The following is a 288,358-nucleotide window of genomic DNA, read 5'->3' as shown; positions in this document are numbered from 1 at the left end:
AGTCCCCCAGTTTCTTAAAGAAGCTCACATTTCGAGTGACGGCCGACTTCCCGTCGGAGGCCGTTACCATCGATCCCTTTACTGCCACCACGTCCAGCGGCGCCGGTTCATATGGGAGCGAGAGTTTTCCGTGGGGATGCCGATTCCTGATCAGCACTTCGTCGCCCGGTTCCAGCCGCTGCGGACGAAGACCCCGCCGTATGTTCTCTTGATGTGTCCTTGCCTGTCGCTCCGCTTCCACCCGTTTGTCATCTATTACGCCGGGTTCCTTTTCATGTACCTCCGGGAGGAGACCTCGGGGGCACCTTCGGAACAGGACTTCAGCGGGGGCCACCCCCGTCGAGGCGTGTGGGGTGGTGCGGTACACTCTCAAAAACTGGTATAGCGCCCGCTGGAGGGGCTGGCCCTGTCCCTGGGCTATCCGGAATGTTTTGTTCAATGTCCTCATCAGCCTCTCCGCGTCCCCGTTCGCACGGGGCCACAGCGGGGACACCTTCCGGTGCGCCACTCCACAGCTCTCCAGAAATTCCGAGAACCTAGCGCTCTGGAATGGGGACCCATTATCCGAGCACAGAGTCACGGGAAACCCATGGGTGGCAAAGATTTTCTCCACAGCGCCCACCACGTGCTCAAATGCCACCGACTCGACGAATTCCACCTCAGGGTATCGGGAGTATTCATCCACAATGGCCAGGAAGTGAGTGCCTACGGCCGTGGATCCGAAGTCCGCATGTACGACCTCCCACGGCCGGGTCCCTCGTGGCATTACTTCGATTTCAGGCTCCCGCTGGACTGGGGAGGCCGCCTGGCACCACACACAGGCCGCTACGAAGTCGTCCACTTTTTTCTCTAGCTCGGGAAACCACACCTTCAGCCTCAGTCTCGCCTTCGTCTTGGCGGCCCCTTGGTGTCCCTGGTGTGCCAGGTTGATGACTTCATGGACCTTGGAGCCCGGCACCACCAGGCGATCGCCCCGCAGCAGCAGGCCCGACTCCGTGAAGGACAGTTCGTCCTTTACCTTCCAGAGTTGCTCGAGGGTCACTTTAGCTTCTTGAGTGCGCCCTGCCACCAATTCCAGCACGGACTTCCAGGACCCCGACCGCATCGAGCTCCTCAAGATGCGGAAGCACTCGTCGTTGGCCGCAGCACTCTCCAGTTCGGGTAGCGGCATTGCGTTGTGGGTGGCACCCTCTACCACCATCCTGACGTGGTCATCGGCTTCCTCAGCACACGAGTCTTGTGCGGGTCCTCCACCGCCCACCGGGTGCCTGGACAGGTAGTCAGCCGCATTGTTGGCACCCGGCCGGTAGATCAGGGTGACGCTATACTCCAGAAGGGCCAACATCCACCTCTCGATTCTGGCTGGTGGTTTTGAAGATGATCCGGCCATGATCGGAAGCAGCGGCTTGTGGTCCGTTACCACTGTCACGGGTCTTCCCAGCACATAAAGCCGAAAATGCCGACAGCCCCACAAGACAGCCAGGGCCTCGCGTTCAATCTGCGAGTATCTCTGTTCGGTCTCGGAGAGGGCTTTGCTGGCATATGCCACTGGCCTTATCCCCCCATCTCTGCCCACTTGGGTGAGCACAGCACCGAGGCCAAACGGGCTGGCGTCCACCACAATCTCGGACTCCAGGGCGGGGTCAAAAAAAGCCACGATATCATCTGCTGTCAGGGCGCCTTTGATGTCCTCGAACGCCGACTGTTCCAACGGGCCCCACTGCCAGGTGGTATCCTTTTTCGTCAGGGCCCTCAGAGGCTCCGACCTCGAGGCGAGATTCCTGATGAAGCGCCCACAGTATGTTACCATTCCCAGGAAGCGCCGCACATCTGACGCCGACTCAGGGGGGCGCGCGGTCCTGATGTCCTGGACCTTCCTGGGGTCCGGAGATACACCGCCCTCCTTGAAGATGAAACCAAAGAACTCAATGGTCGGGCGGAGGAACTCGCACTTGTCCTTGTGGAGAGTGAGCCCCAGCGACTGCAGCCTCTCGAGGGTCTTGGCCAGACGTTTCAGATGTTCAAGTTCAGTCCTGGCAAAGACCAGAATGTCGTCACTAATGTTTAGGACGCCCTCCAGGTCTGCGAGAGCGCCTCGGATCAAGTTCTGAAATACCTCGGCTGCTGACGACACTCCGAAACTCAGCCGCTTGTATCGATAGAGCCCCCTGTGGGTAGTGAAGGTTGTAATATATCGGGACTCTGGGTGGAGGACAACTTGGTGGTATCCAGCTCGTAAGTCCAACTTAGAGAAGAACCGGGCCCCCTGCACTTCAGCAATGATGTCATCGATTGTCGGGGTCAGGTGTCGTTCTCTCCTGATGGCCTTGTTGGGCAGCCTCATGTCCACACAGATCCGGACGGAGTCCGGCTGTTTTGGTTTCCTCGCCACTACGATAGGGGATACCCATGGTGTGGGGCCCTCCACCTTTTCGATTATATCCAGGTTCACCAGGTTGTCTAGTTCCCTGTCCACCTGGTCCCTTAGATGAAACGGGATCCGCCTGTGTTTCAGAGCCACGGGCTGCACCGACTCATCAATGTGGAGCCTCACGGGGTCACCATTCATTCTCCCAATCCCTTTAAAGATGTCAGCATATTTGTCCAGCAGATCGTTGATGTCCTCTAAGTAGACTGAGTACGCGAAGCTCACTATGCCAAGAGCCTCCGCTGCCGCACAACTCAACAGGGTGTTGCTGCTCACCGGAGTCACGTAGAAGCGGGCCTTGATCTTCGACCCGTCATGCTCCACCTTGGCGACAAACGCACCGTCCAGTGGCAGGGGCTCCCGCCCACCAAATGCAAAAATGCGGGCTCTCGGCGTCGCCAGCCTCGGGGGTGGGTTGAGCGCGGCATAATGTCCTCTCGCCATTACGTTGACTGAGGCCCCCGTGTCGACCAGCACCGGGACCGGCGAGCAGTTCACCTCCACGACGCATCTCGGCTGTCTCCTGCTCCTCCCCATGTCCAGCCGTCCGATCCATCTTCTCCATCGGGGGCCCAGGCTGGACGGAGGACCCGTAGCGTCAAACTCCGGAATGGGCTGCAAGGCCGCTTGCGCCCTGGCTTGGGCCATGGCCAGGGGTGGTGGTTGGTTCGGGGGAAGAGCGGCACCAACCGTGGGTGTAGGCAGCCCAGACGTCGCAGGATGTGGGGTTGGCTGTGGGGGATTCTGTTGAAACAAATCTGCCAGGCCTTCGTCCTGCGAATCCTCCGAGGTCGTGGCAGTCGCACCCTCCAGGGCGCCGAAATCACTCGTAGGCCCAAGCGCACAGGCACCCTCGTTCTAGTCCTGAGGGCCGCAACTTGCACCCTCCTCACACTGCCACCACCCTCGTGATGATGAAAGGGTTAAAGAAGCTACCTTGAGGCGTCTCGTTCCAACGTGGATCTCAGGAGCGGGTATGCCATCACCCACGTGATGATGAAGGGGTTGAAGAGGGTCCTTGAACCAAATGTTCCAAAAATTGAGCTTCAAAAATGGAGTGGGCTGAGAAGGCCCAACCACCTCAGTCCATCTTCCAGCTACCACACGACGTTACAGACTGAAAATTGGCCAAAACATCAAAATTCAGGCATGGGCCTGCGGGTTAGGCTGTCCGCAGTCAGCAAATCCAAAAATTGGGCTTGGATGGCCTTCCGACTCCAAACCGGAGCTTTCGGAAGTTCCTCAGCCACGTGCGCAAGATGGCCGCCAGCCGCGTGTATGGTCCGCGGCCACAGCATGAGACGAAACATCCGCGGATGTTTCGTCGTCGGAGAAAAATTATCCGGGATCGCTCTCACCGCCGGGCCCGGGCATCCAACACTCGTCGCTACTGTTGGGGGTCTCTGGGTGCCCCCATGCGTGCCCGTGAGCCCCTCCACCCACAGACTCAGACCAGACACGTCTGTGTGCTTCGGGCTCCCCGGTCGCTCTGCCGCGGCCGGGAACGCCCCGTTTATTTAAGACGCACGCGGCGACGTGCAACGTCACGTCGCCGCGTGCGCGTCTCCCTCACGGGGCAACGCCACAGTGCTTTGCCGTGCTGAAAGTGGAGCTGCAAAGCACTGCAGCATTGTGTCAAAGGTCCCAGAGTGGTCGGAGAAGCCCAGTGCAACCGTTTCAATGAGGATCACGCACACACACACGCACGCACGTCCCCATAGCGTGCGAGCTCATGGTTTATTAAGAAGGTTCATCGGTTGCCTGTTTTTGATTTGCCAATTCTTACATATAAAAATGAGAACAACGTTTTTTAAGGTGTGCAGTTTCATACGTGCTGCCTTTATTGTGTTCATCTTGGTGGAGGCACTTCTATTAAAGCTTTCAGTTACTGTTCAGACACACCTCAGATGGTATATCCTTGCAGTTACTATGACCCCACCTGTTTCAACCATGTGCTACGCCATACCTTGTTCCCAAGATACATCAGGCAAATAGGGGCAATGGGATTTTGAAGTCGGCACTGTGAGGGGAAACAAGGTGGGGCAATGACGAGGCAAACAGGACTGAAATAAGAAGAGGGGGCCTGGAATGGGTATGTGAAGGGATGCTGGAATTATTCTACAAAGATGTCTGAGGGGCCCATGAGGAGTGGGTCTTGATTGCTCTTTGAAGGCGGGCTCTGGGTGGGTCTAAGAACAGGCGGTACCAGATAAACATGTGGAGTGGGGTTCCCAAAGGGGCCTAAGGCAAGGGCCCCCTGGAGGGGTTTGATAGGGAGGAGGTGTGGAGGCATGTAGGGAGTGCTCACTGGTGTGTTGGTCCGATGGTGCAATGAAGGGGGGGGAACACAATGAGGTTGTGAGGAAGTGTTCTGTGTGGGCCTATGAATAGGGGTGGGACCGTGAATGGGTTTCTGGAAGGGCATATTGGTCCAGTCTGCATGGGTCTAAGAAGAGAAGATTATGGAAGGGCCTATGGCCTGGAAGTCCTGATGTGGTCTATGGAGTGTGGGTCCCAGATGGGACCATGAAGAGGGATTGGCATAGACTATGGGGAAGGTGTCCAAGAGGGGCACATGGAGAGGTAGTCTGGAGGTCTCTATGGAGAGGGAGTATGGAGGAATCTAGTAAGCCAGTCTGCAGGGGCCTGTTAGGCGAGAGTCTGGATGGGCCTATGAAGAGGGGCCTGAATGCGCCTATGGATAGGGTGTCTCAGAGGCACTATGGAGTGGATGTCCTGGAGGGGTCCAGCTGAGGGGTGTGAGGGGGCCTATGGCTAGGGAGTCTGTAATTGGGTTAAGAAGAGGGGTTCTGGAATAGGGTTAGGAAGAGATAGTCTGAAATGGCCAACGAGGATGGGGTCTGGTAGGGCCTCTGAGGAGAGAGGGGGTGAATGGCCCATGGAGGGGACTCCCATAAGTGCCTACACAGTGTGGGTCCCAGACATGCCAATGCGAGATGTGACAATGTGACTACTGCTCTGCTGGAGTACATGGATGAGTAGTGGCAAAACCGACCCCTCCTAGCCCACAGTACTACTAAAGCAGCTGTGATTCCAATCATAAAGGCGAAACAAGCGGAGCCCGCCTACCCCCTTTGCTGCTTTTGGTAGCATATGATGAGGTCAGGCTATAACTTCAGGAGGGGTGTGAGCTGGCACTGAAGCAAGACCAGCAATATATATATATATATATATATATTCACTAAAAAAACTTTGTTAAGGGGACGTTATGGTTAAGTTGCACTACTAAAAACCTGTGAAATTCACTTAAAAAACTTTATAAACGTGACATTATGGTTCGCAGTAAAACCGAAAAAACCCTGAAATTCGCCAGTTATGATAGCCTAAGCAACCATAACTGCCCACACCACTCTGCACTGCTAACACTAACTCCCAGAACATCAAAGATGACATCACAAATGTCATTGATGACATCACTGATGACATCACATGTGCATTTACTTTTCAGACAAGGGGTTGTGAATGTAATTTTGGCAAAAAAGTATCATTCACAACCCCTTGTTTGAAAAGTAAATGCACATGTGATGTCATCAGTGATGTCATCAATGACATTTGTGATGTCATCTTTGATGTTCTGGGGGTTAGTGTTAGCAGTGCAGAGTGGTGTGGGCAGTTATGGTTGCTTAGGCTATCATAACTGGCGAATTTCAGGGGGTTTTCGGTTTTACTGCGAACCATAATGTCACGTTATCGGGACATGTGTAATAAACTACATACTTCATAACGCAATGTAGTGTTCTAAAGAAAATTCCATTGCAGTGTTCTTTCTAGTACAGGAACCTACTCATACAGAAATGTAGGTATTGGCTGCAGCATACACCACAGAGGTGCTATATTTGTACTTTCCAAAGTTGTATAATAAAACGGTGAATGCTTCTGTATCAGACTTTTCTGGTCTGTGAAACATGTACTAAGTTGCTAATAATGCATCACTTACTACATATTTCTAGTAATACACACAAAACATAAACAGACTACAATGCATACAAATATGGGGCTTATATATGGAGAGTAAAGTAAGCAAACAAGAGGCAGTATCATTAGCAACTGTGTATAATCTACATGATTGTATTCACGCACAAAAAGGATAGCTTTGTTTCAGGCCTGCTTCTTCGCCTATATATGTACCTCATAAGATGCAATTAGATTCTAAGGAAAGTATTGTAAGAACATGTGAGAATAGCAATATCTATAAATATCTTTTGAAAGTTAAGTTTCTGACTTTCAGTAAATAAACCAACCTGGCCTAGATATGGCAGTGAACAAAAAAGAAGGGGCTACACATGTGATGTCATCAGTGATGTCATTAATGACATTTGTGATGTCATCTTTGATGTTCTGGTGTTGGTGTTAGCAGTGCAGAGTGGTGCGGGCAGTTATGGTTGCTTATGCTACCATAACTGGCGAATTTCAGGGGTTTTTCGGTTTTACTGCGAACCATAATGTCACGTTTATAACGTTTTTTTTGTTGAATTTCACAGGTTATTAGTAGTGCAACTTAACCACAACGTCCCCTTAACAACTTTATTTTTTTTTAGTGAATTGTACAGGTTTTTAGTAGGGCAACTTAACCATCACGTCCCTTTAACAAAGATATTTTTACTGAATTTCACAGGTTTTTTGAAGGGGAACCTAATCATAACATCGCGTGAATAAAGTTTTTTTGCTGAATATACACTATCATCATGTGATCTTGGGAATATGTGTAGTATAATTTGCTTACTTTACATACATGTAACATAGAATATACAGAACCCCCTCGCTATTGATATTTGAAAGGCATGGACTGAGGGCATGTCTGCGGACGAGGTCAACAGTACCCAAACAGTCAGGAGGTATCTCAAAATGCTCAACTTTGAAAAAGGACACATAAAGACATTATAAGTACTGGTAAATAAGTAGGGAAACCTAAACGTCTGAAACAAAAACCATGCATTTAATGACCATGTAGAATGAAATGGATTATGCAAAAACAAAAAAAAGTATTCCTCCAACGTAATTACCTCACAGACAATCTGCAGCCAGGACCGACAGTAGACGCACGCACTACAACGAAGATAAATTACAACAAAATAGTAAGTGAACTTAATTTTTCTTATATGTGTGTGTACTTTTTTTGGTATGAGGGGCAGAATTTCTTTCTGTTGTTTTGACACAGAAATGTGCAGTACTTTGGAGTGGCTGCAGGAGAATTTTCCGCATGGGGAAATGTCCAAAAATAGCGATAATAATGGTACACAGTGCTCTGCATAAGCAAAATAATGGTCTGTATTTTATGGGCATTTAACATATATATTATTTATTTTCAACAGACCAGAAAAAAAAAGAAGAAAGGCCAACAAACGACACAGAGGAAGACAGGCTGAAAAGGATAGAAGTGAAAATGGACACACTAAATGACAATTTTAACAGTTTAAGGCAATTTGTGGAGGAATTTGTGAGAGGAAAAATACATTATCACTGTCCCACCTGCCCCCTTCTCCATTTCCTAGTGAACCATCCCCAAACCTTCAAGAAGAAAACAGATGTTTTGATGAAACATCCATCCCTTCTTCCCCTCACAAATCATCTCCTCACAATCAGCCCGTGTTGAACCCTAATTCCCCTATATTCGTGTCAGTATCTGCTTCCCCCTGTCTTTCTGTTGATTGAAGTATGTGTGCGTTTTTAGAAAGTTTTTGTATATTTGTTGTAGTCGAAGGGTTTGAGGAAAAACATTTTTTTTAAAAAGACTTAAAATGTTCTCGAACAGCGCGCCTGTTCGAGCTAGCCGTAAGCAATAGAATATGGATGTTCTAATGGCAAAACAACAACCCGTACCAATGCCAACCAAGTTGGAACTGATCTTAGAAAGTACCGTCTGTACAAGTTGTGCGTAAATAAACAGAATGGAGCGTCTTAAGGACATTATACATCTCTGTACCGCTCACAAACAAGATAAAACATGTTCCTAGAACACAGCAGGTGTCCGGGATGTCTGTAAATGAGCAAAATGGGAGTGTCCTAAGGACACTATGCCTGTCCGTATCGTCCACACCCAAGATGGAACCGTCCGTAGAAGAGGTGTGGTGGCCGGCATGTTCATAGTCAAACAAAATGGAGGTGTCCTAAGGACACTGGACCTGTCCGTACAGTCATCAGATCATGTACGCACATGCGCAGTACACCCATAAGTACTGCGAACAGCGCACCTGTCCCTAACTGTCCGTCTCACTTGTGTCGCACTTTTAATTAGTTTCAGGACCCGAACACTGTCCGTAGAACACTTGCGCGCATGCGCACATTTGTTAATCTGCATTTGATGTCCAGCGGGCACGCATTTCCCGTGCGGATGTGTTCAGCACATCATCATGTGACCGCACTCACGCTGAGCGTGTGGACTAATTTGCGCAGTTTGTATGCCTCCGCAACATTACAAAAGAACTTATACATACATGGGAAATTATTTTACAGTATAAAATCACCATTTCACATGTCCCATACAATAGCTCTACCTGTGAACATGTCGTTTAGAATTTTTGCAGCGCTTTTGAGTGATCAATATGGTCAGGAGGCACACCTCTCCACCCCTATAAATGGTCAAACTGCCGAGCTCATCTTCATTGTGCTTCTGGCTATAGCAGATTGAGTTGTGCTGCCTTTACTGCGTAAGGCAACCATTAGGCAACTAATCCTTATGGCATCCATGGCTACTGTTGCTTCATTAGCTTCAGCACCACCCCCAAACCCTCCACCGCCACCACCTCCCCAAGGGCCTGCAGAGGGATATACGGGTGAGGATGTAGAGATCGAGGAAGAAGAGAATGAGGTGGAGGAACTCTGCACTACAAACACTCCCCGGGAGTCGTGGGTGTGGCGGTTGTTTTCCATTTTTGGGAACGTAACGAAAGCACGTGCGAACCTGGTCAAGTGTAACCAGTGCCAGTTGGTGCTGAGTCGCGGAGACCTGGTGCACACAGCTTTGGTATGACAACCATGAAGCGACACCTAACTTCGTTCCACAGTGCGGACATTCGCAAGGTGGTGCCATGCGAAGAACGTAGTAGATTGAGTTCCTCCACAGCATCCTCTGTGTCCGATCCTCTCACCACTAGAGACACTCCTGTGGGGGAGCGCATCCCTCCAGCTGCCTCATGAGCCATTCGTGATGCTAGTGACCCTTACCTTTCGAGGGTCACAATATTGTGTGTGTACTGTGATGCAGTACTCTGCAGGGGGGAGAGTCTTCTAAGTGCTTTTGAAGCTATGGTCATGGAGCACCAGAAGAACTGCTCCCTACCTAAGTGAAGCCCACCCTATGTCTTTCTCTCTACACCTGCCCCTTCTTATCCCTGTGGTTGGTGTCCCTCTCTTACCCTCCTTTGCCCTCTTCTCCTAGTGTGTCGTGTCCTCAAAAGCAGTAAAGTGGAAAATAACAAAAATTACAGAAATGGCTTATTTCAGAGCCGCCTTTCTCAGTTTAACAATAGAACTATCAAGTGACTGTTGTAGGACCCCGCGCATTTTTGGAAAAGTCAGCGGGCAGTATAGGACACACAAAAATGGAGAGTGCAAGCGTAGCAAAACCAATGGGCTTTTCGCTGGGAGTAAGTGGTGGCTCTGAAAAGAGACTTTTGGTGGGGTTGTGTTTGCTTCAAAAACTGTAGGTTGCCAAATACGTGACTATGATTCCAAAAAAAGTCGCAATGCATTTTGTACATTGCGAAGAAAGATCTGATTGCCAGCATATGTGAAATGGGCTCCATCTCTGCGAAAAAATTAAAGAGCTGTGAAACAAAATGTTTTCATTGTGGAATGAGGACATGCTAACATTTCTTAGAAAGGCACAAACAGCCTTATTCACATTGCGCCTCGCTTTCTCCATTTGTGGACCAAATGCAGAAGAACACAGCCATATTTGTCTTTGTGCAATACGGGAAAAAAATATTTGGCAATTTGGAAGCATGTCCATGACCTTTGCGAGTCCTTCCTTCATTGCAAATTGCAAAGAAATTCCAGAGACATGGCCTAAACTGTTTCCTCCACAATGAATGATAAGTATATCAGGATGACGCTCTGTCTATAAAGTTGCACAGAGAGGTACCAAGTCCAGCCCCCTCATTCCACGCATGCCATGCAAGTGCACTTCCACATGAGGAAATCCAAGATCTGCACATAGACCTCAACTTTCTGCATGCACCTTCAACCAATGTATCTATGAGTCTCCCAAAATCCAGATAATCTGTTTTCGAGCACACAGAGCCATGGCTGTCCGGTCTCCTGTCAGGGAAAAGATGTTATCACTAAATTTCTCCATACAGAACATACCCACTGAACTTTACTGACCAATCCCTACCTTTGCACATTCTCATCTGCATGCGTCTCCACCCCAGAATCCCTGTTGGTCATACACACTGCCTGCAAACTACCGCCATGTTCACGGACATGTACAGGATCAGAGCGTGACGACTGTACATTTAAATATTATCCCCATTTTCCCCTTTAAGGTGGGCTCTGAAAAGAGCTGTTTTATTTTGGGCAGATGCCTTACAGACACCTGTTATTTTGTTTTTTAAAAATATTTTTTGTTCTTGCTTTACTCCTACAACCATTACAGAACCTTCTCCAAAGCAAGCCTTACATTCCAAAAGAACATGGCATTTCCCAAAGAAGATAATGCAACACCATTTGCTTCAAAATAAGCCGCATTACTGGGAACAATGTTCTCATGGCTGCAGAAAAACATACCAGCTCGTAACATAAAAGCAAGCATCCTGCGATTGATGTTACACCTCCCAATACTTTGATCTAGACAGAAAACAGAACTGTTGGTCCATTTTCTTCTAGGGAGTAACCCAGAAAAAATTAATTTCGCAGTTGGAAAGATGTTCATGACTGCTTGAACCAACTGTTCCAAATCTTTCAACAAAGTACGTGAACTCACGTAGCCCAAATGGCAAGCACTGTAGTGCAAAAGTACCACATGAGGAGTGGTCATTGTACGCATCTCGGTGCAAACTTGGAGAATTGCCGCAACATTGCGATCAGTCTCAGTGCTCCACACCACCTCCACTCCTCTCACATCGAAATGGTGTGCCACATGCCTACTTTCAGCATAGTGCTGTAAACCTTGGACAAAAATATCTCCAAGGACCAAAACCCTGACCTTCTGCACCTCTGCCATCTTCAGTATATGCACCGTCTTTCGACACAAAAGAGCTATGTGAACATCTGATTGGCTGATGCCTAGAGTCCCCTTTACATGCTGGATTTGCTGTAGAAACCCGTATGTGACACGCCCTATCCGCGGACAAGCGTTGTCTACGTGCGGCACGTAACTCTAATTATCAAATAAGTGAACCCCTAATATATTGCAGTTACTGCACTACAAAACTAGACAACAACCAAACTCCATCACGTGCTATCACAAATAATTTGGAATTGTTCCCACTACCAAAAACCCTGCAACAACTCAATTTGTATGAGAGCATCATAATTCAAACAGTTCACCCATTTCAACAATTATACGCCTTCACACAAAAACAGCAAAATGACCTCCCTCTGAATTGGTGAAAGGAATTCGTGGCAAGGTAGTTTATTTGCCATTAGATCTAACAGAAAATGTACACACTCTAGGAGTGCAACGTTCAATAGAATATTCTTTAATTGTCTTGGTAAATGGTGTACCAACAAAAGACGAAAACATTTCGCAAAAACTGGTGGACTTACATAAAGTTAGACAAGCCTTGCAATATCTAAAAGACAATAACGTATACTACAAGGAAATAAATATTGAAGAAAGCTTAAGGGAAACAACTGAAATAATTGAAGAGTCATCAGAAACTGGGCAATTTGAACTTCTGGATACTGCTGCCGTATCCACTCTTTTGGACCAGTACACAATTCATCCATTGCATTCCAATGAAAGCATAGTTGATGCACTAGAAACTTACCAAATGCGACAAACCAAAGGATCGCCAATGAGCATATGGGAAAAAAGTATAGAAGCACGTGCTTTTTCACTGCTATTTCCTACTGGAAAAGGTGGAAGATACGATGATAGACCCACTCAGATCACGGCATCAGAATACCGCTCATTACAAATACATTTGCAAGATCCGAGGTTTAGACAAAATGTGGAATACATATTCCACCTACTCTATGTTACAGAGTAGTACACATTTTGAAATCTGGAACCCACTTTCAAAATATGTCAGCTACACAATTAATACAAAAAGTACAAGAAAAAGATGAGGTTTTACAATCAAGTATAACAAATTTGTTTGCAAACATGCGTGGTACAAAAGAATACTGGTTCCGACGGCATGGAGACGTACGTTGTATGATCAGAAGCCTTGGACCACCGACTTGGTTTGTTACACTAAGTTGTGCAGAATATGCATGGGAAGATTTACTTGAGTTCCTACGCATATCAAACAACAACAAAACCAACATACATTTATTAACACTTGGAGAACTTTGGTCCTAGATCCAGTTAATGTGTCAAGATATTTCCATCATCGTTTCATTGCTAAGCTACACTTTATTTGCAATAAAACTGTTCTTCCCCTCGGAAAAGTGCAACACTTCTTTTGGAGAAAAGAATACCAAGTGAGAGGAGCACCACATATTCACATGCTGTTATGGATCAAAGGTGTACCTAAATTTGGTCACGACACTGATGCCACTGTTTTGCAGTTCATCTAAAAATATGTCACTTGTGAAATCCCTTCACAACGGACACATAGTGACCTGCATGGGCAGATATTGCAATTTCAAAGACACAAATGTGGCAAATATTTTCATCGCGAATACAAAAACAAAGGGAAATACTACACCAAATGCCGGTTTGGTTTCCCTAGACCAGTTACAGAAACAGGTGAAGTGAACAACTTCATATCTTCAGTTCGACATAGTGTTAAAGGTAAATCACCTAAGAACACGTATTACATAAAAAGAACAGAAGAATCAAAATATATCAATGATTACAATGTAATCATTGCCCTCTTATGGAATGCAAACATAGATGTGCAGTACATTGCAGACAATTCCACTGCTGTTGCACAATATGTTACAGCCAACTTAACAAAAGCAGAAACAACAGAGCTTCAAGACCTTTGGGATGACCTATCATCAGACAAAACACTATCTCAGAAATTGTACAGCCTAGGCATATAAAAATGCTCTCCAATAGAGAATGTGGCGCCTATGAAGCGGCAGATCGTTTAACCGGTACTGCTTTGTATGTAAAATCACACAACATAGTATGGCTAAGTCTTGGTCCTGCTAAATCTAGAAAAAGAGTTCTGAAATCATATGAGGACATAGAAACAATTGCCAGAAATGATCCCAACAGCCAAGACATTTTAAAAAATAATGTACTTGACACATACTATCCGAACAGGAGTACCACTTTGGAAAGCATGTGTCCATACCACATAGCTCAAAACTTTGCATACAAAAATAATATAAAGCCTGATGAAAGCAAAGGTAGATATAGGCAGATATAGAGTCACAGATTGTGAAGGCAGCTTAGTGAAACTTACCAAACGAAGCTTAATTAATCATGTTAAATTATCATTAAAAACTCCTCAACAGAAAGAACTATATTACACGTCTCTGCTACAACTTTTTAAACCATGGAGAAAAGAGGAAGAGATACTAAATAACTATGACTGCTATGAAGATGCTTTCAAAGCAAATGAAAGCACCATCATCGATGTGAACTTTATGCAGTTCAAAACAATGTTGCACAGTGAACAGCAACATGAAGAAGGCCCAACTAGATAAGGACTCTTCCAACAGTAGTCAACCTTCTGTAACAGGAAGCCAAGAACCACTAGGACAGCCGCTAATAGCAAATGAGGCAGAATTAGCTATGACAGAAGTGGAAAACACCATGTGTCACTATCAAGAAAATATAGAAGACTTAACTGTACAACAAGCAAAACCTAACAAAGATCAGCACACCATTTTTGAAGATGTAACAAAACAAATTGCACATGGTGTACAACACGAAAATAAAGAATGTACCTGCCAAAATTACAAACCAATACTGCTGTACGTCAGTGGTGAAGCTGGGTCAGGAAAAACATTCTTAATCAAAATCATCAGCAAGTTCCTTCAGCAATTGACAAACAACAAACTGTCAGCTGTTGTAACTGCCCCCACAGGTTTGGCTGCCTACAACATAGGCGGTGTCACTTTACACTGATTACTACTTCTTCCAGTAGAACACCAAAACAAATTAGACTATTACAAACTTTCTGCAGAAGCTGCAATGGAACTAAGCAGAGTGTTAAAGCAAATGAAAATGCTACTAATAGATGAAGTGAGCATGGTCTCCAACCTAATGTTGGCTTTGAATCACCTCAGATTGCAAGAAGTAGTTAAAACAAACTACGAAGAACTCTTTGCAGGGAAACACATTATCGTTTTCGGAGATCTTCTACAATTGTCATCAGTGAAAGGTGAACCTATTTTTAAAACCTTAGGACACAAGCTCTGCCGTAAAACTGTTGGCAGCATAGGAAATGTCAACCTTTGGCAACATTTCCAATACAGAGAATTCACAGAAAACATGGAGCAATCTGCAGATCTCACTTATGCCAACATCCTAAAAAGTATTAGAGTTGGTGTACTATCTCAAGAAGCACAAGCAATATTGAAAAAGCTGGCACATTCATGCACTTTATGGCGATAATGCATGTGCTACTGATGTTATGGAACAATTAGCGCACAAAAATGTCAATCGCATGGCCTTAATGCCAACTCTTGCAAGCTGTTTCAAATTCAATGAAACAATGTTAAATAAAGAAATGCAACCAATAAAGGAAATTTGCACCACAGACAAACTAGACGTACATGGTATGACACTACCCATGTGTGAGCAAGCCACAACAAGACTAAGTAGCTTAGAAAATTCAATCTCCAACCCAGCTGGGTTGGAAAAAATATTAATATTATCCTTAAATTGTAGAGTAATGCTTAAACGTAACCTTGACGTGGAGCAAGGCCTAGTTAATGGGGCACTGGGTACAGTTGTTGGCTTTCAATCATACCCACGTGACAACAACATTCAGTTTGTCAGTATTCGCTTTGACAAACTTTCAGAAGTTTAAAGGATAGGACGCTCAACTGCTCGATTCCTTCTGTTCAAAGACATGTATGTACGTAGAGAAGAATTTTCTCTAACTCTTGCATATGCAGTCACCATTCATAAATCCCAAGGTCTTACCCTAGACAAGGCATTGGTAGATATAGGAAACACAGTCTTTAAAGAAGGCATGAGCTTCATAGCACTATCACGCTTACGTACACTTGACGGTCTATTTCTAATCAACTTTGATACAAGTAAAGTGAACGCTGATATTCCTTGCATTTTAGAATACAATAGACTGCGTTCACTGTACACCCCCCATCTGAAACAACATCCTGTTCCAAAAAAAATAAAACGTGGTAAAAGAAAACTAATTCAAACAGAAATGCAAAAGAATCTGACAGAAAATCCTTCAAAGAAAACAAAAGAATGTAAAGGTTCATCAATTACCACAAGCAAAGAAGAACCTGTTAGGGAAAGTAAACCAGGTACTTCTTCAAAGAAGGAAGAAAAACTCCAAAAAAAGCACTCAGATACAGAACTTGCTGGTCCATTCAAATTTTCAAATGAAACTGGTGTAAATTGCTATGCAAATGTAGCAATGAATATTCTATTTCAAATGCCACCAATTGTTAACAATATTTACTTACACAGTAAAGACCAATTGTTTTTACAAATGTTAGTCCTTCATAGCAACACAACAAACAATCCTGACAACACGTACAGTGTTCACGGAATAAAACAAGAATAGGACTACTGTGCTGGAATGGTGAGATTCACTATAAACTCTCAAGAAGTTCCACATAAATATCTAATTTACTTACTACAAGTACTGGAAAACAAAAGCATACCTATAAATGAAATCTTCCAGATTTCGTATATGTGGAAACAAACATGCACTCTCTGTAGCAATGTGATACAGGAACAAATCCCAAATGAGTGATTTGTGCATGGATCCATACCTAATTGTGAATCCATTCCATTTCAGCAACTTGTACAGAATGCAAACCATGGCAGGTTATGTATTATGTGCAATTCAGACAATCGCTCCACCTTACTGATACAAACACATAGTAAGTACATAACACTTATGCTGCTACGTTACAATCCAGATGGTACCAAAAACAACTGCAAGCTGACTGGATTCACACACGGTCAAGTGTCACTTGGAAAGAAAACCTTTACGACAGTAGGTATAATCTACCGTGCAGGAGCTACAACCAATGCAGGTCACTACACTGCATACATTAAAAAGAAATGTGGATGGGTGGAATGTAATGATAGCACCATTACTCTAAAGCAGAGATTGCCAGCTAATCTGACAAATGCGTATTTAATCTTCTTAAAGTCAACATTTTATAACTAATGTGTACTTCAACATTACCAAAAAATGAAGTGAAAGACTACAAACAGTTAGAATACGCCAACAGGTATCTAACTGGCCAAGAGTGTATAACAACGAAACAGATAAATGAATACCACAGAACCGTAACAACAATGCACAGTTAGAATACGCAAACAGGTATCTAACTGTTGTTAAAAATCAGCAACAAGGCAACAAACATAACATTAATCAGAAAGAACAAGGAATCACTCAAAAAAGCAAAGAAATAGTTTGTAGCATAGCAAATAAAGGTTTTGTTTTAATCCGACAAGGATTTTTTTTTCCCCCAGACCCAAGGATTTGAAAAACAAACACAGAAACTGAGCAAAATGCACAGTACACTGGTTTGTAAACAATATGAGGGTAAAATAAAGTCTTCATAAAATGCAAACACTAACATGCTTTTTTCTTTTATCACAGAGATTAAAAAAGGCTAGTTCCGCCAAGTACTACAGTCTTGTAAAACATATAAAGATTCTGAACAAATTAAACAGTAAGTATAATTACAGTCATTTCATACATATGCAAATCTGCACGGCTAATCTATAGCAGTAATATGATGCAGTGGATGGGCCTAGCATCTTTGATGTATAACCTACCAACTACACCCTACGTCCATGCAACCAAGACTATAGGTCCTACCCACAACCATCGCTGCATATCAAAACCATGGTGCTTCTAATTTGACTACTTCTAAGTTTAGTTTTGGGTGCATGGTCTGCAGCCATGCAGCCAAGACACTAGAACGTGCACACAACCACCACAGCACACCACGGCCATGTTCACTTATAACGCACTGCTTATGACTTCAGACTTGGGTGCATGGCCTTTGGCCATGCACCCAAGACTGTGGGTCCTGGCCAGAACCACCAAAGCATATCGCAACCATTGTGGCTTCTAATTTCAGTACATATAAAGTTGCTTTTGGGAGCATGGCCTTCGCTCTCCCCACAACCACCTGAATGATGTTTCATAGTACGAGTGTACCTATACCTGTGATATGCTGCAGTAGTTGTGGCCACAGGCTACAGACTTGGGTGTAAGGCCATAGATTTTTAAATGTATGGGTATGCAGTATATAAAATCCATACTGGCTTACACCTGCAGTGCTTATAACTTTGTTTTTGGGTGCAAACACTCTACGTCCTGGCCACAACTACCACACCATACACACCCATTGTGGCTTGTAATAACACTATGTATAAATGTGCTGTTGGGGGCATGGCCTTCGGCCATGCACCCATGACTGCAGACCCTCCCCACAGCCACCTGAGTGATGTTCAATACTACGGGTGTATCTATAGCTGTGATATGCTGCAGTGGTTGTGGGCAGGGCCTAAAGTCATAGGTGTATGTCCATACATATTTCAATGTATGGGTGTGAAGTGGCTTATAGCTCCAGTGTTTATAACTTTGTTCTTGGGTGCATGGCCTTTGGCCATGCAGCCAAGACTCTACACACTCCCCACAACCATCTGATCGATAACGAATAGTACAGGTGTACCCATTGCTGTGACATGCTGCGGTGGTTGTGGCCATGGCCTAGAGTCTTGGAAGTATGGCCTACGGCCTACGGCCATGCACCCAAGACTCTAGGCCCTGGCCACAACCACCACAGCATTTTAAACCCATGGTTGCTTTTAAATCAGTAGCACACCCATAGAACGAAACATTGTAACTGTAGCATGTACTCAATTTGTAGCCAAGACTCTAGGCTGTGGATTGTATGGGTGTGATGTATGAATGTGATATGCTGCAGTGGTAGTGGGCATTGTGTACATACTTGGGTGTAAGGCATACAGCCTGCAGCCATGCACCCCAAAGTCTACATCTTGGCCACAACCACTGCACTATATAAAAACCATGTTGGCTTATAAGTTAAGAGGTTATATAACTTTCTTGCTGGGTGCATGGCCTTTGGCACCCAAGAGTGCAGGACCTCCCCACAACCACCTGAGTGATGGGCAATACTACGGGTGTATCTATAGGTGTGGTATGCTGCAGTGGATATGGCGAGAGTTTAGACTCTTAGCTGTATGTCCATAGATATTGCAATGTATGGGTGTGCTGTAGCTTATTACTCTCGCGCCTACAACTTTCTTCACACTCTCCACAACCATCTGACCCATAAGCAATACCACAGGTGTATCCATTGCTGTGACATACTGCGGTGGTTGTGGCCAGGGCCTAGAGTCTTGGAAGTATGGCCTAAGGCCTACGGTCTATGGCCATGCACCCAAGACTCTAGGCCCTTTTTTGGGCATGCTGAATTATAAAAATGGGAGAGGGGTCTGATTAGCAGACCTCTCTTTCAGAACCAAATTTATCGGCATAATTTTATTAATGAAAAATAAAAAAGCTCAGGAGATCCCTTGATGGGCACTTGAAGGGTGTCTGGAAAGTCAAATGAAGGGAAGGGTTGGTTGGACCTATGAGGAGGTGTCTGGGTGGACCTCTGGAGAAGGGGTCCCAGTGAGGTCTACAGAGTCAGTGTTCCAGTGGGGCCAAAGGACAGTGTCAGACTGGGACAAGAAATAGGCCCGGTCACCCAAAAAAAAGTGGCCCACCCCTTGCCTTAAAAAAGTGGCCCACCCTCGCCTCACGACCCTTGACCTATGGTGACATCACCGGAAGTGATGTCATTTGACCCCCAACCCAAAGAGGCATCCCGGGAAGCAATGAAACACAACCTTTCACCCCTTGACAAAACATGAAGTGGCATCAAATAGCATTGTTTATAAGTACATTAAATTACTGTGAATCCAAGCAGACGTCCAAGGCCAAATGATAATATGTTATTGTACACACTTACGCTTAAACTCTTTTTTTATAGAACAAATATGCATACAATATCACCCAACCTGTGTTGGTACTCATTTATCGACCTAAGAAGGATGAAAGGTTTTTTTAAAAAAAAGAAAATTTGAAGAAAAATAAATATTTTTTTCTAATTTTATTTTTCTTCCAAACTGACCCAGGCATGGCCAGAAACCGGCCCCTGCTCCCCAGGGACCATTTCGGCCCGGCCACGGGCCGAAAGGCTAAGGGGCCAATCCGACCCTCCCCAAAGGAGAACAGATTCAGGGGGTGATTTATAGAGATTGGGTTTGGAAGGTCCTATGGACAGCCGGTTTGAAGGACAATATGGAGAGGAATGTGTATTGTCTTTGAATGCAACCATGCGATAAGCAGGAGTCAATAGGTTTGAGTCCACTGGGCCTCATTACGAGTTTGGAGGTAGCCATGCCCTTAATAAGGGCATGGCTAACCCAAAAACGGGTCCGGGTCCCACAAAGGGGATTTACCGGGCCATTACGACCCTGGAGGGCCAGGTAATTCCCATTCACGGGACCCGGAACAGGTGTACGTCCCCATTCCCATTTCAGCCCCCATAGGGCTCAATGGGAATGGGGAGGATGGTACCAGCGGTACCGTTAATAACGGTCCAGTTGCTACCATCCTAGTCTGCTCGCGGGTGCCACTCTGCATGCCTGGTCTCACCAGGTATCCAGAGTGGCACCCGCAAGCAATCTCGGAATGTTGCTGCGAGGTAACAACGGCGCCGGTAGCACTACCGGTGCTGTTGTTGTTTTACCACAACACTCCTAATGAGGCCCACTGACTATTACATATAATACCAATGAGGAAACCTTTCATGGTCTTAATAAATATCTATATACATTTTATTGAGATATGACTAAGCTCTCCTCTTTAGTGCCATTACATTCCCCCACATCAGCGGGTATCCTAAGCAAAGTGCTTTTAGTCTTATAGACCTTGGAATGTCAGTTCAGGACAACATATCCAGAGAGTCTTGGACAAATCCACGTAAACCCACCGGAACACAAGACCCTGGTACATCCGACCCACACCCATCAACAGCACAGTTTTTGCTCCTGACTCTCTTGCTACCCCAATAATATCCCCTGCCTATTTTGTTAGAGCTGCATGAGCTGGGAATCCAACAACAAATAGCAGAAGAGTACAAAACAACTTCACTTATTTAAGAGTGAGAATATTGAAATGTATCATCAACAAGTTCACCATTACGAAAATAAGGACCTGAGGCGTAATAACGACTCCCATGTCTGGGTTATGGAGGTACTATTAATTGAGAAGGAGGAAACTAGGAATCACTGCATCTTCCCATTTGACACCCTCGCATGAGTCTAGATGTAGACTCACAGTCCTCAGGAATGCTGTAAACAGTTACAAGCAGAAACAAGTCTGGATGGACTCAATAACGATGTCGCGATGGAGATGAAGGTCTGGGTGCATAAGGGAAGCTGATGTTATGGAGAGGGATTTTGGAACAGGGGATATGAAGAGTGGTGTGGATGATGTCATCAAAGAGAAGTCTGGATTGGGACAATATAGAGGAAGGATCTGAGGTCTGAATGAAGGAAATGAAAATTGGACTGCCTGCTGCAGAAGGATGATGATGGACAAAAAGCTTTTAATGGGTTTAAACCTGATTTACTGAGTTTGAGAATTATTTATTAGAAGACCAAGATGGCCAACCGTGTGTTGTGGAGTGGGGATGTATGAGGTGGGGGCATTCCGTTAAACCTTTAATTCATTCATCATAGTACAAACTCTTGAAACATTGATAAGGACACTAATATTCACTGAGGAGGAGATGTTGGTTATTGTGGTATTGGTGTGGGAGGAGCAGCAGGAAACACCCTTACCACTTACGAAGAGTCAAGCTGGCTCCCGAGAGGCCATCGCCTTCTGAAGCTCCAGTGTTGCCACACTTTTACGGCTGGTAGTGCCAGTATTTTTCTGTCACAGGTGTCATAGGTTCATCACAGTGGTTCAAGAACAAAGGAGCAGCAATTGGCATTGCTCCCCAGCCCCTGAGGACATGCAATGGCACAGCAATCCACTTGTGATACCACTCCTCCTTACCTGGTGGCTTAATTTCAGGATGGTGTCAGCCACTGGACTCAGAGTAGCCGGGCTGCTTGCTGAAATCAGGGTTCTTGATGGAAGCAGGTTGCACATGCTGACATAGCTTAGAGTAGGGGAATCAGGCACAGACTTGATCTGACCCACGCATTACTGGAACAGCGGGAAGGAGGAAGGAGTTTCCAGCAGTGTGGTACAAGCATGTGCATGAGGGAGGTGGTCATCATGGGAGAGTACTGCTAAGCCTAGTATCTGCCGTGTTACGGGGCGATGATTGGTAATTAGGCAAACAGCTGGTGATTAGGACTGGACATGTGAAGATCCTTGGCCTACAAACCTGCCCAATATAATGTGAGCGGTCTTTCCTCCTCCTCCTCCACCTTCTCCTCTATTTGTAGGAAGTGTGTGTGTGTTTTCATTGGGACCCAAAGGAACAGCAGAATGTGTTTCATTTCTCCCATTGGTTTCGTGAGGATATCTGCACCACACCAGGGGCTTCAACGCCTCCAAAGACATCTCAAAGTATCAATGGAACCGGCCAATGGAACCGGCAACAGGTCAGAGGTGTAAATCCATGGACAACAGGTTCTTGAGTCTGTCTCCTGGAGAGAAGATGCTGGTGGCATCAATGAATGCCCTGCATGCCAAGCTAACTGTCTCTAAGAGATTCAACGGTAGGGTTACGAAAGCTGAACCTCAAAGATGCAGGTAGACGAGCAGTTGAAGAAAATTAAAGTAGTAAAGGAGGTGAAGAACCTGTGAGAATTCACCATCAGGTCTCAGAGTGTTGCGCCCAAAAATATGTTTGATGTGGATCTCCCAAAACACGGATGAAGAGGAAGTGCCAAGTGTCATCCACACTCAAGCCACCCCCTTTGAAATGCCAGGTACATTCACGCCAAAATATGTGAAGTATGGAGAACAGATAAACCAGCAGAGAGCCGCAGCTGGGCTCTGCCCAGTGCCTATCAGAGTAACAAAACCTATTGAAGTACCTACACCTAAGAAAACCTGGACAGTAAGGTACCCATTGAGAAGACATCTACAAGCAAGACAAAATGACGGTTGTCAGAATGTAATACCCGAAGAAGCCAAGAAGATACTAAAGGAAGATGAATGGTGATGCCATGAGAAATCGGCCTGACTCACATATAGAAGATATAATGACCTGAGAATACTGACAAGGGGACAGAAATACCATGATAAGTGACATCTTGAGCCTAAGGTGAAACAGTTGATGTCAAGATGAAGAAATTTATGCCATATGCACGATGTAGATATTCAGTTAGTTTAAACGTGTACAGATGCAGGAAACCGAAAGAAGCAAAGAAATCATGAAGCTTGCTTATGCTTAGTAGTAAAATAGATTGCGGCAAGTGCCAACTATACATAAATATACCTCAAAAGCACTTTATAGATGAGTGAAAAACCACTACGCACATGAGCAGAATTGAACAGAGGTTACTAAAGGTCTCAAGAGGAGAGACTTGAAGCAAACAAATCGAGAATTAAGACGGAGAGAAACCCAGCTGAAGCTAACCATGCCAAGAAGCCAAGGTCGTATCGGGCTGGAATAGGCCATACTCCTTAACCTTCTATGACCAAGAAGCAGGCTCGAGTCCAAACTACAAAGAAGTAATTGACAGATGACCACTGAAGTGATGAATGATTGTAGCATAATTGGAGGGAAGCTGGGGTGCAGACAAACTCCCTGCACCAGGCTGGTTGTTCTATATGCTGCTAGACGTGAGTGGAAAAGTATGAGTGGGGTTGATGCCAACCAAATCATAGTGGACCGTGCAATCTAGGGTTTTATAGTGAGTAGAACCGGTGAGACGTTGTACTTTTAGTGACGTTTATAGTGGCCATTTTGAAGGAAGGGCTTAGTTGCCCCACCTGACATTGATTATCCAATCCCCTCTCCCCGTTACCACATACAGTTCTGGTACCTATGTTAAAGTTACCTTCCTATAACCAGTCACGTTGCATGTTAGGTTTTTCAGATTTCGCATCAGTGATGATGAGTTTTTGATATAAATATTGTGTTTTTTCTGAAATTAAGTGGAGTTTAAGCGAGAACGAAGATCGAGCGGTTGCTGATGTTCATTGAACTCCCTATTTTTTGTACTTGTCATTAAACAGACTCCCTTTTCGAAACTATTGAGTTGTAATTGTTATTTGGTGCAAGAGTATGTGTCTGCATCCCCATCTATCCCAAGGGTGCTGCTGCTCATCTTAAAGGGCTGTTTGGAGATCCCCAGTCTTATTTTATTTTTTTTTTTTTTTATTTATTTGTAAAGCGCACTGCCGCCCTCTAGGCAACGAGGCGCTATAAGTATACTTGAGGAGGCTTGTTGTGGGTTACAATAAGCAGCCCAATGTGCGAAACTTAACAACATATAGTTATTTATACAGATGAGTTACTGAGTACAATGTTCTACAATACAGAGTATGTCGAGTTCAAGTTATAGCAGGAGTAGAGACATTATACAAGAAGAATATCCTCTTTAGACAAAGAGCCTTGTTTTTAGGGCCTTGCGGAAGGCGGCATGGGACTCGATAGAGCTAATCTGGTCTGGGAGTTTGTTACAAAGAGTGGCGGCCATAGTTGGGAAGCTAGATCCTCCAGCATGCACTCTGCGTGAGTGAGGTAATGTGATGTGGTTAGCATATGCAGTTCTTGCAGGTATGGAGGCTGTTTGTCTGGAGATCCTTTGCGGAAGATATCTGGGGGCGAGGCCATGAATACATTTGTGGGTTAGGGCTAGTGTTTTGAAGACAACCTTTTCCTTAATAGGTAGCCAATGTGCCTGTCTTCTGATCGTGGAGATGTGTTCCCTGCGTGAAAGGCCAGTGGCTGCCCTTAAGGGGATAGTCCAGTAAAAAATGTATTTAAAAAATAGATAGGCAACATAAAAAAAAAATACTAGCACTTTTTTTTTTTAAACTTCCTATGTAAAATTTTGAGCTATTCAAGCTCAAAATTCGCAAAAGCAAGCACATGGGCCCATCCATTTTGTGAAATGGATGCCCGCCTGTGCTGGCTTTTGCTTTTGCGGCACTAATGAAGGAAAAGCCAGCCAGCTGTAGTAAACAAAAGCTACCGCTGGGTGGCTTTTCCTTCATTGGTGCTGTACGCGGAGGACGGGGACCAGAGACCAGAGCAGGAAAGCTGCAGCTGAATCTCGGTAAGTGCTATTTATTTTTTTTAAAAAATAAGCACTAGCTGCGTTTTTTTTTCTACGTTTTCCGGGCTGGAGGAGCCCGGAAAACTTAGAAATAAAACCGCAGCTTTAAAAACATTGTATTTATGTTTGCGTCGCTTTTGAAGCAACCGCAAACATAAATACAACGTTGTGTTTGAAAACGCTGCTGTTTTTCTTTCCAAGTTTCTCAGGCTCCTCCAGCTCGGAGGAGCCTGAGAAACTCGGAAAGAAAAACCGCAGCATTTTCAAACACAACCGCAACGCGGTTGTGTTCACATGCCGGGGTGTTTCTGCCTACAGCTGATTTCCTATTTGGGGCTCTCGGGCTCCCCACGGGGGGCCCGAGAGCCCTAAATGGGAAATGCTAAATGCTGCAGTGTTTCTGCCTAAATCTGATTTCCCATTTGGGGCTGTCGGGCCCCCCGTGGGGAGTCCGAGAGCCCCAAATGGGAAAGCAGATTTAGGCAGAAACACAACCGCGTTGTTTGTGCTATTGTTCTGTGCTATCTGAAGTTTGGCCAGATTCTTTTAGGATGTGCCAATGAAGAGGGCATTGCAGTAATCCAGTCTAGAGCCATGAGGGTTCTAGCTATGGTGATACAGTTCTGTTGGGTTAGGAAGGGCCTGACAGCGTTAATAAGTTTGGCGTGGTAAGCTGCAGAGGATGCAATGGCGTTGACCTGCCTGTCCATGGTGAGGCTTGGTTCAAGGTACATGCCTAGTGTTTTGAACGTTTGTGATACTGTGATAGGGATGTTATCAATTGTGAATGTATGGCATTCTTTGGCAATTTTGTTTAGAGTGAAGGGGGATCCTATCAGCAGGAGTTCCGTTTTGTCACTGTTTAAACTGAGCCAATTATCTGCCATCCAAGATTGTATGGTGGAGTAGATGAGGTTGAGGGTGTTGGAGTCAGCTAGATAGTCTCCTGTGAGAGGTATGAGCACCTGGGCGTCATCTGCATAATTAGTATATGAGATGCCCAGCGAGTCTAAGATTTTGAATAAGGGTCTGGTGAAAAGGTTATACAGCGTAGGGGCTATGCATGAGCCCTGTGGGACCCCACATTTGATAGGGCACGGGGTGGCATTGGCCGATTCAGAAAAGATGGGCCGGCTGGGTTCCATGCAGTTCACGGAGAACAAATTCGGGAGTGGCAAATATCATAATGGTCGTGTTTCCGCCCACGGTTGATGAAGACGACCTTGTAGTGTTCATTTGAGAATGTATCATATGTGCGGTGAGCCTGATGCACTCTTCTCCTCTTCTGCAGCATTGATTCTTATGGCTTTCTGATTGCATTACAGAAAAGGTTTGAAAGGAAAGAGATAAGGGGGGCATTTACGTGGGGGGGGGCACTGACCCTTGAACTAAGGAGCATTTAATGAGTGTCACCAGGACATTGAAGAAGCGTCGATTTAATGGTCAGACGATGCTGCCTTTTGTAAGCTCGAGAAAAAGGCAGGCTTCGAACCTGGAATGGTTTACTTGAGGTCAGGGTAGAACTAGGGCTAAGATGGCTTCCAGCAGGGGCTTTCTCCAATCTACAAAGCTACTCTCTACTACAGCAGAGCCTGGCACTTCTTGCTATTTAAAAAAAACATTAAAAAAACGGCACTAGCTGGGACCATAAAAAACGACACAAAATAATAATCTCTTCTTCAAGCAAACCCATGTATCCAAAAGGACCACGTCATGGGCGCCCTCCCTCGGTCTAGGCCATGCCCCTTAGACAACAGAGGATGTCTTCCGTAACTTCAGCAAGAGCGTCCACTGGAGGACTTATCTTCTGAAAGATTATACCTGGTAGGACGTATTCCACGCGCCAAGGAACATTGTCGGGCTTGAGTCCTGCACAGTTCTGCTTTCCCCACGTTCAACGTTTAGCAACTTTGGGGGCTTCACGCCCAACTATCTTTGTGAGTGCGTGCATAAAACACAGTCACCATCATTCATAGATGTCTATGACACAAGGGTGTTGGGGGGGGGGTTTCACTTATCAAATTCACACAGGATTAAAAAAAAAATGTATACAAATGTGCCGCAAAAGTTGTTGGCCAGGTTTTGCACGCGTTTGTACACTCGCAAGAGTTTAAAAGATGTTTTGGCTCGAATTGAGGGCGGGGATGGGCGGGGCATGAAATGACCTAAATGTGTCCACCTGTCTTTTACACTACGCCCACACAAACTGCATGGTTTTACACCCGCATGGCATGAAAATGCCACCGTAAAACCAATGTATTCCGGTGAAATCGGCTTGTATTTTACACCTGGTAAAAAAGGAAGATTTCATAGAAATCTTGTGCAAATGGTGTCTGCTGTGCTTACACGGTGGGCCACATTTACACATTCCCGAAAATGGAATGTGAAAAAAGGTGTCACGGTCATTTTACCTGTTGTTTAAACATCTTTCCATCAGTGCATCTTGCAAATGTGGAAAATTGCATGTAGGGGACCAAAGTGAAGGTAAGTGCAAACATTGGCGCCCCCCACCCCCATGCAATTACCACTTTTTGCAAAATCAACCCAGAATGTGTGTATGGTTTTAACGAGGAGAGAGCATCTTACTAAGGACCAATCAGTTCCTCCAGAAACTGTGAGAACAAATGAGAGATGTCAAGTGCTGTGTCACATGCTTTATGAGCAACAGTTGTGGATGGCTGAGACCGTTACATGCATTGTGAGGCATGACTCCCAAATAGAAGGAAAGATTTGATAACTCTGCATATGGCCCCTTGAAGAAGTGCCTTTGCTTCCAGCTAGGAAAGAAACACATCAGACAATATGGCCCTCAAACAGAATGTGATATATGTGAAAATGGACGTACAAAGCTGGAAACAGTAGCTAATAAATTGCCATTTCAGCAGAGAACATTGACATTTTATAATGCTTGAATTTTGTTTTTGTTAAAACTTTATTTATTGCTTTTGGAATAACAAACGGAAGGAACAACACAATCTGCAATTATTTGACACTGGTAAGCCATCTATTTTTCATCAATGACTTATAAAGTTATATTCTAAGTGAAAGAAGGGCACCCTAAGCACGTAGGACTGTATGCATTTCTTTAGGGTAAATAGGTTCATCATCTTATTACACTCGATTTATGTCACCAGCTCCACCCTCCCACTTCATGAGATATACTTCCTTCATTCTCCATTGAGATTCAGGTCTTTCAACGTGGTGGCTGGGGGGCACTGACGGGGAGGAAGGGTGGCTCAATGTAGATGACCCTTCGCGCTCTGATCTCTGCCGGACATACAAGTTGTATACACCTCAGATACCATTGGGTTTGCTGGTCTGTGGCAACGTTCTACAGAACTCTGTTTCTCTATCATGACATATGACTATTTCCCTTAGTAATGTTACCAGTGATTGCCCAGAACATTGCATCCATGTTGTAGCTACACAATGCCTGGCTAGTACCATTATCAGCCCACAAAATCTCTGTGTCCCGTTAGAGACTGAATCCCTTCATCCCGGGAGACCCACCACTGGGGCCGGGTTGACTCGTTCTCCTAACATTTTAGACACCACCTCAAACAATCCGTTCCAAAACTCTGCCACAGGCAGGTATTCTAAGCTCACATGCAGGAACCCTGCACTTGATGCTCCATACCGTAAGCAGTTTTCCTGAGTGTCATGGTACATCTTATGCTGCCGCTTTGGTGTATAGTAAGTTTGGTGGACATATTTGAAGAGTATCAGCTTTAATCTGTGACCTAGGGAAAGTGATTTAGTCAATCCTAAAATGCATTTCCATTGGTCTGGAGGTATGTCCCACGTCCTCCTCCCATCTCACACTGGTTGTTTGTTTGTTTGTTTGTTTGTTTAGTTTATTTGTAGAGCGCTCCGGACCCGTGGGTAGAAGGGCGCTTAAGGACACGATTACAGGCAAAAGATATGCATTTACATTTACAAGTACATCAATTTACAAAAAATGTACATAGTACAACAATTTACATATAGTGCAGGTATGGTTGCGGCTGTTAGATATTCGGGATGATGGTGGATGCTACTCTTTGTTCAGTAACCAGCCAATAACAAGTTTCCTAAAGATCGGGAAGGACTCAGTGGTTTTAATTTTGAGTGGTATGGTGTTCCAAAGTTGGGAGGCTAGTACAGTGAAACTCACACCTCCTGCTCTTTTTAAGGCATATCTGGGCACTAGCAGGCATAAGGAGTTGGATGATCTAGTGGTTCTGGATGTGGATTTTAGAGTGAATTTGTTGGAGAGGTACGGTGGGGCAAGGTTGTTTAAGGCCTTGTAGGTGAGGCAGATAGTTTTGAGGTACATTTTTTGCTGTATGGAGAGCCATTTGCACGCTTTCCTGGTTGTGGAAATGTGCTTGCGCCTTTGGATGTTGAGTGATGCGCATAGAGCATTGTTCTGGAGAACCTGGAGTTTGTTAGTTACAGATTGATGGCTCCTAGGTACAGGCTGTTGCAATAGTCTAGTTTGGATTGAATGAGTGCTCTGGCCAGAGTGAGGCAGCTGTCGGGGGATAGGAAGGGTCTGCTTGCCCTGATTAGCTTACCCGTATAAGCAGTGGCTGAGGCGGTTGAATTGAGTTGTTTGGAGAGGTTGGAGTTGGCATCAAGGTGGAAACCTAAGGTTTTCACACTTTTAGCAATAGGGATAGTGTTACCGTCTATGATAATGTTCTTGTAGCTGGGACCGAGTTTAGACAGGTTGTTAGGAGAGCCGACCAGTAGAAGCTCTGTCTTCTCATCATTCAGGTAGAGGCCGTGGGTGGCCATCAATACCTGAATGATTGAGAAGATTTCGTTGATCCGGGAGAATCTGGGTGTCATCTGCATAGTTGGTGCAGGTGACACCCAGACGGTCCAATCTGTCGAATAGGGGCTTCGTAAATATATTATACAAGGTGGGGGATACACAGGAGCCTTGTGGGACTCCGCAGGTGATGGGGATAGGGTCAGCAGCAGCTGTTGTGAAGACTCGCATGGTTCTATTCGCCAGGAAGGATTGTATCCATGCGTAGGCAGAGGAGGAGAAGTGGGCTGCGATGGAGAGGTGGTTGCATAAGATTTCGTGGTCGACTAAATCGAAGGCCGCTGAGAGGTCTAAGAGAAGTAGGATGGCTGCATTTCCTTGGTCTTTGATTTCATCAATCTGGCTTTTGAGGTCAACCAGGGCTGTTGCTTGCCCTGATTAGCTTACCCGTATAAGCAGTGGCTGAGGCGGTTGAATTGAGTTGTTTGGAGAGGTTGGAGTTGGCATCAAGGTGGAAACCTAAGGTTTTCACACTTTTAGCAATAGGGATAGTGTTACCGTCTATGATAATGTTCTTGTAGCTGGGACCGAGTTTAGACAGGTTGTTAGGAGAGCCGACCAGTAGAAGCTCTGTCTTCTCATCATTCAGGTAGAGGCCGTGGGTGGCCATCAATACCTGAATGATTGAGAAGATTTCGTTGATCCGGGTGACGTCCGCATTGTAGTTGCCTGAGATGGTGAGGAGAATCTGGGTGTCATCTGCATAGTTGGTGCAGGTGACACCCAGACGGTCCAATCTGTCGAATAGGGGCTTCGTAAATATATCATACAAGGTGGGGGATACACAGCAGCCTTGTGGGACTCCGCAGGTGATGGGGATAGGGTCAGCAGCAGCTGTTGTGAAGACTCGCATGGTTCTATTCGCCAGGAAGGATTGTATCCATGCGGAGGCAGAGGAGGAGAAGTGGGCTGCGATGGAGAGGTGGTTGCATAAGATTTCGTGGTCGACTAAATCGAAGGCCGCTGAGAGGTCTAAGAGAAGTAGGATGGCTGCATTTCCTTGGTCTTTGATTTCATCAATCTGGATTTTGAGGTCAACCAGGGCTGTTTCAGTTCCGTGTTGAGGTCTGAAGCCAGATTGACGAATACTTAGCAGTTTGTTAGATTCCAGGCACTCCTGAATCTGGATGTAGGCGACTCTGTCCAAGATTTTTAACAGAAAAGGGACAGTAGTGATGGGTCTATAATTTGTTGGTATGGCTGGGTCCAGGGATTGTTTTTTTTAGGAGAGGGAGCACACAGGATTGTTCTAGGTTGTTGGGGACAGAATTGTTGGCAAATGAGAGGTTAATTAACTCAGTGATAAAGGGGGAGAGGTCTCTGGCAGCGTCTTTTATTATTTGGGCAGGGCAGCTGTCGCCTTTGCAATTACAGGGTTTTAGGGAAGTGATGATTTTTGGACTTCAAGGATGGTCACTTTCTTAAAGGTGAAGCCTAAATTGGCTTTGTTGGGTGTTGGTGGGCTTAGGCTAGGGTTGGCGGTTTTGTTGCTGGGGAGTTGTTGACGTTTGTTCTCAATTCTGGTCTGGAGTCCTGTGATTTTATTGTTGAGGGCATTCTGGATGCTGGTGCACCAGGGTTTATCTTTTGAGCAGTTGTCTGGAGGGGGATTGGGGTTTTCTAGCTCCTTTCGAATTTTAAATAATTCTTTGGTGGAAGAACCTGCCTGGTCAATCCTGGCGTTATAGGCATCTTTTTTGGTGCGAATTATCTCACTTTTGTATAGCACGGAGATGTTTTTAAGATTGGATTTGTTTTCAGGAGATGGGTTAGTTTTCCATAATAGTTCTAGTTTGGCTTTCTTTTTCCTGAGTAGTTTGAGTTCTGGAGTGTACCACAAATTGAGGTGGTTTATTGGTTTACTTTTACGTAGTTTCAAAGGGGCAATGGCATCAATGGCGGTAGCCATGGAGTTGTTGAAGGTGTCGACTAGTAGGTTAAGGTCAGCATTGTCCGGTAGAGCGTTGAGGGTGAGTAGGATCAGAGGTAGTAGGGCTTCGGCCGTGATGTTGCGCTTGTTTCTGGTTGGGCAGGCTGGTGCCAGGGAGCGTTTCTTGCGCGTGGCCTGGTTGGTATGAATTTCGAGTGGGATAAGGTAGTGATCTGTCCATGTAAGAGGTTGGGGGACCTTGCAGGTGGTGTTGCAGTTAAGAGTTGATACCCAGTCGAGAATTCTGCCTTTCTGGTGAGTCGGTGAAATGCTGAGTTGAGCGAATCCGTGCTCAGTTAGGGCGTTTGCTAAGGATGCGGCTGGTGCGTCCTTGGGGTCATTGTAGCCTAGGTTGAAGTCGCCGAGGATAATAGCTTGTGCTAGTGGCTTGGAATTTTCAGTAATGAGCGCTGTAATGTCTTCCTCGAAGGTTCCCGGAGGGCCTGGAGGTCTATATATAAGGTGTAGTGTAATCGTACTTGTGGGGAGGTTTGTAACTTGATTGTGAGTAACTCACAGGATTTAAGAGATAGGGTGGAGACTAGTCTGCAGCCTAGTGTTGATTTGGAGATGATAGCTACGCCTCCTCCCTTACCATTAGGTCTGTCGGCTCTAAGGATGGAGTAGTTGGCTGGAATGGCTAACGATAAGTGTGGTCCTGAGGTCTCATGTAGCCATGTTTCCGTTAGGGCAAGGAAGTCAAGATCATAGGTTAGAATAGTGTCAGCAATTTCTGTGGGGTGGGCGGCCAGGGATCTGGCATTGACTAAGGCTCCTTTTAGGGGGAGTGGGTCAGGCGCATTAGGGGTCTTTGATTTCTTCTTAGTTTTGGTGTTGAGTTTGGTCAGGTGGATGCTGTTTGTAAGGGGCAGCCTGGTGCGTAGTCTGATGTTGTGGATGGTGAGGTCGGGGTTGGTAGAACGTAGGGGTTCTGGAGATTTCAATGTGGGGGGGCCCCGTGCGACAAGGAGCACTAAGTGTGCTATGATTGGGAGTCTTGTTAGAGGTCACATTGGCAGGGGAGCTGTTGTCTACGGAGGAAGTAGGGTGGGAGTGGTGGTTTGGAGGGTAAGAAGGGCGTGGGGCAGGGGATCAGGTAATGCCTAGGGCAGCCTAGCTTGGCTAAACAGTTGTTGACGGTTATGAAGGTGTTGCCGGTACAGTCTACATTGTCCGGCATGATGCAGAAAGGGAACATGGTGAGAGTGAGAGTGAACCAGGTGATCATGGTCTGGGCGCGCAGTTACGCAATGCAAGTCTGGTGCTCACTAGGACTAGGTTACAATGGGACAGTACCTAGATTTGAAAATGCACTCTGCGGATAAATGCCGTGCGATAATAGCTGGGGTACATACTAGGCATAGAAGTGGAACAATAAGTACAATGACAAAAGATGGTGGGAGCAGAGATGGGCTAGTGGGGGCTTTACCTATCAACATGAGTCATGTGTACAGCAGTGTATGTGCTGTAAACACAAAATAGGCTAGTTTCAAATTGCATAGAACAGATCAGCAGATCTATGTTTAACAATCCCGGCAATGACTAAGATGCATACAGCAGAGTATACCTGGACTTGACAGTCTCAGCAGCTACAAAAATGCATACATCAGAGGGCACCTAGATTTGACAATTCCCATCAAGGACTAAAATGCATGCATCAATGGGCACCTAGATTTGAGAATTCCCATCAGCAACTAAAATGCATGCATCAATGGGCACCTAGATTTGAGAATTCCCATCAGCGACTAAAATGCATACATCAATGGGCACCTAGATTTGATAATTACCATCGGCGACTAAAATGCATACTTCAATGGGCACCTAGATTTGAGAATTCCCATCAGCGACTAAAATGCATGCATCAGAGGGCGCTTAGGTTTGACAATTCCCGTCAATTAGAGTCTGTATGTGGGCTCAGAACATGTGGATGGGGCAGCGCTGGCAGGTATAGACAGACTCTCCTCAGTGAGGTGAAGAGCGAGGTCAGAAAGTTACAAGCAATTAATGGCAGCACTTCAGAATGGCAGCAGGTAGAGAGGTTCAATTAATTAACTGAATTAACTGGTTCGGGTCGGGTCCTCCTCCTCGTCGTTTGTGGCAGCTTTATACAGTGGAGTAACTTTGCTGAAAATGTTGGGGGGGGACAAGACATCTGAAGGAAAGGTGTCCCAGCCAAATGGATGGGGACAAAATGGTTTGCCATGAAAGTTGGGGGGAACAAACACACCTGTTGCTGTGGGCGAGGCATAGAGCAAACTAACCAGAGAAATGAACCCACTCACCAGCCCAAGTCTGTTGAGTACAGCAAAATTAAAGGGCCACTCCAAGGAGTTGAACGCTTTCTCCGCATCCAGCATTTCCACCGTTGCTGGCAGCGAAGGTTCCAATAAGTCTATCAGGAAAAACATATGCCTCAGGTTAAAATAGGTGGGTCTGCCCGGGATGAAACCCACTTGATTGGGCCTCGAAATTGCTGGTAGCAAGGGAAGCAGTCTCGGGGTGAGTAGTTTAGCAAGAATTTCATTATCTACATTAATCAAGGAGATAGTTCTGCAGGGTAAGCATAATTCTGGATCCTTGTCCAATTTATGAAGAACTGTGATTAGCACCTCCCTCGTGGTGGTAGTAAGTATGCCCCCCTCCATCGATTTCCCATGCATCTCCACCAGGTGAGGCACAATCAAGTCCTCTAAGGTTTTGAAGAACTCTCCCGGGATCCAATCTCCTGGGGACTTCCTGTTCGGGAGTTCCTTGATTGTCATCGCACTTCGCATTCAGATATAGGGGCATTCAGCATCTCCCTCTGAGTTGCATCCAGCCACCGTAAACTTATTTGTCCAGCCATGTTTGCACATCTGGCACTGGGTGGTGCAACTTAAACTTGTAGAGGTTAGCATTCAACTTGGAGAACTCTTAACATCTTCTTCCTTCATTGTGTATGAGTTGTCCGCTTTGATTGCCAGCTTTATGTGGCCACTCTCCCTCGCCCCTTTTGCCACCCATGGCAGAGTTTAATTGACCTGTTCCTCTCCCCATATTGTTTGGCTTTGGCTTTTCCCACTAGGAACTTCACTACTCTTTATGCATTTATTTGGAACCTGTTTCTTTCCGAATCTGCAACAGAAGGTTGGTGACTTTATTGGCCAAATATGTGATCTCCAGCTCCTTGATTTTCTGCTTGCATGCAGAGAGAGTACCCCCAGACTACCTTAAACACACTGCCTCCTTTGATATGCACATGCCCCGGATGTACACTTTAAAGGTATCCCACACTGTCTTTGGGGAGCCCACCGAGCCTGCATTGGTGTCAGAGAACTCTGCTATATCCTTGCCCAATTGATTCTTATATGTCACGTCCGTGGGGGATTTTGGTCTAAGCCTCTAGCCGCTACTAGGTCCGCTCTAGCCCGGAAACAGAATTGTGCAACCCACCGGGGAATGATCTGAGAGTGTGCAGGGAAGGAATATCGCAACATGGACCCATGAGAGTATGCATTTTGGTGCAAATATCACATATATCCTGGAGGCGGCATCATACACCTGTAAGGAAAAAGAGAACCCCCGGGCTGAGTGATGCTTTACCCTCCACACATCTTTGAGCTCATATAACTCTCCAATCTTTTCAATTACCCTGGATGACCCTCTATGGGGGCCAAACAACCCCACTGGATTTAGCTAGGCTCTGATCACTAACTGTGTTGAAATCCCCCCACCCCCAGTGTGCGCAGCGACTCTTGGTATGGCACCATCATGGAGGCAAAGGTATGGAAAAGTTTGATGCCTCTGCATTCGGTGTGTAGACATTTATGAGTGTGACCCAGTAACCTGCTATGTTCGGGTGAACTATCAGTAGCCTACCCTCCTCGTCCGCCTCACCTCCTTCAATTTAAATGGCATGGATTTTTTTATCAATGTCACCACTCCCTGCTCATGCTAGGAGTAGGAGGAAAACAACCTGTGTTTCCCCAGTTTTGCCACCACCTTTGAGACGTCCCCCTTGAGATGGGTTTCCTGAAACATTGCTAAGTTAAATCTGTGCCGCTCTAAATACAGCAAAAGATTTAAGGTTTTAATCCAATGATTCAACCACCTCACATTCCATGACATCTCTTTGAGCTCTACCTCCCTTGTTTACATTTCGCTTATTCGTCTTTGCCATTGTTGGCTCCACTTGGTCTCAGATATTAGGCAGTTCCTATATTTTGCAAGAATGTCCCATAGTCATTGTATCTTTATTATACCACATGTTCCCTTCCCAACAAGCTTCCAGTTCCCACCCGAGGAATATCCCCCTGTCCAACGTCCCACCCCTACTCTCCCCACCCACACTAACCTCCAAATCAAGCCAGTGACTGTGATATTTCACCACACATCAGCTCCCCCTCCCCAACTTGCACCAAACAATTAACCATAGGTCGCTGTGTGGAGTACACACAGGGTTTAGCCGCTCGCCACAGAGCGTGGGCACATGTGCTTAGTGTTCCGTTCAGCTCTTGTTCCTGACATAGTTCCTTGCCGGATGTCCATACATAGACCTCCTGCCGGATTGGGAGTGCGTCCTTCAGGGATGTTGCTAGGTCTGGAAAAGATCAGGGGCTAAGCTAATGTCGGGACTGGCAGGGTTTGGGGCTAGCTATAGCCTTTTGGTTGTAGTCCTTGAGTTTCTATCCGGGGTACAACCAAAAGACCCGGGGATATAGCCCCCTCAGCCACCCCCTAGCAATGCCTCTGGCGTCCTTGCAAGTACTCTTTGCGACTGACTTCAATCTCATGTTGGGCATTAGAAGAGATACTTTCGACCTCACACCTCCCGATTCCCCTGCTATTTGTTAGGGCTTTTTCTTGTATGCAGATTTAGCTCTTTCTGATGTCTTAAGAATTCTTCTGCTTGTGGTGGGGTGTTTAAGATGTGTGTCTTGTCGTCCTACACCACTCTAAGTTTTGTGGGGGAACATCATGGCATTGTGTATCTGCCTTCTCCTCAGTTGCTGTTTGATGTCTCTGAATGATTTCGGTACCGACTGCACAGCCAAGGTAAAATCCGGACAGATGGAAATATTTGTGTCCCGGTACCCCAGTTCTCCTTTTGCCCAGGACACCGGCAGGATTTTATCTGTCTCTATAGTTGAGGATTTTTGTGATAATTGCCCTAGAAGGAGCTCCTTTAGGAGTCCTTGGTGTCAGCGCACAAGGGGATCTTTCTACAAAGAACACTGGTGAGAATATTCTCTTGCCGAAAAGGGACTTCAAAAGAGTCTCCACAAAGCTTTGTGCTCTGCATTGCACCCATTTCTTCAATCCCAAGGATTCTTAGGTTATTTAGCCAGGAGCGGCCTTGTCAGATATCACCTTGAGGAGCAATCGAAATTCATAGGTATCCTTGGATGGTGCAGCGCTCGTATCTTCTAATGTTGAGATTCTCTCTTCAGATTCACCTAGACAGCTGTAGTTTTAGTGGAGCTTCCCCTGCATGTTGTTTATTTTGCTGGTCAGTGTATTGATCTTGCTACCCAGTGCTTCCAGTCTCAACTTGACTTCAGAGAAAATGTTTCTTACTTCCCCCTGCAAGCTGTATGGTAGCAGAGCCTGTGATGCATCGGGTGCTCCGATGTCCCCTTGCTGAGAGACCATGGCTCTTTGGTTCCTTGTAACCGGATTAAATGCTAGTTTTGGCTGGTTCTCTTTTTCATTTTGCACGCAAGCTGACTCTCAGAATCATGGCTTGGTAGTGACCCGTGCAGCTCGCCCAATGGAACTCCAGTCCCTCATCAGCCACGACAATTGGCAAGTACTTTGAGGTTGCTGCTGACTAACTGACTCCCCAAGGTGGTCTACCCCATGGCACAATATCACTGTTGGCAGCTCTCTCAGGATTGGGAAAGTCTCTCAGCATGGCCCACCATGCACCTTTCTTCTCTGGATGCCTTGCACCCTAGCTCCTGTCAGGCAAGGCAGCCACGATGAGGCTGCAGTAGGGAAGGGCTCCATCGGAGTGGAGGTAAGTCAGCACCATTGCCTCTGGCCTCTCCTTCACTAATGGGCCGCCGGCCTTCATCCCCCTCCCCAGATGCCCTGCCTGGCCTCTTCCGGGCCGGTTTGCACGCACCCCTGCTCACACCAGTTGTTGTTGGGGCCCTGGGCTTCCTCAATGCAGTGTCCTTTACAGCCCAGCTGGAAGATCTTGGGGTGATATCTCGTTGATGCGAATCTAGCACTGCTCCCCCTCTCTGTGCTCCACACTGCAGCAGCCTGCTAACTGGCACGTGCCTGGATTCCTACACTCATCAGTATCTTATCGACTGACCAATTTAGACGTTTCGGGGCTTTATCGGCGCCCACTCGCCCACCCATTGGTAAAGTGCTTGCCGACTAGGGCCACTTCTTATGATTTGCAGGATCAAGTTCCTCGACTCAGTCTGTCCAGGGATCTAAGGACGTATCAGTGCCCACAGGAGCTCTCCTCTCATGCGGCCATCTTGGCGTGGGCTCGGGAGCACCCACCCATAATCCTTAAATTAAGAGCAACAACATTTTGTATAAAGTCATTAAATGGATATAGGCAGGGTGTCCATGATGTGGTTATATTTTGGTATATGTGAACATATTTGTTTGCATTAATTAATTAAATTCAATTGTATTATTTGGTATACTTGCTTGTTATGACCCGAGCTAGTGCAATTGTTTATTCGTTTTTTAATAGGTAGCTGTTGGTGTGCAAGAGAATAGATTTGTGGACATTCTCTCCCTTGTTACTTCCAGCAGGAGGTTTATGATGGGTTTTCGTGCCCCTCCACAGTGCTGCAGTTCCCCAGTCTACCAGATTGAACCATGCCTATGTTCTGGTGCACATGCTTTTCGGGAGATTCTGGCTGATGGGTCGGCATGAAGACCCCTCACGTAGGCTTTGCTGTTGTTGTTTGTTATTTTTCAGATATACAGTTCTCATTAATATACCCCTAAGCTTGCTGCTGCTCCCAAATGACGGCTCTCCTTCAGAGACGACTGCCATCATAAGAGTTCATGCTTACTTTCTGTAAGATGTGCTGTGTGGTGTCTATGTGGTCCTTGCTCCCTCCAAAATGTCTTCCCATGGGTGGGAGAGCCCAGATGTTCATTACTAAGTTGGAGTTCTATTTATCAGAGGGGGGTTGCTGAAAATGCACTGTTGGTGGTAAGGAGCATGACAATGTGTGCTAGAATAGTCTGTGCTTATGCTCCAATTCCTTTTTAATCTTAAAAACAGAATTCAGAAAACTTTTGGAAAACAAAAGAAGTGCCCCCCCTTATGTGATTTTGTTTTTTAAACCATATTTTGTTGAGTCTTACTAAGCAACTAGCACAAACAAATAACATTGGTAACATCCTTATAATGAACACATAGATTGGATTGCTGTGCAACAATCAAACCCTGGAAGCGGATTAAGGAAAGGGGAGGGAGAGAGGAACAAAAAAGGGGGTGGTGGTTTGTCAGTCACCATACCAAACAGTTGGGTATACATATTATATCATCATGAAAGACTGAATGCTGTGAGGTTTATGATGCGAATTTGGGAAATAATTTTGTTACCCAAACTCTATAGATGGTAGCCATGTCTCCAAATATTTCGGCATCTCACTCTTGTTGGCTGCAGCAATTTTATCCATGGCAAGCCCAAACCATATCCTAGCTCACCATTCCCTTAAATCGGGGATAGTGTTTCCGTTCCAATTATGAGCTAATGTTATTCTCTCTGCTACTAACAGGTGGGAAATTAGCTTAGCTCCTTTGCTTGAGAGCTTATAACTGCCCCCAGGATCCACAATCCCAAGCAGTACTGTTACAGGATCCAAAGGGAGGCTGATCCCTGTAATCTGTTTAATGTAAGATAACACTACTTTTAAATATTGCTGAATGATGGAACATGTCAACCAAGTATGAAATAGGGTGCTCTGGCCGTTCTGCATTGCCAGCAGGTTGGGGGTACCAAAGTATTCATAAGATTAAGTGTTTTGGAGTGAGATACCAACGGCATAACAATTTGTACCTATTTTCTTTTAATTGCACACAACGAGAGGATTTAGAGTCCTGGTCCAGATATTATACCAGGATAAGTCATCAATAGTGTTGTGTGTCGCCCCTTTAACTGGGGGGGGGGGGTGTTATGCCTTTAATGATATGAGTCATGACTTTGTCATGACTCGTGTTACTAAAAGGGGCCTCTGCAGGCACGTGGGGACACTGCAGCAGAGACCCAGTAAGCGGCAACGCTTGTCTCTGTGTCATCATTGTATGCCTGCCTGCTGAGTGACCACAGAACCGAGGCTGAGGTCTGCTGGGTGCCCCCAGCACTGGTGTGCAGTCTGGTGATCCAGATACTGCATGGTTCCCCCTATGGTCCACTCCGCTGCATGCTCGCAGCTTGATATACTATCTGGGTGATCCTAGTACCTGTGTCCCGCCCCGGTGACCTGGGAGCAGCACATCATATTGGCTACGAAGGTGGTCGGGCCCCCATGCCAGTGTGGGTGCGGACTGCTTGGTGGCTGGGTGGAGAAACGGTGTCGGTCGCGAGCGAGGCAAGCAACCGAGGCAGCATCAGCCGCAACACGACGGGGCATGGCCTCAAGTTATCTAGGCCCGCAGCGGCGAAGGAACGGAGCGTCTCGGCCTGGCTGGCTGTTGTCGGTGTCCCCAGGAGAAGAGGGGCAAGGAAGAGCTGCGTGTCCGTGCACGCCCATCCCGTCAGCAAGGATAGGGGAGGCCGCATGGGTGCATGCACAGAGAGCAGCCCCAGAGTGAGGGACAAAGAGACGCGTGTGTGCATACGCGCTCCTCACCAGAGAGGAGACAGGTGCTGCCAGCAGTTCCCAAAGTGAGGACATGGGAGGGCCTGCAGCCCTCATTGGTGGAAAGGGACCACACAAGACTCAAAGCCTGCACATCCCAGTGTGCTGCATATGTACAAAAGCCATGTGAGGGCTTATATCCCGCATCAAGGCGCAGGGGGATAAGGACGGCCCTGATCGCCCCCAACAGGAGCAAACCCAAGGGGGGAAGGTATATATACTGTGGCACTGGTTCTGGGCAGCTGGGTGTCACAGGGACGTCTGAAGGCAGTGGTTGTCCTGACTCGTGTTAATAAAAGGGGCCTCTGCAGGCACGTGGGATGCTGCAGCAGAGACCAGTAAGCGGCAACTCTTGTCTCTGTGTCATCATTGCATGCCTGGCTGCCATGTGACCACGGTCTGTGTTTCAGCCTGGCCTGTGTGCCCACAAAGCCGAGGCTGAGGTCTGTTTGGTGCCCCCAGCACTGGTGGGCGGTCTGGTGATCCAGATACTGCATGGTTCTCGCTATGGTCCACTCCGCTGCGTGCTTGCAGCTTGATATACACTCCGGGTGATCCTGGTACCTGTGTCCCGCTCTGGTGACCCGGGAGCGGGAAATCATAAATAGTAGCCCCAATGTCTGCTTCCCATTTGGACATATAATCATGGGGAGGCCCAAAGCGTTTTTCATTAAGGATCTTGTACAACAATGATATCTTACCCCCGGTGTTTCCCCAATGAACATATCCTCAAATGTTATGGTTTCTCTGCTACCCTCCCTTAGTAAACTTTGAACTCCCAATCCAGTGTCTCAATTGTATGTAGGTATGCTTAGCTAAATCTGAGAGCATAAACGTTTGTTTACATTCCTGAAAGGAAATGGGATGCCTGTTGGCAAATAATTGGCCTATCCTCCTCAAGCCCCCCGGCTCCCTCTACCGCCTGAGTAAAAAGGCGAGAATTGAAGCCCAGAGGAAAGGCTGGGCTTTGCATAACCGGAGAAAGAGGGGAGGGAGCTGTGGTCATGTTATATTTCCTACATGCCCTGTCCCATTTATTAATCAGTGTTATTGTGGCGGGTAGTATAGTGCTAGGAACGCTCCTTGTATTCAGAGAAATACAATACCATCCATCCATTATTGGCCCTAATCCTGCTTCTTCAATTCCCCCCCATTGCCTTGCTTCCCCAGGGATATACAGTCTACAAACGAGGACAGTTAGGCTGCAAACAAAAAACTTTTCAAATCCGGGACTCCTAACCCACCATTAACCCTAGCAGCCAACAATGTACGTCGAGAAACCCTAGGTGTTCTCTTGTCCCAAATAAATCTAAATGTATGGGTTTGTAACTCTTGTAAAACCTTTCTCGGAATTAAAATAGGGAGTGCCTGCATTATATATAAAAGCCTGGGAAAGAGAGACATCCTCACCGCTGTAATCCTACCTAGCCAGGAAGTAAGTGTCTTGTAGCGTCCATCTTGCTAGCTCCTCCTTTAATATTTTACATAAGGGTGGGACATTATATTGACATAGGTGCTTATGCACCGTCGTTAAATGCCCACCTCAGTATTCTAGAGAGTCTAGGTTCCATCGAAAGTCATATTGTGTGTTCAGTACATTGACCACCGGGACCGATTCGGTTATGTTTAGGATGTACCCATCTCTCACTTATTAGAAGTAGTCTGATCACAAATCCATATCAATTTCGGATATTCAGCAGTCAGCATCCAGAGCACGAACACATTTTTTCCCCTGAGCTTCTATCCGGGGCTAGAACCAAAAGTCCCAGGGCTATAGGCCTCCCTCCAACCCCCCAGTGACGCTTCTGTCTTAAATGAAGGAACTCCCTTTGTGAGAAATAGTCTTTAATCTGGAGACACAATATGGACATTACAAATAGCATTCTGTAAGTTTTGTAGCTATCTATAACTCGTTTATCGAAGCAGAAGTGCTGCAAAAGTTACCTATTTGTGGTGTAATATTTTCCGTTTCTTGCTGCAAAAAATGTAGATCATTGCAGCTAAATCCTGGGGTGTCTGACTAAACTTGCTGGAGACGGAATACCTTCAGCCATGTCTTTCTAAGCAGAGGTTACAGTGCAGAATACACCAATGAAAATATCTGTTTGCAAAGATACGCTCAAGACCACTCTTCGGTATGCTAGGAATATTAGCGGGATGTGCTGAACTTCTGCATCACCTTGATGATCCACAGGTATGTACATTGACCTCCACTGGGTATGAGTATGCGGGTGGGGACTGGAAACAACTGAGGAATTACCATGCGTGTTTCTACCACCTGCCTAACAGGAGGACAAACTGCCTTGGCACCCCTTCCACTGGATGCTCTAACAACTGTAAAACCAGATTTCTCACGTCTGGCTAAGCATCCATGTCATGGAGGTAGGACATCAACCTGTAGAACGATCCTTGGACCTTGTCTGTGATAACCTGTGGGAAGCCCACCCAGAACTTGAAGTTATTGATGAATCTTGGCAGGGAGTCCAGGTAATGAAATGAAACCTGTAAGCATGTGAAGATGTAACTTTGTAAATAGAGAACTATTAATTCTTCATCCAGGTATACAGTAGCAAATTTGTACAATGGGTACTGTTGATTAGCTCCTCTCTGACATGGATTGGAGCGGGGTAATAGCAATATAAGGCCTTGAAGTCCACGTGTTGGAGAGAAGTGGATCTTGATGCCTGTCACCAATGGAATGTCCTTAGTTCTTAGGAGGAGGTGGGTGGCCAGTCTATGGGAGACGATGGAGGTGGGGGTGGTTGAAAGAAGAAAGAAGCAGGAGAGAGACAGAAGAAGGAAGACAGAGAGTCGCATATCTTAAATGTTTTGGAGAAACAACTGGCAAAGTTGTCAGCTGAGAGTGAGGCGGAGTAAGTCACGGATGGAGGCATGCACTGGCTGGTCATGGATAGTTTGCCTGCAAGGATGAGAGTGGAGAGATGAGGTTATGTTCATTTAATAGTTGGACTTGCCTGAGTACAGAGCAGTTGTGAGAGCAAGGAGTGGATCCCTTTAGGAAGCAAGCGCACAAGGAGATTGGGATTCGCCCTAGCAATGCAGGTTGGTTTATATGGTTTTCATTTGCTGTTGAATGGCTGGTGAGGTCCATGGTTGAGGGTGAGGGGCAGGAGTGAAGGAGTAAATGGGCCAAACTGAACTCTGGAAATTCTAAATTGAATTAATATGGAAGAAGTGGAGGCAGAGCTTAATGGCAAGATCTGACTTTGTCTAAATAGATGGATACAGGTTCAGGTATGAATTTTTATTTATGAAGAAGGGGTAGTGAGCATGCATGAGGGGCAGGGACAGTGAAATGTGATTGGTCCGAGTGTGATCTGTCAACAGAGGTGGGAAGAAGAACTGGGTGAAGAAAATGCGATCAAGCAAGTTGACAGAGAGTAGTGGGTTGGAATGTTGTACCAGGCAATGATGAGAGAGATCATAGTTCCACTGGATTTTGCATTTGTGGTCTAGATGCCATGGCCCCAGAAGCCTAAGGCACAAAAGGTCGAGCAGAAAAGAGTGGTGTGCTGGGGTTCAGGCCTCCGGGGACGTAGTACCTAAACTGCACACAAGGAGGAGGCAGCCGGAGGCAGGAGCCCACAGCAGGTAAGTGGGGGAGAGGGTGGGAAATGGCGGAGGGGCCACACAGCAGTGGGGAGTTCGGAAAGGGGGCCCATCCCCCGACAGGGTCAGTTACAAAGTGCCAAATCTACGGAATGCCGTCTTTTGTACTGGAACCTGCAGGTTTGGCCTTTTGTAACTGCCCTTTACACATAGATCTGGATTCTGTGGGCTGTGGGCATGATTTGGCTAACAGATGATCACTCACCACTGAGTGTTATTTGAGGGTTATCCACCAGATTACAAGATCAAATATATCAACCATGAAGGAAAACTATGTGGAGGAGTCTCATCAATAGACAAGAACTACATTGGTGTTAAAGCATCACTCTCACACTTCATCCAAGATTGTGAATTCATCCTAATATATTGCAGTATACCTCAATCATGCATGCTCACCTTTCTCTTAATCTGTAGACCACTCTCCATTTGCTGACATATTCATGGAAAACACTGCACCCACAAATTTCACAGCAAAGGTGGATGCCTTCCATCTCAAGCAATTAGTGAGAGGGACGAAGGATAAAGTGGCGGGAAACACTGAATGGACTTTTTTGCAAAGAGAATCTCACAACTGGGACATCCCCATCCCTCTATGCTGGTCTGACCATCTCACTATTCTGTTCACGTTTTTTATCCCAGCGACAGTTTTGCTTAAACACCTCAACGCCTCGCCAGCGGCTATCAGACCATTGAAAGACATCAGACTTCATGTGCTCCTTTCAGCCCCTAAAGCATTTAAGCCCCAGTCAACATTGTCATGGTAACCAGTAGCCTAGACGAGAGACGCAACACACTTCATGAATGGATATAGCAACCTCTCAATGAGATGCCCTCAAAATAGCCCTTAAAACGCTCCCAAGAAAGCACACAGCTATATGGTATACAGCCAAACTGAAAAATCTCAAGAAAGAAAAAAAGGATGGATCAAATCATATTGATAAATTACAGCTAGCATAGCCAAGAAAGTGCAAAACTCACACAGCTCCTTATTTGCAAAACGTCACCAAAAGGAAATGCTCACAATTCATCAAAGCATTGAAGAACCCATCTGCAAACACAGCAACATGGATCCCATCATAACAGTTCAGCGACTCAATATTGGACCATTTTTTCAGCAAAAAGGATAGCACACCAACCTCAAAGTATGAAGCTGTATCAGCACCTAGTACAGCATCTATGGCACTCTGGCAGACACCCATTCTTTCTCTGTGCATGAATTTGCGAGCATAATCATCTCTAGCAAGCCAGCAGGAACACCAGAGGACGCAGCTCATCCAACGTCTACAGAGCTCTCACTCGAAAGCCAGAGCTCACCCTCCTCCTTCAATATCTACTCAACTAATCCACAAAAGAGGGTATTGTTCTGCAAGCCATCTCATATTCTTATTGCAAGCCTCTATTGAAAACACCCACAGGGAATCTTGATGTCCCCATACGCAACCACCCTATCTCCAAAACTACTTGAAATGCCTAATGCAAAAATCATAGAGGAGTTCGTTAACCAACACCTCAGCTTTACATAGAGACCAGCATGCTTATGTCACAACATGGATTCAAACCAATGAATTAAACAAAAGAGTTGATGGCTGGAAGGTTTAGAATTAATCTTAACCTCTGTCATTGCTCTGGCTAACCCTCCAGACCATCGTTCTTTGCCTGACAAGCCATTACCAAAGGGAAAAGTCAATTTGCAAATCAGGTCTGATCCCACCCCAAAAGGGATAGTCCATCCCAGCTGCTTGGTCACATCCCTTCTGCACTTGGTCACATCCCTTCTGCACAAGACGAGAAGCATATCCAAACATGTTTCGGTCTTGTTGGGACTCATCAGTGAGGAGTAGCTTGGGTCTCTAGTCCCAGCAGGTACGGGACTCAAGTCTGGGCATACCGCTCCACTTGGGGTGACTACAGCAAAACAAAAGAGGTGAGAGTGGATCGCTTGCTTGGAAATGGAGGGGGAGTTGCCCTAATCTTCCACAAATCAATTAATATACATCAAGTCAATGATGTCAGTATCCCTGACTGAGAACTTCTGCAAGTCAAGCTGGCCACTGATTACAACACCACCTTGAGTATTTTACGATATATCATCCTTCTACCGCCACATTTTTTAATAAACTTCTGTGACTGTTTCTCCTCTACTCTGAAACCTCAATCTAAGATGATTATCATGGCATGCCTTAATTTAGGTTTGGATGACCTCTCAGATACTCTTGCTAAAACTGTTCAAACTACTCCTGGGGGACTTGACTTCTTACAGCACGTTAGGCAAGCCACCCACATGGGGGGCAGGATCTTAGACTGGGCAGCCTCTCACAGGGTAATGGTAGATAATGTGGAAATAGATCCATGTTGTTGGTCTGATCATTACCTCATTCAACTCCAACTTCCTTGGACTGGATTTTCAAGAAAACTCAGAAACCCACCGTCAAATGTGACATGCCGTAATTTGGGGAAACTTACCCACTCCTCTATGTTACCATTATTTACCCATATTCTAGACAATCTTGCAGACTACAACTCAGCCTCTTAGCTGGCTGTAGTATACCACAATATGATGTCCTTTGCAGTAAATAGCCTTGCTCCACAGAAATATAGGCTGGTGAAATCACAACCATCTAAAGTGTGGTTCTCTACGGAACTTCTGAAACTAAAACATCAGAAAAATAAAGTTTTTCGGATCTGGAAAAAGCCTTTGTCCCCGGAGGACAAAATAAACTACAGGATTGCTGCTAAGGCCTATGGAATCACCATCTATAGAGCAAAAAAATAATTGTATGACTAAATAATTAAAGAGGCAACATCTAACTCTAGGGAACTGTTTAAAATCCTGAGAGAATTGGTGGACCCTCACCCTTTCACAATTGTGAAAGATTCTAACTGGTCTACTTCCATCCAGAATGCTATGGTACAAAACAATTAGTAAATCAAGGTTGATATCACGGCTAAATTAGGGCCTTTGGATGGTCCATCCCCTGCAAGCAAGTGTGGGAGACCAATCACCTCCTTACCTCAGTTCAAGTTCAGGGAGGTGGGGGAAGCAGAGTTTCTGGATATTCTTGAGAGAATTAAACCTACTAATTGTAGAGGTGATGCCTGCCTGGCATCCATTGTTAAATCTTGTGCCGTGTATCTCACCCCTCTTATCACTAAATTTGTCAATGTGCCTTTTCGAGAGAGCTATGCCATCTGAGATAAAACAGTCTTGGATCTCCCCAGTTTAAAAAAAACCTTTGCTAGATCCTAACCTGCCGGGTAATTATCGCCCCATTACAAATATGCCATTTCTTATGAAGATACTGGACACAATTGCCCACTGCCAATTTCAGGAGGTCCTAGGCTTACACAACATCTTAGGTCGACAGCAATCAGGTTTCAGAAGCGCTCACAGTACTGAATCCACTGTCTTGGACCTGAAATCTAACATCATGAAGTACTGCGATAAGGGGAACATTTCGCTTCTGATGCTTTTGGACCTTACTACGGCTTTTGATTTGGTAGATCCTACCATTGTGGTAGCTACATTGCAAGACTCTGCCTCATTCTTCTCTAAGGCCTCTTCCTGGGTCCATTCTTTTCTGACTAATCAAATAGCCAGAGCTCATCATTAAGACGCTATGGCAGATGGTTACGTGCCTTAATGTGGGGTGCCGCAGGGGTCCTCTGTGTCACCAACTCTGTTCAACATTTTTTCCTTGCCTCTTTTTGACTTGTTGGATTCTGAAGGCATAATACATGCCAACTATGCAGATGATACACAGTGCCTTATGCCACTGACAGGAAATCACACTGAAGACACCATGACTATTAATATCATCTACGACCACATACATACATGGATGCTGTGCAATAGGCTGGCACTTAATAATGCCAAAACTGAGATTATGATTGTCGGCACTGCATCCAAATTACGTAAATTGGATACTGCCTATTACTCTTTCCAAATTGCAGATTGTACCTTAGCGACTCTGCCCAAAGTCAAGACTCCTGGAGTTGTCCTAGAAATAAATAAATAAACAAATAAATAAATAAAGACATGGTTACTTCAACAGCCTTTACCTAGGCCTTCCTAAATGTATTCTGAACCATTTACATTGTGTACAAATTCAGCAACAAGACTCCTAAGTCTAGAAAGATGGGAACATATCACTCCAGTGCTGCTAAAACGTTGATCCAGCAATGTGTCTCTAATACCAGTCCCACACTTCAAACGGAAGCTCCAAGAAGATTCCTCCTTCACAGTCCTGGAAGCCAACTTGTGGAAGTTCTTAGCAAGGCGACTCTGAATCTTGAAAGATCACATGACCTTCAGGAAGACTGTTAAAACGTGTCTGTTTACCATGCATCAGAAAACAAATGGCACTGATATGCAAGCTTACAAGAATGGACCCAAATTGATCAGTCACAATCAAATGTTTCATTACAGACTCGGGACTCAAATAACTCCCAGTGAGCACAAAAGTGCAGACATAATTGCTCACCACAAACCAGATGCAATTAGGTGTGTGCCCACTTCGTACCCTCCATAGTGCTATGCAAACTCAATACCAACCCTTGAGCAACCATAGCATGTAGACTGGTAGAAATTGGTTTGTTCCTACCTCAGGCACCCTCTATTTCAGACATGGGATCTGAATCCTTATCTTCTAGAGCATCATCATGGTTATTGCCACCTGGTGGCTATACCATTTTGTGTTGATCCCAGCCACCACTTCAGGTCTTCAAGACTTCTCCACAATCACTTGCCTAAGTAGGACCAAGGAAAACTGAAACTTTCCCAAACGTCTGTCACTCTCAGTGATCAGCAAGGGAACCAAAACCAAGGACAGCCTGTGGCCTTATAAATACCATCAGTGCAAGATCCATCTCTTTTTTTAATGTATTACTGAAACTTGGATTTTACCCCATAACACTACTGTTGCTACTTCACTTACTTCTTCTCTGTCCTCTTTTGCTGATGTCCCCAGAGCCAGCAGTCACGGTGGGGGCATTGGCATACTTTACCGTCCTTCCTACTCTTTTATTCCTTCGCCTGTTCCTACACCAGTCTATTCTTCCTTTGAATTTATCTATAAAATCCTTACCACTTCCCACGCTATTTCTTTTCCTATCATCTATCACCCCCCTGTCCCACTTGGTTCCTTTTATGACAGTATTGATCTTCTTCTGTCCCACATTTTTCCTAGTGCTACTCCTCTTTCACTACTAGGTGACTTCAATCTTCAGTTATCTTCTACTCACTCAGCTTCTCTGTTTCTCTCTATTCTTGAGCCCTACATTCTCTCACCTCTTCCTACTCCTCCTACCCACATTTCTGTTTCTTCACTGGATCCAATATCTCTCTCCACCTTTACTGCTTCCTCTATATGTGCTTTACCTGTTTACTTATCTGACCACCACTTACTTTCTGTATCACTTCTGTCCTCTATTCCCCAGATCTCCTTTCCTACTCTTCCGCAAAAAACATTTTTCCGGTGCGATCTAGGCAGTTTCAATTCTCCCTTTTCACGATACCAGTAATGCTATTCTTCCCTCCTCAGTAAACTTCTATTCCCTCAGTGCTGATGAAGCAGCATCTGTTCTCTCATCATCTCTTTTCTCCAGTCTCGATCAACTCTATCCTTGGTCAGCTTTTCAGCTCACTCATAAACTCTCCCAACCTTGGCTTTCTTCTCATCTCCGTACTATGCAACGTCTTCTCCGCCGTCTGGAAAAGCGTTTGCTTAAAACAAGATCTTTAGCTAATCAATCTATTTCTCCTATCATGCCCTCGATAACTGCCTCACTTCTGCTAGCCGTGCATATGTCTCAGATCTTCTTCATACCCAATCTGCCGATCCTAGGTGTCTCTTTCAAACTTTAACACGGCTTCTTTCTCCTCCTTCTCCTGGTCACTCTATTCTACCCTGTCTGCATCTGACTTCGCTCACCTTTTCTCTTTTAAAGTTCACTCTCTGCATCAAAACATTGTAAATTCTACCGCCTCAACTGTGGTACCCTCATCTCCTCCTACTCCATCGGCTTTCATCTCTAGCTTTGCACCAGTGTCTGACTCTGATAAGCTACTTCTGTTAGCCAAAGCTCATTCCACTGCAACTCCCACTGATCCTATTCCATCTGCTCTTATCCCTAAGGTTTACCCTCTTCTTATACCATATCGTGCCTCCTTCTTCAACACCTGTCTTTCTACCTCTATTTTCCCCACAGCTTCTAAGCATGCAACTATCATCCCCATTTTGAAAAAAACAACAGAAAACCTTCTGATTGTCTCTAACTTCCATCCCATCTCCCTTCTACCCTATCTTTCAAAACTCTTAGAACGCTAGTGTACTCTCAAATGTCATCCTTTGTCACGGTTCGATCCCTCCTTCCTCGCTTCCAGTCCAGCTTTCGTCCTTGTCAGTCTATTGAGACAACTCTAATCTATGTACTCAATTCTCTTCTTACAGCTCGCTATTCTAAACACTCCTCTTTTCTTATTCTTCTAGACTTATCTGCTGCTTTTGATACTGTTGATCATTCTTTGTTCTTTGAATCTCTCTCTTCCTTCAGTCTTAGATGTTCTGTTCTTTCCTGGTTTTCCTCTTATCTATCTAATAGAACTTCTTCTGTCTCCTGGACTGGCCAGACCTCTCCACTTCTTTCCCTTGAGCACGGAGTTCCCCAAAGGTCAGTTTTGGGTGGTTTTCTTTTCTCCCTTTACACCTCTCAAGTTGCAGCTATAATCTCTTCCTTTGGTCTCTCTCATCACTTTTATGCTGATGACACTCAACTCTTCCTATCCTTCTTGTCCTTCACTCCTGAAATCCATCATACCCTTACTACCTGGCTTTCTGCTGTCAAATCTTGGATGGCCTCTCACTTCCTCACTTTAAACACAGGGAAGACCGAGTTTCCATTCTTCCCTGCTAACACTCTGCCTCCTCATCCACCACCTCTCTTCGTATCCTTCCCTACCTCTAATCTTTCTATTTCTTCCACAGTCCGCAACCTTGGCCTTTACTTTGACTCCAATCTTACTTTTGCTCATCACATTCCTCTCACTTCTCGTTCTTGGCGCTTTCACCTTCATAATATTCGTGAAGTTCATCCTTTCCTCACTTTTCAAGCCACTAAACTTCGCATTTCCTCTTTAATCTTCTCACGCCTCTTCTATTGCTCCACCACTCTCTTTGGCCTCCCATGTTCTCGTCTTGCTCCCTTGAAATCAATTTATAATTCTTCTGTTCGTCTACTCTGTCTTCTCTCCTATTGAGATTATATCTCCACTTCTCTGGCCTCACTTGGCTGGTTATCTTTTCACTCTCAACTCAAATTCCACTTTCTATGCTTAGTTTTTAAATCTCTCTATCAGCTTGTACCTGACTATCTTGCCACACTCCTATTCTTCTATTCTCCATCTCGTTCTCTTCGCTCTTCTTCTCCTTTTAGACTGTGCCCTTCGTTCTCCATGTGCTCAGTCCCAGTTCCGATCTTTTCAGCTTCTTGCTCCTTTACACTGGAATGCTCTTCCACTCTCCATCTGCTCTATCACTGTCTATTCTTTCTTTCGTCTCTCCTTAAAAACTCATCTTCTTCATTGCCCCTGATTGCCTGCTACCAGTATGAATTGATGTACTGATTTATTTATCATTATTTTTATACTGTACCCTGTTATAATGTGAAGTGCTTTGGCTTAAAGCGCTATATAAAATACAATAAAATACAAATACAATCTTTCTATTAACCTACTCATCCTTTCTTCTTCCCACCCTACACTGCATGCACTGTGCCCATAAATATTGCAGCCAAACACCTTCTAGTACTTGATCTCATCACTTACACTAACGAAGCTCTGTCAGCAAAACTTTGTAATACTTCTCCATATTTTTATTTTTATTTGTTTGTTGGTGAATGTTATACAGTAGCATTACAGATTGCTAAGCTTATATCCATCTCCAAGAAAATTCAACCAATATGCTTCTTCTCCATACTACACATGCACCCCACATCTTCCGGATCACATTCCTAACCTGTATGCCTGCTCTGGTAGCGAATAGAGCAGATAACATGTGGCTCCAACCTGGATATACAGACAAATCTAGTTATTACCACCTTTAACCACGTAGAAAAATACTGGCACACAAGAAACGGGTACCTTATGCCTAGACTCATCCACACTTCAGGATTTGCACCCCATTCTCCTACTCCTCTTACTAACCCTTTCATCCTCCTTCTATCCTAAACTATGGGCCTCATTACACGGAATGCGGTAAGGGTTTACCGGTACCAGTAAGGGCACCAGTACCGGTAAACCCTTACCGCCTTACTACGAGGTCCCTTTGCCGGACCCGACCTCAACGGCTGGTTAAGGAACGGGCCCGCAAAGGGACCTTGGTGCTAATTACGGTAACGCAATTTGCGGTACCGTAATTAGCTCCTTCCCCATTCCCATTGAGCCCTATGGGGGCAAAAATGGGAATGGGGAAGTGCCTTGGTGAATGGGGAATTACCGCCCCGCTCACCTTGGAGTAGGGCGGTAATTCCGCCATCCACCAAGGCGGACACAGTAAAATACCGGCAGCAACCATGGCGCTAATAGCGCCATGGTTACCGCATATCGTGTAATGAGGCCCTATGTGTCAATAGACCACCTAAAATGGCACAAGTTGCGATAAATAAGGCCTCCAGCGGGTATTCACTCGGCTAGTGGTATCCCCTTAACATCTGACCAGGTTTATAGGTCTTCTGACATCATTAATTCTGGGGATCTTTCAAGGGTCCTTTATTACAGGGCCTATAACGTTTAATAATACATCACTTGGGACAGGGTTCCACTTATGCAGTCTGAGTATTAAACCCTGGGATGACAAAACAGAGATTCCATTGCGAATCGGACTCATGGAGGCCTGGAATGGAAGAGCAATCTTCGGTTCTGGCACACAGCTACTGTTAGAGGTCTGATGCTAGTCAGGTAGGTTAGGGAGCAAGGTGTGGAGACACCTTTACAGGGAGTCAAGAATATACATCAATTTTTAGAGCTACCTGCAGGCTCATTTGCTGTCAGGACATTTGCAAAAAACAACCACCGCGTTGCTGTTGTGCTAAGAATGGACATTACAGTCATCAGATGCAACAACATACTTGGAGGTATTCAATCACACATTCTGGCAGAATTGGCTAAAACAGTTCTGGGAGCTATTGTCTCTCGCATCATATTATGGTCCAGGCAGGTTTTTTTCTTATGGCATTCAACTAGGTTGCAGACTGGTGCTTCTGGCAACACAGAGATTTAAGTGAGTGGCAACTTCCCCTCTGTTTTTCAAGCACTTTCCTCACGCTGGGGACCAATAAAGTTGGATCTCTTCACAATACTCAACTTTAGACCTATAGCCGACGTACAGGCCAAAGCAATGGTGACCAATCTTGCTGTATGCACCCTGTCCTTTTTTCCTTTTCCCTCCTTTGCAAGGGTGCAAGAGTTCTTCTGCAAGCAGAAAGAAGAGATCAGAGTTGGTTCTAGCTACACCTCTGAGGCCCTCTTAGACATGACGTCCCGAGGCCTTAGACATGAGTGTCTTCCCCCGATTCCTCGCCTATTTTCCAACCTGGACGGCCGTCCTGCTTTGATCATCTCAGACTCCCTATGATCGTGGCATAAAGAATATCAGGGCGATTCGAACACCACAGGACATTTTGGAGGTGGCTTCGGCTTTCTTATGAGAATCCTGGGCTCCGGCACAAGGAATTACACATTTCTGCATGGAGAACTTGGTTTCCCTGGCGTTTCCTAAACTCCTGGATCCCTTTATGGTCTATGAGGTAGAGGTAGTGGACTTTTGGGGAATTTTCCAACAGATTAGTGAATGTATACAGGTCAACCACATCCTCTCAACAACTGGGGATGGTCGGGGTGGCCTACCCATGGGTCAGCATCCTTTGGTTTGCTAGTTGTTGAAGGTGGGACATTTCAGATAGCCCCCTTTGTGAATGTAGTACTTTCCCTTTTTGAGCACTGGCTGGACAATGACAATATATCCCCATTCACTCCCTTTCTTCCAAGTTGGATACTCTGCTCTGCTTGTGTTGATTTAATCCTGCCAGGCCAACCCAGCCCTGCAGACTTCTGAGGTCCACAGAGTACCAATGATTTGGGTATCAATGCGCTTCTGTGGGTGACCGTGAGGGTAAACACGTGTTATACAAATACGCCTCTTATATATGCACCTGCCCAATAATTTAAGAGAAGAAATGTTGTGCTCCAATAGAGCCGAAATGTAAAGATATATTTTCATTGTAGAATAGGTACTTTAATGGTAGCCTCAAAGCATTTGGAACCTACCACATTTGTATTTATTCATTCACTGAGGGGGGAGGGAACGGAGTTGGAGTGCATACACATCACTGCTTGCAAGTTTGGCCATTTAATTGGAGTTCATCAGAGATGCACTGCACCATCAAAAGAGGCGATTAGGAGGCGCCATAACAAAAGCCAGATGATGGTCACAATGATTCCGGAACCACGCCTTCATTTAAAAAGTATTGGTCTGAAAAGATGGAACCACTATTATGTACTTATAAAGGTCATACTTACATCTCCTTCATGAAAGATCCTTATGCCACCACTTCTCCTTACCCTATTGCCAGCCCCTGATTTTGAAGACCATGCCAGCGTCCGTCCACAGCCTTTGGGAACCTGCCTTATATGCGAATCTCTAAGCAGTTTTTGAAAAGGGTGGCAGGTGATGTGCTGGACATGTGTAGTTGCTAAAGGCAGAAAGAGCAAGGGAGGAGATATGGTTTACAAGAGGAGGTGCCATTTTGGCAAGCAAGAAGAAGAGGTGATCGGGCGAAAGAAATAGTTTTTTCAATTGGCTTTCAATATGTCGTTGTATATTTAATTTATAGTTTTTTTTATAATGCGCTTAATACCTGAGTTTGGTTTCTAAGCGTGGATCCGGGATTTGAACCTCTGTTACTATGCGTGGTCTTGCTTGCAAGACCAGCACGCTCCCTCTGTGCTATCCTTAAAAGAGGTCCCTCTAACATCCAGCAGACATCCCTTTTCTTCTCTGCAGAGTAAGGTGTGCATCCCCAGCACTGTTCTTTGTTTTAATGCAATGCTCATGTTTTACTGAATGAATCCCCTGAACAGAATGTGCATTCTGTGCATCAGGTTTTCAGGGCATCCGTCATGAGATGATTTAATCCTGAAAACCCGGCAGTTGTGCAGGCTCATGCGCAAAGTTGTGCACCATTTATCTAGCAGTACATATTCCATGAATGTTCTATTGAAAAACCTGCAAATCGTAGTCCAATTCCAATCTCCCACACAGTGGGACAGCACACTATTGCAAATGGAAAGACGAAGGGGTTGAAACTGCCCAGAATTCGCCACAGAAGATCTATGCAGCCTGCATTTTTTTGTTAGAACACCTATATAACATATGCTCATCAGTACATGGTGGCATGCACAGCTCGTGTATTAAAGGATAATGTGTACGGTTCCTTCGAGAATCCCATAGGAGGAAGCCATATGGTTTGCATCAAATGATGTAAACTCTCTGCTACACCAATTTCGTTTCTACTGATTGCCCTGAACATAATTTCCTTTACCTTCCCATTAAGTCATTCTTCTGCAGGCTGCTTGTTAACAAAGTCATTTGCTGCACAACACATGCTTCCACTTTCCACGTCATGGACAGAGCCCGACTCACTGCTTAGAACTTTTACGTTTTGCCAAGCTCAGCCTGGAAGGGTTTCCTTTCTTTTTAAGGTGCAGCGAATGTCCATATCCCGAGGTTCTGTTACCAGGCAACAGAGCTCCACTTGCCAATTGCCACCATTTCCTTTCGGCAGTACTACAGGCCTCATTATTAGCAGATAAATTGCTGTCATTATGTGAAGTGGCTTCCTTTTGAGGTAACTCATTAACCTTAGGTATTTTCCTGTGTGATTAGATTCGCTCAGTGCCACAGGCATGGAAAGCCTTTAACTCCTTCGGTGGAGTTGCACCAGAAAAGCAATTTTATGAACTTGGTTTTCAGCTATTTCCTCTCCCTTTTCTTCCCGCTTCCTCTCTGTTTTGTGCCTTGCTACCAGGGGTGGACAGGCATTTAGGGAACTCTGGAGATTTCCCAGTAGGCCTCTTTTGTCTGGTAACCTATTTTATTTCAAAATGTTCTCATAGGAAAAGGGTTGGGCTTGGCGAAAATGTGTAATATGGGGCCACTTTGAAAATTACTTCCAGGGCCTTTTTTGCTTCCCAGTCCACCCCTACTTGCTACTATTAAGGAGGTTACTTGTTGACCAGAGAAATCACACTCCTTGGTTGTGGTATGTTTGCTGTGAAGGGTTTTGTAGTTGTATATATTGTTCTCCCTACCATAAACGCAAAATACTGTCATAGAAATGAGGTACATAAGCACAGAGCCCGGTGGGCGAGCAACAGTACAGCAGTCAGGGCCAGTACAAGGATTTTTGCCACCTCAGGCGAAGGTCATTGTCCTGACTATACCAACCCCTGATTCCAGATGTGCCCTCACCACTTCACATGCATGTCTTGCCCACCACGGTCACAAGCTGCAGTTTCTATAAAATGTTTTAGACCTTTTCATAACCAGGTAAAATTAAATCACTATCTCCTAGGCACACACTATATAATACTAGTGTAAGTGCCTGTTTACAGGGCCAAAGTACAGGTTTTAATTGGCACCGTAGGACCACTAGAATCCTAAGGCAACAGCTTCCTCTAGCGGTGACAACAGGCAATGCTACTGCATTGTGCAAACATACAGGGACAAACATTCATCTGGCCTTTTATTTTATTGTTATATACAATACAAATAGGCAGAATTATGAAAAATCTATACCAATAGAATATAAAATAATGATCCTCAGACATCCCCTTCCCACACTTCCCATACCCGCCCACACACACACATACCCATTTGTGCCTCTGTGAGGCAGTTTTCTAGGCTGTTGCGAACCACTTTAATTACATGCAGTAGGCGTCTAAAGGTTTTTGGAAGGAGGCTATCGCTTGCTTCCACCTACCCAATTAGCTCTCTACGAGCACACCCGATCTGGATTTGGAACTACCACTGGCTTTGCTTGGCGCATCTCTGCCACTGCGCTGTCTCCACCTACAGCCATTAAGCCTCCACTAAAGAGAGTGGCACAAACTGCTGCTCGTATCACTGCAAGTGAGAAGGTGCTAATGGCTTTCATTGTTGGTAGCACCCTCACATCCTCTTTTCAGGTATCCGGGATGGCAGAGAAATAGCCTTTGCTTGAGTACTTTTACAGGCGAGTGGAGGGAATTCCTTTGTCATCTCAGAGATGCAGATGAGAACAGGAGTGAGCCAGCCCTCATGATCCCCAAGCAGGTGGCACACTACCCAAAGCACAATCTGGTGTTTCAAGGCATCCACCTGGTAAACATTCTTTAACCAGGCTGATGACTGCCAATGGCCTACCATTAGGGCCAGATATGAAAATGGGACAGAGGTCTGCCTTGCAGCAAGGCTGCCATGAGATGGGATGGAGATGTTGTAAAGGCTGCCATGAGATGGGATGGAGATGTAGTAAAGCTCCTGTTTCCACTAGATTTTCGAAACAGGCTTTCGTGCGCTGTGCAGCTGAGAGTTGTAACCAAGTTTACTGGCCCAATGTTCTTTCAAATGTCCCATTTCCCATTAAAGAAAGTCCCGAAGAGGTCCTCCTGGTACTACTCAGTTTGCTGTGTGAAGTCATTAATTGCGATTCATGAATGTGTGCCACGCCACTTCCTTAACTCACTAAAAAGGTACAGTGCTGCCACAAATAGTGCAAATCTAATTCACACACAGACAATACAACATATGCAAACAGGAAAGGTAGCATATGGTTATCAGTGCAAGTGACCCTTACACAAAGAACAGGAACTAAATAGGGAGCAGCATTGAACGCTTCTATCACACACAGGACAATTAACATCCTGGTCAGCAGCACTTTTTTTTATTATTTCTTTTTACATAACATATAGTTTATTTCAAAACTTTTGTTACAGTATTCCTTATCTTTACTTTTCATTTCCTTACAAAAAAGGAGACAGGCAAAAAAAAAAAAAAAAAAAAATAAAGCAAATAGTCTTTCTAGTGGCATTATTCATTAGTTTATACCTAACCAAAGTCCTGAGTTTTGTGCCAAAGAGCAAGAAAAAGTAAGACTCCATCCTTGTATAATCAATACAATATTTTATCTAAAAAGTTTATTACTGAGCAAGTTAAATGCACTGAGCTTCCACTCAAAATACGATACCACCAATTGTCCATGTTATCGGTCATAGGAGCAAATCTGCTCAGATGAAGTGACCTTTGATCCTTTAGTGCAGGACATTCAGTTATTAGATGTTTCATAGATTCGGTCATGTCTCCACAATGTCGACAGACATCATCTGTTACTTCATCAATATGTCGCAGCATCATCATTTGCTTTGTTTTATGCGCATTCAGCCGCAATCGCAAGAAGCTATCACGATGATGACGAGATGGAATCTGTTGCAGATATTTTGGCAGTTTTTCCAATTGATTCATTGTTGGCCCCAGCTCCACTGCAGTTTTTAAGCATTCATATTTTGAGAGATTTAGTATCCATGACCATTGTTTTAATTGTTTTTCTCGCAATTTGTGGTTGGGCCAACAAGATGTCCATTTGGATATCAGCTGCTTGCATAATGTTCATCAAGCTTTGCCTCCACCTCAACAATAAACCCACATGAGGTCGATTACACGATGGTGCAAATATTTTATATGCTGGTTCTGGGCTGACGATTACCATCTTTCGCAGTATCACCAATGATTTCCAGAGTACAGTTTCATGTAACTAATTTAGTGCTAATTCATGTCTGATGGTAATCATCAATATATATTTTGGTAGCCTCAACACTCGTCTCCAAAAGAGTCCTTCCAGCTGTGTCCAGATTTTATGATCTATATTCCATCCTGTTTCTGCACCGGAAGTAATAGCAGGGATTACTTTCTGGATATAGAATAGTCAGACCAGATTCAAAGTAAATTTTCCGAATAAGGTATGAGTTCTGGCACCTTGTAGCAAGAATGTTTTCATCCGCTTAAATAGGCCTTGTACCCAATTCCGTATCGACCTATTTACTAATATACCCAAATATCGAATTTCATCGACTTCTTCAATCACTTCTTTGTAGATTTCCCAAGTGAAGTTTTTATTTTTTCTTCCTTTAGATGGACCAAACTCCATAATTTTAGTTTTTTTCACATTTATTCTCAGTTCGTTTTTATCCATATAGCATTGCAGTTTTGTAAGAAGTCGTTGTAACCCTATTTGGGTGCTGTCAAATAGTACCAGGTCATCAGCATATATTGCACTGCTGATTTGATGGACATTAGTTTTTGATGGGAAACATTTCACGTTGGCTAATTCCATTGGGACATCCGCAATAAACAGCTTAAATAAGGTAGCAGCAAAGGGACATCCTTGTTTTACCCTTTTAAGTGTGTTAATTGTCTCTGATAGATCCCCTTTCTCGTTTAACTTGATTCGAATTGATGTCTTCGAGTGTAAGGCTTTTATTGGTTGTAATATATTTTCTGGGCATTCCGATTTGGTAAGTTTTAGCCATAGCATCTCCCGATTTACAGTATCAAAGGCCTGTTGCATATCGATAAAGGCAAAGATTATATTTGACCTTTTCTCTAGTGCTTCTAATTTCAACAGGTTTATCATTGTCAGATTGATTTCGGTCCCAACGCCCTTCGTAAATCCTGTCTGACGACAATCTGATATTCCATGTTTATTTGCCCACGTTGTTAATTTTTGTTGCAGAAAAGTGGCGAGTATCTTTCCAATTGTATCTAGAAGGGCAATCGGGCGATAATTTACCGGGTCCGCCCAATCGCCCTTCTTAAATACCGGCACAATGATAGCTTCCGTTCATGATGGTGGTAATGATCTTTGTTCTGCAATTCTGGCAAATAGCTTTACTATAAACATGGTCCACTCCTGTTTATGCTGTTTTAGCATCACATTTGATGTGAAGTCAGGTCCGGCAGCTCTTGAGTTTTTCAATTTGCTAATGGCATTTCTTATATCGTCCTCACTCTCTACTATCTCCCAATTTGATGCTTCCACAGCAGTTTCAGTCGGACTGTTAGAGGCCGTCTTCGAGAATACCCCTTTGTAGTGCTTTAGCCAATCACCTTCTGAGACCGCATTTGCAAACGTATCTGTCTGATTTACGGACCCTGTGTTCAGGATACGCCAGATCTCTCTTGACTTATTCAAACTGATTAGAGACAACATCGCCTCGCCACGTTCTTGATCACGCTGGAACGAGAAAGCTTTTAACCAGTTTCGGTATTTTTGCTTCCGTTGTTTGATCGCTCTATGCGCATATGCTCCAAAGTTCTTCTTTAGATCGCATATATCATTGTTGAGTTGGTTCTTCTTGTTCTTTACACTCTTGCTCCATGCATGAGTATGTGGTCTTGTTCTTTGTAAATTCTGCATACTCCCTAAGCTTTGGTAGGGTAATAGCGGTACATAATTTGTCAAGTTGCATGTTGTTTTATCAAGTGATTGAAAATCATCAATCAGATGAGTTATTTGTTTCTCTTTTAGTCTGAGCCGATTCCACCCATGATTTAGTTCTAAGGCTTGATTTGAATTAGGAGGATCCAATTTATTGCATATCAGCCATGACATTTCGAGCATATCGTGATCGCTGTTCTTAGTCGTCATAATTCTTAATTTCTCAATCTTATTCCACAGGTTTTTGGAAATTCAGATGTAATCTAAGGTCTTTTCATATCCCACACTATGCCAGGTAAAGTTTGGCGGTATATCTCCATTGACCCGGCCATTAATCATCTCACAATCTCTTGCTTCTAATTCGTTCTCCCATCTAACTCTCCTCGATTTTGCTCTCAGGTCTTCTTTAGCGTTGTCTTGAATTGGTTCTTTGTTTGCATTAAATCATGGGCTATTTAGGTCCCCACACATGATAATAGATAATCTTCATATTTTCTTTGCTTATTATCAATTATCAACGTTATTGAGGATATAACATTTTCAGTGTTGATCTTGAGAGGATTCCAATAGACATTTATCAAGAGCAGATGTTGTACTTTCAATCCTTGTGCCTTCATGTATTGTAGCAATGTTGCTTGAACAAAGCTATTTGGAATTTCTTTTTCAGCTACTTCCCAATTTGTGTCAATTTTTAACATTGTTATTAAGCCTGAGAAAGGGCGACCTTAGGCGTTTTTCTCAGCCGGATTTAACATTATTATGTAGCCATCTTTTACTGGTGCAGTTCGTAGCCATGTTTCTTGTAGGCATATGGCAAAATTGGCTGTCAGATCTGCAGGGAAGTCATTGAATAAATGTCTGAATCCTTGCGTGTTCCAGGATAGCAAGGTAACTGGGCTTTCCTGGTCAGTTATATCTAGCTAATGCTTTCTCATTCGTATTTTAGATCCATCAGACTGAGACTGGGCCAATGGAGCGAATGTCACGGTCTCAAGATTTTTTCTTAATTCATCACGTCGTTGTTTGTTGGTTTCCTTTGCCATTGGCTTCTCATTGTGCCATAAATGACTTGATAATGTCAATGGATCATCTTCCAAAATCTCAAAGCCCAGGAACAATAATTCATCCTTTGCAGCCATTAATGTCTTATGTACTGCCTTAGATTGTATATACAGGAGGATCTGATCAGCTCGCTCTTCAGAAATATATTCGACGATGCTGATATCTTGGGTGGTCACCGTCCTTAGCCCAGGCACTGAGTGCAAAAGCCAAATTACGTTTCTTCTATTTAGATTAACATCTTTGTCATCGTTGAATATGTTCTCAATCCGAATTTTCTCAGGATATAATTCAACTTCAGGCATCTTTTGTCGATCCAGTTGTAGAATATTTTTCTGCAATTGTGCTTCTGTTTGCTTCGGATTTAATTTTGCCTGAGACTTTTGAATGTTGCCGCGATCAATATTTGCTTGATTATCAGATGATTTTCCAAGCCCGCTCCCAAGTTCATTTACTCGCCCTTTCAGTCTTTCATTTATTGCATTGGACGTTGATGGAGTGACAAGTTGCCTCTCATCGCTAGTAGTTTGGGGCGTTGAGTTGGGTGAGTTCTTCTCAACCTCCTCTTTGCACTCACAATCGCTGTCCTCCCCATACGTTTCTGAGTAAGTTGATAAATTACACAGGTCTACAGACGACGTCACTGAGTGAGTTGAATTGACATCGGAATCGAGTCTCATTCTTTTTTTCGGATTAGTTGAGCTAGATTTTATAATTTCTCTGTCTACTTTTGCCAAGCATTTTTCTTTGGCCGAATTACTAGATTGCTCAACTTTCTTCCTTGAGAATAAATTTGGTTTGCAGGGAGTAGGTAGATTTGTAAGAACTTTTTTGAATTGCTAGTCTGTTTTTTGGATGGATTTATATTTTTCTTTTTTCCAGTTTTTTTAGCGTGACATTGCTTAACAGCAAGTGTTTTCAGCTTCGTCTTGTCGCTTATAAGATTTTTTGTTGCTCCGCTAAATATGCCATATGACGTCTTTGTGGCTAAGCACTGGAGTATTTCAGGAGGCTTTTGAGCCAAGTCCACAGAGACGACTGCGTTATTTGTATTTTCAGGTGCCACCTCTACAGTTGGATCAATTGAGTTTATGCTCGTACTTGCAAACTCTGCCCCCTTCCCGAGATGAGTACAATATCCAACAAGTTAACTTTCTTTCCGGTCAGAAGGCAGGAACATCCTGGAATTCTTCTTGGTGGTTCTCCAATTTCAGTCACGCCAGGTCCAGCAGTCTCACTGGGCACATCCGTTTCGCTGCAGACCTGCGTCCCAACATTCATTTTGTTGATCTTTGAATTTTGCTTTTCCCTGGCTTTATTATTTGCATTCGAGGTCACTTGTTTTAAGCAGCCCAGCACTGCCTCCATTAAGGTGGTTTTATCGGTATTATCTTTCGTGGCCAGCTCACTTAGCCTATTGAGCCATAATGCCAATTTTTCGGCTTCCTTTTCCATATGTAATTGTAACGCTGTGTTTAGGCATTCCAATTTTATGATTTTTTCATTTTCATGACCAAGTATCGCACCATTATTTTGAATTTCGTTGTTTAGTGTTTCATATAATTTTATGAACGGAATTAAGGCTAGTGACGTGGCGGCCAATACATTGTTGTGGACTTGTATAGACGCCGCCGCTGACAGGTTTGTTTTCATATAAGACTCTTTATTCCCAAAGCTTTGGTGAATATCTTTAGACATGGTAGTTTGCTCATTTTCGTCCTGAGCCAAGCGACCCATGTTGTCTAACAGTAGCTGATCCGGGGTGCCTCGCTTGCTCGGCGTCTTAGGCGTAGAGCAATTTGACACCCGCTTTACAGGAATTCTGTTTTCTGTATAAGCTTGCAATGGCAAGTCTAATTGGTGATGTTGTGGGTTTACTTGTGTTCCTTCTGCTATTTGGTGGGGAGGAGCTACCCCCGCGCCTATTCCAGAGTCCTCAGATTGATTTTTATCAGGAGGGCTTGCCTGTAATTTTTAAAGGAGGTTGGGCTTGACTGGTTAAAGGGACAGCAGAACAAAAACACAGGGTCCAAAGGCTCTCCACACAGTAGCTGCAGCTCCTCTCACCACCACAGACTGCTGCAGACTGAACTCTGCGCCCGAACTCCTGTGGTCAGCAGCACTGTAAGATACTATCACATGCACATGAGAAACAGCAGATTGAAATTGCCTCACAGGTCCCCATAAGTCACAGTCTAGGCAGCAATGCTACAAAGTTTCCAAAAGTACAAGGTTTCCTCCCCAATACAGCATGTACAGTTACTATATGCATGGAACCAGCACAGATGTCCCTCAAAAACAGAACAGTACTGGAACAGCATAGGCAGAACCAGCACAGGCGTCCCTCCGACAGGTACAACATAGACCAGGTTATTGCAAGCTTTCCTCAAAATTCAGCAGGTTCTGCTTGGGCAGAGCCAGTTGAAACTTTCCACAAACAGGTACAGCATGTGCAGGGTCACTACAAGCTTACATAACAACCAAGTATGCATACAGCATGGACAGGCCTAGTGCAAGGCCTGACCTCAAACAGATACAACATCTCTCACAAACGGTTCAGCACGGTCAAATGAAAGTTGCCTGACAAAAAGAAAACAATGCAAGTGTTTCTCAGAAACAAGTACAGCTATAGAGTGGACAGGCCAGTGCATTTTTTCCTCATGAGTGATTATAAGTACATCATGTAGAAATGTATTACATGTTTTCCTAACAAAATTGTACATGGACAGCATGGTCGGGCTAGGCAAGCTTCCCTCACAAACCGATACAGTATGTGCATTGTCAATGCAAGCTTCCCTCGCAAATAGGCACAACATGGGCAGGGTCAGTGCATGTTCTGTGCAAACAGGTATTGGCACAGCATGCCACGGTAATTTCTCTCACACATATGCAAAGGTTCAGCATGAGCAGACCAACTGATTACAAGGGTCTGTGCACACTTCACTCAAATTGGTACATTTATGGCACACATAGGATCAACTGATACAGCATGGTCAGGGTCAGGGCAAGCTCCCTCAACGGACAACTTGCACAGCATATGCTAAAGCGACCACTCAGCACCCCCGCACCTCCGCTCCTACATACCAAGAGCCAACACAATCATAAAGGTAAAACAGGCACAGTTAATAGATATCTCAACAGGACACCAGGATTATAAGCACTCCGTTCAGCCCTGGTCCAATCGCAAACATAATACAAAACAAGGACATCAGAATATTACAGAAACTTTCTAAATCTATCACTAACAGCAGGAACCGTACCAAGGATCTTCAAATCAGCCTACATCAAACCACTTCTAAAAAAACACAACCAGCGACGTAGATGACCTATCCAACTACAGACCAATCTCAAACATCCCCTACCCGGCAAAACTCCTCGAAACCTACGTATACGACCTAACCCAAGAATATGTTGAAAAACACCACCTGCTAGACCCAGCTCAAGTTGGCTTCAGACCCACAAGAGGAACAGAAACAGCACTACTATCCATCTGGGACGACCTAAAAACTAACGAAGACTCCAACACAACCTCAGCCCTTATCCTGCTCGACCTCTCTGCAGCCTTTGACACAGTTAGCCATGACACCCTAACCAAAAGATTAGAAGACATAGGCATAATAGACACAGCACTATGCTGGACTAAATCATTCTTAGCAGACAGAACAGAAACCGTATGGATTAAACCCTTCAAATCCACCCCACTAGTTAACGACTGTGGAGTACCCCAAGGATCCTCACTATCACCACTTTACTTCAACATCTACCAAACACCAGTTATCAGAATCTTCAAGAAACACAACATTAGATTCTACAACTACGCAGATGATACTCAAATCATCTACAAAATCAAAGACACCCAAGTCGATCATTCAAACGTAACCGACTGTCTAAAAGAAGTCTTCAACTGGATGAATGCCAACAGCCTGAAAATCAACCCAGGAAAAACAGAAATCATGATCACATCCACAGACCAAGAGAACGAAACCGCTATCCCATGGCCAACGGAAATGGGAACTGCACCGTCACCTTCTAAAGTAGTAAAAACTCTGGGGCTCCTGATGGACAACACCCTAACCTTAGAACCGCAAACAAATTCCACAGTCAAGAAATGCTTCTTCCTCCTCCACACGGCAAGAAGAATCCTACCTTTCTCCTCCTTCACGCACAAAACACTCACTATCGTCGCCCTCATTATGTCAAAAATCGACTATGCAAACAGCCTCTACCTCGGAATACCAGAATACCTCCTGAAGAAACTACAACAGATCCAAAATACAGCAGCCAGACTACTCCTCAAACTGTCCAGAAAAGACCAGATCACCCCTGCCCTAAAAACACTACACTGGCTCCCAGTAAAACATCATATCAGCTTCAAAACAATGTGTATAACGCACAGGGCAATCTGTGGACAAGGAGCTGAATTCCTACAAAAGAAAATAACAATCTACAAACCAACGAGACCCCTCAGGTCAAGCAACGAAATCCGCCTGGAACTAAAACCATACATCAAGAAAAAATGTGGAGGCGCCGCCTTCTACCACTTAGCCGCAAATACCTGGAACAACATCCCAAAGGAAATAAGAAACACCAAAGATCACCTAAAATTCAGGAAATTACTAAAAACCTGGATTTTCAATACCACAGACTAAAACCGAAACAGCAGAAAGGAAAAGGAATGACTAAACCGCAAAGGACACTGACAAGCACCCAGAACCGACTGAGAAGCACCGACGACACCGGGATGGGGAGGCAGGGCAGAGTGGAACACACACAACACGCAGGGAGACGGGAGACAACATCCCCAGCCAACCCTAAACCAACACCTTCAGCCGCCCCTAACTGCTACTAGACACTGCTGGGTTGTGGAACTGTCGAGACTAACTGAAGTGTGGACACTGGCAGGTGCACTGGCCATATAAGTGGGAGCAAGGAACATGTGGGGTTGCTGCTGAGGCTGGTAGAGTTGGCAGCGAGATGTGAAATGGGCCACGAATTCAGAACGGGCCTGGACCTAACTTGAGCTACAGGGTGGACGCGCACCCCATCTATGAGAGATTATGCAAGACCAACTCTTCAATTCAGGATAGAGATGCCATCTAACCAATTTCACTAACAATTTCCTACTCTGCATACACCTCTCAAACTCCAAACCAAACACAACCACAAACCTACAGCACAACAAACCGCACAAACTTCACTACACTGCAACAACAAAATATAAAACACACATAGACTCGCACAACAGTACACAGCGACTACCGGCCGCAAACACCCCAGGCCCAGCCAACGGAACCACCGGGCTGAGGCTGCCAACAGCACATCACTGCTCTCTTGCACTTTTCCAGCTTATTCCCACTAACTCACCCCCCTTCCCTTTTTCAGAGCCGCCAGAGCACCAGGGGACCACTCCGGTGGTGATAGTGCGCGGTACAAATGTCCTTTAACATTAACATTAACATTTGTTGAAAATAAAACCAATGGTTAATTGATTAACAAAACCATCATTCATACATAAACCAGGGCTGGACCATCATATTAAATACAATTATAGGAAATGTCACTTGTTTCTCAATTAGTTTGTGGTCTCCTGAATCATAAAACACAACAGAACTATGACTTCAAATTGAATTAATAGTTGTTCTGTTGTGTTTTATGATACAGGAGACCACAAACTAATTGAGAAACAAGTGACATTTCCCTCAGAGGTTTAAATTACATGAATCCCCTGAAGACGTTCCTATATTTGTATTTGATATTATGATAGGAATGAAACATGGTGGGTAGTGAATAGCCTTATCTTAAGGGCTTAGTAATGTATAGTAGTTTGCCACTGGAGCACTTTTTTCCAGTTACATGGCAATTCAGATATGTTCTTTTTGTGAATTGAGTATTGTTGTGTGAGTAGTGTTTCTTCGTATCTGTTGTCATTGTATTAGTGTTTGAATCAATTTACGACTGTGGTTTATGTATGAGGGATGGTTTTGTTAATGAATTAAACATTGGTTTTATTTTCAAAAAGTGTGGTGAAGTTTTAAATATTAACAGTGTTGTGATTACAAAGTTTAATACAATTTCACTTTTTTTGTACTAGCGATAGCAAATTAAATTATTTTGCTCTATTTATTGTGAAGTTAGTATGGTCTCCTGTAACACTGAACGCTAGCACCCGGTCCTTGTTTTGTATTACAGTGTAGAGATAGACCTCCTTTGCCTATTGTGGTAACGGGGTCCAAGGGAAGGCTATACTCTCAAGAAGGGTGTAAATGTGGTTCAGCAGCAACACAAACAGCCATGTAGAACAGTCCATAATAAATTAATGTTCAATCAGGTTTCTATTAAAATATGTACTTTAATCAAACACATCATGTATAATAATAACTAACTAAAAATCACTCTAAAAAGACACCCCTCTAAATGTAACACAGAATATGCAAAGGTAGAATAGATGCAGAACTCTGGGCAATGAGACAGGGGCCAAAAGGAAATTAAAAGACCATAATGTTCAAAAGGTTATGCCTTGAGCTTGCAAAAGAGATTAAGGTGACCTATCCAGGCTCTAGGGCCCAAATATGGACCACCGGGGCAGATACCAGTCACTAATACCTTTACAAATGTCCTGGTGGTCCAAGGGCATCAAACTAGGCTTTTCTTCGGTTTGAGGATGCAGCAGTCACAATGGTCCAGCCGTAAGCTGTCGTCGAGTCAGGGATGAACAGAAGGTAGCTGCGGTCTCGAAAGGTCTACTCAAGCTGTGCGGATCGGGTGGTCCCCAGGTTCAGTCAGCGGTCGGAGTTCAATGGTGGTCCAGCGGGTACCAGGATGCACAGACGAGTCCAATGAATGCAGATGTTCATGGGTTGCTGTTTGGGGGACACTAGGGTCGGTTCAGTCGACTTACAGGAGTGGTGATGAAGAACGAGTACTTTGAATGGTGACTCGAGTGGTGCAAGACAGCGATACTGCATTGGTTCAAGATGAAGCAACAACACGATTCAGCTGGCTCACTGCAGCGAAAAACAGAGTCGAAAAGCAAACAACGGTTCGACGAACGTTGAAGGTCAAAATCAGCTTTGAAAGTTTGAGGAGGTTTGCTCGGTGTCGAGCACACACAGATGATGGCTTGCAGCGGGTCGGCGTCAACAACAGTGAATTCTTGACTGTTAGGGCTTTCAGGTATTGCGAGTCCCACTCCAGGGTCTCAAGGGCGAAAGATAATCCTTTTCTTGGGCTTCCAAATACAGGGGAGGCTGGCACACACCGTCAAGGATCCTGCAACAAGGTGATGTTCAAGGGAACAGACTAGCTGGCAGAGATGCAGGTTTTGGTCCAGCAGCAGAGTTCACACCAATGGTCTCTGGGGATCATTAGGTGACAGAGCTTGCCTCTACCTTGAAACACCTGCCTTCACCTCACAACTGGAGTATTTTAGAAGGTACTGCTTTCTCAGCAGGGTCCAGCAAAATCTTCTTTCAGGGTGGATTCCAGTGCTGATTCAAAAATGTGGTGCTAGACCCCCTTATTTTAAAGCAAAAACCCACACGTGCTTGGACTAAAGCTAGCCTGCTTTATGGGTCCAATCCCTGCTCTTAGAATGAGTGTCCTTTGCCGTTCTGACATCACACCCAAAGTGCTTTGTGCTACAGGAAGTGGAGGGGACAGGAAAGAGAGAGGGAGGCAGAGAGAAACTAGATGGCAGAATATCAAAGTTCTTTTGAAGCTGTAATCAAGGTGCATGATAAACACTGCCCCCTACCTTATATGTAACACACGCAACATCTTCCCCTGTCCACCTGCCCCTCCATATTAGTAGTTGGTGCCTCTTCCCTCATTTCCCTCCCCACCTTACCTTCAGACCCTTCCTGCAAAAAATAGTAATAATAAAAAAAAGGTTTATTTAGGAACCACCTTTCACAGTTAAAAACAGAACTAAAAAAATAATCTTATAGACTCCCATCTACTTTACATTTCTCAATAAATTAGATAGACTCAATAAGATTCTAAAATATTTCCATTAGCATTTTGTGTTATGCTAATGGGAATAATGTGGCATTCATCCCCCGTTTCAGGGGCTGGAAGGGGGTATAACGGCCCGGCAGCCCAAGTTATCGGCCCAAGCCAAGCAATCGCGCATAGCAAGGGCTCTGGCCCAATATCCCCCGTTCCAGCCCCTGCAACAGGGGATGAATGCCATTAGCACTCTGGGTTGCCAAAATGGTAACTTGGGAAGCTAAAAGAAAAAGGATTTTCCATCCTACCGCGGGAAGCGCGCGGCGTCCCGCTATTGGAAGGAAAATCCTTTTCCAAGATGGCCACCATGGAAAGGGAAGGCAGGGGCTCCATACGGAGCACCTCTTCCCTTTCCATGGCTGCCTGCAGGAGGCCAAGAGAAGTAGTGAATGTGGCAGTGGCAGCGGCAGCCACTGCCGCCGAAATATGGTAAGTAAGGGGGTTGAAAAAAATGGGTTGGAGGATGAGGGGGATGATGGGGACGGGTAGAGCTAGCCATCAGGCGGCTTGAAATGTGTGATTGTACTGGTGGTTCAAGCCTGCATATCTAGCTACCTTATTGGCTGGCTTCCCCTACCCCCTAGTGTGCTAATGGGCAATTGTATGCTAGAGAAATATATAAAAGGACAGAAACACTTTTCTGGCCCAAATACTTTTCTCTAGCATACAATAAGGACCATAATCAATGAACCTTTATAACTATCCACGGTCTCCACAGTCCCCATTCCAGGCCATGAATCATTAAAAGACCCAGATGGCACGTGCACACCATCGCTCAGGGCAGGTCTTCTACCCTTTTTAATTTTACATTTGTAACACTCCCTCAATGCCTGCTTTCAAACAGTCACACATCCATCCACCAATCACTTCCAAAAACTGTACATATAACCCTATGACCATATTAAGCTTCCACACACCAACTGTCACTTAACAATCGTCTATAAATCTTTTGCACTTGTATTTCCCTTACTTATACAAAAGAATTGTACACAATGCTCCTATAAATGCACATATGCATTGTGCAGTGAGAGAAGTGCATAAATAGAAGGGGCAGTACGAATGGGCAAGTGCTCATGAGAACCCAGGAGGGAAATGCCAAGGGATGCCAAGGTGGGACGCCACTGGCTAACTACTGGAGCAGTCCCAAAGGTGGGATGCATCTTAACCGTAACATCCCTTTAACAATGTTTTTTCTATCAATTTAATAGTTTTTTATAACTCAAAATGTTGCTACATCACTGTATACAATTTATTAACAATCCCCCTTTTCAAATATATGAAAGTACTGTAAACCTCCTTTAAGACACATACGGGGTCATTACGAGGTATGAGGTAACCATGCCGCTATTAGCGGCATGGCTACCCCCTTGCCAGGTACCGGGTTCCTTCAATGAGGAATTAACGGGCCATTCCGACCTTGAAGGGCCCGGTAATTCCTCATTCAAGGAATCCATCCCCATTCCCATTTGAGCCCACACAGGGCTCAATGGGAATGGGGAGCATGCTAGGCCTGTTGTTAGCATGCTGGGATGCTCGCGGGACCCGCTAAGGCCGCCTTAGCGGGTCCCGCGAGCAGAACTCGTAATGAGGCGGTATGGGGTTGACGGCTCCGGCACCTTTATCAGCGCTGTTAACCCCTTACCGCCTACCTCGTAATGACCCCCATAGTATTTGCAAAACATACTTGTATCCGTCATTATCAGCAGCGCATGCTGAGGATGGAAATCATTGATCAATTGCCTACAGCATGAGGCTGCACCATGACACCCAGCCAAACCAAACCACCCCTATGATTCACTGCACCTACCCTGCATTCTATCTCAGTGTCCACTATACCCTAATAATGTAACCAATGGCCAATGCCCATGGCCAGTCTCCAAATCCATGGGGCGTAGGCCTCGACCATGCCGCATTCCCCAATAAGCAAATCAGAGTACACATTTGCGTTTGCCAAGCGCCAGGCCCACTACCCACACACCAAGTTTCTTGTAATCTAGTCCACCACTTCAGGCTGTAACCGCAAACAGAATATTTGTTCTCATTCAAACCTACCACTTTGGCCATGCCGCATGCCCCATTAACCAAATTACAGTACACATTTCTCCTTGCTAACGGCCAGGCCCTTTGTCCAGAAAGCAATGTTACATCACTGTGTTGTGGACTTACATTTTCACACTTTAAAAAAAAATAAACACAGGACATATTTGCAAAACCATGCTTTTCAAGTTCTTGCTGACCCTCCTCATGCATATTGCTGCAATCCCATCCAGCAGTTCAACCTGCACCCACGAGCACAATTTTTTTCCCATTCAAACCTATCCCAATTTTGAAACATTTTACCAGATTGTCCGGGTCATGGCCATTCGCCACACAATCTGGCCACTGCCCATGGCCACAGGCTACACCTCAGTCACCAAAGGTATATCACTATTTTTTGTACCTACATTATGACACTTTCCCAAAAAATAAAACACGGACGCATTTGCAAAACCATGCTTTCAGGTCCCTGCAATGCTCCTTACATGAGTTTGCTGCAAATCCGCCCATGTTTCATTTTTTAAAACGTGTCAAAATGTACAGAGATACAATAGTCATGTAACTTAGCCCCCACTTGACAAAATACATTCAAACTTTGCACAAACGTTCATGGTTGGGGCTATAACCTTTCTGAAAAGTTCTTTCCAGAACTCGTAAAACAGCAACAAAGTTATAAGCCACCTAAAAATGTTGAGAGCGCCCCTTCTAATGTTGCCCCCTCTTGACAAAACCCCACCAAACTTTGCAACAGCATTCATATCTAGGTCTACAATCTTTTTGCAAACTGATGTGCAGATTTGTCAAATGGCACCACATTTATAAGCCTTTCAAATATTTTGGCCCCTCTTGACAAAACAGCACCACACTTTGCAGAACGATTCGGAGTCAGGTTTAGAATGAAAGTCCAAAGATTCATGCAGTTTCATTGAGTGGCGCCATTCGTTTGATAAGTGCAATGTTGTGTTTTTCTATATGTTTTTACTGTGATGTTCGTGGACATCAGCTGCTGTTCGCAAATTCAACATGTCAGGCGTTTCCAAAAACCTGGCGCCCCTCACTTTTTTTATTGACCAATCAGTGGGCGCATCCGATGTCCGCGGACATCATGCCAGCCTCTTGACCAATCAGAGGCCCGTCCGCAGACTGAATTGGGAAGTGAGTCTGTGGACTGAACCCAGATATCACTAATGTTTTTACGTACGTTTTGGATGTTTTAAAAATAACTACTGGACGGATTTATACCACATTTAAAAAAGCACACTTCGGGACCAAGCTGCCAATCCTGCCGCAATTTTGGTGAAAATCCGTCCAGCAGTTTGGGCTATAGGCGTGAGCAAGAGCAAAGTTTTTTTTGCATTGTATCTATTGGAAAAACCACACATTTTGGGACCCCCCATATATCTTTGCCCCCCCACCCCTGCATGAAACCTCACCAAACTTCGCAGGATCAATCTGATGGGGCCATATACTTTTTTAGCAAAGTTTTGTAAGGATTCGTCTGCGGGGTGACGTTATGAGCCACCCAAAAAGTGCTCTTCCGATGGGTTGAGCAACTTAACCATAACTAAAGGGCCGCTACTGCAGGCCATGTAATATTCTTTTAATTTTTGTCCTTGGTCTATATCCCACTTTTTAACACCTGCATAAACTGTCTCACCACTTGTTCTCATCTTTGTGCTATTGTGCAAGCACCCTTCCTGGGAATGCTTCTGCCATCTGTAAATATGTTATGATAAGTCTTTTCTGATCAAATAAATACAAATAAGAAGAATAAAGTAGCAAACTGTTACTTCAGTGGCCCTGGGGCTATTTTAGTTAACAAGCAAATATTTAATAGTGTGCAGCATTGATATGCCATGGTTAGGGTCATGACATGTTAAGGGTACACCCATCGGTCAACACAGACCAAAGGCATTGCATATACTATTACAATGTCATATGGCTAGTTTTTGCTGTCTTATGCCGGTTGTAGATCTGCATGCCAGGTATAGTCATCATATGCTAAATACAGTCTTGCGTTCTATATCGAGGTATGGTCATCTTGTGGCAGCTATAAACACACATGCCAGCAATGGTGATTATATGGAAGGTACCGTTTTACTAATCCAAGTGCTGCCATGATGTGCCAGCTGCACCTTGAAATTCCCAAATACAGGTGCCCCAAATACCCACCCTGTCCCTTCACCATCTCCACTTCCCACTTGGACTACATTCCTTTAATGCAGTGATGATGAGAAAGGAATTTAACATGCAATAGGCTATTGAAGCTGTAGTAGATAGATGAGACTGAGGAGCTGTAGGAAGTAGACCTGCCTCTAAGTGGAGAATCGTTGCCTTCTGTCCCTGGTGCTGCCCCTGTGCCCTCTGAGGGTCACATGGGTAGCACCCTGGATACTGTCGTGGAAAAATGACCACTGACTATCCCTGTAGATTTGTGGATAATGTATTAGTAGAATGCGAGCAACAGGACAAAATGACAGTACGAGACTTCGGCACAATTGAGAACCCGCTACCCTCTGTGCACCGCTCTCTTATACCCGAAGGAACACATGCATTTCAATCGAAGGAGTGGTCCAGACAGGGCAAAGAATCATACTGAAACAATATTGCAAGCAGGGAACAAAGCCCCACTGCACAAGTCTTTGATACCAGCTGCGTTCTTACATGTCAGTGTTATCAGGGAGGACAGCATAATGTGATACATTTAGTGAAGTTGAATATACGCCTCAAAGATTCGCACCCGCTCTGAGGCAGGTGAGAACGCTTCCAGTATGGTGACTGCCATCTGCTAGAAGGGGGAGCCTAAAACACACTTACATATGCCAAAAGGGAAACACGTCAGAAGCGAGAGATGTGAAGGTGAGCATAGCTACACACTAGCCAGAGAACCTTTGTTGCAAAGCCATGCGCTGTAAAGCCTAACGCCTCAACTTGCGCAAGCAAGAAACAGTTGTTTACAGATGCCAGTTTTCAGTATCTCTTCAAAGTTATTTATTTGTTGCATCTGGGCACTGGCTTACATGGGGGCAATAGTTGCCCTAGGTTACAAGAAGTTACAGTCATGAGCAGTACATTTGTTACAGGTAATGATTGCGATGATTCAGAGCTTAAGTGATGAGTACAGGTTATATAGGGAAAGGAATATAACAGGTAATGGGTTACAATGATTCAGACATATGATACATACAGGTTATATAAGCTGGATGTCAGATAGGTGGAAATGACGGTAACAAAGCAGTAGGGTTTGATGTGTTCAGCTAGATTTGGGGGTCTTGTGAGAATAGCCATGTTTTCAGGCCTTTGCGGAAGGACCAGAAGGATTTGTCAGCTCTTAGGTATAGGGGGGGGGGTGTTCCAGAGTTTGGCTGCGATCGTGGGGAAGCTGCTTCCTCCTGCCTTCTGGCACTTGTATCTAGGGATGTCGAGTAGATGCGAGTAGGCAGCTCGGGTAGGTCTGCAGGATTGTGCCTTGGATATTTAATTGGACATGTAGGTGGGGCAGTTTTTGAGATACATTTGTGGGTCAATGCATTATAATGCAGTAATGTGCAAGGGGAGTACATAACATTTTCAATTCCAAACCTTCTCCCACAATACCAAGGGAAATGCCAGGGGTACTCATTGATATCCATGCCGGCTCCCAAATGTCGACAATGTGTGTGGCTTATGTACCTGATCGCTGACCCATTGCAGTATCTCGGTGGGAGAAGTTGGCATAAACCAGAACAGGCCATTGCAGCTTGGGTGCACCCTCCTGTAGAAAAGAGCAATAGGAATCTCCGTGATGAGCCTGGCAATGGCTCCTCAAAACATGAGAAGGGGTGAATGAGCCCCAAAGAGGTGCCATTTTGTTTGAGGACAATGAAGATAAAGCCAAAGAGGGTGAATCTTTCTGGGACTGGAAAATGAGTTTAAATTTTGATCCATTGAGGCACAAGTAGTTTGTAGACATTTGAGTCTTGATTTCCTGCCCGCCTGACCCAAGGTTGTCTTCCTATTGATCTGTATTTCTGTGACACACACATTACTCCATGTCATGTGCACAGACAGGGCAGGTCAGTTCACAGAGTGCCAGCTTAACATTCTGCATGCTGGTACACAGTGTTTGATTTCTCCCCTTCACTCCCATCAGACTTTCTTTCTGCTGGTCCCAGCTTGGCTGCTGTTCCTTTAACATAGGGACCAGATGCAGCTCTCCAGACGTTTTAGACTATGACTCCCGTGACCCTCCACCTTTGACAATGCTGCCAGCGGCTGATGGGAGTTGTACGCCAAAACATCTAAAGAGACAAAGGTTGCAGACCAGTGCTTTAATGAATTGCCTTATATCCAGCCCTCCATTTCATCCTGTAGTCACTGAGTGCCAAACAAACATTCAGGGTTAAATTGGAAACACTTCACAAATTCATGTATTCATTCCACTGTCTCCTTGTTCTGGTACTTACACTGATTCTATTGCCTTTTACTTTTCATGTGCTGTTACGTTACCATGCTTTTTTACTGCTCCATATGATATCTAAACATGTCTGCCCCCTTGAATGGCTCTTGTTTGTTGTTTTTTTCTTAAATATGGGCCTTTGATCAACTCATTCCTTTTCCCACACCCATTTTCTTCACTAAACACACCAGCCCCTCTTTCTTCCAGTGAAAGTCCATGTAGAGTATATGGCTCTTAGCAGTTCCCTTTTCCTTTTATAAAGCTCTTTCTGCATGCCTCCACTCTATCCAGACAGAGCTGTGCGGTGAGTACCCTTGGAAGTAGCCGCCCTTCTTTGAGAGTTCTGTGTTCTACCCTGGAGAACCCTTGGCACGTCCTGTGCAAGCAACACAAAAATCATCATGACCAGGCAGTAGCCCCAGGACTGCTGTCAGTGGCATATTTGTCCTGCATTCTTCTCTGGCCATAAGAAGACAAGAGCTGGAAATGGTGCGTGCACCTGGGCACATGATGTTAGGGCCTGGCAAATTCCTAATAGCTATACACGCCAAAACGGGTGCCTTTGCCAGGCCCTGTTTTTAACATGATTCCAACACAAGGAACAGAGGTGAGGATACGCCTGTTTCTTGTAAATCGAGTGGATGAAGGCACACTTGGTGGGAAGGGCTAAAGGGATTAGCATGGCCATGGGAGGCCAGTGTTTGGGTTAAATGCCAAACAATGCATACAAACTGGGAGTCCCTTCTGGCATCTCATCTTCTTCCTTTCTGTACTCCAATGCAATAGTTTCGGCTTATAGTGGCCACTAAAACACTGCCTAATAGCCGAAATTAAAAAGATGCGACGGTGTTCTAGAAGGCTGCCATGATGGCCTGCTTGCCTAGTACAGAAGCCAAACTTGGCTCTCTGTGTTTCCTCCCCATTGCCCTTGCAATTCCAGAGCCGTGGGTCGCAGGGGCAGTGCTAGGGATATGATATGATGATATGATATGGCATTTATAACGCGCCTATACACAATTGTTTCAAGGCGCGACAAGGAAAGGGAGGGGGTACAGAGGGAAGACAGAGATAACGATCTTACTAGGCCAGGTGACATTGAGATCATGCAAGTGCAGGCGAAGGGGGAAAGGGAAAAGTGCAGGTGAAAGGGGGAGGGGTCAGTGCAGTACATGGGATTGACAGTAAAATGAAATAGAATAAATCAAAGCAATAAGTAAAAGTGCGGCCAGCTGGTGGCAAGTGCAAGGTAAGTGCAGACATCAGGTGGTAGGGGACTGTAGGGATACAAAGTAGGAGCCAGTTCAAGAGCTCTCACCCCTGGCCGTCCCTAAATGCATACTTGCCAACATGCCCCATTCTATTTGGCAGAGCATATAGTCCTGGGATTATAATGTGTACATCCAGGACTGTAAAGATATGGACTGGGCTACCTTCTCAAACGAAGAAATGCGCACCCTGAGCAGTCACGAGGCAATGTTGGCCCATTGTGCAGAGGGGGCCTTCTCTTTTTGGCGCCAGGCGTTGCTTTCTTGCAACCTTAGAGACGGACGTTTGGGTGCAGGACGATTTCATAATCCTCAGGCGAGGCGCGCTGGAAAACCTGCCTAAACATCAAGGAGATAAAGTTAAAATCGAATAAAAGGAAGTTCACTGTTGGATATTAAAGTAGATCACTTTCACGTTGTGCTTACTGGATGCAGGTGTGGTTTATGGAGAAGTGACTGTAGCACGTGTTCCTTCTGCTCAACAGAAAGAGCCAGGGCTGTGCCACTTCTTGAACATGCAAAGTGGGAGCAATGGACCCCAAAAGGCCACGCAACTAATTCCAACATGCATACGGACCCCGCAGCAGTGTTCTCCCTTCAGCTGTGCAGATTTCCAAAAACCCCATGATGCCACCCCGTTTGGCCCTAACCAGATGTGTAGCTGTGCCTCAAAGAGGGTGCGGGCAGACCACGCGCTTTCCGTGACTAAGTTTAGCCCCATGACAAATAGCCCTTTGCATTCTGGGATTTGTAGTGCAGGATGTATAACATAGATGACATATATGCGAGCTGTTATGTGCTTATTTCAGCGAAGAGGAGGCGAAAGAACACAGGAATTCTTGGCGAATGTCTTGAGAGTACATTCTAAACCCTCCTTTCTATGCCCCCCACCCCGCCCACCTCCTCGAGCCCCCACGTCCCCTCCCTGGGAGCGGAAGCTATTGAATTCCGGGATTTACGACTCCCCACCGCATCACCTGTGCGGCCGTTTAAACACACGTCTGTTTCTTCAGCTGTCCAACCTCTTGGGTTCCGTTGACTCCTGTTGACCTCAGGTTTTATAACGAGCCCGTTTATTTGCTTGTGCAAATTGGGGTTTTCTTCAGGACAAAAAACGAACAAAAACGCCAGCCATCAAACACTTCGGAGCGGGGTGCGAGGCTTTGATCAGTGGCCCTCAGAAGGGGCACCTTCCACCCACCGCTCGCCGCCGCGTTAGGCCGCTAATTGCACTGCGTTTCCGAGGGGTGCCGTTCACCCCCACCTCCTTTTATTTTTTGTTATCAATATCGTGTTTACAGCTCAATTGTCAGAGCGGGTGCAGAGAAAAGTGTTTTGAACGATTGAACAACGGGAGGTAAAAATGTTTACTGGGTTTATGGGCTAATTACCCACCCATTCATTCAAAACCAAGTCTTTGCTTAGCAACCGCGCTGAGCCTTTCAGTTCCTTGTTACGTTTAAAAATGATTTTCCAAAGCCCATTGTGCCGCCCATAATGGTGCTGTTAATGATGCACCAGGCCCCCCAAAAAGAAAAAAGAAAATGCCAGCAAACCGACGCCATACAGGATAGGGCAACGCTGGCCTGCGCGTGATACTCTACAGTCTACACACGCCACATGAAGTAGAAGTGGAGGCAAAAAGTCTCCTGTTCTGGAAAAACACAAGGCGCCGGGAGTATAATCTTGGGATGTCAGAGCTCGGAGCTGCTGCTGCACGTCAGGCGTGAGCAGCAACATTCCCGGGCCTGGTTTTACTCGCCCATTCCCGTAGCTTTGCTTTTCCGTTGGGAGCGAGCGCGTAAAACCAGCCCCACGAGCCCGTCTCTGGTAAAAGGCCGCATTTACTGGAGAATGTCATTTGTCATAGACTAGGAAATTCAACATCCGCAGTCACATCACTATGCAAACTGAGAATGCCACAAACGGCTTACTAATACAGTTCACGTCAATACCCGCCTCTAAAGAACATTAAAACCCCGGGGTATGGTGCTACTGATTGCAAAGTATGGCATCACAAATGTGTACATTTACGCATAACTAAAACAGGGCTAGGCTGCTCCCAATGGACAGCATTCGAGGGCAGAGGGGGTGTGGTGTTAGCTGATCCTGGATGAAAACAGGCTCTTGAGGTTGGCGGGAGGGGTGGGTGGGGCTGGTCCTTCCTTTAAATGCTGTGTGGCTTAGGGGCACTGGCACTGTGCCTATCAGATACCAGAAGCTGAGATTGAGTAGTGCTCAAGACCAATTCAAATGAATAGCAGGTTGGTCAAATTATATTACATTCTGTTAATTATAAGCAGCATTTTAGAATTAACCATTTAAAAAAGTGCACATTAAGAATGTGTTGTCTGATTGCTGGTCTGATTAGCAACCTACTACTATGATTACCAAAAATGGCCACTCCTAACCTAAGCGGTCACATCGATCCCATTCGGCACCCAATCCTTACTTCCTCTGGACCATCTACACCTATTTTGGCCACCAAAGCGGTTTTTAGACGATGGTTAATCCGCCCTCACAAAATGAGAGGGGGTTTAGATTCTATTAAAGACAAGGAAGCGAGTATTATGCAATAATTATTTACTCCTGACAACCACAGCAGCAAAGAAAAAACTTTACAAACCGAAAAGTTTGAACAAAGAAAACTGAAAACAGAGTTTTAAAGTCCATGAAGGGGAACCCCCCCAATCCAAGATGGGGGACATGTCATGCCCTGTAGGTGACCAATGGGCTAGGACCCACCCCCATATAAGTCCTTTACCCTAAACCCAACTTCTCTTTCTGCAGCTGTCTTGCATCAGACGTCCACTCTGAGGAAAAAACTGTAGCGCCGAGACAGGATCCATACGAAGCTCAAAGGATCTCAACCCTGCCGCCTGCTGATACTGTGAAGGGCTGCTCCTGAACATATCACCTCACTCTGGAGCTGTAACAATGACAAGACAAAGGGTGGGTGGGTGGGCTAATAGTCGCTTCCTTGTCTTTAATAGAATCTAAACCCCCTCTCACGTTAGTGAGGGGGATTAACCATTTTATGACAAGACAGGAGGCTTCATATTATGCAAGTTCAAAGCCCTTGCATCACATTAATTGCAACATGATCAATACGTTTATGCTAACATGTTTTGAATGTTGTTTCCCGAGACCAAATAGCTGCTTTTAGGATCTGTTCACGACTACCCCCTAGGAAAAGCGGCCTTAGATGCCATTGCGCCTCTTACTGAATGAGGAGGAAAAGAGGAAGTGTCAATCCCTGCTTCCTTCACAACCCACTTAATCCACCTGGCTAAAGTGTCAGGGAACACCGGTTTTTGGGGTTTCCTATAGGAAATTAGTAGCTGCAAGGTATTTGGAGGTCTAAAAGCCTCTGTCTTTAACTCAAAACATTTTAAGCACTGTATCACACATAATTTAGAATCTTTTGGAAAAGCTGGATAAGAGATGGAGGAAATTAAACACTTAGTTTTGGGAATAAAGAAGGTGACTCCCTGAGGGGTGAACACTTTGTTGTCCACATCCAAAGCTATAATATATATATAGACCCTTTTAATAGAAACAAGACATAACAACATGGCTAGTTTGGGAAAATTTGCTGCAAGGATAAATTCTCATTAGCGGGCCAAGAGCGAAACAGATCTAAAACCATATTGACATCCCAGAGAACGGAATACTTAGCTCTAGGTGGAACCTTAATTCATAAAGATTTTAGGGCCCTGCGCACCAAGAAGTGTCTGCCCATTGGTTCCCCTTTAACTAGCAAATGTCCTGTCGAGATCACCAATCTCAACCCATTTATAGCCCTGTAGGCCTTGCCCTCTTTAAACAACTCCACAAAAAAATTAACCACCTCTACCGGAGGGGCAGAAACAGGATTGAAGTGTTGGCCCCACACCAGATAACCCAGCAACTCCATGCCGAAGAATAACCGGACTTGGTATAAGCCGCCCAGGAGTCCTTGATGACACCAATAGAGTCCTGCGAAAGTCCCTGGAAGAACCAGGAAGAGCTGAAATCTTCCAAACCATAAAGGAGAGGTGTCCCTGAAGGACCAGCTTGTGAGGGAGACCCGCCGGATCCGACAGGAGTCATGGGTGGAGAGGGAGACGACAAGGAATATCCACGTCCAGTTCCAACAGGGCGGGGAACCACACCTGGGAAGGCCAATAGAGGGTTACTAACACCAGCGTTGCCCCTTGCCTGCGCACCTGAACTAGGACCCTGGCTATCATGGCAAAGGGAGGGAAAGCATATGAAAGAGGGCCCGACCAATCCTGGAGGAAAGCATTGGTTGCTGGCTCAATGGGATCCGTTCTCCAACTGTAGAATCAAGGAACCTGGCAGTTGAGCCTCGAAGCAAAGAGATCCACCTGAATCAGAACCCAAAGAGAAGAGATCTTGGCAAAGAGAGCCCTGTCCAGCATCCAGTCGCTCCTGTCCTGGAGATGCCTGGAATTCCAGTCCGTAACATTGTTGTTGACCCCCGGAAGATATGCTGCTTTCAACAGAATGCCCCGATCCAGACAGAAATGCCATAATTCCCTCGCTAAATCTGCTAGGGCCTTGGATCTTGTTCCCACAAGATGGTTGATTTATCGAACCGCTGAAACATTGTCCATCCGGAGAAGGACACAGCAATTCCCCTGGTTTTTGAGAAGACTCTTGACTGCAAAGGAGCCCACTAACAACTCCAGACAATTGATATGTAGCTGCTTCTCTGAAGCAGACCACTTCCTGCCTGTGGAGCCCTGCCCTATCCTGGCCCTCCAAACTGCTCCGCTGGCATCTGACTCCAGGATCACATTGGTGAGGGACCAAAAATTGCTCTTCCTTTCCAGGCATCCATGTTCCTGAGCCACCAAAGAAGCTCCGACCTGGCTTCGGGAGACAGAACCACTAACTGCGAGTATGACAGACTCTTTCGAAGATGCTTGGCCTTGAGTCGCTGTAGCACTCTGTAATGGAGAGAAGACGGAAAGATAGCTTGGATGGAAGCTGACAACATCCCCACAACCCTGGCCAGCTGTCTGAGGGAGACCCTCCCTTTCCTGAGGAGGAGGCAAATCTCCTTCCTTATCTTGGAGAGCCTGCAATCCGGAAGGAGAAGGATGCAAAGCTTTGTATCTATACTGAAGCCCAGAAATTGGATACATTGCGTAGGCTGGAATATGGATTTCTTTACATTTATGACAACCCCAATGTTTGCAGTAAATTCACTGTTAACCCCAGATGAGCCCGAAGAATCTGAGAACTCTGAGCTAGCAGAATCATGTTGTCTAAATATATTATTATTCGAATTCCCTTGGACCTGAGATGAGCCATCACTGGTTTCATCAACTTGGTGAAGCACCAGGGGGTTGACGAGAGGCCAAACGGAAGGGAGGCGCAAAAAGTGCGATACCCCCACTGGAACTGAAGGAACTTCTGGTGAGGAGGAAAGACACAGACCACCAGGTGCGCATCCTTTAGGTCTATCTTGACCATCCAATCCGCTGGGAGAAGGGTATCCCTTAGAAGGGGAATGTCTTCCATTTTGAAGTCGTAATACACCACAAATGAGTTGAGGGCTCGCAAGTTCATTACTGGGCGAAAACCCTCTTCTGGTTTGGGGACTAGAAAAATCGTGCTCAAGAACTGGGCGGCTGAAAAAGACGCTGGGACCACCGCCCCATTGAAAATGAGGTCCTTGACTTCTGCATCTATCAATTGCTGTTTGTCCTTGTTGAACACTAGGGGAGACGGCAAGGTTAGCTGACAAGGGGGAGAATAAAACTCTGTTTGAAACCCCTTCACCATCTGTAACACCCAGATATCTGAGGTGAGAGTTTCCCATTGAGGATGAAACCTGGCAAGCCTTCCCCCCAAACCTTTGTGGGAAGAAACCATTAGCACATGTTGCATTACCTGGAACTGATCTTGATCTACCAGCACCCCTGCCAGTACGTCCTCTCCAATGGAAGCCCCTCTGGGGGTAAAACTCAGCTTGCGCTCCTCGAGCAGAGGAGGAATTGTGTGCAACTCGTGATGCGTACTGATGGGGATGGGTAGAGCCCTAGGAGAAACGGCCAGAGGAGCGGGCTCTAACTCATCCAGCCCTGACAAAAACCTTTGGGGCAAAGACTTTCTTTATGTTGACCTGGGTCTTGTCCAATGTGGTGAAAGTATGAACATAGGCAGAGAGATCTTTAATAAACCTGTCCCCAAACAAGTTTCCCTGGGCCTTAGGCCCCGCTTCTCCTTCTGCCATGTTTGCCAATTTAGAATCAAGCCCTATAAGTAGGGACTTGCAACGCTCTCTAGATATGGCTGCGTTGGCGAGCAGGCACACTGTTCTTTGAATCCAGCCCCTCAGGGCCTGTACATCAATCGGGGCATTAGAAAAAGCCGCCTCCTCTGCCAACTCAAAAATCTGGGTCACCAAACCCAACACATCCAACAATCTGTCCTGGCAACTCCTCCAGGCTTTGTCTACCCCCTTTTTCTGGGTATTTCCCTTTCTGGGACAAAAAGGAGACCATAGACTGGTCAATATCCAGAGTAAGGGCCACCTTATCTGGGAGCACTGGCCTAGGGCACTCTGAACGCAACTTGTTTCTATCCTCCTTAGGTAAGGGACGCCTAACCGAGCAGGTCAAAAAGGATGATACTCCATCCGAGGGGTGCCGTTCTGCCGACCTAAGGTGCTGAATAAGCACTGGGTCAAAGAACGGAACCCCACTACTATCAAGTATTGGCCCTTGGGCCGGAACCACAGGGTCAACCTTTCTCTTACCCTTTGGGAGGTGAGACTGACTCCTCTGAACTATCAGTAGTGGTAATGGTTACTGCAGGGACACCAGCAGGAAGCTGAGAATTGCCTGACCCGAAGGGAACTGACTGGTAATGTTGGGACCCATCCAACTTGCGCTTCTGACCCCTCCCTGGGAGGGAGCCCTGACTAAGGGCAGCAGCAGGACTGAGTTGTCCTTGTAAATGCTTGGATTTACCTGTACATTTACGGGATACTTGCTTAGGCGTAAAAGGACCCTCCTCTGGCGAAGGGTGAAAATCAGAGATTTTACTAATAAGCCTATTAAAGGCTGAGGCCAACATACAATTGAGATCTAAATGGGCTGTGTCTAAGGATGTTTGAATAACTTCAGCCACCGAAGGCTGAACAGGTAGGGAAAGCTCCCCTAAAGGCCTATGAACTGTATCCTCCCCCAACCTCTCACTTTTTTTAGAAGGCCATAACCAAATCCAATATGTAATGTGGATATTAAAGAAACAAATGTATACCTTCAAACAGAAATGTATAACAATTCCAGCCCAGCAGGCGTGGGTTAATACAGTTGAACCACTGTAAAAATGCAACACTTAATATTATGGAGGGGAGCAAAACACTGAGCAGGCGAATTTGCCTATAACCCCCTAAAGGCAGTTGTGAAAGCAAAAAGAAGATATCGAGGCTGAGTACCCCAAAAGGATATATACCAAATGCGGGTTAGAAAGATACACAGATCTTTATTCTACAACTGAACAGTTTCAAAGGACAAAGGAACAGATAGCTATCAGGCCCTCACTACAACACAGCGAATATCAGCCCTGTTCGGTGTGTTCAGTGAGTGGGACTGTACATCAGAATAGTCGCACCTTTTATACAATCCAAAACATGATGCCCAACCCACTTGTAAGTTAATGATTCTCGGATCTAGGGTTTGTGCCGAGTTTGTTCCTAATTTATGCATCTATACATTTAGGGGTTATCCTTAATACATTCGCCAAGAAGTTGCAATGGCAACAGTGTGTCTTCGGATTTCATATTCAGCCTTCGTACACATTTATAAAATATAGTTAAATAAGTGTTCACTTTTCATGCTCGAACAGTATTGTGCACGATATATGTTCATGGATTAGCTTCGTTGGTACAGGTAATCCTCTATACACAGGCCAACGAAGGACAAGGTCTCAGTACATGACCCTAACATTTGGCATGTGGGCAGTTTACACATTAACTTGTACACAGAGGTGAAGACGGCCATGTTACATTCAAAATGACACTGTCCACCATCTTAGAACAAAGGGTGACTTTAGAGTGAGAATCTGAAATGGCAGATGAACCTAAAATGGCAGCTAACACAGATCTAAGGTCAGGACCTTGCAACGCGGATTCCTTCGCAGAGCGACTTGGCCTAGGCCAATATATATATACATACGATCTAGAGGGTATAATATGATTTCCCGTTCGACAAACCCTCTTTTTGGCCTATGCCAAGCGCTAAACTACTTCTGATCACTTTACGAATAACTCCACGTCTCAACGTCCATACACCCTGAATCGCCATTGGAGATATCTATTGCCATTAGATCGGTCACTAGAATTTCTTTCAGCACATATTCATTGGAGTTGTTGTCTGGGGCGTATACCTTGCGTCCTAATGTACCCATCGCCTGTGCGCAACATCCTCCTAACATCGAACATTTACCAGGAAGGCATTGTAAACAGCAACAAAGGAACAACAGAATTCCCAAAATGATCAGCAGGACCGAAAGTACCTTCCAACCCCAAGATCGCAAGAAGTCCCAGAAACAAGCGCTACGATCCCAGTTTCCCTCGGGAACATGCACTTCTGAATTTAGGACATGCAGATTCTGTATTGCCTTGAAGATAGTTGGGGAGGAATCTGGCACGAAAACACAGCAAGTGGACCCAACTAATTTACATACCCTTCCACGTTCAGCCAGGATGACATCTAATGCCATCCGGTTCTGAAGTGCTACTAACCTTATTGCTTTCTGTTCTAAAGTCATATTATAGAGTATGTCAGTGCTCCATTTGATGGTTCTCTCCAGTACTCTCGCTAGTGTCCTGATATATTCTGAGTTCAGTATTTGTCCCCAAAATGGCACAATGGATTTCGCTATGTCTCCCAGAACTTGTGCTAGAGTATCACCATTCTCGTCCCGCCGTGGATGAGTCTTTGAACCCTCTACAGTACTGGCTATGAATACTCCGGGTAACAGGATCCCTAAATAACAAGTTCCCTGCCAATACCTGGGTAACCATGGAAATGCTACATTACCGCAAACAAAGTAGACAGGTTCGCCTACATACAAAGGTCTGTCTTCCACAGTCAAATTCGCAACATTGGCGCAACCTTTAAAAATCACCCATTGACTGAGTACCATTCCTCTGTATGCAGAAAGAAACTGAATCAGGGCTATGATTGACAGTGTAGGAAGCAGGCGTGGCATCCTTATTGCCTATAGGAGCCATTTTAAAAGAAATCAAAGATTGAAAAGGACGAGACAGTCTATCAGAAGGCCTAATAGAAGCAACATTAGGCTTACTCCTATTCGCAAAGAGCGAGCACCCCAAGGGAGTCAGAACACGCTTTTCAAACTGATTCAAATTAGTCCCATCAAAGTTCCCTGAGATGCTATCGTTCCAGCAACCAAAGAATAGTGCTCCAAGAGAAGCACAGCATGCCGTTGTCAAAGGTAAAGGATGAATATACCAACCTAGCCCCTTATCCCCGTTTTGCGGTAAATGTGAACAAACCCAACAGTTGGACTTATTAAGGATGGCATGTGTAGCATTCATGATCAGTAATAATGTGTTGTTATGATGTATCTGTCTATGCTGAGAGTATCTAGGAGATAGAGTGTGCAGATGCACGAAAGGAGTAGAAACAGTAGGCACATTTTCAGTCGGCAACAAATTCTCAAGTGGATGTACTTCTTCTAGGTACCAGAAGCCTAAAAAAATGACTACTATAAAACAAATTAACATTATCACAAAGCAGCAGTACGTTTTCGGGGCCTACATAGTTAAATGTTCGTTTCTGTAGCTGGTCACACAGTCTTTTCCCTTTTCCATATGAGCGTAAACGGTTGCAGGCGTTGTAGTCTTCAAACAAAAACACCAATGTTTTTAGCTGGCAACCTCCAGGCCGAGCGTCTTCTTAGTCCTTCCACAAACCTTAGCCAACAGAATCCCCTTTTTAAACAATTAATCGGGCCAAAAGCAAGCCCTTGATGACTTTCTTCTTCTCCGAGCGCACAGCTGAACCGTGCCGTAAGTCTATTTCCTTGGACGCAGATCGTACCTTGTGATCTCTGGTACTGATTGATCCGTGAACAACGTGTCGTCACTTCCCACTGGAAGCGGCGAATGAACGGAACTGAGGTTAGAGGCACAATTGGGGATCGCCTCTGGAAACAAAATGGTTGGAGAGTGTGGGGGTGGAATGGCTGTTTCCCCAGACCTCACAGGATCAGGGAGAATTCCCGACACACTTTCGATGCCAGTTACTGCTTCGGGATCATTGGTTGCAGTACTGATGAGGGGTTCTGCTTCTTCTGTATCTTATGGCACTGGGTGTGGAATTTTCTTGGTGTGCATTCGCATGGATCCAATTTTTCCGGCCTGACACCCGCACCGCCGTCTGTGTGACCAGTAGGACCTGGAAGGGGCCCCGCCAACGAGGTGCAAGGCAAGATGATCGCTCAAAGGATTTTACGAGGACCCACTCCTCAGGTCATATGCTGTGACCGGGGCCCTCGTATCGTACAGGTAAAGCCTCTCGCACCTGGTGATAAATCAACACGATCGGTAAGGCGTCCGGCCATTTTAGTTTGGTGCCGGCACACATCTTAGCGAGCTTGTTTTTAATGATGCCGTTGTGCCTTTCCACTAGTCCGGCACTCTGAGCATGTCTGGCCAAATGGAACCGTTTATCGATCTGTAATCCCGCGCATATCTGCAGAATTACAGCAGCGATAAAATGTGGACCATTGTCCGACCAGATGACTCTTGGTAGCCCGAACCTTGGGAAGTATTCTTTTGACATAGTCTTTGCAGTAGTCATGGTTGTAGCATCTTTAACAGGAAAAGCCTCAACCCATTTGCTGAAAGCACAGATAACAACTAACACATACTTCAGATTATTACACCGTTCCATCTCAATAAAATCAAAGTGTATAACCTCGAAGGGGACAGAAGGTGGACCAAAACTTCCCCTGGGAGTTGATGTGCCCTTTCCCACATTATGCTGTAAACAGATCATGCAGTTTTAAACAAAGCGTTCAGCTACGTTAGAGATTTTGTCGTTTACCCATACTTTTTCCAACATTTTTGTGATTTTATGGGCACATTTATGTGTGGGACCATGGGCCAATACAACCATCATCATAATGTACGCGTCGTGAAGTAGCCATTCCCTTCAACTCTGTCCACCAAACACCCAACATCATCAAGTTTCCCCAAGCCCTCAGCCCATTTCTTAGACTCTTCGAATGTGGCATCGGCTTGGCTATCCCTTACGGAATCAATACCCTCATCCATTGTACAGGCATTTGTGGCATCCCTCAAAGTATACATGTCTGAAGAGAGATCAGCAGCAGTCTGTTTAGTTATGTGATCAGCAAAAGCGTTCCCTTTTCCTACATCATCTACAATCTTTTGATGCGCTGCGCATTTTACGATAGCCAGCTGAGTAGGGAGTGCAAGCGCTGAGAGTAGCCGCACTATCAGGAAGCCATGCTGGATATTTGTACCATGTGAAGTTAAGAACCCTCTTTCTGACCAAAGTCTCCCAAAGTTGTGATCCACCCCAAAGGCATACTGACTGTCAGTGTATATATTCATGGTAAGCCCTTCGGAAAGTTCGCAAGCTCGGGTCAATGCTATAATCTCTGCGGCCTGCGCGGAGTTATGCGTGATAAGCAGCTGTGGATGTACCATCCTGAAGTTTGAAGCAGGAGCCATCTCAAAACAGCTCCCCTTGTGGACTGTTCAAAGGAGTATCATTTAGATCAATTCTACCCTTTGTCTCTTGTTCGGGAGTGTAAAGGCAGTCATGTGACTCTTCGTCACTGCAAGCAGTACCTTGCGGGAAAGGTAAGAGTTCAGCCGGATTAAGAACACAACAACTCTTAATTTGAAGGTGTGGTGCAAACAAGATCAATTCATATCTCATCAACCGTGCGGAAGTGAGGTGTTGCGTTTGAGTTCTGTTCAGTAGAACATCTATAGAGTGAGGTACCATCAGGGTTAAAGCATGGCCTAGGACCATTCCCTCACTCTGTTTTACAGTTGCAGCAGCAGCAGCGACAGCTCGCAAACGTCTTGTCAAAGCGCATGCTACAGGATCAAGGGCAGAAGAAAAGTAACCGCACGGCCTATTCTTCCCTCCATGTTCCTGCATTAATACAGCCAAAGCACATCCATCACATTCATGGACAAACAACACAAAGGCCTTTTCATAATTTGGTGTGCCCAAAACCGGTGCCGAGCACAATGCAGTCTTGAGCAAATCAAATGCACGCTGGTGCTCCATGTTCCACGGCAATGGCGAAGAAATGCCCTTCTTCGTCAGAGCCAACGTCGGCTTAATCGTTAATGAAAAATTAGGGATCCACTGCCTGCAGGAAGAAGCCATTCCTATCAAGGCTCTAACTTCTTTCTGTGTATTTGGAACAGACATGCTAGAAATGAGTTTTATCCTTTCAGGCGTCAATCTTCTTCCCGCCTTTGACATGAGATAGCCTAAATAGGCCACTTCCTGGCAACAATATTGAAATTTTTTAAGCGAAGCTTTATGTCCGTGTTTAGCCAGGTGAATAAGTAACAACACAGTGCCCTCCTTACAAGCGCTCTCTGAGTCGGCAGCTAAAAGCAAGGCATCAACATATTGAAGCAGCGTACAAGTAGAGGGCAACTCAAGGGTATCAAGCTGCTCTTTCAAAGCCCTACTGTAGATGCTCAGACTTTCCGTGTAACCTTGTGGACACGGGTAAATGTGAAAGAGCGTCCCCCTAAGGTGAACGCAAACAAGTATCTACTGTCCTTGTGTATAGGAATACTAAAGAAAGCATTCTTTAGATCTACAACGCTAAAGTGAGTAGCTGAAGCCGGAATCATAGTCAATATCGTCGTCACATCAGGCACAATTGGAAATTGTGGGGCGACAATCTTATTGATGGCACGTAAATCAATTATAAAACGGAAAGGAATTGCATTATCGCCTTTTTTGTACACGGGTAAAATTGGGCTATTGCACGAACTACCTGCAATTTCCTCAATCACCCCTCGATGCAAAAAATCAGTGACGATGCATTTCAAAGCTTGCTCACCATCGATCGAGATCTTATACTGTGGAATACGTGGCAGCTTTACTCCATGTTTCAAAACGATTTTAACTGGCTCAATTTGTAAAACACTGACATCATTGTCGTCAATTGCCCACAAACACTCTGGAACATCACTGAATTCCGGCGGCAAAGGTCTAGTCAAGAATTGAGAGACAGAAAGTTGCTGTGGTGAAATCGTCAAACGCACTCCATCAGAGGAACAATGAATTACTGCATTTAATTCCTTCAACAGATTCAACCCCAGCCAATTCTCTCCACAGTCCGAAGTCAAAAGGAATGGACAGTGGTCCATAAAGAGACCCAAAGAAATAGGTACCGGCGAAGAAACCGGGCAGACAACTGGTGTGCCAGAAAACCCTACAGAAACGTTAGTTTGCCCTGACAGTGGAATGTTTGGAACCCGAGAATAATCAATGGAACACTTTTGTGCCCCTGTATCTATCAAGAATAGATGTTTCCTATTTCCGACTATCATTTCAACGTAGGGACCTTTCTGATTAATGGGAATAGGTGTCGGTTCCAAACCCTGATTCGGGCAATCCTAACGAAACAGAATGTCATCAAAAGGAAGTTCTTCAGAGAGGTAAGCGGCAGAAGGAAGGTCAAAAATGTTTCTAGTATCTACACTTGGTGCCGGATTATCCTGTGAAAAAGGTTGCTGTGAATCTTGTGCAAACTGACCTCTACCAGGGCCCACTTCACCCAGGCGACCTCTGGATCGTCTACCCATATTCCCAAATGTGTTATTTGACCTCTGTCGGAGGATCAGGCATTGTGCACGCCAATGACCCTTTTGCCTACAATAGGCACACTGGTTAATGTTTATAGGACCCAAGGGCACATTTCCTTGTGGAACATACTGACCTCTAATTTGTGAACTACCCCCTCCAGGGCCTCTAACAATTTGCTGTAACAATACTTTTGTCTTCAAATCACCTTTTCACTTTTTGACTCTTTCCTTTTCATTATTGACACGATTCTCATAGTACTGAGCCATGTGTAGTACTTCTGATTGAGACTTCGCTTGCCAAGCGCTCTCGGAAGACATGATTTGCGACTGGATGTCAGGCAGTAATCCACGCACAAATTTGTCTACGAATAATCTTTTCCCAGACTCTGTGCCTAAGTCTTGTCCACTGAAATCAGAGAATACCTGTTCGAACCGATTGAAGAACTCGGTAGCACCCTCAGACTTCCCTTGGCACAGGCAGTAAGCTTTTCCCAAATAATTCTCTTTTCGGGAATTATAGTTTTCAATTTCGCAACTATTCTGTCAGGCAAAGTTAGTATCACCTGAGGCGGTCTTTCGCCAGCTGGCCTTTCTCCATGGAGTCTAATTATGTTAGCCCATGTATCTCCTAACCCTGCTACATCGTCTATAGTTCTAACCTGTTTCCACAAATCTACGGGCAGGCGTACAGGAAATAACAGATTAATATCACTTAAAGTGAATACTGAGGATTGCAAAACAGACTCTATTTCTTTATAGAACCCTGTCGGATTTTTCCTAATGTCGGGAATAGATTGCCTAATGATGTTTACTCCCTGTCTTGAGAACGGGACGTGAACAAACTGAGACAAATAGTGTGCAGGGATTTCCTGAGCAACTGTACCTGCTGCAACATTAGCGGGGATCTCAACTTTTGGGAAGAATGTCGGAGGAACCTCTCTCATAGGCAACTGAGAAATAGGCAACTCCGAATGCTTACTAAGCAACAGAGATAAATCGAGCGCTAAAGCAGCCGAAGAAGTGTCAAATGAAAAAGCTCTCTTGTAAATGCTCAATAACTCTGCGGGACAACAAATCTTTCTTTTTAAACAATCATCCTGTAGGTATTCTACCATTACCTGTATCACTTTCCTCTGCATTTCTGGCGTATACTGACTATATGTGTCATATACTTCAATAAGAGTTATCGATGCGTCTGAGATCCACCTAATCGCGTCTTTTGTGCAAATTCGCATTTCCTCAGATATCAATTTACGACAAGGGAGGAACCGTTTCTGCACATACATAATGTCCAAACTATCTCCATCTTCATCCTCATTCTGTAACCTTTCCAACTCCTTTCTATACTCAAATACCCTCTCAACATGCTCTTGTACTCTCTCCGCAGTGTCTCTAGAGAACGCTAAGGTGTTCAGATCCCTCAACCCTTGCGGGAGATCTGTATCGTTTAACCTGTCCCACATTACACACAAATGAATCCCTAATCCCTCAATAAAAACATTTTTCTCAGGAAAATTGTCCATATTAGAAAGTGTGGCAAAAACATTAGCTTGATCACCCTTCTCCATACAATGCTTAGCCCATTCAATCAACTCACGTTTCTTCTCTGGAGGTACAGTATTACGAGTGACAACCCTTGATCCCGCTCCCTGATCTACTACAAGCGGTATAGAACCACTTGGAAAAGGGACAGTAGGCATGTTCAACGGAGGTGTTACCACTGGTGCAACAGGTCAAGGTGGAAGAGCAGGTGGAGGAGCAGCGACAAAAGGAGGACCAACAACTGGAGGAGGAGGAACAACAGAGGGAACGATAGGAGCAGCAGGAGGAGCAGGAGAAGGAATAACAGCAGGAAGAGGCAAACCAGCAGGAAGAGAAACATACGGAGGTGGCGCAGTGGCACCAGGCCTTTGTTCATTTAATAATTTATCGATAAGTTCATCGGAAACATGAAAGTCTTTGGAAGGATAGATTTTCTGGATACCAAGTGAGAAAACCCTATCCATATTCCTAGCTGACTCAGACTGTTTATCTTGGTCATATAACAACGCTTTTTCGGCGTTCGTCTTATGACGGTGCGCATGCTTTTCTCTACTCTTAAGCTGCTGTAAAGCTTCTTTCTTCCAATTCTGTAATACATCAAATGCTGCAGGTCTAGCCTTTTTCTTTAATAATATAGATTCGAATTACTCAATACGAGGAATTTCAAAACTACCATTGATTGGCCACTGAAGTTCGGAAGCATGTCTAGTTTGTCTGTGCCAAATATCATTAAACACTCTACTACCAATGACATGCTTACAGTACATAGTACAAGCCGGCGACCCCTCCTTTGGTGCTGGACGGCTAAATTCCAAAGATTGTCTGTCACCGCGGAATAACGCCCTGAAGCAGACAGACAATTTCCCAGGCATGTCAGAATACTGGTGTTACCTGGTCAATAATTGTACTTGCAAGCACAATACCCCAAAACAAATTATCAGGATACTTAAGAATCGGGTCACGACTCACCTGATCAAGCCTAAGGAGGTCCGATCGGATTTCAAAGTTTTCTAACAAATTTTACCTCGTGTTTGGTGATTTCGGCAAATCCGCCCGCCTCGATAAGTGGACCCTCGTCAAGATGCCGACTCGGACCGCGTGCTCACTGTCCAGGGATCGGGCCGTGCAGCGCTGCTGAGGTGTTGTATCTCATTCAGGAAAGGGGCCCCTTTTACACCGTCCGATCCCGGTCCGATAGTCGCGTCAACCTTCAACGAGCTGGCATCAATCTTGAGGGTCCCTATTCGGGCACCATCTGTGAAAGCAAAAAGAAGATATCGAGGCTGAGTACCCCAAAAGGAAATATACCAAATGCAGGTTCAAAAGATACACAGATCTTTATTCTACAACTGAACAGTTTCAAAGGACAAAGCAACAGTCAGCTATCAGGCCCTTAGTACAACACAGCGAATACCAGCCCTGTTCGATGTGTTCAGTGAGTGGGACTGTACATCAGAATAGCTGCACCTTTTATACAATCCAAAACATGATGTCCAACCCACTTTTAAGTTAATGAATCTCGGATCTAGGGTTCGTGCCGAGTTCGTTCCTAATTTATGCATCTATACATTTAGGGGCTATCCTTAATACATTTGCCAACAAGTTACAATAGCAACAGTGTGTCTTTGGATTTCATATTGAGCTTTCGTACACATTTATACAATATAGTTAAACAAGTGTTCACTTTTGATGCTCGAACAGTATTGTGCACGATATATGTTCATGGATTAGCTTCGTTGGTACAGGTAATCCTCTATACACAGGTCAACGAAGGACAAGGTCTCAGTACATGACCCTAACATTTGGCCGGCGGGCAGTTTACACATTAACTTGTACACAGAGGTCAAGACGGCCATGTTACATTCAAAACGACACTGTCCACCATCTTAGAACACAGGGTGACTTTAGAGTAAGAATCTAAAATGGCGGATGAACCTAAAATGGCGGCTAACACCGATATAAGGTCAGGACCTTGCAACGCGGATTCCTTCACAGAGCGACTTGGCCTAGGCCAATATATATATATATATATATATATATATATATATATATATATATATATATATACAATCTAGAGGGTATAATATGATTTCCCGTTCGACACAGTGTGTGAGGAGAACGCCTCATTGCAAAGTGTCGAGCAGACATAGCAAATATAAAGAAACTGCTTAATAGCAGAGAGCAAGAGAAATGCTGCATGTGGGCGGGCACTCGAACACGGGAAAGCTTCCCGAAGCGAGAAACCCGACCTGCACGCGCGCACTCAGCAAGGCCCTTGCGTCGGGCCTGGAGAGAAAAAATGTTGACCAAACTGGTCACGCTCAGAGGCAGAGCTCTCCCTGTGCGACCGCAGCTTATAAAAGAGAAGCCCTGCGGCAGTCGCACACGGCAAGGGTCATTAAGCTAATACACCAAAATGAAACATTTCAGCGTGACCGAAAATAACAGCGGCCGTGACACGCACCAAATACAAGCTTATCAAATCTAGACACACTACGTAGTAACACTGCAACCAAACAACACTAAGTAGCTCTAACTAAAAGCACCGACAGCACAATAATGCACAACTGTAAAGGAGTGACTTAACTTGTGGCGTCAGCAGCAAAGAAAGAGTAGTTGAGTTTAGAGTAAAGGGCTTCTATGGGTGTGGGCCCTTGCCCTTTGGTCACCTACAGGGTATGACTTGTCTCCCATCTTGGATTAGGGGTTCCCCTTCATGGCCTTTAAAACCCTGTTTTCAGTTTTCTGTGGTTCAAACTTTTCGGTTTGTAAAGTTTTTTTTTGCTGCTGTGGTTGCCAGGAGTAAAGAATTATTGCATAATTTGAAGCCTCCTGTCTTGTCATAGAATATGGTGTATAGGACAAACAACTTAAATGTGCCTCTCCACGCCTGTGCTGTGCCATGTCTCTCAATTCACACACTTTAGGCGGATGTCACCTGCCTTGGAATGAATTTATTTACCCACCTATCCTCCTGCCAGTCCATTCATTTCAATGAGCTTTCCACATCGATTCATTTCAATGGGCTCTTACCGCCCAAAACAGAATTATCTTTTTCACCCGCACTGTGGAATTTAAAGGTTGAGAGGTATGGCTGTGTAATTCCATTCTGCAAACTCAGTCCCTGCCACTCTCTGCCACTCCACAAAGTCATGCCCAAGATCATTGTATCCCCTTGCCTGAGGCACACCGCGAAACATGTCTGGGGACGCTTGTGGTCTAGTGCAGAAGGGATGTAACCTAGCAATTCAAGATGGACTGCTCCTTTGGGGGTGGGACCAAGCCTGATTTGCATATGATCTTTCCCCTTTCTCTAATGGCTTGGCAGGTGAATCTGGAGGATTGCCCTGAGCAATTGCTAGAGGTTTAAGATGAATTCTAAACTTTCCTGCCGCCACCTCTTTGTTTTGCTTTATCAGCCTGAGTGGGACGGGTATGCCCAGAGATGGGTCCCATGCCTACTGGATCTAGAGACCCAAGTTACTCCTCACTGATAATGGCCAATGAGGGCGAAACATGTTTGCGGGTGCTTGTAGTCTTGTGCAGAAGGGATGTGACCTAGCAGTTTCTGCTGCATTGCCCCTTTTGGGATGGGACCAAGCCTGATTTGCACATGGTTTTTTCCCCTTTCTGTAATGACTTGGCAGGCGAAGAACAATAGACTAGAGGATTGCCTAAAGTGATGCTAGAGGTTTACATCAATTCTAAACCTTCCAGCCGCCACCTCTTTGTTTTGCTTTTTCACCCCGAGTGGGACGGGTATGCTAGAGACCCAAGCTATTCCTCACTGATAACGCCCTATGAGGCCGAAACATGTTTGGGGGTGCTTGTATTCTTGTGTAGAAGGGATGTGACCTAGCAGTTCGGGCTGGACTGCCTCTTTTGAGGTGGGACCAAGCTTGATTTGCACATGGTCTTTCCCCTTTCTGTAATGGCTTGGCCGGTGAAGAACGATGGACTGGAGGATTGCCTACAGTGATGCTAGAGGTTAACATCAATTCTAAACCTTCTAGCCATCAGCTCTTTGCTTTGCTCAGGCACACCCATGACAACAAGTGTAGCAGCCACAGGCAAAAAGTCCTCATATGGGAAGGGTGAAGAGAGGAATTACTCTGGAGGACTCCGCACTCAGTCAAAGGCCATGCCCTTAGACAGACCAGCTCCACCCACTAAAGGCTTCACTCTATCATTTGCCAAACTCTGCCATTAGGAAATGACAATAGCCCACAAGGGATCAAACCATTAGCGAGATAAGGGATAATTCAGCCACACACACATGAGCAACATTCCATGTAAATAATACTGCAGCCAGGCTTTTTGTGCAGTGCACGATCATGTGCTGTTGGCTGAAGAATGACCTGACATTCTATCTCTCCAGGATTGTCTCGCACCTGGCACTCAATCTGTGGTACTTTCACCTTTATCTCTTCCAGTTTCCCATTGCACTCATTATCGGACGCTCACCTGCCCCCTTCCAGTTACAGTATCACCCTCCACTCTCTATCACATCCTCACTTGCCCCGGTTCTCACTCACCTCCTTCTAGCCTCTCATTCTCTTGCGATATTATCTCCAAATTGCTCTCCTTCTTTCAGTCCATTTTCCTCTCAGCTACATCAAGTTCCTAATTCTTGCCCACATTCGATATTGCATTTCACCACTCGCCCCAACTTGCTCTCTTTTTACTTCTTCTGTTTCCATCTCATCTGTCAGCCCGTCACCATCCCACATCTGCATTGTTTTTCTTCTGGCTGCCATTTCTTCTACCTCTGTGTCTGTTACGGGAAACTGTCCCTTTAAGAGAGAGACAGAGACCACGTGGGGAATGACGTGGGTGCGGGAAAGGAGATAGAGGAAAGGCAGCATGTGTTTGATGTTGAAATAAAGAAGACGTTATTATCCATCCGGCCTAACAACTGCCGACAAGGTGGTCTCCCATGGCCCAGAGTCCTCCTTCCAACTCCACACACAAGCTCCCATGCGCCAGTGATCCCGCCGTGTTTCGAATTACCCGCTCCCGGGTTTCCAGTGGTAGAGCATCCCAAGAGCTCCACTCTGTGTGTGTGATTCACACAGGCTGCGGAACCTCGCCGCGCGGCATTCCAAGTGGCCGTCCTCTGCTCCATGTGCTGGAGCACAGAAACACACACGGATCCACCAGGTGGGTGGCTCCTCCTCCTCTGCCTGTGTCACTCCCTCCAACGCTACGCAGCACCTCCTCCTCACAACAACCACAGGCTCTCCGGCAACCTCCACACGACCACAGGGACCATTCTGGCCCACATACTCATGGCGTTTCCTCTCACAGCAGAGTAACTGCTACACAATGGACCCCGACGGAACACGCGTACCACCCTACCATCACGCACCACCCAGATCAGGTGCTGGTAGCAGAGCACATCATAAAGGGCCACACACCTATGGCTCACTGAGAGCCACACTGCTACAGGCCCCTGCACACAGACAACATGTGCATCAAGCACTGGGTGCAAATCACTTCATAAAAAAGCCATGCATCGCAGGCCGGTGCCACTTACAGGGCCTACAGCTCACGGAGAGCCACGCTGTTACAGGCCCCTGCACACTGACAGCACGTGCACCAGCCAACCCATCAGTTCTAGTATGTTCACGCCAGACAATACACGGATACCTCAACTGCCGCACCTGCCTCGATGAGTGTCCGATGCCACGACCACCCCTTACCAGGTCCACGGCCACAGCATGGCCCATGCGACCCCTGTTCACCATTACCCCGCAAGCGGACAAAGGCCCAATGCGGGTCAAATGGTTAGACGACTTCAACAATTTTATAAAGGCGGCAGGCAAAGAGAAGTCTCCAAATCTACAGAACGTGTTTATTAACATCATCGGCAGCAAAGTCAAAACGCTGATAAAAACTATTCAACCAGAGGAGCAGCCAGACTACACCTCTTTTATAACTGCCCTAAATAAGAAGCTTATAATTGAACCCAATCGCGACTACGAGTGATAGATGTTTAATCAATGCACACAACGAGGGGAAGAAATGGTTGACAAATTCATCACTCACATGCGAGTCAAAGGGGCACACTGTCATTTCCATGCTTTTTCACTCGACGAAGCAATAAGGCTGAGGGTGATAGAAGAGCGCCTATCCCAGACACTAAAGAAACAACTACTGAAAAAGCCACTCACAATAGACGAAGTAAATGGGCTGGCAAAGATATTCAAAATGGTGGATGTACAAGCGGCATCGATGTGTGGGAACAACAGCATAAACACGACAAAAATGAGCTTATAGCAGCAATTCACCCGGCCAACCAATGCCCTCTAGAAAGAGGAACTTCACCATAGGGAGGGGGAAACCAAACTGGCCCTAGAACGCAAAGGCAGTGCTATCGAAGCGGGATGGTGTTCCCTCACTCAGGGACATGCCACGCACTCTCTCAAAAGTGCAGCAACTGTGGCATAGAAGGACACTTTCAGTCCATCTGCAGAGAAGGCAGACCATTCCCCACTCCGCGAATGCCACCACAACCACAACAAAGGATGTACAGTCGAGCTCCTCAGTACACATCGTAGCAGACGAGACGTACCAACACAGGCCAAGGCGCTACGTAAGAGCGGTGAAAGAACACCACCCGGAAGACTACTCCCAAGACTTTGACCCATATGCCCAAGGCCCACACCTTGTGGATGAGTATGATGGACCACCTCAGCTACACCAGAGTCACCACCCGGAGCAGCCATATGGACCCAGTTACAGTGGGGCGCTGAACTATAGTGATGACATTCTTGTGTTCGGCAAAACTTGTGAAGAGCACGACATCGCACTGCTGGCGACATGCGCCGCTGTCCAAGAAGCAGGCTTAACTCTCAACATCGAGAAATGCTGATTCCATAAGACCAAATTGAACCTCTTTGGACACAACCTCTCTGCGGACGGCATGACACCGAACCCCGACAAGGTCAACACCATCTCCAACCTCCAAGACCCCAGCTCATTTCTGGGGATAGCTGGATACTGCACTTGCTATATCCCCCATTACGCATGCATCGCAGAACGGCTACAACGTCTACTGTAGAAAGACACTGAGTTCGCCTGGTCAGCTGAGTGTCAAGAGACATTCGACATCACAAAGACAGCTCTGGCGGAAGCCCATAGTCTAGCATACTTCGACCCTGACTGGCACACGGAAATTGTTGTGTATGCGAGCTCAGTAGGTTTAGGGGCAATCCTTGCCCAGACGAGCGGTGAAGACACACACCCCAGGCACATCGTTGCCTATGCAAGTAGAGCCCTAGGCCGGTCTGAATCTGCCTACTCTCAAGTGGAGAAAGAGTGCCTGGCGGTAGTATGGGCCTGTGAACATTTCCACAATTTCATCATAGCAAAAAAGTTCACCCTCATCACAGACCAGCAAGCCCTACTGTCCCTATTTGGTAATCCTTGCACCAAGATTCCCCCCAGGATAGAACGCTGCGGCATCAGACTGCAAGAGTATTATTTTGACATCATCCATAGGCCGGTGGTGAAAACAACCCAGCAGACTACCTGTCACTCCATCCGGCAGGCAAGCCCATCTCTAGAGCCGGCGACACGGAGTACATAAACTACGTGCCTTCCAATGCACTCCTACCAGAAGTGTCACTACAGATAGTAGCAGCAGCATTCGCTGCAGACCCCTCCATGGCGTTGGCGATCAGCTTAACGGAAAACAAGTGGAAAGACTATCGACGTGCTGTTCTAAAACACCCGGGTGCCGAGAAGAGATGGACAGGCTTGCCAAGATACATACAGAACTAGCCGTGAAAGACCATGCAACACTGCTGAGAGGATGCCAGCTAATAATTCCTGCAGCGCTCAGAGCAGAAGTAATAAAGTTGGCACACAAGGGACACAGAGGCACCAACAACACTAAGCGACAGCTCCGGTGTCATGTGTGGTTTCCTTTTCTAGACTCGATGGTTGACAGATGGGTGAACAACTGTATAGCTTGCCAATGCACAGCCAGAACAGAGCCACCAGTCCCACTCCAACCAACGCACATCCCTAGAAAACCATGGGAAAGGATAGCTGTTGACTTTTATGGACCCATGGAATCTGGAGAATGCCTCCTCTTATTCATAGACAAACACTCCAGGTTCCCAATAGTCAAGAAAGTAGCGACCACTGCTTTTGCCCACGTAGCAGCAACATTTGAGGAAGTATTGAGCGAATGGGGAATCCCTGACATGATTAAATCCAACAACGGCCCCCATTCAGTGAACATGAGTTTACATTCTTCGCAAACCACATGGGGTTCACCCATTAGAATATTACCCCCAGATGGCCACAAACCAATGGAATGGGTGAACGATTTATGGCCTCAATTAAGAAAACGATGCAGAGGGATTGCAATAAGGGCACTGACCCTCATCAAGCGGTGTGCCGGCTTCTCCAGGACTACCGAACACTTCCCACGAGGCCACCAACAAGGCACCCACAAGAGTTAATGGTGCGATACGAGGTGCGCTCTCGCATTGTGATGACCCAGCAGGAAGGAGATCCTGAGGTCATACGGAGGGAAATGGAGTGGAAAGAGAAGACTCGAGTGGACACAGACATGAGGAGAGGAGCAAGGCCCAAAGAGTTCCAAGTAGGAGATGAAGTGCTGGTGCAGCAAACTACTTCCAAGAAAACCGATGCCCGGTATGCTCCAAAGCTGCTCAACATCACAGCCATCAAAGGCACCATGGTGATGGCGGAGAACGCACACAACGAAGTCTCAACAAACAGTTCTCAGTTTAAGCATTTTATTAACAAGGAGGATGAAAGACCACAACGGCCAGATACTGATCCTTCACCTCGAGAGCCCAGAGAAGACCTGTGGAGTCCACCAGAGGAAACCCGTCATCAAGTGACTGAGCCAGTGGAAGCAACAAGCCCGGTCATGGGCAAGGAGAGAAGTGAGAGGCCCCATCGGACCATACGAAGACCACCTCGCTTAGTCAAAGAATGCTAGGTGGACGTCAGGATATTCGTCCGGGGCTGATGTTACGGGACACTGTCCCTTTAAGAGAGAGACAGAGACCATGTGGGGAATGACGTGGGAGCGGGGAGGTGATAGGGGAAAGGCAGTACGTGTTTGATGTTGAAATAAAGAAGAGGTTATTATCCTCTCCGGTGTCGCGTCCTTCCTTTATTAGGCCATTGGCCTAACAGTGTCCCCCTGCGGTACATTTTGTTTTCCCTTCATCTTTCACTGTCTTTCTCTGTCTACTGCTCGCTCGTTCCTGGTTCCATTTCTCTGCCCTATTTTGCATTCTGCCAGCGTTCTCTCACTCTTTCCATCTTCATTTCTTTTTTTTTTTTCCACATTAGCTTCTTTTGGTATTTGTAATCACTGGGGTTCCTCAGCCCTTTTCCCCTTCCTTCTGCTTTCTTTTTATGAAGTGCTTGCTTCTTTCCCTCACTCTTTGAGTCATTCTTTGTCTTTTTTCCAACTCCCTTTCTCATTGTTCAGAAATGCCACGCCAGGATTTGATTTTGCAGGTGGATTTGCATCACTCCAACAGCTACTCCTAACTATCCTCCATCCGACCAGGACAACTGCCCCTCCCAAAAGCAGATTTTTTTCAAAGCTTTTAATTTTTTGTTTGATGTATGTCTAATATTTAATTTAATTTTAATAGTCTCCAAATACATAGCTTTACAGTGGCTAATCTGACAGATTGGGACTAGGTCTTACTTTTCATTCTGGCTCATTGACTTCAACAAATGTGATCCTGGGCAAATCAGACATTTTGGTGGAAGTATTCCACTCTTTGTTACAGTGCAGACTTGTGTTGTTTAGATGATGATTGTTGCAAAGACTTTCATGCTGTGTTGGTCGCTTCTAATGAGAATGTTCACTTTTATGGTTGTGCCCCGAGTCATTGAAACAGCAGAGGGTCACTTTGAACCTGTAGCCTCATTTAAAGTTATGGTAGAGTGCAGGTAGCAAGAGGTTTTGGAATGCTTCTGAATAATAGGGGCTAATGCCGCGGTCTGTGCTGGCAGGCATATCTGCGGGAAGACCCCCATGCTCCATTCCACGAGGCGGCCTCTTTTTCCTCTTAGCCTCGTGAGATTTGGCAGGTCTGGTTCTTTTGTCCGTTTCTTTTAATTCCTTCTGGTATTCCCGTCCACTTTCTCTCCAGGCTTTCTCCTTTCATTTCTCTATATAGCTAGGCAGGAAGAAGAGCCCACGCTTCAAGTTCCCATAACAGAATAGAGGCAAAGAGTTTCCCCGGCGAATTAAGGAGGGCGATCAGGCGATAATTCTGTGAGTCGTAGATTTTCGTTACTGAACACTGTAAATTTGATTATTGATCAGGTCATTTTTGTAATGTTCTATCCACCGTTATGCTACGGGAACCACTTATTTGGCTGTGTCATGTTTTAATAATGATGTCTATATTTGTTACCTAAAGCATACATTACAAATGAAAGCAGGGACAATAAATGGCTTATTGTAGACACATGGAATATGTACTTGTTTCCCATTGTAATTTCCAAAATGTGTCCCTCTTACCTCACCCCCTGTATTTCAGCAAAACCAGTGACACAATCCCTCCGTTCTTCCTCCAGCTGCGCTCTGCTTATGCCCAGATTCAATCGCAAGCGAGCGGTGGGCACCAGTTTTTGTGTCACAGCTCCCACCCTGTGGAACACCCTCCCCGGACACATCAGAAATGAACCATCATACCTCGTCTTAAGAAAACTCTTAAAAACCTGGTTATTCAACAAATATGTATAACATGTATATGTAATACGCACACTGTTGCGCTATGTGTTTACTCAACTTACACTGTACAAGTGCTGCGATACCTGAGCACTACATAAATTAAATGAATTAAAATAAATATGAATATAGCCGGTTTTCAGTATTTACACCCATGCCTTTCCACCTCAGCTTTCCATTTAAGCATAAAGGAAACCCCACTGTTTTTTAGGCCCCTACTGTACAGCTCTCTGGAAGGCCTGTGACTTCTCATCTGATCTAATAATAAGGGTTACATATTAAGGATCACACTTTTCTCAACCATGCAATGGCTTTGTTTCCCCATGAACCTGTATTAAGTGGTAATAATTACTGACCCAATCTCAACAGGGGCTCTACGATTTTCATGCCCTAAACACAGTCTTCCTGGTGCAGAGGAAAGACAAATGAATGTGTTTGTGTCAGAAGCAGTACTTTAAAAATAAGTACCATCACAAAATAAGTCACCAAGCAACTTTGATAGCGATGTTTCAAACTAAAATGAGCGTCTTGGAAGAGTTGGTTACCAAGGTTGAAGAACGCCTGAATAAGGAAGCAGAAATTTCGCTGCAATGGCAGAATCGTTTATGTGATATGGCAAGAAGAGAGTCCACAGATAAATACCTCCTAATGGAAGCCCTCTTGGAGGACTGTAAATGGAGGAGATCCAAATGGAAAGAATCAGCGATGGGATCGTCAAAGCAGTCCAACCCAGATCGAAGCAAATAGCCTAAGGTGATTGTCGCTGTGGGTTTGGACCCCCCCTACAGTTCTGGATCAATCTATTCCAAGTGAGTGGCCAAAAAGAAGCCCCTGGTCCATGAGCAAGAAGGCCAAAATTCAGCAGGCCAAGAAGAAGGGCCGGTCCAATGGTTCTAGGGCCTTGTTGTGGAACTTCAGGACGCCTACGCCGCAAACTATGCACCAGCCAGCAAAAAGACACAAGAAAGAATTGTCGATGCAGGTGGAAAGCTGCCCAAAAGTTGCTCAAGTGGAGAAAATGGTTACATTAGATGAAACTTGTCTAAGTGATTTACTTGAAGTTATCGATCAAGAACAGGATGACAATGAATGGAACAACTTGAGTAATTCAGAATGGGATGAAATAGAAAGGCAAGCGAACATAATAACTCGCAATTCGCTTCCTCGAGAGGGGAGTGTCCCAATTTATAAATATAATCTTGCTCAGGCCGAACCCTCAGAGGAGGTATTCTTGACTATGGAAAGAAAAGACAAAGTAAAAATGCCAATCATGATCGGAAAGTAATGCAGGCGAGCCTAAAAAGAAAGGAGGAGGGATTTAGGACAATGGAAGAGCAAAGACGTTGTCAGAAACCCCAGTGCTGCCAAAAATCTATTTGGGTGCTACCAGAAAGATCTGGACTGGGTGGGATGGCTGTCGGTGCTGAAAACTGTAAAGTCCATCTTGAAAGGATCCTTGAAGGGCCAAACTCTCTGATCCTAAATCGTCATAACATCATGAAGCTCTTCCAATGTGTATTTGCCCTTCGACACATAACCTCGGATGACATAAAAGTGGTTGAGTTTGAAAAGAAGATGGATTGGGTAATCCTCCACCTGGTCTCTTCAGAAGTAAAAATGAAATTATTATCGTCAAGTGATAAGCTCTGGCCATTAGGTTGCAATGTAAGCGACCTTGAAGGGGGGGGAATGACAAAAATGAAGGAAGTCCCCAATAAGCACCACTTAAAAAGAAAACTGGAAGAGGGTTTGAAACAAGGTGGACATAGTTTCCCCAACGATGCAATGGCAATTAGATGCAATTAGTTTCGTCAAGGCCCAGGGAAACAAGGCCATCACCTGTCCCGAGCCCGAGGAGCTTTCTACCCATCACTCCGTGGAGCAGGAGCTCCATCTGACCCTGCAGGAGCAGTGGTCAGAGAAAAGAAGTTGCCCATTGCAGCATTTAATCGCGGTACGCGCACTTGCTATTGCGCAAAGAAAGGAGAAATCTCTGCTCGACCTTTGCTTTTCATGTTTAAAAGCTTCCCTGATGTGTGATAGGAAAACAGCATTTTCGCTATACTTTGCTAGGCTCTAGCAGCCCCCTGCCTACCACTACGACCTACCTTCCTCAGAATTCGCCATTACCCACCTTGAGGAAATCGCTACATCTTAAGATGGCCGCCCGTTGTTTTGCTCTGGCTACCTATGCCTAACCAAGCCCAGTATACATTGCTGAGCCTTGATTGGCTGTCGTTCCAATCATATCCACCAATGGTGTGCCGGCAGGTGTAAGCCGGCCCAGTTTCGTCAAGGCCTAGGGAAACAAGGCCATCACCTGTCCTGAGCCTGAGGAGCTTTCTACCCATCACTCTGTGGAGCAGGAGCTCCATCTGACCCTGCAGCAGCAGTGGTCAGAGAAAAGAAGTCGCCCATTTCAGCATTTAATGGCGGTAAGCGCACTTGCTATTGCGCAAAAGAAAAGAAAAATCTCTGCTCGACCTTCGCTTTCCATGTTCAAATGCTTCCCTGATGTGTGATAAGAAAACAGCATTTTCGCTATACTTTGCTAGGCTCTAGCAGCCTCCTGCCTACCACTACGCCCTACCTTCCTCAGAATTCGCCATTACCCCCCATGAGGAAATCGCTACATCTTACAATGGCCGTCCGTTGTTTTGCTCTGGCTACCTATGCCTAACCAAGCCCAGTATACATTGCTGAGCCTTGATTGGCTGTCGCTCCAATCATATCCACCAATGGTGTGCCGGCAGGCATAAGCCGGCCCAGTTTCGTCAAGGCCCAGGGAAACAAGGCCATCACCTGTCCTGAGCCTGTCCCGACCGTACACGCCGTCAGCCATCCCCCCTGCTCGATCCAAGCTTCATCACCTGTGGACCCAAACTGTATCTCAACTCGTAGCTAAGGTAAACTCTAGCCTCTAACTGTACTACTGTGGACAGTTACAAAGTGACTCGTAACTAATTCCTCCTGTTACTCGCCCCGCCCGTTTACCTAAACAGCTTCACCCAAGCATAATGACCTTTCTACTACGGTCATTTGATACACTATATGGCCATCATGTACCCGCTCCGCTTCTTCGCGCATCCATGACAGATGCACTACGTCCACGTCCTGGCATGATTAACAATCGCAGCGCCTGTATCTAACCTACTCTTACCGTGCAGATCTAAATTGCACGTCGCTACCCTGTATGCATTACCCTGTTCCATATGCCGCTTAACTGGACGATTTTGCTAGTGATATAAATAACCTGCTTCTACATGTACTGTCATATGCCTTGCTATAATTTGCAAAAGAATTACAAAAAGAATGACTCTTGCAACATAGCCCACGCACGCACTAGGGCACGTGAACCCTCACTCTTACCATGTTTATGTAATTGACACAAGCCTCTATTGAATGTGCTCCGAGGATATTTCTTTATAATTTCACGAGTCTTTGGTCCTGTGTCGAATATACTTACAAATAACTGACTCTTGTCTCACACTAAATGTGACCCGAACCTACTCCTGGGTATTTGATACTAGCAGTAACTGTATGTGTTTACCTACCTCACCCACCTGTACACTTAAGATTAGCCATCATTGAATGTTTTCTTAAGCTATTTTCTTACATCTGATACTAGCATTAACTGTATGCATTTACCCACCTCACCTACCTTTGCATAATCAAGACCAGCCTCTATTGAATGTGTTTTTAATTCTATTTCTTGCAATTCGTCCATGCCAATTCTGGATAGCCTACTTTAAGCAACTGAATAAGATTATTTTTTTACTCTGTTTTCAACTATCTATGAAATTGTTACCAGACCTTACGGAATGTGATTATTCCCTCGCTCCATGTAACTGGCACCTATCTGACTACCTATCCTGAAACTACCTTAACCCACGTCTGTACCAGCATCAAACAGTCTCTAAACTAGACTTTCCCCAGTCAAACCTATGATCATGAGCAAAACCCGAGGGTTACAGACCATCCCACTTATCTTAGGCCTCCTCACCACAACGGCCCTCGTTTCAATGACCTCATGCCCTCCCAAGGACAGAAATCTGAGACTGAGATCCAGACTGCCCCACCTCTACGATCCTAAAACCATTTATACCAGTAGATGCCCGATACGCAACACAGTATATCCTTCAGAACTTTCCACTAAACGTGCACAACACAAAAGATCCACTAATCCCGCCCGTGCGCATCCAGCCATTTTGACAAAAAGTCCGCCCACAGACCAGTCACCTAAAACAACACACCCACTCACCACCAAACTTAAAAGGACCCTCCCCCTATCGGGGTCACTTATCAACGCCAGGTCTTTGATAGCCCATGTCACTGATATTGCAGACACGTTAGCCAACGAAAACCTAGACCTTCTGGCAATTACTGAAACCTGGCTTCATGAGGCTGCAGGACCTGCCCTTATGATAGGTGTACCAGAGGGCTACCAAATACTTAGAGCAGATAGACCTAACGGCAAAGGTGGTGGACTAGCCATCATCTCCAAAACAAATCTGCCCCTCAGATTAGCTCCACCGCCATTTTGCCAATCTTGTGAGATACTCACAGCTAAACTCCCTCTCTCTAATAACCACACACTTACTATCCATTTGGTATACAGACCCCCAGGACCACTAGGCTCCTTCGAGGACGACATAACCTGTCTCCTAGCTAACAATACCAAAGACCAAGCGGGAATCCTGTTACTGGGAGATTTCAATTTGGGATTCAACAACCACTCAGTTGCTGCCCTCCTGAAGGATCACGGACTAACCCAAAAAGTTTTTGCACCTACCCATTCTATAGGCCGTATCCTAGATTGGCTTGCTGACTTGAACTGCAATATTAACATTACCAATACTATCCCGCAATCCTGGACCGACCACTCCTTAGTAACCTTCACTGCCACGTTAGACCTCATCTGTCACAATACCATAATTATGGCACCGCCTCTCCCAACCAGAAGTAAAAAAGACATCACAGCGGACAAGATACTCCCTCTGCTTCTCCCTGCCATTAATAACACAGATAGCAACTCAGACCTGACTGTTCTAGTAGAGGTCTTCAACGAGGCTATGACCAAGGCTATGGATGCCATGGCACCTGTCAAACTCCGGAAAGGTAAACAGAAATCCCACATCAATACTTGGTTCACACCCCAACTCAAAGAACTTAGACTGCAAAAAAGAAAGCTTCAGTCAATCTGGCGTCACTCGCCATCTGACGAGAACAAGGCCAAACTTACCAATCGATCCAAACTCTATAAGAAGAGCAAAATAATTAGCGCTAAAAAGAATACCTTCAACAACAGAATATCTAAGGCAAAATCAGACACTAAGGAACTATTCTCCATCCTCAGGGAAATGGAATCACCTATACCACAGGTTGACAACACCCCTAAGGATAAACCTTGGTGTACCGCCATACAAAATGCACTCTCAAACAAAAACTCTTCACTCCAACTTAAAATAGCCAATAAGAAAGCATCACTAATCACCCAGAGTGGAACCCCCCCTACTACCACACTAGACAGTCCCATCTTACCCTTTAGCTTTAAGAAAATCTCCATTATCGAGACAGAAAAAGTCATACTTTCACTAAAACCATCTAATTGCAAAGGAGATAACTGCCCAGCCTAAATTATAACAGATGCTGCTAGAGACTTAGCTCCCTTCATTTCTAAGCTCACCAATGCATCATTCAAGCAGAACCTCGTCCCTAATAACCTTAAAGAATCTTGGGTACTCCCACTGCTCAAAAAACAAACCCTAGACCCATCCATCCCAACCAACTACAGACCCATCACTATAGTCCCGTTTCTACTTAAAATTATTGATAGAGTAGCATACCTACAAATACAGGACTACTTAGAAGCCAATCACTTATCAGGTTCACGTCAGTCTGGCTTCCACCCTCTCCACGGCACGGAAACAGCCTTAATTGACCTTAAGACCCAAATTGACATGTTGAAGGACAATGGGAAAACAGCTCTGCTCCTCCTCCTTGACTTATCTTCAGCCTTCGACCTGGTAGATCATGCAGTCTTATGCAACCACCTCAGGTCGGCTGCACATTTTTCAAGTGATGTCATAACCTGGATCCAGTCCTTCCTAGCCAACCTTACAATGAGAGTCTTCTCCCCTTCTGCTGCTGCTGATCCCATACAAGTCTCCTGTGGTGTACCTCAGGGATCATGTGTGTCTCCCACCCTGTATAACATCTTTACTAAGCCCTTGTTCGACAAGTTGGACAGATTGGGTGTCACCTACGCTAACTATGGAGATGACACCCAGATCCTCATTCCCCTTTCGGGTAACTTCTTGGAGGACACAGCCTTAGTAAACAAGATATACCTCCTCATTCAGGCATGGATGGCCTCCCATGGCCTCTGCCTGAATGACGACAAAATGGAGCTTCTGATCCTAGGTTCAGAGACGACTATTAAAAAACTTAACCCTAGCTATGCTTCCTTCAACATTGATAACAATATTATCAAAGTGATGCCCGTAGTCAAAACGTTAGGCTTCTACCTTGACTCGGCACTCACCCTCAAGAAGCAAGTCAACTCACTAGCATCTTCAACAGCTTACACTTGTAAACTGATCCGAGCTTGCAGACCGTTTCTCTCTGAAACAAGCTGCATTACACTGGCCAATGCACTTATATTATCTAAATTGGACTAATGCAACGCCCTATACGCAGGATCTAATAAATATATTACTGACAAACTGCAAAGACTCCAAAACAATGCTCTTAGAGCTGCCTTAAATATCCCTAATAGCGAGCACATATCTAGATTTAGAAGAAATGTCCACTGGTTCAAGATTAGTGATAGGATCCTCCTTAAAACACTCTTCCTCACGTCCAAATGTCTAAACAACATAGCTCGACCCTATCTGGCTGAAAGAAATAATAGGAGAATCACTGCCGTCCCATGAGATCTGCCAACATCAACACCCTCGAAGTCCCTAGATTCAAACGTACTACAGCTGGCGGCTCTAGCTTCCCAGTTATAGCTGCCCAAACATGGAACACACTTAACCATGATCTTAGATCTGACCAACCCTACTCGAGTTTCAGACGAAAAACCTTAACATGGATCCAGACCAATGACTCCCAAACCTATCCATAATCACCTTTCCTTTCTCTACCTGGACTTCTACTACTTGCCACTCTATGAATACTATGTCTGTACTGTACCTGCCACCTTTTGTTTCCAACAAATGTTTTTATACATGTATGTGACTACCAACTCTAAAACTGTATCACCTATTTGTTATTATATCTGTAACTAAGCTATAAGTATACTTGTAATGTACGCGCCCAGCTACCTAAGGGTTTGGCAGAGCTATATCAAATAAATAAACAAACAAACAAACAAACAAACAAACATGGCCACATTAAGCTGGAAGTCTTTGAAGATCAGTGACAGCTTCCCTGAGCAACAAAGATTGAAATGTCTGGAGGAACTGCCCGCCATAAAATTTACAGTTGACAATCGTGATCATTGTAGGAAGTCTGACATTAAGACTAATGAGGGTGAAATGAATGGCCCATTGGAATCAAACTGGGAGTGGTTAGCTGGAGCGCTGGCCACCAAGAATATCAGATAGACTGATTCAACTGAGGAGGAACCTGATCTGCGCATTGGCTCGTGGAATACTCACAGATTTCCCAGTTGTTGAGCGAAAAGCTTAACGAACTTGACCAGTATGACATCTTATGCCTACAGCAAACCTGGCTCAGATATACATCTGCCTGTGATGGCTCTAAGCCTCATTTAAATCCTGCAGGCAAGGGGTATCTTGGGCAGGCTCTATTCAGGACTTAACCCTTATAAAAGTGGATGCAGGCTTTACAGTCTTGAGCCTGGAACAATTAAGCCTGTACATTCAGATCATAAAGCTGTAGAGAGAGGCCTTAAAAAGGAAAGAGCATTGTTTCCAAAAAATCACTGCTCGTGGCCTACATATGTTAAATAGACAGACAGCAGTGGATATACTTGGAGCTTGTTCTTGAGGCCAAGATTTACACAGGTCCTACTTAGATTATTGCTTTATGTCAGGAGATTTAGCAAAGAGGGTTACTAGATTTGAAATTATCAAGCAATCCCTAAGCGACCATGACCTGGTGTCTATTTCACTAATGGGATGTGGGAAATGTGGCCCAGGACAGTGATGGCCCAGGTTGAGGTAAACAGGACCAAAAACCATATAAGGGTGGGAAGGAAGGAAATCAGTACAATTGCTGGCCGATATGAGGAAGCTTCCAAAAGAGATTTAGCCAGCCCAGATTATGTGTGGAAGCTCTAAGAGTATATGTGCCATCTACACAAAATAAAACAGGCAATATTAGAGTTAAGCACATCTATGACCCAATGGTTGTCAAGAAGAGAAAAGAACTGGGAGCAGACATTAGAAAGATCAAATCCTCGCCAAACCTTAACATATTTGAATTGGTAAAACAGTGTAAACAGAAGTTTAGAAATTGGCTAATAGCTACCAGAGCCTTAAGAGCCCAGAGGGATGCTGAGGTAATGCTGGAAGCAGGTTGCCAAAAAAACACCAGTAATCTTTGGGAAATACTGAACAACGGAGGTCAGTTTAGATTGTGCCACATGCTCTTTCAAGTCAATGAAGCATCATGGCTAGCCCATTACTCCTCTCTGTTTGCCGGCACTAGGACCCTGGGAGAGATTGGGCCTCATTACGAGTTTGGAGGTAAGGCAACAACTTCACCGGTAGCACTACCAGTGCCGTTGTTGCCTTACTGCAACAGTTGTAATGAGGCCCATTGTCTCGAGAGAGGGCAATGGTGCCTGGGACATCAAGGTTGAAAAAAGAGGAGCTTGAGCTGTTGTTAAGAAGACATAGTTCTTCAAGTGCAGCGTTCCCGGACGGTATTTCCAATAAAATGCTCAAAGATAATCTGGTGGCTTGGGGGAATTTGGCAAAGATGATCTTTGAGCGTATTTTACGATCGAAGTGTCCGCCTCTGACATGGCATGAAGCCATGATAGTCCCAATTTACAAGAAGGGTGATCGGAGTGACGCATGGAATTATCGCCCGAACGCCCTCCTTAATTCGCTGGGGAAACTCTTCTCCTCTATTCTGTTACGAGACCTTGAAGCGTGGGCTAACCAAATGGGAAGATTAGATCCAAGGCAGATTGGGTTTATAAAAAGTGCTGTTACATCTTTAAACCTATTTTATATTGGGCATCCTGAAACAAAGGGCACTAGAGTCGAAGACCTTCCTCTACATGGCCTTCATGGACTTGGAGCAGGCCTACAACTGTGCTAATCGAAAGCTCCTTTGGGAAAAATTAAGGAATTGGGATTGCCCTGCTGATCTTTTGGAGGCACTTAAGGCTCTTTATGCTGACACCTCTGTCCGAATCTGGCTGAATTAGGCCGGGACCTTGACAGGAAAAATTGCAACATATTGCAGTTTAAAACAGGGGTGTGCGTTGGCGCCATTGCTGTTTAGCCTCTAAATTTCTGACTTGGGAATCTCGCAAGGGCTAGTTAGAGCTTTTCCTCCTAAGGTTAATAGCATAGAAATCCCTTGGATTATCTATACCAATGATTTGGTGCACCTGAATCTCACTCCGATCGGTCTCCAGCGAAGAATTGACGGGTTCAATGTATTACTGGAGTCCCATGAAATGAAAATCAATGTAAAAAAATCTAAGATTCTTATTATGACATCTGCGGCCTGGAAACTCAAAAGGGGTTTCAACTAGTATGTCAGGAAACTGGAACTTGATGTGGTAAATACCATGGTATACCTGGGGGTCATCATCAATAAAAATATAGATAAGAGAGCCCATTATTAAACTCTTAGATTGAAGGTTACAAACTTGGCAAATGAAGGGAAGGTGTTGATCCAGAAATACTGTAAATATTCCCTATCTCTGATTTTAACATTCTATTTGCAGAAAGTGAATCCAGTTCTGACGTATGTTTCGGAGGCAATGCTGAGCATGCACTGGAAAGTGTGGCCCGTTCGGGAGGGCTTGTTTTGGCAGAAGATTCTAAGACTCCCAAGCTCCCTGACCATGACAACGCTTAGGCACGAACTACGGCTACAATCATTGGAATCAATAGTGCTCTGGAAGTCGTTAACATTGTACAGGAAATGTAGGTTAGGAGAAATGATAGCTCAATTTCACATTTTTAAATTGGAGAATACAAAAGGAGGTCAGGGATTAATCAGGTGGAGAGTAAACATAGAGGCAATACTGACCGAGAAAGGGATTGAGATCAATGCCCTTATCTCAAATCCGCAGATGGTGAAAATAAAACTCCAGCAGATCGATTGGATCGATACAGGTAATAGAAGAAATGAGGACAGGCTAAGACCTACCATGGATAGAGAACAAAGGGGTCTTAATGATCTCCCTTTATACCTTTGGAAGTTTCCTTCTGCCCACTACAGGGACCTACTGTTCAGATGTTGCCTCAATATTGTGGCCACCAAAGAGGTCCAGTTATCACGAAGGATGATTAGCCCGAAAGAGGCTCAGTGTAGACATTGTGGGAGTATGGGGCACGTGGAAATATTGTTTCACCTCTCTACCTCCTGTAGTGCACTGTCAAGTTTGCACAGGGAAAGACTGAAATTGTTTGCCCCAGAAGTGATCTCAATGACAGTGTGTGAATGGTGTGATTGGATACTGATGGGGGAAAGACCATGTCTCACCATAGCCCGGATGAAATTGGTAGAGTATGCATTGTAGACACCAATTTAGCGATTAATTAGCAGTTTAATGTTTAGTGAGTGAAAGTTACTGAGGGAGAGGGTTGGAGTTATTTGTGAATGTTGTGGTTGGTTGGAAAAGGGAATGGTAGACAGTTAAGGCCTGGTTTTAATTGAGGACAATTGTCAAATTGATGCAATCTGACCGGATTATTTTACATTTTGTTGATATTTGATTTTCACAGACCTTTGCCTCCTTGCACTTCCCCAATTATGCTGTGGATTTTAAAGTGTTTGTGTTTTGTGGTGCTTATTATTTTGTTGTGTATATAGTATATAAGAGGATGGATGACAATGTAAATGTTTTTTTTCTTTCTGTTCCTGTTTCTTGTGAATAAGTAAGAATTAAACAATAAACATTAATTTAAAAAACGTCAGTGAGTATTCACACCCCAGCCCTGCCCACATTTCACATTTAACCTCCCCCTGTTTATAACTGCGCATTCTAAGCAGGTATTCACGTGACTCATGCAAGGCACCATCAATCCTTCAATTAAGTGATAACCTTCGCTCCATCCTAGACATCATTACACAACTTGTGATTTATTTGATATGGAATGTGCAGGAAATACATTCAGAATGACAGACATCTATCTGTAGCTTCTCTTGCCAGCTACCCTGTTTGGTCGCACGTTCACCTCAGCCTTTCACCCAGTCAAATTAACCCAGCGTGCATAGGCGACTCAGGATATATTTTCACTCGATAGATGGATAAGCATTACTACACTTTGAAATTCTACTAGGAATAAAGGCACTACCCTGTCTCACTGTGAACTAAAATAAAGTCTAGCACAATGTGAAATGGAACACACTCATAATAAGAACCTTTTAGACATTAGTGTGCCAGGCCTTTTTAATTCTTTGGTACCAGTAGTTTGACCATTCGATTACCTTTCCTTCTGTTACCAACAACATTCATCTTTATACATAGTCTATTCTTGACTATGTCACTCTTGGTTCAGGGTGCTTGGCAGTCACAGCATTAATATGCTGGTGTTTGACATGTGGTAGTGGTACAAGTATAGAGATCCACGGGCAAATAAATCACCAAATTTACGGGACTACGCCAGCACACTCTCCATCCCCTCCTGCATAACAACTTCAGAAACACACATCAGTTATCACAACACTTTGGGCACATCTGCTCAATCCCTTTTGCAAAACCATGGTCCACCTAATTGAACTGACATGCGCCCATGCGATCACACAGCATTGTTTGCCTGCTGCATCCCTCTGTCCCCCCCTATGTGCGTTTAATTTATTTCCCGATTTCCCATCCTCTTATCTTCCTCTGGTTCATTTTCTTTCTTCCAGCAGTCTAAGCTCTGGATACCAATGGTGGGGGAGCAGTACCCCACTCCACAGCCAGGCCTAGATGCTTTGATACTACTGCATTGTTAATCTGGCAGAGTTTAAAAGCAGATTAACATAACATAACATACTCCTCTGTGTTTTACTAACTTCCTCCAGACCCTAACACCTCTCCTACAGCCTTGGATTCTGCCTTTCTCTTTACACTTGTTCGGCTTCTGTTGGGATTGTCCACCTCTGTCTGCCATATTAGCTCCTCTTCAGTTTCACCCCTCAGCCTTGGCAAGTCTTTACCTGGGTGAAGGGGTGGAGGGCACGGGGCAGGTGACACACTCATAGCGAAAGTCTTGGGCTCATCCAAGGCTAAGGGCTTCCAGCTTACGAACAGGTGATAATGTGGCATTAGACTGTCTTTCAAAATGCTATGTTGCTTGTATTGTGCTGATGATTACGCTGTTAATGTAAACAGCCGCTGCTGTGATCCAAAGCTTCTGCACCCAGGGGAGCAGCCCACGTCACCCTCTGCAAGAAACAGCCCTGTTTGACACCTCCTTTTTAACTTGGACTCTTGGTCCCCTACTTATTAAGTTGATTAATGGGTCCTCCCTTCTGACCTATCGATCACCCATGCCATCAGTCTTCAAATGACAGGTCTATCCTCTTCCCCTCCTGCTATTGGTACAACTTTAAAACATTGAACCTTTACACTGTAAAATTCACATTCTTGAAAATCCCCCCCCAAACCCTGCCTCTTCTTATAAATCAATTCATTTTAGCCTCTCTATGAAATACCTCAACACAATACACCAGCTTTCTTCACAACAGCTTAATCCCTTTATTCACTTCTTTTTGGGTCCCTTTAATTGCCATCCATTTTCTGACTCCGCTCCCCTCTTATCTGGGCAACAAGATTATTATAAGACTTTTGTCAGGTCCAAACCCGTTTCTTGTTCCATGTCATTCCACTCTACATGTATCACCAGCAGGTCAGGACTTCCTCTCACCATGCACACCTCAAAAACCATTGGCAACAGTGGTTTCTTTGAATTCCTCCCTACCTGGCCATGTTACAAATGCGTCCTCAGAACGTATCTCCAGCTATTTGCTGCATAATCATTTTGCCAACTTCACAATTAAGTTGCCTCAGATCCACCATCCCCGCCCTCCGCCCCCCTGCCCCTTTGGTAGGTCTTTAACATTCTCAACAAAATGTCCACCCATCCGTTTTCACACAGCAAGCATGTAAATATATCAAAACATTACCCACTGTTTGTTCGTTCAGGTATTCAGAGCCACATCATTATGCCATCCTAATCTGATTAAACATTCTGCTGTACACGTGAGTCACACTGTATTCTCTGAGTTATCTGAGGTCTGTAGAGTCTTATCTACTTCTTTGATTGCAAAGGCCATGTTCTTTCAACACCCCCTGCCTTTAATTGCTGCATCTGTTTCAGCTGCACTCTATCATTACTCAGTCTTTTTTTTCCTGCAGACATCACCTTCTGTAGCTTGTTCCTCACGGGTCGAGGGTCTATCCTTGCTAAATCTAATTCAATGAATCCCCTAAAAAATTCAACATGTGGAAGGGCTTTCTGTTGTTTCAGAAGCCAGCGGTACTCCAAACTCCTTTGACATACACGAGGTTCACTCTGCTGTCCCTTTTATTCCCATGGCCTCAAAAGATCCTAAACGAGCCTAGGCACTCTCTGTCAGGAACCAACAAGTGGCAAGCAGCAGCAAAGGGGACATATTAATGCTCTGAACAATGTAATTCAGTGTAAATTCTTAAAAAAGGGTCACAGGAGGGGAAGATATGCATACTTCAGGAGTCTCCTTTGTGTAATCCGCAGGAAAGCAGCTTGGAACAAAGGAAAAACTACTCAGAGCAGCCAAGAAAGCATTAAACTACACTACCCAGAAGGCCTGCACGAACACGGCCTTCTGGAACTCCTAAGACCACGCCCGACGTTAGGTGCATGTGCGCGCCACGCCCGACAGCCCCTGCTTGTGCTACAGAGCATCAGAGAAGTCAGATGTGGAACTCGGGAGCTCCTGCAGGCAACCATCAGCGGGGCCGTTCCCCCGCTTGCGCATCCACTGCAGGCCCCGCTTGCAGTGCCAGATAAGTCCTCTCTCCTTATTAACAGCGGGAATGGAGGGGGGCTTCTAGTTGTGCAGCACTGCGGTCTCAATGTTCTGAGAAACGAACGTGTTACCGCTTAGATCAGCAGATAGAGACCGGAGCACTTCTTAGCCTCACATTGCTGCAAGACAGAAAGACAGTGTGGTTTTGACATGAAGCGCATGTGGCGCAGAAAACTGTTATCAACAGCATATGCAAGTGGATCACTGCTAATGTTTGTTTGTGTTGTGAACATGCTTTCAGCTGCGCAAAACTCACAGTATCTTTTCTTTGTAGCGGAGCTCTGTGTCAACACGTATTGACACCCCGGGGGACAGCAGGTCGTGGGGGAGAGCTGCCCGAACTACAAACTCGAAGCTAAGTGCAATCTAAATGTAATACTATTGTGCAGTGAATGTTATGCTCTTTGTGCAACATGAGGTAATGTTGTTTTTGGTGCACCAGGCAGCACCAGGGTGTAAAGTACCACATGAAGTGATTCTGGTGCACGAGGCAGCACCAAGGAGTAAGATGTAACATGAATATAATGTTGTTATCTAGACTGCAGGAGACAGCACCTAAGCAGTATTAGGTGCTCTATGAGCAAACTATAGGAAAGTGGCGTACAGCACAGCAAGTGTGGAAGCGAGTGTGTCAGTGAGTAGAGGTGTATGGGCGGAGATAGCAGCACCTCACTAGGAACTAGTATAGAACACCTTCCCCCCTCCCCATTCCCATCCATAACCTTGACCTAAACCTCTACCCGGTTATCCTAACTTCCCCCTATACATCTAAACTGTGGACCCTAACCCTCTTTCCCCGGCGGGTAGCGGTGGCCTTTGGTTACTCATAGCCTCCCAGGCACCAAGACCCAATGGGGAGGCAGGTGTTCGTGCTGCCTCCACGCAAGACTAAAGGAATAAGCCCAAGTATTGTCAAGTGCCCGGGTAGCACGAACAACCATGGAAGAGGTTTTAGCAGCATTACAGGAACTCACGGCCGAGTTGCATGCAACAAGGCAGGACTATGTTAGCTTGGCCGGACAGGTGCATACTCTGATGGTACAGGCTACTGCCCAAGCAACCCCCGTGCCTAGGGACCCCACACCCCCTACTCCGGTCCAAGTACAAGTTACTATGGAACCCCCTCTGCCATTAGCACCACCCGAAAGGTACCATGGGGATCCACAGAAATTTAATCGGTTTGTGATGCAGTGCCAGTTGCACTTTCTAACGAAGCCAGACGTATTCCGAACAGCCCAAGCACGTACTGATTTTGTTATCTCCTACCTGGGTGGAGACGCAGCATCTTGGGCCACGCCATTGGTAAGCAAGGATGATGCGCTGCTGTACAGCTGGGACACCTTTTTGGAGGAGTTTAGTAACATTTGTAATCGCAGGTCAGCGGCATTGATTAAAGATAGGGAACTACTCGCCTTGTGTCAGGGAGGAAAGGATTTAGTCACCTATGTCACCACCTTTAACCGCCTGGCCGTGGAAACGGATTGGCCCCAGGAGAAACACATGGCGCTGTTCTACCAGGGACTGAAGGATGAAATCAAGGACCTAATAGCCCAGGTGGACCCACAACCTGACACATGTTCCACCATGATTGATCTAGCCCTGCGATTGGATCAACGACAGAGCGAGCAGAGGCAAGATCGGAGGAAGTGGGAGCAGAAGCTGGTGGTCAGGCAAGACAATCAGACGACCTATAAGAGTGACAAACCATCTGAAGAGCCCATGCAGATAGGATCCATTCATGAGCCGCTGACTAAAGATGAGAAGGACAAGAGGCGTTGTGAGAAGTTATTCCTTTATTGTGGGAAAGCAGGTTATTTCGTCCGTGAATGCCCCTCCAAGCCCAAGCGCGAACAGCCGGGAAACGTGAAAGCTCGCCAGTGAGGGTGGCCTGGGCGAGCCAGCTGAACAACACCCCTCATTATTTAGCAAACACCCAACAAGCGTAAGTGACTCATGTGACAATCCCGGGCCACATAGGTTGGGAAAACCAGAAAGTATCGACCCCTTTGATGGTCGACTCGGGAGCCACGGGAAATTTTGTCGATAAGAAGCTAGCATCCAGGTTGGGACTACCTCTAGTCGACAAGGATCGTGAAGAGGAAATGAAGCCTGTAAATGGGTCACCGTTGCTCTCAGGACCCATTAGGAAACAAACTGTGTTGGTGCATTTGGAATGCGCCCCCCAGCACCACGAAGAAATCCGATTCGACGTTATTGCACCACCCCAGTACGAAATCATCCTAGGGTTACCCTGGTTGGGGCTTCATAATCCACTGGTAGACTGGACCCAGGGCATGTTGAGTTTTCCTTCAGTATATTGTTCTGAGTATTGTCATTCTGCGGACATGCGCCATAGGAATCAGTCAAAGCTAGAAAATGGACACGCATTCGGGAGCACGGACAGGATCTTACCTGAAGCTTATCAAGAGTTTAGGGATGTCTTCAGCAAAACTGCAGCGAAACTTTGCCACCCCACAAGACGTTCGACTGCCGGATAAACCTGAAGCCCGGCGCGATTCTATCATGCAGTCGGATCTATGCACTCACGGAAGCCGAGAATGAGCACCTCTAAAACTAAATTGAGGCTAATCAAGCCAATGGGTTTATTCGCCATTCCACCTCACCAGTTTTGTTGCCTTTGTTCTTCGTCCCTAAGAAGACCGGGGACTTAAGGACTTGTATAGACTACAGGGCAATAAACTGCATAACTGTGAAAAATCTGTATCCCCTGCCCTTAATTCCTATCCTACTGGATCAAGTACGAGATGCAAAGGTCTACACGAAACTCGACCTGCGAGGAACTTACCATCTGGTGCGGGGGCGTGAAGGAGACGAATGGAAGACCGCCTTCAGAAAGAAATTCGGTCTTTATGAATACCAGGTGATGCCATTCGGATTCTGTAACGCACCCGCCGCCTTTCAGCAGTTCTTGGACGAGGTCCTTGGGGGCTACTTAGACTTCTTTGCAGTAGTCTACATAGACAATATACTGATTTACTCTCAAAACTTAGAGGAGCACCAGGAACATGTCAAGGCAGTCCTGCAACGTCTAAGGTAACACCAGTTATATGCAAAGCTAGAGAAATGCGAGTTTCACCAGACCACAGTGGAGTTCCTGGGGTTTAAATTGTCGCCTGAAGGTGCGACCATGGACAAAAGGAAGGTGCAAACAATTACAAATCTGTGAAGGACGTACAAACTGTGTTGGGCTTTGCAAACTTCTATCGGTGCTTCATAGAGGGATTTGCCAAGAAAGTACAACCAATTACTACACTGCTAAAAGAGGGAGTAGAATTCCATTGGAATACAGCGGCGTAGATGAGGTTTCAAGCCTCGAAAAAAGCCTTTGTCACTGCCCCGATTTTGTTACATCCAGACCCAGCTCGTCCTTATATTGTAGAAACTGACGCTTCCAGTTATGCCTTGGGGGCTATCTTATCACAACGGGATGGGTCTGAATAACTGCATCCGGTGGCATACTACTTGTGGAGTTTGCTTCCCGCAGAGCGAAATTACGCAATCGCTGATCGAGAATTACTAGCTATCAAGGCAGCGTTTGTTGAATGGCGCCATTACCTCATGGGGGCCTGACATACCATCACTATACTAATGGACCACAGAAACCTACAGTTCTTGAAATCAGCAAGAGCTTTGACTCCAAGGCAACTGAGATGGGCTAAGTATTTTGACGATTTCGATTTCGTGGTCACCTATCGCCCAGGAGCTGAGAACAAGAAAGCTGACATCTTATCCGGTTACCCAGAGCCCAACCTCAAGTTGGTCATGGAAGAACCAAAACCAATAATACCACCTACACGCATCGTCGGCAGTGTAGTAATCGACGATATGTTTGACAGTATTAGAAGGACCATGTCAGCCCAAGAGCTGGCCCAGTGGAGTGAGCCTGGGAAACTGCATACCGTTAAGGACCACATTGTATCTCCCTACTCCAGCTGTTCGTCAGCAAGCCATCAAATGGTGCCATGACTCACCCTTCCTGGGACATCCCGGAGTGGTAAAAACAAGTGAATTGGTAGCTCGTCACTTCTGGTGGCATCAGATGAAGCAGGATATCCAACACTACGTACATGGATGTGAGAACTGCTCAAGAAACAAGTCGGACCACCAAAAACCAGCTGGAAAGTTGCAACCATTGCCCACACCTCCTGTGCCTTGGCATACGATATTCTTAGACTTCATAGTAGACTTACCTATATATCATGGCTTCTCCACTATCCTAGTGGTGGTTGACTCATTGACTAAATTAGCCCATTTTATACCATGTAAGGGGGTCCCAACTGCCAAGGAACTAGTGGACCTTTTCCTCCAGAACATTGTGCGGCTTCACGGCATTCCCCAGCATATTGTGTCAGACCGGGGTTCACAATTTACGTCACACTTCTGGCGTGCATTTTGTAATGCAGTGGGTATTGAAATAAGGTTGTCTACTAGTTATCACCCAGAAACCGATGGACAGACGGAATGAGTCAACCAGACCTTAGAGCAGTACTTACACTGTATGACGTATGACAATGAATCCACATTGGTAGACACGATTTAGTTGGCTGAATTAGCTTATAATAATGCTATACACTCTTCCACTAAAGCAACTCCCTTCTTTAGCACTTATGGTCACCACCCCCACTTCCAACCTGTCCCTCCCGGTCCTATAGATATGGCACCAGTAGCCCTGTCACATAAGGAACATTTAGAGAGTCTGTGGCGTAGTGTGCATTCCAATTTGGCAAAGGCTAAACAGACATATAAATCGTATGTAGATAAAAAGAGGAGATCATGCCCTGAATACAAGGTCGGAGACCAGGTATGGTTAGCCACACGTAACCTTCCATTAGTGGGTCCTCGAAAATTACAGCCCAGGTTTATAGGACCTTTCCCTGTGGAAAAAGTAATAAACCCAGTGGCAGTTCGTTAAACATTGCCACCGCAAATGTGTGTACATCCAGTATTCCACGTGGCATTATTAAAACCTGCCAAGGAATCCATCCACCAGTCTACACCACCCCCCATACTGGTGAACGGCATTTCTGAATTTGAAGTGAAGGAGATACTTGATTCACGTCTCTCACAGGGAAAGCTGTATTATTTGGTGGACTCGTTGGGGTAAGGGACCGAGGAACGTTCTTGGGAGCTGGCGCAACACATTCATGCTCCTCGTCTCCTGCGGGCTTATCACCGCAATCATCCTACCAAACCCGACCTGTCGGTGGGAGGGGAGGTACTGTCAGGAACCAACAAGTGGCAAGCAGCAGCAAAGGGGACATTAATGCTCTGAACAATTGTTACGCTCACCTGACTCCAGAGAGGCGTCAATCTGAACTGGACAGCTGCGGTCTCCACCAATGTGATGTGTAGGGCCGAGATGACGGACTGGACTGGCCCACCTAGCTTAGTTTGCTTGGCCCGTAGGATTATTCTTCTGTAAATGGAGAAAAGGAATTAACCACCCGTGGGGTTGAGCGTAAATCCCCCCACCCCCGCTGTTCTCCCCACAGATCACCTTTGATGTCCCCTCTTATAGTTTCACCTGATGGTTTGAAAAGATGAGCTCTCCATCCTGCATTGAGCTCAGGGGCGCGTTGATAACCAGTTGCTTCACTGGCTCGAAGGAATTGGTGAGTTCCAGAACAATATTGACTCCGAAAAGTATGTAGTTCGTAAGAGTTCACATGTCTGACTTTCACTCTTGTCCGATTCCTTGCAGTTTGCAGCTTGACCCGAGTGAAAATTTCCTCGTGGTAGCTGATGAAGTTCAGGTAAGGATTTGGCTTATCCTATACAGTTCAATAAAATAAGGACAGAATGTAACCTGTGGCTTGCTCCCTTATTCAGGTGTGGCGAGAAAATATGAAGTTCGGGGAATAATGCCTCCGGCGGTAAAATTAGGTAAGTCTATTATGGTGAGAAGAGTTCCCCTTGTTTGTGCCTTAGTCTCACCCTATTGTCCTTTTGTTCCCCTTAGGGGCCGGGGTACAGCGAGGATGCAATGGAGACTGCGCCGACCCGTGAAGAGGAATAGTACCCCCGGCGGTAATCAGGTAAGTCTACGGGGGTAGTTACTATTGCCTCTGTTTATTCCCTTGGCTCACCTTTGCTGTTCTTGTGTTCCCCTTAGGTGCCAGAGTGCGGCGGGAACGTGCAGAAGGATGCAGTGGATCGTGAGGATGCTGCGAAGGCCAGTGAGTTCACCGCGGCGCTGCAGCAGGCGAGGCGGCGTGCGTAAAATGCTTCTTTCTTCCAGCTCGAAGGCGCGGTGGATCTGGAATTCAGATAAGGATCGAAGGTTTTGCTCTTATTCTAACCTCTTCTCCTTCTGTTCCTCCCTTTTTCTAGGAGCTGCAGACTCGAGGGGGGCGTGGCAGAAGACTGGATGCAGGCTTGCAGACACAGTGAGCGTTACGCTGCTGGATGCAGAATAACGCAAAGCGTGTGCTGCTCTTCGGGCGTGGTTTAAATAGCCACCAAAGTAGTCCCAGGTAAGTATTCCTCCCCAGCCCCACCCGAGTAAAAAATATTCCCTAGGTAAAATAGTCCCTTCCAAGCCTCATTTGGCTTGGAGCTCCGCAGCATGGTCTGCATCAGGTAAGCTTGCAGCATGGTCTGCATCAGGTAAATTCTACTCTATGAGCCTGGCGCCTATGGCGCCAGGACTGACTCTCCATATGAGCCTGGCGCCGTAGGCGCCAGGACCGCACCCAAACAGCCCCTAGCAGGGGTTTTTGGGCTTGCTCAAAATAACTTGATGCCTGCTTCCGGGGTTGCTGGACCTGGTCTGGTTCCCCGGGGGTAGGCATCATGACAGCACTCCCCCCCAAGACCCCTCCTAAAGTCGTTCTTCCCTGTGGTTTTGGTTTGTCTGGGAAATTTCGGTGGAATCTTTTCACCAATCGAGGTGCATGCACGTGGTCACTAGGTTCCCAAGACCTTTCCTGTGGTCCGTAACCCTTCCAGTCGATTAAATAAAAAAGTTTTGACTTCACCATCTTGGAGTCCAGGATGTTCTTAACTTCAAATTCGGGTTCCCCGTCTATAAGGATGGGGTCTGGTGGCTTGGTTAGTCTTGTCCCTGGTTGCACTGGCTTCAAAAGTGACACATGAAAGACGGGGTGAATTTGCATATTAGCAGGCAAGTCCAACTTGACGGCCACCGGGTTGATAATGGCCTTAAGAGAGTAAGGTCCCAAATATCTAGGGTTAAAGGTCTGCATTCCCTTGAGAGGTATATGTTTTGTGGCCAACCACACTTGGTCCCCTATCTGGTACTGTGGAGTATCACTTCTATGCCGATCAGCATCTTTCTTATATTTCTACTTCGTCTGTTTTAAATGTGCAGTTGCCTCCTTAAAGGCTTGTGTATACGTAGCGTGTAGATGGTCCACTGCGGGCATTTCTAAGTGTTGGGGCGAGTCAAGGTCTGAGGTTCGAGGGTGGTGCCCATATAGGGTATAAAAGGGGCTTTGTCCAGTTCCAGAATGTACTGAATTATTGTATTCATATTGGGCGATCCAAAGAATGTGCTTCCAATTACTCTCAGTCTGATGTAACATACAACGCAGGTATTGTTCAAGAGTCTGGTTGGTCCTCTCCCTTTGACCATCAGTCTGGGGGTGGTGACTGGTCGATAATCTCACGTCGGTTTGCGCCAATTGACAACATTTCTTCCAGAAATGTGAAATGAATTGACTGCCCCGGTCAGAGACCAACATGGACGGAAATCCATGTATGCGAACAATGTTTTCGAGGAATTCTTTGGCCAGGATTGAGGCTGAAGGTAGTCCTTTTAAAGGAATAAAGTGGGCCATCTTGGAAAAAAGATCCACAATAACTAGAATGGTGTTAAACCCATTACAAGGAGGTAGATCGGTAATAAAGTCTAACGATAAGGTGTGCCATGGTGTAGGCGGAATGTCTAAAGGTTGTAAGAGTCCAGCTGTTTTTTTCTTTTGACTTTTGTTTTGGGCGCAAATGCCACAAGACATCACAAATGATTTAATATCCTTTCGCCAGGTGGGCCACCAGAATTGTCTTTTAATTTTAGCTTCAGTTTTTGCAATACCTGGGTGCCCCTCCATTAGGGTATCATGATAACGGGAAATGACTAGCTCTTGTAGTTCCTTGTGTGGCAGAAATAGCCGCCCTTGGTAATAAGGCAGATCATTGGTGACAGAGTAGTCCGGGCCTTTCTTTACCCAGTCCTGCAGGGCTGTAGGATCAAAGAGTTGCTGGATCTTTACCTGAATGTCCTCTAGTGTCTGTAGAGTAGTCATGCCAAGAATCCTTTGTTCGGAAATTATAGGTACTGGTTCTGGGTTCACTTCTGCCTCTCCCATCCATATTCGGGATAAGGCGTCTGCTTTACCATTCTTACAACCTGGTCGATAGGTTATCACGAAATCAAACTCGGCAAAGAACAATGCCCATCGGAGTTGACGTGACGATTGGGCCTTGGCTGTTTTTAAATACTGTAAGTTCCGGTGATCGGTGATCACAGTAATGGTATGCCTGGCACAGAGAAGATAGTGCCGCCAAGCCTTGAAGGTGGATTTAATGGATAATAACTCCTTGTCGGTAACCGCATAGTTTAACTCGGGTGCCGAGAACTTTCTGGACCAAAATGCTACTGGGTGAAGCTGCCCAGTTTCAGGGTCCTTTTGAGACAGGACAGCTCCCATGGCTAGACTGGATGCATCAGTTTCCACTATGTATGGAAGTTCAGGGAGCGGGTGCTTTAAAACAGGTGCAGACGTGAATTTCGCTTTCAGCTCTTGGAAGGCATTTTCAGCTTCTTCAGTCCACATAAAGCGTTTATTTTTTCACAAGAGTGCTGTGATGGGATGTACGACATGTGAGAAATCTGCGATGAATCTGCGGTAGAAATTGGCAAAGCCGAGCATGCTTTGTACTCCTTTAACTGAATTTGGTGATGGCCACTTAAGGATTGCATCCACCTTTCGTGAGTCCATTCGGACTCCCTTTGGGGTCAGGATAAACCCAAGGAATTCAACTTCTGTGGCATGAAAAACACATTTTTCTAGTTTTGCATATAGTTTGTGCTGGCGCAATTTCTCAAGGACTGCTCGGACGTGCTTCACACAGTCAGATTCTGAAGAGGAGTGTACTAGAATATCATTGATATACACGTCAACGCAAACGTCAATGAGTTCACGAAGGACATCGTTCATGAAGTATTGGAAGGCTGCTGGTGCATTGCACAACCCGAAAGGCATCACCTGGTATTCGAATAACCCATACTTAGTGCGGAAAGCAGTCTTCCATTCATCGCCCTCTTTTGCACGTACCAGATGGTATGCCCCCGGAGATCTAATTTAGTGTATATACAAGCGTCCTTCACTTGGTCTAGTAGTTCAGGGTTCAGAGGCAACGGGTATCAGTTCTTAACAGTTATCTGGTTCAATGCGCGGTAGTCTATGCACGTTCTGAGGTCACCTTCCTTTTTGGGCACGAAGAACAAAGCTGAAGATGCAGGGGACTTGGATGGGCGAATAAAGCTATTGGCAAGGTACTGGTTTAAGTATTGTCGTAGGTGAAGGTTCTCAGGTTCCATAAGGGCATAGTTCCTGCTACAAGGGGGTTGTACACCGGGTATGAGATCGATTTGAGAATCGTACGATCTGTGAGGAGGTAAGGTAAAAACCTTACCTCCTCACAGTTCCAAATAATATTGGGAACTGTGGGGCTTTGATTAGATCAAACACAATAGTCTCTCGATGCCCATCCTGACCCAATCGTGTCATCTCTGCGGTGGAATGAGTTACAGGCCCAGAGACAATTTCAGTTCCATCGACTGTGGTGATGACATCTGAGGTGGTTTTTCGGCAGAGAGGTAGATTCATCCTGGAAGCCAATTCATAGTCCACATAGTTTCCTATGGCCCCGCTATCAATGTATGCCCTTACTGCGTGCATACGCGATGGCTGCCCTGGATCTATGAGGACCATTGGTATGATGAAATGCGAGGTCTGAGTATCCTTCTTCCAGCTCGACAAGTGGAACTCTACGCTTGTCGGGCGTGGTTGTTTCCCGAGTCTGACATATGGCTTTTATCAGCAGCTCCTACCACCTTCTTGGGTGGTTTTAAAGGGCAATCCCGTAGAAAATGTCCAGAAGTTCCACAATATAGACACAATTGCATTTGCCGTCTCCTTTCTCTTTCCTTCTGGGTTAAGGGTCCTTTAACCCCTCCGATTTGCATGGGTTCTGAAGCATCTGCTCCTTTGGGGTTAGCTTGGGTTTTGACCAACACCCGATTCTCAAACTTGGCTCGATCAGCCTTTCTGTTCTGAAGTCTGTGATCTAACTGGAGCACTAAGTCTACATATTCAGCGCAGTCTTGAGGTGGGTTCACGACTTGAGCCAAGACATCCTTGAGTTCTCCTTGAAGCCCTCAATGAAATAACGTGATTCGTTTTACCTCAGGCCATCCAGTTTCCACTATTAACCTATTAAAGGTTGCGATGTAGGATAGAAGGTCCTGGTTACCCTGTCGTAGGGACAAAAGTTCGTTATCCAAGGCCTGTCCTTGGGAGTGCCGGGCAAATAGTCTTTCCATGCTAGTTTGAAAGCCCTGAAAATCCTGATGAATTGGGTCATCCTGAGTAACTAGTGGAATTGACCAATCAGCTGTACTGCCACTGAGATATGACAATACAAAGGCTACCTTGGCTTGATCATTTGGGAAGGCTCCAGGTCTGCATAAAAAGTGCAAGCGGCATTGGTTCATAAACACGGCAAATATTTTGGGATCTCCGGCAAAGCATTCGGGTGGGGCTAATGTAATATTTCCTGGTAGGTTTATTTGCACAGGGTTACTCGATAACACAGGAGCTGGATTTCCCCCGGAACCAGGTAGGGGTGCTTGTCCAGCCTGGCTTTGCAATAGTTGCCTAGCAAGGTCATCAGTTCGCTCCTTTGAAAAAATAAGTTCTCTCCTAAGAGCATTGGTTTCTTGACGGGCGGAATGCACTTCAGCCCTCAGTTCCCCTAGTAATTTGGCCAATTGGTCAGTCTCTGAGGTATCCATAACGCTCGGGTGGGAATTTGTGGGTAGGCTTCGCGTTCTGTTACGCTCACCTGGCTCCCACAGAGGCGTCGATCTGAACTGGACAGCTGCGGTCTCCACAAATGTGACGTGTAGGGCTGAGATGACGGACTGGACTGGCCCACCTAGCTTCGTTTGCTTGGCCCATAGGAATATTCTTCTGTAAATGGAGAAAGGGAATTAACCACCCGTGGGGTTGAGCGTAAATCCCCCCACCCCCGCTGTTCTCCCCACAGATCACCTTTGATGTCCCCTCTTATAGTCTCACCTGATGGTTTGAAAAGATGAGCTCTCCATCTGCATTGAGCGCAGGGGCGCGTTGATAACCAGTTGCTTCACTGGCTCGAAGGAATTGGTGAGTTCCAGAACAATATTGACTCTGAAAAGTATGTAGTTCGTAAGAGTTCACATGTCTGACTTTCACTCTTGTCCGATTCCTTGCAGTTTGCAGCTTGACCCCAGCGAAGAGTTCCTCGTGGTAGCTGACGAAGTTCAGGTAAGGATTTGGCTTATCCTACACAGTTCAATAAAATAAGGCCAGAATGTAACCTGTGGCTTGCTCCCTTATTCAGGTGTGGCGAGAAAATATGAAGTTCGGGGAATAATGCCTCTGGCGGTAAAATTAGGTAAGTCTATTGTGGTGAGAAGAGTTCCCCTTGTTTGTCCCTTAGTCTCACCTTGTTGTCCTTTTGTTCCCCTTAGGGGCCGGGGTATGGCGAGGATGCAATGGAGACTGCGCTGACCCGTGAAGAGGAATAGTACCCCTGGCGGTAATCAGCTAAGTCTATGGGGGTAGTTACTATTGCCTCTGTTTATTCCCTTGGTTCACCTTTGCTGTTCTTGTGTTCCCCTTAGGTGCCAGAGTGCGGCGGGAATGTGCAGAAGGATGCGGTGGATCGTGAAGATGCTGCGAAGGCCGGTGAGTTCAGCGCGGCGCTGCAGCAGGCGAGGCGGCGCGCGTAAAATGCTTCTTTCTTCCAGCTCGAAGGCGTGGTGGATCCGGATTTCAGGGAAGGATCGAAGGTTTTGCTCTTATTCTAACCTCTTCTCCTTCTGTTCCTCCCTTTTTCTAGGAGCTGCAGACTCGAGGCGGGCGTGGCAGAAGACTGGATGCAGGCTTGCAGACACGGTGAGCGTTACGCTGCTGGATGCAGAATAACGCGAAGCGTGTGCTGCTCTTCGGGCGTGGTTTAAATAGCCTCCAAAGTGGTCCCAGGTAAGTATTTCTCCCCAGCCCCACCCGATTAAAAAATAGTCCCTAGGTAAAATAGTCCCTTCCAAGCCTCATTTGGCTTGGAGCTCTGCAGCATGGTCTGCATCAGGTAAGCTTGCAGCATGGTCTGCATCAGGTAAATTCTACTCTATGAGCCTGGCGCCTATGGCGCCAGGACTGACTCTCCATATGAGCCTGGTGCCATAGGCGCCAGGACCGCACCCAAACAGCCCCTAGCAGGGTTTTTTGGGCTTGCTCCAAATAACCTGATGCCTGCTTCTGGGGTTGCTGGACCTGGTCTGGTTCCCCGGGGGTAGGCATCATGACAACAATGTATTTCAGTGTAAATGCTTAAAAAAGGGTCACAGGAGGGGAAGACATGCATACTTCAGGAGCCTCCTTTGTGTAATCTATAGGAATGCAGCTTGGAACAAAGGAAAAACTACTCAGAGCACCCAAGAAAGCATTACACTACACTACCCAGAAGGCCTGCATGAACACAGGCCTTCTGGAACTCCCAGGACCACGCCCAACGTTACGCGCATGCACGCGCAATGCCCGACAGCCCCTGCTTGTGCTACGGAGCATCGGAGGAGGCAGACGTGGAACTCGGGAGCTCCTGCAGGCAACCATCAGCGGGGCCGTTCCCCCGCTTGCGCATCCACTGCAGGCCCCGCTCGCAGTGCCAGATAAGCCCTCTCTCCTTATTAACAGCGGGAATGGAGGGGGGCTTCTAGTTGTGCAGCACTGCGGTCTCAACGTTCTGAGAAACTAATGTGTTACCGCATAGACCACAGATAGAGAACGGAGCACTTCTTAGCCTCACATTGCTGCAAGATAGAACGGCAGCGTGGTTTTGACATGAAGTGCATGTGTTGCAGAAAACTGTTATCAATAGCATATGCAGGCGGACCCTGCGAATGTTCGTTTGTGTTGTGATCACACTTTCAGCTGCGCAAAACTCACAGTATCTTTTCTTTTTAGTGGAGCTCGGTGTCAACATGTATTGACACCCCGGGAGACAGCAGGTCGTGGGGGAGAGCTGCCCGAACTACAAACTCGAAGCTAAGTGCAATCTAAATGTAATACTATTGTGCAGTGAATGTTACTCTCTGTGCCTTTTGGGGTACTACTCCTAGAGGAGAAATTATCAATAAGATAACTGAAGTGCAGCAATGGCCCTGCTAATTTTATTTATTTATTTATTTATTCATTTGTTACAGCACACAAAACCCTCTGGTATCTTGGCTTTAGTTATATTAGGGAAAATTAGTTAAGAACATTAGTTGCATTGGGGTGCAAGGTTAAATGTTGCATTATGTGAAGAAAGGTGGAGGGAAAGTTACAGTTTTCATTAGAGAATGGAGTCAAAAAACAGGGGGGGGCTTGGGTAAGGCAGTGGGGGATGCAATAGACTTTGGAGGGTTATAGCCAGTTGAACAGCCACGTCTTCAAGTTTCTACGGAAGGTCCAGTAGGCCTGTTCTTTTTTGAGAGTGAGTGGAAGATTGTCCCAAAGTTTCGCTGCCATGATCAGGAAGCTCTTGCCGCCTACTGAGAGACGTTTGAAGTTGGGGGGTCTTCAGGAGGTGAGAGTTGGATGATCTTAGTGGGTGGACAGGGGCGTATTTCTCTACGCATCGTGACATGTAGGTTGGGCAGTGCTGGAGAGACAACAGTGGACCAAGGATAATGACTTGAATTTGATCCTTTCCCGGATGGGCAGCCAGTGTGCAGCTCTCCTAGCTAGCTTCTGAGATATGGTCCTATTTGTGGAGGCCAATGGTAGTTTAGAGGGCATTACTTTGGATTGTCAGGATTTTATGCTAATCTGCCTCCAGCCTCCTCCTTTTAGAGTTCTTTGAATACCACATTGCATTGGGTTGCTGGTGTTTCATCTGGCATTTTTATTATAATAGGAGACATTCTTGAGTGCCTATATAATAACAAAAAAAAGTAAACATACTTTCTGAGATACTATAATCACCCTGTGAGAGCCATTTTTCGAAGTAACCATTGTGAATAATAGAAACATAGACCTGACTTGAAATAGGCAGAAACTCCTACTTGGGCTAGTACACATTGTACCCGAAAAGAACTCAACATTCCAAAAATATTTAATAGGATCACAATAGAAACTGATCAAACAGTGTGCCTTTTACCAATGGCCTGCAACATTTGGATCGCCCTATGTTTGGAGTACAACTTCCATCATGCCTAGCCAGAATAGTCAATTGTGTGTTATCATAGGAGTCAGAGTCCAAATTATCTAGAGAGCTACAAGTTGAAGATCTCTGCTTTAGACTCTTTACCAAACATCTAATTCACACACTTCCTCTTCCCTTCCTGATACTGTTGGCCAAAATCTCCATCATCAAATGAAACAGTAATAACGGACAACCATGTCTCGTACATCTAAGCCACTCAAATGAGACAGATACGTTGCCATTCATCATTACATCTGCTTTGAAACCACTCACAATAACCACACGAATTCAAGAAATCTTTCACTTTTTATAACATTTTCCAAAGTATTTTTAGAAAAATAAAATTCACATAACCAAATGCTGTTTGTTCTTCTAAGGAAATAGCATTCATCAGGTCTCTGCTATAACTTTGAGGATGTTGAATATTCAGGAAAATCTCTTGAATTATGAACAACATCCCCTTCTTTCATTAATTCTCTTTGCTCATAGCATAGTCATTTGGTAATCAATGAAACAAATCTAGAAGTTCAAATATTTGCAAAAACGTTGCCATCTGTGTTAATTTATGAGATTGGCCTATAATTGACACCGTTATTGGGCAGTTTAAACTGTTCAGGTAACACAGCGATAAAGGCACTTATTGATCGGGGTCCGATGCCAGGCTTTTTACTTTCTTTGCGCATCTGAAGGGAAGATCACTGAAAACATGCTGGCAATGAGTGAAAACTGTTAATGAAAAGAAATGTTCATTTCCTCATGCATTTCAGGACCTTCATAATGTGTGTCAAGCCAGGCACACCTTCCCCGCTTAGTTTGTCAAAACCCTTTAAACAGATGAACATATGCTTCCCACTTAGTGCCAAACCCTTACCAGTCCCTTGCTGCACAGTTGGTCCTAATATTTCTGAAACTGACATGGTGTCCTTCCTACAAGTCAACATACTACTAGAACCAGATTTTACTTTGACAATTTGTAATTTGCTACTCTTTGTCATAACCTAGGATATTACTAATCTTTTCCAGTGACTCACCAAAATGGATGGATTTGTCGACACATTGCGCTTGAAAGATGCTCTTTGTTAAGGGTAAATTGTAAGTCAGTAGAATTGATGCAATGATAAAAGATTTTGAAAATTGACTCGGCCAATTGTGAGATATTAATGTTTGAAATGCATCTAAATGTGATGAATACACTGAATGAATGCGTATTTCATACAAACTCTACACAGCGTATGTATTTTACAGTTCATATATTACACAATTAACATATCCTAAAGGCTCACATCAAAGGTAAGCCTCAGTTGACTTTGATGTCAGTTGTAAAGTGATGGAATAAATGTGCACTTTTCATACAAACTGTACACAGAGCATATGAGTTTTATAGTCTGTATATTACACAATTAACATCTAAAAATTCACACCAAAGGCACGTTACAGCTGGCTTTGATGTCAGTTTTAAGGTGATGGAATAAATGTACACTTTTCATAGAAACTGTATACAGGACTTATACATTTTATAGTTCGTACATTACACAATTAACATCTTAAAAACTCGAATCACAGGTAAGTGACAGCTGACTTTGATGCCTGTTTCAAAGTGATGGAATAAATGTACACTTTTCATATGAACTGTACACATAGCATATGTGTTTTACAGTACATATTGATTTTGTAAGTCCATGCTTGTTGGAATGCTTTTAATGATGACATTTTGCTAAATAAATGTATTCTTGTTTAGTTGGTTGTGTTTGACAGTGTTAAAAGAGCATAAGACCTGCAAACGAACAACTTGTTTTCTCTGTTAACAATGTTTTTTTCTTTGAGGACCCGCTGTAAGTTATCACAGTGCCTAGCAAGAGAAATAGCCATATATTTACATGAATTGTTTTAGAAACAATCAATGTAAATGTTGGCATAATTGGAGGCATGCTTTCTTAATCAGGACATCTATTGTCCCAATTATAAAATGATCATGGTTGCGATTAATGTTTTTTAGAAAGTTATCAATGTAGAGTAATCATCATTTTCAGCCACAATCGGTCAGCATTAGTATTAGTATTTTTCAAGCACATAACCCTAGGGCATTGGGCAGGCATGGCTTGCATCTGAGCGCCGATGGAAAGGACACCATGCAAATCAGGAATGAAGACAGAAGCTTTGTATAATGTAATAAGAATGGACACAATGAAACAAATTGAATAAGAAGGGGAGTTTCTAACCTTTTTCTAAAGATCATCAAGGAATTCAACGAAGAAAGCTGAAGAGGGACCTTGTTCCAGTGGCAGGGGCAAAGGACTGAAAGCCACCAGTCTCCTCTAGTGAGACAACGGGATGGCGGGACATGTAACAGATGTTGTTTAGAAGAATGTAACAGGGGCGCAGGATGGTAAGGTTTAATTTAAGCACAGAGGTCTTTAGGTGCCAAACCATGAACACACTTGAATACAAGGGTCAGAATCTTGAAAGTTACTTGTTGGGATATTGGAAGCCAGTGAAAACAATGACTCGCCATCGATATTGGAGGAAGCATAGGGACTTTGCAAATGAGCCTGACAGCCACATTTTGAGTGGTTTGCAGCCAATGCATCAAATGCCCCGGTAAAACAGCGTATAAGGCGTTTCAGTTATCAAAACGGGAGTTGACCAAAGAGAATACTACCACTGTAGGAATTTTCCAGAAGAACAAAAGTGAGAGTCTTCTTTGACATACTCTCCTCTGCCAAATCAGCACACTCTAATAATGTCTTTCTCTGAGATATTAACATCCCTGAATCTCAAGCTGACAACCACGCTCAAAGCATGCTTTTTGCACTGACTGGATCCATGGAATCTAAGCAAATTGTGCTCTCCCCCACGCACACCAAAAGAAACACCATAGACTTAATCTTCACATCTCCCCGCTTTTCACCTGCCTCATCTGCTCTGACCCTACGGACCGCCATTGCACTCCCACTCGACAATGGCCCACAAAGTTCAGGCTAAATGATCACTAAAAATCTTCCTGGTCAATGAGCTAGAAGCAAACTTCACAGACCTCGCACTATAGGGAATGCCTTGGTCCACCTTGAACTATTCAATAACTCTGCTATGAAACTTGTGGGCACTCATGCCCTCCTAAAAAATCCAAATGTTTTTATTTTATTTATATATAAAAATCAGAGGGAAAACAATGCATTCTTGCCACAAAAATGCTTACATAATTTACCATTGATAACAGAGCAGAGGACATGGGTCGAAGATGACACCAATGCTGCGAGCGGAAGCAGAGTAAGGAAGGTAATCATGAGAGAAGAGAATATGAGGAGGAGAGGAAGAGATAGCCTGTTTGGCTGGGAAGAAGAGAACTTCAGTCTTAGTAGAGTTGAGCATTTTTGACAACAGCTAATCGGATAAGGAGTGAAAGGAGAAGATCTGAGTGTCATCAGTGAAGAGTTGATAGGAGAAGCTGTAACAGGAGATCAGGGTGCCAAGAGTTGAAGTATAGAGAGTGAAGTGAAGTGGACAAAGGACATATCCTTGGGGAACGCCAACAATAAGGGGGGAAGGTGAGTGGCAAGGCATGGCTGTTCCAGTACACCTGAACATTTCTGGGGGCAAAGTATGAAGCAAGCCAAGCGAGGGCCTTGTCTCTGATACCAAGGAGAGATAAGGTAGAGAGATGGTCAGAATGGTCGATAGTAATGAAGGCAGTGGACAGGTCAAGAAGAATAAGAATAGATGAAAGGTTTGCATGCCAGGTGGAAGAGATGAAGTTGCTGGCATTGAGGAGAGATGTCTCAGTAGAATGCAGAGGCCAGAAGCAAGATTGAAGAGGGGCCAAAGGTTGTGAGTATCAAGGAACTCAGTGAGTCAATTGAATACTACTCACTGTAGGAGTTTGGAATAGTGTGGTAGAACATAGACAGGATGAACGTTGGCAGGACAGTTAGAATCTAAACCAGGTTTCTTAAGGAGAAGGGTGACAGTAGCTGTTTTATAGGATGAGGAAAAGTAGAATTGTCAAGAGAGGAGTGGAAGAGAGAAGTAAGATGTAGAGCAACACTGAGATCTATGTGCTTCACAATGTGCACAGGCAATGGGTCAGTGGGAGCACAGGAGGGGTTGGATTTGAGGAGTAGGCCAATAATCTCATCAGGGTTGATGGGGGCACAGGAAGACATAGAAGCGGGAGAGAAGGGTAGGAACGGTGAAGAAAAGTGAGCAAGAGGAGGAGATAGAAGGTAATTAGCAAGGGTACTGTGAATGGTAGAAGTTTTAGACGCAAAGCAGAGAGCAAGATCATTTGAAGAAAGAGTAGAGAAGATGGTGGCGGGTTTAGGAGGTGAGAGAATTGAGATGGCAGAGTCAAGACTAGAGGAATAGTTTTGAAAAGCAGTGAGATAGAGTTGGAGATCAGAGGAATGTCTTGTCCTTTGACAAGTGGGAAGCTTTTTCCACATTGTTGTATTCAGGCTGCCGATGTTGTGTAAGCCAGGGCCATGGAGGGAAAAATTTAGGAGTGAGTGCATGCAGTAAGTGGTTGGTGAGTGGAAAAGGGAGCATAACGAGTAGTGTTAAGGTTAGTGAAGGCTTCTTCAGTGGATGGAAAGGTGAGTTCCGCGACGGAGGAGGGAAACATCCACTTAGTAATAGTTGTAGATAATGGAGAGAGTGAGCAAGAATCAGGAGTGGAGATTGGGACAAAGATGATAGAGTGACCAGAGGGAGAAGGCGTGGTTGAGATATTATAGGTGGAGAGCTGAGAGCAGATGAGAATAATTCCAGGGAGTTTCCATTTGAATGGATGGGCGGAGAGTGGACAGAAAAGAGTGAGTGGTTAAGTAGAAGAGAGTTAAAGTCAGTGGATAGAGCAGCAGAGAGAGAGGGGATTTTGTAGTCACCAATGACAATGAAGTGGTGATTGGGACAACGAGAGTCAATTAGTTGGGAGAGGTGGTTGAATAATTGACATACTGGACCAGGTAGTGAGAGATCATATTTATACCCTAGGGGGCAGTGATTGTGGAGATAGTGTATTCGAATGAGGGAGAATTAGCAGGAGATGGGGAAGTCAGAGAGATAGGAAGTTTGGAGGAGGAAAATGATTCTCCACACCACTGCCTCTGCCAGTGGGTTTGGGAACGTGAGTGAAGGTGAAGGCAGGGTCATGAAGGGCATGAAGGGGTTGCTGAGTCAGAGGGAGTGATCCAGATCTCAGTAGAGGTAATGAGGTCAGGAGAAGGAGAAAGAGAAAGGAAGGGGTTGGAGGCAAAGGACTTGTTTTGCATGCAGGCTGTGCATTCCAAAGAGCAGCAGAAAGAGAATGAGGTGTAGAAGACCAAACCATCCTCCCTTTGGTACACCCCGAGCTCGCCCGTATCAAATGCTAAATCAGAGCCCCAGAGAAACAGTGGTGAAAAAACTAAACCTTGGAGACCTCACCAACTTCAAATCTCTCTGCGCCAATTGTAGGATTCGGATTACTGAGGCTAAAGTTTCTTACTACTACACCTCAATTGTGACAGCCTGTAACAGAAGCAAGCACTCTTTGAAGTAGTAAAACATTGTACCAAACCCTCACGCAACCCTGATGTACCAGCAACTCTGGAAAAATGCAAGGTAGTCAACAACTTTTTTATAGAAAAATATAGACAAAATCTGAGAGATTATCGAATTAACCTCCCACAGCATTAGCGCCCACTGCATCCCAGGATGCAGAGGGTCCTTATGGACTGAATACTTTCCTCTCTATCCCACGGAGCTCCTAGAAATGATTGCCTCCCCCAAACCTACTTCCTATTCTAACTATATCATCCCGGCTTCCATCATTGATCAATTGATGGGCTCAGAACTGTTTGCACTACTCAGCATCATTAATGCCTCCCACACAGAAGGGTCATCCCCCTCAAGACGGAACTCATATGACCTCTTTGAAAGAAAAAACAAAACCTAGCCCCAGACGATATGACCAACTAACAGCCCATTATGGACCTCCCATTTATTGGCAAAATCTTGGAAAATGTAGTCCCTACACAACTGCTCATCAGAATCCAACAACTTCACTTCCTAAATGATTATCAGTCAGGGTTCGCCCAAAGAGTAGCATTGAGGCAGTCATAATCTAGGTGGTGGATGATGCCCTCCAAATCATGGATAAGAGTGACTCATGCTGCCTCGTGGTCCTTGCCCTCTTGGCTCTGTTCGACACTGTCAAACACTACATCCGCCTTTACCTCCTTGCCGACAAGATGGGATTCTTTGGCACTGTCCTGAATTGGTTTACCTCTTGGGCAGGTACCAGACTGGTCAGATGACCTTCTTGTGTTATAACCAACTGCTAGTCTCCTGCGGTGTCCTCAAGGCTCCATCGTCTCACCAATCCTTTTTAACCTTTACTTTGAGCCTCTGGGCACTCTCCTCAAAGATCCAAATGTAGCCATCCACCAATATGTGGCCGATACTCAGTTGTTCATGAGAGTAAAAAGGTCACAGCACAACAGTCGTCTCTGAAATTACTTAGCTATCATCCAGTCCTGGATGTTGACAGCCTACCTTAAACCTAACCCATCCAAGACTAAATTCATCCTCATCGGTCCACCGACTAAACAACAACTTGTCCAACAATGACTCAATGATATGTGTCTAGAAGGATTTGATCCACAACTCTCATATTCAGCAAAATCCTTAGGCATTACCATTGAAAGCAGCCTTTCCTTCCAGAAACACATACACAAGAAAACCCAAACCGCCTGACTCCAAATCTCCACCAATTGCAAAATCAAATCCTTCATCCCGCGGAAGGCCTTCCGGAACGTAGTTTGGGTAATTGTGCATCTATGGGGGAATTTCCATCCTTATGGGACACCATTCTGCTCACTTGGCTTTGCAAAAAGTAGTCTACCAAGCTTCAGCATGTCTTATTATGAGTGCACAGTAATTTGAAAGAATTACCCCCATCCTATGCAAACTACATTGGCTTCCTCTCCAGGATACTGTTCAAGATTGCATGTATCATCTACAAAGCAGTCACAAGTAGCACCCCAGCGTACCTGGCTGCAAAGCTCTGCATATCTGATGCCATATGCTCCGTCCACAGCAAATTGACCAACCTGCTTGAATCACAACTCGTTCACAAAGATAGGACTCACAAACAATCCTTCTCTTGTCACACACCCACCCTCTGAGACGCGATCTCGGGATCGGCTCAAAATGGCCCCACAATTCTTAAATTTAGCAAATCTCTCAAAACATGGCTTTTTCAACAAAACCTGATCAAGGACTACTCTCAATAGAGGCATATACCGATGCACAGACCTCAACTGACAGCATTGCGCTACTGTTAAAAGATGCTGGCCACTTACACTGTGTACAGCACTCTGCTGCTCTTGAACCTGGTCCATGCTTTAAACAATAAAATAATTAAAATAATATTAAAATAATAACATTTACAGAAATAAAACAATAATGTGACCACATCATTAACTTGAAGAGTAAGTTTCATTTTGGGGTTCCCAAATGATGCCAGATTCTTAATATCCTTGACAAACCTGGTGAGACGGCCAAATCTATTAGGTGGCCCAGGGCATCTATCAGGTATATTTAAAATATGGGAGGGACGCAAAAGCATAATCTCAGTCTTAGATGGGTTAAAGGTGTGGAGTGAAAAGACCTCTCAGGGACCGCTCAGAGTGGTCTTTCTAAATCAAACTGTCATGCCACTGCTGTGCACAAGGGCTGGCAGGCCTGGCCAGGCAAGGGAAGTTGCGGGAGTGAGGTAAGTGCTTTTTTTGTTTCTGTGTGTGCGTGTGTGTTTGGGAGGGAATGTCTGTGTGGGAAAGGAGGAGGAATGTTTGTGGTGGGGAAGGGGCAGGGAGCAGGTAAAAGTGTGTTTGCGTGTCTGTGTGAGTGGTGGCCGATGATGGGGAATGTGATGGGCTTTGTAAGGAACTCATGGTGGCAACAGTAAAGACAGACACAAGTGATCATATTTCAAGGGTGTTTATTAAACCGTATATGTAGGTTGGAAAAACACCTAATCTAATCCTAAATCTAAAATGGGAGCAAGCTTCGACCATCAAACAATAATGAGGCAGTCCGAGTGGCATCTTGTTAAAATAAAAGGTCCTATACTAAAACACCTATTGTCAATTCTTATGCTAAATACAAAAATAAGTGTGAGATAATGTTCATAAGAAAGAAAGGAGTGTTCACAAAAAATAAGCCAGGATGCGGTAGTTGGGGTCTCCCTTCCCCCGTTTTCAGCACGGGACAAGGTAGGATTTTTTGGAGCACAGTACACGCTCAAGCTTTCCCAGCAGGATCCAACAGTTCTGCTCTCAGCAATCAGGGCTTTCAGTGGTTAAGTCTCTTTTCTACCAAAAGTCTCTTGCCTCCGTGGACATGATGTATCAAAAATAATAAACAAAGAATTCTTTTTCACATGTACATTGGGTGATGACTTTTCACCTATGGATTCCCCTCTTCCGGGCTCAGATCCACAAAAAGTTCTTCATGATATCAGAACCGTCGGTAATTAACTTTTCTTGCTTCGGAGGGCCTGACAGTTTCAAAGTACCAAAACAAGAGCTCAACAAAAGTTCTTGAGTTCTTCTCTGGTTGTACTTGGGTGATAGCTCTTTGCCCCTGGTTCCCCCTCTTCCGGGCTGAGACCCCTCTCAAATATCAGCTTCTGTCTGTTGGGTTCACTCTGGCATACATTCAAAGACTTTCCCTGTTGTACTTTTCTTGGTTGCATTCATGGGTTGGTGGGTGTTAGCTTCCCACCCTTGGATCCCCCTCTTCCGGGCTCAGACACTACTCGACTATTTGCCTCCCTCCATTGGGTTCACTATGGCTTTCAATGTAATTTTGTCTGTGACATTCACAAAACTTAATGTCTTTTTGAACAATTCACTATGGACATCCCTCTGCAGGGTTCACTTTTGTCAACACACTGTCTATCGGGACTTTAGACTTCGCCCCCTGTTTATCGGCATCCCTCCTTTGGGTTCACTCTTGCCAACTTTGTCAATTGCACATTTCCTCAATCAGTTCTTATGATGCGGGATTAACTTCTCTTAGCTTCAGAATCTTCTGTCGGTCAAAGACTTTTGACTGTACAGAGGATTTTACTGGACCCCTGTATGACCACTTTGATCCCCTTTCTTGCCTTTCCCAAGGTCTTCTGTTACTGGTAGTTTCAACAATCGGGTAATCGCCCAAAGCCTTCCTGAATGAGCACCCACTTAGTGCCAGACTCCTCTGTTGCTGCTTTTACCCCTTTTAGCATCAATAGCTCTTTATGCTTTCACAGTTCAATTAGCGGTTTCCTACTTTTCATTCAACACTGTTCAGTTTCTTATCAACTCCCCTCGACTCAACGGCGTTGATGAACCGCTTGGATTTCCTTCTCTTTGGAGTCAAGATTGGTACCACAGAGACACGTGTCTCTCCCCGGCTTGGGTATCAGTGGAGGAGGGTCTTGTGTACTGTTGAAATCTGCTGCAACTCACGCTGGCTATTGTTCGCAGTCTTACGATTCCTTCACAGGCCTTGGTTGGAAAGGGCAAGGTTGCTTCTCTCCCTGTCACCCTTTCTGATTGCGCCATCTTTCTCCTCCACTTGAACTGCTATGCTGAGTTAGCTCTCTCGACGTGCAGTCTTCCTTGTTCGTATTGTGCTCTTGTGCTCCACCTTAAATCCCTGTGGGGAAGAGAAAGGACTGTCAAGTGTGCGTTATTCTGGTTAATTGCCTGACGCTGCCTGACATGTCAGGTAAACAGTTTTAACATTTGTCCTTTGTCTGTCACGATGTAAGGAAGTGTTCGGGTTGGAAAAGGAGGGCAGTACCGTTCCTGTGTATCCTCCGGGGTAGGATGGAGAAAAGGTTTTATGTGGGATTATAGCCCTCGTACTAGGGGGTTGGGTAAATTCAGAAGCGTGAGATTGGTAGGGGTTGTGGAATGAACAAAAATGACCAGAGTTTTTTATCGTGACCTGATCAGGGGAGATTGTGGGAATGGTAGTGTGGGTTACCAGGCATTTCGTCGAAAAGAAATGGTCGACAAGACATTTGGTCGAAACCATTTGGTCGAAAGACAAATGGTCGAATTTTTTTGTTTTTTTATTTTCACTTTTTTTTTTTTTTGGGGGGGTCCCCCCAACCCCCTTTTTTCCCTAAACTAAAACCTAAAAAATATATATATAAATAAAAAAAAAAATTCGACCATTTGGTTTTTGACCAAATTCCGTCGACGAAATGTCTTTCGACGAAATGTTCGGACACCGGTAGTGTGTTGTCAATGCAGTATACTGGGGTTTCAGGAAAGAATAATCAAAGTGACGTGAAGAAGAATGACTGGGAGTATTCAGGTAGGAAACCGGGATTCAGGGGCATGTGATTTCTAAGTGCAACAGGGTGTCTAATGGATTCACCAGATGCAAAGGGGATGGTGGATTCTCGAAAAAGAGGTTCATTGGGTGGAAGGGTGGTTGAGTTGATACAGCCCATAAAAGCCCAGAGGACTATGTCTTCCTCGTCCCTTTCTCCGGTATAGTACCACATCTCACCTGGGGCATTCCCCTGAGCATAACCCATGTGATCCTCCCTCACTTGTCCACCCCAGGGTTGGAATCTGAGAGCGCCAGCCCTTCCCTGGCCACCTGAATAAGGGATTCTCAAGGTCTGCTGGGGAGAATACCCTTGGTTTTCTCACAGCTGAGAAAGGCGGTCAGAGGGGATGAAAGGCAGGTTTCGGGGGATGAAAACCCCTGATTTTCTAGACATCGTGCCAGCATGGGAGAGGGTGGCAGTGGTGGTGGGATTGCCTTCTCGGAGGGTGGGAGGGGGTGTGAGAAACCTGAAGGTGTCTCCCTAGCTAGTCCCCAGGGATCTGTCATCCAGGTAACCAGGACACGGCTATTGGATACAGTTCCTGGGGGTGAACCAGTGAGGGAGGATCACCTGGATGGGGGGTCCTCAGTGAGTGGGAGTGGGACACCGATGGGTGAGACACGGTTTCCCCCTTCCTTTGACACCTTTTCCCCATCCTCTCACGTAGGACATTCTAAACCCCTGCCCCTCCCCCTTTCCCAACACAAACACTTTTGCACAATGCCAAGGACAACAGACTAACACCAGAGCTGTTTACCTGACATGTCCCAAGGGTCAGACAAAGTCAGGCAATTGACCAGAATCATACACACCTTACAACCCTTTCCCTTCCCCACAGGCATAAAAGGTGGACCCAGAGAGCCCAGTACGAGCATGGCAGACAGCACGACGAAACGGCTAATGAGGCGCGGCAGTTCAAACAAAGGAGAAAGACGGCAGGAACCTTCGAAGAATAAAGCCTAAGACCGCGAACAATAGCACAAGTGTCTTGCAGCAGATGTCAACGGTGCAGAGGGCAAGACTATGCCAATAAGCAGGAGCGAGGGAAGCTCCTGCGACCGTGGTACCGGCCTTGACTCCAATGAAGAGGATCGCCAAGTGGTTCATCACAGCCTGTGAGTCGAGGGGAGAGCCGATAAGAACCGGCTGTGTTTAAATTGATAATCGCAAAGTGGCAAGTTTTGAACCAAGTTCGAGGAACTGTGAAAGAACTTTAAAGTGTAAGGGGAGACGATCTGAGGAAGGAAACCGGCACCACGTGGGTGCTAACTCAAGAAACTCTGGTCGATCCCCACCTGAGAGAAACTACAGATGTCAGCAGGCCATGGGAGAGCCAGCGGAATAGGTCAAAGTGGTAATACTGAGGGTCAAGCAAAATTCCTGTACAATTAAAACACTTTGATCTACAAACTAAATGAAAGCAAGGGAAGTGAATCCTGCAGTGAGAGGAAACAAGGGGAAGCAATTCCTCAGAGGGGCAAAGTCTAAAGTTCCAAGAAACAGAGTGTTGACAGACGTAAAACCAGACAGAGGGATGTCCACTATGAACTGTTTGAAAAGATATTGAGAAAATGAGGGCAGTGAATCCCGCTAAAGAGAGAAGAGAAGGGTCAGCGCCCTGAAGAGGGGGACCCAGGGGTGAAGCCATCACCATAGTTGAAACTGTGGTAAACAATCAAGAAAGGTCAGCACCCAGAAGAGGGGCACCCAGAGGTGAACCCAGCGAACATTGGGAACAAACTTGTTGAAGGAACTTTTTGTTTTTGTTAGTTGAAGACCTCAAGTCCTTGAAGGCAAGAAACTTTCAAGTGAAACGAGACTTTGCCATCAATGCTCCTGAAAACTGCCATTAGAACTGCTGTCTCGTCCTGAAGAAGCCCGAGACTGTACTGTACTCCAAGATCCCATCTTACCCCATGCACAGAACATGGGGAAGGGAGACCCAGGTTACCACATCCTGACATTATTTGAGAACACTTCTTTCTTTTCTTGAAAACTATCCCACACTCTTTTTTTGTATTCGTTGTAAGGTTTTGTAATAGGTTTCTTAGTATAGGCCCTTTTATTTGACACAACGCCACTAGGACTGCCTTAGTTTTCATTTGATGGTCGACGCTTGCTCCCATCTTAGATTTTGGTTTAATATAGACGTTTTTCCAACCTGTATACAGAATTCATTGTTCAATAAACACCCTTGAAATGTGTTCACTTTTGTCTGTCTTACGTGTTGCCACCATGAGTTCCTCACAGGGGTTAGAATGTTATATTTTGGCATTTTGAAGGCCACTCAAAATCGGCTGAAATACATCAGTGTTTTTTGTGTTAGAATCGGGTTGAGTTGTAACTTATTTCTCAACCATAGTTTGACTTCAGTAAGACCACATTGGAGCTGAGAAACGTTATTTTGGTGACCAAACACCTTAGGAAACAGATATAGGTTGTCAGCATCAGAATGAAAAAGAATGTCAAATATTCGGATGATGACCAACAATGGATAAACATAAATATTGAATAACATAGGGGATAAGGGGGGACCCTGGGGAATGCCACAATTGACGAGCACAATCTGAAATGAAAGGACCAAGCTTAACGTACTGAGATATATTGGTCAAATAACTACAAACCAGTCCAGCGTAGGGTCTGAGAGGCCTAGTACAGTAGAGAGTCTGGTGAGAAAGATAACGTATAAAAATCAGGCAACGCATCCAGCATCACCAGGAAAGACAGTTGACCCTGATCTGCGTGCCAGAAGTAGGTCTTCTCATACTGAGACCAGGGCAGTTTCAGTGCCATGGCCAGAACGGAATCTCGATTGCAGTAGATCTAGAATCTGATTCTCCTCAACAAAGGTGCCCAGTTGCTCGATCACTACCTTTTCAGTGATCTTAGCTATTCAAGGGAGCCCAGTGATACCGGAGTTTGAGTGAGTGTACTATCGCTGTGGCAGGGGTGTTGCTAGGTCTGGAAAAGATCAGGGGCTAAGCTAATGTCGGCACTGGTGGGATTCAGGGCTAGCTATAGCCTTTTGGTTGTAGCCCCTGAGCTTCTATCTTGAGCTTCTATCCGGGGCTATGACCAAAAGACTCGGGGTTATACCTCCCTATCCTCCCCAGCAATGCCTCTGCGCTGTGGTCTTAATGGCAGGTTGCCTCCCGACCATAATTCAGTGGCTTTTACCCCAGCTGCTCAAGATCATTTCATTGCAGGGTGTTGTTATTACATATCTGAGTGTTGTTTAAAAATGTCAAGGTAATGTACAAAATATAAAATGCAAAGGTTGATGCTCAAAAAGGCATGCATGCTGCACAGTGTGTCATCAGGTTAGTCATGCTGAGGAAATAGGCAGGGGCTCACTTTGCCAGTGGTGCCACTCACACATGCAATTGCTACTCAATTCAATATGTGAGTGGATGGGGGCAGGTTATGGCGATAAGGTTGGTGCAGGTTACAGGTTACACCCAGGTGACAGCTCTGAAATGACGAGACCTTAGCTGTCAGATGCCTCTGACATATTAAGACCCCAGATTCTGCACTGGGCCAGTAAATCACTTGTTGCTTAAATGATATTCGTACATTGCTCTAATATTCACACCTTACAATGACAATATTCACAGTGCCCCAGTATAGCAGTAATGTCACCTCGGGGAATATTAGCAAACATGGGCAGCGGGACACATTGTCAGTTTGAACAATGCCACATGCACACACAGCCACTGTTCTTCATACAGGAACTCACATAAACAAGGGCATGCCTATTAAAGCACGCCCTCACAAATCACACAGGCACACACACATACTGTACAGCCAGAGGCACAGGCTCACAAAGGAAAACACTCTGACACAGGCGTAAACATAGAGGAACAAACCCTCACAGACTCATTCACCAAAACTACCAGATGGGGTGCACACACACACACAGCCACACACAGGTGCCTCCCTCAACACATCCACACAGGCATATGCCCACACACCGAGAGCCCCAGACCCTTATAAACACAAAGAGGCACCGACACATGCACACTGTGACAACGTCCTATGTTTCTGCTTGGCTGGGAGCATGGGGAACTGTTCAGTTGCACAATGCAATGCTTGTAAGTAGCATATGAAGGATCCGCTTGAGTAAGCCTGCCCTTCCCAAGCTCTTGTGTGGAGGAGTAGTCCGCTGGTCGGCGGAAAACTCCACATTCGGACAGTGTAGACAAGTGGATGATTCCCGTAAGCCGTTTTCATATCATAGTGCAAGGGAGGCTCTGTGCATGGAACCTATGCAATGCAGAGAGTGGTTCACAAGCCTGTGCGTGGATTAGGAGAAGTGCTCTCCATTATTCAGAGACACTTGCTAAGAGTGAACAGGTTGCCATGCCGCACAGGGAACAGAGTGCATGATCCACGCCAGGTTCACGACCATTCTGGCGACCTCACAGATAGTGGAGAGGGTTCTTAAGCCATCAGCCTATTTGCTGATTACCAATCAAATCATTACTGGAAACAAAGCTGTGAGCGAGCAAGCCATAACACGAGGATATTGATGAAAGGAAGGAAGACACCAGAGGACTGTGCAAGTTATTGGCTGACAACCAATGGCCCCTTCCTATAAACAATTCTGGATCGATTAGCATCCTCCCAGCTTCATTCACATATTGAGAACGCCACTCTTTTCAGGAGATCGTCAATCCGGATTTCGACCTGGGAGGGAAGTAGAGTTGGTGTTGGGCAGATGTGAAAGATGTAAAAAAAAAAAATCACTGATATTGCACACCTAAATGATGTTAGTATCAAGTAATAAGGATAAAGAAACTTCGGGTGCAGAGGAGAGTGAAACCACCCTGGCACAAGGTGGAACGTCAATAACAAAAGGAAGGAAAGAGCCTTAAATACGGGCCCTCACGTCCCCTACATAACCAGTAGACTGAAGCCAGTCAAAATTCTTCAAGATGTAAATCAAAATTAATAGACACATTTGTAAACAAAACAGTAATTCATATACACTCTCAAAAAGTTCATTTAATAATGTTGTCAAACAAATAAATAAAGAGCTCTACCTGTTTCGGGTATCCCCCTTCATCAGGAGCAGAATTAAGTCGTCAATTCAACAGATACAATCTTCCATTACTATAAGGTAAACACAGTGTACTAGCCAATTATGTACTCATACCCAACTTAAATAACAAGGGAATAAATTATAACAATCATAGAAAAATCAAACTCCCATGTTAAGGATCCCTATCCACCTGGATTCCAATGGCGGATAATTTTTATGAACTAAACAGCAATCCTAGTGAGGAGGATAACTCTTCACCATAATCTTCACATCACAATGTGGCCCAATCTGTGGAAACGTAGAAAACACAGTGTGGTTGGGAGGAGTTCTAGAATATCTTGATTCCCAGGACCACAATAAAGAGCAGGAGGCTCAAGATTGACAATCAAATAGGTATGTTACCTAATGGTGATAGGTAGCGATCAATACCATCTTCTCCTCGTTGTAAAAGGTTCTAAAGTCTGTTAGACAGATGTATATAATCACAAAACAAAGTGTCAGTAATGACACTCAATACTAGTCCAATGTATACATTTATTTATTTATTTGTATAGCGCTGCAGCCCGCAGGCATCAGATCATGTAGACAGGGACAAAGTAACGGGACAACAAATAAGTGGGTGTAGTTCAAGTGTTTAATGTGCCATATAGTGGGGGTTTATTTGAATAAGAAGGTTTTAAACATTTTTTTAAAGCATAGTAAATTTGTTTCGGTTCTTAAGGTCTCAGGTAGAGTGTTCCTTTTGGTTATTGCTTTAGTTGAGAATCAGTCAGTAATCTTACTAAATACTGTTCTAACATATTCCGTATACCAAGGTGTGTAGAAAGAAACTCTTCCTACCTTAAAGGTATGTGTCAAATGATTCAAACGATCAATGCAGACAGCAGACGTGGTGTGAACTGCTGTAATAACAAAAGCATTTGGGAATTAGGTCACTACTCTAGTGTACCTCTCCAGACCTATAATGACTATAAGGTAATGTAGCAAAGATCCCTACTCACCAATGCGAGCGCGAGGTAACCAGTCTTGTGGTCATGTATCTGACAAGCATACAGGCAACCAACCCAACATCGTCACCATTTTATGTAACGTGACGTATGACATCATCCCGTGGACGCGTGACTACGGCATTGTGTAAACATGAATGGGTGTTAAAAGGATGCTAGCACGCGTTTCGAAAAGGATGCCCTTCTCTGGAGACTATATCAGGGTCAAATCGGTTTCATGATTCTCTTGGATTTATCAGCAGCATTCAGTACTATCGACCATGCTGTATTGTTACATCAGTTTAAAGAGGTTGCCTATTCATCAGCCAAGTCTTTGGAATGAATGCGTTCCATGTCACGGAATAGAATACACAGAGTGAAAATGAACAGCCAAGTTTCTCAAGTAGAAATGATGGACTGTGGTGTGCCTCAGGGGTCCTGCATCTCCCCTATGTTGTTTAATGTGTACATGAAACCTCTTCATGATGTATTGGTGACGCATGGTGCCACCCTACAAAATCATGTTTGGCCATGATTCCGAAACCAATGAAACCTCTTTTGTCAGGGGAATATTGTGCCACTATAGCTCATGCTATCGTGGGGCCACATTTAGATTTTTGCAATGCTCTGTATGCTGGATTTACCAAATCTTCACCTTCAAGTCATACAGAATTCATCTTGACTTTCTAATACAACAAGTTATACTCATATCTCCACGGGGTTAAGAAAATCCATTGGCTGTCGTCAAATCCTGGATAGAATTTAAACTTCTGATTATAGCCCATAACATTTTGTATGGCTCAACACACTACTATATCCAGAAGGATTGAAAATAGTTTATTTCCCCTAAACCCCAGAGATCAGCCTCTCGGTATACTATGACCCTGAATCGTTTTAGGCTATCGAAAGGCCTAGATAGATCATGTGCACTCAGTGCTGCCAAATTGTGAAATGCCCTACCGCAGCAGATTCAGTGTATTGAGAACTTTTTGATTTTTAGGGAAAAGATATAAACTGCTCTATTCTAGATCAGTACCTGACTGGATTTACCTATTTTGGACGAGCTCCCCTACCGGATATAATATAATTTAACAAAACACATGGGGCAATGCGAAAAACAAGCCCTGACCAATCCTGTGTCCCACAGCTAATTACAAAATACTTTAGTTAATCTGGAGCATTATTAAGGAATTTAAGGCAGGTTTAACAATACAAAAGGGGGCAGACGAGATCACAGGATTGAGGGTGTTGGCAGGCCGATCTTGGGAAGTGCTAAAGGAGTACAATGCATGAAGGAGAACACGAGGAAGCATAGTTTACTTGGAGCAACATCTCAGTCACTGGCATAAGTAATTTTGTGAGGCGAACAAGCTTTGGATGGCTGCTAGGAGCATAGCTTGGATCATGGTCCAGGTGAGTCATCACGCAGGGGTGTAGCCTAGCAAAAGCCAGTGATCTTCAGAAAAAGCAAACTGCTGTGGATCTGCTGGGGCTTTAGACTAGGCTCTGCCATCAGCCAATGAACCTGAAGGTAACAAACAGAAACCAGGAGGGTGACCTTTGGCTTGTACAGGATAATCACCTCAGTCTGACATGCACCCTGGCAGGGTTGAGGGAGGCAGTGGGAACATTTCCAGGTTTTCATAATTGGATATCATCTAAAGCAAGGGAAGATAAAAATGTCTTGCTGGTAGGCGCATGGTGCATCACCCTTCACAAATGCTGGGAAAGTGACCCCCAGTCTAAGGGCTCCACCCAGGAGAGCTACTGTTTGAGAACAGGAACTGTTGTGAGACTAGAGCGCTTTGGTGCTCAGGGTGCTAGGGTAGGGACTAGGGAACATTGAATCATCCAACCTGATTCTCTTAAGCCAACTTTCCCTCTTGAGTTGCCCTGGCATTTTATTCTACCCCTTCTTGGTGACTTAGTAACAAAGGTGTTAGAATGCACATTTGAGTCGTGCGCCGTCTATTCATTCCACACAAGTGCACTGGCAAACACCTGTACGAGTGTACACCCAAACAACACACAGGTGCACACCCACAAACCCACACGATGGCACACCTGCACAGGCACAAACTAAGATGCAGATGTCCACAGACACTCAAAGCCACCCCCACACAAAGGGCCATAACTCAACCCAGGCAGACCTTTGAGCCTTGGTGGAAGTTCTGATTTGAACAGCCCTGGTATGTGTGGGGCGCTGCACCACTGGCTCAATAAGAAACCCTGTGGTTTCTTTGAACAGCACACTTTGAGGTTTGGCACAGTGAGCAACACTGTGATAGAGGTAGCACCCTTTTTCTCTATAGAATCACCTATATTTGTGTGTGTGTGTTTGTGTGTATGTAATATATATATATATATATATATATATATATATATACTGGCCAAGATTCAGGATATAGAGGAGGGACTGGAAAAACTCGACCAGAGTGAAGAAGGGAAGAGCCTCCGTATCAGCATTGAGAATGGATACAAAACATATGAGGAGGAAATCAAACTACGCAAACAAAGGAAATTCATCAGGGATAAACAGGATTATGAACAGGGAAGAGTATTGATTTTTGCAAAACGCTTTGACAATTTATGTAAAAACCTTCCCAAACCAACAACCAGTACTACTGATGATATTCCTACTGATTTATCCTCCTCTGATGTTGATACTACTGAGAGTGAGGGTGAACAACAGCCCTCTAGAAAGCTTAGTTTTTTAGAGGAGATGAGACTGTTGGGTATGGAGGGCAGGCTAAACAGCGGAAAGAAAGCCAGAGGCCGAGGAAGAGGAAAATCCTCTGGCCAAAGAGGCCGAAAAAAACAAGGAGGGGAAGACGTAGCATCTACATCAAACGCGGACAAGCCGGAGCGATTAACACGCTCTGGAGCAAAGAAATAACTCATACAGACATGAATACATCGGACATGTCTATTATCAATTTGTCCACCCATCCCCTCACTGTGGAAGAAACTAACATACTACAAATGGGCCTCAATTTTTGCCCTACGTCAAGATACGACTATGCTGAAACCAGGATCGACTTTGATAAATACATGCGCAAAGTTAGATTGAAAAAATTCTTCGCCATGTATCCACCAAAACCTAAACCCAAATTGAACCTCCAGGGAGGCACTGATGTCTTGATACAAGATACGTTCACCCTAAGGGATTTGGAATCTTTAGACACTGAATGTGATTTAGTCGCTGATATTTGGGACCAAGAATCTGCCTCTATGTATGTAGATACTGCCTGGCGGGGAAGACTTTACTTAAAGCCAAGTCACGCTTCAACCCAGTATTCAATCCAGGGGGCCATGCTGAGGCCCTCCAGAACTTGGTTGTTCACGATTTGAAGAAAATCAGGAAACAACGTGGGCCACAAAAACCCAACCTTACTGTATCACAACAAGGCACTATTGAACGTTTGAGTATGATGACCGATTGCATTATCAAACCATCGGATAAAGGCATGAACATCGTCCTCATGAATCGTGGGGACTACATCAAAGAGGCACATAGACAATTGCTGAATAAGGACTGTTAGGCCTAACTGACTGAAGATCCATCAGAAATCATGAGCGACAAACTGGGCAATCTCCTGCAGACCTGGAAGGAGAATGACTTGTTGGATAAGGACATTTGTTCATATTTACATCCGAAGTTCCCTGTGATACCAACTATCTATTTTCTGCCTAAAGTTCACAAGAGTCTTATTAGACCTCCAGGCAGACCGATTGTCACACTATGCGGGCCTTGTTAGAACATACCTCAAGATTTATAGATGAGACTTTGGTGTCATTTGTTACCACTTTGCCTTCTTATTTAAGGGACACCAAAGACTTTTTAAGCCGCATAGATGGTATTACATGGGAATATACTTTTTTTATTAACAACACTTGATGTGGTTTCTCTCTACACGTCAATAAGACACAGTGATGGCCTTAAAGCTTGTGAACATTTCTTGCATACACGGTCTTTGAATTATCTCCAACATTCTCAGATAATTCTTGAGATGATTTCGCTTTGTTTAACAAACAATTGTTTCCTCTTTGACGGGAAGTTCTACATGCAGCTACAGGGGACTGCTATGGGTTCGACTTTTGCCCCCTCCTATGTGAATTTGCTGATGGGTTGATGGGAAAAATGTGTGGTTTGGCATCCCAGAAACAGTCATCATACATCCAAAATTGCCCTTTGGCTAAGATATATTGATGACTTGTTTATTATCTGGGAGGGGACTAGTGCTGATTGGTTGGATTTTGTTAACATTCTTAACATCAATGACCTGAATCTACAATTTACTGAGAGCCACAGCAAGACTGCTATCCCATATTTGGATATTCTTGTTACTGTGGCTCAAGGAGAATTGATTACCAGTCTATGAAAGAAAGCCCACTAGCTCCAACATTTCACTCCATGCCAAGAGTAACCACCCCAATTCCCTGAAATGGAGTGTCCCCTATGGGGAGTTCATTCGCATACGAAGGAACTGTTCTAAGATTGAAACCTTCGATTGCGAATGCGCCCTCATGGCATACAAATTTAAACAACGGGGTTACCCTAAGCAAATTTTGGAGAGAGCCTTTTTGAAAGCTAGAAATATGGACCGCTCTCAGCTACTGTTAGCAGACGCCTCGGAACAAATCACCACTAATATCAGTGAAACACAGCTTATTATGACATTTGGAGCTAAAGCTCACAACATTCGACAAGTCATGCAGCGTCATTGGCACATCCTTAAATCTGACGAATATTTAAATACCATTTTGGGTGATCGCATTAACATCACTTTTCAGCGGTCCACCTCATTTAAGGATACATTAGTTCCCAGCTTTATGAGGCCTATTAATAATGCATTGACTGACTAATGGTTGGTTAAATACTAAACCTTGTGGCTTCCATAACTGCTCCAAATGCAAAGCATGCACGTACGCTGTTAACAAAACTTGCTACACACATCGGCCCTCATTACGACCCTGGCGGAAAGTGACTGACCGGACCGCCACAGCGTAAATAGCGTTTCCGCCATTGCACAATGGAGCAAAGTGCGGCCCATTCCGACCCATCGGGCACGAGCACCACGCCATGGCGGAAGTGCAAAGTCCGCGATGGCGGAAATGACCCCAAAACGGCCCACACCGCCGCCGTACGGCGCCCTAGGTGCAATACCGCCACCCATCATAGCGGACACCGCAGTGAGCGCCAACCGTAAAGTACGGCGACCGTAAATATACGGAAACGGAAGTAAAAACATGGGCCCGGAACGGGAAACAACACCCCGTACACCTATAAAACCACAAAATACACACAACCACTAAAAACACCACCCTGAGACACATCCCAACCCGTCATCCACCCTAGTGAAACCAAGAAAAATGGGAAAAGTAGCGAAGAAAGCGTGCGACCGCAAGCGGCAGGTCCACTTCTCCCGTGAGGAACTCACCGTGCTAACAGAGACCCTCCAGGAGAATGCCGCCGCCGTCTTCTCCACGCAAATGACCAGGACGGCACTTGCCAACAAGAAGGCCATATGGGCCCTGGTGGCACAGCGGGTAAGTGCGGTGGGGACCGCACCCCGCAACCCACAGCAATGCAGGAAGCGGTGGGACGACCTGCGGATACGCGTCCGTAGCATACTTTCTGCCAACCGCAACATTGCCACAGCCACCGGGGGAGGGTCGGAATCACCCATCAAGCTGACCCCCTGGGAAGAAATCTGTGCCTCCACCATCGGAATGGAGAGCATAGAGGGAGTCGGAGGGATGGAGAAAGGAGTGCAGACATCCGGAGAATCAGGTAGGTGGCCCAAATAAAACAATGCCAAAACCACAATGTACAATCATGTGAAGTACCACGTGCCCACATAGTGCAACAGAAACACATGGCCAGGAGAACGTCCACACACATTGGCCTGATAGCGCACTTTAAAACCACAATAAATACATAAATAATTAAAAACCCCAATAACACCCACTACACGTGCAGCAGGCACACCCTAACTGCAGGCTGCCAAACAACTGCACCCTCACTCCACACACAAATGAAAGCACCTCCAAGGCCCCGACCCAAATCACCCTCAGGTACCACCCCAATGCATGTGATACATTGCCATTCCAATTCCCACAGACCCATTAATAACGCTCGCCCTCCTTTACTCCACCACAGGGTCCGATCCAAACGACGAGCTCCAGGACACCCCTACCAGCACACCTGCAAAGAGGGCCAAGACCGACGGCCAAAGACCCTCCACCTCAGCTGCACGCATCAAGACACGGCAGCAGCACATATCAAGTGGCAGCACACAGGAGGGAACATCAACAGGCACCCCAGCAGCCAGCATGCCCACAACAGCACCACCACAGGTCCCCCCAATGGATGCCACAGAAGGTACTGCCTCTGGTGGCAGCAGCACCATAGGTGACACCCCATTAATGGCAGCATGCTCCGACACAGAAGACGGGGATGTCGAAGTCAGATCCATCCATGACCTGTCCCAATCCCCCTGTCTGTTCCATCCCGTACACCATGAGGATACCACGCAGGGGCACCCACAAGACGACGACTGGCCATCCCCCACAAGCCCTGTGGCAGGGCAACATGAGGCGAACAGCCCCTCTGTGACACCACCGCAAATGGCCATGGCCCAGCAGAGGCAACAGTCCCTCGACTAGTTAATCGTGCAACAGCAGCAACTGGCCACGCTCCTCAAGGACCATGCCGATGGATGTGGGGGCACTAAGGCAGACATAGAAACATCAACTGAGACACTTAGGGCACAAATCGAGAGTAGCACCGAGAGCCTGAGGGGGGAACTGCATGCGACGTCCAAAGACGTATGTGCCGAACTTGCCGCAGTGCGCCGTGTGCTCACTGAGCTCTCACAAACCCTTAGGGACATGCATGGACGTGAGCAGGCAGAGACATCATCCGTTGCAAGTTCCGTCCAGGGCAGTCCCCAACGTAGATCTGGGAGGAACCTGCGCTCCACAGGCAGGGGTGCCCCTGATACCCGCAGAGGGGGCTTGCAATAGCGACTGCCCACTGACAATGAGCATCTTTGGACACTGGTGTTCGGGGGGGAGGTGGGAGGGTGGAGGGGGTGTGTTGGGCTCACTTGGGTGGCGGGTCGATAGGGTGTTCAACATGATATCACATATGCCATAAACAATGCACGATCAAACAATGAGATGTGTGGACAATGATCTTTGTGTACTAGGCCATCATAGGCGTACAGTCCATATTGTGCATGTACCAGACACACACAGTGCCACGAGTCCCGTGTCCATGTATCAGCCACCAGGCGTGAGTGCTAGAAGCATGCATCTATGAGATGCTGACGAATTTCATGGCCCTCCTGTGCCTCGCAGACTCCTTGAGGTGCTGCCACATCCCCACCCTCATCATGACCATCTTCAGGTGCTTGCAGTTCTGCGTCAGGGGGCATGGGCACATTTCTACGTACGCACATGTTGTGGAGCATGACACATGCCATCACCATCTTTGCAACCTTCTCATGGCGGTACAGGAGTGCCCCGCCAGACCTGCTGAGGCACCGGAAACGGGTCTTCAGTAGGCCGAATGCCTGTTCAATGACTACACGGGTACGTGAGTGGGCATGGTTGTAGTCCTCCTCATGCTGGTCCCGTGGGTTCCGGACTGGTGTGAGGAGCCATCTCTTCAGTGGATATCCGGCATCACCTGTATGTGGACGATAAACGAATTATGTGGAATGCCATTGCTACGTACGCACCCCCCCCCTTCCTGCCAGGTCATTGCCGCATCACATACCCCACATCATCATGCATGAAATGAGACTCACCGAGTAGCCAGGATCTGTTCCCTGCGTGTCGCTCCATGTAGCGTGGTATTGTAGAGTTCCTCAAGACCATAGAATCATGGGTTGATCCAGGGATTCGGGCACAACAATGTGTAATGATCCTGTTGGAGTCACACACCATTTGTACATTCAGTGAATGAAATTGTTTTCGGTTGCGGTACTGGGCCTCCATGGCATGTGGGACGACCAATTCCACATGGGTGCAGTCGATGGCACCAATGCAACCCGGTATGCCGCCAAGTGCATGGAATCCCACTTTTGTGTTGGTAATTTCCTGCTCCGAGCGTGGTAGAGAGATGTAGTCGTCTGCGTGCTGCAGGAGGGCATCGAGCACTTGCAATAGTGTCCGTGAGAACAGTGGCTGAGAAATGCCATGCAACTGTCCGACTGTGTGCTGGTAGGTGCCTGTGGCCAGGAAGTGGAGTACAGACACCACCTTCAGTAGGGGTGGGATGGCGGTTGGGCTATCTATCATGCTGACAAGGTCAGCCTGTGTCATGTCCACAATGGCGGCTATGGTGTCCCGGTCCAAACGGTAGAGGGTGTGGATCTGCTCATCAGTGAGGTTGAACGGATGTGCTCGGAGGCGTGGGATTGCGGGCTGCCTGCGTGGTGGTAGTGGCTGTGCTGGCGGCCCTTGCTGGCCATGCCTTGCCCTCCTCCTCCTCCTGCGTCTCCTCCGTGCGGCCGGTTGTAGTTGGTGTTCGTCTTCTTCTTGGAGTTGGAGTACTTGCAGTGCTATCAGGTCCCCCAGGGCCAACATCGCGAGTCCGGCCGGTAGCATTTCGGAGTGGTTGTGGGAGGAGACTGGGCGTGCAATTTATGTGTTTTCAGGCTGTATGGCCTCCAACTGTGGTGATTCATTCCACCTGTGCAAGCTGCTCTCCCCTTTGGGCGAGCACGTCCCGCACACAACGCTGCAATTCGAGGAATGGCATCTTGCTATTACAATCATGTATTAGTACCCGATGGCCGTGTAACATTGGTTGATATGTTCATTCGGCTATGGTCCCATTGTTTCACGTGCATTCTTTGCAGTCGCGAACAGACTTGTGAAGGGTCAGTGGAACGTAGTACTCGAGTAACGGTGGGCCCTCATGCATCACTGTGCCGAGTTGCACCGACGGGCGGGGCGTTCCATTTGTGAGTGAAGGCAGTTGCCATTTTCACACACAGCCGCACTAGATGGATTAATTTGTGGTTTCAAGCGGCCACAGATGCCTTTTCGACGTGATGTTGCAAATGAGGAATTCGGAGGGCGGCGCTTTTGGTTTTCAGCTAGCGGCGAGGAGATGCCCACAGGTCTGACTGCAAATATAACGTTCTATTGTTCAGTGTCCTTGGGACAGGGGCCATGGCGAGGATGCAATGATTGATATGAATAGTTTGGGATGCGCAATAGCGAAGTGGATGATGAGGCCGGACGTTCCCAAATACATGTTACTTCACAACACTGGAATTACGGGCTGGGGCACAGTGGATTTTGCAGGCTGCATAACGCACAGACTCAATGGAATTCTCACATGTTATGTGAGTATGGAAACAGGCGTTATCATTACGGGATGAGGGAATGATGAATGGATGCATGGGCAGATGATTTGATACGGTGTTTGCCATGTACAGGGCTTCTTGGAATCTGTCCGCCTCCCCTGCGCTATGTGATGCAGGGCTGCCATAGTGGGACCATCGTCTATCTGGCCTTGTTGAGCCCTCCCTGTCTCGACGCGCCTTCAGACACTTGTGTCCATGCACGTTACCAATCACATCTGATGGATTCTGTTTTCACAGACGCATGCACAGGTACACTCGTTTGTGATGGTGTTTTCACCTCGATATGGATAGTTATGAGTCGCAAGTGGTTTTGGGGTGGTGATGATCCTTTGCAGTGGGCTAGCATGCATATGGCTGTGGATCTAGTGTGATCATTGAAGTGAGTTGTTCGAATGTAGTTCTGATGGCCATTCTTTTCTTTTTCTTTTCTTTTGGTTGACAGGTATCTCCTCCCCTTTTGCCACTGCCATCTGTATGCCACTCCTGCAGATGGGTTTTACTCCCGACACATGCTGCTTCGAGTTAATCAGTGGAGCAGCATTACGATCTTATGGGACGATCGCCAATGGGCCACATGCCCTTACGCAGTACTAGTGGCTCGGAGCAACATTTCGGCCTTTCAGCTGGACTAGTGCCTCCCTATTGGGACGGCCCTGCGGTTCTAGGCGCTTCCATGTTGCCTTTTCGTACGGAATGTAGCCCCTGTGTACCATGAGGGAACAGGGCGTCACACAGGAAGTAGCTGGTCATTTCTTGCGGATGCAGCCCACAATGGTGAAATGTGTTTTGGAGTTCATGGCCTAATGGCTGTATGGGCTTGGTGAATCTGTTGTGCATTAAATTTCTATTCTGATATGGGCCGTGTAGCGTTCTTCTTTGCAAGTGATGTGGCATATTCCTATTTGGGGAGCGATGTATTGTGAGGAGATCTGCATTGGGTTCCAGCTTCGGAGTATAGTTGCGTGGTACTGTGCTGGGCGCGTTTGCCTACGAAGCCCAGTGGGGTCAGGGGTGAGGGCTGCCAATATGACTGTTTGGATGATGTCATGCTCAGGGGCGGGGGGTAGGTTTTGTGTAACAGATGCCGGTCAGCCAGGTGGATTGGTGGAATGATGTGATTATCGGAATTATGCTGCCTGTGTTTGCGTGCGTTTCTTGGTGGGAGACTGAGGTCATGTCCATTGGTATAGCTTCTGTATTCGTGCCATCTGTGCCCTGCAGCTCCCATTGGCCCCTCTTGTGATTCTTTTGTTCGTTGGCATGCATGGGTGACTTGTACATTTCACTGGTTGCATTGTGACTTCGTTGCACCTACGGGGAGTTGTACTATGTGGCCAGGAAGCGGTGTACAGGCACTCAGTGGGGCCGTTTACGGTTGATTCGCGATGCCGTACTTCTCACCATGGCGGAATGGTACTTTCCGCCGTGCTTGATGGCGTTAGGTACATGTCCGCTAGGGTCGGAATTCGCGTACCCTTGCGCCATGGTGCTAATTACGGTTTGGCATGGCGCGCGCGCGCGTACTTGGTGCAGTTAGCGTTGGCGTTCACTACGGTGTCGCTAATGGCATCGTACTTTACGGTGACGGGTCATAGTCGCACCGAGCGCTATTCGATGGCGGTATTGCATTTCCGCCATCGTTTTTCGCTTTCCGCCAGGGTCGTAATGAGGGCCATCCTATTTTAGGTAGCAATATCGAGATCGCATCTAGAATCACCTGCGATACTGATTATGTGGTTTATGTTCTGACCTGTCCTTGCAACATGTGGTATGTGGGTAGTACCAAAGGCAAACTAAAATTGAGAATACTCCAGCATATTCGAGCCATTAGAAATATTGATTCTAACTATCCGATGGCTCTGCATTTTCAGTGCCAACATGACAGTAAGTTGGAGGGTTTCTCCTTTTTTGGAATACGAACTGTGCCTAAATCACCCAGGGGCGGTAATCGGGAGCTACAGCTGAGGCAATTGGAGACTAAGTCCATTCTAGATCTCGAGACCAAGAAACCTAGGGGTCATAATCTTGATGAAGAATTATATACCTTCTTAGGAACCTAATATTTTACATTTGTATTTTATCTTTGATGAATTACTTCTGGATTTTAGGTACCCTGTATGTTTTTTATATGACCCCGTTAACATCTGCCCTTGTCCTTGAGTGTTATCTTCTGATTTCAATCATTAAGTATATTGCCTCATGTTTTCACATATTTTTCAGGTTGATATTTCATGACATTGTTTAGTCTTTCTTGTACAATTTTGGTTTTTAACATGTACAGTAGTAGGGTGAACTTTTTATTCTGATCACTATGATGAAAATATTCTTACACAGTATGTTTGTTGGATTCCTTATACGTTTTCACTCTGTTTTTTATACTGTCTCGCCCTTAACCCCCCCCCTTTTCTGCATTGAAGAGGGTTATGTTACATCTTTAGAGATGCAGATACTTACTTAGCAAGGGTTACTTAGGTATGATACCTCTTGTTTAGGTCCATTATAACCTATGTTTTTTATTGGGATTATCAAGCACATGTGTACCACCTTTTAGTAGTAGAAGGTTTATGAGGAAGGAAATTTGCCTTTAATATCGGGGCATTTTAGGGTTAAAGCACTTTGCACTTTATTGTGGATTAATTAGTTGACTATTCTTCAGCCGTCCATGGTTGCACGGTTTTTGTGCCATTTATTCTTTCATAGTGGGCAGGGTTATTTTTAAATATTTGACACTTTATGTCATCTTATATATTTAATGATTTTTTAATGGATCCTTGCTTACCTTGTGTATGGTTTTATGCTTTGAAATATCAGTATATTTAGATATATATGAGTGCATCCATGGACGTAGAGCACTGTGCACATTATAATTGCTGTCGAATTTGCAACTGTTATCCCTTTTATTATTCTCCCTCTTGTTTCCCTTATCCTGGCTGCTCTGCACTCTTGCACCTTGTTGGCTGCTAATGCACTATGCACTTTATACTGCCCACATACTGCTAAATTTGCCTGAAATGTCCCATTTTTACCCTTGAGTATGTATGATGTAACTTATATGTTTAGGCATTTAGAGACTATGGCCCTCATTACGACCCTGGCGGAAAGCGAAAAACGATGGCGGAAATGCAATACCGCCATCGAATAGCGCTCGGTGCGACTATGACCCGTCACCGTAAAGTACGATGCCATTAGCGACACCGTAGTGAACGCCAACGCTAACTGCACCAAGTACGCGCGCGCGCCATGCCAAACCGTAATTAGCACCATGGCGCAAGGGTACGCGAATTCCGACCCTAGCGGACATGTACCTAACGCCATCAAGCACGGCGGAAAGTACCATTCCGCCATTGTGAGAAGTACGGCATCGCGAATCAACCGTAAACGGCCCCACTGAGTGCCTGTACACCGCTTCCTGGCCACATAGTACAACTCCCCGTAGGTGCAACGAAGTCACAATGCAACCAGTGAAATGTACAAGTCACCCATGCATGCCAACGAACAAAAGAATCACAAGAGGGGCCAATGGGAGCTGCAGGGCACAGATGGCACGAATACAGAAGCTATACCAATGGACATGACCTCAGTCTCCCACCAAGAAACGCACGCAAACACAGGCAGCATAATTCCGATAATCACATCATTCCACCAATCCACCTGGCTGACCGGCATCTGTTACACAAAACCTACCCCCCGCCCCTGAGCATGACATCATCCAAACAGTCATATTGGCAGCCCTCACCCCTGACCTCACTGGGCTTCGTAGGCAAACGCGCCCAGCACAGTACCACGCAACTATACTCCGAAGCTGGAACCCAATGCAGATCTCCTCACAATACATCGCTCCCCAAATAGGAATATGCCACATCACTTGCAAAGAAGAACGCTACACGGCCCATATCAGAATAGAAATTTAATGCACAACAGATTCACCAAGCCCATACAGCCATTAGGCCATGAACTCCAAAACACATTTCACCATTGTGGGCTGCATCCGCAAGAAATGACCAGCTACTTCCTGTGTGACGCCCTGTTCCCTCATGGTACACAGGGGCTACATTCCGTACGAAAAGGCAACATGGAAGCGCCTAGAACCGCAGGGCCGTCCCAATAGGGAGGCACTAGTCCAGCTGAAAGGCCGAAATGTTGCTCCGAGCCACTAGTACTGCGTAAGGGCATGTGGCCCATTGGCGATCGTCCCATAAGATCGTAATGCTGCTCCACTGATTAACACGAAGCAGCAGGTGTCGGGAGTAAAACCCATCTGCAGGAGTGGCATACAGATGGCAGTGGCAAAAGGGGAGGAGATACCTGTCAACCAAAAGAAAAGAAAAAGAAAAGAATGGCCATCAGAACTACATTCGAACAACTCACTTCAATGATCACACTAGATCCACAGCCATATGCATGCTAGCCCACTCCAAAGGATCATCACCACCCCAAAACCACTTGCGACTCATAACTATCCATATCGAGGTGAAAACACCATCACAAACGAGTGTACCTGTGCATGCGTCTGTGAAAACAGAATCCATCAGATGGGATTGGTAACGTGCATGGACACAAGTGTCTGAAGGCGCGTCGAGACAGGGAGGGCTCAACAAGGCCAGATAGACGATGGTGCCACTATGGCAGCCCTGCATCACATAGCGCAGGGGAGGCGGACAGATTCCAAGAAGCCCTGTACATGGCAAACACCGTATCAAATCATCTGCCCATGCATCCATTCATCATTCCCTCATCCCGTAATGATAACGCCTGTTTCCATACTCACATAACATGTGAGAATTCCATTGAGTCTGTGCGTTATGCAGCCTGCAAAATCCACTGTGCCCCAGCCCTTAATTCCAGTTTTGTGAAGTAACATGTATTTGGGAACGTCCGGCCTCATCATCCACTTCGCTATTGCGCATCCCAAACTATTCATATCAATCATTGCATCCTTGCCATGGCCCCTGTCCCAAGGACACTGAACAATAGAACGTTATATTTGCAGTCAGACCTGTGGGCATCTCCTCGCCGCTAGCTGAAAACCGAAAGCGCCGCCCTCCGAATTCCTCATTTGCAACATCACGTCGAAAAGGCATCTGTGGCCGCTTGAAACCACAAATTAATCCATCTAGTGCGGCTGTGTGTGAAAATGGCAACTGCCTTCACTCACAAATGGAACACCCCGCCCGTCGGTGCAACTCGGCACAGTGATGCATGAGGGCCCACCGTTACTCGAGTACTACGTTCCATTGACCCTTCACAAGTCTGTTCGCGACTGCAAAGAATGCACGTGAAACAATGGGACCATAGCCGAATGAACATATCAACCAATGTTACACGGCCATCGGGTACTACTACATGATTGTAATAGCAAGATGCCATTCCTCGAATTGCAGCGTTGTGTGCGGGACGTGCTCGCCCAAAGGGGAGAGCAGCTTGCACAGGTGGAATGAATCACCACAGGTGGAGGCCATACAGCCTGAAAACACATAAATTGCACGCCCAGTCTCCTCCCACAACCACTCCGAAATGCTACCGGCCGGACTCGCGATGTTGGCCCTGGGGGACCTGATAGCACTGCAAGTACTCCAACTCCAAGAAGAAGACGAACACCAACTACAACCGGCCGCACGGAGGAGACGCAGGAGGAGGAGGAGGGCAAGGCATGGCCAGCAAGGGCCGCCAGCACAGCCACTACCACCACGCAGGCAGCCCGCAATCCCACGCCTCCGAGCACATCCGTTCAACCTCACTGATGAGCAGATCCACACCCTCTACCGTTTGGACCGGGACACCATAGCCGCCATTGTGGACATGACACAGGCTGACCTTGTCAGCATGATAGATAGCCCAACCGCCATCCCACCCCTACTGAAGGTGGTGTCTGTACTCCACTTCCTGGCCACAGGCACCTACCAGCACACAGTCGGACAGTTGCATGGCATTTCTCAGCCACTGTTCTCACGGACACTATTGCAAGTGCTCGATGCCCTCCTGCAGCACGCAGACGACTACATCTCTCTACCACGCTCGGAGCAGGAAATTACCAACACAAAAGTGGGATTCCATGCACTTGGCGGCATACCGGGTTGCATTGGTGCCATCGACTGCACCCATGTGGAATTGGTCGTCCCACATGCCATGGAGGCCCAGTACCGCAACCGAAAACAATTTCATTCACTGAATGTACAAATGGTGTGTGACTCCAACAGGATCATTACACATTGTTGTGCCCGATTCCCTGGATCAACCCATGATTCTATGGTCTTGAGGAACTCTACAATACCACGCTACATGGAGCGACACGCAGGGAACAGATCCTGGCTACTCGGTGAGTCTCATTTCATGCATGATGATGTGGGGTATGTGATGCGGCAATGACCTGGCAGGAAGGGGGGGGGGTGCGTACGTAGCAATGGCATTCCACATAATTCGTTTATCGTCCACATACAGGTGATGCCGGATATCCACTGAAGAGATGGCTCCTCACACCAGTCCGGAACCCACGGGACCAGCATGAGGAGGACTACAACCATGCCCACTCACGTACCCGTGTAGTCATTGAACAGGCATTCGGCCTACTGAAGACCCGTTTCCGGTGCCTCAGCAGGTCTGGCGGGGCACTCCTGTACCGCCATGAGAAGGTTGCAAAGATGGTGATGGCATGTGTCATGCTCCACAACATGTGCGTACGTAGAAATGTGCCCATGCCCCCTGACGCAGAACTGCAAGCACCTGAAGATGGTCATGATGAGGGTGGGGATGTGGCAGCACCTCAAGGAGTCTGCGAGGCACAGGAGGGCCGTGAAATTCGTCAGCATCTCATAGATGCATGCTTCTAGCACTCACGCCTGGTGGCTGATACATGGACACGGGACTCGTGGCACTGTGTGTGTCTGGTACATGCACAATATGGACTGTACGCCTATGATGGCCTAGTACACAAAGATCATTGTCCACACATCTCATTGTTTGATCGTGCATTGTTTATGGCATATGTGATATCATGCTGAACACCCTATCGACCCGCCACCCAAGTGAGCCCAACACACCCCCTCCACCCTCCCACCTCCCCCCCGAACACCAGTGTCCAAAGATGCTCATTGTCAGTGGGCAGTCGCTATTGCAAGCCCCCTCTGCGGGTATCAGGGGCACCCCTGCCTGTGGAGCGCAGGTTCCTCCCAGATCTACGTTGGGGACTGCCCTGGACGGAACTTGCAACGGATGATGTCTCTGCCTGCTCACGTCCATGCATGTCCCTAAGGGTTTGTGAGAGCTCAGTGAGCACACGGCGCACTGCGGCAAGTTCGGCACATACGTCTTTGGACGTCGCATGCAGTTCCCCCCTCAGGCTCTCGGTGCTACTCTCGATTTGTGCCCTAAGTGTCTCAGTTGATGTTTCTATGTCTGCCTTAGTGCCCCCACATCCATCGGCATGGTCCTTGAGGAGCGTGGCCAGTTGCTGCTGTTGCACGATTAACTGGTCGAGGGGCTGTTGCCTCTGCTGGGCCATGGCCATTTGCGGTGGTGTTACAGAGGGGCTGTTCGCCTCATGTTGCCCTGCCACAGGGCTTGTGGGGGATGGCCAGTCGTCGTCTTGTGGGTGCCCCTGCGTGGTATCCTCATGGTGTACGGGATGGAACAGACAGGGGGATTGGGACAGGTCATGGATGGATCTGACTTCGACATCCCCGTCTTCTGTGTCGGAGCATGCTGCCATTAATGGGGTGTCACCTATGGTGCTGCTGCCACCAGAGGCAGTACCTTCTGTGGCATCCATTGGGGGGACCTGTGGTGGTGCTGTTGTGGGCATGCTGGCTGCTGGGGTGCCTGTTGATGTTCCCTCCTGTGTGCTGCCACTTGATATGTGCTGCTGCCGTGTCTTGATGCGTGCAGCTGAGGTGGAGGGTCTTTGGCCGTCGGTCTTGGCCCTCTTTGCAGGTGTGCTGGTAGGGGTGTCCTGGAGCTCGTCGTTTGGATCGGACCCTGTGGTGGAGTAAAGGAGGGCGAGCGTTATTAATGGGTCTGTGGGAATTGGAATGGCAATGTATCACATGCATTGGGGTGGTACCTGAGGGTGATTTGGGTCGGGGCCTTGGAGGTGCTTTCATTTGTGTGTGGAGTGAGGGTGCAGTTGTTTGGCAGCCTGCAGTTAGGGTGTGCCTGCTGCACGTGTAGTGGGTGTTATTGGGGTTTTTAATTATTTATGTATTTATTGTGGTTTTAAAGTGCGCTATCAGGCCAATGTGTGTGGACGTTCTCCTGGCCATGTTTTTCTGTTGCACTATGTGGGCACGTGGTACTTCACATGATTGTACATTGTGGTTTTGGCATTGTTTTATTTGGGCCACCTACCTGATTCTCCGGATGTCTGCATTCCTTTCTCCATCCCTCCGACTCCCTCTATGCTCTCCATTCCGATGGTGGAGGCACAGATTTCTTCCCAGGGGGTCAGCTTGATGGGTGATTCCGACCCTCCCCCGGTGGCTGTGGCAATGTTGCGGTTGGCAGAAAGTATGCTACGGACGCGTATCCGCAGGTCGTCCCACTGCTTCCTGCATTGCTGTGGGTTGCGGGGTGCGGTCCCCACCGCACTTACCCGCTGTGCCACCAGGGCCCATATGGCCTTCTTGTTGGCAAGTGCCGTCCTGGTCATTTGCGTGGAGAAGACGGCGGCGGCATTCTCCTGGAGGGTCTCTGTTAGCACGGTGAGTTCCTCATGGGAGAAGTGGACCTGCCGCTTGCGGTCGCACGCTTTCTTCGCTACTTTTCCCATTTTTCTTGGTTTCACTAGGGTGGATGACGGGTTGGGATGTGTCTCAGGGTGGTGTTTTTAGTGGTTGTGTGTATTTTGTGGTTTTATAGGTGTACGGGGTGTTGTTTCCCGTTCCGGGCCCATGTTTTTACTTCCGTTTCCGTATATTTACGGTCGCCGTACTTTACGGTTGGCGCTCACTGCGGTGTCCGCTATGATGGGTGGCGGTATTGCACCTAGGGCGCCGTACGGCGGCGGTGTGGGCCGTTTTGGGGTCATTTCCGCCATCGCGGACTTTGCACTTCCGCCATGGCGTGGTGCTCGTGCCCGATGGGTCGGAATGGGCCGCACTTTGCTCCATCGTGCAATGGCGGAAACGCTATTTACGCTGTGGCGGTCCGGTCAGTCACTTTCCGCCAGGGTCGTAATGAGGGCCTATAAAATTTATTGGGGCATGCCTATATGTCAAACAATCAATTACACGTCTGAAACTCACACTGTGGGACTGTGTTGAGGGGATGGAAATATAACTGCGTGTGTGCTAATGTCTAGCACTATTTTTTATTATTTTTTTATTTCTATCTTTATTTTTCTGGCCGGCATTTTCAGACTGGGCTTCTTTTTTATCCATATTAATGTTTATATTGTTAGAGGCAAGTCCCAGTCTGTTTTGCCCCCGTAGAATGTTACACTGTGGGAGTACCTTATATTTTTTATATTAGGTTCCTTTTATACAGCGGTGACTTCACCAACTGGTTACCTCCCATGGGTATGATTTCCCTTCTTTTTTTTTCTCACGCGTTATATGCCGTCTCTTCCACAGTCCCTACTCTGTTGACTTTCGTGACATTTGTGGCAGCATTTTTGATTTCAAGATGTTATTCAATGTCCAGATTACTATGATGTGTACTCTATTTTGTTGTACATTAATGAATGCGTTGTCTTTGGTACACTACAACATGGCCGCCTTGTGTACAATATATTGTATTGACTTGTGCAATGTGACGCTCTATGCATTGTTCCCATAGAGTTTGAATTACGTTTTAAGGAGTCCCTTGTCTGTGTTTTCCCTACCTACGTGAACAAGAGGTCGGAGTACCGCAAAACGCGTTGTTGTGTTATTTCAGGTTCCTCTTTCCTATGCACTTTTGATGAATAAAGAACATTTGGTGCTGCCTGATTTTGCCGTCAAGCCTTTCATTTTGCTGAACATTGGATTCTCTTTATTCAGCTGCTCTTGGGAGTGCAACCCGCTGGTTTTGCCCTGTCCAGGGGCTCAATTTTCCTTTGAAAAAAAAAGAAAAAAAAAAAATTAAAAAATAATATATATATATATATAATACCAGCACACTGTTCTATGAATGCAGCAATTCTGTTAATATTTTATTTAGCAGCGCATGAGTGTTCTGGCATGCTTGTAACACACTGACACACTGACACAAAATGTTGATGTGGATTATCTGTCTTGACACAATATTTAAAACAGGTGTTATTTCCCAGTGAAACGGTAGTACAATTGCTAATATTTTTGTGCTGGAGGATAATGTTTGAAATAAGTACTATTTCTCCAGTCGAGCAAACATTCCTCTGTTGTGCACACTGTGCATCGGACACGCCCATGTCCGATGGAAGCATGCACGGAATTCATGCTACAGGGCAACAATGCTCTTGGAGCCGGAGTGCGAATTCTGCAATTCAGATTAGCCTTTGCAATCCCTAAAGAGCGCCCCCTGTGACCTACAACTGCGGAGCAATTCTTTACAATGTGGTTGCACAATGCACTGTTTGTTCCCAGAGGCGTTATTATGGAGAAACCCAGAAGCCCCAGGGCTGGAATACAACCACTTTTCTGGATCCTTTTTGATACCGAGTCTAGCCCATTTGCTGATCAAGGTGAAAGGCAAGCCTGGCCATTATAGGGTAGCAAGCAGCCAGTTGAATGACAACGGCACAGTGCCACTTTATTTAACTGTAGCTTAACGATATCAGATAATATAAAGCACTAAAGGCAATATTTCCAAGTGTGGCAAAAGGTAGTCCTGGGCAGGAGGTCCTTTCTCAGCTGGTCTTTTGCAACTGCTGAAGTGGGAGCAGCCTACAGTGATTCCTTGTGGGAATTTGGGACGTAAATACTCGCCCTTAGCATGTTAAATCCCTTAATTTGCCCAGCCACTGGCACGTGTGTGCCCATGCACGTGTCCTAATAAGACGTAAGGCATCTTCTGGGCAAAGTGTTCATGTTGAGATGGTAGTCTGCTCCCAGGAACCCGTGCTAGTAGGAACTGGTTGTGGCAACTAGGTTAGTAAGACTACACCAGCTCACCCAGAGAACCTTTGAAGTAATTAATAGTTCCATGGGGGGAGATGGCTGTTGCTTCCTTGTTATATTACAGAGCAAGTGACGTAAGGTATTTATGTAGCCTTTAACCAGTCCTCACAGGGATTTTGACATGCCACCGTGATGAAAAGAGGACTGGTCCCATTTTAGTTTTTGACGTATAAGGCGGGCTTAAAATCCACCCACCTTGAATGCCATGGTAAACTCATGTGGACAAGCTAGAGACCCCATATGTCTTGGTGTCTTCAAAGTCACGTTACTGCCAAGGAAAGTAAGAAGAGGTTTTTCTCTAGAGTCCATCCTCTGGCACTTGTAGGACACATGAAGAGACTGCTCTGCTTACTTTAAATCCTGCTGCCTGTAGTTGGGCAACACCCGTCTTCTGAAGTACAGAAGATGCCTCTGTAGCTGTGCAGATGGCATTCACAGACTCCACCTCTACCTCATGGCACCAAACTATGACTATGACGATGGGGCACAGAACAATGAGCCCTTCATTTTTAAATAGAATGCTTCACCCTTTGACTTCCGATTTTCTCCACATATCATGTGCAGTGCATCCTTTGCGGTATGGCAATGGAAATATTATGCTCCTAAGAGGAAGCTGTTTGCGGGATAACTGTCCTGTGGGTCTGAATATTTTACAAGGAGAACACACCGTACAGAAACAAAATTCATAAACCACATCATCTGCATCGGACAATACATTTGCGGGTCCAATTGTTATAGTGGGAGCTAGAGGCCTTGTAGGCACTACAATTGGAATGGTTCCGTGAGTGTCCGTCAACGCGAACTAAGAAAGATAATCATGCATTAACTGCACGTAAATAGGAAGCTATATTTTAGCTGATGGTAATGCACGGTTCAGGCAGGATTCTCAGAACGCTTGTTTGGGTCAACCACAGGAGGGCTGGCTTTGGGGATGCCCGCAAGAAGCAAAGGCTACTGTGGCATCAGTCCCATCGCTCTGGGTGCCCGGTTTACAGGACTAGACTACCAGGCAGAGTCACCTGCAGGGCACGAGTCAGGCTGTGAGGCTGACTAGGCATTGTTTGATGCCCTAAATCCCGATCATACTTTGGGGCGACCCATAAACTGAGCTGATAACACAGGGCTCTATCGCTCAAGCCAGGGAAAAGGCTGTTTGATGTGTTGAAGGACTAGAACTCTCAGCTGTAGATCTTGAATGGGACAATTCTTCTAATTGGAAGATGGAGGACACCGCAGGTATAACCCCATCTGCTACCTTGGTTGCCAATGCTTTGCAGAGGATGTACCTTCGACTGCCTCCTCTGTGCTCTAAGTTGATTAGCTCATGCTAGATCCCAGACGGAGGCCTCGATTAAGCTCACCAACCACAGCAAGAGATTTCAGCAGGACCGGTGGAAAACAAGGTTGGCGGGCTTCAGAAGGCTACTTGGGACGGACAGCCTGAGGCGAATAAGAGTCATGTAAAAGTGTCTCAGGAGCAGCAATCACCACAGATACAGGCACAGCTGCAGAATGATAGCACATTAAAGGTGAACTAGCAAGTCAAACAACCATATCTAATACAAGTGAAAATAGATTTTGTGGGAGCTTTAATGCACCAGTGAGGGTCCAGGGTCTCATCCCCTCATATGAAAGTCCAGGTGTCTACCTATTTTCCCCAGAAAGGGAGAGAACAATTATGTATCCCAAAGATTCCTCCAATATTTCTGAATCCTAACCCATCGCTGATATCAGCCCAGACTCAGCCGGGGGCCAATTCTTACAACACCAAGTGGAAGAAAAGGAGATTGCGTGGGGAAATAGCAGGACGGGTTGGTCAAAAATCCAGTCATACTACAAATGGCATACACACAGAAAGGAAACAGTCAAAAGGAAAGATTGACGTTACAGACAAAAAATACATCTTTACCTCTACAAGACAATAATTGTGGCTCCGAAACAGTCAACAGATTTGACAAGGCTAACTTAAGACAATTGATAGGACTTACATTACTATTTCCCCTTCACATCTATAGGTCCTTGCACACTCCATGTCCACGCGTATTCCATGTGACCTTTCTCCACACTCTCCCACTTTCTCAATTTAGTGTTCTCTCCCCTTCGTTCTTCCTTTCTTTTGGACATTTCTCCAGTTTCTCTCAGTATGTACTGCTGACTTTTCGTCGCTTGCCCTCTTTCTCTCCTCCATGCTCTTACACTGCTCTGTCAAATGGTGAACTTTCCTCCAAACACATTCCTAAACTGCTTTACTATCAACTTTTCCATTCACTGCCCAATCCTATAAAAAACATTACAAAGGGATTCTTAAAGGCAACCCATACCTGCCTATGGCTGACTCGTATATCAACATTGTTTCAGGGGAGATTGTGACTGATATACTTGCCTATCTCTATGATGCTGTAGCCTGGGGACCTCTTGTGCGCAGTCTCCTTCACTTTCTGCTTATACAGATATAAATGGAGGCAAATGGTGGATGCATGCTAGGGTAGTCCTCACTACCTTCAGCTTCTCCTTAGCATGTATAAGAATGGTACTATCAAGGCACAGGAAAGCATACAATTATCCACATTTTTCATTCTCTCATGCCCACCCTTCAACCCCACATGCTTCTTCCATGCTCTCTTTTCCTCACCTCATCCCTCTCTCAACTGGCCTGACCATCTCCCTTGACCCTGATCTCTCCTCCACCTTGCAATTGAGCTATTCATGGCTCACTCACTCCAGCATCTGCCCCCAGCCCCTCTGGCGTCCCTCCACTCTATTGGACCCCTCCTCCCCACTGTTCTTGCCTGCCCACATTACAAAATATTGGTCCATTGGCATATTAAACATACGCTCTGCCAACAAGCAATCTATTAACAAGCATGACCTTCTAAAAGATTTTGATAATGTTATTCGGTCCATATCTGAAACATGGTTTTCTCACAGCTTCACTACCCAGGTGAATACCTGTCTCCCGGACGGGCACAACATCCAAGTCTGGAACAGGATTAATAGAGGGAGTAGTGGAGTGGCCTTGACCCATCTAACCTTCCACTCTTTCAACTAGTGTCATTCATGCAACTCCTACTTCCTCATTGAACCCCTTAAGTATGTCTCCCCTGGATTAACCCGGATTGGTTCTCATGGATAATCTGAGGGAGAAGCCCTGCCAGTCTTCTGGCCAAAATACTGGCGTGCAGTTTAGCATCCCCAATAAGTAGGGATATCATGCGGTAATCGACACATTCACCGGGGTCTTTACCAGGTTTTAATATTAACGTTTTAGTGGATCTACCCATGTCGTCAGTGACTATTACGGAGCTTCTAATCTCATTAAATAGAGCAGTCAGTGGGGGAATTAGTTGGGTTTTAAAGGTTTTATAATCATTATTTCCACACCCGTCAGGGTCCGGTGTTTTGTTAGCTGGCATGAAGTTTATCCCTAGGCTCACTTCCTCTGTCGTGATTGTGGCGTCTAACTCTGCTTTCTGTTCGTCTGGGATTTGTGGGAGTGTTAGGTCCTCCATGTTAGCTGCTTGTGAAGTCGGGTCTAGTTTTTCGCATTCTAATAGGGCTTTTGTGAAATGATTCCATGAGTAACTTTTTGTTCCGTGTCCACCCAACATAAGTTACCCTCTACATCCCTCAGATGTGTTATGTAATTACAGGTTTTTTGGTTCTGCAGTTTAGCCGCTAGGAAGCGATTGGTCTTGCCCCCATTTATATAATAGGACTGTTTAGTGTGTAATAGTGTTTGGGCTGTGCGGTCTGCCGTATGCACCTCCCATTCGGCTCTAATTTCTCTGAATTTGCATAGCATTTTCCGTGTTTGTTTTTCTTTATGAGTAGCCTCAGCCGTTTTCACTTCGGCTTATAATTCTACACAAATTAAGTTTTTGGTGCACCAGTAAAATGACGATTGAGAGATGAATTCTCCCCAAATTACCACTTTTCCGGCGTCCCACATTATCTTTCGGTTCAGTTCCCCTGTGTCGTTCTCCCGGAAATAGTTTATTATCACTGTTTTCAGGTGTTCACGAATGGCCGGTGAAAGCAAGCATCCCCAAAAAGGCAGTAACCTCCCCGCAAATGAGAGGCATTAAGGACACACCCCAGGAGGGAATGAGACCACGACCAAGTGTGGGTGATGTAAAAGGGGTTTTTATATAATCTCTGTAGGGCATGCAAAGGACTCTGCAAGCTCTGAGAGCGCTCTGTCTGACAATAGCAAAGACAGTCATATTTATTACAAAACCACGTAATAAATCCTGTAAGCTATAGGGGGCACATTGTCTCGGGGATTGGGTGGCGTCGACTAAGCTATAGGTGGTACAACGATGAGCCGCTCCAGGATTGGTGGACATCTGCATGGTGCCAACGTGGGTTGGACGGATCAGCTGGGCTCGTTGGGGTGGAGCTGTCATGCCAGGCGCGGCCTGTGTCGATGATTGACGGATGCACTAACACTTTGCCCTTGTGGCCACACACACACAAACACTCATCCCTTAGACGACTCCAGTTGCCCTGTAAATCCTACAATATGTTACTCTAAGAAATAATAGGAGACCGGAGAAACAACATGCAATGTGAAGCTTCACCAATACATCAGTGCACTATTACCTTTGACCTGTTGACCAGGTGTCATAAGTCTGGGTGTCTTGCCAGAGGGCACGAGGTGAGCTACCTTGTCATTCTTTCCTGTTAGATGTGATGAGGGATTTTTTATGGTATGTTAGTACAGGGTTGAATACCTATCTCCAAGCCCCATTAACTTGGGGTGAACTGGAGTACTACTGGATCAGTGAGGACACCTCTCTGGCCCCTCAAGGCGGTGGGATTTAGGACCAGTTTGTAAATAATTCATTTGGCTGACTATGGTGGCCTCGGACATGGGGGAGGTGAATACTTGAAGCGGGTCCAGCAGAGTGAGGGGAGGTGAGGCTGTGCTGCACGAGCACCAGCAAGCCCTGGCGGGCCTTGGCAGGAGGAGGGGGAGATGGCCTTGTGGCTCTAAGCGATTCTCTGTGCCTGGGCTGCACAATATATCTTACGAGGGAACAGTTAGTAAAGTTAGCAGCATTAGGATGATTACATATTTCTATCATCTGTAAATTCATTTACTTCTTCATACTTGGCAATGAGGGTCTGGCAGTGGCACATGCATTACATAACATTAGTTGAACGCGTATTGGTAATTCATAAGGCAACAAATGAATAACAACGTGAGGTAGCATCAGGTTGGATCGTGTACTCAGGAGCATAGAAGCAATATGTTCATACACCATTGTACATTTACATTCTTATTTGTAACAACTTAAAACATGTTTCACTGCGTTGCACACAAGTATTGGTAATAATGCTTATTCGCTTTCCATCGTACATTAGCAGCAATCATTAGTTAGCATTAAGTGGGCTCTATCACACCCTTTCATTAAGCCTTCAAGGCATGTGGTATCTTGCAGCGGGCTGAGGTCATTCTTGCTTTATTAACGTTATAAGCTTCATCCCTTTCCAACACCCGTGTTATAATTTACAAACAACCCTGTGAATCGTTGGGCTTTGGTATCGAGTTAACACTTCATCTGGGGGATGTGGGCAGGGGTTCATACAGGAAGGTTATTGACATCATATATTTTAAATGTTAGGGGTTAGATGCCGGATCTAGGCCTGTTCGATTTGGATGGTTCTTGTTATTTTCCAGACTCGAACCACGAGTCAGGTCACTTCGGGGACAGTGATGTGCTGCGGAAGGTAAATGATACAGTGTTTGTTCTGATACTCGTTCGTGTCTGGTTGCTCATGAGAATGGGCCTTTAGCGGATCTGCCATGGAGTGGAGGCACAGGGCTCCCTGTGCGCAGTAGCGGGGACCAAGCTGCAGCTCTCGCAGGCAGGCTGTTTCAGTTGGGCTTTGGTCGTTTATATCTAAAATGGAGTCTTGATGCTTTCAAAAAGGTGTCTATGGTATGTTACAGTACAAGTCGATTGGCCCTGTGTGTCGATCAGCAGCCATCCTGCCTCCCGAGCACGGGTGCATGGTGGGCCGCCGACAAGCCACAAGCCTCACGTAGGTGGGGTATGCCGGAGAGGGGGTCCTATAGACCTTTCCTCCCATACACCGGCTCTTTAAAGGCCATCTCAATCAGTCGCCATTGTTTTGGGAGATCCCTTGGGGGTCTGGTTGTTTCGAATTGTAAAGACACCGGGGCATGATCAGATATATAGCTGATCCCTTAGTTTATCACTATGATTTGAGGGATTAGAGTTGCCTAAGAGTAATTTGTGGTTCGTTGCTGTGTGTGCTCATTGTGGGCTTCGGCTCACTCTCACCCCTCCTGAGACTTAGCCTTGACTGCCTGCCAAGCTACCTAGATTGGTCTGGCTTGCCCAGAAGGTTCCTGTGTTTCACTAAACTGATGGTGACCTCCTAAACGTCTGCCCACCAGGTCAGAGTTTAGAAATCCATCTTAACAATGTTCGTAATGATTCATAGAAGAAATTAACTGGCAATAGATTGTTTTTTCATAAGCCGAGTGGGGTGCCATGTCCTTGCTCGTCACCTCTGTGTGACAGCTGATCACAGATATGACGAACAGGAAAAAGGGCATTTAAGAAGGCAGTCAGAAAGCGTATGGGCAGAGAGGTCTAGGGCATCACCCATAGAGGACGCGCTATCAATATCCAAAATTAAAATTGTTAAATGCCACAGTTGAGCGCCTTTATTATACAACTGGAGGCAACAGCTGGTGCAAACCCCTGAAGTCAACACCACTGTAAGCGAGATGATATTGTGTAAAACTGCCAGGAATGTTGTGTAAACGGGAGAGCAGCTGCAGGTCAAGACAATTAATCAAAGCTGGGTACCACCTTCCTCTCCCTAACCTGTATCCCTGCCTGTTACCCTCCATCCAACTTTCAAGCCTACTCGTATTATTCTTCCCCAGCTGCTTCCGTGGTATTGTTTCCTGATACCCCGCCCCCCCTATCAGACCCCCCCCATTTACCGCGCTCCGTTCCTACACATGTCCTCCATTTCACACGTTTGAAGGTGACGAGGGGGAGAGCAGCGAGTGGAGGAGGCACCCCGATAACCGGGGCAGGGGCCTTACTCCTTTTCGCGCTCTTACCCCTCCCCCCCGAGAGGAGGGCGAAAGAGCGAAGGAAAAGGGCGCCAAGAGCCCCCGAAAGCCCGCGAAGGGGAACAATGAAAGAGGGCGTGGCTTGGCGCTTAAGTACGACGGGCGCCCGGCTGGGGAGCACTTGCAGCTCATCCAGCAGCCGGGCGCCCGCCAAGAGAGGAGGATTTCGTTTTGGAGGATTTCGTTTCGTTGGTGGGAAGAGAACTTCGTTGGAGCGACCATCGTTGAGCGGGAGCCTTCTTATCTGCAGGCGCGCGGTGCTTGGAGGCGGCTTCGACGGAGAACGGAGGTCCCCGAGGCGTGCTTCCACCGAGACGGCAGCGCCTGGGAAGAAGCGGCGGCAGAAGCAGCGGCACCGACGAAGGTGGGCCGACATCCTGAGGCAGCGGAGAAGGTCCGGAAGAAGGCGGGGCCATCCATCGGGCCGAAAGCCAGCGGAGAGCGACGGAGAGCACCCGGCTGGAGAAGAGGGACGTTGCCTTCGGCGGCAGAAGGTGCAGAAGCAGGCGGGGCCATCCATCGGGCCGAAAGCCAGCGGAGAGCGACGGAGAGCACCCGGCTGGAGAAGAGGGACGTTGCCTTCGGCGGCAGAAGGTGCGGAAGCAGGCGCGGCCATCCATCGGGCCGAAAGCCAGCGGAGAGCGACGGAGAGCACCCGGCTGGAGAAGAGGGACGTTGCCTTCGGCTGCAGAAGGTGCGGAAGCAGGCGGGGCCATCCATCGGGCCGAAAGCCAGCGGAGAGCGAAGGGGGGGCACCCGGCTGGAGAAGAGGGACGTTACCTTCGGCGGCAGAAGGTGCGGAAGCAGGCGGGGCCATCCATCGGGCCGTAAGCCAGCAGAGAGCTGCACGCTCGCAGCCGTCGGGAGGCAAGGGACGTTGCCTTCGTAACGCAATAGGCAGCGCGTCAGTCTCATAATCTGAAGGTCACGAGTTCGAGCCTCAAGGAGGGCACAAGTTTGCCAAGGCAGGCAACAGGAGCGCTAACCCCACAGCAGGGGGACATTCAAGTATTACGGCTCCCGGCGGCAGGGCATTTCAGGGGCAATATTAAGCAGTCACGTGCCCAATATTAAGCAATCCGTGGCCCAAACGAAAAGTACTTGGCCTGGCAAGGCAGGTGACTCGAGTTCTAATCCCACAGTAGGTGGGTCATTCATTATTGGCAAGGTCGGTGCTTAAAGGGAAAAGATGCAGATGCAAGGAAAAAGTCAAGAGGACCAGCAGAAAGAAGAGCTGGAGGCTTTTTTAATGATGGCAAGAAGAGCAGGGGACAAGTATGGCACCAACTGGATGCAGTTAATGGCAACACAGATGGGAGCTGAGGTGGCGGGGCGCAGCCAGAGGACAGGGTCACCACTCTTGTTCCCACCTACACCCATTGATGAGGCATGGGTGGAAGTGCATTCGCAGGAAGAGAAAGAGCCGGACATCGAGGAGCTCGAGGACGAGGTTGAGCCGGTCACCAAAAGAAAACGAGTGATGACCAAGAAAGCGAGGGACAGCCAGCAGCAAGCGGCGGCAGCACAGAAAAGAAAAACCAACCCCAAGGGAAAGGGGAGGGCGCAGGAGGTTGAGGCCATCCCGGCACCTGTCCCTGCTGAGGCTCCAAGACCAGTGGGAGGTCCACGCAGCACACCTGTAGCCACACCGGCGGTAGCAGCGGAGGCGCCAACCACCTTGGAGATGGTGAAAGGTATGTTCAAAGAATGCATGGAAGCTTGGGTGACGGGTGCAAATTGTCAGTTGCCTGTTAATAAGAATGCTTTGAACATAGGGGGTAAAGGAATACAAGGGGAAAATGGGAACACGGAGCAACTTGGCTCGGGGACGAGTCAGTCAATGACAGGTGCAGGACAGCCAGTAGCGGGGGGGAACCCGGTGCAGATGGCGACACAGGGGGCAAACACCATTTACACGCCACAAATTGGGGGGACACCTTGGTGGGGGGCACAGGCCTCCGCACAGGTACAGGGGCAGGAACTGGCCAGTAGCAACACAATATACGGGAGGCCCATGCCAGGGTTTGCACCGGCCAGAGTGGCGATCAATGCATTGGCATGGCATATCCCGTTGGCATACAAAGAGAGAGTTTGGAGGAAGGAATTTATGGACATTATGGAATTATTGGGGATGGCCCCCTCGGGACAAGGCTTCAGCGAACCCACAGAGAGGGAAAGGGAGAAGAAGGAGAGGGAGAGGCCAAAGATAGAACTCAACATACATACTTGGTTGAGGGCGTTCAGGGTTTATGCCACGATCATGTTAGAAAAATTCCCACAAGATGGCGTGGCAATGATGGCTTATGAGCAGTATATTCACGAGCAATACTTGAAGCATGGGGGGGATACATGGAGCAACTACGACAAAGGTTTTAGACTTAAGATGCAGGTATGGCCGGGAATGACATGGGATGAAGTAGACGTGGGGGGCCGCATAGATACGAAATCAGTCCCAGACAGGCCAGTGGAGGAGAGCGTTGCAAGGGAAAAAACTGCGCATAGCAGGGGCAGGGGGTCATATGTGAAAGGGAGGGGGTCCTTTCGTGGGAACTCCTCTTGGACCAACCGGCCCAGTTACCAAGGGGAGTTGCCAGAATGTTGGTTGTTTGCCGAAGGGAGGTGCACGTATGGTAATGCGTGTAGGTTCAAACACACAAAGTCAGCAAGCACGGGGAGACACAGCCCCTACAGCCGAGAGGGCAAGGCAAGGGGCAGCGCGAAGGGCAAAGAGAAAAGCAAACATGAGTGAGACAGAGCTGCCCACACCCATACGCTTACAGGCCATGATTCCTTTTTTGAATGCATACAGCGAGAGGGGTGACGCAAAACTGTTATGGGAGGGTTTCAGGTGGGGATTTAAGATTCCCTTCCAGGGGCAGTTAGGAACTAAGGAGGCTTGCAATTTAAAATCAGCGCTAGCCATGCCTGAAATATTGGCGCAAAAAGTGGGGAAAGAGGTACAATTGGGGAGGGTGGCGGGCCCCTTCCGCACCCCCCCACTGGGAAACCTGGTTGTTTCACCATTGGGCTTGGTACCTAAAAAGGATAAGGGGCAGTACAGACTGATCCAACATTTGTCCTTCCCTGAAGGGGAGTCGGTGAACGATGGCATTTCAGGGGAAGAATGCAGGGTGCATTATGCAACATTTGAAGACGCAGTGGACTTGGTAAAGGCAGCGGGGGTGGGGGCCCTCATGGGGAAGGCGGATATTGAATCAGCCTTCCGGTTGCTACCAATTCACAAAGACAGCCATCATTTGCTGGGGTTCAAGGTGTTGCAGGATTACTTCTACGACAAATGTTTACCGATGGGGTGTGCAATTTCATGTGCGTATTTTGAAAGGTTTAGCAGATTCCTGGAATTTGCAGTCAGGCGTAGAAGCAAGGTTGGGGGGATGGTGCATTACCTTGATGATTTCATGTTTGTGGGGGGCCGAGGGACCCAGGATTGCAAGAACCTCATGGCGGTATTTCAGGGGTTAATGAAAGAATTTGGAGTACCTCTGGCAGAGGAAAAAACGATGGGTCCGGTGACATCACTTGTGTTTTTGGGGATTGAAATTGATTCTGTAGCGGGGGTGTGCAGGCTCCCGGTTGACAAGGTACGGAGGTTGAAGGAAGTGATTGCGGGATTGTTGGGCAAGGAGAAAGCCACTTTGAAAGAGCTCCAGTCCTTAGCAGGCAGTTTGAATTTTGCAGGCAAAGTGATCCCTCCTGGTAAAGCATTCGCTAGAAGCATAGAGTTGAAGACAGTGGGCTTGAAGCACGCAGGCCAACACGTGCGCCTAGGGAGAGAAGTGAAGAAAGATCTAGAAATGTGGGGCACCTTCCTGGAGCATTTTAACGGGGTATTGTTGTGGAAGGAACCCCTGGGGAGGGGAGAGGGACCGAACCTGATTACCGATTCATCAGGGACCCTAGGTTTTGGTGCAATCTTGGGCTCTAGGTGGTGCGGGCAGGCTTGGCCGGCTGAATGGCGGTCCAGGGAGATCACTAGGGACATTACGGTACTGGAGCTGTTCCCGATAGTGGTGGCATTCAAGCTCTGGCCAGGACAGATGCAAGACAAGAAGGTGCTAGTTTGGTCAGACAATCTGGCAGTGGTCCAGATTATCAACCAGGGAACAAGCAAGAACGAGAGAGCACTGGGGCTGCTCAGGGAATTGACTAGGTGCTTGCTGCAACTGAATGCGGAAGTCAGGGTACGTCATATACCTGGGGTTAAGAATGTGGCCGCTGATTCTCTTTCTCGTTTGCAGTGGGGAAAATTCCGGGAACACCATCCGGAGGCGAGCGCAAGGATGACACCCTTCCAGTCACAGTGGTGGGGACTGGTTGGGGAGATCTGAGCGCACTGATCAACACGGCTCTCGCACCAGGCACCATGCGGAGATACAAGGCTTGCTGGGAACGGTTCAGGGCCTTTCAGAGTAATATTCTGCCCGAGAGCGAAAAGGGCCGGCCGGTGCGCGCCTTTGTGGGCTGGTGCTGGAGCCAAGGACGGTCCAGGACGTGGGTGGCATATCACTTGGCGGCGATTGCTCAATTCTACAAATTAAGGGGCATGCCGGACCCCACGAGGGAGCATTATATTGTCATGGCAATGAAAGGTTGGGCTAAACAGGTATTGCCAAAGCCCGACGAGAGACGGCCCATAGATGTGGGGAAATTGCACAAACTGATCAGGAGCTTGGGGGTGGTGTGCATGGACGAGTACGAGACAAGATTGTTCACAGCAGCCTTCTCTCTTGCATTTTTTGGGGCGTTGAGGGTAAGCGAGCTGGTGCCTGCCAACAAAAAGGGGAAAGGTTCGAGTTTCTTGAGGAGCTGTGATGTAAGGGTACAGGGGGAGCAGTTATGCTTATATCTGAGGAGGTCCAAGACCGATCAGACGGGAAAAGGCAGAATGATCACATTGGGGAGGGTGCAAGACAGCCCGGTCTGCCCAGTAGGATGCACGAACAGGTACCTGACCCACAGGTGCCTCACGGGGGAGGAGGCCCCCTTCCTGATGCACAACGATGGAACAGCGCTAAGCCTGTTTCAGTTCAAAAGGGTGTTGGACAGATCCTTGGGGGAGGCAGGGTTCCCCAGTGGGAGTTTCGGGACACACTCCTTTAGGATTGGGGCCGCCACAACCGCGGCAGGGATGGGCCTGGGTGCGGAAACAATCAAACAGATTGGGGGCTGGAGGTCAGACTGTTTTAAGCGGTATGTCAGGCCTGAAAAAATGCAAGACTAACAGTTCCTCCCTCCTGTCTCCCCGCAGTAGCACCAAGGCTGGGAAGGCGGCGGTCCGCCTGGGTGGTGGGCCATTCATTTGTGGCAAGGGCCAAAGGAAGCTGGTCAGCCAAACAGGAGGTGCTGACCGCCGGGGAGTACCGAGTGCAGTGGCATGGAGTGCCGGGCATGAAATGGGCACAGCTGCAAGGGCACATACGCAGTCTCCTGAGGCGCCATCAGAGGCCTGACGTATTGGTGGTACACCTCGGCGGCAATGATTTGGCTGAGTTGGGAAGAGGGATCTTGCTCAGAGAAATGATGTCATCATTGCAGGAACTGGCGGCGCAATTGGGGGACACGGAAATCATATGGTCTGAAATCATCTCGAGGCGCGAATGGAGGGGCGCCGAGAGTCAGGCAGCCGTGGAAAACTCAAGGAGGAAGTTGAACTGGGCCATGGCTAAGTTCTGCAAAGGGAGAGGCCTACAACACATCAGGCACGGTCTGATCAATCTGAAAAACACGGAGTACTATCTAAAGGACGGTGTGCATTTGTCGGAGCAGGGAATGGAGTTGTTTTTCTGGAACGTCTGCACAAAACTACTGGAGTTATAAGCTAGGAAAGGGGGGAGCCACGGTGGGCGATAACCCACCTTTGGCGTGGCGGGTTGTGGCAACCCAGGATAAGACTAAGACTCCGAATGAGCCATTGCTAAACCAGAAGGGGCTTCGCCCATTCTAGACAGCGCCTCCTGGGAGCCTAAACGGCGGGGGTGTCTGGCGGTAGCAATTGGGGCTCAACTTCCCCCCAACAAACGGCGCTCTCCCAGTCCGCAAAGACCTGCAGGGGCAGGCGGTTTCTCAGACTCGAAGGCCTTGGGGGAGTTATGCCTGCAATCGGTATGGAGAAAAAGGGGGAAGCAGGACAAGGAGCAGGCGCCACACCTATTGGATCAAAAGTTTAATATCTGTTTGCAGTGGTTTTTGTATATGTTAAAAATAAATCTGCGGCCTTGTTATGCCAAACAAAGGAAAACGTCTCATGCAGCACCTTACTAGAGGGGAAACGGAAGGGGCTGATATAATGAGTAAGGTTGGAGACAAATGGCATAACTATTGGACAAATGCCCAGGTTATGAAGGTGACGAGGGGGAGAGCAGCGAGTGGAGGAGGCACCCCGATAACCGGGGCAGGGGCCTTACTCCTTTTCGCGCTCTTACCCCTCCCCCCCGAGAGGAGGGCGAAAGAGCGAAGGAAAAGGGCGCCAAGAGCCCCCGAAAGCCCGCGAAGGGGAACAATGAAAGAGGGCGTGGCTTGGCGCTTAAGTACGACGGGCGCCCGGCTGGGGAGCACTTGCAGCTCATCCAGCAGCCGGGCGCCCGCCAAGAGAGGAGGATTTCGTTTCCCACCCACCCCTACAGCTATGGAGGAGCCTGGACGTCGTTGTCGCAGGATGGACAGGCGGGTTGTGGCAACCCAGGATAAGACTAAGACTCCGAATGAGCCATTGCTAAACCAGAAGGGGCTTCGCCCATTCTAGACAGCGCCTCCTGGGAGCCTAAACGGCGGGGGTGTCTGGCGGTAGCAATTGGGGCTCAACTTCCCCCCAACAAACGGCGCTCTCCCAGTCCGCAAAGACCTGCAGGGGCAGGCGGTTTCTCAGACTCGAAGGCCTTGGGGGAGTTATGCCTGCAATCGGTATGGAGAAAAAGGGGGAAGCAGGACAAGGAGCAGGCGCCACACCTATTGGATCAAAAGTTTAATATCTGTTTGCAGTGGTTTTTGTATATGTTAAAAATAAATCTGCGGCCTTGTTATGCCAAACAAAGGAAAACGTCTCATGCAGCACCTTACTAGAGGGGAAACGGAAGGGGCTGATATAATGAGTAAGGTTGGAGACAAATGGCATAACTATTGGACAAATGCCCAGGTTATGGCTGACAGCATTCTCAGTGGCCCCTCTCTGACTGAACGACTTCTGCAAGTCCTTAAAAGCCATCTCTGTTTTGGGGTTTGCAATCTTGACTTCTTGGAGTGTGTGTGTTGCAAAAATCAAACCTAACTGCATTCTTTTAGACGGAGAAAGTGACACTCCACAATCCCTCAGAACTCACACGCTTTTGGCCGGTGCCACCTGGCGTGTAATCAGTTCACTCTACGTCAAGCCCCTTAAACGCCGCCTCAATGGGCCCAAACCCGCCCAAAAGAAAATTACCTGTTGTCACCCGTGCTGCGGGCACAAAAAGGTTGGGAGCCATGCCCTGCGCCCTTCGGCAAAGTCACGTTTGTCTCTCAGCAGGCCTCACAGCGAAGCTGCTGCTCTGAGCGTGTTTGCATTTTGTGAGAGATCTTTCAACTCGCTGGCGCTCGGGTGCGCCTCTAGTTAGGAGGAATGTCGCACATTCCAATCACTGGACTTTTAGGGCCCTGAAAAGCCCGAGTCAGGTTACAACGCAAGAATGTGCCCTTTGTGACTTCCAAGTATTAACAATGTGCGAGGCTGATCCTCGCATCCGCAGAGAGACGTCAAAGTGACATTACCTCAAGTGACGTGGCCGTGGGCTTGTGTCACAGCCATTGTTGGAGGGGCGCCGCGTGCGGGGCGCTCAGCTAGGCGCTGTGGATTAGAGCCGGCTGTGCATTCCGAGAGGAGAATATAGACTCATAGCATACATCTATACTGGACGTGTCGAAGGGGGCAAAGCAGGCGCCCTGCACTCACACTGAAGATATGCCCGACCTTGCCACACATCACCGTCTCACAATTATTTATTAATAAGTTCTTGTAGAGCGCTCACGCGTCCATATAGAGTCTTCAGACCACTAGCAGGAAGAGATGGGGCGCTGGGCCCATAGGTTGGTATTTGTGTTTTATCACTCTCCTGAAATTAAACTGAGAGCTGGTGCCATGCGGAATGGAGAAGGGGTCGCAGAGTGAGGGTCCTTTAAAATGCAGGGCTTTTGCCCCCCGTTTCTTGCACCAGACCTCCAGGGCGATAAGCAGGTTTAGGGAGGTCACCTGTAGCCACCTGGTTGGTTGGTATTCAGGGAGCATTCTGGTAAGTTATCTCAGGGGTGTAATGTTATGGTACTGGGATTTATACCATAGACTGCTGTTATTGGCATGGTCTCCCGGTGCTCTGGCGGATCTGAAAGAGAGGGGTCTGGGTTAGGTTAGTGGGGAGTGCGATTACATGTCTACTGCTCTTCAAGAGTACAGGGATGAGAGGTGGTTAAACTGCCCACTAGGCCCCACACGGTTGATAAACCAGCAGTGATCCCAATCATAAAGGAGTAACAGACATAGCCCGCCCGGTATACCGCCTTTTCCCTTTTTGGTAACGCGGGCCGAGGGCAGGCTACACTCTTCCTTCTGGAGGGTTTGAGCTGATGACAGTAGTAGTACAAAGGCTCTGAAATAAAATAATGAACAATGAAGGTTAAATAAAAAGAGAGACTTTTACTTTAACAACCAAAATGCAATCAACTAACTGGAAAACATTAGTAGGACCCACCCCTGTACAAAAAAAAGAATGCAGACTTTTGAGAAAGAGCAATCTGGGTAGATGAACAGGTATGTTCAGGCAATCAGATTGGGCAAACATTTCAATGTTCAATGTTCTTGGAAAAAGAAGGTAGGCATGGGGGGAATACATTCACTATGGTCCCAAAAGTGAACCAGGGGACAGGGCCTCTTCACAGTATCTTTTTCTTTGTCTTTGGCGGTTCAACATGATATGATAGGTTATTTATAACCCAGAGGTTTCTAAGCGTGGACTCGGGGATCGAACCTCAGGGATCGAACCTCTGTTGCTCCATGTCGTGTTGCTTGCAAGGTGAGCATGTTGCCTCTGTTCTATCCTCCTTGGCAGCATTGAGGATGCTTAGAGTTGCTTAGAGTGCCAAAAGCAGCCCTGCAAATCCTGTGGAGGCTCAAAGGCCCCAAGAGCTGCCAATCCAACTGAAAGGCATCTCGATGCGGCAAAACAGGAATCCAGCTTCTTCTGCCCCTCTGAGTTGCTGGGAGTCCCAATCCATGGGCTCAAGCACAAAGTAAGCCGTTTTTTCTCTGGACTCCAAGTGTAAGGACCTTGGCTGGCACCTATAGGGGATCCTTCACCTCCAGTGGGGGGCCCAGTTCCAGTGCATCTGGTAGAGTGGCAAACCTTGGTCCACGAACAATTCCCCCTCACTGTTCCCTGGAGATGGTTAGGGGACAGCACTCTCCTCTGCTTTGGATGCCTTCTGTTTTCACCGTTATGCAGGGGACTTTGAAATGATCTGCACACTCAAATGGGGCACAAAAGTGTATCCTCCTTCTTCACTTGGTGGTCCAAAAATATGAATTAAATAATGAGGGGTTGTCCCTCTCCTTTTAAAGGCAGAATGTCACAGGCAATTGGTCCAGAGAAAGCCTACTTTAAGTGTCTGATTCCAGGGGTTGTAACAAGCACCCTGTGCCTCAAGACATCACACCCACAGTACCCTGCCTGCAGGAAATGGATCCAGTGGTCACAACCCTGGTGTGAGAGTGGCTTTTGTTATGTCAATGCCTGCCTTTGAAGTATTCTTCTCAGGAGGCCCCCTTGGTAAAGTTGCAGTGCTTTGAGGCAAGGTGTCACCCTTCCTGCAGGAGAATCAAAGAGGCAGCACCTTGGTTCTTGATCTATATGTTTGTTGTGGTGACATTTAGACCAGACATCATTTCTCACAAGTCCTGTCATAGCTGGCCCTAGGTTGATATCGATTGGTTCTGGCTGCATAATTGTATGTTCTTATCAGTCACCATGCCACAGCTAGGCATGGCTTGTATTTAAAGATGTACATGCCACAGACTGACTCAGGCATACAGTTATTGTAATTTAGTACAGCAGTGCAGAGGATTAAAGAGCCACCTCTGCCTGCAGGGCCTTTGTGTCTCAGCAGGTGTCAGGGAGGCAATTGTGAACCTTCTCTGTGTAACTACCGAGGTGGAGCTGAAGGTTTCTGTAGGCCGTCTCAGCAAGGGTGTATGTGTGCTCTGTAATTTTGGCGTGTAGCATCTTATGAATGGGAAGTCGGAATAGCAGACCTCCCTTTCAGCAACAGAATTACCTACATCTTTTATGTTAATGAAAATCAAAATGTAGCTACTGCCTCGCAGATGGTAATCTTCGACAGGGGGATAGGGAAAATGCAAGATAGCTCTGCTGTGTGCTGATGCATGTAGAATGGAAGTACCTAGATTACAGGCCTGGTCCTAGGTGTTCTGTGGCGAGAGCTCTTATGGTACCCGAGGGAAGCACTATGTTCCCGAAGTCCAAGGATGCGTCAAAAGGGACTGTGATGTAAAAGTTGGTTAACGGGGTTTAGCATTCTGATGTTTGATATCTATAGGGGTGGGTGTGCCATAGCCATGTGTGGGTGGCATAGTTGATGTAAGTATTGTGTGTAGGAACATAGAATCGGAGCATGGCAGTGTGTGTAGTAGTCGTTGTCTGCTCCCACTTCATGTGACACCTCAGGTGTAGGGTGGTGGTGCTGGATGACAACCCCAAAAGAACGAAAATCTGAAAGGATGCGTAGACTTGCTGTCTGAGTTTGTAGTGTGTGAGACAAAGATGCATACACTTGCGGTAAGTGAGCCAGTAATGTGTGAGACAAAGCTGAATAGACTTATTTGAGTAAGTATTTGGTGTGTGACACACACAACTGCACACACTTATCTGAGTGAGCATGCAGTGGGCGATAGAAAACAGCATAAACCTGTCTGAGACTGTAGTCTGTGAGACAAAGCTGCCTAGACTTGCCTGAAAGAGTCTTCAGTGTGTGACACAAAGCTACAGTCTTCTATGAGTGAGTATGTAGTGCATGACACGAAGTGGCACACACTTGTCTGAGTGAGTATGTAGTGGGTGAGACAAAGCTGCATAGACTTGTCTGAGTGAGTTTGTAGTCTGTGAGACAAAGTTGCATTGATGAATCTTTAGTGTGTGACACAAAGCTGCATAGACTTGTCTGAGCGAGTCTGTAGTCTGTGAGACAAAGCTGCCTAGAATCCGCTTGGTGAGTCTGTAGTCTGTGAGAAAGAGCTGCACAGATTTGTCTGAGTGAGTCTGTAGTCTGTGAGACAAAGCTGCATAGACTTGTCTGAGTGAGTTTGCAGTCTGTGAGACAAAGCTGCATAGATGAGTCTTTAGTGTGTGACACAAAGCTGCATAGACTTGTTGGGGCGAGTATGTAGTCTGTGAGACAAAGCTGCATAGAATTCTCTTAGTGAGTATGTGAGAAAGAGCTACAGAGACTTGTCTGAGCGAGTCTGTTGTCTGTAAAACAAAGCTGCATAGACTTGTCTGAGTGAGATTGTAGTGAGTGGGACAAAGATGCGAGTCCTTCCTCACTCCTTGAGTGAGTCCTTGGTGCACAAGACAACAATTTGAATCTGACATGGGTGCAAGAACAATATTGCTTATGCGATGCACGGGTACCCTTAAGACTGGCTTGCTCAATCCCCCCGTTTCCATTTAAAATGTCCTCCTTCCCAAAATAACTCACTTCGTCCTAGAGCTATGCTATGCGTACCTATATAGCGCCGCTGCTGCTGTTTTCGTCTCTTGGCGCATGCGCAAAAATTGCAGTCCATGCTCCGCTAGCTGGTAGGGTGCGCAATAGATGGGCTAAGCCATGGGTGCACTACATACGGCCCGCGGGCCAGTTGCGGCCTGCCATGCTGTTTTGTCCGGCCCGCGAGGCACAAAGACTTTCCTAATGGAGGGCGGCCCGCAAGCAGCATCGGCCGCCCTCCATTAGGAAAGTCTTTATTGTCTTCCGGGCTGGACAAAACACTGGCCGACATTCGCTCAGCACACACGCACCACATCGCTCCTACGAGCCACGTAGTGCGTGTGTGCTGCACTAATCGAGGGCCAGCACTACGGCTGCCGTGGCCAATAAGGATTGATTTCTGGGTGCTTGCTTGAGAGTGTGAGTGCTGAGTTGGGGCGTGGGGGTTCAGGTTTGTATGGGTGCTTGCTTGAGAGTGTGTGTGCTGAGTTGGGGGGTGGGGGGTTCCGGTCTGTATGGGTGCATGCTTGAGAGTGTGTGTGTGCTGAGTTGGGGGGTGGGGTGGTTCAGGTTTGTATGGGTGCTTGCTTGAGAGTGTGTGCTGAGTTGGGGGGGTGGGGGGTTCGGGTCTGTATGGGTGCATGCTTGAGAGTGTGTGTGCTGAGTTGGGGGGTGGGGGGGTTCAGGTTTGTATGGGTGCTTGCTTGAGAGTGTGTGCTGAGTTGGGGGTGGTGGCTTCGGGTCTGTATGGGTGCATGCTTGAGAGTGTGTGTTCTGAGTTGGGGGGTGGGGGGTTTCAGGTTTGTATGGGTGCTTGCTTGAGAGTGTGTGCTGAGTTGGGGGGTGGGAGGTTCAGGTTTGTATGGGTGCTTGCTTGAGAGTGTGTGCTGAGTTGGGGGGTGGGGGTTCGGGTCTGTATGGGTGCATGCTTGAGAGTGTGTGTGCTGATTTGGGGGGTGATGGGGTTCAGGTTTGTATGGGTGCTTGCTTGAGAGTGTGTGCTGAGTTTGGGGGGTGGGGGTTCAGGTTTGTATGGGTGCTTGCTTGAGAGTGTGTGTGCTGAGTTGGGGGTGGGGGGTTTGGGTCTGTATGGGTGCATTCTTGAGAGTGTGTGTGCTGAGTTGGGGGGTGGGGGTTTCAGGTTTGTATGGGTGCTTGCTTGAGAGTGTGTGCTGAGTTGGGGGTGGGGGTTCAGGTTTGTATGGGTGCTTGCTTGAGAGTGTGTGTGCTGAGTTGGGGGGTGGGGGGTTCGGGTCTGTATGGGTGCATGCTTGAGAGTGTGTGTGCTGAGTTGGGGGGTGGGGGGTTTCAGGTTTGTATGGGTGCTTGCTTGAGAGTGTGTGCTGAGTTGGGGGGTGGGGGGTTCGGGTCTGTATGGGTGCATGCTTGAGAGTGTGTGTGCGGATTTGGTGTGTGGGGGGGTTCAGGTATGTATGGGTGCTTGCTTGAGAGTGTGTGCTGAGTTGGGTGGTGGGGAGTTTGGGTCTGTATGGGTGCATGCTTGAGAGTGTGTGTGCTGAGTTGAGGAGTGGGGGGTTCAGGTTTGTATGGGTGCTTGCTTGAGAGAGTGTGTGTGCTGAGTTGGGGGTGGGGGTTCGGGTCTTTATGGGTGCATGCTTGAGAGTGTGTGTGCTGAGTTGGGGGGTGGGGGGTTTCAGGTTTGTATGGGTGCTTGCTTAAGAGTGTGTGCTGAGTTGGGGGGTGGGGGGTTCAGGTTTGTATGGGTGCTTGCTTGAAAGTGTGTGCTGAGTTGGGGTGGGGGGTTTGGGTCTGTATGGGTGCATGCTTGAGAGTGTGTGGGCTGAGTTGGGGGGTGATGGGGTTCAGGTTTGTATGGGTGCTTGCTTCAGAGAGTGTGTGTGCTGAGTTGGGGGTGGGGGTTCAGGTTTGTATGGGTGCTTGCTTGAGAGTGTGTGCTGAGTTGGGGGGTTTGGGGGGTTCAGGTCAGTATGGGTGCATGCTTGAGAGTGTGTGTGCTAATTTGGGGGGTGGGGGGTTTGGGTCTGTATGGGTGCATGCTTGAGAGTGTGTGTGCTGAGTTGGGAGGTGTGGGGGTTCGGGTCTGTATTGGTGCATGCTTGAGAGTGTGTGTGCTGAGTTGGGGTGGGGGGGTTTGGGTCTGTATGGGGCATAGTGTTTGATTGGGGGTGAGGGGTCCATGGGTCATAGTGTTTGGTTGGGAGTGAGGGACATGGGGCATAGTGTTTGGTTGGGGGTGAGGGGGCCATGGGGCATAATGTTTGGTTGGGGGTGAGTGGGCCATCGGTCATAGTGTTTGGTTGGGGGTGGGAGCCATGGGGCACAGTGTTTGGTTGGGGGTGAGGGACATGGGGCATAGTGTTCGGTTGGGGGTGGGAGCCATGGGGCATAGTGTTTGGTTGGGGGTGAGGGACATGGGGCATAGTATTTGGTTGGGGGTGAGGATGCCATGGGGCATAGTGTTTGGTTGGGGGTGAGGGTGCCATGGGGCATAGTGTTTGGTTGGGGGTGAGGGACATGGGGCATAGTGTTTGGTTGGGGGTGGGGGCCATGCGGCATAGTGTTTGGTTGGGGGTGAGGGGGCCATGGGGCATAGTGTTTGGTTGGAGGTGAGGGTGCCATGGGGCATAGTGTTTGGTTGAGGGGTGGGGCCATGGGGCATAGTGTTTGGTTGGGGGTTGAGGAAGCCATGGGGCATCGTGTTTGGTTGAGGGGTGGGGGCCATGGGGCATAGTGTTTGGTTGGGGGTGAAGGATATGGGGCATATTGTTTGGTTGGGGGTTGAGGGAGCCATGGGGCACAGGGTTTGGTTGCGGGTGAAGGGGCCATGGGGCATAGTGTTTGGTTGGGGGTGGGGGCCATGGGGCATAGTGTTTGGTTGGGGGTGAGGGGGCCATGGGGCATAGTGTTTGGTTGGGGGTGGGAGCCATGGGGCATAGTGTTGCACTCCAAGAGTGAACCCAATAATAAAGCTAAAACAGGCACAGTTAGGAGATGTACATCCTTTGCTTTTCGAGGAAACCTGACTCAATGAAGGCCATACTCTTGCGCAACCCAAACAGCAAAGTATAGCAGTCCAAAATAACGGAATGTCCAATCAGGGGTCAATAAAATATATATAATTTAATTAAACAGACGATATACAATAAATAAATAGAAATACATTATAACAATGGAAAATGTGTAGTACAAAATGTAAGTTTGAAATGCAAATACAAATCGTTACCCCTCAAAAACATATTATTTTTCCATGTGTTTAATACAAATTGGGGGTTGAAAAAGCCTCCTGCCACACCCCGCCTACCGCCCCACCCACATTTACTTTTCGGCCCACTATAGCCCTCATGTAAGGTACTTTCGGCCCTCTGTCAAAATCAGTTGTGCACCCCTGGGCTAAGCACACATTTGTTACTCGTTTGAAAACGCCTTGATTCATATAGGCTATCACTCACTCAAAAAAGCAGGAAGACCTGCTTTAGACCCTACACTACGTTCACTCCTGTAGCTCGAAATGCTACTTTTCGGACAGGTTGGATCGTGCATGTCATTATCAAAGGCAGTCTGGAGGATTATTAAGAGCACCACTAAAATATGTATTCGCAAGTTGCATTCTTTGCCTAGTAATAAACTTAATCGAGCCAGTAGCACATACGGAAGCCATGACATAGTGGAGAGATGGTGACTGCTCTCTGTAGTTATCTCATGTCGTTGTCCCTGGGGTTATGTCCTCCGAGTTTTTAGCGCCAGCCAGGGCGCCACAGAAGCCTGCCAGCTCACTTCCTTGGAGACGGCCCTTCTCATGTGTAACCGGGTTATGACTTGCGGTCTGCTCTGGTCAGCCTCAGCCTCGGTCTCTGTAATAATCGCCCTGGACATGAACTGACATAATTAGGAGCTGGGTCTATGCGAGAATAGGAACGGGAAAGGGCGGCATAAGGCACAGGGTGGGAGAGAGCGCTGGATCAACGGCCTATGGGCCGATGCACAGGAGACCACAGGCGTTTCTGGGCCACCCTTGTGAGATGACCGGAGGCGGCCTGATAACCGAGTGCACTCTGCAAATGGCAGCGTTGCCTACAAATGGGCCTGCGGTTGCTACTTAAAGAAGTTGTCGCAAAACATCCCAGCTTGCGATTCCCAAATGGGAGCTCCTTTCTGTTGTAGTCCGGCCCTTCCGTGGTTCTGCAAAAGGCACACTTTAGTCATTTGCAAATGTCTTCTTCTAAAGTGATTGTATGTCAAAAGGTCGACCTTGGCTTTTTGAGAAGGTGCCTGGTGGCCCCTTTTTTTGACAAACCAATGTTATGACGGAGGGTTTCCATCCCCACACCCTCTTTCCTATACATTTTCTAAAAAAAAAAAATTAAATCCTTTACTCGTTTTTTCGTTTTCCCACACTTTAAACACATTTTACTTACCTTCGCTGTAAATCTGTTTATGGCTGTCAGTCTGATTTCTAAAAAAGGGTAATGAAAAAAGAAATATCCTTTAAAAAAAAAAAGAATTAATATATGATCCAAAGTGTGGTGATGTTACCACATTGCGCGCACACACACACACACCCTTGTAGGAGGAGGAGCTCACTGTCATTGGATACTAGTTCCTGTACGCTCCAGCGCCGGAAAGGAAGTAGTATGGACAGGGTCGAACTTGGGCATAAAATTTTCTCGGGCACCAATGAAAAAGTGGCCCAGAGTTGCAAATGGCAATTCATTCATTTTGTGACAGAATGTTTGAGTAGTACCCAAGGGAGACAAAATGTGATACAAATTGTGCATTTTGAAGAATATTTATTCATTTACATTGGTCAAAATTACTAGCCGCATGGTGAAGTAACCTATCAGACCGGCCCACATGGGGCAAAAAAGTGGCCCAATTTGACCCAAAAAACAGGTCCACACTGCCATTGTGTGTTTTTGGTTCGGGCTTTGGCCTATTGCCCTATAGGCCAGTCCGACCCTGACTATGGACTGACGAGGAGCCACTTCACAGAATACTTTGTGTCAACTGTGAGGAGGCAGGGCATTTATGCGCAGGTCAGCTCTCCAAAGAGACTTCCTAAATGGGTGGGCAAACAGGGTACGCGATTGGGGCCCTTACATGGCTTCCTGAGGCAAAAGTGTCAGTGAATATTTCTAACGAAATATAAAAAGCTCATATCTGATGTTGGACTGAGTGCCGCTGAGGGTCTGAGGCCCCTGCCCGGCTTTTGTTGACAAACACTTCTTGATCTGATCAATTCATTTATCCTGCAACGTGTTCTGGGTTTACTCGGCACATACAGTTTGCGCATTCACAACAGCACAACATGCATGGGGTTTTCACCTTCCTTTGGGGAATATATTGATCACTTGCAATAACCGATGTTGAAATGCATAATGATAGGTTTGCGCAGGGCTTTAAGTGGGCCCGAGCCCCGGCCGTCTCCCAAAACTCTGGTCGAGCCGGCGCTCTCTCACAACCAGCACAGAAAGACACTTTTTTTTTATTGCAGCAGCTTGGCGATTCAAGCCCGATCCCTGCCAGTGCCAACACAGTGTCACAGCCACTGTGCTATTTCAGAGATGCTGGAATACATTTTGTTTTATTTAAAGGACTGCTAGACACGACAGGCTTCACGTTTGAAACAGTCTGTCGAATAAAACACAAAAGATTCCAGCACCTTTCGTAGGTGTTGGGTTTATTATCAAGACCTTGGTGTTACTCTTTTGGGAAAAATTGATTAAAATTAATCTTCATGAGAATTATATAGTATATGACCATGCTGTACAATTAGAATTACAAGAAATCTACATATCATACACTACATTTGAAAAAAAGAAATTACGGTGCAATTGCTTAGGCTAGGCGACCAGACATTTAGTCAGACACAAGTGCATCAAGAAAGAGCATTCTCACTCCTGCAGCCTTCTGATCTAAGAGGCAAGATATCTGTATCTACCACGTATCCATACCTTAATGAAATATCCTTTTTGTTGATTGGTAGGGGGGTAGGAGGCCTGGGGCTGGCTTTAGAACACAGGGCAACTAAGGCGGGTAGTGAAGGTGTGCAAGTAGAAAGGACACAACGTATTCATGTAGAGCGGATGTTGTGGAATGGAAGGCTAAACGAGGGCTAAGCACAAAGGACAAGTGTTGATTGGCCTATCAAGGTAGTTGTTGCTACTTTTTAAAATTTGTGAGCTGGAAAATCCATGCTGACAAAGGTACTGGTGTTTCCACATTTGTGTGTCCCAAACAGGGCACAATGCGGTTCAGCTGTAAATTTCACTTTTGAATAGAGGTTATGGGGGTGTTCTTAGAACCATGCAAAAGTATTTGATTTGGTTTTGCAGACTGCTTTGTAGTCAGTAGGGAACTGTAAGGGCAGAGTGTGACGGGGCCTGTTAGGGAGGAAGGGGGAACTTGATATATGCCCCTCGCAGGGTATCAGAGTATCTGCGGGCAGAGCACTCCCTCAACTCTTTCATACTTGCCCGAGAAGATCGGGCCGGAGCAGGTGCTGCGGTGGAGCACAGATAAGATATGCCGTGGGGCTCAGCCTGAAACAGCTCCAGCAGCGGACTGTGAGATGTCTCCGTAGAGAAGGCGGTGCGACCGGAGTCACAGCAGGATGCCGACTGAGTTGAATGGAGCAGCACCAAACCAAGCAAGGATGCCGCGGGAAAGCCATGAGTCGATGCAGCATCCTAGAGAGGAGTGCAGCCCCAACTTGCAGTTTCAGCTGGAGTGGGGATTAAAAGCCCATAACAAGACTCTCAGCCCTCCCCTGTCACACCCACTCAGATTGGTAAGTTATTTGTTTAGGTCTCCCCCTCTCTCTCGATAGTCAATCCTGGGAAGGGGAGGGTTATTTGAGAATGAGTTTGTAAAGTATATAGTGTGGGGTTTAATAGTGTGAGGTCAGAAGGTGGAAGGAGGATGACCGAGAGACCAGAGGAGAGCAGAGAGAAGGCATGTGGAGGTGGTTGGAGAGAAGTTTTCTGTGGAGTAGTTTTGCGTGAGTTTGAGGAGTGAGTGAAGTAGTGGTAGAGTATGAGTAGAGGAGAGATGGTTGTAAGAGGAGGTAGTAACAGTAGTGGTGGAGCCATTTGAGAGGTAGTGGTAGAGAGAAGTGATGCTAGTGAATAGAGATAGAAGTAGAGGTAGTAGAATGAGGAAGTGGAGAGGTGGTAGTGGTAGCTATAGCGGTAGTGGAGAAGTTGTAGTGATGAAGAAGAGAAGTGGTAGTAGAGGAGAGTGGTGTTGGTAGGTGCAGTAGTGGAGTGGTAGTAGGAGGTAGTGGTAGTGTTGGGATGCATGTAAAATGTCCCAACAGGGAAAGAGGTTTACGCTGTGCAAGATGTAACAGCATATGGTGCGGCTTGTTTTAACATGATGTTGTAATTAGCACGTGTTCTTTGTAGTTGGAGGATTTGTGTATGGATATCTGTGATTTGACTGAGTCCCGCAATTTTCGAATTTGAAATATGCTGAATGCAGCAATGCCAAATTTGAAATGCGAGACTCAGTCAAATAATGATTCCCCACCTGCCCCCATACTTACCTGTTGGCGGCACACCTTGTTGTGTGCCGGTGACTCCTCCATCCCTCTGCGAGGCCGGACCCCCTTCATTTACGTGGATGGGAACCGGCAACACAGGATCCCTTTTTTTTCGAACTTGTTTTTCTCGGGAGTGTGGGACACTCCTGCAACCCCAATGCCATTGTAGTGAACAAGGGTGCCGGGGACACCTCTGCAACCTCTGCTTCCCTTGTTCACTATAATAGCACCGAGTGGGATGTTTGTTCCACATTTTCGGCTTTTGGAAATTTTCGTACAGGCAAAATTCGAACATATCTCCCATTCGTTTTTTTAAATTCGAAAATTTCTTTACCCTCGGTATATGTGTTACTTTGTATCTAGTTTTGAATAGATTTTACTTTGCATCATGTAGCAACATAACAAGCAAAAATGTAATCGCAATGTTATCTGTGAGGGACACCTTTGTAGGGCCTAGAATGAAGTGTGAGGGGCTCTGTGCTTACTAGACAAGAGGGTTGTCAACAGAGAAGCGGTATTCTTATGAAGTGACCATGTGGGGACTCTACAGTTAGAATGGTTTCGTGGTGTTTGATTGTCTGATAATTGATTGTGGCGAATTGTCTGAAAAAAAACTGCCCGCATGCGATCAATTATCAGAAGATCAAACCGCAAACCAAATGCAGTCGCCCCAACCACTACCCCTGCCCTCCTACTTACCAGTTTTGCTCGCCCTTCACCCCTGCAACATCAGATCCATCCCTCTATAACACGAGTCAGATCAGACGCCACAGGGTCCCTTTCTTTTTTCCAGTCCCCCACCTCCAATGTTGAGGAAATGGGGGGACCTCCACAAGCCCCCAAGTCTAATACATACCGATCATGGGGAGCAGGGGACAGCCCCGCAAACCTCCGCTCTACATGATGTTCGGTCTGTATTACCCTAATTGTTCGTTTTTAATCGATCGAATGGTACTGGCCGAATTTGGTCAAATGTACCATTCAATCAAATAAAAATTAACAATTATGCTAATACCATTAGAATATCATGCTGTTATGAGTACTACCATCTGTACATCAGCACTTCGAAGATTGCAGTCTGCTTTAGGCTGCAGAGTTTCTGGTTTGCAGTAGCTGAGTCTTTCTTAGCCTCGGGATGCTTGGATTACCAGGTCAAGTGTGGGGGAGAAAGCGAATCACATCAAGCAGGCCATAGCAGACTAACTGGTCCATGGAGGTGAGGATGGAATTAATTACTATGAGGTTGTGTTGTGATGGATGTGTAGATACGAGGGACAAACTTCCTGAGAACACAAAGCCTTGTTATTGATTGATCAGGGGGGTCTGGTTCGGTTGCGAGGGTCGAATTCGGGTTAGATAATAAATCCATGCAATGGATACTCAAGGACAGAGCTTGACCAGTGTTTTATGGTTCCATCTGGATTCACAGAAACATAAGCAGGATATTGCTAGGAAGGCCATATGATATAATAAGGAAGTCGCAATGAGGTACTGAAGGAGCAGTTTCAGATGCCAGCTTTTCTGGGGTAACAAGGAGGTTATTGTATGATCAAAAGGAATGGTCACTGTTTTGTCTCCTCCCTCTAATTAAGGAAATCTTATTGAGGCCATGTACATCATGTACTGGCTTAAAGTTTATCTGACAAATGGGGAAAGTCAAATGTTGAATTGTTTTGAGTTAATAAACTATATTTCAGGATGTCATGACCAATTAGAGTGAGACCATGTGAAAGGGGATTGTGCTTAGTAAATGTATCCAATGAGATTAGAGAATGTAGGGGGTTATTAGATTTCTTTGTATAGGGTTAGCCAATAGGTATTGTGGGATGATGTTGTAATTGGTATGTATAACTTTGTAAATTATCTAATTTTATGTATAAAAACTGTAACTTTGTTGAGCACGGTAAGGAATTGTTAGTTTTCAGCTTCACAAAGCTGACTAACCCCTTCCGAACCCTTTACATCTAATTAAACTTGCTTGTCTGACAATGTGCATTCACTCTCTTTTTAAGAGTTGTTTTTTCATATCAGGGTTTGGGTTTAACTTGCTACATTTGGTGACCTGCAATGTGATCTCCAGGCCTTCTGAGACGCTGGGGGTTTTCTCACTACACAGCTCAGCTGCATGGCTTCTCTTCAGGGGACCAGTCCACATGCACACTAAAGAGGGGTTTGCAGGTGCCATATTGGCTTGTTAAGGACAGTAGAACTTGATTGCTGCATACCTGATGTGGGATGCCACTTAGTAGGGAACACAACGGTGTAGTCCTGAAGTCCTCTCCAACGATGCATGAGATGCAAGGATGGCACGAAAAAACCACCCTACCATTATTCCCTGAACACGTTACCCTTCAGTTAAAGTGAACAGGATAGCTCTCCCTTTACCACAAGGTGGTACCCAAGATTAACGTGGTACAAGGACGGTGGAAACCACTGAACTGGGGCACCACCGGTTCATTATCCAAGTATAGCAAGTAAAAAAAGGCAAGGTCCAAGAATAAAGGAGAAAAGAGAGTCAGAAGCACAGAGGAACAAGAATTCAGAGGAGATGTTTAGACAAGAAACATCTAGAAAAGATGCACAGAGAAAAGGTAGACACAAAGGAGTGTGTGACAACAAGAACATTGAGACATGCAGAATGCTGAGATTTCTGGGGTTTTATGTCCGGGACCCAAAACGAGGCTGCTTATTGTCGTTTCCTAGCAATCACGTCCCCAGGCTCAAATCCCAGGCCCGTCCCGTAACCCCAGCATCAGGCGAAGAGGTCCACACAACAATGGATGAGCAGCAGATACCCTGCAGGTAAGTGCCGCCTGTGAAACTGTGTATAGCGCGCATTAGCTGTCACCAGCAGGGAAGTAATCCCTAGGCTCGTGCGGTACGTGGTGGGTGCCGGAGCCGACTCTGGTGAATGACACTTTGCTCCCTGCCCGAGACCAGGGTGGCACCCGGCTTCCATGGAAAACTATGGTTGAATTGGCAGAGCAGGCGGGGAGCTGAAACTTGACTGGCAGGTTCCCATGTTCAGTCACAAGGGGAGTAACCTTTCCAATGGATCAAGTACAGGAAAACGGCCCGAAGGAGCTGAGTGTCACAGATAGCTTCTACTCCCTCTTCCGGTTGGCCGTCAACCATCACCGTGTCTGGGCGTAAACATGGGTGGTGGAATAAGTCAGGTTTGTGAGGTTTCAACTCAGAAAAAGTAAACACAGGATGAATATGCCAAGTTTTTGGTAGTCGAAGATGGAAAGCCACTGGTGACATTTTCTGTATGATAACTAAAGGTCCCATAAAATAGGGAGCGAATTTCCTGGGGCACTTGCGCAGCGGAAGGTTTTTAGTATTAAATCTTACTTTGTCTGCTGTCTGGTAATTGTGTTCAGGAGACCATCTTTTATTGGCATAGTTTTCTTGCACCATTTTCATCAATCCCAAAGTGTCCCTAGCCATTCTATGACTGTCTTGTAAATGTTTGATGAAAACGTTGAACGTAGGAACCGTAGTGGACCCGATGTATGGCATAGGTAGGAATTTAGGATGTACTCCATAAGTACAGTAAAAAGGGCTGCACTAAATGTCATGTTTGACATTGTTGTATGCAACTTCAGCGGTGTCCAGGTGATCCACCCGATTGGTTTGAATGGCTCCAGTGTAACAGCATAAGTAAGCTTCAAGGGTTTGATTGGTCCTCTCAGTTTGTTCATTAGTTTGAGGATGGTGTAGAGGAGCAGGTAAATGCATTTTCTCTAGCTCCCGCCCCCTTACTGCCATCATACTGCAACAGCCGGAGATGTGCTATATGTGCGACACCATGTATTTTTCCTATACTGCATCGAGTGTATGAGAGACGTTCTACACTCAGACAGCCATACAGAAGGTACCCTTGAACTGAAAGTGTGGAAGGATGCCACGTGGAAGGATGTCAGCATGCACCTATGAACGTCATGGAACGTTAAGTGAAATCTGACAAGGGCAGAGTGCTGTCATAAAGAAGATATATGGACCTATGCTAAAAAAATATGAAAATGCATAAGAGTAACAATGTCACTGAAGCACTAAGAGAAACCTGTACCTAAAGCTAAAGTAATCATAGGAACAAAGAAGATGAAGCAACTTACTGGCCAATAACTGTAAATACGCAGTAACGCAAGGTAGAAAGGAAACATACAGAGGCTTGCGATAGAGGAATATATAATGTGGCAGGGACGGCCATGATAGGAGCATGGACGCTGGCTCATGTCGAATTCAACCAAGCTACCTCAGAGACAGACTAAGGCTGTAGAATCAGGAGACGCGGAACAATATTCCTGTGTGCAGAACCGATGACGAGTCAAGGTTGGCCCAGAATTAAGGATGCTCTTTTAAGGAATAAGCACAGAGCACAAAGGGAGTTACATGGATATGTCTAAATGTGGGACATTCCTCATAGATTGAAGAAGAAAACATCTGCAAGAGCTAACTGTTGGTCAATTAAAAGTGTACAAAGTTCAACTGTGATGTAGTGAGCAAGTCTCTAGAAGCCAAGAGGAGTAACAGCAGCCTGCATAATTGAATCAAATAGCAGTAAATAGAAGGTTAAAATGACAGATTCAAGGTCTCTTCACATGTGTCTCAGAAGTTGAAAACAAGGGCTATTCATTAGAGCACCGATGAACATAGTGGTATGCTCACACGACCTTGAATGTTCCAGGACAGTGAGCAGGCTACAAGGTCAACTACAAACAGAAAACTTTGGCTTATAGCCGACCGATGAGAGATGATGGACTAATTGACAAAACGGGGAGTTCTCTGATGGGATTCAAACACCTAAGTTTCGTTTCACGTACATGCTGCTAAAGGGCCAAAAGTTGGGATAGCATGCCAACCAATCAGTGTTTTTGAGGGACAACTTAACATAAATGTTGCATAGACCAATAGACCGCTATTTTGTCTGCTATAATCAGTACTGTATGTATGTAGAGGTAGTTCAAGGCGTGCTCTACAGATAAGAGCTAGCCAATGATGCACTAATCCTTATATGTTCTATAAGTAGATATGTTTCGATAACCAAGCCCTTCTCTCTCTCTCTCTCTCTCTCTCTCTCTCTCTCTCTCTCTCTCTCTCTCTCTCTCTCTCGAGGTTTTGTATTTGCCATGTAGAATGATGTCATAGATGATATACATTGGGGCATATGGCCTTTGTATAATCAAGGTTAGTTGTGTGCATGCATGCATCAGTACAGTGCCTATCAGAACTCCCTGCTTTATTAAATTAGAAAAAAGAAGTACTCTGCTATATTCCTTGAGTCTGTCTGATTATTTGGTCTGAGATCATTATTTGTACATTTTATCTAGCACAATAGATGCTTCAAGGTGCTAGAGCACATTTTGGTAGCAGTGCAGATGGTTACGGTCTGATCGACCTAAGCCAGATCCAGACCCCGGGACACTTGGCTACTCCCCCCATTAGCCAGAAGACCATAGAGCTTCCTGTGGAGATCGGCGCGCAGAGTCACGTGCAAGAAGATTTGGTTGGCAGGTCTCCCTTTGAGGAAATTCCTGTCCGGTCTCCGCAGCTGCTCCGTGGACAGAAGGGGAACAGCTTGCTTGAGGGAGAGTCAATGCCGAGGGACTCGAGCTGAGTCACGTACGTAAGTAGAACAACGGAGGGGACAAAAATAGGGGGCGGGAATTGTAAATAATATGTATAAAAAGTAACAGGATTTCTGAGAGAGATTATAAACAGAAGACATAGATACTTTGATTCCTGGTTCCAAGGAGTCAGAAGGGTATACAGTAAAGTAAAGACTCTAATTAGAGGTGTTAAGGATTCCTGAGGCAAGGCCCGCAGAAGAGAGCATATCAATCTCCACAATGGAGTGAAGTGGAGAAGGGATACATTTACTAAAATAGTAAAGGAAGGCATACGCAGTAAAATTGAAAAAGCACACGTGCGTGGGTATAAAAATGTCAATATAAATCTGTTGTTGTGTTTAGACTAATAACTATAAAACGACAGTAAAAAATTAAGGTAAACATTTGGACCAAGAGATTGACGTCAATCTGGAAGGTAAGAATCTAAGGAAATTAATATATAAATAAAGAAGAGATGCTTAAAATTCTAATAATAAAAAAACGAGATAATAAAACTTGATAGTGTAGACGAAGCAGCAAACATAATATAATTGCAAAGATTTTTAAATAAAAAAGTAAGAAGTTAAAATATTTTTGTTTGGGGATAATAAACAGTTATTGATGGTGCTTGCGCCAATTGATCAGTGTGGTATATTTGTTAAATAAAGAATCGAATAAAAGAATGGGTAAGTAGTGACGATTGAAACCGATTCGTAATTATGGGGGACCCACCTCTTTTCAATATGTATGGGATGTTGCCAAGATATACAGCAAAGATAAGGAAATATAATTTGGAATGGGTCCGAGGCACGACTAATAAGACACTCATGCCGTGGCCTCAGGAGGGTTTGCTGTCAAAAACCATATTGAGGCATATGACAACATATCTGCATGCTACATATAAGGGAAAAAAGTTATAGAAAAGACTGGCCATTTTAGAATTATGGAAGATGTATCAGAGTGAGAAAGAAGATCCATCTGAGAGGGAGTGGATGCTCAATCAGTATAAAGGGGAGGATAAACACCTTTGGCTCCCCTTTCCCCTCCTGAAGATAAGAGTGCAGATATAGAGGAGGAGGGATTTTACCCTTTAAAGTAATTAAAAGCAGGGTCAGAGTATGGTAATCCAACGTATGCGTCCCCCCGCTTATAGCAGTGAGGATAATGTGGAAGAGAGCAAAAGCAGAGAATGAAAGATATATCAACACGTGATGAAAGTAAACAGCGTGGTGAGAGAAAGGACAGGCAAGACAGACAAATGGAGATAGAGGAAGAAGCAAGGAAACATAAATAAATAAAGGATAAAGTTAAGGGAATAACCATAGCACAGAATGAATGGATGAGAGAACAAATATTACTTAAGCCAGACAATAAGGGAATTGATATAGTTCGAGAAAGAGAGGAGAAAGAAGAGCAGGAATAGAAAGAAAAGGAAGAGGAAAGAGCATACAAAAAGGAAAGGGATAAAGAATGCAAGTGAAGGGAAGAACGAAAGAAGATATGAGGCAAGAAAAGAAAAGGAGAGATTAGAAGAAAAGAAATGAGAAGAGATAGAAGCCCAAAGAAAAAAGTACATAGGTTGAAAATAAGGTGAGAGGAAGATGAATTGAGGTAGATGAGGAGAAGAGAAGAAGAAATCAACGGGAGTAGGGCATTAAAAGATGATGAGATAGAATATTTATGTCATAGGAGCATAGTACCAATTGATGCACAAGAACTATTGGAGGAAGAGAGACGGTCACAACAGCCCTGTAGGGAGCTGCAAGAAATCCCGAGATCAGAATGGGCTGATGGGCAGGACACAGAAGAGATAGTGCAAAGACTTGGAAATTTATACAGGCAAATATGGGATAAAGACAGGCATAAAACCCTATTAAGGGGACCTGAAGGTAGGTTAGAAGATGACATAAGAGACGAGTACAGAATGTGTCTTAAAACAGATTAGATCTCAATGATATGGAAAAGGACAACAGTCACACGGCTTGTGGCATAATGATGTCAGACTAAGAAAGGGAGGGGAATGAGTGGGTGCGAAGAGAGGGCACATGCAGATTTTTGAAAGAATCAAGTGTAGAAAAGGGGGTAAAATGGTCAGAGGACCATAAAGAAAAAACACCAGAACTGACACCATATACTGAGTGACCACAAGCACAAACACACAGTACAGGGGATATTTCCCCACCATATGTAAACAGATTAAAATTACTACCAGGAAGGAGACAAACGGGTAAGGCTAACCTTGGCTGGAAGAACAGCTGTGTAGGCAAGTATGATTATGGACCGGGATTTTCACAATTCCCATTATTGGAGAAGGGGGAGGACGACCACAATATATACCATGGCCACAGATGTTAAAGACAATTTAAGATGTACATTGCTGAGTTTGACTTCTGGTGCTGGAAAAGGGATTTATCAGTTAGAGAGAATGACATCAGGAATGACGCTAGCTATAGTTGACATAAAAGGCTAACTAGCAGCTATACAACAGGAGAGAGCTGACAACATTTGGAAAAAAGCAGGATAGGTGTAACTACGCAAAACATGACACATGATGGAGCGCCATTTAATAATTGCAGAGCAGACGTATGGTGGGCGCTCAGAGTGCAATATCATGATACATCAGACATGGGTGTCATTGTGACTAGGAAAAAGGGCGAGGATGAAGATCCTGTTGCTTATATTCAAGATATTCAAGATAGGTGGCATTAAGAGACTCGTGAGCCGTGGGATAAAATGATAGCATTATTTTATCACATTTTGTGTCAGGGATTGCCCCAGCCAGTGTAAGTGCAATTGAAGAAACAGGTGGGAATGGAAGCAAAGCCATGGGCAGAACTGCAATTGATGATCGTGCATCACTGCCGATTGATGAAGGAGAAGAATAAAAAGAAAGTTGAGAATAGAAAGCAGGGGGAAGCAAAGTTACTCCAGAAGAAAGAAGTTGTCGGAAATAGCCATAGAGGGAGCGGTATTGACGAGTAATGAAGGAGGGGTGACACATGAGATGCAGTCAGGACAGCAAAATATCGCAGGTTATCCCACAGACCAGAGTGGGTACAACTGTTGGCCAAGGGGAAGAGGGAATGGGCCTAGAGGAGTAGGATGAGGTGGATTTCAAAACCCTCAGGGAAGAGGAGGATTTAATGGCAGACAGCCGCATCAATGTTGGGATTGCGGAAGAATGGGCCATATAGCTAGGACATGCAGAATCAGAGAAGGCATGCAACAGAATTGGCAAGCTGCAAGAGGGTGCAGTAGCTTATGCTCCACAATATGTTTGTTTATGTTTGTTTGTTTGTTTTGTTAATTTATTTGTAGCGCGCCAGACCCGAAGGTATCCGGGCGTGTGGTCAAGAATACTTTACGCTTACAAGTTACAGTTGCAGATTACACAGTTACAAGAGGAAAGGTTAACATCATGAGGATAAAAGTACAGCACAGTAAATATATTCACAGATAGTCAATGTACAGGAGAATGTCAATCCGCAACAAGGGGAAATATATATATACAGGTATGCGGAGTGCAAGGCGAGCAGCAGGGTTTCAGTTAGGCAAGACTCAAGTGGTCAGGGATGCTAGATTATAGGTCGTTTTCGTTGAGCCATTTAAGGACGTTTAGTCTAAAGTGTAGGTAGGACTGGTCAGACCTTAGAGAGGTTCGCAGAGAGTTCCACAATTGGGCTGCTTTGACCGGGAAGCTGTATCCTCCGGCAGTAGTCAATTTGAATGAGGACACGGCTAGACAGTTGGTGTATGCTTCTCTGGTGGGTCTGTTCGTTGTTCTTCTTTTGAACCTTTCTATTAGTAATTTGGGTGCTAAGTCATTGATACTTTTGAAAGATACTGAGGCTGTTTTCAGTTTAATTTTGTCAGCTGTACAGAGCCAGTTGGACTGTCTTTTGACTTCTGATATGTGCTCTCTTTTTGGGATTCCTAAGGCAGCTCTGAGGGCATTATTGTGCAGTATTTGGATTTTTTGCATAGTATGTTTATTGGACCCCAGGTATAGAGCGTTGCAATAATCCAATTTGGAAAATACCAATGCTCTTGCCAGTATGAGGCAGATAGTTGTGGCCAAGTAGGGTTTTGATGCTCTGATCAACTTGCAAGTGTATGAGGTAGCGGATGCCATCGCATTCACTTGCTCTGTCAGATTAAGGCAAGAGTCGAGGTAAAAACCTAATGTTTTTACCTCTTTCGCTACTTTGATGGTAGGGCCATCTATAACAAAGGAGGAATAGTCTGGGTTCAGTTTTTTAATGTTTTGTGTAGTCCCCAGTATGATGAGTTCTGTTTTATCATCATTCAGGCATGTACCGTGACGGGCCATCCATGCATGGATGATGAGGTATATCTTATTCACCAAGGCCAAATGCTGTTCATAATCCCCCGAAAGTGGGATGAGTATCTGGATGTCATCTGCATAGTTAGTGTAGGTGACACCTAGAAGGACCAGATCATCAATCAGGGGCTTAGTGAAAATGTTATACATGGTAGGAGAGACGCAGGAACCCTGGGGTGCGCCACATGTAATGGGTACGGGGTCAGCCGCTGCTGAAGTAGAGAAAACTCTTATGGTTCTTTCACTTAAGAATGATTTGATCCACACTATGGCATGTGAGGAGAAATGAGCAGCAGATTCTAGGTGAGTACAGAGCACTTTATGATCCACCAAGTCCAAGATCCACTGAGAGATCCAGTAGGAAGAGTAGGGCTGTTTTTCCTTGGTCTCTCAGCTCGTCGATTTGGGTTTTGAGATCGATGAGTGCAGTTTCGGTGCCGTGCTGTGGTCTAAAACCTGATTCCCAGGTACCTTGGAGTTGATGCAACTCCAAGAATTTTTTGATCTGTAGGTAAGCCACTCTATCTAGGATTTTTAGTAGAAATGGCACTGTTGTAATCGGCCTGTAGTTTGGAGGAATGGCCGGGTCTAGAGTTTGCTTCTTGAGGAGCGGGAGGACCCAAGATTGCTTGAGATTACTTGGTATCATGCCTGATGCAAAGGAAGCATTAATGAGTTTGGATATAAATGGTGATAGATCTCTCGCAGCATCTTTTATTGGTTGTGCTGGGCAGATGTCATCTCGGCAGTTTGAAGGTTTGAGCGAGAGTATTATTTTCTCAACCTCTAAGATGGTTACTTTAGTGAAATGAAATCTTGGTTCAGGTTTAGGAGTAGTGGGTAGTACGCCCCTCTGGTTGTTAGTAGGGGGCATATTTTCTTTCTTCTATTTTGAGTTGGAGGGTAGCAATTTTATCATTTTGTGCTTTTTGGATGTTGCAGCACCACGTTTTATTTTTGTCACAGTTTTCAGGTACTGGGATAGGGTTTTCTAGATCCTTTAGAATAGTGAATAACTCTTTAGTGCCAGATTTAGCCTGCATTATTCTATTGTCAAAGCTGTCTTTTTTAGCTCTCCGTATTTCACTTTTGTATTTGTTGGAGGCGTTGATGAGGGCTACTTTATTGGTCTCTGATGGAGTCAGTCTCCAAGAGGATTTGCACCTGCGTTTTTCTTTCCTTAGTGACTTAAGGTATGGGGTGAACCAGGTATTTAGGTGTGGTCTGGGTTTGCTATTTCTCTGTTCCAATGGGGCAATGGTATCCTGGGCTTTGGCCATGGTTAAGTTGAATTCGTTAACTAGAGATGTAGGGTCTAGTGTGTCAGGTAGAGAGTTTAAGGTTGGGAGGATCAGTGGTAGTAGTTTGTATGTGGTTATATTATTTTTATTTCTCGTTGGCATGGAGGGAGCTAATATGTTTTCCTGAGGTTGGGTGGTTTTTACATTTATGAGGAATGCTGTTAATGCATGGTCGGTCCAAATTTGTGGGCTGACAGCTGTAATAGTTATATTGCAATTGTGGTCAGCTACCCAGTCAAGTGCTTGGCCTTTCTCGTGGGTAGGTTGTGATATTCTTTGGGTGAATCCAAGTTCTGTGAGGACGTTGGATATATTAGTCGCTTGCAGGTCTTTGTGGTCATTGAAACCTAAGTTCAGATCTCCTAGTAAGATAAGTTGGGATTACTTTTTTAGGTTGTTTGAAAGGATCATGGAGATGTCCTCTTCAAAGGTTCTGATAGGGTCTGGTGTCCTGTAGATGAGGTGAATGTTGATGGATTGAGAGGATGATGTTAGGAGTTTGTCAGTTAAGGATTCACAGGATTTGGTATGTAAGGGTGTTTCTATTTTTATGGTTAGGTTGTTTTTTGCGGTAATGGCTATGCCTCCTCCTCGAGAATTGGTTCTATCTTCTCTGATAATGGGGCAAGGCAAGCATCAGGGCAGTGCCAGCCGCTTGGTGAAGCCAAGTTTCCGTTATAGCTAGGAAATCATAATCACCTATTTGGATGAGCTCAGCAATTTCGGTGGCATGGGCTATCAATGACCTGGCATTAATGAGAGCTCCCTTGAGGGGGTGTTTAGTTTAGGTGTCGAGGGGCTGGCGGGTCTATTCTTTTTGGTTAGACTGGTACTTGATTTGTGGTATTTGTTAGTAATGTGGTTGTGGTTAATGTCTGCCTTACTGGAGGTGGTGTTCTGTTTAGTGGCAGTCAGTTGAGAGTCTCTTCTGTTACTGGATACAATAACAAGTCTAGCTAGTGGTTCATACATTTTGGGTAGTCTGGAGCGTAATTTAGCATTTCTACGTGTAAGGTCACACGGGGTGTTTCTTATAGTAAGGTTGGGAACAGGTAGCTTTGCGGACCGATGGTCAGTATCAAGGGTGACCACAGGTAGGCTCATATCATGGTACAACATTGTAGTGTTCATAGCTTGCGGAGGGTGATTTATTAGCCACTTTGTGGACCAGAGAGTGGTCAGATAAAGGAGGGTAATGAGCATACTATCCTCAAGGTAAGTAACTATATCTGGTAACTAGCCACAGTAATGTCTAAGTACTCGCTAGCAGGTTTAATTTAGCACAATCTCTGGCATTATAGTAGTAGGCAGTAACTTGGCAAAGCTAAGGTACAGTTGGTAATACACTAAGTTAGCAGCACACAATTAGAAGTAAATTCCCTCTACAATGCTAACAGCAGCAGCAACAGCTAACAGCAATCTGGGGTCAGTGGAGTAGCGTTATTGAAGGCATGGGCTAACAAACATTGGTTGAGAAGTAGAGTATGCGATTTTAACATATAAGCAATAGAGTATGTTAGTTGGCAGACTTTATACTTCTGTTCGCTAATAATGTAGCTGTTATTGCACACAGGTCGGCTATATTTGCAATTTTAGTGGGCAGGGGTACATCAGACTAGAATATAACAGGTGCAGACAGCGTATGTACTGCAATCTAGTAGGCATACCGTTAGTGTTTAGAGACATTTGTGAGACAATGCATTAGAGTTAGGGGTGGCAAAGCGCAGATACACGGAAATGGCCAGTCAATGGAGTGTGCGTGAGGCAACATGAGTAAATCACAGTTTGGTGAGCCTGTAGGGCTTAGTCTTAATTTAGTGATTTTGCGGTGAGCCTGTAGGGCTTAGTCTTAATTTAGTGATTTTGTGCATATTGTGCACTCACCTAGATGACCCGGAAAAGGCCACAAGTGTAAGGGCTGGCAGTCTCTCCGCGCCAAGCGCTAGTTGTGCTCAGTCAGCTCCGTCAGCAAGGGAGCCTTCTTTCTCAGCCTTACTTCGAAGGCCGGCTCTCGCCTAAGGGCTGGGCGTGATTAGTTATATGGGAAGCAGCCAATCAGCAGGTTGTCAGATGAGGAAGTCAGGCAAACAAATGGGACAGGGTCAGGCACTGGGTTCACTTGAGGTGGCGGCCATTTTAGGATAGTGCACCTGTGATTTGCAGATGGGTATGATCAGTAGGCACCAGTAAAATAAGTAGCAATCAGCTGGTGTGCATTTAGGTGATAATGAGAGCAAGGAAGGCTCATTTAGATCTGCAATACTGCTCACGGGACGGCTGATCATAGAGGGGCTTGAAGGCAGCTGGTAGTATGCCTGCAGCTTACCTCGTTATCATTATGATGTTGCACAGGAGGGATGGTGCTCCTGCAGCACACGGCAATGCTGGGAGCTCCTGCTCCAGAGGAATGGCTCTGATATAATACAGAACCAAAGGAATATTATGCCCAAGATCACACGCAGGCTCAGATATATGCGCCACAGCCCCAACTAATGCAGCCATTGCTGCTGCAAATGCAAGTACCACAAGGGCAATCACAGCAACTACCCATGCAAGCATAACAGGTATAATCGCAGCAAGTACAGACATGGCAGGCTGTGGTACCACAATGGAACATGACTTCAGGAGCCCAACAAGCACCTGCACCTACATCGGGAAGTGTGACTGTGATAGGAGGAAATCTTTGCACAGGTACAGGGATGAATGTATACCCACAATAGGACAGCCCACAGAGCAACCTGATGTGTTCAGTATTATCAGTGACACCAGATACCCAAGAGGAGCCAAGGGTCAAGGTAATGTTAGGAGGCAAGGCATTTTCATTTCAAGCAGACACTGGGGCCACTCGTTCCTGTGTCTGTGAGGGAAAATACCCGATGTCAGGTACTGCCATGAATGCTCAGGGATTCTCTGGGGTGATTACTTTAGTTCCTTTTACAGACAAATTGCCAATCTCTATAACAGAACATGACATGTCAATGCCATTACTATATTCTAGGCAAACACAAGTTAACATATTAGTACATGACCTGATGACAAAGCTTAACATGACGATATCTTTTAGTGACAAAGGAATAGTGTGCTATACTCCAGGGATACACTATATGAATGTGGGAGAGCTTACATTAGCCTTTACAGGCCAGAAGGCCTTACGAGGAGTTCCTTTAGATCCAGAGGTATTTTTGTATGGAGTGACTTATTTGCATGGTTACCCAGATTGGTAGGTAAAATACTGCGAATACCTGATCAATTTTTCTTTAGACCCAAGATTCTGATGAATGATGATGATGAAGGGCAGATTATCCCCTTAGAGTTAGAAGAAGCAGTGGTCAGAGAAGAAAGGATGATGCTTCATGGAACAGATAATGAAGGAAGAAGCTAGAGGAGAGTGATAGCCCTCAGTGAAGAATATAGGCTGACAGATTTGACGGACAAACAATTATTTAGAGATAATTTTTCAGATGATGAACTAATGTTTTATTAAAAGTCTCACATATTGGATCAAAGTAAAGAATATAGAAATACTGCAGAGAATGGCGTTGGTTAAAAGAAGACTGTCATTCTTTCTGGAAGACTAAGAGAAAGTGCCAAAGATTTTATGGACTAAAAGCCCATATGATGTGGGTCTATTAAAAGGGATCGGTGCAGTTAAAATTAAACTAAAACCAGGAGCCCTTTTACCATGAGCGAAGCAATATCCCATGTCCAGAGAGGCAGATGAAGGTATATTTGAGCATATTTATGCTTTGATGAAGCAGGGCATATTAGTGTCATCAGATTCATCATGTAACACAGCTGTGTGCCGCGTGAGGAATACAAAGGGGGGTTGTGGACATTTATACAGTACCTTCATCCCGTAAACAATGTAGTTGAAGCTGAGTTTCCTTTAGTTCCAAATCCTGCAACAATACCATGTAATATCCCATTTTAGGCCAAATATTTCACAGTTATAGATATAAAAAATGCATTCTTTTCGATTCCCCTTCATTAAGACTCACGAGATTTAACTTCCTTTTCCTATAGAAATGCCCGTCTGAAGCATACTTGTTTGCCCCATGGGTACCGTGAGTCCCCTTCAATATTTAACAGAGTCCTTCAGATGGACCTGGGTAACGTCTAACTGGAAAGTACAATAATTCAGTATGTGGATGACATTTTGGTGTGCAGTGAAACAGAAGAAAGACGTAGAGAAGACTCAGTTAAACTCATGGTAATAATCCCAGAGAAAGGATACAAGGGTATCAGGTAATAATATCGCCATATATATGGTCGCCGTAAATAATATCGCCGGGAAAATGTTGTGGCGATATTATTTGGGTGACCACATATATGGGGACAGGGGCAAAAAAAAAATGTTAAAAAAAAAAAAGATTTTAAAAAAAAGTTTGGTTGTTGCGGGGGTGTCCCCCGCATGTTCCATGCAATAATGTCGCCACAAAAAACGGCCATTTTTCGGCGATATTTTTGCATGGTAAGATTTTTGTGGCGACATTATTACATGGAACCGATACAAGGTAGACAAGGAGAAGTTACAATATTGTCAGGAAGAGGTCTTGGACATAGAACAGTTGATCTCTCACAAAGGGAGAAAAGTGACACCTGTAAGAGGCGAAGCAATCATGAAAACCATAGCACCTAAAACAGTCAAGGGAAATGCAACAGTTTCTAGGTTTATGTAATTATTGCAGGGGCTAGGTTTTCGATTAAGGAACATATATTCAACCACTTTTAAAAGGACTTAATTTATTTGTAGAGCATGCAATATTTGCAAATTTAGAGAAGCCCAAAATTACATTGACCACACGAAGAGCATCAGTGTATGAGGTGATTATTTCCAAGCCTGTGATTAAAATTGTTAGATGTAAGACAGTAAATCCAGCAGTTTTTATAGCAGAACTAGTAAGAAATTATAATTATGTACCTGATTGCACAAGATACACTGAGCGGAGGGGGGAAGTTGTATAGATGTTCTTCAAGAATTGACCAGACAACTGGAGAAAGGCATACTGGATTAGCGGTAATAATGCTGAATCGAGAAGGTGAATTTGAGTATGAGACCATCTTCGAATTATTCAGCACATGCTGCAGAGTTAGCAGCGCTCATTGAAGCGGTGCAGCGATTTGAGGACGAGGAATTGACAGTGTACTCTGACTCCGCCTATGTGATGTCAACTGTACACAAAGGTTTGTCACGCTAGAAAAGGAGGGGTTTCCTCCACGCAGACGGCACTCCAGTGCAATATCCAACCGATTTTGCACAAGGCTCTGTGCACGGGACCACGACATCGCTTTGCCTGACCTCCTCTGCCTGACCCTGTGATGCCGGGCGCAGCGCGGCACCATATCGAGGCTGGTGCCTCGTTGCTAGGCTACTAGCTTCTAGCAGCCTTTTGAACAGGCCGCATCCGCCGGCAGGCGGAAACGCCGGCGGCCTCACCCGAAGGCCCACATTAAGGCCCCTGTTTGCCCCCTGGACCCCAGTTACACCAGCAGCTACCTCGAGGAGAGGGCAGGAGCCCCTCCTCCCTCCGCACACAGCAGCTCGCATTCGGAGCGCGAGCCGACCCACGCCGATGCCCACCCACGGCATCCAGCCACACCACGACGCTCCGGAGAGCCATCCACCATGGTAAGGCTCCCATGCCCCTGAGCACCCTTGCCTACTTGAAGACACCCGATTTTGCACAAGGCTCTGTGCACGGGACCACGACATCGCTTTGCCTGACCTCCTCTGCCTGACCCTGTGATGCCGGGCGCAGCGCGGCGCCATATCGAGGCTGGTGCCTCGTTGCTAGGCTACTAGCTTCTAGCAGCCTTTTGAACAGGCCGCATCCGCCGGCAGGCGGAAACGCCGGCGGCCTCACCCGAAGGCCCACATTAAGGCCCCTGTTTGCCCCCTGTTAGCACGCTGGAGCGCGCTACCCTGCCCGTGCTCACACCTGCAGTATGATCTCTATGCCAACATCACAACTGAAGACCGGAGGAGTAGGAGATCCCGCAACCCATTGCAGGAGCAGCAGGTTTCAGGAGCGTTGGTTACGAGTCTTGCCAGACGCAAGGTAGGCCATATGCCTCCCCTAGTTGTATTCCAGATTCCAGCCACCTGCCTGTTTATTTTCTCTTTCCTAGAGCGTTTGGGCACCCATCTGGGCCCTCTCTAGCATACGGCATCCAGCCTGTTTACCATTGCCACATGTTGAAACAGTACATGTATCTCAACTTCTACATTGTGCCTACGGTCACTAATAGACTACATCTGATCTGCATTGTGCACCTTGGTCGCTAATAGACCACACTTGATCTGTACTGTGCCTTATGATCGCCACATTTGACTTACACTGTACCCTATGGTCACTAATAGACCACTTTTAATCTGCATTGTGCACCTTGGTCGCTAATAGACCACACTTGATCTGCACTGTGCCTTATGATCGCCACATTTGACTTACACTGTACCCTATGGTCACTAATAGACCACTTTTAATCTGCATTGTGCACCTTGGTCGCTAATAGACCACATTTGTCTTGCAATGTGCCTTATGGTCGCCATATTTGACTTACACTGTACCTTATGGTCACTAATAGACCACATTTGATCTGCATTGTGCACCTTGGTCGCTAATAGACCACATTTGATCTGCATTGTGCCTTATGGTCGCCATATTTGACTTACACTGTACCCTATGGTCACTAATAGACCACATTTGATCTGCATTGTGCCCCATGGTCGCTAACAGACCACACCTGACTTGCATTGTGCCCTTGCGCTGATAGTTGCATTTAGCCTGCCCAGTCTTAGCCACCTCAATTGCCATTTGAAACTCCACCTATCGGTCTATTATCCAGTCACTTAGCATGTACTCCCGGGGTCTTGCCTACAGGTCACCCTGGCTACTATTGCATATCGTCTTCCTTATCACATTAGAAATACAACCACCTAAAATAAGCACCAATGTTAACACTCTGAGTCTTCGCACCACGTCCTACTCCACCCATTGCACCTGCCATATCATGCTCAACGCACAACAACCCAATACTGGACTTAAAATGACCCACTATCCAGATAGCACCACCCTACAAAGGCCATGCAACACTGTAGACAGAAACCTTAGACTACGTGCTCGCCTGTCCAAACTGCATGAGCTACCAGCCAAGAAGGCTGAACTATCAAAATCCCGAAACAAAATACAGTTACCCTTGAAGGGTATTGCGGAACCTACTAGGAAACAGGCTAAGCCCAACAGACCCAAACTAAATAACTCCAAACAGATAACCAAAGGTAGTCATAACACCACCAGCCCTAACTTAGCTGACCATAAACCATATCTCAAAGGTGCACTTATAAACGCCAGGTCGCTAGTCGCACATGCCACAGAGATCTCGGACATCATTGCCACAGACAACTTAGACTTTTTGGCCATCTCAGAATCCTGGCTACATGATGCGGCCGGCCCAGCCTTATCGCTAGCAGTCCCAGACAACTATACAATCCTACGTGCGGACAGACTTACCTCCCGAGGTGGAGGTCTAGCAATCATAGCTAAAACTAGCCTGGACATGAGGATCATCACTACTACCAATATGCAATCCTGTGAATGCCTCACGGCTAAAATAGCCATCGCCAACTCCCAAACCCTAAACATTATCCTCATCTACAGACCACCAGGTCCTATCGGAACCTTCTCTGAGGACATCTCGACATCCCTGTCCAATAACCTAAAAAATACATCCCAAACAATAGTGCTAGGAGACTTTAATCTAGGCTATAATGACAATAAGGACACCCAATCTTCAGCGATTGCTCTGACCTTGAAAGAGCTGGGATTCTCCCAAAAAGTTGAACTACCCACCCACAACAAAGGTCGCATCCTTGATTGGATAGCAGAACATAATTGCGAAGTAAATATTACGGATTCTGTACCGCAGTTCTGGACTGACCACCACCTGCTATTATTCTCAGTGACAACCCACCGGGTCACTGCCCCGTCCTCACTTGCCCCACCTCTGCCAACGAGAAATAAAAAACTAATGACAGTGGAAAATCTGATGCCCATTATAATACCTAAATTAAACTCACTACCTGACTGCATGGACCCTAATCTGTTAGTCGAGCATTATAATACAGTCATGTCCTCAGCCCTGGATCACATAGCCCCGCTCAAACTAAGAAATAGCAAACCTAAAAAACACCTCAATTCTTGGTTCACGCCCCACCTAAAAAATCTTAGGCTGGCCAAAAGAAAACTTGAAACTATTTGGAGACTTTCCCCATCTGTCAAAAATAAACTCAACCTCTCCAAAGCCTCCTCCCAATACAAGAAAGAAATACTACTAGCCAAACAAGAAACCTACAATACTAGAATATCCAACTCAAAATCTAGTGTCAAAGAACTGTTCAGCATTCTGAAAGAACTGGAAACACCCGTTGTACCTCAAGAAAACTGCACCAAGGATAAAAAATGGTGCTCTAGCATACAACTTGCTTTAACAAACAAAGTAGCAAGCCTACAAACCAAAATTGCCATCAAGAAGGCATCACTTACACCACACATCCCTCAGAGCTCAGCGCCACCGCCACTGCCCAAGTTAGGAGCCCGATTCTGCTTCTCTAAGGTATCGACCATAGAGGTAGAAAAGGTCATCCTGGGACTCAAACCGTCCAACTGTAAAGGCGACCAATGCCCAGCACAACTTATCAAGGATGCTGCGAGAGAACTGTCGCCATTTATAACCAAACTAATCAACTCTTCCTTTACCTCAGGTTCAGTACCGATCAACCTAAAAGAGTCCTGGGTACTGCCACTACTAAAGAAGCAAACCCTTGACCCTGCCATCCCGACTAACTTCAGGCCCATCACGACTGTGCCCTTTCTTCTAAAAATTTTAGATAAAGTGGCTTACTTGCAAATTCAAAGCTTCCTAGAGTCTAACCACCTACTTGGAACCCGTCAATCAGGATTCCGCCCGCAACATGGGACCGAAACAGCGTTAATAGACCTTAAGGCCCAAATAGACGATTGTAGAGACAATGGCCAAGCGGCCCTACTTCTCCTCCTGGACCTATCAGCGGCATTCGACTTAGTGGACCACACAGTCCTCTGTAGTCACCTCGACTCGGCAGCCCACTTTTCAAAAGAGGCCATAATTTGGATCCAGTCATTCCAGAGTAATCGGACCATGAGAGTCTTCGCTCCATCAGCCTCAGCAGACCCAATCCCTATAACATGCGGTGTTCCACAAGGATCTTGTGTGTCACCCACCCTCTATAATGTCTTCACAAAGCCTCTCTTTGATGAAATGGATCATCTGGGCATCGCTTATACTAACTACGCAGACGATACCCAGATCCTCCTCCCGCTCTCAGGAGACTACGCCAAGGACCTGGCCCTAGTGAACAGGATCTATAGCATCGTCCAGGCATGGATGGCCACACACGGCCTATGCCTGAACGATGATAAAACTGAGCTTATCATCCTGGGCACCACTACCTATATATCCAAACTCAGCCCTGATTACGATAACTTCATTATTGATGGGAACAACATAAAAGTAGCTCATGAAGTAAAAACCTTAGGATTTTACCTAGACGCCACCATGAACTTTACTAAACAAGTTAACTCTCTAGCTTCTGCCACAGCATATACATGCAAACTTATCAGAGCGAGCAAACAATTCCTCTCCACAGATAGTTGCATCACACTAGCCAGAGCCTTGATACTATCCAAATTAGATTATTGTAATGGACTTTACATTGGAGCTAATAAACAGACCATCCACAAAATTCAAGTGCTCCAGAACAATGCTCTGAGAGCAGCACTCAAGATTAATAGAAACGAGCATATTTCCTCCACAAGAAGAGAACACAAATGGCTCGCCACCGCAGACAAAATTCATCTCAAAATCGCCTCCCTCACCCACAAATGTATCAACAACAAAGCTCCACCTTACCTCATGGATAGATTACGTAAAAGGACTTCTTCTAGACCTACCAGAATAGCCAACGCAAACTGCCTCCAAGTCCCGCGTTTCAAACTTGCCACTATAGGAGGAAATAGCTTCCCGGTCAAGGCTGCGCAGTTATGGAATTCCCTCCCCCATGACGTTAGAGAACCTCAGCCTTTCGCAAAATTTAGACAAAAACTCACCAGGTGGCTGAGAGCCAACGACAACTAACTACTCCACTTGTCACATTGTACATTACTGTATATAATTATATATTACGCAAACAGGAGCTAACTCCTTGTTCCCCTGTCCTTGATCTCTACTTGTTCATATCTGCTTGCTGTAATATTGCCGATGTCTGTCTACTCTTCCTGCCGCGTCCTGTACGTGCAATTAGCCGAGCATATCTGTAACCAAGCTCGGCGCATCTCTGTACCTTCATCTGATTTCTATGTACCTGTAACTAAGTTGAGCATATCCTTATCTGTTTGCGCCCTGATACTCCAGGGTTTGGCGCGCTATACAAATAAATAAACTAAACTAAACTAAACTAAACTATTGGATAGGATTATAGAAGCATTAAGTCTCCCATTGACCCGCGCAGTCGTAAAATGCACAGCGCAGCCCAAAAGAACAGATTTAATTTCCAACGGAAACAAAGCCGCAGATTTATAGCCTAAAATAAAATCAGCATATTATCCACCCATATCTAGTTTGGAAATAGAAGATGTTAAACAAATGACAGTACAATGCATTTTGGTAAAGGAGGGCTTTAATATGCTGTCTATTGTCCACTTAATTGAGTTACAGGGTCAAGCCCCACAAGAAGAACAGGAGTTATGGAGAAAGCAGGGGTGTTCATTATCCCCCACTGAGGCAATTTGGAGACAGGATAGCACTGGAAAGCCAGTTATGCCTATACCATTATTGAGAGTACCGCTAGAAAAGCTTCACTACCCAGCACACACGACTCGAGAGAGTCTTGCTGCTACATGGTTCTCACCCAATCTATTAGGGCGTGGGGCACACTTCATTGTAAATTGCATTGTGTGCCAGAAATGTACTGCAGTATATTAAGATATAATACACTTTGCGTATATTAAGAGGAGCAATTCCAAGACCCAATGGCCCATTTCAGCATCTACATATAGGTCATGTGGATATGCTGCAGACATGCAACGGGGACAGATATGTGCTGATCATAGTATGTCCTTTTTCTAGATGATCGAGGAAGGTCCATGCATGCACCCTGATGCCTCATGTGCTGCCAAATTCCTTGTATACAAGGTGTTCCCTAGGTGCGAGGTGTGCAAGGTTTTGCACACCTCCCACCTAGGGAGTTCTCCTTTTAGGTATCAAACATACGTTTTCTTCTGCTTATTACCCACAGGCAAATTGCGCCTTTGAGAGATTTAACATTTTATTAAAGGAACAAATAGCAAAGCTCAAGATGACTTTGAAAAAAAAAGGATGGCTACTTTGCCTGCCCCTTGCCCTATATGCCCTAAAAAATCAGCCTGGCTCAGATCACCATCTAACCCCTCATGAGCTGGTGAATAGACACTTTATGAGAACTCCACTTGCTCCTCCACCTAGGGTAAGAACTGATGCCCACAGTGTAGCGAGGGCATTAGGTGAGGAGATGCACGATTACCTAACAACAATGATTGCAAGTATTTCGTTTCTGTTTTAACAGATCAAGAACAGACTAAAAACCCAAATCTGTATCCAGGCGACCAGGTGTTGATGCGCAAATTCATACGCACCTGAAGTACTCCCCACATTGAGGGGCCACAGGAAGTGGAAGAAGTTAGCCCCACAGCTGTGAAATTAAGGGTACGAAAAGCCTAGCTGCATCTACACGACATCAAACCCTATAAAGGCGAAACACGAACCCCTCCTGCAGCTGCCCGCAGTGAAGCAACAGAAGTAGTTCTGCACATGCTGACTTGTTTGATGACTAGAAGCAAGGATAAAGAGAATGATGAGCATATCAGTAATTTAGATTAGGGATTAACACTTTCTAGATTCGATAAGGAGAAAATAGACTTGCAGCCATCCTGGAACTTTTTTAGATAGGATAAAAAGAGACAATGTGAAGAAAATCTGGAGTTTGAAAAAAGAAGAGTATCGTCCATCGTTTATGCTACCTATTATAGTGACAATACACACACGCTTGTTTGCTATTTTTTCCTACATATTACAGTCTTATCCAGCTGTGATTTGAAGAGGAGTAAATATTATTATGTTTTTCAGAGATCCCAAGAATAATTATATTGTCTGGAGAGTGATAAACACAATTATATTACAGTTTCTGCTATACAAGTGATTAAAACAGAGATAACAAATGTGCATATTAAAGTAAACACAAAAGGGAGAAGTTTCAAAATTTCAGAGATTCACTATCATCCAGAAAGGCGATACGTTTTCATAGAATATTGATGCTGATACTATTTGGTTTTATGATTTGTGTTTTTCTCTTCCCCACTACAGGTACAGAGAGGCTGTTTTACAATATAACTACTGATTTATTTTGATTTAAAAGGGATGTTGAGGAGAACCATGACGATATAAATACATTTTTTGATCATTCGATTTATTTAAAAAATAACCTATGGTACCAGCAAATGAAAGAGTTGGACGAAAGAACATCAGACGAAAGCTGCTATATTTGTTCCCTAATACCATATGCCATGAATGCGGCAAGAACAATTATTGCAAGAGAAATGTCTACACATGATGCAAAATGCCTCAGTCATCTAACAGCATGTACTACTTGAGGACAATTTGAAGGAAAATAGGCTATGCTACGATGGCGATCAAAATTAGCATTCCCATTTGAAGTCACCTATGTGAAAATGAGAAGGATGGAAAATGTACTAAGGTGGACAAACAAGAAACCTATGTATCCATCCAAGATATATTTATTTATTTATTTATTTGTAATATGTATACAGTCATCAAACACTTTACATATAAAAACAACACAATTTCCAGGTTTAAAATACATGTAAGTTATTGGAACAGATGCATAGCTGCAAAGAAAAACCATTCAAAACGAACTTCCTAAAATATGTTTCTAAAAACAGTTAATCAATATAACACGCCATATAAAAGAACATCATATGATACAATAAATTTACATCATCACCCATTAAAAGATTCTTCCACATTTCCTTCGTATTTGATAGATCATAGGTATTAGTGTACGCTTTTATATATTTTACTCTTAAATTTGCTAAACATATTATATGTTCTGCTGTTTCAATTAGTAGAATACCACACAGTGTACACCATCTATTGCTTCGAATGATACCACATTTGGCTCCCATAATTTCTAAGTTCTCAGCTATATTGAATTTAAAAACTAAATTGTACCTAATGGTATTCCTATCAGGGAAAGCATACAGATACTTAGGTATTTCAGAGTGATGCATCCAATATTGGATAAACATACCACTATTCACTTTTGTTGCTAGTTGTATCAAGTCTCTTTCTTTTGCACTCTCGTGAATTGCAAGTTTCAGGAAACACTTAGTTCTAGCAACCGTGTATGTCAACTAAATTAACTCATTCTCTTTTGCCCATTTCCTATAAATATTTCTAAGATGCATTAAAATGCTCAATACCAATCTTTTCTCAATGGCATACAAAATGTGCATTAAGTCCATCATTGTTGCGTTATCTAACACATACAGCTTGGTATATAACATTGCAGTCTTATATTCAAAAATGTCTACTATACACATCGAATTGCATTCTAAGAGTATATATTCATTGGAGAGAGATTTGGGTAATCTAAGTAATATTTTAAAGTTCCTTCCTTCAAATCTAGATAGTTCAACCTTAAGCTTTTTTCTCCATAACTGTGCACCATATAGTAAGCATGGAACCTCTTTTGCTGAATATTACATCAGTATTGTGTTTCATGAATAGCCACTTTCTTTTCCTATAAAATGGCTTAATGCCATCGTGGCATTCATACATTTCTTTTTTGTAACACGCCAATGTTGTTTCCACAACAATGTATGATCAATGATGACTCATAGGTATCTATATGAATCAACCTTTTCAATATTTTGCTTTGCTATATTTCACCTCAAGTTCTTTTGGTTTCCTAGTGTAGTTCTACCCAAAAAGGCAATACCCTTGATTTTTCCCATGTTAATTTTTAAACCGTTAGTAACTGCATAGTTGTCTAACACATTTAACTTCAGTTGTAGATCTCCTGGTGTATAATCCAGCAACAGGAGGTCATCCGTGTAGCCCAACCAACCTACCTTCAATCCGCCAATTTTGACATCATCTGAATTAGTCACACTAAAAGCCAATGGTAGTTCTGCCAAATATAGATTCAAAAGAGTTGCAGCCAGATTACATCCTTGCTTGACTCCTCGACATGTGGGAATCAAAAAGAAGACTTTCCCTTCACTGTCCAATCTCACTCTTACCAAGGTATTAGAGTATAAAAGTCTTGTCATGGTAAATAGTCCTGCTGGTATGCCCCACTGTTTTAATTTTTTCCATAGTCTGTTAGGTAAAATAGTATCAAAAGCAGAGCTAAAATCAATAGAAGCACCATAAACTGGTAGCTGTCGCCTATCCCGTGCAGATTCTATTGAGGACACTAAAATTGCAATATTATGTATTGTTGAGGATTTTGAGCAAAAACCTGACTGGTTAGGCGGAAGTATATGCTTATCAGTGATCCACAGATTCAAATCTCTGAGAAGGACTTTGGCAAATAATTTCGCCAGAATATCCAGCATCTCTAGCTTTCAATAGTTATTAGAATCTTTCCAGCAGCCTTTTTTGTGTATGGGTAAAATGGAGCTTTCCTGTCACGATTTAGGGACCTCCAGTTGTTTGCCAATCCATGTAAACAGTGAGTGTAGCGCTTGAGTCCGTTTTTCAGATGATAATATTAATAGGGCGTTACATGTGCCATCTGGGCCTGTTGCACGTGATGATTGTAGAGTTTGTATCATCATCTTAATTTCTGTCACCGACTAAGTACAGTCCCATCTTGTTTCTTCAAATTCTGCCGTTATATTGTGTAGATCATATGCTCCTAGTGTCTCAGTGTCAATTCCCCTTGACTCTTCCTTTGATTCTCCAACCTCCTCCTCCTCACCTGTGTCTAAAGAGCTGGTATCAGTGTATGTCTTTAGGGATCTTCTGCGGCTGCTGAAATCGCTCTTTTTTTGTAGAGACGTGGCTTACCCCGGATTGAAGCTACAGTGAACACTGATGAGACACTGGACCTGAGGCTCCACTTCCGGGACAGCTGGAATGGGGAAAAAGCCTTCCGCGGTGGAAAAAGCCCCAGCAGAATGCTCCACGTAGAACAGTGATCCGGTAAGAAGGTGGTGATTGTTGTTCCAGAAATGTTATGGGGCAGTGGAGATCAGTTGAGAGACTCATAGAGGCACAGAGTGCTCCAAAGCCGTGCAGAGTAAAGAAAGCCCAGGGAGATCCACAATGAAGTCGGTGGTAATCAAACCCCAAGGACGCGTGGGTACGGCTTCTTGTTGAAGAAGACCAAGAGGTTTGAGGGTAATATGTTTACTTCTTGCACAGGCTGGACATGATCGTGAATAGTCCTCTATGTCCTTTCTCGACCAACGGGCTAGTTCTAGTGTTCTGGTTTGACCACGATGACCTGCTGTTCTGTTGTCGTGGCACCATGAGAACCTTTTGTCTTAAGGGAGCTGAAGGGACAAACAGTCGATGGTCTAAATACCACAAACCCTCCTTTTCCACCATCCGGGCTGCTGTCTTGGCAGGGATTGAAGACTAGTCTTTGTTTGTAGCCTCCTTGATCTTTTGTAGAAATGTAGAAATGTGTGCAACAATGCGATTTCTGGGCAAAGGTCTTTCTGGTTGAGGGTCTGTGGGGAAATCCTTGGTAAATTTACGGGAAAGCGCGTCAGCAAGAGTATTTTGACTACCTGGAAGATAGGTCACCTGAAAGTAGCACTGCGCAAAAAAAGTACCCACCTAGCTTGCCGACAATTGATACATTCCATGGTCTTCAGAACCTGTAAGTTCTTGTGATCAGTTCAAATGAGGAATGGGTGTGAACCACTCTGTAGGAGGTGCCGCCACTCTTCGCAAGCGCGTTTCATAGCGAGAAGTTCCCTTTCAACCACTGAGTAATTGCCTTGACTGGCCGTCAAGGTTCTCGAAAGGTACGCCACCGGATGTTCCAAATCTTTGTGTCTTTGCAGAAGTACTGCCCCTATTGCAGACGCTGAGGCGTCGGTCTCCACAATTAATGGCCTGGTTGGGTTGGCGCAAAATGGGAACAGTACAGAACAGTTCTTTCAGAGGCATGAAACTTTGCTCTGTGAGCTGTGTCCACTGGAAGGGTGCAGAAGACTTCTTCAACAGACTGGTTATGGGTAAAACCACCTCTGAGAAGCACGTAATGAACCGATGATAGAAATTAGTCAGACCCAAAAACCGTTGGACTTCTTTCACGGATGTTGGAGCTGGCCAGTCCAGAATGGCCGATACCTTCTTGCCATCCATTTGGATGCCCTCCTCTGAGAGGATAAACCCCAGATAGGGAACCGAGGAGACACCAAACAAATACTTCTCTTTCCTAGCCAGGAGATTATGTTCATGAAGACAGCCCATAACTTCCTGTAGGTGAATGATATGTTCTTGAGGTGAGGATGAAAAAACCAAAATATCGTCTAAATAGACGATTACCAACAAAAACATCAGATCGGAACAGAGATGGTCCATGAACCGTTGGAAGACGGCGGTGGCATTGACTAGCCCGAAGGTCATAACCCTGTATTCAAATAGACCCTAAGGGGTACCAAAGGAAGTCTTCCATTTGTCTCCAGCGTGTATACGTAAGAGATGATACGCGCTGCGAAGATCCAGTTTCGAAAAGATCCTTGCACCTTGAACGGCCTCGATAATATCCCGAATAAGGGGAATGGGGTACCAGTCCCTGATAGTGACCTTGTCGAGGCCCCGGTAATCGATACAGGGCCTTAGTTCGGCCGTGTCTCTTTTTGGTATAAAAAACAGAGACGCTCCCGCAGGAGATCGAGAAGGTTGGATCAGGCCATTTTGGAGGTGGGCATCCAGGTATTCGAAAAGTGACTTCCTCTCTGACTGTGAGAGGGAGAACATCCTACCAAAAGGCACCAAGGTATTTAGAATTAGTTCAATGGCACAGTCTTCTGGCCTGTGCAGGGGTAGTTCTTGTGGAACCTTCTCGATGAACACCTGGTCATAAGTTGGCTAGTCCAGTGCAATGTGATGTACCCCTATGGTGTTCTCAGAGGAGGCAGGGGTGGTAAGGACAGTGCTGTAATTGGTATTGGAGAGGCAATGTTGTTGGCAGTACCTTGAAGTAAATTCCAGATGATTCTGAGACCAGTCTATCCTCGGGTTGTGTTTCCGGAGCTATGTGATACCTAAGATGACCAGAAAGTGTGCTGCCCAGATGATGTCGAATTTCAAGGTCTCCAAGTGTTACATGATTGTGACATGCAGTTCTTCCGTAGTTTGGGTTATGGGCCCGGAACTGAGAGGGCTGCCATCAACCCCTTCCACATTCTGCCCTTCCTTGCGTTCTAACCGTCAGAGACCAATCTTGTTGGCCCAAACCGTCTCTACGAAATTTCCGGCGGTGTCACAATCCAGGAGGGCTAGGGTGTTGATGGTGAGTTGGTCAAAGCGTACTTGTAAGGACACCACCATGAGTCTTGAATCTTCCGGAGGTGACAACAAGTTGAACGACAGGGAAACATAGGGACTAGTTGCATAACCTCGGTAGCCTGTCCCTCATAGGACCGATGTCTTTCGTTTCTCGAACGCCGGGGAGGCACCCCTGGACAATCTCTGAGAAGGTGGCCTTCAGATCCACAGTATGCACACAACCCTTTTTCTCTTTTTCTCTTTTGTTCTTCTGGAGTCAGGGGAGCTCTTGTGGCCCTGACCTGCATAGGCTCTTCCCGATGTTGAGAAGCTGTAGTGGGGTTCATGACATCTGATGCGGGAAGGTACGGTCTCCTAAACCATCTTCTTTCCGACCTTCGTTCCTGGATACGATAGTCAATCTGCAGTACCGCTGACAATAGGTCTGAGAAGGATGGAGGCCTTGGAGAACGTGCCAACTCGCCCTTGATCTCTTCTTTGAGGCTTTGGCGAAATATTGAGTATTGCGCTTGTTCGGGCCAACCTGCTTCTGCTGCCAGCCTCTTAAAGGTGGTAATATAGGACAAAAGATCATAGTTGCCTTGGTGGACATTTAGCAGCTCCTCACAGGCGGCATAAGAAATCTCAGGCTGTACTAAAGCTTGCTTCAGGTGAGCCAGTAAACCCCCGAAGTTGTGAAGTAGGGGGCTGGAACTGGTTACCAATGGTGTGGCCCAGGCTAGGGCATTGCACGTCATGTTTGATATCATAAAGCCGATGCAAGCATGTTCAGAGGTGTATGTGGCTGATCGAAAGGTGTAGTGAATCAAATACGCACCCAAGAATTCTTTCAGTCTTTTTGGTGTGCCATCGAACTTCCCTGATGGCAGGGACATAGGGGACAGCTCAGCAGGAAGATGTTCGCGGGTGTTTACCATTTGGTGCAAAACTGTGTTTTCCGCCTTCAAATTCTGTCCCTCAAGTGTTAATCCCTGAACGGTAGACAGCAATTCCTGGATTTGCTCCGCTGTGGCCATGATGGGTTCCTTCGGGCATTGCAAACTGTCAATTCCCCTTGACTCTTCCCCTGGTTCTCCGACCTCCTCCCCCTCACCTGTGTCTGAAGAGCTGGTATCAGTGTATGTCTTTAGGGATCTTCTGAGGCTGCTGAAATTGCTCTTTTTTTGTAGAGACGTGGCTTATCCCAGATCGAAACCACAGTGAACACTTATGAGACAGTGGACCTGAAGCCCCACTTCCCGGACAGCTGGAATGGGGAAAAAGCCTTCCGCTGCGGATAAAACCCCAGTAGAATGCTTCACGTAGAAAGGTGATCCGGTAAGAAGCTGGTGATTGCGTTCTGGAAATTGTATGGAGTAGTGGAGGTCATTTTAGAGCCTTGTAGAGTCAAGGAGTACTCGAAAGCCGGGCAGAGTAAAGAAAGCCCAATAGTATGAGGGAGAGTAGAAAAGTGGACTGTACCATAAGAAGTACGTCCGCCAGACAAGTAACAAGGGTAAGCATGCGACAAGAGATAAGGTAAACAGAGAGGCGGGGCGAACCCTGGAAAGAAATACTAAAGAATAGCGAGGAAGCCGCAAGAGGGGCTGACAGAGTGCCAACAGGGTGGCAACAGGGAAACAAGAGAGAAAGGCGTTCCGGTGCAGAACGGAAAAAAGTAGCACTAGCGTTGGCGAGCAGCAAAGGGAAAAATACAACACTACGGTTGCAACGTAGTGAGCCTCTGGAAGCAATGGGAAGAAAAAGCTCTGGCGGTGGCCATGTTGCCTAATGACTAGACCACTGCTAGCTGGTCGTAAGCAACGTGATGACACTCTTCAATGGCTGTGCAAGTTACAAAGGTGCCACAGGCTCCATGCACAGGGGAGCATGACACTTAGTCACGTGCACTATCCAATCCTGTTCGCACACACTATTGATAGGTAGCACTTTCTTTTTGGTTGCATTGATTACTGACCATTTACCTTGATTATTATTTGTCCTAGTCATCATTCGTTGGCAATTTCAGTCTTATGTCGTCCATCCCATTTCCTATATGCATTCTTTGCTTCTCTTATTCTAACATTAGCATCATTGATATTAGCATTTTTTAGCTGACCAATCCATCCCAGATTAAAAAAGGAATAAAGGGTGTTCAGATGAAGAAGCTGAAGTGCTCAGACATAACTGAAAAACCCAGAGAGCCAAGATGCAGAGAGAGACCTCAGCTGGATATGGACGTATTTTCACTAGTACTGAATGGGAAGAAGGACTATTGGCTTGCCCTGCACATCTGCTGAAGAAAGAATCAGCAAGCATAGTGCAGTTAGTGAATGACAAATGCTTAGGATCATGGTCCAAGTACTCAAAGTTACTCACATGGGTCGACAATAAAGCATGAGCTGCATCTATGATACCACTAAGGAATGCAACAACATGCTTCAGGAATGATGGCCTGATCCTGGGTGGAAAAAACCGAGGATGTGGACAGATAGTCAAAGTCCCACGAATGAATGGAGGAACTGCAGTATTGATGGACCAATATTGGGCCTGTGAATCCAGAGCCTACATGCAGTTGCCTAAGAATTGGGCAGGAATATGTTCCATGGTAAAGTTACATGTTCCAGCATTGGTGATCCCCAAAGTGACCTCCATACTGATGAATTTCCAAAAATGGATGAGCACCTGAGGATGAAGAGGTTGTGTAACCTCCATGGGCAGAAGAGAGAGAATTATTTATTAGCAAAATCAATGGAGGCCTATCAAAATATTCCACATGAGCATAAAGTGTTCAGCAAGACAGCAATAATAATGACAGCTATATTTTTGCCAAGTGACTGCAGATTACAAGATGGGAGCTGCTGCAAATAATCAATGCAACAATATAAGGATTTAATGCTATCAGAGAAGAATTTAGAGCAATCAGGCTGATGATTCTCGAGACAGATATGCCCTAGACCTGATTACAGCAATGGAAGGAGGTGTGTGCGCCAAGATCAGATCTTCTTGCTGTACGTTCATGCCATCACATGATGGAGGAAATGGAACTCTGACAGAGGCAATAACCATGCTCACCCCCTGCATACGAAAATGTTGGTTGAAGCTGATGAGACAGCAGAAGATGATTGATACCAGTGTTGGTGTTGCTAGGATTCTGTCTCATAAGGGTCATTGTGGGACAATGCAAAAAAGCACCCAAAAAAGCTATGTGGATGAAGATCATGATTTATATAGACTCTGGAACTGGTAAGAAGATTCAGAATGAGAGAAGTACCCATGCAAATATAAAGAAAGGACCCCTTGCACCTCTGGAACCTAAGTTCTACTACCCCAAGGATCATAAAAATATGTAGGACATTGTATATTCTGTTCACCATTTGTAGAGTGCTGTCACATGACAAGGAGTGTGGATGAACATATAAAGAATGCATGTCACCTGAGAGGGATAGCAAATATTTGGATTCTGAAGAAAATAGAAATAAAAGAAGATGAAGATAAATGATGAAGAGGAGATGAAGACAATGGAAGAAGAGAATTTGGTCGAAAATTCGACCAGAGGATGGAATGTAGAGGAGCAGGTAAACACATTTTCCTGAGCTCCCGCCTGCTCAGCGCCATCATACTGGAACAGCAGAGGAAGAGCTATATGTGGGATACCATGTATTGTTCCTATACCACATTTAGTGTATGAGAGACATTATGCACTCAGATAGCCATACAGAATGTACCCTCGCACTGAAAGTGTGGAAGGATGCCACATGGAAGGATGCCACACGGAAGGATGTCAGCATGTACCTATGGACATCATGGAATGTTAAGTGAAATCTGACAAGGGCAGAGTGATGTCATAAAGAAGATATATGGACCTATGCTGAAACAATATGAAAATACATAAGAGTAACAATGTCACTGAAGCACTAAGAGAAACCTGTACCTAAAGCTAAAGTAATCATGGGAACAAAGAAGATGAAGCAACTTACTGGCCAATAACTGTAAATATGCAGTAACACAATGTAGAAAGGAAACATACAGAGGCTTGTGATAGAGGAATATATAACATGGCAGGGGCGGCCATGATCGTAAAATGGACGTTGGAGACACGGAACAATGTTCCTGTGTGCAGAACCGACGATGAGTCAAGGTTGGTCCAGAATTAAGGATGCTATTTTGAGGAATAAACACAGAGCACAAGGGAGTTACATGGATAAGCTCTGAATGTGGGGCATGCCTCATATATTGAAGAAGAAAACATCTGCAAGAGTCAACTGTTAGTGAATTAAAAGTGCACAAAGTTCATATGAGATAGCGTGAGCAAGTCTCTAGAGGCCAAGACGAGTAACAGCACCCTGCAAAATGGAGTCAAATAGCAGTAAAAAAAAGGTTGAAGTGGATAGATTTGAGGTCTCTTCAAATGTGACTCAGAACTCAAAAACAATGGCTATTTGGTAGAGCCTCATACAAAGACAGTGGTGTGCTCACACTCCCTTAAATGTTCCAGGACAGTGAGCAGGCTACAAGGTCAACTACAAACGGAAGACTTTGACTTATGGCCGACAGATGAGAGATGATGGACTAATTGGGAAAACGGGGAGTAGTATGACGTGATTCAAACACCTATGGTTTGTTTTACGTACGTGCTGCTAAAGAGCCGAAAGTCCAAGGCTGGGCTAGCATGTCAACCAATCAGTGGGTTTGTGCGACAACCTAACATTCAATGTTGTTCAAGGCATGCCCTACAGATAAGGGATAGCCAATGATGAACTAATCCTTAAGTGTTCTATAAGTAGATATGTTCCCTCAATCCCTTCCCTCAATAGGTTTTGTATTTGGCACATAAAAATGATGCATAGATGACGCACATTGGTGTATAAGATCTTTGTATCATCAAGGTTAATTGTGAGTGTGCATACACCAGTCCAATGCCTGTCATTTCACCCTTCTTTATTAAATGAGAATAAAGTAGTACTTTGCGATATTCCTTGAGTCTGTCCGATTATTTGGTCTGAGATCATTATTAGTAATTCCATCTAGCACAAAAGACGCTTCAAGATGCTAGAACACAATGGTAACTAGAACTCAGGGCCTTTTGTATACCCAAAGATGGACACAGGGCAGTCCAAAAACAAGATGTGAATTGCTGGCCACGATCAGAGATAATCTTCTCAGGTAATCCATGGATACAATATATATCATGAAGGAATGCAGCCGCGGTTTGGAGGGTATTGGGCAAGGCTGGGAATGTAATAAAGTGCTCCAATTTGCTGAAGCAGTCTATAACTACCAATATACAAGTGTATCCCTTTGACTCTGGTCAATCCATGATGTAGTCCATGGCGATAGTGTGCCATGGGTATGGTGGTATCTCTACGGAATGAATAAGACCTACAGGTTTTATTCTGGGAATTTATTCTGATGCACAAGTCAGACAGGTGGATACATATTCCGTTATGTGTGCCTTCATACCCGGCCACCAAAATTGATGAGAAATCATTTCCAGTGTAGCTTTTTGTCCTCGATGTCCAGCAATTCGTAAATCATGAAAACCCTGTAGTACAGCATTCCGTAGGGAAATTGAGGGTATGTAGTGTCTACTCCGGTAAAAGCCAAGCCCATCATGTATCTCAAACTCTGTCATGTCTTCTAACTTTGGCATATCAGGATCCAATTTTTGTTCAATCTTTACAGTATCCAAAAAAGTAGCCATTAGGAAATGCCTAGGAAAGAGCATAGGTGAATCAGTAGTAGTAGAAACAGAACATTTGTCAAAGGTGCGTGACAAGGCATTCACCTTGGTATTTTGAGTACCAGGGATTGAAGTCGAACTGGGAAAAGAACAGGGCCCAACTTGCTTGGCGACTGTTGGTACAAACCAAGGAATGTAAGTACTGAAGTTTTTTATGGTCCGTGCAGACTTCCACAGTGTGTTCACCTCCCAGAAGGTGATATCTCCATTTGGAAAAATTGTCCTTGATGGCAAAGAGTTATTTTCAATGATGGCATAATAAAGTTATCTTGCCATCAGTTGCCTGGCGTAGTAAACAAACAGATGCTCTGTCACTGTTGTGGGGTTCCATTGTAACAATACTGAGCCAATAGCTGACACCAAAGCATCTGCTTCCACCACATACAGGTATTCATCGTTGGGATGTTGAAGTATCAGAGCTCTAGTGAATTCCTCCTTGATACGTTGAAAAGCTTGTCCAGCATGCTCATCCCATTTGAATGCATGTCCTTTGCTCAAAAGATGAGTTATGTCCACAGTTCGTTGGGCGTAATCAGAAATGAAACGGGGTAAAAGTTTGCAAATCCCAAGAACCGTTGTACAGATTTTATGTCTTGGGGACTAGGCCACTCCTTAATGGCATTGGTTTTTTACGATCCTTGTGGATTCCTTCTGCTCTTATCACATAGCCAGGGAACACAATTCTGTCAGAGTGGAACTCAAACCATTCTTCTGTTGCGTATAGGTTATTGTCTAATTGATGACAGAGGACTTCAGAAACATAAGAAATGTGTTCCTCTTGATTGGTTGAGAACACCAATATGTCATCGAAGCACTCAGTATTGAGACCTAATAAATCAGAGAATATGGAGTCCATCAGACATTGGTAGACTGCAGGGGCATTACATAAGCCAAATGGCATGACTTTATGCTCTTAACGCCCCAAGGGAGACTTGATGGCTTTCTTCCTTTCCTCCCCTGGTTTAATCCGAACACAATGGTAAACTCCACGCAAAATCGATTTTGTTAAAGATGCGGGCATCACAGAGAGACTTCAGAATGTGTCTGATTAGGGGCAAGGGGCACCTGTCTTTGATGGTGATTTCGTTGAGTAATCGATAATCCACACATGATCTTAGGGTGCCCTCCTTTAAACAGACAAAGAATAATGGAGCACCTGCTGGAGAGCATGATGTTTGGATGTATCCCTTGTCCAGACATTCTCGAATGTATCTACATAATTCTTCAGGTTCAGAAGCTTTGAGAGAGTAGATACGGCCTGGCAGGATGGGTTGGTTGGGTTGAAGATTGATTTCACAATCAAAGGTGTGTTGTGGAGGAAGCAGTACGTCTTCAGGTTGAGGGAATACATTGTCGAACTCAGCATACACATCAGGACGTTTATGACAGCAACACAGGTATTGATTGCCGTTAGGTGTAACAGGAGTCAGTTGTACAGGGGACAGAGTTGTGCCAGTGCAGCACTTGGTGGTGCATTTGTAAGATCCGACCAGCATGGTTTGTGTGGTCCAATTGATAAAAGGATTGTGGTGGGAAAGCCATGTCAATCCCAACAACAGTGGGTATGATGGTGATTGGATGGCATCAAAGACCAGGCCTTCTTGAAGTTGATTGATAGCCAACACAATAGGTTCAGTTTCCTGAGTTATAGGTCCCGATGCCATGGATGTTCCTTCTATACCTTCTACTAATGCCGTATATGGTTCCTGATAGATATGGATACCACACACGCCCCCAAACTGGGCATCCTTGTAGTTACCCGATGCCCTGAGTCAATCAAGGCCACTGTTGTAGAGGATTTGGTTCTGGCATCCCGAGAGATAACCACTTGTAACACTAACAGAGCACGAGGTGGCATGGCATGTATAGGATTCACAGGAAGGGGAACATGTGAAACTGGGCTCATTGATTCCTTCCTTTCTGTCAACAAGCCCACTCGTGTCAACCTGGTTTCGCTGGCCAAATGGGGCAACTACTCAAGAAATTGTTCCCATCACCACAATATAGACATAACCTGTTAGACTGTCGTCTCTCCCTTTTGGCTTCCGATAAGGGTCCCTGTAAGACCCCCAACTGCATTGGTTTCACAACAGGATCCCCAATGGAAGTATCTCCGGTACAGTGGTGAAATGGTGGCATTACAGGTATGTTTAAATCACAGCGTCTTCTTTTGCTACGTCTTTCAGCAAGCCGATGATCAATATTGACTATTTGGTCTATCGTAGCCTGGATCGTGAGAGAGTCAGGTGCATGTATGAGTTCACCCTTGCATTCTTCCCTTAAACCCCAATTAAATAGTGTTTTCTGGGTTTCTTCAGGCCATTGCGATTCATTGGCTAGCTGGGGGCACTTACTGATATACAGAACAATATCCTGGTACCTTGCTTAATGTCCAGTAATAGGTTCTATGCTATGGCTGCAGTATTGGGAGATTGGAAGACCTCCAGAAATGCCTTTTCAAATTCCACAAAGTTATTCAAGACAGGGCTTTGTGCAGAAACATAAGGTGTTGCCGAAGCCAAGGCATTCCCAGTTATATGGTTAGGGGTGGACTGGGAACTAAAATAGGCCCTGGAAATAATTACTGGGGACCAAAAGAGGCCGTGGAAATAATGTTCAAAGTGGACCCATATTACACATTTTCAGCATACCCAATGCTTTTCCTATGAGACAATTTGGAACTATCGCACAACAGAGGTCCAGTGTGCAGAGGCCCACCGGAAATCTCCAGAGTTCCCTATAGGCCAGTCCACCCCTGTATATGGTTTAAAATGTATCCAATTTTGGCTCTGTCATTGGAAGAAATGAACAGGACGGAATGGAAACTGCACCCTACAATGATTACAAAATGCCCTAAGTGTATGAAGGACTCCACCATATTTGACAGATCTGGAACCAGCCACAGCAGCCTCAGTAATAGGTGCTACTGTTGGGCTATAGTATTTTTCAAGACCTGATTTCCTGTCTGAGAGAAACTGCTTCCTGGCGTATTGCTTGTATTTGTCTCTGTGCTCCATATTGTCAGGGTCATGTGATAGGCATCTCAATCTGTCAAGGACAGTAGAACGTGATTGATGCATGCCTGATGTGGGATGCCGCTTAGTAGGGAATGCCACAGTCTAGTCCTGAAGTCCTCTCGAAAGACGGATGGGATGCAAGGATGGCATGAGAAAACCACCTTGCCACAATTCCCTAAACACGTTATCCTCCAGGGAAGTGAATAGGATAACTCCCCCTGTACCGCAAGGTGGTACCCCAGATTAATGTGGTACAAGGACGGTGGAAACCACTTAAATGGGGCACCACAGGCTCAACATCCAAGTATAGCAAGTAAAAAAAGGCAGGATCCAAGAATAAAGAAGAAAAAAGTGTCAGAAGCACAGAGGAACAAGAATTCAGTGGAGATGTTTAGACAATAAACATCTAGGAAAGATGCACAGAGAAAAGGTAGAAAAGAGTGTGTGGCAACAAGAACGTTGATACGGCGGAACACTGAGATTTCTGGTGTTTTATGTCCAGGGATGAAAATGAGGCAGCGTTATGGCTGTTGCCTAGCAACCACGTCCCCAGACTTCAATCCGTTGTCCCCGATCATGCTGTGACGTGTTGTCATTATGGAACGAGGCCGGCAAACATGATGGCGCCTTGCCACACCGGGAACAAGAAGAACGAGGCCCCTGAACCGCAAACCCAGTTTTGACCAAAGAGGCCTGCAGAACAGAGGAGGAGGAGCGGCAGAGACCCCGCAGGTAAGTGCCGCCTGCGAAACCACGTGCACCACGCATGAGCCATCGTCAGCAGTAAAGTAATCCTCAGGCCTCTATGGTACGCGGCAGGTGTCAGAGCCGACTCCGGTGAATTACATGGTTAAAGGCTTGCCTGCTCCCGAAGGAGGGGTGCTGTGGCCCAGGTGTACAGGACATTCGAAGAGACACAGCTTTGTAGAGCTTCGGAGGATGCATATTATGTGAGTGCACTTTGCAGGAAAACCAAGAGGGAAGAGGGAAAAGTTATTATTTGCGATTATGGGAATGTGTGATGTTGAATGGACACAGAGAGGTCATTGAGGATGAATGGAGTCATAAAGGTAGCTGAGAGTGAATAAGAGAGAGAAAGGAACATTGTGAGTGTGGAGGAAATGCATGGAATTGTGAATTGTTATATGTTGTAAGTCCTTTTTCCATTTTTTTACTCTGTTTATAATTTTCTTTTCTTATTGATAGTCAAAGTAGTGCCGGCAGATCTTCTTGTAGTTGAGGAAAGACAGGATTGTAGTCGAAAGTGTTGTGGTTGCTGTCCGCTATACGAAGGACGCACAGTACTTCCCTGTAGAAGGAGGTGTGTTCAGGGGTATACTCCTTTATCTCGAATGAAGGAGATATGATGATGAGGAACCATGGTATAAGTTATTGTATTTTTTATTGATGCAGTGTTTGTCTTCTATGTCAGAGTGTTTAGTGTGAGCCAGTGATAGCAAGGAGATTCTGGTCTGAGTGAGGATGCAGTGAGTGATTATTAAAGAGTAAAAAACGCGGTGGGAAGTGTGGTTTTTGTTAAAGGGGTTTTAGTATTTATTGGCGTGCCGCAGGATTGGCCTCTGTGGAATTTGGATTTTGTGGAATTGTAAAGGAGTATGTGGGCTCCATTGGGATATATGTGTCGGTTGCTCTTACAATATAAGGAAAACATCCTGAAGTACCACTGTGAGTGGATTCAAGGAACTAAAGACAGGATGTTTAAATCGTGGCCTGCAATAGGGCACATATGACGGGTATTTTGGAGAACATGTGCACCTATTTGTCAGGGACACTCGGTATTTTTGAGGTAGATATGAGTCATGTTTCAGTGATTATTTGTGGCCATTTGAAAATGAGTACAAACTGTTAATATAAATTCCCTTAAAATAATGTATGAGAAAAGGTTATCGAGAAGACAGGCCCATTGCCCTAAACGATCACTCATGTATGTGAAAATGTACAGCAGGAGCATATGCCACCCCCCACACACACACACACACTCCCATACCAGCACACCCATGCTGACACACTGGACATTGCATCAGTATGTTTTGTAGGAGCACAGAGAATGTATTTTTATTAAGAGTGTTGCAGTGTAGTACTAGATAAGATAGTCAGAGTATTTTTATATGTTTAAGAACAAGGAGCCGAGATTGTACTGAGAGGATAGAAAGTACCAGATAGCACCAAACAATGCAGTATTCCACAAGACCCCCATAAGCATGTCCCTAAGCCCTGTGCAACCATCACAGACACAGCTGATTCAGTATCCAGCGTCAGTACAGACCTATGCATAACAATAGCCTATGGCTACACAAGCCCATGTACAGCCCTGGCATACAATTATCGTACCTCAAGGAGCAGTGACATACTATACAATGGTGAGTGTTTTCGGGGGCAATCCCTTCCTTTTCAGAGGAGCAAATACATGGGAAAAAATGTATTCTGTTTTGTATTTGGTAGACATTGGTTGTTAAATTTGATGCACGGGTATTAGGGAACTATCGGAATTTCTCTTGAACAAGGATGCAGTAAGTTAATATTAGTATGCTTAAAATGAGAATCATTGGTGCAAGCTTGTAGGGGAGTATTCCAAATGAAGGGATGGGGGTAATTGGGTAGACAGCAGCTGGTGTGGGTATAGTTGGTTATAACATGTACACCATGGGCATACGGAAAAAAGGATTTACCATAAGTGTATCTGCTTATTTTACAATGTGTGAAGAAAATGCATGTTTATTTGTTGGATAATAGGGATAAGGGTAGGTGAGAATATTAGACAGAGATGGAAGTTGGAAGAAAAAGGATCACTATAGTGATACAGGGGAAGGTCCAATATGGGGAAAGTTGGGTTCAGACAATGGATGCCTTTCTTATTATTGATGTTATCTTGGGCACAAAGTGGGAGTGATTGATCTGGGAGACAGCGGCTTTGCTTGGAGTTGAGGAAGCATTTTGTGTGCCTTTACCAGTTGGACAACAGGACCCATAGCCTGGCCATCTAGTTTCATGAAGAGGGTGCAGTGTGGATGCACACAGGGAGCCTTGAACTGCATGGAGAATTGGCTGTGGCTTGTGGAGGCAGGATTGGAGGAAGGGTGGGGAAGTGGCAGTGAGGTAGAGGTCGGGTTTTGTTTGAATGGATTGACTATCAGATGCTAGTATTTTGAAGGAATAGGCACTATCTTTTCAAATGCCATGTGGGTGAATCTTTTTTTTTTAAGAATGCAGAAGTTGAAATGAGAAGTCTGTTTATTAACACCACAAATATTGCAAATGTTTGGCTTACCTCCCGTCAGTGCAGCAGTTTAGAACTATAGACTTCAGATTTCTAGATTTAAAGGTTGTTTTTTATGTTCATACTGTTGATTTCTATATGCATTGTGTATATATTGTGCAGTTTAGAAAAGTATACAAGAAGCCTATAGTATGGTCATTTGCAAAACAGGCAAATTATATAGGGTTTATAGGATGCATTGAGAATATAACTTTACTGTGGATACTAAGTATTATTTTTAATTTAACACTTTGTGGGGGCCCAACGTTCAAGCATTTGTTTTTCCAGAGCACAGGCGAGGCGGTGATTGAAACATATTGAGGGCAGACACTATAGTGAGGCTTAGCCCTTTGTTTATATCTATCTCGTTATTGAGTAAACATTTTGAATAGGGTGACAGGGATAAAAAATAACAAAAATCATATATTATAGCAAAGTCTTTTTTAGACAGACAGTAACAGTAGACAGAGCACCAGGAATGAGTATAACAGTACACATTGGAGCAGTAATTACCGAAGCAGATCAGTTATACTTATCAGCAACAGGTGAGGACCACCGTGAATAACACTCAGTATTGTGCAATGAGCCTCCACATAGAGGGAAAAACATAAGGTGAAGCGGGTGAAATAATTGTTGAAGTTCAGATACCTCGCCAGACAAGTAAAAATAGGGAGGTGGCTCATACCATGCTTTTAGCACAAACAATGACACAGCAACAGCAGGAAGGTCTCTCAAAAGTGCCAGCACACTTGTAGATAAGTAATCTGCTTAATGCAGGACTTTTGAAAAGCATTAGAGCAGTAAAGATCAAATTGAAACCAGGTGTGTTTATACCGATAGTAAGGATGTATTATATATATATATATGAAAGGAAACAGATGAGGGCGTATAGTAGACCATTATGTCACCATGAGAACAGGGGAACACAGCAGCATTTCTTGTAAATACATGGGTTGGTACATGCAGATTCTGAATATGTCAGACCCACAGTGCATTCAGGTTTTCCAAAATGACAGTGGGGGTTACACGGGATGAAATGGCACATAGTACCACATGCAACTTTATCACTAAGGCTAATAGAAGCATTACCAGAGTCCAACAGTAGGGGCTGTGGAGAAATGTGCAGTATAGAAGGAAAGCACATATGTGCCAGCATAGGGAGCAACACAGTAGAGTCAGTAGCCAAAGAAGCAGTCTGTTTGCAAATAGTGCAAATAGTGCAAATAGTGAGCACTACGACACTAACAAAACTAGTTATCATTATTCCAGATACCTAAAACACCTCTTGGTGCCTCATCAGTGTACACCTTATTGGTATGCAGGCACAATCAACACAAGTAAATAATGATTTGAGGACACGAAGGGGATGTGTAATTTCTCCTACAGACCTTTTTCTGGAAAAAGAAGGAAGGAAACAAGAAAAAAGGTAGTGCGGGCAACGTACTTATGCCTAGAACATTATTTAGGGTAGCATTAGATCAACTGTATTTTTCAGCACATACACGTTGAAGGAGTACATTGAAGAAGTATTACAGGTATAGCATGAATTCAACTGCATAATATACTACACAGAGGGAGACCCACGGAGAACAGGTGCAGTAACTTTTGTTCTTACAATATGAGTGGGTGTTGTTTTTATGTTGGGCATTGTTGAATGTATAAATTATTCATTTTAATTGAAGAAACATTGTATTGTGTATTGTTTGTATTATCTAGGGACAGATCATTACTGTACATTGTAGGAATTAGTCGTAGGCAGACCCATGCAAACATATCTCGCACCTGCACGCAGAATCTTAGATGTGCACAATTCAACTCAGGTGTTAGGTGAGAGGTTCCAGGATATCTTAAAGATTTAACAAAACATATAATGGTTATCTCTCAACAGCTTCAACCACATCTACTACAGCTGGCTGCATTTAAAGGCGTCAATCTGGAGTCCCTACAGCTTCTTCAACCCAGTAGCCAGATTGTATATTAAAAAGTTTGTACATCATTGGAATCAATGTAGGTTTGACGGGCCATATTGGGTTGTCTATGCGACTCCAAATGGGACACCAGCACCAACCCACATCCGCGAGAGCAGGACCTAGTGGAGATGAACACAAGATTTGGGCCATTTCTTAGATAAGGGCGCCCTTGTGAGCACATGGACAATGATTCTTCTTCAGACACTTAAGGAGCAGCACACAGGAACAAGATGTTATAATGTATATTAGTCTGTAGTTTTTCTCTTTTGTCTTTGTTTATGTATAACAGAAATTCTACGGGTGGGGGTTGGAGAGGGTAGGAATGAAAATGTTGATAATGTACCAGTCATTGATCTACAGTCTCATGATGTGCCTGTGCCCAGGAACAGAAGGACACTGAGCAGTAATGAGAGGTTTGTTTTGGATAGTATCGTTGATATGCATTGCCCAAATCACAGAATATGTGGTACAACCATATGAGGACGGTGGGAAGGGTGAGGTCTACAGATTGCTGTTATATCTGTTCCCTCATCCCCACGCTTCTGGCATTCCCATATTATTGTTCCAAGTGAGATGCCGCCTCAAATAGTAAAATGCTTAGTGCATTTAGCCTTATGCAGAGTATGTGGCCTATTTCAAGGACAGTCAGCACAAGCTGAGGTCATACCAATCGATGAATATGAATGTTTCAAAAGGACTTGAGGGAGCAGGAAGTTGTGAGGTGCAGTCTACGTTCTCAGCTAAAATGAGAAGATTTCACATTTTTGCACAATCGATGGGAGCATGGGAGCTACAGAGCAGGAGAAATGAGGGGGCTCACAGAAGAAGTGGTGGCACAAATTAATAACAATTGTTATGAGATTTGGAATATGTATGTCAGTAAACTAACGTGGCTGAACCAAAAAGAGAAACCTGGTAAGATCTAGTTGCTTACACACTTTTCCTTATGTGTCAGGAGCGATGGCACTGTATCCGTGGGAACTATAACAAACTGCAGACCTTTCTGGTGGGAATTCCTCGATCATGGACTCATACAGGGTATGCAGGAACCACACCCACCATTTTGCAGAAGTGTGTGCAGTCTCCCTACGTTGCATATGCTGATTTTTAAGTGACTGATGCTCATCTCATTGTCCCGAATATGCCACTCTGAGTTACATTTCTGCCCCCTGTGCTCCCCTACTAAGTGCTGATGGGCTGGAGACTCTCAAAGGACAGAAAATGATAGGGACTTTGCAGAGGCCCACTCGTAGGGCCTCACCACGAGTTCGGCGGTAGCCCTTAAATGCGGCAGTACAGCTATTACCGCTCCGTTTAAGGGTCCGCCCAAACATGAGCCTGGCAGCATTTACCCCCAGCCCCAATTCCCATTCTTTGTTTTCTTGGGTCACGTCTTGGAGAGTCCTCACTATTAAAATGTCATTGCCTGTTGTTATACTGCTCGTGATTTCTTGCTCCTGACAGGTACTTTTCAGGTGCTGTTCTGCCAGACTATATAAAAACACCACTATGATGTTGGTTACTCTGTTTGCTGGCAAGGCCACTCCCATCTTAAACATATCTGTATACAAACAGATTCGGGATGAATCCGAGTCTGATTGGGCCTCTGGGTACTCTTTGGTATCCTCCACCTGATAATTATGAGGAGCATTAATTTTGAGGAGCATTGGGTAGATTGTGGAAGAAATTGAGGATGTCTGTTTTTGTCTTGTACTCCAGAGGAGTGTGCTCGTAGTGGTCAGAGTATGTGTGATGTTTGCAAGGTATGAGTCCCCCAGGAAGATTTTATCAGAGTGAGGGATGCAAAAAGATCAGTTAGTAAATTAACTAATAGGAGGAATGTTGGGATACATGTACAATGTCCCAACAGGGAAAAAAGGTTTACGCTACATAAGTTGTCTTAGCAAATGGTGCGGCTTGTTTAAATGTGATGTTGTATTTAGCATTTATTCTGTGTAGTTAAGAGGATTTGGTATGTTTTACTTTGTATCTAGTTTTGAATACATTTCGGTTTGCATCATGTAGCAACATAACAAGCAAAAATGTAATGGCAAAGTTATCTGTGGATGACAACTTTGTAGTGCCTAAAATGAAGTGTGAGGGGCTTTGCGCTTGCCAGAGAAGGGGTTTTTCAACAGAGAAGCAATAATCTTATGAAGTTAACATGTGGGGACTTGAGATGACTTTGGTTGAATCTGCAGTTAGAATATCATGGTGTTATGAGTTTTACCGTCAGTACATAAGCACTTCGAAGATTGCAGTCTGCTTTAGGCTGCAGAGTTTCTGGTTTGCAGTAGCTGAGTCTTTCCTAGCCCCAGCGTGTTTGGATGAGCAAGTCAAGAGTGGGAGAGGAAGCAAATCGCATCAAGAAGGCTATTGCAAGCTAAATGTTCTATGGAGGCAAGGATGGAATTAATTACTATGAGGTTGGGTTTTAATGGCCAGATGGAGGTGTAGATTTGATGGACAAACTTCCTGAGAACACAACTTGTTATTGAATAACCAGAGGGGTCCCGTTAGGTTGAAAGCATCGAATTGTGGTTAGCCAATGGGGTTTGTGGGATGACGTTGTAACTGGAGTATGTAATTATGTACATTATCTAAATTTGTGTATACAAACTGTAACTTTGTTGAGCAAAGTAAGAATTGTTAGTTTTCAGCTTCACAATGCTGCCTAACCCCAGCATAGAAGCGAAACTGTGTGTGTGTGTGCGTGCATGCGTGCGTGCGTGCGTGTGTGTGTGTGTGTGTGTGTGTGTGGTGAAAGACTCAAACCGTGTGAGTGAAGGCACCATCCCCTAACTCCTTTAGAACAATAACGGGGCTAAGGAGAGGGAATGTTAGAAGATCCCTATGGGGCCGGACAGCCAATGCCTTAGGGAAGCCATCTTGATTCTAAGGAAAGATACATTCAGTAGGTGTCAATGAGCACTAACCTCCATTACGGATTCCTGTGCTATGGAGTGGGAAAACCGAGGGAATTGAGATAGAGAAGGCCCCAGTGCCAAATCCCCCAAGACCCTGGTTGATCCTGACATCTCTGAGGTTATCAACCAAGGCCAATCTTTCTGTGCCAATCCTAAATTAACACCCTTGGAACGTCACTTGTGTCAGTGTGACACATTTGGTGATACCCCATCACAAGAGATAATGTTCTCTTCTTGGCAGAGTCCACACAACATCTGCATCAATATGCTTTCCACCCGTTGGATATTCTTAAGAGGATATTAAGGATTGCCTCCATGTAGGATGTTGACTTAGTCCAGATTGTAGAGGATTTTAGGCTGTGATCACAGCGACTCTGCCCAGGAAATGCAGAACTATCAACATTAGTTTTAGGATGTGGGCTTATTTCAGTCTTTCTTTCTTTTTATTTTTTGTAAAACACACAACACTAGGACTTCACTTCAGACCCTGGGAGATAGTGAGGGTGGAAGCAAGGGTCCTTATTACAGATATGGCAGTGGCGATAAACAGTGGTGCTAATCAATTTCTCACCAGTTTTAACACATGAGTGCATTCAAGCTTTGGTGGCAAGTTGGAGGAAGAACATCCAGTACTTGACTCGAGGTTGGTCCTCTAGAAAAATTGAGGATTATCACCAGCATTTTCAAGGCTTTTAGTAGTTACTCCAAACCCCAATGGAGTCCAATGGGTCTTCAAAATGGAGAATAACATAGCCATCGATCACTTAATATAGGGGGATTTACCACCAAGACTAGTGGCTGTAATGTTAAATGGTAAATTACCACAGGTAGGTCCGCCAAACACTTAATGAAGGACTTTGTCTGGTGAGTAGATCAGATTTGGGGAAATCATTGGACTGGTGATGAAAAGCAGAACCGATGTGTTCTTCACAGTCTGGTGACATTCACTCAGCATGGTTCAAAGCAGACAGTGAGAGGGAGAACATTTCACAGAGAGGAGCATTGGTACAAAGGACTCTACCACAAAAACCTTTGTACTTTAGTAGGCAGCTAGTTAGAAGGTTTTGGTAAACTGGCCTTTTACTCTTGTCGGCTGGTAGCGTGGGCACCATTTGGTGAAGTAACTTGGCACAGGGCCATGACATCGTATCCTGTTCACACAGAAAGATTTTAACGTTGTATGTTGCTTACTTAGAAGTTAGTGAAAATAAGGAGATATGTTTTATATAGCGCTTCATGACAAATTCTTCCCACTTTTCAATCGCTGTAATAATAGTTGGTATTCCCAAATGTGAAAGCACTTGTGTTGGCAGTGTACCCATCCATAGTTTATACTAGGAGTGAACGCTTAGACGGCCATAGATCGCACTGTAGTATTTTAGGTTGGATGCACCAGCACAAACCTGTGGGTGGTCTGTAGAAGAGGGACAAACCCTTGCAGGAACTGCTGGTGATGTGTGGAGGTGATTTATATAGTATACACCTAGGTAGAAAGAGTGTGAGCTGGTATAATGTTGCTTGTGGTTTCTTGGTGATATGTACTTTGAAGAAGTGTTAACAATCAATGGCAAAGCCGGGGTACTTTGCACTAGGGAAGAGTTGGAGGGAGAAGCCGTTGGATTCAACTGTTTTAGCCAATGTTGAACTTGGTTGCATTTGGCGGCACCCCTGATGAAAATAAGCTCTGCTTTGGTAGGGTTGGGTTTCAGTTAGGAACTTGACATCCAGGCTTGAATGGTAGAGAAGCAGTGTTTGAATTGGTGAATGCCACTGAGGCAGTTAACCTTTATGTATGTGTGTGTCATTTGCTTACTGGTGGATTTTTATGTTCAATTTGGCCAACTTTGACCAGCGGCTGCATGTAGAGGTTGAAGATTTCAGGGAGAAGATGGACCATTGTACGACTCTGCAGTTCACTGGGAGTTTTTGGGATCTGTAGGTGTCCATCTGTATGAACTAGTGTCTGTTGGTCAGGTAAGAGTCAAATCACTGAAGGACTGTGGTATCGAATCCCATGCGTGTGGACAGGGTGTTGAGTATCGCTTTCTGGTTGACCATTCTGAATCCAGCAGAGAGGTTGAGCAGGACCAGGAGGAATGGTTTCCCTTTGTCTGTGATGAGGAGTGCCTCATTGATGACCATTACGATGTCAGTCTCTGTGCTGCACCTTGGTCAGATGCCAAAGGGTTATTTTTGAAGTAGGTTGTGTTGGGCAATCTTTTCATGTAGATGGAGCTTGACAGTCTTCTAGATGATCTTGACAATGAAGGGTAGATAGGTGATGGTGCGGTAATTTGCTAGGTTACCTGGGTCGACTCTGGTGTTCTTAAACAGGGGCAGGATCTGGTCCATTTTCAATGCGTAGGGCCAGAGGCCTTGCTTGAGTGGGGCGTTGATAGGGTGAAGGAAAGCGGCAAACGCCTTTCCTTTTGTGTTCTGCAAGATGGAGGTTGGGATATCATTTTTCACACAGGAGGTGACCTTGAGTGATGCAAAGATGTTTTTGAGTTTTTCCATTGTTAGGGTCTTGAATTCTGACCATCTTTGGACATGCATAGTGGTATAGCAGGGGTATCTATGGTAGGTAGGGTGTCATCAATGTGGTGACAGATATTGGGCCTCATTAAAACCTGGCATCCTTAGCGGGTCCCGCGAGCAGACCAGGATGCTAACAATGGGCCCATCATTAAAGGGCCCGTTTTTAGCATCATCCCCATTCCCATTGAGCCCTATGGGGGCTGAAATGGGAATGGGGATGTCCGGGTTCCTTGAATGGGGAAATACCGGGCCCTACAAGGTCAGAATGGCCCGGTATTTCCCCATTCAGGGAACCCGGACCCAGTACCCGGAATGGGGGTAGCAATGCCGCAAAAAAATGTCATGGTTACCTCCAGGGTCGTAATGAGGCCCATTGTTGATTTTGTCTGTGAAGAACATGTTGACTTCATTGTATCACTCCATTGTCTGATGCTCTGTTTGGAAGCCTTAAAGAGGGCTGTGCTCTTGTTGGAGGCTTATGCTATGGAAGCTCTGTGGTATTGTGCTTTGCCTAAGATGATGAGGGTCCGGCAGACTGATCAAAATCTCTTCGAGGTGGTTAGACCTTCTTGTAGTTGTGTTTTCTGCCATGCCTTTTCTTGTTTCCAGTTGGAATACTTAATGTCGGTGAGTTCATTTGCATACCACGATGCATATGACTTGGTTTTGTTAGTTCATACTTCCAATGGTGCATGGATGTTGGCAGAGTCAGTTAGAGAGCAGTGGAACTGGTTGAGAAGGATTTTAACGCAGATGAAGGAGTGAGTGTGGAAGCAAGGTTGGTTAGGTATTCTTTTAAGGTTTTCCAGGGGGAGTTTTTCAATGCACATTGTGGTGTTTTTGTTAGTTTAATTTGCCCTTGATGGGGGGACCTTGAGTGCTGGAGCTTGATAGACGTGGCTGTGTGGGCAGTTCATTTGAGTTGTACAGCTGGGAGGCAGCTGATGTCTGGGCATGAGGAAAATACCAGTTCGAGAGTGCGGTCTTTGTTGTGGGTGGGACATGAGTTATTAGTTGTGTGATGTGGATGGTATCCACGAGCTAGATCAGAGCGTCTTTCCTTCCTGGCAGATTAAGGTCACTTTGGAGGATGTTGATGGAATAGTTGACAGTTGATGCAGTGATGAGTTTGGTGACTTCATCAGGGAGGTGTTTCTACTCTGTGGAGGGCAGTGAATCAAGGGGAAAGTATCAGTTGCTGTGTGTGAGAGCAGAAGGCGACATGTCAGGAGCTACATGCATTTGAGGGGTAAGGGATCCTGGAACACACATGTTCATGAAGTCTTTTGGATCACCACAAGACCCTATCCAGATTTCTATGTATGCTTGCAAAGTTGGATGTAGTGGTAGGCAGAGACAAGGGTGTTCAGGTTGTGGGAGGAGGCAGGAGTCAGGTAGGTTTCTGTTTCTGTTATGAAGAGTGTCTAAAGGTTATGTGTGGTGATAATACCTGTAAGAATTTGTATTTTTTATATTTGTATTTTATTTCGAGTGAGTGGTTGCTTATGTGGTTGAGGGGAGTTGATTGGTGTTTGTGAGAGGGATGTTGATGAGGCTGTATGACCCCACTTCTCCAGCCAACATCTTTCCTGTTCTTCTTCTGCCTTTTCTTTCCAAACTCCTGGAATGTGTAGTGTATTCCCAGATCATTCCTGTTGTCATTTCTAATGCTCTTCTTAGCCTCCCCCATCCCATCAATCAAAATTCTGCCTGCTCCATTCCATGGAAACAGCTCATCTTGCTTTTTCTAACTCTCTTCTGACTGCTCAATATTCCAAATGTACCTTTCTTCTTGTCCTTCTGGATCTCTCTGCAGCCTTTGACTTGGTGAATAACTCTATTCTCCTTTCCTCTCTGTACAATCTTGACTTTGTGGCTCTGTCTTACAATGGTTTGCTTCCGATCTTTCTGCATGTACTTTCTCTGTGTCTTGGCTCACCCAGACCTCCCCTACTTTTCCACTTACATATGGGGCTCCCCAGGGTTTTGTCCTAGGTCCTTTACTCTTCTCTCTCTATACAAGTGTTTGTATTTGTATTTCTTTATTTGTATAGCGCGCTGGGCCCAAAGCCATCTGGGCGCTTGTTTTAGGTTACAGAGGCATGTTATACAGTTTACAGTTCAAGGAAGCAACGATATGATACATAATAATAATAATAATAATAGCAAAATATACAGTGAGGTAAATGTAAATGAAAGATATGCATAGATGAATGTACAAAAAAGTTCAGAATATATACAGGAACAATTTGTCATAGGTGAAGTGACGAGCGCAGGCGTGGTCTAAGCAGTCGGAGGATTGACAGAGGCTGCTAGCCACAATTTGGTTTTAAATTTAAAGGAGTGGTGGAATGAGGGTTTAGATATCAGCAAGTTGTGCAGGGTATTCCAAAGTTTGGATGCTAGTGTAGGGAAACTAGTCCAACCCGCTTTCTGTAGTTTAAACCTAGGCAAAACAAGGCAATTGGTTGTTTAGGCATTTATGTGTGAGGGCCAACGCTTTCAATGAGATTCTTTGACATACTGAGAAACAGAGTAAATTGCGTCTGGTATCTGCAATGTGCTGACCCCTGTGTACGTTTAGAGCCGCCCTGATGGCATTATTTTGTATGACCTGAAGTTTGTTTGGGTTATGTTGGCTTGTTCCTAAGTAGAGTGCATTACAATAGTCGATCTTGGACATGATGAGAGTTCTCGCTAGGATGATACAGTTTGCTGTAGTGAGTAAGGGGCGGCAGGCAGTGATGAGTTTACATATGTAGGCATACGCGGACCTGACCGCATTAGTTTGCCTCACGAGTGATAGAGTGGAGTCAAGGTAAATGCTGAGCGTTTTAGTGTCATTTGAAACCTTGATGATATTGCCGTCAATGGTGAAAGTTTTGAATGTAGGGTCAAGTTTCTTAAGTCAATAGTGAGAGCACAGGATGAGGAGCTTGGTCTTATCATTATTAAGGCACAACGTGTGTTGAGCCATCCACGCCTGAAAGACCAAGTAGACCTTAGTCAGAGCATTCGTGTCAGCCAGTTAGTCTCCTGTAATGGGGATGATGTTACGCTCACCTGGTCTCTGCAGAGGCGTTGGGGCACAGTTGCAGCCCTCCCGGGTGTGAGGTCGCTCAGGTCTGACTTCCCCCTCTGCGCTTATGTGGTGACTGGTGGTAATAGGTGATGCTGCTTGGGACTGCTCCTGCGTGGAGAATAGGGGGCGTGAGTGTGCCAGCTTGTGCGCCTGATCCCCTTCCAGACCCCTTCTCCCAAACCGTGGTACCCGTGGGATGCGCTGTCCCTGGAAAGCTCACCTGTTGACTTGTTTTGGCGAGCACTCCGTCCTGCTGCTTCTGGCAGGGGCGCTTGTATGATCTGGACTGAGTTCTTTCACTGGTCCCTTGCACGTGGTAGTCCAGTACTGTTGTGACTAAGCCACTATACTTAAGGTAAGTGTTCCTTTTTGCCTTTGTCTTTCCTCATCTGTTTTTGTTGTATTGTACACGTGAAGCAGGGACTTGCCGCTGACAGCTGAACGAACACTTTATTACAGGGACAGAGTCCCGCGTAGGAATGCGAGGTCAGCCGTCCTCCCAGGGAAGAATTTCTTATTCATATCAACACACAAATGTTTGAGGCCTAATCCCTTAATATGATTTTTATGGACTGGGTTCAGGAATTCAGCGAAATGCTCTAAGCAGCAGCAGCAGCCCAGCTTGCCGGGTGGAATTTACTTTCTCGGGACGTGTGCTGCGATGTGGACCCATGGTAAGCTTTTAATGCTGCGTCACGCATCAGGACTCGGAGGGGGATCTTCAAATGTCTTTTTATGATAACGACTTCGGCTCTTTTGCTCTCTTTGATGAAGGCGACGCTGCTGTCGGGTCTTCTGCCCTGGAGCCATGCGGGAGCTTTCAAGGGGGCAGCTTGTTGCCCCCAAAGGTCACTGCACATGCCAGTCTCCCTGCCTGCCCATTTCATAAAGAGATGGAGAAACGCACATATCCGCGCCTTTACGCCACTATCTGCACCGCAATGCATGCTGGTCCATTTCTTACCCAACACTGGGGACAAGACACACCGGGGAGACACGCTTGGTGTCAGTGATGGTGCAAGGATATATATATATATATATATATATATATATATATATATATATATATATATATGGTCGGTGTCAAAGTGCTATTTTGCACTCCATTCCAGGGCAATGGGGACAATGGACAGATGTTTTGCGTGCATGCCCTATCTGGCATCCACCCCTCTCTGCTGGTAGTACCCTAAGCAGTTGCTTGGTATTGTCCACTGGTGGACTGGAACCAGTACTTCCCCGAGTATGCGGTACTTCGTTGGGCTGTTATACAGCACTCCACTTGACCACTATGGAATTTGCAAGGCCTATAGATTGTCATGTTCAGGGCCATCTTAAGCACTTTTGGAGCCCTGGGCGAGGTCATCTTTGGGCCCCCCCTCCATCAAACCAAAGGAATGAAGTGATCAAGAATATCAGTCCCCACCCCCGCTCCTGTCGTAATCACAATCCATAGGTTGATAGCTGCATCACAGCATTAAAAATATGGATGTTTACTCCCTTTAAGTCTCCTTGCCCTCTTCATTCTTGCTCCAATCGGACTGATAAACAAGTACCATAGGCTAGGAAGAGGTTACTTCTGTTCTAGCACAGATACAGGAGACTTTTTATCAATAGAAGCCAGGAAGGTATGCAACATGTAGTATTAATGCACGATTGTATATAAATGGCACATGTAACCCAGAATAGACAGATAACTCACATTTTCTGCCTCACAGAATGCAAACGTGCTCAAGCATGCATAGAGCAGACCAATTGGTAGGAAGGGGAAAGCTACACATACCATAGCATGGATGGTGGATGCAGATTAGAAGCTACCAGGAAGGTGCCACTATGTAGACATATTGAGATTATATGTGCGGCATGGTTTTCAAATAGTGTTGCCATTAGAGATTAAAAGACTAAAGTGCCTGTGGTGTGCAATATATATCAATGCACACTATTATAGAGGAAGCAACCCTATAGCCAGTGAAACCACGAGTGAGGCTGTTTTGAAGATCATACCCTGAGAAGGAATCACACTGAAGGGTTAACAATTTTGAAAGGTTTAGGGACTGTCAATTTCGAGAGGCTAGGCAACACAAGATTAAATTAGATGCCCAGAATTACAAGTAATGGGCTATGCGATGCCACCAGCATGCGAGGAGGCAAACTTCACAGAAGACAGTACAATAATATACGAGATATAAGATGATTGATCAGGATCACTGTATTGTCTGCTGGCAAAGCCAGAATACAAGCATGAATGCTTTGGTTACAAATTCTGATACGTATTCATCTCTTGGACTAACCGTTTATGCTCATCGTTCGAGGTGATTGCTCAGGTTTTACAACACCCCATCTGAACAAACCAATCTCTAGACCTTCACCGTAAGGATGACATGTTCGTTTTTATAGAAACCCCTATCTGGTGCAGGTATATTGCTTATAATAGCATCTACTGCACTGCAAGACCAAGTACATATGCAGGCAGGTTTATAAACTTCAGACATAGAAAAGGCTCAGTCAGCCTTACAGGAATGTGCTATTCTAATCTTGCATAGGAACACATATCACTGCAATGAGTGCTTAACACACTGAGCTAACTTCTGAACCATTGTGGCACTCAATTTACCAGTATGCATTTCAAATTTGGCTATTGCACATGATCATCATAGTTCCCACAGGAAGGAAAGAATGCTACAGGAGTTGTTCCGCAAGGCACACACAAACTGTATATACCACAGTGAACACAGAAAGCATTACATGATGAATTGATCAAGGCAGAATGTACTTGCCAAAACAGACAGGCGATAGGTTTAGAGCCTCAGCGCCATGCAATACAATATCCTGATTTGTGCTATTTAAGTCTGGTGAACAAAGGACTCTTACTTCTTTAGATCAGGCAGCCTTGTGGTGTCCCCTCCAAAGTGGGGGCCCTGGGCAAGTGCCCCTTTTGCCCTCCCATAAAAACGTCTCTGGTCATGTTTACCTGCATTGCCTGATGTACTGACATACAAGAGGGATTGGTTGGTTAAACTGAATTTGTGGAGTCAAGAGTTATGTTATGTTATGTTACTTGGCATTTATATAGCGCTTTCTGTATCATTGGTATGACCTCAAAGCGCTGGTAGGTTGAACGCCCTCGGGAACCGCAGTTCAAGTCAGTAGAGAGAGTGTCGTATGGTGCGTGTGCGCACCGGATATGTGTGCAGCTGGTGTGGTTGTTGCATAATAGCTGCTTCTTAGCGGTAGGTGTGGTGCTGAGGAAATCAGTTGGATGTGTTCAGTCTGGAGGGTGGACACCCAGACTGAGTTCTGGCTGCGTTAGGCCTGAGGAGACACCTAAGCTAGCCGGTATGTGCTCAGCTAGTTGGGTTTTATTAGGATGATGAGGTGTTTGTGGGGTTATGTTAGTATGAGAACAGCTAGGCCGAATGTGTCATAGCATAGCTGTGTACTAGTTGAATGATGGTGTATAGGAGAGAGTAAGCGTATAAGTAAAGCGCCTGCGACCAAGCACGAGAGCAGGACAGGGGGTGTACATAGCAGCATACGTATATAAAGCGACAGGATGGATAGGGTAAACATACGATACAGATATCATGGGGATACAGGTACATAGCATATACATAGCATAAATAGGAGATACAGAGCTATATCCACTCCATCCACTCCATCCACTCTGTCCTTTCCGTCCACTCCATTCACTCTGTCCTTTCCATCCACTCCACCCACCGTTTCCATTTGTTCCATCCGTTCCATCCACTCCATCCTTTCCATCCACTTCATCGTTTCCATTCACTCTAACCGCTCCATCCACTCCATCCTTTCCATCCACTCTATCCGTTCCATCCCCTCTAACCGCCCCATCTACTCCATCCCTGCCATCCACTCCATCCTTTCCATCCATCCCATCCTTTCCATCTACTCAATCCTTTCCAAACACTCCATCCGTTCTATATTCATTCTATCCATTCCATCCACTTCATCTGTTCCATCCGTTCCATCGTTCCACCCTTTCCATCCTTCACATCTTTTCCATCTTTTCCATCCTTTCCATCCTTTCCCTTCTTTTTCCATCTTTTCCATATACTCCATCGACTTCATCCACTCTATCCTTCATCCACTCTATCTTTTCCATCCACTCCATCCACTTCAATCCGTTCCATCCTTTCCATCTTTTCCATCTATTCTATCCCCTCAAATCGTTTCATCCACTTCATCCGTTCCATCCGTTCTATCCACTTCATCTGTTCCATCCGCTTCATCCATTCTGTCCATTTAATCCGTTCCATCCACTTCATCCGTTCTGTTGATTTTATCCGTTACGTCCACTTCATCCGTTCCATCCACTTCATCCAGTCCATACACTCCATCCAGTCCATCCACTCCATCCTTTCCATCCATTCCATCTACTCCATCCGTTCCATCCACTCGATCCGTTCCATCCACTCCATCTGTTCCATCCACTCCGTCCGTCCTCTCTGTCCGTTCCATCCACTTCGTCCGTTCCATCCACTTCGTCCATTCCATCCACTTTATCTGTTCCATTCTCTTCATCTATTCCATCCACTCCATCCGATCAATTCACTTCATCCGTTCCGTTCATTCTATCAGTTTCATCTACTCATCCTTTTCATCTACTCCATCCGTTCAATTCACTTCATCCATTCTGACAATTCAATTTGTTTCATCTACTCCATCCTTTCCATCTACTTCATCCGTTCTATCCATTTCATCCGCTCCATTCTGTTCATCTATTCCATTCACTCCAACCGTTCCATTCACTTCATCCATTCTATCCCTCATCCGTTCTAGCCCCTCATCTGTTCTATCCCTCATCCGTTCCATCCACTTCATCCGTTCTATCCACTTCATCTGCTCCATCCACTTCATCTATTCCATCCACTCCATCCGTTCGATTCACTTCATTTGTTCCGTCCATTCTATCCGTTCCATCTACTCTATCCTTTCCATCCACTTCGTCCGATTCATCCACTTCATCCATTCCATTCTCTTCATCTATACCATTTACTCCATCCGTTCCATTTACTTCATCGGTTCTATCCCCTCATCCATTCCATACATCATCCTTTCCATCCCTCATCCGCTCCATCCACTCCATCCGCTCCATCCACTTCATCCGCTCCATCTACTCCACCTGCTCCGTCCACTCCATCCGTTCTGTCCACTCCATCGTTTCGTCCACTCCATCTGTTCCATCCACTCCATCCGTTCCATCCTCTGCATCCGTTCCATCCACTCCATCCGTTCTATCCACTCTATCCGTTTCATCTACTCAATCTGTTCTATCTACTCTATCTGTTCTATCTACTATATCTGTTCTATCTACTCTATCTGTTCCATCTATTCCATCCCTTTCACTTACACTATCTGTTTCACATAGTCTATTGGTTTTAGTTACACTATCGCTTTTTGTCTTGCTATCCGTTCCGTCGTCTCCCTTTGCTCTTTTATTTTCTTTGTTCAAACAACCTTGGATTTCTGTTTGTTGTGGCTAATCATTCCATTTGCTCTAAGCGCCGATTCTTTAAGGGAAGAGCCATGTTTTCAGTAATTTGCGGAATGACAGGTAGTCTTCGGTGTGTCGAATGTGGGGTTGAAGCGAGTTTCATAGAGTGGGGGCCAAGGCTGACAATGATGATCCTCCTAACCTGACTGAGTTGGTGTTTGGTATCACTAAAAGGAGGGCAGAGCATGATCTTAGAGTGCGCAGTGGGTGGTAGGGTTTTAGCTTGTCCTGTAGGTATAGAGGGCCAGTTTTACTTACTGCTTGGTGGGAGATGCATAAGGTTATGAAAGTCACCCTTCGTCCAACCGGGAGCCAGTGGAGAATTCTGAGAGCTGGAGAGGTGTGATCTCTTGGGCCAAGTGCTAAAAGCAATTTGGCTGCAGCATTTGCGGCTCTTTGTAGTTTAATGAGGTGGTATGCTTGGACCCCGAGGTAGAGGGAGTTGGCATTGTCCAGTCTCGACATTACAATAGATTGGACAGTGGTGAGTCTGTTGGGAAAGGAGAGGTACGCAAAAATGTGTCTAAGAATTTTGAGGTGGTAATGGCAGGGCTTAGAGACGTTGTTGATTTGGCGAAAGAGGGTTAGGTCAGAGTCGAGAGTGCATCCAAGGTTTTACTGTGGGTGGATTGCCCATGGATGATGGCCATGGTAGAGGATGGGGGAGAAACTCGGTGTTGCTGCACACCATGATTTCGGTTTTAGTGGGGTTTAAGAAGAGGTGGTTTATGGTCATCCAACGATCAATGTCAAGGAGGCAGGCTGCAAGGTCGGGCTGACAATTGGGGTTTGAGTTGAGGAGTTTTAGGATTAATTGGGTGTCATCGGTGTAGTTATAGCACAGGATATTGTGCGGGTGGATTATTCTTGGGAGGGTGGACTTCTTGAAGTTGAACAGGAGGGCTGATAGGCCTGCTCCTTGTGGAACTCCGGTATTGACTGGTGGGGTGGCGGGAGCAAAAGTGGAGAGGAGGGTTATTTGTTTCCTATTGTTGAGGAAGGATGCTATCCACTTGAGAGCGTTTGCACAGATTCCTAGGGACTGAGGCAGTGAGGAGGATTGAGTGGTTGATTGTGTCAAAGGCGGCGGAGAGGTCTAGAAGGATTAGTGCAGCGCATCCCGCAGAGTCTGCAGTGATCTTAAGGTCGTCCCAGATTGAGGTCAGAGTGGTTTTGGTTCCGTGTCGAGGTCTGAAGCCTGATTGTGCAGGGTCTAGGAGATTGTTGGATTCGACAAAGGCATTTAGTTGGGAGTGTGCGGTTCGATCGATGAGTTTAGCAAGGAACCTGGTGTTTGAGATGGGGCGGTAGTTTTTGGGGTCGAGAGGGTCGGGGGAAGGTTTTTTTAGAAGAGGCTTGACATGAGCAGTTTTGAAGGCGTCGGGGAAGATTCCCGACGAGAAGGAGAAATGTATGATGATTCTTGCGTACTCTCCTGTGCATGTGGATGAGAATATTTCTTTGAGGATTGAGGCGGGGCAGGGGTCTAGGGGGGAGCCAGATGGTTTCCGGGCAGAGAGAAGTTTGAGAAATTGGTCTCTTGATATTGGTGTGAACAAGTCGACGGTGGGTTGGGTTGTAATTGCTGTGGCAGGCGGGGCGGGGGGTTACTGGGAGGGCAGGTGGATTACGTGGCAGGGACATGAGAGCCAGTTTGGTGTTGAGAGAATTTGTTCTGTCGAGAGCAGTGGTGTAGAAGTGGAGAGAGATTGAGTCGCAGAGTGACTGAGAAGGGGTCGATTGGGTGGTGGTGAAGGTTGATTTGGTGAATTCCGAAATTATTTTGTGGAGTTCCGTGCTGGGGTTTTCACAGTTGAGAATTCGAGAGTTGTAGTGGACTTTTTTTGCTTTTCGGATTTCAGCTTTGTAATGGCGATGGTGCCTGGCCAGGGTGGATCTACTAAGGGTCGTTTTATCTTTCCGCCATTTGCGTTCAAGGGATTTATACAGTTGTTTTGCAGTCTTCAGTTCTGGTGTAAATCATCTGGGATAAGGGCCACGCCGAGCGGAGGATTGGCAAGTGGGAGTGAGCGGGATTAATGAGATATTGAGCCACGAGTCAAAGGAGTCGGTGGTTAAGGGTTCATTACATGGGGCGGTTGAGGGAGGAGTTTGAAGTAGCGCATCTAAATTCAAACTTTTCCACAGTGACGCTATTAGGCACAATTTCTAAGTTCAACTTTAACACAGTGACTATATGGGGGCACACTTTCAGGATTGAACTTTAACACAGTTATGCTACCAGGGACATTGTCCAAATTCAACTGACATGGAATGCTGTGTGTGAGAATGTTATGTTCTGAACAGTTCTGTGAATGTCATTTAAGAAGATGGGTTAAACGATAAAACATCGTTTAAAGGGACATTATAGTTAAGTTGCACTAATAAAGACCTATGACATTCAATTATTTTTTTTATTAAAGGGACGTTATGGTTACAAGTAAAACTGAAAAACCTCAGAAATTCACCAGTTACGGTAAGCTAAGCATCCATAACTGCCGCCACCATGGTGCACTGCTAAGACTAACACCCAGGACATCAAAGATGACATCACAAATGTCATTGATGACATCACTGATGACATCACATGTGAATTAGTTTTAATGAAAAGTCCCTACAATGGGTTGTGTTTATAATGTTGGTAACAAGATGCCAGGTGTGATCGGGAGACCTGTCATGAACTACTTAAACTATTAATTAATGTACTTATCTAAACAACATTGTATTGGAATGTTGTTAATACAGGTACCTAATCATACTTAAACATAGGCAATGGCTGCAGCATGCACCAGAGAAGTACATTATTTATAATCTTGTCACTTTGGATAGTCAAATAATGAATGCCTCCTTATCAGAGTTTTGAGTAATGTTAAACATGTAATAACTAGCTAACAATTCAAGACTTACTACACACTTGTGCTAGTACAAACAATACATATGAAGACCCACAATGCATACAAATCAAAGGGACATACAAGGAAACTAAAATAAGGAAGAAAGAAACAGAATCACCAGAAAATGTTAATAACATTAAAGTTTATCTTCATGTATACAAATGAATTGTGTGTTTGAGGCCTGCTCATTTCCTCATGTACGTGCACCATGAGCTGAGACCAAACCCTAAGGAAAGTACTTTAAGAACACATGACAAGGTTAACGTCTAGATATATAACACCTTTTGAATTTTAATAATCTGTCAGTGAACAAAAGCATCTGACCTAGATATGTCAGTGAACAAAAACAAGATGTGTGATTTCATCAATGACATTTGTGATGTCATCTTTGATGTCCTGGGTGTTAGTCTTAGCAGTGCATGTTGGTGGTGCGAGTTGTGGTTGCTTAGTTTACCATAACTGGCGAATTTCTGAGGTTTTTCGGTTTTACTTGTAACCATAACGTCCCTTTAACAACGTTTTTTCATTGAATTTCATAGGTTTTTATTAGTGCAACTTAACCATAACGACCCTTTAACAAAGTTTTTTCAGGGAAAGTATATATATATCTTTCTCCTGGTGCAGTGTGCAGTGTACCCTTGCAGCAGCACGTTCGTGCGTATTGCTCAAGTGTAGTAATTAATCTAGGCCTGCCCAGAGTGTGACGTGACCCGTGATTTGTTCCCGAGCTGGGGGATGGGGGGGGGGGAGTTGGAGAACATGGCTTGCAGGAGGGCCCCCAAATGTTGTGTCACTTTATATGCAACATAAATGTATCGCCTGGTGCTAACCAGACCTGGGTTTTAGGGATGAGCAACAAGGTTCCTCTTCTTTTTGTTCATGGTGCAGAGAGTGTGGAGATTGGGTGAAAGGGGATTTGTTTTATTTGCCCTATGTTTAAAATTCTGATCAGAGCATTAAATGGTCCAAATTTGCATGTGTTATGTAGTAATAGTTGTAGGTATGGATTTTAAGTGGTAGACTTTTTTGTGGGTTTTTTGTGTGTCATGTACTAAAAAAAGGACTTCGCCGTCTGTCAGATATGCAAGATGGAAATAAACCAGGAGACCACATATGCCTTTGAGTACACTGGCTGGGTGCACGTGCCTTTCATCTTTGGGCTGTGGGCGCTTTCTGCTTGCGGGAATGGGGCTGGATGGGCTGCAGTAATGACACGGCTGCGCTTTGGGGCCCGGCAATGAAAGAGTCTCCTTTCTCAGATGCCGAGTGCACACCCTGCGCAATTGCTGGCAGGCGCGCAGATAATAATAGCGCCGCACGAGGATGGCAGCTTGCACTCTGGAACGGTTTACGAGGAGGAAGTCCGCAATTACATATTTCTGGGCAAACATTAACCAAGACTGAGGCTGGGAGTCGCAGAAAAACAACAGACGGAAGCCTCGAGTGTTCCAGCTGCCAACCAGGCAGCCCTTGCTGTGACTGAGGCAGGACCAGAATGCACTGCACCTCTGTGAAGAGTTAGGGCGCGCACGCAAGGGGGCGCAGGGTTCTACAGGTTGGGTCGAGTTGGGTCTAGGATGACTTTGGGATACCCAGGATGCTCATTGCAGCCCTAATAGCAAGCAGAGGTGCGTCATGCGGGACAGCCAGGGCCCACCTGCATGTTTTAACCAATCTGGCTACTGCGCTTTTAAAGGTGAGAATGCCCTAACCTGTTGCTTACGAGTGCAACTCAAAGATTCTATAAAACAAACATGCAATACCTCATCAGGGGGTCTGGCAGATTTGTGTGTTATGTCTTCAGGGTGAAATTGTGTGTAATAGCAATTTTTGATGTCTCACCATTTTTTTAAAAAATGACGTCACCGAGTCTGGACCATTACAAACCGGCTTAACCAATAAGGGCAAGCTCTGTGGATGATGGCGTAACTTCAGTATATAAAGTTCTTATTTGTGGCTGTATCACTGAGGGAGAGGTGGGGGCGAGTCGGGAGTGAGGGGGTGGGGGACATTTGACAATGGGACTCTTGTTTGCCGCACTTATGGCTGGATCCATTTTCTCTCTGTGGTTGTGGAGCTCACCAGGAATATGAACACATTCCCAAAAAGCCAGTTTCAATGGGTATCGCCTGGTCGACTGGAGTTACACCCCAGGAAAGGCTCGGATGTGTAAAGTGATATGCCTCTAGTTGGTGCTTGGGCCTTCTTGCTGAACTCTCGTGTGGAACCCCACATTAGCAGGCCAACTTGTGAGCAGAAACATGGGGCTACAAGCTAGCCCCCTTCTACTTTACACCACAGTGCATAACTCTCACCTTTCAAGCTGTGATAAGTTCTGTGGGCAGCCGAACCTTCCACTGAAACCCATTTAATGAGAGGAATGCAGTGGTCTTCAAACGTTTTCATCAATGGGCCCTCCCACCCCCGAGAATCTGTCGGGCAGGCCCAGCCTCCCCAAAGTGCCAAATGGCTCCACATCACTCCCCGCACAATCCCTGGGCTCTTCTACCCACTCCCATCACAGTACCGGGTCGCCCCACCCCTCTCCCAGAACAGTCCTGGGACTCGATCCAATTGAGCTACTCTCCTGCTCCCTCCAAAAATCCATGCTAACCTTCTCCAAGTCATCCCTTTTACCCTCCTCCTCTGAGGCTAGGCTCAAGCTAAAAGGTATCAGATGGGCATGATTATTTGTTCTGGTTACTCATTGGTCCAGTTTGAAAAGTCATTTCAGCTCAGCTGGTATGTATGATCGCGATAAGGAATTAAGATGTAGCTGGATTGTCATCTTGGAACCAAATAGTTTACCTGTGACAGAATACCCTCTAGTGGAGGCAGGATAGCCCAAACCTTTCTTAATTTTTTTCAAGAAAAATTATGCAGGTAAATCTGTTTCTGAAAGTGAGGCCTGCTAATTAGACCCAACCCCCTTTCATAAGTGCTTCATTCCAAAACGATAGTGCAATTAAGTACATGTACAATTGTTATGCTATCTAGTGTTTTGTAAAGCGCGACAATCACCTGAGGGTGTCTTGGGGCTATAGAGAGGATGAGCAATGGGAATAATGGCAAACGAAGCCTAAGGAAGATCGAAAAGAGAAGTTCAAAACTTTTTCCAGAAGGGCAATCCATTGGGCTTTCTACAGAGAGACTAAAGTAAAGTATTCCAGATACTAATTGCCTGAACTGCAAAGGAATGCCCCCCTCCCCACGTCTTTCTCTCTGGTATGTGGAAATAACTCGTTTTCTGTCCTTGTTAGATCTTAGAGATCATGAAAATGTATGCAAGCTCATTTTGTTGAAGAGTGGGGTTAGAGTTTGGGTATTTGATACCTTTAAAATCCAGGCACATTATCTTAAATATTATCCATGGGTTACAACATCTACTAGACAAGCTAAGAATCTATATGGAACAAAATAACTTAGTGATAAACAAGACAAATTGAAAATTCTTACGATTGGGGAAAATCGACAAGTTCGGACTAAAGTCTTCAATTGGAAAATAGGAGCTTATAAGCTAGAAAGAGTGAAAGATATTCGATACCTAGGCACAAGATTCAATCAATCAATGGCAGAAGAAACATGGATAAAAGATCTAATGATGAAAATAAAGATGCTATGTTCACAAGGAATAATCCTTTAGAAAGCCCTACCAATAATTACCTACGGAGGAGAAGCTGGTCTTATCCTATCGTAGAAATTCTGGCACAAGCTAGAAAGCAGGTTTTGGAAACCGGTCTTGAAACCCCCAAGATGTCTGCCTATAGTTGCTGTAAGAGCTGAGTTAGGACTTCATTCCCTATACTCGATAATATGCTGGAAGTCATTAGCTCTATTAAGGAAAATTATTCTAGATGTTCCAGTAATAGGATACAAAATCCTTTCAGCAAAGGGTGAAGGAAAGTATGCTATTCTATTAAATCAGTGGAAAGACTCCTGGGGCCTCATTACAGCCTAGGCGTTAAGGGGTTAACGGCGCCGTAAAAGGCTGTGGCGCTGTTAACCCCTTAACGCTTTACTACGAGGTCACTTTGCGGCTCCCGACCTTAACGGCTGGTCTGGACCAGCCGTTAAAGTAGGGACCCGCAAAGGGACCTTGATGGCAATTACGGTACCGCAATTTGCGGTACCGTAATTGCCGCCTTCCCCATTCCCATTGAGCCCTATCGGGCAAAAATGGGAATGGGGAAGGGCCATGGAGAAAGGGGGAATTACCGAGCCGCCAACCTTGGAATGGGGTGGTAATTCCCCCTTTCTCCATGGCGGACTCCAGCATGGACCATGGTGCTATTAAACCATGGTTTAGCGCCGGAGCCCTAATGAGGGCCCTGGTGTAAACATCTAGAACACCTTGACTCTTTGATTAAAGAACTTCTCGAGAATCCAGAGAAAGTGAAGCAAAAACTGAAGAGAAACGACTGGATAAATACAAGAACAAAAAAATTATCCTATAAAACACTAGCAAAAGCGGCAAATTAACATGGAAAAAGAGATACTATGCCAGAATATCTAATGAAATATCCCAGCAAATTCCATCGAGAAAACCTACTACAAATTAGGCTGGATGTATACCCAAAAAATGAATTGCTACATACTAGAGGACGCTCTTATATAAACAACGGGCAATGTAGATTCTGTTACACCGTTGACACACTGGAAACTGTAAAGCATTTGCTACTGGAATGCGAAGCAGCAAATGAAGAAAGGGACAAAGAACAAAGTAAACAGTTGAGACGATATACATCAAGATCGAAGGACGAGTGGTGGTGTGAACTTCTCCATGGGAAAAACAAACAATAGGAATGACCTACTAGAAACAGTAATGAAACAAAATTGGACCACTCAGGAGATGAACGCGAAGAACTGCGTTATGCAAGAAACAAACTTATGATTAACGTATGGAATAACTATGAGGGCTCACGTGAACTATATGACAATATTTTTTATGACTAAGATGTCTCAAAATTGGAATTTTAATGGAAACAAATGTGTAAAAAGTTTTTGTTTGTGAAAATAAAGCACAATAAAATAAAATAAAAAAATAGAAAATTATCCAATTATTCACAGGAAGCTAGTTTAAGGAGCTCCGTGCTGGGGTGATGTTGTCATATTTTTTATATTTCAGTAAGGTTATGGCTGTAGTATTTTCCACTGTCAGTAGCCATGCGTTAGTGAGCTGTGGGAGACCCGGTTAAGTGCCATCATTAATATCCAGGCAGGAGGAAACCATAAAGCTCATCACTAGGACCTGATGTGGAAACAATAAGTAAAGGAGGAGATTTTTAGTTTTTTCTGATTAAGAAGAAACAGGTTTTAATAACCACCACAACTTGATTGTTCAATGTCAACTTGTTGTCGAAGATAAAGCCCGAGCTCTTAACCTGATTTTGGGTCACAACATTCCCTGAATGTATTTGGCCAGCATGGTGGTGTCTAAGTATTACTTTTCTCCTTTACTTTAAAGATTTCAGTTTTATCTATGTTATATTTACGAAATTTGAGTCCATCCACCATTTTGTTGAGAGCAAACAGTTTCTTACCTTGGCAGACAGATCACCATCTCCCTCCTTGAGATCAACCAAAATCTGTGTTTCATCAGTGTCATTGAAAAACTACTACTGACTGATGTAGCACCACCATTAATGGGCGTAGGTACAGATTGAAGAGAATAGGTGACAAGGCTGATCCAAGTTGTGGAGCCTATCAAGTAGGATTTGGGAACTGACTGTGTCGAATTCTGCTGACTGTCAAGCAGTATCCGTGTACCTGTTTCATATTTATCTGCTTGCCCTCTTAGCTTATCCAAAACTGAGGTGGTGATTAATTTGGTACTACGCAGTGGTCTGAAGGCCAAATGGGCATCATTTAGTAGTTCAGAGGTTTCAACAATGTTTTGGACATGAATCACTGCAACTCTCTCCAGTTGTTTGAATAGATGGGGTAGTTGAGGGATAGGATGGAAATTGCCCAATCCGTGGGATTCAAAGATATGATATGATATGATATGATATGGCATTTGTAACGCGCCTATACACAAGAGTTTCAAGGCGCGACAAGGCAGGGGGGGGGACAAGGGGAGACAGACAACGATCCTACTAGGCCAGGTGTCATTCAGATCGCGCAAGTGCGAGGGTAAGGGGACTGGGAAAAGTGCAAGGGGAAGGGGAGAGGGGGGAAAGGTGCTGTACATGGTTAGTAGAATACAAGATAAATAATAGGGCCAGCTGGTGGCAAGTGCAAGGTAAGTGCCGGGAGAAGGGGCTGAAGGATACAGAGACAGTCCCGTAGTGCAGGTAGGCAGTGCAGGGAAGAGTGGCTGGGCCAAGGACCGAGATCAGTAAATGGCCCAGTAGCAGATTTAGTGCAGGATCAGTGAATTTAGCAGGGGAGAGAGGGAGAGAAAGCAGAGGCAAAGAGGAAGGTTTTGAGGTGCTTCCGGAACTGGAGATGGTTCTCCTCAAGTTTCAGGGAGGCAGGAAGGCTGTTCCAGAGGGAGACCCCTGCTGCGGAAAGAGATCTACCCCCAGCTCGTTGATTGGAGAAGCGGCTGACCCTGAGGTAGTTGGAGGTGGATGAGCGAAGAGCTCGAGAAGGAAGATATTTCGGAAGAGAGAGTTGAAGGTATTTTGGCCCAAGGCCCCGGAAGGCTTTGTGGACAATGCAGAGGGTTTTGAACTTAATCCTCGCAGCCACTGGGAGCCAGTGTAGTGATTTCAGTCCTGGAGAGATACGGTCCCTGGGCTTGAGGATGAATTGCAAAGGGCGGAGAGTAGAGGCAGGAAGATTTAGATAGAGGCTATTGCAGTAGTCCAGCTTCGAGAGAACCAGGGCTCTGGAGACAGTGAGCTTCTGGCGGAAGGAGAGGAAAGGAAGGATACCCCTGAGGAGGTGTAGCTGGTAGTGTGCCTTCTTGGAGACGTCAGATATGTGAGGAGAGAAAGAGAGTGTGGAGTCGAAGATGACCCCAAGGTGATGGCTTTTTCTAAAAGCGGCTTAATAACAGAACATTTCCACATATCAGGAAAATGGCCAGAGGATAAAGATGCATTAAAGATATGTAGGATCTTATAGAGAAAGAGTGGGCATACATCATGAGCAATTCTAGGAGTAAGTATATCGAGTGGGGAGCCAGAGCATTTAGCGGAGGCAAGAAGATGCATAAGGCCTTTGCTATCGAGTTTTTTAAAGAAGTAAAAACTGCATTAGCTCATATTCCCCTTTGTCTGTGTTTAGGTTGTATGAGACCCTTAGCAGAATGTAAATAATTCCTGATTTTCTTGATTTTATGTGTAAAATGATGGGTCAATTGTTCAGCCAATAATTGTGATGGAGTGATGCTAATTGCATTGGGTTTGTTGCAAATCCTGTTGACCACTGAAAAGGTATATTGGGGGCAGTTGTAATTATGTGTCGATGAAAGTGTTTTTTTGTTGCTTTTATGGTCTCCTTTTCTTAGCTAGTTGGTGTTGTTTGAATATTCTGTAGCCCTTGCTGTTATAGGAACAATGTAACTGCCTCTCTAGGTTCCTGACTTTACGTTGTAGAAAGTTAAGGTCGGAAGTGAACCATCTTTTATTTTGATTCTGAGGGTGATGTGGTCCGATCACAATTAAATAGTAAAAGTACAAATTAAACAATTTCTGGAGCGCTGTCATAGCCCAGCTCCAAGAATTAGGGTCTACAAGGCAAGTTTGGACACCATCCATGTGCTTGTTGGGTATGATCACACGGCGCAAATCTATGAAGCATGTTACGAACATGACTGATTTGACCTTGCGCTTAGCTAAGCATTGCATATCCATGATTTGGTACAGCCCACTTGGCCCATTGATCGCTGCTTGGGGAATGGATCTGCTGAAGTAGGCGAGAGCTGATTTGGCAGTGTTGATGAGAAATGAGATGGTGGAAGAGAATGATGGGTCGCTGAGCATAACTGAATGGTCGACAGTGCTGAATGGAATGTTATATCCCTCCGCCGATAAACCCTTCCTGAACTGGCGTTACACAAATGCATAATAGGCAAGATGCGATTGTCGAGGTAGAGGTGATAGCCTGAATATTGGTTACACAGACATCAAACTGTACTTTTTCCACAATTGTTGTTCAATTTCTGAAACTGTTGGGGGAGGCAAGGGAGGGTAGGAGGCATTTGGTAGGTTGGGGGGATGGATGTGCTCTAGTACCAGATCCGACTCTGTGTTATCGATTGTACTGACAGTATTGTATGACTGATATCAGAAAATGGTAATACGCATCTTTAAAAAAAATAAGTAAAAATACAATGAAGTACAAAGTGATAGTGCACTTAGGTACTACTGACACTTTCAGCACCAGCCCTGCAATGGCACTCAGCAGGTTCATAGGTTACATATGCATTCCTGACAGCTGCTAGAGCACTAGTCTGAGCAGGGAAAGGTGTATTTTTAAATGTATTTTTTAATGTCTAAACCTTTGATTCAAATCACATAAACTGTGTAACCTAGTCTGCCTGGTGGCAAGTTAAACTGTAAGTATAAACCATGCCTTGCTGTGGTATGGTGGCTGCTAGGGTCACACAATTATACAGCCACAGTAATTTGATTTCATACAAGTGTGAGCAGGGATTGGCTATGACATGGTACTGTATATTAGCTGTTTGGTCTGGGTGCCTCCACAACTGCCATGTGGTACAATGGGCAGGAAGTTGCCTCTTTGATCCTCCTGCAGGAAGGATAACACATTCTTCACAGGGCACAGGAAAACTCCCCAGGAAATCTCATTGGAATCAGTGCTTCAAAGGCAGCTCTGGCATAGCAAAGCCACACTCACAGAAGGAGTCCCTTTGAAGGCAGCAATCATGGGGAGGGGAAGGCAGAGGAGTTACGGTAGCAAGAGCAGAAAAGTAGGCTGAGTGAGGGGTTTCACCACATTGGTTTCTGCTAGGGCTCTCTGCAACTTCCTGTCCTCCCCATTCGCTGCAGGACAAGTATGATGTTAGAAGTCAAAGAACACTTGTTACAGATGCCTGGTTGGACCTCTGATAGCAGGCCTGCTTTGGACCCCTGTGACATTTTGAATTAGTAAGGAGGGAAAAAACCCTCCTTCGCTGATTCATCTTTGGACTCTCATGACAAGAAGAAGGATTCACTTGACCTCACCAAAAAGGTTAAGACAGAAGGCTTGCAAGGCAGAGGCAAGTTCTGTTCCTTAACCATCAACAGGGAATAATGATGGTGAACTGCTGTGGACCAAGGCCACAATTATGGCGGTTGCACTGGAACCAGGATCCTGCTCACTGGAGGTGAAGGACCCCATGTTGGTGCCCGCCAATGTTTTGGAGTGGAAGCGAAGAACTGAAGGACTCACCTTGCCCTGGAGTCCCTCGATTGGCCCTCCAAGTAATCTAAAAGTCCAGCATCAGCTTGAACCCTTTTCCATTACCGCAAGACTCCTGCGCTTGATGAACTTTGAGCCGCAACAGGTCATGGGGTATTGTTTTTGGCACTCCACAAACCTTCTAATAACTTAATGCACTTTGAGCCATCTAGACGCCAGTTCGACCCATTGCCACGGACTGCATCAATCAATGCGTTTGCATCCAAGGTACCAGTGACCATTGGATTTGACATCACTGTTTACTTGTTCACCTGGCACTTAATGTAACTAGCGCAGTGATACCTGAGGGTCCTGGTCCTGGGTGCTGCTATAAATGCAATAAATATAAATAAAACTGTACATATTTATCCCTCTACCACTGTATATTTTGTAACATGGTAATTTTATATAACATTGTAAGCTTTGCATATTCTCCTCACTGCGCCCGGTTACCCTTGGGTCTGGCGCGCATTACAAATAAAACAAACAAACAAACAAACAAACAAACAAACCAAATCTCTGACTCATGGAGTCAACTGATTTATTTCCGGCTCAACCTGCTGGAAGCCATCGACTCGACTATCTCGAATAACAACTTCACTCAACAAGATCCCGGACATTGTACCGACTCGATGCCAACTCACCAAATGGACCACATCAACTTGAACATTTCGGCATCAGCTTGTCTACAGTGGAAGCACCTAGAAGCCTGGCTCGACCGTGTCGAGCAGCCAAGACAAAAAACAAAGGTTTTTAGAAGAGCTCCTGTGCCCGGTCTCATTTGTGGGAGCACAGTGAATTTAAAGTCCCCCTTCTCTGCCTTCCAGATAACCTTTCTTGAACAATTAACATTGCTGCTAACAGCTCTGAACAGCTCTTCCTTTCAACCCAGAGTTCAATTTCTCATCAAAGTATGCAGTGTCTGTGTTTTCTTTCATAGTTTTTACTGTTTTAAATATTTTTAAATTACATTTGATTGTTTTATTAAAGACCCTATTTTTATAGAACCTTGATTTAACATTCTTTTATTTTGGCACCATTGCACTGCAGCTGTTTGGGGTGCTACTGTATCAGCTCACACCCCTATTGTAGGTATTGCCTGCCCTCGGCCGACATTACCAAAAGAGGCAAAGGAGGTGTACCTTTCGGCTGTTTCTGTTTTACCTGTACTGCTGGGGAGCAGCAGTCAGTTTATCACAGTGACTTACCAAGTATGTACAAACACAGTTAGTTGCAGGAGTGGAGCCACCTCTGACCATCTCTGATTGTGATGCAGTGTGTAAACAGCATTCCTCGCCCGATTGGGATTGTGTTTCCTCTCAAGAGCACGACCTGCATCAAACATGTAAGTATACACCTTTCCTCTAGTGAACATTTGCACAGCACTCACCAAGTTAGTGTAATTTCGTTTTTTTGTGCTAGTGGCTGTTGCTGTGTGCCATTGGCCTTCTGTGTTGGGGAGTCTCTGTCCCTTCTGGCCTGTAGATCCTGCCCATAAAAGGCCAGTAGTAACTGGCGGGAACAGGTAATTCCCCCTGCCCAATGGCCCATTAGGGTCCTAGTGGGGGTGACCAGTGCATCCTCCCCATACTTCCCCTTGGTGCATCATCAACTAGCTTGGGGAAGAAGGGCCCGCTCACTCACACTACTAGATGTCCCCAGAACCAGGGAGGGAACTTTGTCATGAAGGAAAATGTTGACCCTTCTCAAAAGCGTCATTGAGATGAGCAGAGTAGAAATTTAAAAAACAGGTATTTTAAACACACCCTTGCGGTTGGGTTTTACCTGCCTTGCTCCGCCTCTATGATCCATGGCCTACCTCTTATTTATTTATTTGCATTTTTAAGACACTCACACAGCCCAGGGGCATCAAGGCACTGTTACAGGAATATTTATTAGTTGCTTATTTATAATGTGCTTAATACCCAGATGTTTTTTAAGCCGCAGCCGGGGAATGAACCTGTGTTGCTTTTGTGTCATCTTGTTTCCAAGGCGAGCTCGTTGCCGCTGAGCTATTCTCTCAGGACAGATTTTATAGAGGTATATTGGTGCAATTCCATATTAATTTGTAATCACCCTGCTAATAGCCCCCAATTCTCTAGTTTTCCAGAGTATTTTTCAGTTAGCGCAATTGAGGGCGTAGGAAGAACCGTTAAAGGGCACATTAAGGGAGAGTTGAGTGACATTAATCTTCTTCCAACTAAGCAGCTTTAATGCTAATATGTTTGGAGAGGTATCATGGCTGATTCGAAAACCCGGTTTGCAATAAGGGAAGAATACTATTGGACTCATCTCACTCTGTCAACTCCAATAAAAGAACCCTCTCAAAGTATTTAGCTAATACATTTAACATGGCTAGTAGGTAATAGTTATGCTGATCAATTCCAGGTCTCTTTGTGTACAATGTAATTATTATGCTTTTTGTCCAGAATGGTGGAATGATACCTCTATGTACAATGGCCATAAATACTTTCCCCCATAATTCTGGAGGCATTTATTGCAGGTGTTGTTTAATTTTTGGATTTCTTAATCATGTACATTGTATCATCTAAACCCCCTTATATTTCCAAGTTGTGCCCCTTCCTATTACACTAATGGAAGTGGAGTGCACGGATAGGACGGAAGTTGCCAGAATACATTTCTTTCAGGTTGAGGCAAGGATAGTATAGTTGAGCATGCACCTGTTGCTCTTCATTTTTATTAGATAATTGCCTTGTACTTCCTTGTATTCTTACCTTTTGATCTGCTAAATATTACCTGCCATCTTTTAGTACCTCAATTCCTTGTTTGTTCAACTTACAGTGATGTTTATTATTTATTTAGAATAGTTTTTCTGTGCACAATAATGTGAAAGCCAAAGAGGGTTGTGGACCTAGCATTGTTTCAGCCAGTCAGCTGTGTGAGGTAACTCAGAAAATGAAAGAGACTGCTAAAAGGTGAGGACATTGGAATTTGGACCTTTGGTGCATGGTCATCCATGCAGCTAGGACCCTCTTGGGCATAGTGCTCTTTTTTATAGCAATGCTTTGGAAAGACAATATTAAATATTCTAATCTGTTCTTGGTTTGCATGATGTGTGTGTCGGTTTGAGGTACTTTACACTAGTTGTGAGGAGGTATCCCACTCTGGGGTGAGCACTCTGCCCAGTGCTTCTTTGTGCCTGCCCATCCAGCATGTGTGCCCCCATGAAATTTGAAGGGAGCTGCAGAGAGGATCCCACACAGACCACTCCTTGATTTATTAAAAAAAATAAGTGCCAGGGCCCAAATATTTTCTACCACCCCTTTGACACATTGGGTTGGCAGATCCACATCACTGTTGCCACCACCCATAGCTGCTCCCCACAGTGTCGACATATTTGCGGTTACACTACAGCTTGCACCTGCTGATTGTGGTTGATAGATGCACTGACTATCACTGCTTCATAATTAAAGTGAGTCGGGGCTCAAAAACAAGGGCCAGGGCCGAGACCTGTCAAACACTGCCACAAATTAAGCACTGATGCTAGACACTAAAAGCACTGTTTATTGCCTTTTCAAGACACATAAAGCTCTTCTGTCGCAGTGGAAGCACCCGAGAAGCCGTAACAGCCTTGTGTCACGGGGGGAGTGCTACGATGAGCTGCTGAGGGAAGGACCTTGAGGCGCCCCTCCACAGCCGCATAGGTGGAGGGCACAATGCTCGCACTCATCCAGCCGCTAAGCCAGCTTGTGTGCCCAAAACATGAACGAATACTTTCAAGGAAAAAGGAAGTGCTCTGACATCAACTCTTGCAAACACTCACAGGGAAGAGCAGCAGAGAGGCCCGCTGCACCCTGGGAAGAAAGCAGTGTCATGAGAAGAGGACTGATCATCATCTTCCTGGGGAATAATGGATGTCCAAAGGTGTGAAGATGAAGAGATTTGTTTTGCTAGTTTAATTTGATAATTTCTTTTGCTAGTTTGTTGCTGTATTTTATTGCGTTAGTTCATTATTTTGCTGGATGGTTACCGGTGCCATAGGGGTGACATTACCACCATGCAAAATATTTCGGCTCCAACCATTTGCCAGCCTACACCTGGGGAGCCGGAAGTCTAGAGGAAAAGATAAAAGAGGAGTTTTCTGAACTATGCGCCCGCAGTTTATGGGCCAAATTACAGTTGGAGTGGACATTAGTTAGGATTGGAAGGAGGCGGAATATATGAAGGCCTATCTCCCCTCACGTAGGAGCAACAGAGCAGAGAGGCCCTCAATGACTTCAACAAAACCATCAAGAAATTAGACACACAATTTGCCAAGAAAACAGGGAGGATTCTGCAACGTTATTTCTTTGGCACTAGGGATCAAGATGAGTATGGAAAGTTTGAAGGCCATAGTGTGGCTCTAAGATAATTAATAGGTTAAAATTAGGGAAAAACTAAAATAAATGCATAAATGACTAGTTCATGGTAGGTTCTCTACTCTAAAAATTAGGGGTGAACCTGTGGTCAATAAAGACCCATCTCTTTTTTTTTTTTTTTTTTTTTATCACTCTATCAATACGTTTATGCGGAAACAAATTTTCTATAAACAACAGATACAAGATAAAATACAATAGCACAAAAATCCATAACACAAAAGTTTCTTGTATGTGTTTAAACTCAGACATGAGACAAAGCCTATCCTTGACAGGCATTCCAAATTCTGGGCCAATATTTGCCAGGACAGGTAACTCATTTATTCTGAGTAACAAGAAGAATCTTTGCAAGCAAGGTGATGCACTCAACCTTAGATAGCCCTGATGTGCCCGGAACACGTGGGTTAACTTTTGAATTTCACCAGTTTAAAAAAAAAAATAATAGGTGAATATAATTTGACAACCAGTCCCACTTTTCCAATGTGTTAACAAACATTTTTTAAGGCAATACTAGCCTTTTTCCCAATCTAGGACCCATTTGCGTGTCCCAAAGGTTGTATTCACCAACTTTGTAAAATTATCGTATTGCTCCGTATGTTGGGGTTCACCCAATCATTTTAATAGAGGACATACTGGCATAGTTTTTGATTTGATGTGTAATAAACTTCTTTTGATCGCCTCTGCTGGCAACGAAATTAGCCCCAGGTCTAACTTTAACAATTCAGTTGACACACTGGGACCGAGATCAAGAATAGCTCTCCAAAATGTGCCTTCCAAGACTTTCAACCAAGACAGGTCACGGATATATAAAGCATCCAAACCAAACAGCATTGTGGAGCAGAAGCACTGCTTATACTACAGTAGGACCCCTTGGTAACTAATCCAGAGCTATCTCTAACCACCTGAGAAATCATGGCAGTTCATATTACTGCCTTCTTCTGAATTAGCTCAACGTAGTCACCTTTAGTAGTCTAGATAACTCCCAGATATTTATAACTATTAACTATTTACCAGGCATATCAGCTGTTCTTCTTATTACTAACTTTGGCACTCTTTTTTTCTTCATACGCAAAATGCAATATTTTCGTTTTTTCCGGATCTGCGTAATTGTGCAGCTCCTGTAAGGATCTCTTAGTGCCTAGGTGCGATCACAAATTATCAAGTCGTTAGCATACAAAATGCAGTTTACCTTTTTTGAATTTCAGTGGGCAGTTGTTCAATGTTGCCACCTCCCGAGGCAAGTCTGAAAGATATATGTTGAACAGCAGGGAGTCATTACACAACCCTGCCTCATCCCCCATTAGTGTAGACACGATCTGAACGCGCACCCCTGCTATCCCTTGAAGAATTGGTCACCATAGCAAAGGAGGATGGCCTCTGTTGCAGAGCTGGGAAAAAGGGATCAGAAAGCCAAGGGTAAGCAGGTCTTGAGTGTGGAAAGCAGGCCTAAAGCAAAGCCAAGGAAAGGTTTGGAGGTGAAATGGAGCCCTCAAACGAGTGTGTATAATAGAAGTGTCTGCTCTTTCGGGGCAATGTGTATTAGTGTCTGGTCTGACTATCTCCTCAGCTGATATGTGGAACAATTTGACTGCATAATTTTTTACTGGGCATCTTTGATAAAGAAGGCATGATAAGTGTTATTATGTGGCTAGATTAAAGGATAGTTCCGGGACTTTTTTTTTATTGTTCCTACGGTTCGGCCATGTGTTTTTAAGCATAAATCAGTAGATCGTAGAAAACTTTCCTATGGACCTTACCCGACTTTTCGTCCATTAACGCACTCAAAATCAGCTGCCATTTTGTGATAATCCTATCATTTCCCCCCATCGACCTGGCTCACCTGCGTTTGCGGCACTAAATCATATCCCCCGCCCCTGAAACAGACTTTATCAAAACATTCATATTCCCCGCCTCTATCCGTGACGTGACTGTGCTGCGTAGGCAAACGCGCCCAGGCGTCTTCTACGCGACTCCACACAGAACCCGGAAACCAACACAGATCAGCTCACAACACAGCGCGCCACAATTCGGAATATGAAACTGTACTTTTAAATCAAACCGCACGATTGTAAATTTGGTAAAGTACATTTATTTGACATCAAATGTTTAGAGAATATTCAGCGATTTGCATTTTTCTTTGCTCTCGATCCAAAATAGTTTGTCTTGAGGCAAGCGATGTTCGTGTGCAGTACACAGGGTGTTGGTTTACGATAAAATAAGCTCTTCGGTCGCACTGATAATCGCATGGCTGTTCCAACAACGAGGCACTAGGCCACCACAACGGTATGTATGTTGCATCTAGCCATTAGTACCGCGTTAGGGCATACTTGTACTTGGCGATCGTCCCATAAAATGGTCAGGGTGGTAACGTTGTTCACGCGGAGAAGCAACTGGCGGTTGTAAAAGCCATCCGCCGGTGTCTGGTACTCGTGACACATACAATAATGAAGGATGTACCTGTTTTAAAAACATAAAAAATGAAATTAGTCTCACCATCAGATCTTTATTAAAATTATTCATTTTATATATTAGGTCGGGAAATTATTTCATAGCTAGGACAGTGCAACTGGGTATTATACGTCATTTCCAGTAACCCACCCCCTCTCCTCCGCCTTTTTCAGAGCCGCCTGAGCGCCAGTGGACCACTTCGTCACTGATATGATATAATATGGCATTTGCAACGCGCCTATACACAAGTGTTTCAAGGCGTGGCGAGGCAGGGGGGGGGGACAAGGAGAAGACAGACAACGATCCTACTAGGCCAGGTGTCATTCAGATCGCGCAAGTGCAGGGGTAGGGGGAAGGTAAAAGTGCAAGGGGAAGGGGAGGGGGGAAGTGGAGTACAAGGTAAGTAGCATAAAATAATAAATACATAGGGCCAGCTGGTGGCGAGTGCAAGGTAAGTGCAGAACAAGTGCTGGGAAGGGGGGGCGGTAGGATACTGAGACAGTCCCCCAGTGCAGGGGTTGACAGGGAGGCAGTGCAGGTGGAGAGTGGAAGGGCCCAGGACCGAGGTCGCAGACAGTGGACCAGTTGTAGCAGGGGAGAGGGAGAGAGAAAGCAGAAGCAATGAGGAAGGTTTTGAGGTGCTTCCGTAAAAGGAGATGGTTCTCCTCAAGATAGTGCGCGGTACAAAACAATATGCCACATAGAACGAACAAGTACAACTTAACCCGTCTTTAAAGCTACTGTATAGTAATTAAATTGCGGTATAAACTCATTTAAAGAGTTACTTACATTATATTTGCATTTTCCATTGTGTCTGTGCGTAGGGCAGCCCCGAAATACCACTCCTTCTATGCCGACGTTATTTCTTCTAATGAACGAACATTAAATGGCTTTCGTTTCTGAAATTATATTCATTATCGTTTACGTTATTGCACCACACCCCCAAAAAGAAGTCTTTCGGGATGGTCCCGGCCTGTCAAGGTCAAATAACAATAGAACCTTATACTGAGTCGTGGGCCATTCCGGCACCCGAGCAAAAAATCAAAGCAGCTGACCTTCACTTTGAACGAGCACACATTCCTAGTTAGCTACATTCAGTGTAAGGCCATCTCACAGGACTTGAAATTTACACTCCATCTTTGCATTTTGTCTGCGTGCATTTGCAGCCCCAGAGAACCATAAATACGGAGACATTCTATATTTTTTGAAAAATGATTTATATTACTGTTTGGTTTTATTTAATGCGCAAATGAACAAGGTTGGATAGACACATTGCATGTACATTGAGCAATCACTTTTATTTACACAATACATAGCTACACATATTCAATGGGCCTGCGACATGAGGAGACTCCAGAGCAAAGTCACAGGTGACACACAACTGCACGGTGAAGGAAGGGGCAACGGTGGAGAGACACATTGCATGTACACTGAGCAATCACTTTTATTTACACATTACATAGATACACATATTCAATGGGCCTGCAACATGAGGAGACTCGAGAGAACAGACAATCAAATTACAATCATTTAAACCGTGATGTGTATTTCTCAATGAGCTCTGCTTTAGGTGGACATGGAACAGAGGCAATGTTGGGTGGCAATGCAGTTGTCCCCTGCACAGGTTCGTTCACAACTCCATGTATGTGCCTATCTAGGACATCAACAATAAGTCTCTCAATAAACTCATATTGCATATCCTGAAACACTGGTTTGATCACCCATTGTTTACTTCTTTTAGTGAAGGCCTTATTGTAGCGAAGCGTCCCTAAAGTTCCGGTCGTCCTACTTTGTTGACGGCCAACATTATGGTTATGTGCCAAGACCGCTAGAAGAGTCCGATTTATCATGCCCTCCATGCCAAAATGCAATCGTTTTGGCCTGTACTTTAGGCACATATTGTGGAACACCTCCAAATCTCCTGTGTGGCAGAATTCCGTGAGTCCCCTCAAATCTCTTGTTATAGTTTTATCAAATACAATCTTTTCAATGGCTTTGTGAGTGGGTGATGAAGGAATCAACCACTTCTTCTTCCGTGCCTCCTCTGTGGACAAATGGCCATGTTCACAATTGTGGAAATGTTGGTTTGTGGTCCAGCGGTGAACGTTGCTACAGTGTAGCATTACTGACCGCCATTTATCCAGTAGAATTTCCAACGACCCTCCACATGTTTTTGAGCTCCACCAAAGATGGTTGCTGATTGACTTGGACCACTGTTAAATACCTTGCATATCTTTTTTTTTACCTGCAGCCGACATTTTTTTATTGATTGTTTTTGCAAGATGCCATACGTCAAATTGGTGATTTATATTTTTGTACTCTTCTCTCATTGTCTTGGCAATTGAAACGTGTCTGTCCGTGGCTATCAGGTCGATCACCATTCCCCGCGATTGTAGTTCTTGCAATGATGCTACAAAGCCAACTTTCTCCATGGCCACTGAGGATGTACTTTGTGACACCTGCACGACCACCGAACTCACAATTTTCTTACTTTCCATGTCCTGAAAGTGGTAGGTGCAGTACTTGGCTGAAAATCCTGGGCTGTCGCACTGTCCATCACCGGCTAGCCTGAACCGTTTGTCCGCGAATGTACTATCAATAGACATTTTTTCCATTCTCCAAGCTTCGCTAATGGCTGGAAATAGATAATCGATTTGGTATTTGTAGAACTGAGTTTTCGCAATGAAATGGATTCCCACAAACTGAAAGAAATACTCTAACTTTTTAAAACTTGCCCCACTAAAAAGTGCGGCCGCTGCACAAAGTAGATTGCCTGCTGGCAGTTGCCCCAGCATGGGTTGTGCAGACCATGAGAAAGGATGATATTTTGTACAGGTGGCATGTATTTTAAGATTAGTGCCTCGAATTGCACGAGTCACATTAATCAATGGCTCCCCACATACTTCCCCACCAACCGAATGCCCACATTTCATCCTAATAATAATATCAATCAAACAACTATCGAATACAATGAATTTGGCCTCTTTCCTTATACTGTCACTCTGCATCCCAGCTGGTTCGGCCTGTAACGTTGAGGACATGTCACTCACATGAAAGGTAGAATCTCTGATATCGTCTTCCGCTATGTTCAGTGATATTGATGGTGTTTCATTGTCGTCCACTTCATTCTCTTCCATTGCAACATCTGTTCCTTCTCCGGCGATGGGTGAATAAAACAATTTCTTCAACTTTCTCGCGGTCTTAGTTTTTGCGGGTGTGGATTCTGTGAATTGATCTCCGACTGCATCCGAACTACCAGGAGGACATTCACTATCAATGGCTGGTGGTGGTATAGCTCCGTTGTCAATCACTTCATATTCTTCCCATTGGCACGATGCATCTCCAGTCTCAAGTCCCTGCCAAAAGGTTTGACAAGCAACATCTCTCGTTCGCTTCACTGTCTGTGTAGATCTAGTTCGTACACCCACTCGCAACTAGAGGACAGATTGGAAAAGGGATGTTCAGTTTAAACACAACTTACAGTATTGAACTATTAACAGTGAAAAACAACATAATATAGTGACCAGGACACTAACCTTCTTTTGCTTTCTTTTCTTTGAAACTTTCTTGCCTCGAACTTCAACATCAGGACGCTGTTGCTCCGACTCGTGTGTGCATGTCTCCACTTCCTCTTGCGCTGCAACGACTATATTTTCATGATAAGCACATCCATCACGCACTGACCCTCCATCGACTCCCTGAAACATAGAACTTTCATAGGTATGTATAATAATATTGAAAACACAAAATGTACTTGGGGACCAATACCCACGTACATCTCAATAGCAAAACACGAATGAACGCATTGTGTAGAACATTCAAACGACAATTATTCGCGCATTGTTGATCTAGTTAGATGGAACTGTCAAGATCCATACCTCGGGCTCCGCATAGACTTCCATTGATGATATTATTGAAGATGACGCTTCAGCAACTCCCTGAAACACAGTAATTGCATTAGTATGGTTTTCTATTTTGTTAAAAATAACATAAACTTTGTGCAGGCATCAACGGCTCATCTAAATAGACCTGCACAAATGATCAGTTGTCTAAAATAAGTAATGGATATCTAAATATGATTCGATTTGCTCGATCGTTGGAAGTGTCACCACCCAGAGATCTGCATCAACTACTAGGGGTGATGTTCTTGTAGAACATTGCGCCGACCCGTAACTGCATGCTCCCCCTTCTTCTTGGACTAATGCTCCATCGACTCCCTGAAACATAGGACTTTCATTAGTAATGAACACAATATTGAAAAAAGAAGACACATAGGAGCGCGACGACAGAAGGACATATCAATGGCTAAAAACGAAAGAAACATTGTGTGTAACAATCACGCTACAAGAATGCAAGATCTGATGATCTCCATCGATGGAACTGTCCGGAAACGTACCTCGAGAATCTGAGTGACATCAACGGTTGTCGTCAATGCGTTGGACTCCTCAGCATCTCCCTGAAAGACAGTACTTGCATTATTTTGGATAACAATAATTATAACTGAAAACAAAGACTAGAGGACGAGTACTAGGGTGTACCATTAGGTAAAATAATTACACGATAAATTAAAACTATTGATTTACATACCTAAAACAAGTCAGTGGCAGAATAGCTAAGTAAGATTACCCGATAGGCGCTTGAAGTGGCTGATGACTGCAATAACGACACGGATGGAGAATCTTCCGCCTTCATATTGAGTGGATACATAAATGGGGAAATTATTGTTAGCTAATGCTACACACTACCGCAAGGCCGAGAGCTAAATCCGTAAACTTGACTCACCAGTGGAGGGATGTGGACGAATAGAGTGGGAATAGCGGTTGAGAGCAATTTTCGCTTCGCTCGCGGTGTGTTCTTCTTTATTAGCAATGATGTGGAGTACATGTCTGAGCTAAAGTGCCTGCTGCAGATGCGGTATCGATCACCCCTCTTGTCCGCAAAGACTTCTAGGACTCTACTTTCAAGCTCAGACGGTGGATATCCGCAATATCGGACCCATTCTCTTATCTGATATATTGTCTTAGGGAAAACATGCATTATAGTACCTTCAGATTTATTATGGGTCTTCGAAGGGCAACCGCCAATGGAACAGGCAGGCATTGTGGAAAGTTCTGAAAAGTAAAGATCAACAATTCTCTATGAATACCAATGTGTTAAAAAATTAAATGACACATAAAAGGTTCAATGCAAGGTTCGTTTTGGTTCTTGGAACTATACACGTTATACACATGCGGATAAGTATTTGAATAACTTTAAAAAAATAGAAAAATAATTTGACTAAACTCAGAACATGTGACTAGTTCCTTGCATGTACTGTCTTGAACGAAAAGAAAACATGCATGCAATTTGATGACTACTAGCAAATAGATATAAATTAAAAAATTGGACGCAAAATGATTATGGTACATGGCCTTACCTTGGCGAACAAACAGTTAGATGCAGGGATCAGAGTAGTTTCTTGTCGTAGAACAGGGAGCAGTTCACAGGTTGCAAACTGACGAGTTTGCTGGAAGTGGTCACGGAAGTTCACAGAGACGAAGAGCAGATAACCAGCACCTTCACGGGTTGACTAGCAAAGCGCAAAGAAGTTCTCATTAGAAATATGAAGTTGGTTATAAAGAATTCGAAACAGGGGTGTGTTTGTGAATGAATGACCTGAATATGTCGTGGCATTATGCGGTTTGCAGGGGGGCGTCCAGCGTGAGGGGGGATGCTTGGCAGGAGACACGGGGTCTGGAGGTAGACATGGGAACAACAACCCATGCTCTATAGACCACTTTGAAGTGTACATGGTCTTTGGCACCTCTTGGCCTTTATCGCTCCCTGACAGCTCCACTTGCCAGCGCAAGTACCCCGGTGCGAACTGCCTTTGATAGGGCGGGGGGTGGATTGGGCCGGTGGTCGTGCAGACAAGACTCGTTTGCCGCAGGGCCTCACCAAGGAGAGGCCATCTAACTGCATGTAAGAGGCAGGCTGCAGGATCTAGTACATGGAAGGCAGGGGGGTGAGTTTATAAATACCTCACCCTCCCAGGAGAATATATGGGTGCAGTTCACCCTGGAGACCCTGGATGCCTAGGCAATTAGTCAGCAGCAGGCTGGCCTGTGGTGGCAAGGCGGCACGGGCCAGAGGGGGTCATCTCTGTACCAGGTGCCCAAAAGGATGATTTATTATGATCAACCATATTGATTATTTACCTATAACCATGTTTTGTATCAATAAAATCCAACGGCCTTTTATTGCCAACGCTTGAACAAAGTGGTGTGGTAAGTATTTTTGGGGGAGGAGGCAAGGCCGGGAGGCTTGATGCCAACCCGCAAAATAACATATGTATGTCTGCTGCATGTGGGTTCAACGGTTATGTGGATTGAAGGTGGGCGGCCAGCGTGAGGGAGGATGCTGGCCGGAGACATGTGGTGTGACAAGACAAGGCACAGGAAGACTATTCAATGGAGACACACTAGATTCATTTAAAAAATCAAAACAACCATTGTTAAAATATATGTTGGGTTTTATTTTAGATCTTAATTTCAATTGAACATAAATAATAAACATTACACATTGTAAAGTTCCGGTTGCAGCACATCCAGGGAAAATCCGCGGTATTGTCCACTGTCGCTGGGGAAATGTTGTCTAATGGCAAGTACCGCACAGGCAGGTATTACTCTCCGAACGCGGTGTCCGAGCCTCCCGTGAAGCCACCAAGTGAAGCAACGATAGGCCACCAGCCTGTACCACCGGTGAAAAAGAAAGATGCAAACGGTATTAAAATGACAAAACTTTCTTATCAATGTCGATGAAGGTAAAAAATGTCATTCTGCTTTGAAAAAAATTCTATCTAGAAAATGCACAATATGGAACCAATTTACATGCGTTCGAATGATATGTAGATGTAATTTTATATGTGGGAGACGACCATGAAATAGTAGTGGCATCACTGACATCACAACCAGAGTATACTTTCTCGTTACTCGGATTACGCGGAGGAACAGTGCCGCGAAGTTCGTGCATAAGCACCATCATCATCCTCAACACGGTCCGTGAGAGGCAGGCTTCCCTGAACTCTGGCAGCTCGGTGATGCATTGCGGACTTGGCTCGCCTTCCGAAATGTAGGCCAAGCACCCGGAATTTTCACGGCAGCAGCAGTTCTCCTCCTCAGTTGGCATTAGCTCGCACCGATTGCACGTGCACCAGGTGGAGACGCCGTCCATGCGACATGGTCCAGGCTCTTCATCCGTTGACTGGTCCTCCCAACTGCCGTCCGAATCCCCATCGTTTTCGCGTGCTTGCCTTTCCAGTAGTTCCTCCTCGGTGTACTCGGGCTCGTACATATACAGCATTATTGTAGCCATTGTGTGGTAAAGAAAGTAAAATAATTTACAGAGATGGTACAGGTGTTCACAAGGCCTAGAAGAGGCGAAGGTAGCTGACCAGAGCACAGAAACGAGTCACAGAATACTCAAAGTAACACAGAGAGAGTAATGGAATCGAAAATCTGCTGCTGTGTGTTGTGAAACGGTGTGTTTATACTTATTGAGGAAAGAGGCGTCCTGCCATTTCCATGGCGACACTTCATTAGCTGAGGCGCAGCGATTGTTGACACGAAACGTGCTTTGGCGTTGGGAAATGGGCGGTACGCGTCTGCTGATGTCAGGCTCAGGGGCGGGGGATATGATTTAGTGCCGCAAACGCAGGTGAGCCAGGTCGATGGGGGGAAATGATAGGATTATCACAAAATGGCGGCTGATTTCGAGTGCGTTAATGGACGAAAAGTCGGGTAAGGCCCATAGGAAAGTTTTCTACGATCTACCGATTTATGCTTAAAAACACATGGCCGAACCGTAGGAACAATAAAAAAAAAGTCCCGGAACTATCCTTTAAGCTTTACCTACTTGAAGAGACCATATTTCCACGGAGTTGCGCATTTTATTATGCAAAACTTAAACTAGTAACCCATCCGTACCTTTCATCTCATCCAGTCGCATTGATCTATGATTGTCATTGTATAGTACCAAGTGTAAGATGACAGACATGTGATGTATAATAATATGGTCAGTTGGATATGACATCACAGCTAGTTGTGAAATCATCACATATTACATGTGAGAAATTGCATCATCCCTGTCCCCAGGCCCTTCTCCACCCTGAAAGCTCACGCTTCACCTGCTCCTAAATTCATTTGATCCAAACACCTTACCACTCCGACCGAGGCCCTTTCCTGCTCGAAGGCCCATCCCACCTCAAGCCCAGCTCTGAGGACTATTCCTGCCCTGAGACATTTCCCCACAACAATATCCACCCGTATGCCCTATAAATAGAGGCTTGCTGCGTGTATATAAGTGTATTAGGTTGTGCCCAACACCTAATATATGTGTAGAAGGCACTATAACTTCACTCTGAAGCCTAAAATGTACAACAAATATCTCATGTTTCTTATTAAATAGAAATTTCTGAGTACTTCTGATTTATTGAATTCTTTTACAGAGAAAATCTGCAAACCATTATAAATAGCCCAAATCATTGTCCTGGGTGGATGTCGGGGCGACACAGTATTAAGCACCCCACTGTGTTTGGCGTCCATGTACATATATCAATGTATTTAATACTGGGTCTCCCCAACATTTTGATGCATGGATGAACACAGTGAGAATAGAACAGTCTGGAATTATGAAGGGCGGAGCATTAAACACACTGATAATGTAGACACTCCTTATGCTTAGAAGCATCAGGGTCCATGGATTTGAGTAACCGAGAATTTCTATGGCAGGATCAAGTCTAGATTGACTTTCGGTAATCAGCAAGAGACAGAGAAGGATAGTGCCAAAGTTGATTGATTTTGTGAGCATAACCCTGCTCCGATGAATCTAGGGGGTCTAAAATTGCCAATGAACAGCCTTGAGAAAGACCATGACAGGTCGAAACACGTGTTGGCTAGGGCATCATAGTGATCCAAAGATCAAGATTAGGGCACACTAACATTTGAGTAACTAGGACATTGATTTGGGCTGTTTATGCAATCGAGAAATTGTGAATAACGATTTTTGGCATTTTCTATGTAAAAGAATTCAATAAATCAGAAGAAATACTCAGACGTCTCTATTTATTAAGAAACATGAGATATTTGTTATACATTTCAGGCATGCGCGCGCCGTCACAGTGGCTTTCACACATATTCTGTTTGGTATAATGACAACAGAAAAAGGGCGATTTTTTTTTTCATTCGTTTTGGGTTTTGTAAAGAATAACATGCCCCCACACAGCGACGTCTTTATGCGATGGGCGCCCGTTTTGGGAGGGACCCACACAGGGCTGCCTGATTCAATGAAGTCTGTGCCCACTTTTTACAAGCATAAACAGCACATCCTTACATTGTACAGTGCGCTGCTTGTGGTCTGAGTCTGCTGTCTGGCTGTTGTTGACAAGTACTTCAATGAGCTAATCATTTCATGTGTTCCATGTGCACTTTTGGACATGGAGTTTGTGCGCTCACCTTAGCGGAACGCGTGTAGCGGTTGCACATTTCTGTGGGAAACATATCAATCATGGGCAATAACCAAAGTTGAAATGGGTATTAGTAAATTTGAGTGCCACCATGGGCCAGAAGATAGCTCAGTGTTTAAAGCATTTGTTGCAGCAAATGCTGCTCATCTGCCTGTACACGGTACTAAACCCCAGCTAGGCGGGCCCAGTCTGTCCTCTCTCTAAGGTTGATGAACCTGAGTGTGTGAATGAACTTCGGTGATAGTTACACCCACTGTGCAACCAAAGAACAAACCAGCACCAGATAGCGCTTGTTTTCAAAACTAACATAGCATCAGTACGGTGCCGGTCTAGAATTTGGTTCCTCCAAAAGAGGGTTATAAAACTAGCAGCCACTCCCAAAGAAGAGTTAAGTTATTAGTTGGTCAAGGTGGCTAGGCAGCCAGATTTGAAACTGTGGAACCAGCGTTGGAGCTCGTATCCTGGCTTTGCCAATGGAGATAACGCGATTCTAGACAAATCATCGTATCTCACGGTCTAGTGCTGTGCTCACTTCTGTGAAAAGGTTTGCCTACCCCACATGCTGGTGGCATTGTTTATCCCAATGCCTGCTCTTTGTTTGGAATGGAAGGGGGGCTGCAGACAGGAGAGAGCCAACCAAATGCCACAGGTCACTGGATTGCTTATTTTTTGGTCTGCTTATTTGACCCAAAAACAATTTGCTTTTTTGTACCATTTCAAATGTTCTTCTGCGCATCATGAATAAGGTGTTTTTAAGCCTAATGCTATTGGCTGGGTGCCAGTAATGGGCTTGAGAGGGGGTGAGGGGACAAATAAAAGGGGAGTCCCATTCTGCAATGGCCACCAAGAAACTAATGTTTCGTGGTCAGCCTGCAGTAGTCCTGTTTCCTTTTTCGTTACAGGAAGAGACAGGGCAGGCATGCAATGCTTGCCGCGGGGAAGTAACAGGGCAGCATGTGGCATAGGGAAAGGAGCAGACTAAAGACTGGAGGTGAGGGGTGTGATGCAGCCAAAGGAAAGAAGATTGAGGGGGGCAAAAAGCTTAAGTGAAGTACTGAGTTTTGATGGATATGATATGTTATTTTATTTATAGCGCGCCCGTACACAACTGTTTCAAGGCACGACCAGGCAAAGGGAGGACAAAACAACGATCTTACTAGGCCCAATGACATTGAGAGCGCGCAAGTGCAGGGGTGAGCGGAGGGGGAAAGATCAGGGGCAGTGGAGGAGTGGAAAGTACTGGGCACGTGATCAGATCAACAAAAGGTAGTGCTGCCAGCAGGTGGCAAGTGCATGAATTAAGCGCAGACAACGGGTGTCTAATAAGCGCAAGTAAGGGGACTGTAGGGTTGCAGATACAGAGCCAAGTGCAGGGGCTGCCAGGAGGCAGTGCGGGTATGCAGTTGGGTGGGCGGGGATCTGGGCCCGAATTCCTAGGGTAGCCAGATGCTCAGTGCAGAACAGAACAGAGGTCAGCAGGGGAGAGGAAGAGAGAAGGCAGAAGCAAAGAGGACGGTCTTGAGGTGCTTCCGGAACTGAAGATGGTTCTCCTCAAGTTTCAGAGTCAGAGAGGCTGCTCCAGAGGGAGGCCCCAGCCGAAGAAAGAGATCTACCACCAACTTGTTGCTTGGAGAAGCGACTGACCCTGAGGGAGTTGGAGGTGGAGGAGCGAAGAGCTAGAGTAAGAAGGTATTTCCGAATGGAGAGTTGAAGGTATTGGGGACGGTGGGGAGTCATAATGTCGAAAAATAAATGTCGACAGACAAAAATGTCGACAAAATAATGTCGAAAAAAAAAATGTCGACTTTGGTTTTTTTAAATTATATATTTATTTTAGGGGTTCGGGAGTAAAAAAAAGGGAAAAATAAAAAAAAAATTAAAAAAAAGGGGGGCTGGGGGGGAACCCCCCCATTTCGAAAAAAAAATGCATTGAAAAAAAAAGTCGACATTTTTTTTTTCGACATTTTTTTTTCGACTTTTTGACTGTCGACATTTTTGTTGTCGACATTATGACTATAAACCATTGGGGACCCAGGCCCCAGAAGGCCTTGTGGACAATGCAGAAGGTCTTGAACTTAATCTTTGCAGCCACTGGGAGTCCGTAAAGAGATTTCAGGGCCGGAGAGATACGATCCTTGGGCTTGAGGCCAAGGACAAGTCTCGCAGTCCTGTTCTGGATGAGTTGCAGCGGGCAGACAGTAGTAGCAGGCAGATTTAGAAAGAGGCTATTGAAGTAGTCCAGCCTAGAGAGAACCAGAGCTCTAGAGACAGTGAGCTTCTGGGGGAAGGAGAGAAAAGGAAGAATACCTCTGAGGAGGTGCAGTTGGTTGTTTGACATCTTAGAAACATCAGAGATGTGTGGAGAAAAGGAAAGCATGGAGTCGAAGATGACCCAGAGGTTCTTGGCCTCACAGGTGCGAGCAGGAAGAGGGCCAAGGGAGACCGGCCAGAGAGTGACAGGAAAGGAAGGGGCAGGAGTGCTGATGAGGAGGATCTCAGGAAAGGAAGGGGCGGGAGTGCTGATGAGGAGGATCTCTGTTTTACTGGCATTAAGGCAGAGGTCGTTGGTGGCACACCACTCCTGGATTGCAGTCAGAGATGAGGTGGCAGAGGGGAGCTTGAAAACAAGCTGAGTGTAATCCCCATAGCACTGAAAGAAAGAGCAGAGAGCAGCAATGCGGTGGGCGAGGGGTGCCATGTATTGGTTGAAAAGCCAGGGAGAGAGGTTAGACCATGGGGAACACCAAAAGTAGAGAGTGAGATAGAGGAAAGGAAGGACCCAAGTTGAACCCGGGAGGGTCGGTCGGAGAGGAAAGAGGTAAGCCAGGCCAGGGCCTGATCAGTGATACCTAGGTAATCACAGAGTCGGTTGAGCAGGATGGCATGGTTGACCGTGTCAAAGGCAGAAGAGAGATCGAGTAGGATGAGGACAGAGGGGAGATTAGAATCAAGGTTGGAGAACAGGTCTTCATGGATGTTCAGGAGAGCAGTTTCTGTGCTTCTGGCTGCTCTGAATGCAGACTGATGGTCATGGAGACAACCAACAGAATCATTGTGTAGGGTAAGCTGGGAGATGGCCAGTTTTCTAGGAGTTTGCCCAGGAAAGGAGTGATAGAGATCGGGCGATAGTTAGCTGGGCAGGGGGGGTTCAGCTGAGGGTTTCTTGAGAAGAGGGTGCACAAGAGAGTGCTTCAGGGGGGAGGGGAAGGGAAAGACTCCAGTGGCGAAGGAGTGGCTGCAGAAGTCGGCCAGGGCAGGAACAAGGGTGTCAATATGGTCCTTGATGGGTTTGGATGAGAAGGGAACAACCAGTTTTGACAAGACTTTCATAGATCGGACTGGTCTAGTAATCTCGTCAGGGGAGAACAGAGGAAAGGAAGAGAAAGAGGGAGGAGAGGAGGCTGCATGGCAGCCGAAGGTAGTGGAGAGAGCAGCGGGAGGAGGAGGAGAGAATGAGACGGTGGACAGGATGTGCTGGATTTTAGACATGAAATGGGAAGCCAGGGCCATGCAGAGGGCCTGGGAAGGCACAGGAGAAGTAAAGACTGCAGCAGGATTGACAAGCTCCTTGCAGATTTTGAAGAGTTCGACTGAGTTGTTAGATGCTGCAGAGTAGTGGGCTTGGATGTGGACTCTCTTCTTAGTGCGGACAGAGAGACGGTATTGCCTTTGGAGCAGGTGGCAGGCCAGTTTGTCAGTGAGGCACAAGATGCCCACCATTTCCTCTCAGCCACCCTACACTTGCGTTTAAAGGTGATGAGTTCAGAGTTGTGCCAAGAGTTGCACTTGGCTTTGGGCTTCAAGCGGATCCTCATGACACGGGCAAGAACATCGAGAGTATCAGAGATAGCAGAGTGGAGTTTGGACAGGGCTGCGTCAGGAATTATGGACTGGGCATCCGACTGGTGGCATATAGAATCCTGAGAGCTGTCGGTATCTAAGGTTACACCTGCACATATTGCTTCAAAGCCCTGGACACTAGTTGGCTCCCAGATTCCACATTTCCAATAAAAGTGTCAAAGCGCTTTAAAATACATTAGTATACACAAGATGAGATTATTTAGGCCCACGTTAATTAGTAATTAGTATTCTGGCACTTGTATAATTCCCTTTATGATCAGGAAAATAAAGTGAGAATCATTCTCCATTTGCATAACATGTTTCTGTAAAGTTTTATTTTAAATATTGCCATGTTGGATTATTATGTGATTCATGGACTTTGCAAGTCAGGGTTACAAAACAGGATACTAGTTCGGAAAGTGAAACATTTATGAATAATTACACATTGCTGTGACACACGAACTGGAAAACAATGTGGTAAAGTGTAGGAATTGCAGACTGAGCTAAAATCTCAGCTTCACCTGTTAGTCAAAGTTAATGAGCCTGGGCAACTGATTTAACCTCACAGTGCACTTGTCAGAATTGCCAGTTAGTAAATATTTCACAGTCATCAGCTCATACGAGTAACTTTGTTCTCTGGATATGTTCTTCAAAAAAGCCCCACTCCTGTTTTACTGGCTATTGTGTTGCTTCATATATAATAATAGTGACCATTGAAATACTGCAAACCAGCAAGTCATGTGTTTCTTTGGTCACTAATGGCAGCACTTGAAAACCTTAGCCCTGTTATAAGCTCAGTCTATATTTGAGTACGTGCACCTTCCTGGTAGCTTTTAATCCATATCAACTATCAATGCTATGGTGTGTATACATTTCTCGCTGCTTCTAGTCGTCTATATCCATGCTTGAGCACTTTTAAATTCTGCCAGGCGGCTAACCTCAGTGCTGTTATAATGCTGGGGCATGTGTGCCTTTTTTCACACAGCTACTGATGTGTGTCCTTAATCGGTACTACTGCCCATACCAGTGGCAGCCGTTGCTAAAACCTGTCCTGTATCTATGCTAGAACACAAGTACCCTCATCATGGACTGCTAATGTTGCCCTTGAAATGCTGCTTGCTTGTTATTCTGACTCCAGCAAAGCATGGAGTGGCTATGGACCGGGGTTGAAAGGGGACACCCATGCACATTTTGATTGATGCAGAGGCAGTGCATCAAGCATTTGGGTTGTGATTTGGTGTCTTTAAATATCCTCATAATGTACAGTGGAGTGTACATGGCACTACTCATAAACCATACTAATACCCGTGGACATTGGTTTACTTTGTCCTGACTTGACTGGCCGTGCACATTGTGTCTCTGATACACACGCATGCGCTTCCCCATTTGGGGAACTGAGGAAAGTGTCCACTGCCTAACATAATGTACATCAAGCAGGCGCAGCAAGCCCGGCTTTGTGCAGGCCTCAGCTCCGCCCGGGGTTCAGGTTAACCGGAAGCCACTACAGGGATGTTTATTGCAGAAAAGAGAAACAAGGGCCTCGCTTAAAGCATTCTGTTCTTGGTTGGCATCCCATGTAGCATGCTGTTGTTGGGCGGTCTCTTGGTCAGCTTCCCTCAAAGCATTCGAGTCTTGATCGCCCTCCCTTAAACCACGCTTCTGTTCTTGGTCAGCTTCGCTTACAGCATGCTGTTCTTGGCCACCCTCCATTACAAAATGCTATTCTTGGTCGGCCTTCCTTACCGCATGCTGTTCTTGGTCAGCCCACCTCACAGCATGCTGTTCTTGTTTTTGGTCAGCCTCTCTTAAAGCATGCTGTTCTTGGTCAACATCCCTTACAGCATGCTCTTCTTGTTCTTGGCCACCCTCCATTACAGAATGCTGTTCTTGGTCGGCCTTCCTTGCAGCATGCTGTTCTTGTTCTCTACAGCCTCCCCTACAGCATGCTTTCTTTTCTTGGTCAGTCTCCCCTCAACATGCTGTTCTTGTTCTTGGCCAGCCTCCCTTACAGCATGCTGTTCTTATCCAGCCTCCCTTACAGCATGCTGTTCTTATCCAGCCTCCCTTACAGCATGCTGTTCTTGGCCAGCCTCCCTTACAGCATACTGTTCTTGGTCAGCCTCCCTTACAGCATGCTGTTCTTGGCCAGCCTCCCTTACATCATACTGTTCTTGGCCAGCCTCCCATACATCATACTGTTCTTGGTCATCCTCCCTTACAGCATGCTGTTCTTGGCCATCCTCCCTTACAGCATACTGTTCTTGGTCAGCCTCCCTTACAGCATGCTGTTCTCGGCATGCCTCCCTTACATCATACTGTTCTTGGCCAGCCTCCCTTACAGCATACTGTTCTTGGTCAGCCTCCCTTATCACTTTGCTGTTCTTGGTCGGCCTCCCTTACAGCATGCTGTTCTTGGCCATCCTCCCTTACAGCATGCTGTTCTTGGCCATCCTCCCTTACAGCATACTGTTCTTGGTCAGCCTCCCTTACAGCATGCTGTTCTTGGCCAGCCTCCCTTACATCATACTGTTCTTGGTCATCCTCCCTTACAGCATGCTGTTCTTGGCCATCCTCCCTTACAGCATGCTGTTCATGGCCGGCCTCTCTTACAGCATGCTGTTCTTGGTCAGCCTCCCTTACAGCATGCTGTTCTTGGCCAGCCTCCCTTACAGCATACTGTTCTTGGTCAGCCTCCCTTATCACTTTGCTGTTCTTGGTCGGCCTCCCTTACAGCATGCTGTTCTTGGCCATCCTCCCTTACAGCATGCTGTTCTTGGCCATCCTCCCTTACAGCATGCTGTTCATGGCCGGCCTCTCTTACAGCATGCTGTTCTTGGTCAGCCTCCCTTACAGCATGCTGTTCTTGGCCAGCCTCCCTTACAGCATGCTGTTCTTGGTCGGCCTCTCTAACCTCATGCGCACTCCCTTGGAAGCACAATGAGATGGAGTGGATGACATTAATCATTAGCAAATGTCTGACTGCATCCTTGGTCTCCATCTGGTCTCAATTGCAACTAGAGGAAGCCCTGATGAATTCCTGCATTCGGGTGTAATTACCTCCAGACAGATTGACCATTTAAGTACACATAACGCTGCCTCGCTTTAATTAGGGGAAATTAGTGACATTTGTATAACCGCTTGTTTGAGAATGTCAGATGCAGGGGGCATATTTTGCATATCAGTTCCTGCCCGGGATAAAGACCTAGGGGCCGGCACAGAGAAGCCTGTAATCAGGATAAATCCGTCCCAAATTGCAAGCCCAGGGACAGGAAACTTGCGATCTCTCAAAAGAGCTTAGGGATAGCTGACGAAAAGCATATTCACATGATTGCGGATTTGCATCTTAATA

The sequence above is a fragment of the Ambystoma mexicanum genome, chromosome 6q, assembly GCF_040938575.1.
Source record: "Ambystoma mexicanum isolate Mex_15411 chromosome 6q, UKY_AmexF1_1, whole genome shotgun sequence".
Classification (NCBI taxonomy): Eukaryota; Metazoa; Chordata; class Amphibia; order Caudata; family Ambystomatidae; genus Ambystoma; species Ambystoma mexicanum.
Note: the sequence above shows the minus strand (reverse complement) of the source record.